This window comes from Dromiciops gliroides, chromosome 3 (assembly GCF_019393635.1).
Source record: "Dromiciops gliroides isolate mDroGli1 chromosome 3, mDroGli1.pri, whole genome shotgun sequence".
NCBI classification, from domain to species: domain Eukaryota; kingdom Metazoa; phylum Chordata; class Mammalia; order Microbiotheria; family Microbiotheriidae; genus Dromiciops; species Dromiciops gliroides.
The window spans coordinates 560,635,682-560,869,125 of NC_057863.1; the positions used below are offsets into that span (position 1 = coordinate 560,635,682).

The following is a 233,444-nucleotide window of genomic DNA, read 5'->3' on the forward strand; positions in this document are numbered from 1 at the left end:
ATTTATATAGCAACTCTTTTTGTGGTGGCAAAGAATTGGAAATTGAGGGGATGCCTATCAATTGGGGAATGGTTGAACAAGTTGTGGTATATGAATTGGGGAATGACTGAATAAGTTGTGGTTACTATTGTGCCATAAGAAATGACAACCTGGTGGGCAGATAGGTGGCGCAGTGGATAAAGCACCAGCCCTGGATTCAGGAGAACCTGAGTTCAAATCCAGCCTTAGACACTTGACACTTACTAGCTGTGTGGCCCTGGGCAAGTCACTTAACCATCATTGCCCCACAAAAAAGGAGGAGGAGGAGGAGGAGGAAGAAGAAGAAGAAGAAGAAGAAGAAGAAGAAGAAGAAGAAGAAGAAGAAGAAGAAGAAGAAGAAATGACAAGCTGGTAGATTTCAGAAAAACCTGGAAAGACTAACATGAACCAATGTAAAGTGAAGTGAGCAGAACCAGAATGTTGTACACAAGAGCAACATTGTACAATGATCAACTGTAAATGACTTAACTCTTCTCAAGCAATACAATGATCCAAGACAATTTCAAAGGACTCATGATGGAAAAATGCTCTCCACATCCAAAGAACTATAGTCTGAAAGAAGATTGAAGCATAGTATTTTCACTTTATTTTTCCCATGGTTTTTCTTCTTTTGGTCTGTTTCTTCTTTCATGATATGACTAATATGGAAATGTTTTACATGATTCACATGTATAATCTATATCAAATTTCTGTCTTAAGCGATGAGGGAGGTGATGGAGGGAGAAAATTTGGAACTCAAAATTTTAAAAAATAAATGTTAAAAATTGTCTTCTTATGTAATTAGAAAAAATACTTTATTCAAAAAGAACATGGGTAAGAACAACAACAAAATAATGACTTGGATGTGACTTTGGGCAAGTCATTTAACTTCTCTGGGCTTCAATTTCCTTATAAAATCAGAGTGGGTGGAATAGACCAGGGGTTTGGCAAATTACAGCCAAAGGGCGAAATCCTGATGTTTTTTTTTTTAAGTGTCCCAACTAAGAATTTTTTTTTTTACATTTTTAAATACAATAAAACTTTTAAATGTAAACAAAAAGCAAACAGAAAACTTTTCTTAGCTCTTGGGGAAACAAAAATATGTAGTGGGGCAAGGCAGTGGTTTGCCAACCTCTGGCCCAGATCTAAGATCCTTTCCAGCTTACAAATTCTATAGCTAACAACAGTTAAGACTGTCCACAAAGATAATGGATTGTCATAAAATAGTGAACTTCCTGTCTCTGGTGAAGTTCAAGAAGAGGTAATGTACTTGCTTGCTGACATAGACTTAAGTGCCAGGGGCTGGAGTAGATGACTTCTGACAAGCCTTCCAAACCTAAGATTCTAAGACTTTATTGGTGATTAAGTTTGTGGGACAAGGGAGAAAGAAATCAGAGATGACTAATATTTCCAGAATAGGTCTGACTGATGTAGAGAATTCATGATGAATTTCATGAAGAGAAATAGGGAAATCAGGAGAATGATCACGTTCTGAGGTAGAGGGAAAGTTGGAGTTTGGACATGTTTAGTTTTAAGGCTAGCAGAATGCCCAGGTGAAGATAACCACCTAGGAAGCACTGGATATTTGGTCCTGGCTTGGGAAGGACTTTAATTTAGAAAGGTCAAGGTCATCCATTACATTCCAGGCTATCATCAGTCTTCTTTACTTTAGTCTTGTCACTGGACTTCAATGACCCTGGAAGAGAGAATGAGGCTGACAACTTTGTGCAACTTTGTTTCATTTAAATCCAATACACCCACAAGTCAAGACTTCACTCCTGTGATGTCGTGGTGCTTTTTGAGAATGAAGGGTGAACAATTAGAAAGGAAGTCAAGGTTAGAGGTCTTTTCCCTCTTCTTAACACCTACATCCCTTCATACCTCTTCTTCTTGCAATTCCACATTGTATCTAGCCCTATAGCTAGTTTTTATGTAGATCTTATCTTTTCTTTTAGATTTGAAGCTCTATAAGAGGTTAATTCACTTCAACAAACACATACTATATTGCAAGGCATTGTATTAAGAGCTAGAGATAGATTATAAGAATAATCATAATAATAGCCAACATTTATATAGTGCTTTAAAGTTTGCAAAGTGCTTTTCAAATGATATTTTATACTTCCAACAACCCTAGAAGGTAGGTGCTATTATTATCTCAATTTTTACAGTTTGGAAAACAGGAAGATAAAAGCTAAGTGACTTGCCCAGAAGCACATACCTTTAAAGTGTCTGAGCCTAGATTTGAACTCAAGTCTTCTTGAATACATGCCCAGTATTCTATCCACTATGCCTTTTACCTATCTAAAGATGAACAATTGATAGTTGCTCTCCTCATAGAACTTAGACTCAACCAGGGAACGGTCTTCTATAACTTACACATTGTAACAATTGGAATGACTCCACCTGCTGGAGACTTACTGTAGCAAAGCTCCACCATGAGGAGAAGGCATCTGAGGGCAAGACATCCGGCTCTTTGGCATCAGGAAGTGACATTGGCTTGTGAGAGGAAGAGGGGGTGAGGCTGGCGCTCTTGCACTTTTTCATCAGAACTCTGGTGGAGAGTGGAGCTAAAAATACGCTCTCCCTTTGATAGATAGATGAATCTAGGCCTTTTTCTCTCTCTTCACCAAATTCTTATTCTCCTTAATAAATGCTTAAAATTCTAATTCTTGCTAAAGCTTATAATTTATTGGCGACTACTCATTAGATATTTTAGACAGACTAGCTAGAATTTTAGCCCTTACAGATGACTGACCACAAAGAGGAAAGCTGAAACCTCTATCTTCCGATCTTCCAGTTGGGTAAGAAATTTCCCCTACCCTGTCCCTTTAAATTGGAAAGTACTGCTAAGTATTGGCTGTTTTCACTTTAAATTTTCAAATGGATCTTTTAAACTCCCTAAGTACCCTGTTCCTGACTTTAGTCTGTTTAACCAGACAAATGGGGGATAAGATCATGTTAATGCTTTGTTTTTGTGGATTTTCTATTTTTATTTTTATTTTTATTAGAAGAGCGACCAAGGTGCTCACACAAGGGAATATAGATATACCCCACTCTCCCAACCATGCCTTTTCAGAGAAACCTCTGATTCCTGCAGCTTTTCCAAATTCTAACACTAATGGTTGCTCTAATTTTGCATGCCTGGAGGCAACAACCCAGCCTCTAAAAGCCTTTAATCCCCCAGAAGCAAGGGAAGGGGAAACCAGGCCTGAGTTCCAAACCAAGCCTGATTCAAATTGCCCTAGTCCCTTCCTTCCTCTCAGGACCCCACCTCCTCTGGTGCCACCTCCTACTACTCCCTTAGCCAAGCCTGAAGTCCAGAGATCCAAGCATGCGCAGTTTTCTCTACCTGTATTTGCAACTTCTACTCAGTTACTGGAGCAGTCAGGCACAGCCCTTTCCCAGGCTGGCTGTGATTCTGACTTTACCTGCTGTGGTTCTCTGAAACCAACCTTGGAAAACCCTTTAAATCCTAGATATGCTTGTTTTGTTCATAATTTTGTTATTCTGCTTTTGTCTTTAATTAGTAACCTTATAAAGCATTTATATTATGAAAGGACTGACAGAAAAAATAGAGGGGTTAAAGAAGACAAACTAAAGCTGAATAAAAATGACAATCATCATCATATTTCGAGAAGACATATTTTGCAGAAATGTATAAGTAAACAGCAAGGTATTGATATGAATATTGGAGATTTTAGATATCGGAATCAAAAGTGTTCTAAATTCACTCAGAGAAATAATGTCAGTTCAGATGTTACATAGTGTTAAGGGCTAAAATTCTAGCTAGTCTGTCTAAAATATCTAATGAGTGGTCGCCAATAAATTATAAGCTTTAGCAAGAGTTAGACTTTTAAGCATTTATTAAGGAGAATAAGAATTTGGTAAAGAGAGAGAAAGGCCTAGATTCCTATCTATTAAAGGGAGAGCACATTTGGCTAAAATTCTAGCTAGTCTGTCTAAAATATCTAATGAGTGGTCGCCAATAAATTATAAGCTTTAGCAAGAGTTAGACTTTTAAGCATTTATTAAGGAGAATAAGAATTTGGTAAAGAGAGAGAAAGGCCTAGATTCCTATCTATTAAAGGGAGAGCACATTTCTAGCTCCGCTCTCCACCCGAGTCCAGAGGAAAGAGCCCTCCGTCTCCTCCTTCCTCCTCCCACTAGCCTGCGTCACTTCCTGACTCCTCGTCTTGCCCTCAAAGACCTTCGCTTCATGGGCAGAACTCTTCTACAGTAAGTCTCCAGCAGGTGGCGTCATTCCAATCGTTACAGTCCCCCCTGTTGTTCCTCAAGAAACAAAATGTTTCCTTGACGGAACAGTAAAAACAATATGATAACTATTGCTAACTAATAATATGTGAACAACAATATAGAAAAGGAAGAGAGGAAAGTTTTGTCCAGAGGGGCGATTTTTTTTTTGTCCTCATGAACCGACGCTTTGACATTAGTCTTGCAAAGGGAGAGCCTCTGCAGAGAGTACATGTTACAGATAGTATATAACAGAAAGAGAAAAAAAACAACAAATCAAAACTGTTCATTTAAAGTCTCTGAAAGTCTTTTCTCAGATGTCCTCTAGGTGTAGTCGTGGAATGGAAGTCTTTTCAGGGGTTGATGTGTGGATGCTGGTAATCAGCCAGGAAAATTTCCTACAAAATTGAGCTTAACACAACTTTAAAATAGCTTTGTCAATAATCAAATCAAACAATGAAAGTTCTCAAAAACATGTCTAAGGGAATACAGAATCTTAGTTGTTACACATGAAACATATAATAAAACAAAAATTGAAACATTCTTTAAAATTATAATATTACTATAGTCCCCCCCTTATGGAGGGTAATTGAGAAGACAATTGCTGCAATATTAATTATTAAAAATAATTTTTATCTGTTTCATCACTTTTTGCATCATCTGCCTAATTATCCTCATGCCATTATGAGAAATTAGAAAATCTAATATAATTGGTAACAGGTGTCAAGGCCAAATTCAACACTGTATTTATCATGACACCTGAGATAATTATGGGGGTTACCATAAAAGAACAGAGAAATGATGGGATATGAGCATTCCCACACTTGAGCAATATGTACTGCCCATGCAGTATGCCAGGCTTAAAATAGGTGGATGGAATATACGTCCATGCCACCGAACATATTGGAGGAAACTGAGTCAGACTTAATCAGATGCATGGGATTGAGATGGTCCATGGCATCAGGCATATAGGAGGGAGCATAGAAGCCAGGTGTAGAAGTGAGATGGGTGGGATCAATACTTCCAGCCATCTGTACAATATTGTGGGGAAAAATAAAATAAAATATTAAACCAAGAGAATCCAACCTCAACATTTGTCAAAAGCCGTTCCCTTGGCCATACCTTGACTTCATGCATGTCTCCCCTCATGTGACAGTTCAGTGTCTGCTCTTGCATGTATTCCTCTTGTGATTGGATGGCATCTTGGCCAACTGGCATCTGATAACTCAGAATAAAGGCAATTAATGTCTTAAATGATAAGTTCCCATAATCCAAGTCTCATATGGATTTAAAAATTGAGGATAATAAATGATTGCAAAAAATGTGAATACATCGACTCAGAACACAATATATAATTATGCAACAATTTCAAATAATACCCCTTTTTTGTACTTAGTATACAATTTGTTAAGGGCTAAAATTCTAGCTAAACTGTCTAAAATATCTAATGAGTGGTCGCCAATAAATTATAAGCTTTAGCAAGAGTTAGACTTTTAAGCATTTATTAAGGAGAATAAGAATTTGGTAAAGAGAGAGAAAAAGGCCTAGATTTCTATCTATTAAAGGGAGAGCACATTTTTAGCTCCCTTCTCCGCCAGCGTCCAGAGGAAAAGAGCGCCGAGACTCCGCGCCAGTCTCTTCCTTCCTCCTCCCACTAGTCCGCGTCACTTCCTGATACCCAAGACAAGACTCCTGGTCTTGCCCTCAAAGACCTTCGCTTCATGGGCAGAACTCTTCTACAGTTAGTATCCAGCAGGTGGCGTTATTCCAATCGTTACAGTCCCCCCTGTTGTTCCTCAAGAAACAAAATGTTTCCTTGACGGAACAGTAAAAAGAATATAATAACTATTGATAACTAATAATATGTGAACAACAATATAGAAAAGGAAGAGAGGAAAGTTTTGTCCAGAGGGGCGATTTTTTTTTGTCCTCATGAACCGACGCTTTGACATTAGTCTTGCAAAGGGAGGGCCTCTGCAGAGAATACATGTTACAGATGGTATATATTATAACAGAAAGAGAAAAAAAAACAACAAAAACAACAAATCAAAACTGTTCATTTAAAGTCTCTGAAAGTCTTTTCTCAGATGTCCTCTAGGTGTAGTCGTGGAATGGAAGTCTTTTCAGGGGTTGATGTGTGGATACTGGTAATCAGCCAGGAAATTTCCTACAAAATTGAGCTTAATACAACTTTAAAATAGCTTTGTCAATAATCAAATCAAACAATGAAAGTTCTCAAAAACATGTCTAAGGGAATTCAGAATCTTAGTTGTTACACATGAAACATATAATAAAACAAAAATTGAAACATTCTTTAAAATTATAGTATTACTATAGTCCCCCCTTATGGAGGGTATTTGAGAAGACAATTGCTGCGATATTAATTTTTAAAAATAATTTTTATCTTTGTTTCATCACTTTTTGCATCATCTGCCTAATTATCCTCATGCCATTATGAGAAATTAAAAAATCTAATATAATTGGTAACAGGTGTCAAGGCCAAATTCAACACTGTATTTATCATGACACCTGAGATAATTATGGGGGTTACCATAAAAGAACAGAGAAATGATGGGATATGAGCATTCCCACACTTGAGCAATATGTACTGCCCATACAGTATGCCAGGCTACTATACAGTTTTTGAAGGTATACTGCTTGTGCCATCATTCACAAAAGGGCTTAAAATAGGTGGATGGAATATATGTCCATGCCACCGAACATATTGGAAGAAACTGAGTCAGACTTAATCAGATGCATGGGATTGAGATGTCCATGGCATCAGGCATATAGGAGGGAGCATAGAAGCCAGGTGTAGGAGTGAGATGGGTGGGATGAATACTTCCAGCCATCTGTACAATATTGTGGGGAAAAATAAAATAAAATATTAAACCAAGAGAATCCAACCTCAACATTTGTCAAAAGCCGTTCCCTCGGCCATACCTTGACTTCATGCATGTCTCCCCTCATGTGACAGTTCAGTGTCTGCTCTTGCATGTATTCCTCTTGTGATTGGATGGCATCTTGGCCAACTGGCATCTGATAACTCAGAATAAAGGCAATTAATGTCTTAAATGATAAGTTCCCATAATCCAAGTCTCATATGGATTTAAAAATTGAGGATAATAAATGATTGCAAAAAATGCGAATACATCTTGACTCAGAACACAATATATAATTATGCAACAATTTCAAATAATACCCCTTTTTTTAACTTAGTATACAATTACTTTTTTGAAAAATCTGAACATATTTAAATACAAGTTAAAGCACAACACAATCTCAAAGACAACTTTTACAAATGTTCCCCTCTTTTTTTTTTTTTTTTTGGAATATGCTTATCAAAAATAATACTTCTAGAATCAATTTACACTTGCCATGGCAAACAATTTGCCAGGGAAATGCTTTAAAGAGTTTGATCAAATAATCAGTTGAGAAAAAATAACAAAAACAAACAACTCGGAATATGGGAGCACAATACTCCTAGAATTAACATTGTATAATAAAATCAAAACCATCTTGCCATGTTTCAAAATTAGATAGACAAATGAATAGAAGAAAATACAAATGGAACAATAAAAGACAGTGAAATTCAAACTAAGGAAATCTAAATGAATATGAACTTAATATCAATAAGAGTATTATAAAATATAAACTTGATCACATGACTATAAAAAGCTTTTACAAATATTCTCCTTGTTTTAGAAACTAGGTATAAGACACAATCTCAAAAGCATGAAAATCTCTATGAAAATAAACCCATACCATTAATTTCAAAATGTATATATAATAGCATAGAAATCCTATGTAACCTCTGAACTGATACTAATACTCTGAGTGAATTCAGAACACTTTTGATTCCGATATCTAAAATCCCCAATACTCATATCAATACCTTGCTGCTTACTTCTACATTTCTGTAAAATATGTACCCTTCCATGGCAAAAGAAGCGGAGTCTTGAACTATGGTGATGATTGTCATTCTTATTCAGCTTAAGTTTTTCTTCTTTAACCCCTCTATATTGTCTGTCGGGCTTTTCACCATACAAACGCTTTATAAGATTACTAATTAAAGACAAAAGCAGGTTAGCAAAATTATGAACAAATCGAGCATATCTGGAATTTAAAGAGTTTTCTAAGATTGTCTCAAAAGCACAGCCAGGGCGGGGAAGGGCTGAGCCTGAAGCTGCAAATGCAGGTAGAAAAAGTTGAGCATGCGCACCAGATCTCTGGACTTCCCAGGCAGGGGAAGCTATGGGCTTGGCCATAGGAGGAGTAGAGGGTGGGGTCTGGAGAGGAGGGGAGGGACCAGAGCAATTTGAATCAGACTTGATTTTGAACTCAGGCCTGGATTCCTCTTCCCCCACTTTGCCTCCAGGTGCTAGGGGATTAAAAGCTTCTAGAGGGTGGGTCATTGCCTCCAGGCATGCAAAATTAAAGCAACAATTACTGTTAGAACTGGGAAAAGCTGTGGGAATCTCTTCAGGTTTCTCTGAAAAAGCATGGTTCGGAGAGGGAGAGATATTTCCTTGTGTGAGTAAGTTGCTGGCTCTTTTAACAAAAATAAAAAGAAAAATAGAAAATCCACAAAAACAAAGCATTAACATGATCTTATCTCCCATTTGTCTGGTTAAACAGACTAAAATCAAAAATAGGATAATTAGGGAGTTTAAAAGGTCCATTCGAAAAAATTTAAAGGAAAAACACAGCCAGTACACCAGTACTTAGCAGTTAAAGGGAGAGGGAGGGGAAATTTCTTACCCAACCAGCAGATCAGAAGAAGACTGAGGGTTAGCTTATCCCTTCGTGGTCGCCATCTGTTAAGGGCTAAAATTCTAGCTAAACTGTCTAAAATATCTAATGAGTGGTCGCCAATAAATTATAAGCTTTAGCAAGAGTTAGACTTTTAAGCATTTATTAAGGAGAATAAGAATTTGGTAAAGAGAGAGAAAAAGGCCTAGATTTCTATCTATTAAAGGGAGAGCACATTTTTAGCTCCCTTCTCCGCCAGCGTCCAGAGGAAAAGAGCGCCGAGACTCCGCGCCAGTCTCTTCCTTCCTCCTCCCACTAGTCCGCGTCACTTCCTGATACCCAAGACAAGACTCCTGGTCTTGCCCTCAAAGACCTTCGCTTCATGGGCAGAACTCTTCTACAGTTAGTATCCAGCAGGTGGCGTTATTCCAATCGTTACAAATTACTTTTGTGAAAAATCAGAACATATTTAAATACAAGTTAAAGCACAACAGAATCTCAAAGAAAACTTTTTTTAAAAAAAGAAAACTTTTACAAATGTTCCCCTCTTTTTTTTTTTTTTTGGAATATGCTTATCAAAAATAATACTTCTAGAATCAATTTACACTTGCCATGGCAACCAATTTGCCAGGGAAATGCTTTAAAGAGTTTGATCAAATAATCAGTTGAGAAAAAATAACAAAAACAAATAACTCAGAATATGGGAGCACAATACTCCTAGAATTAACATTGTATTATGAAATCAAAACCATGTTTCAAAATTAGATAGATGAATGAATAGAAGAAAATACACGTGGAATAATAAAAGACAATGAAATTCAAACTAGGGAAATCTAAATGAATATGAACTTAATATTAATAAGAGTATTACAAAATATAAACTTGATTGCATGACTATAAAAAGCTTTTACAAATATTCTCCTTGTTTTAGAAACTAAGTATAAGACAATCTCAAAAACATTAAAATCTCTATGAAAAGAAATCTATACCATTAATTCCAAAATGTATATGTAATAGCATAGAAATCCTATGTAACCTCTGAACTGACATTAATAATCTGAGTGAATTCAGAACACTCTTGATTCCGATATCTAAAATCCCCAATACTCATATCAATACCTTGCTGCTTACTTCTACATTTCTGTACAATATATACCCTTCCATGGCAAAAGAAGCAGAGTCTTGAACTATGTTGATAATTGTCATTCTTATTCAGCTTAAGTTTTTCTTCTTTAACCCCTCTATATTGTCTGTCAGTCTTTTCACCATACAAATGCTTTATAATATTACTAATTAAAGACAAAAGCAGGTTAGCAAAATTACGAACAAAACGGGCATATGTGGAACTTAAAGGGCTTTCTAAGGTTGTCTCAGAAGCACAGCCAGGCTGGGGAAGGGCTGAGCCTGAAGCTGCAAATGTAGTTAGAGAAAGTTGAGCATGCACATCAGTTCTCTGGACTTCCCAGGCAGGGGAAGCAATGGGCTTGGCCATGGGAGGAGTAGAGGGTGGGGTCTGGAGAGGAGGGGAGGGACCAGCGCAATTTGAATCAGACTTGATTTTGAACTCAGGCCTGGATTCCTCTTCCCCCACTTTGCCTCCAGGTGCTAGGGGATTAAAAGCTTCTAGAGGGTGAGTCATTGCCTCCAGACATGCAAAATTAGAGCAGCAATTAGTGTTAGAACTGGGAAAAGCTGCAGGAATCTCTTCAGGTTTCTCTGAAAAAGCATGGTTGGGAGAGGGGGAGATATTTCCTTGTGTGAGTAAGTTGCTGGCTCTTCTAACAAAAATAAAAAGAAAAATAGAAAATCCACAAAAACAAAGCATTAACATGATCTTATCTCCCATTCGTCTGGTTAAACAGACTAAAATAAAAAATAGGGTAATTAGGGAGTTTAAAAGGTCCATTTGAAAAAATTTAAAGGGAAAACACAGCCAGTACACCAGTACTTAGCAGTTAAAGGGAGAGGGAGGGGAAATTTCTTACCCAACCAGAAGATCAGAAGACTGAGGTTTAGCTTTCCTCTTCGTGGTCAGCCATCTGTTAAGGGCTAAAATTCTAGCTAGTCTGTCTAAAATATCTAATGAGTGGTCGCCAATAAATTATAAGCTTTAGCAAGAGTTAGACTTTTAAGCATTTATTAAGGAGAATAAGAATTTGGTAAAGAGAGAGAAAGGCCTAGATTCCTATCTATTAAAGGGAGAGCACATTTCTAGCTCCGCTCTCCACCCGAGTCCAGAGGAAAGAGCCCTCCGTCTCCTCCTTCCTCCTCCCACTAGCCTGCGTCACTTCCTGACTCCTCGTCTTGCCCTCAAAGACCTTCGCTTCATGGGCAGAACTCTTCTACAGTAAGTCTCCAGCAGGTGGCGTCATTCCAATCGTTACAATAGGATTTCTATACTATTACATCTACATTTTGAAATTAACAGTATGGGTTTCTTTCCATAGAGATTTTCATGCTTTTAATATGTTTGGGAAATGTGTTTAAAAAATAAAGTATATAAACTTGTATTCCCTAGAACTTGAAACTAATAAAACTTCTGGACATTTATTAAGCTGGGACCAAACAATACTGTCCATAAAATGTGAATTACTTGGCAATATCTGGTGCTGTAGGGCAGGGCTTCTTAAACTTTTTCCACTTGCGACCCCTTCTTGTCTGAGAAATTTTTATGTGACCCCAGGCATACAGGTATATAAAATAGGTATACATAACCATTTTCCATTGCCAATTTTTTTTGCAACCCCCCATGTTCAATTATGCAACACCACATTTTTAAACTCACAGTTTAAGAAGCTTTGCTCTAGACAGATGATAGTGATAAAGTCAGCCTTATAAAGTGTGCGTGGAGTGGGGAGTTAGAAAAGTACTATAAAATTAAGGTGTGTTCATTATGTTTAGAAATAACATTAATTTATCTGATTACATAGATATAGGGAAATATACATGTAAATAAATACTACTTCAAAGACATGTGAAATTTCCAAGATGTATGTGACAGTACTGTTTATAGCTCTGTGGTTATCCAGATACCCCCAAAGCATAGTACTCCAAATACATAAGTAAATTTTGTTTTATTTAAAAGATTATTTTGTTTTGTTTTATTTTTAAAAGACTAAACAGTTCAACAGAAGAAAGTATACTAATAGAAATGAAAAAGCCCAAATGTATAATATACACAGTACAGTCAATTGTAACAAAACTTATGATCTCACTAAAGAAATATGCCATTACAACCACAATATAGAAATTTGTATCCCCTGATATTCAATTATTAAGTTCCTCTTCTCCCATTAGCGTATTGTGTTGGCAATATTAAACCAATTTGCGGCTTTTTGCACTATTTCCCATCAGAATACTCTATTATAGGGAAAAAAATACAACTAAGAACTGAGCTATCAACTAAGAAATAAACCCATTTTACTTATGGGAACTACGTTTCATGTACAGATTAACCGTGGTGAGAGGTCTGCCTACTCTGGGAAAAACTTAATAGTATTTGCCCTCTCCCACAGACATTAGCAACACAGCATCACAACAGATGCACTTATAATATGATCTAAAGAAGACAAACTAGAAATGCAGCCATCAAGACCTCCCTAGGTACATATTAAAGGTGTGAATCTTCATTTTTTAAACAAAATCTAATTGCACATGAAGGATAATTTTACATCCCCATAGACTTTAACCAAATGAAAACCCCACCCCGCGGAGGACACCTCAGAGGCTGAAAATGCAATTCCCAGGAGCCTGGAAAGCCCCTGACCCAAGTCAGGAGGAAGGAGGGAGGGAGCTCTGAAGGGGATGGAATTTCAGAGGCAGACAAATGACATCTGACAAAACTGTGTATTCTAGGTGGTGGAACCAAAAATTGAACGATGGAACAAGAATAGTGACTCTAAAGCGGGTCTCAAGTCTGTGTGTGTGTAATAGAAATATAAGAAATGGAAGGTTGGTTACTGTTCCGGTAAAGGAGGTAAACACGGATTTCGGTTGAGGGGTGGGGCCTGAGGAAGCAAGGCCTGCCTTATGGGAAGAGGTGTCGGAGTTTGGCGTTGAGTGCCCTCTCCTTGGTTAAAAGATCCAGACTGTGCTTTTTGAAGGCTTCCGACTGCAGCCAGAGTTCGTCATAGGCTTTCTGGATCCCCTCCACCTTTCGGCTCAGCTCCTGAACTCTCAGGCTGCTGTTCACTGTGGCGGCTTCTTGCTCGAAGCGATCCAGGGCATTCTTGCGGGCGGTCTCCGCCATCTCCAGCTTCTCCTCCAGCTGCTGAATCTCCAGCTGTTTGTTCTGAAGCACTTTGCCCCTCTCCATGGAGAGCTGCAGCAGCTCCTCTTTCTCCTTGGTGACTTTTTCCAGACGGCTGCTCAGCTCGGAACTCAAGCCCTTCTGCTTCTCCTCGGCCTTGGCCATTCTGGCCAGGGTCTTGCTGTGCAGCTCCTCCAGTGTGTGGAGCTTGTTTCGCAGGGAGCTGGTTTCCTTAGCGTGGGAGTGGGCTTGCTGCTGCTGTAGGTCCACGAGCTCCTTCTCCCGGGCTTTGGCTCTACCGGTGTCTTCAGCACATTTCCCTTTCAGGGCCTCCAGCTCTTTGGACAACTTCTCCCCGTGGGCTGTGAGTTGACACACTTTGGTCTCCTGGTCTTTCAGGGCTTGGCTGAAATGTTCTCTGTTCTCCTTTCTCAAGATTTCATTCTCTTCTCTCAGTTTTATATTCTGTCTCTTGTGCTCATCCTTGAAGCGGATCATCTCTTCGTGGTTGGCGGCCAGGTCCATGAATCGAGCCTCCAGCTTCAGTGTACGCTGGGTCTGGGCTTCCAGCCTCTCGGCATCATTCATCCTTTTCTCCTCCAGCTCCGTGTTGAGCTGCTCCAGGACTCGACAGCGCTCTAGGGTCTCATCAGCCCTGCGCTTCAGGATGCAGATGAGCTGAGACTGCTCTTGGAGTCTTGAGCGTAACATAGCCTTTTCATTTTTTTCCTCACTGGACAGACCACGGAGGTTCTCCAAGGCTTCTTTCAAACCTTCTAGTTCTTTGCACTCCATATCATCATCATCTAGATCTTCTAATGCGTTTTCTACCTCTGTAACTTTGGAGGATGAGGTGGAAGAACTCATCCCGGGAGTTTTCTCTTTCTGAGGCATAAGAGCACTATCTCCCTCAAACTGTGCTCAGCTCAATCTCTCTCTAGTTGCAGCAGTTTCAAAGGATGTTTAGTGTTGCTATGGAGGCTTCTGGACTTTCAAACTGTTTTATTATTCCACTGAGAGCTCTGTGATTGGTTAAAAAGCTCAGAATGCTGTGATGCGATGAGGGCGTGGCTGAGACAATAATACAAAGACAGTAACTGCTCAGTTGGTCTTTGGCTTTTACCTAGCCACAACTCTTAGCTTACAGTACATAGCTCTGCCTGCCATCCACTGGTTAGCTGTATTACCAGCCAATTGCTATGGAAAAAAAGAAAACAAAACAAATTGGATGTAATAAATCTTCCCTTGCCCCTTCCTCCTTCCTTTCACACAATGAGAATGGGAAAACATATCAAGTTCTTTAATATTTTATAATGTATGACTACTAAGTAGTAACTGAGCTCTGAGCCAAGATTATAACTTAAAAAATATCCTACAGACACATACAGTGCTTAAGATACTTTTCATGTTGGAACATTCATAGATGGAGGGAAGAATCAAAGGCTGGAATGGAAGCATAGCCAACCACATGTACATATAAGAGGCCAGGAGTGCACTTAGGGAACAGAAATTACTTTATTAATCTCTTAGTTGTGTTCCTGTGCCTTCCCCACCCCACCTCCTCGTCTGGATGGGGGAGCAAACATGTTTTAGAATTGAGAAAATATGGAACCCTACACCCCAAGAGCCCTTAACAATTCACTAAAAGAGTAGTATTTGAATGGGCTCACTGACTGAAAACAGTTCAGCAGTTGTAAATTAATCAGTGAGTTGCATGGATTTTCTGACCCTAAGTCAGACAAAATCTCTTGGACGGAGACACGGTCTTTAATGACTAGGATATACAGATGAAAAGTGATATAAACCTGAGCACTCTAGCTAGATGGTATGACATTGTGTTCTAAAGAGGGAGATGCCTGGGTGAAGAACTTTATTGGAAAGGAAAATGCCCATTCCAGTCAGCCAAGGTTCAGAGAAACATCTTTTATGTGACAAAGCCAGTCTCCCCACCTCCAAGTCCCATAAGTGAGTATCTGAGGCTTTTCCTTTTCTAAAAGAGCTATAGCAGAAAGCCACATAGCAGGACTTGTTTTTCTTCTTAAAAGTAAGAGATAGCAAGGCAGCTAGGTGGCATAGTGGATAAAACACTGACCCTAGATTTAGGAGGACCTGAGTTCAAATCCAGCCTAAGACACTTGACACTTACTAGCTGTGTGACCTTGGGCAAGTTACTTAAGCCTCATTGCCTCACACACACACACACACACACACACACACACACACAAATAAGAGATAGCACCCCAGTTAAGGACTCAACCTAAAAGCCAGAAGGTAGAAACAGAGAGAAGTTCTACAACCTTTGCCCATTAGAACTGTGCATGACAGGGATTATTGAATCAGTAGAGTAACATCAAGCATCAACTATTTCCCTCAACCAGCAAGACCTAGCAGAGACTAAAGGTCTGGTAGACACTCTCCACCTCAGGGGATCAGTGGGGAGTAGGTTTAGTAAGAGCAGCAGCATAAGGGCATCACCAGAAATATCAATGGTCTTGCAGCACTGGAGATATGATTTATCCCTGATCATATGTGCTTCTTCCATAGACACCTTTCAGTGTGCCTAGGCCCCATGGGTTCTCTTCTTGTATATTTCTGCACAGGCAAGTCCCTACACGTGTCTGATCTTGCCACTAATCGTAATGTAGAGTAATATTCATGTATACATATAAACATACATACATATATGTAAGCTACCAATTAAGATTATGTGGTTAATATTAATAAAGCTCATAGAGGTTTATGGAAAGATTTGGGTTTGGGTGTGTTATGGGCCCAGAGCACCCCAAAAGTTCTCTGGGGTACATCAAGGAAACTTCTTCTTGAGAAGCTAAACCAAAGGACAGACACAGCTAGAGAGATAAATGGAACCAGATTGGACTGAGCTAGCTCCAGGACCCCCACCCTTCATTCTAGTCTCCCTTAACCCTGGGGCGATAAGATTATGTGTGGCTGCTTCCTTTGTGTCCTGAGGAGAGAGATGGCTTGAGAGATCTGCAGCCACCCCTCACCCAACTCCTCCAGCCACCACAAGTAGGGGATGGTCCTTCCTCACTAAGGAAACTTTTCACAGTCAGATGGTCACCCCCATCAGTCCTCTATAAAAATACCTGCCTGTCTCCTGCTCGAGGAGATTGGTATCTCAGAGCCATGCTCTGTCATGCCTTTCTCCCCAAGAGAAGTCCAAGGATTTCTCTTGGTTTCCCTTCCCTTGCCCCTAAATAAACTACTATCTTATTCTAATTGCTTTTGTGTGCAAGAGGGTGTAATTCTTTAAAGAGGAATTCCTAAGGACTGCAAACCCCTACTCCTATCCCAAACCCCTAACCCCTATCCTGAACCCCCTACCCTATGTTGTGGACCCAAAGTACCCCAGAAGTTCTCTGGGCACTTCAAGGAATCTTGTCCTTGAGAAACTAAACCAGAAGACAGATACACACCTAGAGAGATAAATGAAACCAGATTGGACTGAGCTATCTTGGGGACCTCCACCCTTCATTCTCATCTCCCTTACCCCTGGGGAGATAAGTCTGGGTGTGGCTGTGGCCTTTGTGTCCTGAAGAGAGAGATGGCTTGAGAGATCCATAGCCACCCCTCATCAAATTCATCTAGTCACCACCAGTGGGGGATGGTCCTCCCTCACTAAAGGAACTTTCCACAGTCAAATGGTCACCCCTCCCTCCCATCAGTCCTCTATAAAAGTACCTGCCAGTCTCCTGCTCAAGGAGATTGGTACCACAGAGCCACGTGCTTTGTTCCATACTTCTCTCCCCATGAGAAGTCCAAGGATTTCTTTCATGGTTTCCCTTCCCTCCCTCCCTTCCCTTGCCCCTAAATAAACTACCATCTTATTCTAACTGCTTTTGTGTGCAAGAGGGTGTAATTCTTTAAAGAGGAATTCCTAAGAACCCCAACCCCGTACCCCATTTTCCGCCATAACACCTATTTTCCCCGTGACAGGGTGGAAAGACACATATTTGGTTTCAGTGTGAGTTGAAGAGAAGTAGTAGAAATGATGATTGAAACTAGAAGTTGTGTTATTTAAATTATTGGGGGACTAGGCTGGGTTTTCTAAAATATTGCTATTTATAAATTAATGGCTATTGCACCAGTTTTAGCAGTAAGCATTTATTATTCATTAGTATGACGTATTAATAAAGTATTGACCACGTGTCTCCCTGCCTTCCCCACTAGTCACAGATCTACAGGCCTAAACAATTACATGCCCAGAGTGGAGAGTAAAAGAGAGTCTCGGGAAGGAGAGAGCCAAGAGAACAACCCTGATGTGCCCGGGGAATTTTATCCTCTTTTTGGCAAAGGCAGGTTTCACCACACACTGATATAAGCTAATGGGTCAGCATCATTCAGCTCCATAGATTGACAGGACTTGAGGGGTGATCTAGAGATCAAATTCCAACCATCTAGGTGTGCTTCTTCCCTATGCTAATCAGAAAGATCAATTTGCATTCCTTTTGTTAAGCTCATCCCAGGCTGGTTTCTGGTGAGGGGGAGAGAGCAGCTAAAACTAATGTCTGGGTTTTCTCCCAGAAATCCATTACTAATAATTATATATTGGAAGCACATTGGTGACAATATTCCTTAGCTATATCAAATTAATTTACAGGAGAGATTGTAAGCAGAGATAGATTAATAACCTATGTATTGAACCTTAGTAGTAGCAGAATAAACTTTACATCCAGGACCTGGAAAGAGTGGTCCAAGTGTACTCCATGAAATTTGGATTCTTTGGTGCTTACAGGAGAATCCCCTTTTTCTAACATACCCTCTAATTTCTATGTAGGTGAGGATGTAGATGAGAGAGACAGTCCCTCATCCATGACCATCAGCTATCAATACTCTTACATAGAATAAGAATTAGAGTTGGAAGAGATCTCAGAGTTCAGCTTGTGCACCCTCTACCCCACTAAAAAAGTATAATAGAATATGGCATATTCAATACAGAGTGACAAAGTATCCATAAGACTTCCCAGTAATTGAAGAATAGGCTTCCACAGGATATGGAAGGTTTCTCAACATGCGAAGTTTTCACGTGGAGGAAGGTTAGAGGGAGGTTAAAGGGGAGATTCTTGTTCAGGTTGGTTATTTCCATTTTCCTTGAAAACATTCAGATGCCTAAATATTCCTAATGGTATATGTAATTGTGACAAAATTTCCGGAGCACTCCCAAAGAGAAAAATCTTTGTGTTTGCTGCTAACGTTATGCCTCTCTGCAAGAAATATGAGATGGGGAGGACTTCTCCTCAGTGGATAGAGCACTGAGCTTGGAATCGTTAAGACCTGAGTTCAAATTTGGCTTCAAATAGCAATCAATGGCACAGTTGTGTGCCCTGTGTGACCAAGAACAAGTCATTTAAACCTCAGTTTGCCTCAGTTTCCACATCTGTAAAATGGCATCTACTCCCAGGTTTGTTGTGAAGATCAAATGAGATATGTGTAAAGCACTTAGCACAGTGTCTAACACATAGTACATACTTAATAAATGTTTGTTTCCTAATGCATTGTTGATGGAGTTGTGAATTGATCCAACCATTCTGGAGAGCAATTTGGAACACAGTATCATGAAGAGATCATAAAAAAGGGAAAAGGACCCACATACACAAAAATATTTATAGTAGCTCTCTTTGTGGTAGCAAAAAAAAATTGGAAATCGAGGGAATGTCCATCAATTGGGGAATGGCTGAACAAGTTGTGGTATATGAATGTAATGGAATACTATTGTGCTGTAGGAAATGAGGAGCAGGCAAATTTCAGAAAATCCTGGAAAGACTTAAGTGGACTGATGCTGAGTGAAGTGAGCAGAACCAGGAAAACATTGTACCCAGTAACCGTAATATTGTGTGATGATCAACTGTGATAGACTTGGCTCTTCTCAGCAGTGCAATGATTCAAGACAATTCCAAAGAACTCATAATGGAAAATGTTCTCCACATCCAGAAAAAAAAAGAACTGGATTCTGAATACAGATTGAACCATGCTATTTCTACTTTTTTGTTGTTTTCTAAATTTTTTTGAGGTTTTCCCCTTTTGTTCTGATTCTTCTTTGACAACACAACTAATTCAGAAATATGTTTAATGTGATTGTACATATATAACCTGTATCAGATTGCTTTCTGTCTTGGGAAGTGGGGAGGGAAGGGAAGGAGGGAGAAAAATTCGTAACTAAAAATCTTATGAAAACAAATTATGAAAACTATTTTTACATGTAACTGGAAAAGAATAAAATACTTTTATGATTAAAAAAATGCTTGTTTCCTTCCTTCCTTCTTAATTTCTTCAGAATCCTTCACCAGGAGTGAGTACCTTAAAACATCACATAGAATGCAAGAAAACTCTTTCTTCTTTAAGTTTAGTATTTTATTTCTCCACCCCCCGCCAATTACATGTAAAAACAATTTTCAACATTAGTTTTTTAAAACTGAGTTCCAAATTCTCTCTACTCACTCACTGTCCCCTCTTTGAGAAGGCTAGCAATTTTATACATGTTATACATGTGGTTTTACATATGTAGTCATTCAAAACCTATTTCCATATCAGTCATGTAGTAAAAGAAAACATAGACCAAAACTAAAATCCAAGAAAAATAAAGAAAGTAAAAAAAGTATACTTTGATCTGTATTCAGACTACATGACACCATGGATAGATAGAGCACTGGCCCTGGAGTCTGGAGGACCTGAGTTCAAATGTGGCCTCAAACACTTGACACTAGCTGTGTGACCCTGGGCAAGTCACTTAACCCCAACTGCCTCACCAAAAGAAAACCCACAAAAACCCAACCAAACAAAAACCCATAAGACTCCATCAGTTCTTTCTCTGGGGATGGATAGCATTTTTCATCATAAGTACTTCAGAAATGTCTTTGATCATTGTGTTGCTGAGAATAGCTAAGTCATTCACAGCCAATCATCTTACAGTGTTGCTTTTACTGTGTATAATGTCCTCCTGGTTCTGCTCCCTTTACTTTGCATCAGTTCATGTAAGTCTTTCCAGTTTTTTCTGAAAGCATCCTGCTTGGCATTTCTTGTAGAAAATTCTTGAAAAATCTCAAGTCCCATATTTCTATCCAGGTTATATCTCTGACTCTACAGACTTTATCACACATGCCACAGAAACCTCCTTGCCCTGGAGGTTCACTTCACCCCTGGACTTCTCATCCTGAAAGTATACTCTTGCTCCTATGGCCTCTTCTTCTAATTGGCTGGTTTCTCCAAGAACCTACTTTAAGGAGGATGCTCAGGCAGGCCACATTATTCCTTTCTAGGCTGCACTCTGGACTCTATGAACCTTCCCTACTCTGCTCTGAGATGGGTCCCTCACACTCCCATCCCTTTCCAGCTTCCCTTTAGGTGTTGCCTTTGGTATTAGAATTTAAGCTCCTTGAGGGCAGTGACTGTCTTCCTATTTGTATTCCCAGCATTTAGCACAGTGCCTGGCACATAGTAAGCACTTACTAAATGTTTGTTGTCTTGACTTGACAACATATATATGTCATACAGCACAATTATGAACCAAGTCATTTTCAGCTTAAGAGTTCTGCTGAGCTAAATTCTAAAGTCAACTTGTTCTTTCTGGTTCCATCTTGATTCTATCTCTAGACCAGCAAGGCTCTTTGAGCCCCCTGGTCCTAGAGAAAACAATTCAATTGTCAGAAAATAATTATTAATAAGAAGTTTCTTGGGGGGACCCAGATCAGTTTCAGCTCCTTTCTCCACCCCCCTCCCCCCACTTCAAAAAGTTCAGTTCTTAGGAACTTTAGCTGGTTTGGGGACCAGCCTAAGAGTACAATAGAGATGGAGATAGATTCTTTGGTCTAGCTAAATTGAGCGGATGGGATTATACCACATCTAAAAACTGGACTTCACCCTTTGCCCAAAGGTCCCTCGCATTAGGTCATTACATCACAATGCCATCGTACAACTCATTTTAATATGGACCACCCTCAAGTCACATCAACCAATGGAATTGAATGACGCTAACCAATTAGCTTTGATCCATGTATCATGTATCCATGTACCTGCCTCTATCAAAAGAGGATAAAAGCCTTGACCCTCTGGTGCCATCTTGGGCTCACCCACTTGAGTCTGAGTTCTGTTGGTTGGTGTGTGCTCTCCTCTAGGACAGGGTAGGTATGCAGGCCATGTGCTTTCTCTTTCTCTCAGAGACTTGGCACTGGGGCTTTTCTGCTTGATATCCAATATTAATTAATACTTACTGCCAAAAGCAGTACAATAGACATTATTATATAAATAGTCATTAATATATAAGTAGAAACAATAATTTTAGAAAAACCCAGCCTAGCCCCAAATAATTTAAATAACACAATATATATCAAGGACCCTCTGCATCTAAAAGGTGCTGAAGATAGTAAGATAAAAAAGGAAGTTCCAGTCCATCAACAAATATTTATTAAATGCCTACTATGTAATAGGCACTTCGATGTACACAGTTCTGTCTAATACCAAGTAAGTAAATGATGGGGGCAAACAAGAGAGCCAGTGTTTTAAGGAAATTTAAGGAGGAAAAGAACACTTTTACATCAGGGCATTAGCATAGGCATGGATAAGGGGTGCGCCTGAATGCCCAGCCCAATGTGCCAGCATCACTCTCATGGCAGCAGTGCTGTCCGACTGTTTGTGATGGGTGGGGGGCCGTCTCTAGGACTGTTTCCTTCCTCTGGTGCCCACTCATTCCCCCTTCATTGTTTCTGAAAGGCTTTGGAGCAGGAGGAGGAAGATTTGGTTAGTGATTCAATTGTCAGTATGCAGTTGGGGGATCCCCATAGGACTTTTTAGACTCTCAGCACGGCTGCCCCACCTGCTCAAGGGGCACTTCTGCAGGTAGAGCCCAGTTCCTGTTCAGCAGGTAGGATGTTTGCCCTCCTCCTTCCCACCCCAGGGGGCCCCCTGCTGTTTCCTGGACTCCAGCCTATTGCAGTCAGGCCAGGAAAAAACTGTTGAGTTGATTTTCCAAGGAATAATCATCTCAACAGTTTTTCCTCTTCTCTGATTGCTCAAGTTATTTTTCTTTATTGTGGCTCAGACTATCCAGATAATTCCAGGGCTCTGGTTGCTTCAGACTAAGAAGGCAAAAGATTTAAAATTTTAAGATGTAAAAAAGGTGGCCCTCCAGTTATTAGTCCATAAACTCCACTGCTGACAGTTTGGGGACAAGGTAGCAGGGTCTAATAATGGAAAAGGGACTTTTTTAAACCAAGAAGACAAAGTTGTAAAGACTCTTCTGTATTTTAGGATAAGAAAGAAACATTTTGATTTAAAAGGGCCCTTAGGGGCGGCTAGGTGGTGCAGTGGATAAAACACGGGCCCTGGATTCAGGAGTACCTGAGTTCAAATCTGGCCTCAGACACTTGACACTTACTAGCTGTGTGACCCTGGGCAAGTCACTTAACCCCCATTGCCCCGCAAAAATAAACAAAAAACAAACAAAAAATAAAAGGGCCCTTAATTTTTTTTTAGCAATTCTTTAAATAATTAAATTTCGTTGTTTTTATTTCTTTAGTTTAATAAAGAAAAACAATATCCTTTCTTATTGAAGATTCCATAAATGTTTACCTTAAATACAATTCCCTGGGTACACCCTTTAATAAAATATGCTACTCATTCCTATGGGCCTCTGGGTAGGCTTCATGCATATTTAAATTTAGAGGTCTCACTTTCATTGCTATTCAAACCTTTGTTTCTCTTCACAAAGACTTGTTAACCTGAAGATCTGTATCTATACAAAGGGAATCAAGGGATGCATGATATATTTAGGAGAAGAAAAGCAGGATGTCACAATATCTTTTCTCTAGCTAGGCACAACTCCTGGGTTCAAGAAACCTCACCTTCCAGGCAACCATTCAATAGATTGAATTGGTTGCTCTCACACCCAGAAATATTATCTCTAGTCATTTCTTTTCTTGGCTTAGAGCCTAAGTCAAGTGCTATATAAGTGTATTGTTAAAGGAAGAGTTAGTGAATATTTAAAAGAGGAAGCATTGAACAAAAAGAGCCAGCATGGATTTATCAAGGTTAGCCATGCCAGACTAATGTCATTTCTTCTTAAAAAATAGGATTACTTGACTGGTCAATGTGGGGAAAATGGCATTTGATAAAGTCTATCATGCTATTCTTATGGAAGAGTTGAAAAGAGATATAACTAATGTGCCCCCTTTTGTCTAACCATCTTCTTGATTCATGTTTACAGGTTGGATCCCTTAGGAGATAACTTCCCCAGGCTCAAGGCACTTCAAGTCTTTACTCCTAAAACCATAGCACATGAGCCCCTACTGATGCCCCTACCTTCAGTATTCAGCCAGGGGACTCAATTAGCTTAAAGCAAAGGCATTTGTTAAAACAGAATTGTAAGAAGAGCAGTTAAAAGCACTTGCTCCCACAAACCTCTGGGACACGCTATTCCACAAATACACACAGTGTCAGCACACCCATAGATCAATCACACTACAAGAAAAGCACATACTGAGGGAGTGCATATGACCAAGTTAATCCACACCTATGGCACTGCAGTGTTTGAATGTCTTTGCTTTTCTTTCAGTGATCCCAGGTAGCAGCATATCTATCGAGCAGGTTACCCTATTGGGCTCTCTAGGCCTGGTCTCTGCAGACTGTAGTCTCTTATGGGGTGAGTGTGTGTTCTTGGCAAGCCCCTTTCAGGGGTGCTCATTCACCTGTGAAAATCAGAGTGCTACCTCCTGCTGAGAAAGACTTTGTAAGAACCAGGGCAGCACCGCCCTGAGGAGAAAGCATGTGACTAGCATCGGGAAGTTACATCTATTCATAGAACCACCTGTAAGTCATGTCAATCAATGCTACCAGCCAATTAGCTTGAGTTGTGTGTGGGGACTGCACCTGGGCAGGCTGCAGGGCGTTTCTGCTCAGAGAGAAAGGGAGATCTTCCTTTCAGTTGGAGGTCGAGGAAGGGGCAGCTGCAGGTGCAGGGAGCTAGGGTCTTTCCTTGTGAACTCCATGTGTTCTCTTTACTAACTCTTATTATACTTTAATAAATGCTTAATGCCACAAAGACTGGTGCTATGAGTTTCTCATTTAAGGCAACCACTCATTAGATTTTAGTCTAGCAATTAGATTTTATACTTCACACACCTTTGGCATCCACCTTTACCCAATTCTGACCTGTGGCTCCAAGAAGCTGTAACATGCAGTGGCCACTCTCTGATAAACAGTCTCAACAGATGGGCTAAAAACTATGTTGAGGGATGGGGGTAACTGACAGACCTCAAACTTGTTGGTTTCTTAGGGGGATGTCTACCCTAACTGTGTGAAAACTTCCCCTGGCAGGATGGGTAGAAGAGAACAATTTATTCCAACAGCCATTAAGGTGACTGAAGCAGGCCATGGAGTGCTTTGTGCTTGGTCAGGCATTGAAGATACCAAGCTCACCCTCAATATCTCAGGCCATTGCCAATCATCTTGACTTTTGTCCTGCTACTGGACTTTGATGACTCAGGAAGAGAGAATGAGGCCGATAACTTTGTGCAACTCTGCCTCACTTTAATTCAATTCATGAACAAGTCAAGACATCAGGCATGATGTCACTGGTCCTCTTCAAAACAAAGGACAAACAACTGATGATGGAGTGGGGAGGAGAGAAAAATTCCCCAATATACTCTAGAAGAGGCATAAGAGAAAAAGTAGAGTTATTTCCTCTCAAGAAATAGTTATTTCTTGAGTTATAAGAATTACTTCCTCTCTCCTTTTCATCTCACTCCAGTAAGGCACACTTTCTGGTCATCTACTGCCCCACAAAGCAGGCTGTGTCTATTAACCAGCAAGTCAATAAATATTTATCAAGTACTTATGTGACAGTAACCAGGCTAAGTGTTGGAGTTACAAAGAGTTTGTAAAGACAGTCCCTTCCTTCAAGAAACTCACAATTTAATGGGGAAGACAAATGAATAAACATGAACAAACTATATACAAGATAAATAGGAAATAATTGAGAGAGGGAAGGCACTAGAATTAAGAAGGGTTGAAAAGGCTGAGGAAGGAGAGAATTCTAGACATGAAAAATAATCAGGGAAAATTTCCAGAGCCAAGAGACAGAGTGAAACTGTGCAAAAGAAAGGAAACCAGTGTCATTGGATTGAAAAATATGTGCTGAGGGGGGCAGCTAGGTGGAGCAGTGGATAAAGCACCTGCCCTGGATTCAGGAGGACCTGAGTTCAAATCCAGCCTCAGACACTTGACACTTACCAGCTGGGTGACCCTGGGCAAGTCACTTACACCCTCATTGCCCCACAAAAACAAAAACAAAAATATGTGGTGAGGAGTAAGGTATAAGAAGAATGCAAAAGTGGAGGAGGCTATAAAAGTTTTTGAATGCCAACAGATTATGTATTTGATACTATGGACAACAGGAAATTACTGGAATTTGAGGAGGGGAGTGACATGGTTACATCACTCTTTAAGAAAATCACTATGGTGACTAGAGGATGGATTGGAGAGGGAAGAGACTTAAAGCAGATGGACTCATCAGTAGGCAATTGCAATAGTCCAGGTGTGAGGTGATAAGGGGATGCATCGGGGGAGTGACACTCTCAGAGAGGGGGCCCTGTAGAAGAGATGTTGCAAAGGGGAAATCAGCAGGCTTTGGCAACAGATTGGATATAGGGGGGTGGGAAGTCATGAGGAGTTGATGATGACACCTGGGTTGTGAGCCTGAGACTGGGAAAATGGAAGTGCCCTTGAAATAGGAAAGATGAAAGGGGGAAGGACTTTGGGGAAAAGATGAGTTCAGTTTTAGGTTGAGCTAAAGGTGTCTAGAAGACATCCATTTTGAGATGTCTAATAGTCATTTGCAGATGTGACTGGAGGTCAGTAGAGCAGCCGGAGCAGGATAGGTGGATTTGAGAATGATCAGCACAGAGCTGATAACTGAATACACAGGAGCTGAGATCCCCAAATGGAGCAGTAAAAAGGGTGAACAGAAAAGCGTCTAGGACAGAGCCCTGTGGGATGGGCACCTGTGGTTAGAAGGCATGACCTGGATGAGGATCCAGAAAAGGAGACAGATTGGGAGTAGTCAAATAGGTAGGAAGAGAACCATGAGAGGAGTGTCCTGAAAACATAGACAGAAGAGAATATCAAGGAGAAGGGGATGATTAACAGGGTCAAAAGCTGCAGACAGAGCAAGAAGGAGGAGGATTGAGAAAAGGTTATTGGATTTAGCAGTTAGGAGATCCTTGGTAATTTTGGTTTGAGGAGGAATGAAAAGGCTTTGGAAGAGACACTGTGGGGAGTGGGACAGTGAGTCGATAAAGGAGGTATAATATGATTGCCTACCAGCAGTGAGGACCCAGCTGAGATTGTATTTGTACACACAGATTTGTAGTGGACCTAGTCAGAATGGCTGTGCAATTTTCTCTAGCTTTCTTCAGCATGTATGTGAGAATGAAAGCAGCACATGGTGGGACTGATCTAAGAACTTGGGAGGGCACAATTAGTGACACCAGGGGGCAATGCATTCAAGCAGAGAGAACACTGCAGAGTTGAACTCTTTCACCAAGGAGTCAAGATAGAGGAAAGAAAAGAATGCAGGGGGGCATAGCCTGGGAGAGAACTGAGAGGTGTGAGAAAATAATGGGAATAAGGAACTGAGTGGTAAGGGATGGGGAATGGGGCTTGGATGATAATCTACAGAGGTTCAGAATAACTGGAATGTGTAGGGTACAATTAGGTGTACGTAAGTTCATCACTGAATAGAAAGTACCACTCCTTGTCAGAAGCTGGAGATCAGCCAGGCAGTAAGTGTACCAAGAGATGGAAGACATGTGGTCAGATGGGAAGCCTTCTCTCCTCTTTCCTGCAAAGACTGGAGATTAGGCAGGAGATGGAGCAGCAGGACATGGAAATCTTCCTTCCCACTGACTTTCCCTTTTTTTTTCCTTCAGAGGACAAGTACAGCAGGAGATGGGAGGTCCAAGGTCAGAGGGAAGGTCACTCCTCCTTGCACCGGAGACTCTACACTGAAGGAGGCAGGAGATCAGGCTGACAGGCACAAGAGGAGGGAGAAGTGACCTTGTGTTGAAAAAGGGGAAATCATGCTGGCTGTCCCCTAGCAGCCTGAAGTGCCAGTTAAGGCAGGTGCAGGGAATCTTGAGCACAGAGAGAAAGAAATGCTGTTGTGGAACATGGAAGCTGGTCTGGCCCCTTGTCACTTTCTCTTAGGGGACATGTGGAGCAAAGGATGGAAGGTTCCAGGGCAAAGGAAAGGGTCTCTATTCTTTGCCATTCCACCATGCTCCAGGCAGGCACCCTTTCTTGCGGCCTACATCTATAGAGGATTTACCTTGCCCCTTCCTGACCATCCTCCACATCTCTTCCTTCCCCTGGATTGCCAGCCACCCTGAGAAACTCCCTGGGACAAGTTCACCCAAGGATGATCCCCTGTGAATAATGATAACTGACCCTAAACACATCTTCAATGAGTAACATTTCCACTTTAAAATACCCATCTCACCCCATCCCAGTGATTCTGAACTCCTGGTTGACAGTGTTCAAACTCAAATCTCCATTCCCTCACTGATTGCTCCCTTATTTTTACCCCTCTTAATTCCCCCTCATTCCCCAATCTCCCAATCTAAAGCAAGAAAATCCTTCCACTATGCTTTCTGGAAAGCCTACTCAATAGGTAACAAACCGGATTTCACCTTAACTCCCTTGCCTAGGTTTCACACTCCCAGTGGAGAAAGAGTTTGAATTCTGGGACTGAAAACATCAAAGATTTCAATTCAACTAAAAAGATAAGCTAAGTGACTATGGGCAAGATATAAATGAAGTCATATTATAATTTATTTTGAAGACTAAAGGTTTTATAAAATACATTATTAAAATTACACATACACAGGAAACAAGAATGGTATAATTTAGCAATTGTGTTCTAATCCTAAGCATATCTAAAACCAAAGTACATTGCTTTCACTTAGCCCAGTTACAGGAAGGATAGAACCTTCTAGGCTCAGTGTTTTACATCTGTTATTACAAAACTTGTCTTTAGGACCTATTTGAGTAAAACTTTGGCTGAACTTCCATTTGTGTCCAGTGGGTGGCACCACCATACTCCTAAGATTTTTTTTACACACTCAAGGACCCTCCATATGCATATATGTATGCACATAGGGTATGCATATACACATAAATATGCTTAAAATGAAGGTTTCCCAGATAGTATATATCCCATCAAAACATTTAGCATCACTGAACACAGAATCCCTCCTTTAAATATGAGTAACAACTAGATTTCCATCTCATGTGTGGCCAAGCCTTTGTCTCATCACCAATGTCCTCGTCATTGCACTTGCTTTTTTTAAAACAAAAACAAGAATTAATTACCTTCCCAATGAGGGAATATTTGATGATCAAGCAGCAGACACAGGGGCAATGCAGCCCATCCTGGCAGATACAGAAAAGACCAAGCACTGTAGCATCAGCGCATGGACACTACCCCACATTTCCCCTCGGAAGCAGCATTGTTAGTTCATGCAACCATATGACACACTTAGGGGGCTTCTTTTAGTTTCAAGTGACATCCTGATCAAATATTTGCTTGCTGTTCAAATCCTTCTGGTTTTGGAGAATGAGGACACATGCAGGTTAGCAGTTCAACATGTCCTGGACGCCAAGAGAGGTTACACAGTGGCATTTGTCCACGTGGTAGGATTTCCAGTGATGCCACCTGTTCTGCACTTTTCTGATACAGGGAAATGAGGATACTGTTTTTCCATGGAGCCCCTGGGCCCAGAGAGGCTATCCCTTACTTAGTGAGCTTGGCTATGAGCAGCATCCGGAGAGGGAGAATGTCTTCAACCCAAGTGTTGGGTGAGTTCACCATCCTTTCCCACAGAGAGATTTCTGCTGGAGTGGAGTCCATCCAGTCTACTTCAGTCCCATAACTTTTACCTGGAAGATTGGAAGGATGCATTTTAAAAAGCAGCAGCACACTTGATTTAATTTGCTAAACATATATTAAGTACCAACAACATGCCATTGCTATGGTAGACACCAGAGATACCAAGACAAAAAACCCCAGAACATTTCCTGCTCTCAGAGACCTTACATTCTACTAGAGAGATATATGCATGCATGTTAAAATGAAGTTAAACACAAATACAGGTTAAACCCATATAATGAACTCTCAATTATCCTCTACCAATTAGCCATATTAAAAGAATACTCTAAATTAGTGGTCTCAAACTCATATAGAAACAGATTCCTTTAGCTACATATTGATTTAGAAAAACACAAATTAACATCATCTATGTTGGACTGCATATTTATTTTGTTAAGCATTTCCCATTTACATTTTAATCTGGTTTAGGCTATAATTGGGAGTTTCACAGAGAAATATGAGTGTCACAGCTCTGCTTTAGATCATTAGTAATTGTAGAAATGCAATTTAAAACAATTCTGAGGTATCACTTCCGACCCATCAGATTGTCAAAACTGATGAAAAAGGAAAATGAGAAATGTCTAAGGGGCTGTGGGAAAATAGGTACATTAATGCACCCTTGGTGGAGCTGTGAACTAATATGGGTTATTCTGAAAAGCAATTTGGAACTATGTTTAAAAAAGTTATTAAATTCTGCATCCCCTTTGATGCAGCAACAGTACTCCTAGGTCTATAGCCCAAAGAGATCATAGAAAGCAGAAAAGGATCCATGTGTACAAAAATATTTATAGCAGCTCTTTCTGTGGTGACAAAGAATTGGAAACACAAGTTATGATATGTGTATTGATGGAATGTCACTGTGCCACAAGAAATAATGAAGGGCATGGTTTCAGAGAAACCTGGAAAATTTATATAAACTGATGCAAAGTGAAATAAAGAACCAGGAGAACAATATGTGCATAACAATAACACTATAAAGCCAATCAACTTTCAAAGTCTTAGGAACTTGGATCAATACAATGACCAACCATGATTCCAGAGGACTCATGAGAAAATAGGCCACCCATGTCCTGAAAGAGAGATGATGGATTCAAAGTATAGATTGAGACACACACAGAGACACATATGTATTTATTTATATTTTGACATAGCCAATCTGGGAATCTGTTTTGCATGACTATACATATTTGTAATAGGGGATTTTGTTTTTCTTGTTTTCTCAATAGAAGGGAAGAAGGTGGAGGGAAAGATGACATTTATTTTAAATTAAAAAAAATTAAAATAGAAAATAATATAAAAATGAATTTTGATAATTCATGAACCCACTGGAATTTTTGGCTTATGTTAAGCTGCAAAATGTAAGAAGTCATACCTGTTCCAAAGCCTATCCGTAGGCCTCCCAAAAACTGATTGGTTAATTTGTGGTGGTCCCAGACTGTCAGCTCTACACAGGCTTCTTTTAAATCTCCAGGCCTAAAACCATCATAGACCATTGTGTGGTTGAAGATAGGATTGGTTGTTTTTCCTACAGCCCTTGTCTTCTGACGACTTTTCCTACTTGTATCTGGCAGGATGGTACTTCAAAGGGAAATAATATGGTGAGGCCACATTTCATAAGTCAATGTGTTTGTATTTTTTCTACTCACAATATAGATATGTAAACTTAGTGGAAGGAATGTTAGAGAAGGGGTAATTGTGATCTTTTTAAAAAGGAAAATATAATTACTTCTTAATTATCTATGAAAGAGGAGGGAATCAATGGTTTATAAAAATCAATCAATAAGCATTTATTACATATCTACCATGTGTCAGGCACTAATACAACAAAGAGTGGCAGCTCGGCAGCAGCTTCGAATGATTTAGGTGACTCCCACCACCCCCATATTTCCATTATATTTTACTTAATCTAATAGTAAAATGTATTTATTTTCCCTAAGTGCACACTGGCGGGGTTTACAGGACAGGTGGCCCATGAGGGGCCAATGAAAAACTGCCTACAAGTAATCCACAGGGGAGATCATTGACAGCTAGTTAGCAGAAAGCAGGCTGTATAGGAAAATGGTAGTGAAAATTATTTGCAAAATTACTTTCCTTCTTGCCAACTTTAGGGCTAAATAAAACCTTGTGTGTAAACACTTTGCTACCTCTCAAAAGTAAATTTGTTTAACTTATGGTCTATGAGATTCAAGATCACTACGTAGAAAAATAAAGCTGGCTACCCAAACCTGTTTTACAACAGCCCCAAGAGCAAAGCAACCCTGAGAGTGAGGTTACCATTTGACAAAAGAATTCAGGTGGTTTCCCCGGAGGTGGGGTAGGTCAATGCATTCCTTCACCCAGATGTGCACTTCTCCAGTTGTAGCAAGTTTTTTACCTGCAACAGTCAAATGGAAGAAAAATCACTCTCAAAAATCTCTGCCTGGCTATATGGCTTCTGATAGCTCTGGCTCACAGGCAGAGTGTCTACTTTAGTCCAAATATTCTACAACCTTCTCTCCCAGAGCTCACAATCTTATTAAAGTCATCCTCCCACTCCAATCTGGCCCCAGGGAAGGGGATACCAATCTAATCCAACCCCATAAATATTTAATAAGTGGCCACTATACACAGAGCATTGGGAATACAAAGAAAAAGTGAAGAGTTCCTACCCTTAAGGGCAGTTATATGTATTATATTAATTATACTATATAATTATTCAGTTATATAATTACACATAATTACATAATATACATAACATAATATGTTATAATATATTGGAATACCCCCCACAAAGAAAAAAAAATGTAATGGCCCTTGCTCCTGTGTGGCCCTCTGTGGTGACTGTGATAAAGGAGCTCAGTGGTTCCCGACGTTTTTCCTTCATTTTATGAACCCCTTTCAACAACAACAAAATGTATTGTGAATTTCAAGGGCAATTTAATATTACTCATAATATTTTGCAATTCTTTACTCCTTAAGGTACCATTAAAAATGTTTAGCACAAACCCCTTGGAACATCATCTCAAACACCTAATGGGGTTTAAAATGAGAAGTATTAACAAGGATTTGGTGGTATTCTTTCTAACTGCTTAGCAGTTTAATTTCTTAACTATGTACCTGAAGATAAACTGAGATAATTTACTGTACAACTCTATGTAAAATACAGCCATAATGGTCAACATTTTTATTTGTAAAGAAATAGATTATGACATAGACAGCATACTTCTCCAATCTCAAGATTACACAAGGCTGGGAAAGATTCCAGTAAAACATTTGACAGTCTCTCTTGGAATTCTTGTGTGTAAGATGGAGAGACGTAGACTAGATTTCAGTACTCTTAAACGGACTTGGAAATGGCTGAATGAATGGAATCCAAAAGAAGTCATTAATGATGATGTCACCTTGGCATGGAATCTCTAAAAGGGTATCTAGGCTTAGACCTGTGCTCCTTACTATTTCATCAGAGACTTGGATAAAGGAATAGATGGTGTATCTACCAAATTTGTAGATGCCATAAAGGTGGGGATTCCTGGGAAAATGGGTAAGAGAGTCGGGATCTAAAAAGATAATGGCAAGATAGAACATTGTGCTAAAGTGAACATGATGCAAGTTAATGGGTATTATTGTAAAGTCTAGTACTTCAGTACTAGTACTAGTCATTGTAAGGTCACCATCACGAGTATAAGATGGGGGAGTCATGCCTTGATAGTAGTCCCAGGAATTTTTAGTGGACCACATGCTCAATATTAATCAACAGGACGATATGGCAGCTGGGAAACCTAATATCATCTTATTTTGGATGAAGTGATACACAGTCTTCCAAACAAAGGAGGTGCTCTATTATGCCCTGGTCAGCCTACATCTGGAGAAGAGCATTCAGTTTTGACCATCACATTTTGAGGATACAGGTGTGTCAAGATAATGGAATGTGATAGATGAGATTTAGCAGATACTCAGGGGCCCATTTGGAGACTGATTTAAACTGATTGAATTGGATTGACTAACTGTTGACTGCTTACTAGATTGTAAACACATCTGGCTGGTACTTAAGGGTACTTAAGAAGGTCTTGCTCTCAGATGCTAAAAACTTTGAACTTTACATCGAGACCACCTTCTGTTCCAGTGAACCAATGAATTTGAATGATGCTAGCCAATCAGCTAGAAGAACCTCCCATTTCTGGGAGGGGAACAGGAAGGAGGAAGCAGATGCTGGCGAGAGAGTGCTTCCTCTTTTGGTGCGAGACTTCGGCGTGGTGACAGAGGACTTCAGAAGAGAGAGGTTTAGGAAGGTGAGGATTTCCAGGCAATAAGAAATCTGTTCCCAATCTTTCTCTTTCTTTTACTATCTTTCAATAAATGCTTAAAAAACCTAAACTCGTTTATCAGAGATTTTAGTCAGTTTTCCCCCAAAACTGGGGGGACAGACTAGAACCCACATTTAGAATTTTAAATTACACACAGGTTGACTGAAAAGAGTGAGCAGAAAGGGTGAAGAAACTGGAAATAATGCTATATGAGAATTGCTGGAGAAAATGAGAGACTGTAGCCCGGATAAGAGAAGACTTAAGGAGGGACAGGAAGCTGTCTTCAAGTGTGTGTAGGACTATCAAATAAAAGAAGAATCAGGTTTATTTTGCTCGGACCCAGAGAGAAGAATGAGGAAAACATTTTAGACAGTGAAGAGAAACAGATTTGGGCTTGATGCTAGGAAGACCTTCCTAAGATTAGAGTTAACTAAGAATGGAACAGGCTGCCCTGGGAAGTGGTGAAGGTCAGGGAGGAGACTTGCCCTCACTAGAAATAACTCAGTGACCACTTCTTGGGCAGGGCTGTTGTTTGAAGCCAGGCTTCGTGGTCAAGTAGGTACATATTAGACAAGATGGCTTCTGATGTTCAGCTCAAGAGAATGTATAATTGCTGTGATTCTGGAGAACCAACACACTGGATGTAAGAATTAGGGTCTAACGCAAGTGTGAAGTCCTGGAATAATGGGTCAAAATGAACAAATGTGAGGAAAGATAGAGCTATGATCAACTGACATGTAATTTTAGAGAGATCTTGGAAACTGTCTGGTTCAAACCTCTTGTTTTGGTCAAATTCCTTTCACTAGAGCCTTAATAAAAGGATCAAGCTATTTCTATGTCTGTAACTCAGTGCCTTGCATATGGAATGTGCTTAATGAATATTTAATGAAAATGAAATTTTACTCTATGGAACCCACATCATTTCTACTTTTGTCATCAATAGAAGAGAATACACCCCCATGGTTTGTTATAACCATGTTGTTAAGTGACCTGTGAAAACAGTGCCTATCCACATCCAAGAAATAAAACATCCTCAATAAGGTCTAAGTATGAAGCAGAGATGTTCCCTGCATCCAATAACCAGTATTATTACATTGCAGGTAAGTATAATGTTATCCTCAATAGTTATTTGGTCCCCTGTGCTGTGGATAACTTTTTTTTTTTTTTTGGTGAGGCAACTGGGGTTAAGTTGACTTGCCCAGGGTCACACAGCTAGTAAGTGTCAAGTGTCTGAGGCCAGATTTGAACTAATGTACTCCTGACTCCAGGGCTGGTGCTCTATCCACTAAGCCACCTAGCTGCTCCTCTGGATAAATTTTTGAGATGATGCTAGAAGCATCCATGACTGTACCCAAAACACGTGCAGTAAAAGTTCAGTGTGGAGAGTGAGGCTGTAAGCTGGCATGGATCTAACCAAGGAAATCATTGTGAACAGAAATACATACCTGAGGACGGCTCTGGAACATACTGGAGGGCTAATTTCATGTCACCTCTGTTTTCTGCTTCAAGGGCAATTGGTGCTGTCTGGAAATTAATAAACATTTGTGACAACCAAGCATAGCTTGTCTGTAATTCACCTGCGGTGAGATATAAACTATAGGGGCCTTCTACTGTGACACAAGGTTAGGGGTGCAAACCCAGCCCATACAGGATCTGAATGAGGCAAGTCATGTGCATGTATGCTCGAAATTTAAAATTTCTGATAACATCAGGGATAGAACCTGGCCCCAAACCCATCTGACATCTGGACAAAATACAATTATACATTTAGGTCTATATTCTTAAGGTTGGTAGATCCCGAGCGACTCCCCCACCCCCACACTTTTCTTGCTTTTATGACAGTGAAGACTTCTACTGCTAGATATTCTGACCTGAAGGTGGTTCAGTCCTATCTAAAACCTAGCATGCAAAGCTCTCCTTATCACCTACAGGTTCTATAAGGCAGGAAAAGAGAATGGCAAAAGTACATTGTGGACTTCTCAAAATTAAACTCAACTCATTCATTGAAGAAAGCCAGTAAAAATTAGAATACATTAGAATTAGAGAATACTTTAAAAATAATAATAATTTAAATAAGTTATTTTAAAATATGAAGGAAGTTTCACCCTTTTCAAATCCTTTTAAGGGAACCCTGTACAGAATACTGTATCTCCCATCACCATCCCTTTGCACTGGCTATTCTCCACAGATACAATAATAATAATGTCCCTTCCACCCTTGTATCATTAGACTCTGCATTCTTTGAAGACTCACTTCAAGGACAACTTTCCTGATCTGCCTAGATGCAAATGCCATTCTCCTCTAAGGTCACCTTCCTTTTATTCTGTATTTATCTTGTATGTTAAGATTTATATCCATTTATATCCATTAGAATAAAGGCTCTTTATGGGCAGGGGCTGTTTTTGCTTTTTTCTTCTTTCCCCAGGGCTTTGTACAATGCCTGGTACAGAGTAAGGATTTAATAAAGGCTTGTTGAGGAACAGCTAGGTGGCCCAGTGGATAAAGCACCGACCCTGGATTCAGGAGGACCTGAGTTCAAATACGGCTTCAGACACTTGATACTTACTAGCTGTGTGACCCATGACAAGTCACTTAACCCTCATTGCCCCGCCCCCTCCCAACAAAAAAGAAAAAAAGAAAAAAAAAGGCTTATGTATTTGAATCATTAAATATAATTAGCATTGATAAGTTACTAACAGAGCAACCTATATTCAATTGTACTTTAAATGATTTCCAAGTACCTGACATCTTTGCAAACTGGATCCTCAAAAGATCTTGTGAAATAGGTTGCAAATGTTACTATCCCTATATCACAGATGAGGAAACTGAGGCTTAAAGAGGTAACTGATTTGCCCAGGGACATAAAGCTAGTAAATCACAGAGCCCAGACTTGATTCTAGGATGCCGAACTCCCAATTCAGCAATTTTTCCAATGTACCAAGGTAAATAACAATGATTTATAATTATCACTTTAATTCAATACCTCGCTGCCTCACCATCCCTTATAAAGGCTCTTCCTGAGTCTCTGTGGCCAAGACCGGATTCATGACCTGGTGGTCAATTCCCCAGGTTGAACCCATGTGTTAGTGAGTCAATAAACTTATTAAGGCCCTGCTACGTGCCAGGCACTGTGTTAAGGGCAGGTGAAACAGAGAAAGTCAAAAGGCAGTTCCTGTCCTGCAAGAGCTCATAGTCTACTGCATCTGGACACATCCATCTGGCTCTTGGAAGGCAAACATGCACAGGATTCGCACTCAGAGTTTTTCTGCCTTGGTGGGACCTATCTGGGCTTCTGGTTCTTCATTTTATGTGCACCATCCACACAGCTGAAAGTGTGCTTGATGTTCTCCATGTTGACTCACTACAATTTAGGATTGGAAAAAGCCTTAAAGATCATCTGGTCCAACTGCCTTCTTTTACAGCTAAGGAAACTGATGCTCACAGAAGGCCACTTTTCTAAGATCATTTAAGGGGCAGCTAGGTGGTGCAGTGGATAGAGCACCGGCCCTGGAGTCAGGAGTACCTGAGTTCGAATCCGGCCTCAGACACTTAACACACACTTACTAGCCGTGTGACCCTGGGCAAGTCACTTAACCCCAATTGCCTCACTAAAAATGAAAAAAAAAAACCAAAACACTAAGATCATTTAAGCAATAAATATCAGAGTCAAGATTTGAACCCAGGTCCTCTGACTTAAATTCAACACTCCACCACTCCATGTGGCCTTCTAAATAAACCTTTTTAACACCAAAAGTACAAAATTAAAGAAACTAGCTCTATCTGATTATCTGGGTGATTATTAATCAGGTTTTACTGTAGTATCGGGCAGCTAAGTGGATAAAGTTCTGGGAGTCACTAGAAAGACTCATCTTCTTCTGTTGAAGTCTGGCCTCTGACACTGTGATCCTGGGCAAGTCTCTTAACCCTGTTTGCCTCAGTTTTCTCATCTGTAAAATGAGCTAGAGAAGGAAATTTCTCTTTGCCAAGCAAACCCCAAATAGGGTCACAACTGAAAAATGACTGAAAACAACAACACTTGTATCACTTGGTGTAGCCAAACCAGAATGCTCAAAATAACTCAGAACTTACCCTGCGGTTCAAAGGGTACCACTTCAATTGTTTATTCTGTTTGTCGTCCCAGTCCCACGTTTCCAGGTCAAGTTCTACTTCCCCAAGGAAACTGTTGCGTTTGAATGTGTCCCGATGCCAAACGGAGAGGTTCAGTTTTTGATTCTTCAAGCTTTGCTTGTCAATTTTATACTGCAGCCAACAAGGGGAGAATTAGGAATGTTTAAGTCTTTTCGAGCCAATGACAACTTCTATTTCTATTGTGCATTGCCGTTCACAGTACACCTTCATCACAATGATCTCATGAATGAATTAGGGTTATGTCATTACTGTCATTTTCTCAGAGAGGCAAAGAGTTTTATCTATGGTCGCATAGTTGGAAAGTACAAAAGTTAAAGGATGGAGGGGATGGAGAAAGGAAGTCATCAACATAGAACAGATTTCTTTTTTTCTCATACACTATTTCAAATCTTGCTGGTGTTCCAAAGCTGAGCTAAATACAGTGCTGTTTTCCCTGTAGATGAAATTTGCTCCTCTAAAAAGATGAATTCTTTTTCCTTTCTAGACAGCGAAACCATGGTATGTGTATACACATACACACACTGAGAGAAATTATTATTTTCTATTATATTAATAACCAATTAATAAATTAGGATTAAGGATTTTCCTCTCTATTTCCTCATTCAGGGACCAGCTTCTGTAAATCAGTCAATCAGCTGATAGATGAGAATGCCCAAAGTCTCCTGGGAGCATGCTCCTTGATCTTGGGTGGGACCCCACCAAACTGGAAGACCTTATTTCTGTTTAGTGTGTAAACAGAATCTAATCTGGGTGAATTCCAGCCCTAAACCATTAAATCTATGCCCTTGCACCCCTCCACTGGAGTTTAAGGTAACCCAGTTCATGAAATACAAAGCAAATCACAGTGGTCTGGATGGAGATGGATTTCTTTGTCCAGATAGTTGGAGGCAGCTCAGTCTCATGATTAAGTCACTTCTCAGCAGGAGAGGCTGAGGGCTTTCAGCTTACCTCCTCATTTGAAAGTCTATGCCCTCATTAACTGTTCACCAATCAGGGTTGATTTTCATCTGTCTAAAAGTATATTAAGGCATTCAGTATCTCCATTAGGTGTCTTTGTTTACAGAGAGAAATCACTGACAATCAATTAGCCTAATTAATAAATCAATTATTAATTACCCAGAAACTGTCTCGTTTTTTCATCTCAATACACATATATACATATGCACACACACACATATACACCCATATGAGTGTGTGTATGTGTGTTTATATATATATAGAGAGAGACACATATATATACTATACACACACACATTATATATATACATATATATATATATATATATATATATACACATACACACACACACACACACACACACACACACACACATACACATATTCATTCATTCATTTATGCCTCATTTGGGAACAAGGGCTACTGGTACAATTTTAAGGACCACATGCCTCTGGTCCTAGGCAGTTAATCCTTAAGATAAACCAAACCTTTTTTTTGTTGTTGTTCATTTTGCAAATAAGAAGATGAATTTTTTTTCAACTAGAAAATAAGAATTTTCCGTTTCCCAAGGTTATACTTTACCTCGGTTAAAAAAAAAAAAGAAGCTAACTCAAGTGCTTTAGATTTATAGGGTATTACAATGGTCTTAGTGGAGTTTTTAAGCTCTAATGACTTAAACATGAACATGTTTTGTTTTTTGAGGGTGTTTTTTTTTTTTTGGTGAGGAAATTTGGGTTAAGTGACTTGCCCAGGGTCACACAGCTAGTAAGTGTTAAGTGTCTGAGGCCGGATTTGAACTCAGGTCCTCCTGAATCCAGGGCCAGTGCTCTATCCACTGCACCACCTAGCTGCCCCAAACACGTTTATTTTTTTTTTTTCTGCATTAGTCATGTTATAAGAGAAGAATCAGAGCAAAAAGGAAAAACCTCAAAAAAGAAAAACAACAGCACCAAAAACAAAAGAACTAGTATGGTTCAATCTACATCCATATTCCACAGTTCTTCTTCTTCTTTTTTTTTTCTGGATTTAGAGAGCATTTTCCATCATGAGTCCTTTGGAACTATTTTGGACCATTGTATTACTGAGAAGAATCAACCCATAATGTTGATGATACTGTGTACAATGTTTTCCTGGTTCTGCTCATCTCACTCAGTATCGGTTCATACAAGTCCTTCCAGGTTTCTCTGAACTCCTCCTGCTCATTGTTTCTTTCTTTCTTTTTGTTTTTTTGGCCTTTTCTGCCCATATCTCTCTCTTTTTTTTTTAATAAAGTATTTTTTTCCATTACATGTAAAGATAGTCCTCAACCTTTGTTTATACAAGCTTTACAATTTCAGATTTTTCTCCCTCCCTCCCCTCCCTCCCCCTCCCCTAGACAGCAGGTAATCTGATATAGGTTTTATATATATATATATATATATATATATATATATACACACACACACACATAATAACATTAATCCTATTTCTGCATTAGTCAAAACACGTTTATTTTTAATAGCTTAAACATCGCTTAAACCTACACTAAGATTTCTGGGGACACCCAGCATTACCTCATTTGATCTTTACAACAACCCTGGGAGGTAGGTACTATTATGATCCTCTTTTTGCAGACAAGGAAACTAAGGCTGAGAGGCTAAGTGACTTGCCCATGGTCACATGGCTAGTAAAGGTCTAAGGCAGAATTCAAACTCAGGTCTTTCTAATTCCAAGTCTAGGACTCTGTCCTTTAGAGCCATCTAATGAATTCTTGATTATCTCTGCAAAAGGTTCCAGAAAAGTAATAGTATGAAAAATGCCCAAGCCACTCATACTTGGATTCAGATGTCAGTTATCTATTTTTTTTTCTAGCAGATTTAGTTACTAATTAAAGCATTTACTTTGGTCATTTAAATTAGTCTATTTTGTTGGCTTGGGGTAGGAGGAAGTGTCCTGGAGGCATGTTTAGAGATGCCAGGGAATGTCAGTTGGTCTGTGACTTAGTATTTTCCACAAGATTAATGATTTACACATGGATATTTAAGAATTGACTGTTTCCTTCTTGGAAGATAATGGAACCTGCAGCAACAGAACACCAGTAGTGGCCAGTATTTCAACCTACCCTTCACCTAGATAGCATTCTATGTCTTTTTTCCCCTTCTTTAATTTTTTTTCTCATAAACAAATTAGCCCTCACATTGATCTGTCCTACAGCATTGAATGCTTTATCTGTATCAGATACTTCCAGAAAATCTGAACTCCACATACTTTACACCAGACGGGTCAAACTTTGCTGCTGGCAACACTCCTGAATGCAGCCTGAACCAGATTAAAATGTAATGGAGAAATACTGGATAAAAATTTTAAAATACAATAGAACACAGATAATGTTAATATGTGGTTTTCTAAGTCCAAGAGCAGCCCATTGGGATACTTATGCAAGGTTTAATAGACCCCATTTCTGTAGGAATTTGTCAGCACTGCTGTATACTACAAGCAAACTGAACTACCTGAATTTTCCCAGGAAGATTCCCCAAGGTGTTCCTTTCTCTCTGCCTTTCCCTGTGCCCTATGTACATACCCCTTCCCTGGCCTCCCTCTGAAATCTTACACGACCTTTAAAGTTCATTCCAAATTCCACCATCTCTAAGAAGCCTTTTGAGATCCCCCATTAAATTATAATCATTTCTCCTTTGGACATTACAGAAAACTTACTGTGTGTGTGTGTTTTCACTTAATAGCATTTTATTTTTTTCACCAATTACATGTGATTTGATTTGATTTATAGTGATTTATTTATGCCACTTCCCCTCAAGATTTTAATTTTCATAAGAACAGTGACAATATCTGTTTTTCCTAACCCTGAGTATAATGCTTTGCATGTAATACGTACTTAATAAAAATTTGCTAAATGAATGAATTTAAATGTATATTATCATTTATGATTTAGAGTACTAGACTTGCAATGAGGAAAACCTGAGTTAAAATTCCACTCTAGACCACAGGATCTTGGCCAAGTCACTTTATCACACAGTTTCTGTTTCCTCATCTGTAAATAATTACCTCAAAGGATTACTGTGAGAATAAAATAGGATAATGTAGATAAAGTACTTTATAAATCCTAGAATATTACATAAATGACAGTTACTGTAATTATATATTCTGTTCATACTTACCCGCAGTATCTCATTATACACAGGATTCAAGGTTTTCTTCATCACAAGTGTTTTCTTCTTGCCCATTTTGCCTTTGTCTGGTAACAAATAGATCTTTACATATCTAAGAATTGAAGAGATAAGATGATCAGAAGAAAATGGTGACTTTTTTCGGGGGAGACAGTGAGAGTTAAGTCACTTGCCCAGAGTCACAGCTAGTAAGTGTCAAGAGCCTGAGATCAGATTTGAACTCAGGTCCCCCTGAATCCAGGGCCAGTGCTTTATCCACTGTGCCACCTAGCTGCCCCAATCCAATTTTTTAATATTTAAAATAGAAACAATTCTTGCCCTAGCGGGAAGAAGCAGGGTAGAAGTTGTAGAAAGGCAATATAGGCTTGATGTGAGTGCTGGGTCTGGAGTCAGGAAGACTCATCTTCTAGAGTTCAAGTCTGTCCTCAGACATTTACTATCTGTGTGACCCTGGACAAGTCACTTAACCCTTTTTGCCTCAGTTTCCTTATCTGTAAAATGAGCTGAAGAAGGAAATGGCAAACCATTCCAGTATGTCTCCTGTGAAAACCCCAATTAAGGCCATGATGAGTTGGACATACCTGAAATGACTGAACAACAAGGAAATAATTCCTAAAACTTAGAGCTACCCAAAAGTAGAAGGGAGGTAGTGGTTCTTCCTCATAGGAGGTCTTCAAGCAAAGGTTGGGTTTTCTTTTCCAGGTATGAGCTGGACAGGAGGATGTTAGAATTCCCTTTCAACTCTGAAATTCTACAGTTCTGTAAGATTCTACTTTGTTAGGGCAGAGAAAACCAGAGGTAACTAGGCCTAGGGGTTTGGAGTATCAAAGACTCTCAGTAGGGAGCCATCTAAATATCTGGCAATGGTAGCTATATGGTAGCAATACCATACATAAGCTTCTCCTACTAACCATTAATAAGGGCTTCCCGAACATGCCATTAATTTGAAAAAATAAAGGTTGGGGGCTTTTGTATTTGATTTAGATCTTTAAGAAAAAAAAAAAAAAGGTTTCCTACCAGAGAGCATGACAGCATCAAACAGAATAATGAAATTATCACACACTCTACTCAACTTGTATCTCTCTTCTTTCAAGGAACCAAAGAAATGAGTTTAGTGGATCCCATGACATTTTCATAATTAAAATATTATTTGGTTTTTTGAGGGGTTCTTTGGTGAGGCAGTTGGGGTTAAGTGACTTGCCTAGGGTCACACAGCTAGTAATTGATAAGTGTCTGAGGCCGGATTTGAACTCAGGTCCTCCCGAAACCAGGGCCGGTGCTCTATCCTCTATGCCACCTAGCTGCCCCCATAATTAAAATATGAAAGAGAAAATTCAACACTCAATTTCTCACCATTTTAATACTTCATTACTCTGTGAGAACTTCTGTCCAAATCACAAAGCTTCCCCACCTTAGGAGATAGCAGAATAACATTCTAATCTTTTGTTGTTGTTGTTCAGTTTTTCAGTCATGGATAACTCTTCATGACCCTGTGGACCACAGCACATCAGGCCCTTCTATCCTCTTCTATCTCTCGAAGTCTATCCAAGATCATGTTTGTTGTTTCCATGATACTATCTTTCCACTGTATCCCTCTGCCTTTTCTGGCTATGGTCAAAAGAAGGATCATCACCTCATGGACAACCCTCTAGGGAAAAGCCTCTGTCAATTTGCAAATAAGGAATCCTCTGAGGCAGTTGCTTTATTCTTACTGCATATTTCCACTGGACTGGAACTAATTACCATATTTTACATCATTATAACTTTGAACTGTGACAATTTTTATTTGCTGACCACTTCTGGGGGATTCATTATTCACACAAATTGAGAGCCAGCTGTATTTACACACACTGTCACCAGGCCTGGATTCGAAGCCTTTCCAGATTGACATAGGTTGCCAAAGCTTGGGCACCATTGGCACATATTTTTGAACCAAGGCTTACTTCCATACCACAGGAAAGTATCAGAGTTGGATTTTTTGTGGAGGGAGCATTTTAGGACAAGAGCATTTTGATTCCTTTTTAAATCAATGCAACAAAATTGATTATTTGAAGTGAAGTCTCTTTTCAGACATGAAAATTTATCCAAGTGGACTGTTCTCAATTTTCTCTTTTTTTTATCCACCTCTCTCCAATTTTGACCACCGTTTGACTATTTTTCAACAAATCCCTTAGAAAGTTCCATTGGTTTAAAAAGTTTGGGTTCAAATTCGGGAGTTCAGTCCTAAATACGTCTATAAACTGCCTTCTCCAAACTTTTTTCTTGGATTTAGTTCCCTAGAAGATAATTGTTAAACTGGAAACACTGCCACTATCATCCCTCCCCCCACATCGCCCATTTCCTGCTTGGATGATGTGTTGTGAACTTGCTGGAATACAGGAAACTTCAAAATTTACTTACGGATCAGAGCGCTGTTTTTTAACATCTGCTGCTGCTAAGTCCTTGCACTGGGCCACAAACACATGGAACTCCATCAATGAATCCACATAATCAACGGCAAACTGGACACTTCCTTTAATATCCAGATTGCCAAAGTCTCCACTGTAGACACTCATTGCACTTCCACTCACCTAAAGGCACCAGAAATGAGATTTTCATGAGTTCAGCATCTGAGCATATAAAAGGATTTTAGAAATAACCCTTGTTGGGTGAAACATCTGTCTGTAGGCAAGATAATCATTGATGTATTTCAATCTAGTATGGAAAAATTTCTTCACCTCAGCAAATCAAACATGAAGCACAAAGAAATAAAAGTTAGCATTTCTGATGCATTTGATATAGTTTTTTAAAAAGGTATATTTGTTTAAAGGATGCTCATTTGAAAGCAAGTTTAAAAATCATGTGATTGTAAGTAGGGCTATTTTTAGAGTTACTCTTTTTTTGAATGGTCAAAGAGATAATAGACAAGATATACCAGACAAAAACCATAGTGGCATAAGTTCTTATATCAAATTTCTAAGCTGCCAGGGAGAAATTTCACTATGTTAGCAAGTCACTAAGTCTGAGAAATTGCTTACTGAGCTTATACTCTGGAAGTCCAGGAAGGAATGATAATGAATAATGGATAAATGATGGAAGGAGTTTAAAAATTGCACAGGAGGTAAGCAAACAGATCGATATTGATAGGGATGTAATAGGAACAGGTTCAACAAAAATAAGGTTCAATAAATCCAAGGTCAATCAGAGTTTAAGCACAGTTCAGTGGCATACCTGGCATAATATCTAGCTAAATGTACTTTACTTTAGACAAGAGATTCTTCTGGTCTGAAAAAGTTACATGACAATCAATTTCTTATCATTCAAATTATCACCTCCCCTGTTCTATTATTTCTTTCTTAATTCTCCATGAGGGTAGTGTTGGATTTAATTTTGGGGTCGTTAGGACTTAGCCTAGTGCCTGGTACATGGCGGGCACTTATAAAATGTTTTCTGTACTGAACTGAATTTCTTAAATGTACTACGGGATCTTTATGTTGATTGGAATCCTACTATGAATTCTATGAAAGAATGATTCACCCCCAGAATTTCCTTTCTGTTACTCTGAATTTTTTAAAATTGAGTATTGAAAGGGAGGGATGTACACACACACACACACACACACACACACACACACTTGGATTATCAAAATCAAAACAAAAAGGAAAGGTTATAATGCAATCTACTGATGGGTTCCTGTCATGCCATCACCTCCCTTAATCTCTAGCCTGTGCTCCAAGGTCCAGGATTCAAGATGCTCAGGCCTCAGGAGGCAGGGGAAGCTGCCCTAGATAATGGCACAATAAATATCTCAATCAGCTTCTTAACCTGCGTTCATAAATAAATTTCAGGGGTCTGTGAACTCTGGTTAGGAAAAAAATAATACATCTTTATCTTCACTAGCCTTCAGTTTCCTTTGTAATTCTATGTATCTTTGTTTTTAATTTAAAAACATTATTCTAAGAAGGGAGTCCATGCAATAGACCAGATGGCAAAAGAGACCCATAAGATTAAAAAAAGTTAAGCATCTTTGGTCTTGATGTTGGCATAACCCAAATGTTAGCTATCTGACCAAGATGAGGTCATTCACAGATCCTTATCAACAACTAATTCCTGTGAAAAGATACCTGCCAAGCCTGTGACCAGCCAAGTAGGCAACACTAACATAAATATAAATGCATGCACACACATACACACCCACATACTAGAAAGGATGCTTCCCCATGATTTTTGTCAAGCATCATACAGGAAATATTAGTTATTAATATTGTTGGCCATCTGAAGTCATATATTTTAAGATACATACAGATATGTAAATGGAGCAATTTCTTTTGGAGCTGATGCACAACCAAGAAAAAATTTTTTAGCTGGTTAGAGGCCAGGTGCCAAGTAGAAAGGCATTCTGGTGCTTGGGGTTAAGGAAATAGCAAAACAAAGCAGCACTGGTTTACAGACGGCAGGGAAGCAGCAATGAAAGACTGAGGGAAAGCAGGGAGCCATTAGGACTGAGCCTTTGTTTACATACAGAAGATAGTGATGTCATGCCAGAGGAACTGCTAAGATTGGTTAAAGAGCTCGGGCTCTTCTTGTGTCTGCCAAGCTGGTAACTGCTTTCTGATGCGGAATCGGTCTCTCTGTCATCACTCTATAAGACATCACATAATGCACACGTTATTTAGGGCTACGGCAAGTTGTGGTCAGAATCTATGTGGAAGAGTACACAGGTAAAGTCTTAGGATCCCATTGCTCTGGGGCATTTCCCAAGTACATTGGAAACTCACTCTAAACACTGTTTGCCGTGGGGAGGAACTGGCTTCAAATCCATCTGGGGGGAGGGGGGGTTGAGTTACTGAAATACTTGGGGGGATAGTCTCCCCAACGTGCTAGAACCAAGGTGAGGGGATCCAAATCTATGTTCCTACATCTAGGCCTTCTATGTTCTGTGTAGGATACTAATTAACTTTACCCCAAATGAGATGATTCAAGGGTCGTGGTCAAGATACAAATATTTTGTTTAGTTCCTTTCATTATTAACATGTCCTTAACTTAGAGATCAAATCATTCACTTGAGTCTAAACTGGGGGGAAAAACAAACCTATTTCTATTCTATATTAATTGCATTTTTCTTTTAAAAATTCTTATGAATTTCCATGTATTATTATACTTAAATATACACATCCATTGTATTTTAAATTGAAAATAGTAGTAATACGTTTAACTTACATGAGATGGTACGTGTCTAATCAATACTGTAGTGCTTATTTAAGTTATTTTTCCAGAGATTGGGAATTTGAGGAATGACATTTATAGGGGAAAATACTGGGGATATGGGGACAAGGAGAGGAAGGCATCTTTAATGCTAATTTCAGTACATCTTAAATTCGTGGGTTACCACATGTTTATAGACAGATTTGAGTTGGAAAGGACCTTAGAGGCCATATAGTCTAATGCCCTCATTAAAGATGAATAAACTGAGACTCAGAGGTTAAATGATTTCCTCACTCAAAGTGCAACGTCCTTACTAGACCACACTGGATCTCTGCATACAAGTTTTTATAGTACTCTTTTATTCTATGTTTCTTTTACAGCACAGAGTATTGGAAAGAACACTATACTGAAAGTTAAGAGATTAAAGGGCTCCAGTTTTAACTATACCATCACCTTGCTATGGGACTTCAGATAAATCATTTCCCTTTACTAGGTCTCATTTGTAAAAGGAAATGATTGGGTTAGATGGATCTCCAAGGTTCATTCCCTCAGATAGTCTATCATTTTTCTGGTTAAGCTTCCGCTGTGAGCTTCTATTTTGGGACAGGCAGTTAGGTAACTAAAGGTGAGGTGGGGAGAGGATCCATTAAACACCTTCCTTGAGAAAGAAGTTAGTTCATGCCAACAGACTCATGCCATGCCAATCAGGGTCAGTGCTATGAAACCAATTCTCACATGGGGTGAGAAGGGGAAAAGAGAAGAGTGGAATCCATCACTAAAAAAGGAGAAACATCTTCTATACCAAGATGCAACAAAAATCCTGTCTTTTTTCCCCATGGTTTTTAAAATTGGTCCAAGGCTGAAGAGAAAGGAGATAGCAGAGCTGATCCTATTTCACTTTCATTTCCTCTAATAACCACTTCAGGCTTATGTATATATTGTAATGTCAAAAGATACAATTTCCTTCTCATTTAGTACTTTGATGGATCTGTGACCTCACCAGTGGTGTATTGCTCATACTGGTACAAGTCACAAGCTATAAGGGCCTTCTCATTTTCTGCAATTCTTGTCCACATCTTGTTGTAAATCTTCTATGTCAAGGATTCGCCTGATGCACTGAAGGTCTTCTTCTGGTTCTTCATTTCTGGATGCAAGTCTAGGTATTGGTTACACATCTATCCTTCACTCTAACCTCATCTCAGTCCCAATGTCTTCTCTGGTCCTATACATCCTTGATGATGTTTCATCTATTACATTCCATGTCCAAGTCATCATTGTTCTTAAACCCACCACAATCTATCTGTTCACATATCTGCCCTTAGGGTCACCTGTAATTGTGATTCTTCTAGGACTACGATGTTCCATGATTCACAGCCACATGAGTTTGACAATTTTTATTTTGCTAATTCAAAGCATGTTGAGATATAGTATGTCATATTCTACAATATGCTGCTTTAATGATTGGCAGTGCTGAACATTTTACAAAATGTTTACCTTTTGTATGATCCTACCCTTTGACCATTTGCCCACTAGAGATTGAGTTTCTGATTATTTTTAAAAATTTAGCTTTAAACAATCATTTATTGAGAATAATTTTTCCCATTGTTGTTTTCATTAACTTCCACTGATTTTTGTTGTGTGTGTGGTTTTTTGTTTGTTTGGTTTTTTTTTTTGCGGGGCAATGGGGGTTAAGTGACTTGCCCAGGGTCACACAGCTAGTAAGTGTCAAGTGTCTGAGGCCAGATATGAACTCAGGTACTCCTAAATTCAGGGCTGGTGCTTTATCCACTGCGCCACCTAGCTGCCCCCACTGATTTTCATTATGCATAAAGTTGTTATTTTTATATAATTGAATGCACCAACTTGCCCCTAATAAACATTTTTAGCATTAAGAAAATCAAATGGTTCCTTCTCTACATTTAAGTGGTAGAAAATGCTCTTACTTTTATCATTATTTTTATTGTACCATATGCATGAGCATATATACACATTTATTAGTCTATATGGAATTTGTAATTATCTAATTTATGAATTGTAGATCTAAAATTTTTCTTCCTGTTGTTACTCAATGTTCCTAATAGCATTTATTATATTTTTCCTTCCTTTCCCTCAATTTTATAAGTTCATCATATATTAATTTTTTATTACATGCTATATTTTTGGAAATTTTAGTCTCTTCCATTAGTTCTATTTTTAGCCAAGTGGCAGGCAATTTTAACAGTTGTCACTATATAATACATTTTAAAGTCTATTAGCCTGCCTCCCTTCTATCATCACCCTGCTACCCCCCCCACCACAATAGACTATTTAGTATTATTTATCTTTTGCCATAAAAATTATACTCTCATTTTACCCACATCTACAAAATACTCCTCTGGGATTTTAACAGGTATGGTGTTAAATGTGTAAATGACCTTGGGGAGTTTTGTTATTATTCTATTCAACCATGAGGAAGGTGTCTCTATTTATTAAAACCTTCCTGAAATTTTATATTTCCATACTGTATACAAAATAACAGCAATATTATAAGATGATTTGATGGAAACGACTTGGTTATTTTCAGCAATGCAAAGATCTAGGACAACTCTGAGGGACTTACAAAAAATGCAATCCATCTACAGAGAAAGAACTGATGGCATCTTTTTTTGTCTGTTTTCTTTCACAACCTAATGTGGAAATTTTTTGTGTGACTGCACACGTAAAACTTATGTTGAATGCTTGAGTTCTTAAGGGGAGGTGGGGAGAGCAGGAGAAAGAGAATTTGGAACACAAAGTTTTAAAAATTAATGTTAAAATTTGCTTTTACATGTAACTCGGGTAAAAAAATTCTAAATAAAATTTTTTTAAAAAGACAAAAATAAGTTTTCTATTTCCTCTGGTATAGGTCTTTGTCTTTCTCATATTGGATTCATGTTAAATATTTGCTATTTTTTTCGACTATGGATAGGAATCTTTATTAGTTGTAGCTTCTAGTATACCCTCACCTATATGTATATAGTATTTCCAAAAGTATGCCAAAAAGAAGTGGTGACCATGGACGTATTTGCTAGGAATATTAGGAAGGATATTGAAAAGCTAAAGTCTAGAAGTGCATAGCTAGGGTTGTGAGGAGACTGGAAACTATGTTAAATGGTGATGGGTTCAAAGAAGTGGGGATGATAAATGATAAAAGGATTCACTAAGTCCCTGATACATGCCAGGTACAATGCTGGGGATAGCAATAAAAGCAAAACATGGCCTTTGCTCTCAAGGCCCTCACAATCTAAGCAGAGGGTGGGGGTGGGCAAGAGACACAACAGGGAAACAGCTGTGTACAAAATGAATATATGCAGGCTAAATTGGAGATAATCTCAGGAAAAAGCACTAGATGGGACCTTAGCTGAGACCTGAAGGAAGGTTTAGTCTGGAGAAGAGAAGATTTGAGAAGGGACACGATCTGTTTTGAAGGAGCTGATGACCTTTCATGTTTGCCCTCAAACATCAGAACTAGGGGTGATAACTGATTGTTACTAAGGCAGATCTGGGCTTCATATAAAGAGGAGCTTGCTAATAATTAGCGCTATCTGAAGGTATTAGAATGGGATGCATAGAGTGGCTTTCTTTTCCTTAGAAGCATTCAACTGAAGACTAAATGACCATTTGTCAGGGATGATATAGAGCGAATTCTTGGTCAGGTAGAGTTTAGATGAGATGGTTTCTTTCAACTCAGAGGATGTGTGAATCTGTGATTTTCAAGAGGAGGATGCTGGTAATAGATAAGTAGGATTTTGTTATCAGGAAGCATCTTGGAATAAAAGAAAGTAGGACACAATTTCCCAAATGTAGTCCTCTCCAATGTCCTTCTGTTCAATTCCTCAGCCAAGCTCACTGTCCATCGGTAGCCCCTTTCCAACATGGATAGCCTGATGCTCTTTCAGTGGGTTGCCCTTCTAATGACACGTTTTAATATAGTCTTCATCTACTTGGGGTTTCCTGTGTGGATTACTGACTCAGTCTCTTGATGGAGATCTGTAGTGTTCTAGAACTGATGTGATCAGCATGAGATAATCCACAAACATGACCTTTTTATTGTTTAATCATCCTAAAAGATTTTTAAAAAAAATCTTCTCTTTTACATTTAAAAAGTACAAACTCACATAATCTGTTGTCAGTCCTCCATGGCCAGAATCATAGAGACTTAAAAACTCACAAGGGGGTAAAAACCATAGCAATGAACCAGTATAATTTTATCTCTATCCGGTTCTATGAGACATCTTCCAACTTTGTCAGAAACTGAAATGCTGGACTAAGAAAAGCATAAAAACGTGGGAACTTCACAGGCTTCTTTCCAGTTTCCACCCTGGAGGTAGCTGAAAAGCATGGATGTTATGTTGCAAAGGAAACTTTAACTCACACTCCTAAAAAAACCTCAACCACTGAATGGTTATAGGATAGTGAATCTAAACCAAGGATAGAATGATACATAGGCAGAAGTGGACTGGAAAGGACCACTTACCCCTCAAATATACTTCCCATTCTGCTTCCTGAGATGCCTAGAACTTCTTTAATAGGGGATGAAGTTTCTTATCGTAATGAGGAATGAAATTCAAATATGCCTTACAGAAGAAACGCAGTGGCTTAAATTCATATTAAGGTATAAATGATTTCTACCAGGACCTTTCTTGGGAGGTTCTGATGAAAGTATGAAAAAGACCATAGGGTATCACATGAAAAGTAGGGGATTGGAGGAGGAGATAAAGTACACTATATAAATGGCATAGGCAGGAAAGATTCAGAGCACTAAGTATCACAGAATTTAGCTTATGGCCAGCCTTCTGGGAAGTTCTGACTCATTTCTTCCTGAGCAGCCCTGGAAAAAGGTGTCCTATGTTGTCTGAAAGTTGGAATGATTGACTGGGGAACAACAAAGAGATTCTAGTAACATCGGCTGGTTTCCAACTTCTCTCTTTCATTCTTTATGTCTGGAAAAGTACATTCTAGTTTGGTCAGTTCTTAGATAATCACCCTCCAGACAAGAGGTAATCAAAAAAGCATCGCATGCTTCGTATATATTTGTTTGCCTGTTGTCTCTTCCATTAGACTGTTAGCTATTTGTGATCAAGGACTGTCTTTTGCCTCCTTTTTTATCTCCAGTGGAGATCCAGGTGGATATTTAGGTGGTAACCAGAGGCAGGAAGAGAATCTACCTTTTAACCCCTGTAAATGATGATTAGGCACAGTTTCTAGCCAGTTCTAAGCTCTCGGTCATGAGAGCTCAGCACATTTGTTATCTCTTGGAGATTAAGATTTAAAACGAAAACAAAAACAAAAAATCTCCACACTTTTTCAAAGCTAAAAATGGGAAGCTTTCAGCAGTCTAACAGGACCAGGAGCAAATGGGGTTTAAACAGCTTGAAGACACTCAGCAGTACTCAAATTACCCCCGAAAATCAATGGACATATTTTAACTCCAGCATATTTATTTGTTTTAGTAAACTGATACTTTCATCAACAACATGGATGGACTGCCCAAGCCAAATTGCTCCAGATCAATTCCCAAGGGTGGAGAACAATAATTATCTTTTTGGTCCTTCCATGACAAATGCTTCCCAGAACTTCTATTTTCTAGCCACTTAGGGGAATAGGGAAGCTTCTGTGGCCCATGTGGGGCTCCCCTTGACAAATGAACTCGTAATAGTCAAATGACACATGGTTTTCTTCCTGAATTCAAGACACTTTCTCTTGACCAGAAAAACAAAGACCAACGACACTGACCACTTCCATCTGTGGTGCCAACAGAGCACATCAAACCGCACAAGAGCCCAGAGGCGGAAATTCATATGTCAAAAGTCATTTTTCTTATATTTAAAAATGCAAACTTGCCTCATCTTGGAGGAATGCTGGAACAGACTTGCTCATCCTTTTGAGTTTTTCGGGATGTGCAAATTGGTTATCAGGATGTGAAGGCACTGTGGAAACTAAAGAGCAGCAGGTCTGTTTTCAAAATATTCTTACCACTGTTAGGCAGCAACATTTCACTCAAGTTAAAATCAAACGTTTCAATGAAGACAGATGTGTTTGTTCAGAAACTAAAGGAACAGAAATCCACATGCAAGAACATGATGAAGGTACATGCAGTGCTGATAAATTAGATACAGATATCTAACAAGGAGCTGAACCAAATCCAAACTGAAAACTTCTATAAAATACTAAATTCAAACACCACTGGACTTAGGAGTCAGGGGATAAGGGTTCACAGAGCTCTGTCAGTTACCTGCTGTGTGATTTTGGGCAAGTCATTTCCCCTGTGTAGCCTTGAGCTTAATATTTTAGGTTTTTGAACACAATAATCTCAAAAATCTCTTCCAGGTCAACATGTCCAGAATTGGACCTGAATTATATTGGAGTTTTTCAATGCAAATTGGTTTTTAGTTATTGATTTACATCAGAACAGTAGATTCACCTTTGGGCCATATAGAATTTGCTTTGCAATTTATTAGTTCATCTCCCTGAGATACATTATACATTTCAAACATGCAACAGGATGAGAAACTATTTCATTTGGATTGTCTGAATCTTCTAACACAATTAAGTTCTGAAAGTCCTTTTGCCTTTAAATTTCTAAGGATTTAAATATAAATATATTGATATCATTTAAGGAATAGAATAATAACCGCCATGTGCATATATAACACTTTCAAGTCCGCAAAGCACTTTACACATATTATTTCATTTGACCCTATGAATTAAGTCCTATAAGTATTATCTTCTTCATTTTACAGCTGAAAAAATGAGGCTGAGAGAGCTTAAGTGACTTATCCAAGGAGACGCAGCTTTTACTAGTCTGGAGTGGCATTAGAACTCAGGGTTTCTTGGAGTCCCAGGGCCAGTGTTCTCCCTAATGCCCCACAGCCTCTCAGTAAAAGATGCAAGCGGAGAAATCATTGCTTTTTTGTACAGAAAAAGGTACATTTAAAAACCTTTTTAATTTTTTCTTTCCAAAGAATCAAGGTCTCTGTGGCAATCATCTGCCACTGGACCAAAATCAGTGGAGAAGCACACAAGGCCAAGTAGATCTGTCCAGTCTACCAAGAAAACTCAAAGAAAACCCTGAGACTGAAAACTCTACCTAGACATTGCTGGATTGGATCCTAAGGTACTTTATAGATATGTCCCATTCCTATATTTTAAGGATTTACATGTAAAAAAAATGATGGGCTCTTCTCTTGATACTTTAAATCTTTTGTCATCATAAACTACACCATTTATATTATTGGCAAGTAGCTTTTCATAGAAAGAATGCTGAATTTGGTGTGAGAGGAGCTATGTTCAGATTCTTATTCTTATCCTACTTCCTATCTGCAGGTCACAGAACTTCTCTGGTCCTCAGCTCCTCTTCTACAAAATGAAGACAATTTCCAAAAGTCGTTCTAGCTCTAAATTTGTGAGCCCATAACATCAGTTTAAAATGGTCAAATGGACTTGGGCTGCATTTCATGGCAATGACACAAAAATGCTCAAATTGAGTCCTACATCTTAATAATGTACCCTTGAACAATATATAAGGGACAAACTAAAAATCAGATTTTAATGGCTATTTCACCAGACATTATTATTATTATTATTAGTCTATAGAGTCTCTTCTAACAGCAGGGATAAAGACATATAACTAGCAGATAAGAAAATTAGGAGAGATGCAAGGCTGGACTAGCTGGTCTCTGGGGTTCCTTCTTAGCTCTGATCTTCCCTGATGGAAGGTAGAAATACTTACATGAATGGCCCATTTATTATTACAATGGAATGGTACGTAATTTGGTAAAATTCCATTTTTACACAAATCGCGAGGGAACTTTGCTGACTTCCACATGAGTTTAGGCTCTTTGAAATCAGAAAATGGCTTCATGGATGTCCTGAGGACTCATATTTGTCTATCACGCGATCTAAAATGTTTCTCAACAAGGCCTATTTCCATTTCTTAAATGTTAAGGAAAAAAAGGCAGAACAAAATTAATGGATCTAGGACTACGTTAATGGATTAAGTCCAGAGTACTGGATTTGAGAGTCAGAAAGCCCTGTGTTCAAGCATTGGTTCTTCTTCCCAACTATGTGATCTTTGGGCAAACTTCCCTGGGGCCTCAGCTTAGCACAAGTACTTTGTACTCCCTACCTATCTCACAAGTAACACTTTGTACTCCCTACCTATCTCACAAAGCTGAAGCCAAATTCAAATGAGCTAATATAGGTAAAGTGCTTGTGTGACTCTCAAGGGTCATGTAAATACCTGCTCGTGTTATTCTTGCTCAAAATTTAAACACTGCAATTATATCCTAGTCAACTGATTTTTTGTGTGTGAGGCAATTGGGGTTAAGTGACTTGCCCAGGGTCACACAGCTAGTAAGTGTTAAGTGTCTGAGGCCGGATTTGAACTCAGGTACTCCTGACTCCAGGGCCGGTGCTCTATTCACTGCGCCACCTAGCTGCCCCTAGTCAACTGATTTTTAACAGGGCACAAAAGGTTGAATCGGGTGGAGAAACATACAGCTATTGGCTTAAATAGAGTAAAGGAATGGTTATTGAGTATAAAGCATGTGTTGGACGCAATTTGTGAATCAGGCCCTGAACCTTCTTTCCTGGGGACCTATTTATGCCCAGCCTGTAGGAGAACCTTCTGAGCTTGACTGGCACAATCAGCCAAAGCTGGAAACATTGTACATTGATCCTGACATCGCAATGTCATTTTGGTCCTCTTTAAGCATGAAGGACAAACAAACAAACATTCTATTTTCATTTACAGAGAAGCACAACATCCTGGGCTCACACGTGACTCTAGTTTCTGCCTTCTCCAAGTGTTCAACCAATTAGGTAATTATGGGGGGGGGGGGTGCCCATTATTTCACTTTCCAGGCCAATTTGGGGCAAGAGCCAAAAAAGGAAATAAAATGCCTTACTGCAGACACTTCAAAAGACAATTGGAAAAGCCAAGTACGTCTGCAAGGCAGAAGGCTGCGTTTCTTCAGAGCCCCAACAAGAGCTCAGGGCCTGGGCTTCCTTCCTTCTTTTTTCTGTTCTAGTCTTTTGTCATGTCATGAGCTGAAGCGGAGGCAACACGGAACCTTCAACTTGGGTTTGGAAGGAAAAGCAAATAGGCCAGCTTTGCTTTCAGGCTCTAGGCTACAGGTGACATCCCAACAAGGGTGGCTCAAATGAATAAATAGCCAGCACCTGCACTGAGATGGCAAGTCCAAATCTAGGAACATTGATTAACAGCCTAGTGTATGCAGAATACTATGCTATGTGCTGGGGGAGAGTCAAAGTTTCCATAATAAAATAATCTTATCTGGTCTCCACTTTATCATTGGTTTTGTTTGTTTGTTTGTTCTTTGTGGGCCACAGGATGAAGGGGATTAAAAAAACAAACAAACTTGTGCCTAAGTTTTGGTTCTGCCACTTATGAGATGTTGGCTAAGTCTTATTTGCCTTTCCAAACTTTCATCTCCTCGTCTATCTTTAAGATCAGCAGTAATACGACTTTCTCCACAGTGTCTATCTCACAGAGGGTGAGCATTTTGAAAAGTGCTGAAAGTCTAAAAAAAAAAAAGAAAAAAAAGAAAAAAATTTGAACTTTTTATGATTCTTAGTAAGTCAATTGATAAACGTGAGCCCTTGGAAGACATTAGCCATAGCATTTGTTTGTTCTCATGAGATCACAGATTTAGAGCTGAAAGGGACCGCGAAGGTTCAACTCCTTATTTTATAAATGAGAAGCCAGAGGCCCAGAGAGGTTAACTGGCCTCTGGCTTCTCATTTAGCTGCAGGCGGTAAGTGGGAGAGATGAGATTTGAACCTAGGTCTCCTAACTTCCAAATCCAGCAATTTCCTGCATTGTCCTTCAGGAGTCGGCTATCTCAACTCAAATTTAACATCTCTTTTGATTTCAAAGTGCTCAAGGCCAAATGGCTTTTCTACCAGCTAAAATTTTATACAATATACAGATGCCTGTATATGGCTATGAACATAAATCCATATGCACAAACACATATGAATTGCAGATATCTAATTCTTGTTGAAGGCACCTGCAAAAAGGGTAAATTTGTTCATTCTACAGTCTGATGCAAAAGTACAAGAAACCTACAGCTGATGGCTATTACTGAAAGGCTATTGTACAAGGTGTCAGGAATATGGGGTTTCCATCCTGACCTGACTCTGCCAGTAACTAGCTATGTGATGATCATTTCAGCTCAGTTTTTTCATCTGTAAATGGAGACTGGCCTCTGTAATCTCTAAGGTACCTTCCAGTATTCTAACATTCTGTTTTTAAAGAATCTTTTAGGTCTAGGGTTCTTAACCTGGGGTACACGGTGTGTGGACAGATTTCAGGGGGCCCTATGAATTTGGTTTTTAAAAATATTTTGATAACTATTTCAATATAATTGGTTTCTGTTGCCATTCTTTGTACTTTATTTTATGCACTTAAAAACATCACTCTAAAGGGCATTGGACCACCAAAGGAGTCCATGACACAAAACAGGTTAAGAAGACTATTCTAGAACAGTCTACATTCTAATCTTTTACTTTCTAACGTCCCTTCCAGTTCTAATATTCTGTGACCACATAAGAGCCATGGGGCATTAATTGGACTCTATTTCATGGTAAGCAGGTGGTCTATGCCATTCTACCCAGCACGATTCAGTGAGCATCAGATATACTCCTGAAAAGGTGAACAAGACTCTCAACATTGACACATTTTTTCCCCTTTTATAAACCCTACCCTCAAGATGAATTATGAGTTAATGTCTTCCAAACAGCACTTTTATGCTTGCAATTCAGACCCTGACAATGAAATAGTTTTGTGAGCTGCAGGTATTTAGTAACAAACACATAGCATTATTAATAGAGTTAGTTATTTTAATAGAGTTAGACACTTAATATGGCGCTAAGGTTCTACTCTTTGAGGTGTTTGCTATTAGGGCCCAGCTACTCACTTCCTGGTATGTATTCATTTGTAGCTTGTTGCTGATCTGTTTTCTGATCTGCTCAGAAGAGCAACGTTGAGAATAACATTTTAACAAAATGATTCAAAACACATGAAAACAGAGAGTCAGTTATAATGTCTACAATCAAGACTAAGGACTCGATCTGATAGAATCAGAGTTCTGTTATCCTCTTCCTCAGGGTAATTCCTCATGGAAAATTTTATTTTATTTTAATTTTTTTTTCTCATGGAACATGTTAGATCATTTCTGACCTTAGAAAAATGTGTAAAATTACCAACCTGTTAAAAGGTCTTTGGTACCAATAAAAAATGTCCACCAAAGGAGAAATGGGCAAAAATAGCTACTTACTTTAATGTAAAGGGGAGCAGCATGACTCAGCAGAAAGAGTATTTGATTAGGATCCAGGACACCTGGATTCAAGTTCCAACCCTTCCACTAAGAAAGCTTTGTGACTTTCAGGAAATCACACAAACTTTCTGAATCTTAAAGTCTTCCTCATCCATAAAATGGGGATGAGGTTACTGCTTGTTTTAAGGATAAGAATTAGTCAAATAAAGATATCACTACAAAATGTCAGAGATGGAAAATATTCTCAGCACTGTAAGGTCACACATCAGATGCTTTCTTTTCTCTCTCTCTCTCTCTCTCTCTCTCTCTCTCTCTCTCTCTCTCTCTCTCTCCTTCTCTCGTCAGAGAAAATCAAATAGATTGCCTACTCAGGTTTGGTGGGTTGGGTTGAACTCATCTGCATCAGTAGAGAGTATCTGTACCAATGGAATTATGGATATTTTGAAGTTTGATAGTACTGGGCTTTTAAGAATTAATTCTCTTGCTTTGCTGTGGCAAAGTTTATAAAACACACTTCTGCGATCTAACTCAACACTGTAACAAGTAACAACAACAACAAAAGAACCCTCTGTCTGAATATAAAAAACATGTTTGTAAATTTTAAAGCCACATTTCCAAGCCTTTAAAAAAAAATTAAGGCCTGAAGTGAATCTTTCTTCTTCCCTGTCCCTGATGAGGCAATGTTATTCGAATCAACCTGAAGCTGCACCAAATTATATCACCACCTCTTTAAGTCTAAAATATTTACATTAGTCAACCTTCTGGATTGTTGATGTTTTAAAGCAGAGCATCTTAAATTTGGGGTCCATGGACCCCTAAAGGGTCTGTAGATATATTTCTAGAGGTCCATGGGGGAAATAAATCTTTATTTAAATTAACCTCTAATTAAAATTTAGCATTTTCTTCAATTATGTATTTAAAAACATTATTCTGAGCAAGGGTCCATAGGCTTCACCACACTGCCAAAGGAATCTGTGATACAAAAAGGGTACGATGCTCTGTTTTAAAAGGAAGTCTTTTCATTTTCAAAAGGTTCTCAGGTTTCGGTAATCTGGGCTTCCCTGCTGTGCTAGGGCAGGATCTCCTTCGGGGCAAAAAGAAGGTGACTGGAATGAAACTGCAGCTCACATTTTGCCTTTCCTCACAACAGCCTCATAAAGGGGGTGGAGCCGGTCTTATTAGCCCCATTGTACAGATGAGAAAACAAGGCCCCCATCCTCCACCACACTGTTCCTCACACAGCCCCAACACAACAGTAGCCAAATATATGAATTCACCCAGGGAACCAGTCTCATCCAGACACAACTCCTCACAGGCTCCAGGAGCTTTTTCTTTTCAACGTGTCACCAAAACAGAATCAAGACAAGCATCTTGAAATACAATTTCCTATTTTTTTAAAGCCCCCGCCCCCCCCATGCCTTCTCAGCTGAGGCTTTCCTTCTTAAGTTTCCCGAAGGAATCAACATCAGAAGCATTTGGAATAAATCCAGGCATACATGAAGCAAAAAGAGCCCCGAATCCCGTGTCCCTCAGGCACCTCTGATCACAGGATGGCAAGGCAGGAGGCTCTTATACTTGCCAAGAGTGGCCGTCACTACGGCTGCTTGTCAAAGGGACCCATAAGCCTAAGATAGGCATGCATAGACAGATAAGATATTTACCATCTTCAGTACTACGCACTAAGTCTTCTGGCAGAAAATCTACTTTGCCTTGATCTGTGCAGGAGAAAGTAACACGCGGTTAATGATATGCATCTCAGGGAGGCGGGCGTTTCATCGACTGGCCCCCCAAGGAGTTAGTAGAAATTACTCAGGTTGGAGCGAGGGGGCGGGCGGGGGCGAAGGCAGGCTATAGGACCAAACAAGATGTCTTCCCCCCAAATACTTTCCCTCTGGATTAGCCACTCGAGCCGGTGCCACGGCAGGAGCTCCCGTTTCAGAGCTGATGCAGTTTTACATCAGTACAATGCTGCAAAATGACTCCCAAGGGTCAGTGGGTTAATGCAGAGCAAGCGACGGCCCGCCGGCGGCAGCAGCAGCAGTAGTAGTAGCAAGCACAGGACTGGAACACTCTCCGTTGAAATGAACAAAGAAAAAGAGAAAATGCTGGTCATGACTAACACCTTCCCAAACCCATGGCCCATGACAAATATTTGTGTGTACGCATCATCCTTTCCACAAGCCTTGGGAAGGCAAGCAAAGAGACCTCGCTTGGGGACCAGCTGTTAAGAGGAATTTTGGCAGGCTGCAGTGAGAGTGGGGTATCAGTATTTGGAATGGAGTGTGCAGGGATACCAGTCAGTTTGAATATGATTTTGGTTTAACCCTAAACATCCCTGGATGCCGTAAAAATGGAAATGATCACCACATAAAAGCCAGTTTTACCAACTGGAACAACCATCCTTGACTTTGTATGCTCCTCAGTGCCAATAATAAAGGGTGGGGGGGGATTGGAGTGGGGAGGAGAGAGAGAACAACCAACTTCCTGACAATCAGAGCTGCTCTCCCCCAAAAATGAGCCGCCTTGGGAAGCAGGGAGCTCCCAGGCACTGGAATTGTTCCAGCAGAGCCCACCTGTTGTAAAGCTAGTAGGGTAGATTTCTGCATTGGGAGAGACAACCTCCAACGTCCTTTCTAAGATTTTTTTAGGTGGCTGCCATTGAAATCTGAGGCAGGCAGATGAGTTTCAGAGATCTGCGATGCTCCAGATGGAGGCAGCTGTTTGGTGGCAAAGATGTTGCTTTCAGTCTTAACACAGATTTTACTGACTGGGAGGCAGGCATGACAGAGTCTGGAAGAGACAATGCTTATTTGACAACTGGATGAATTCGACATGGTTCGGCACTGGAGCGACCCTTTGCTGGTAGTTCAGGGTGAACATAAACTTAGATTTAGGCAAGAGTGACAGCCAGGTTTCTCAAGCTTGTCTAAGGGAGATACATTACTATGCCCTTTGTAAGTGCTCAGGAAATACTTGCTGGCTGATGGATTAGTTAAAAGAGCATGTGCTCGTGGCAACAGCCACTGGGGAGCAGCATGGCTAATCAGTCTTTGAATGAACAGACTTATGTTCAAATAGAAGACAAAAGAAAAGCTTGTTGGGGTGGGGGTGGGGGTGGAGGGAGAGGAAGACGAATAAAGGCAACTTAGAAACCAGGTCTCTGAAGCCAGGAACTGGTTCTGCATCTCCATATTACACAGCATTTGCCTGGCACCTAATTACAAGGGCCATGCACCACATGACTACTCCACAGCTACATGGCACCACAGCAGAGTGGTACAAGTGGTGAAAACTCAAGATGGGGACTCAAGAGGCCAGGGTTTGACTGCAGATTCTGCTGCTTTTTTGGACTGTATTAGCCTGGGTCACTTAAATCACAGCTCCTCTGAGACTCGGTTTTCTCCTGGTATAATATGAAAATTCATACTGCTCTGGAGAGGCACATGCTCTCCTGGACAGAGAGCTGGTGTGGAAGTCATGAAGACCTGGGTTGAAGTCTTGCCCTCTGACACATATTGCCCTGAGCCAGTCACTAGCCTCTCAGTGCACCCAGACAACTCTCTCTGGTACTATAAGGTTCAAGGAAGGTGCTCATCTGCAGAGTTCTTCATCCCCCTGAAATCACAGCTCCAGAAAAAACAATATAGATATATATTTTATATATGTTACACCACCCAACCAGCCTTATGAGGATGTTGAAAGGGAATTACTTTGTAAATAGTTATGCAATATTGTATGTTATAATTTTTTAAAATAAAAAATATTTAATTTAATTTGATAGTTGTTGAGTAAGTACTCAAACTAGGATGCTTGAAGAGATGATGGTGAGTAGTGGAAAGAGGCATTCACAAGTTCTGCTGCTTTTTACCAATGTGACTTTGGACAAGTCATTTCTCCTGAGCCTCAGTCTCCTTTGGAAAATGAGAGGGTCAAACTAAACAACAAGAGACTAAATCCCTGGTTCTTACCATATCATTCAAGAAAACCAAAAAGATTCTAGAAGCCCATCCCCATGCTGTTATTTCATAAGCAAAGCTCCTGCTTTTAGGTGAGCTTCGTGAAAGTCATTTTGCTAGTTCTCTCTGGGAAGGTTAGTCTACCCTGGCTAAACCCAAGTTAGGAACTGGTTTGTGGAACTCCATGCAGCTGGGCCAAAGCCTAGCACTTAGACATGTGGAAGCTCAGACGAGGCATGAGCAGCAGGGCAAGCTTGATCCTCACTTGATGTGTCTGATGGAATGTCCTCTAGGCTTTGGGAAGGCATTTTCCTATCAGCATTCCTTTTCAAAGCTTTCAAAACAGGATTTGAGTCTTCTTCTGAACCTGTCATGAGACAAAAATGGTGAAACACTGCCCAATACCTTTCCTCACCACCACTGTCTTAGGTATCAATTAATGCTTCAACTAAGAAGGACTGGTGTGTTACCCACTGAAAAGTATCAAGTCTCCTTTGCCTATAATTATGCTAAGGAATGCAAAGTTCCCATAAGAAAGGAATCTGATGCCTAAGAAAGCATGTACTGGGATTGTTGGGGATTTTTTTTTTAAGCCACAGATAAGTTCTAATTAGTGCAAATGATGAATCCCCTTGAAATCGTCAAATTATTCAAATTTACACTGCAAATTTCCACTGGGATGAAGCCAATGACCATATTTTATATAATTAGAATTTCAAATGTAGAGACTTCAAGGAATTCATTCTTTGTACTAATCAGAACCTAGCTATATAACTGTGCTAGTTACAAAAATAAAATAAGTAGGGTTACTACTCATCAGTACAGACTTTTTTTGGTGTCTATGTTCTAGATGGTGTCACATTGAAAACCTGCCATTTTATATGCCAACACTGAGGTAAATGTACTGGATTCTCGAGGATAGGATTCACATCTTTTCCATGTGTGTATTCTGTGAGAATGGATGTTTTTGTTAGATCGAGCCTAGCTTGTGCTGGTACTACCTACATGGGCACTATCAACAGAACAAAAGGCTCTTTTCTCTTTCAAAATTAAGGTTCCTTCATTGTGGGTTATTTTCAGAATCAGGGAATTTCAAAGTTCAAAGGGACCTCTGAGGCTATCTAGTGAATCTATTCCATAAAACGGATTCCCTCTACAGCATATCCAACCAATGGTCATCTAGAGCCTGTTTAAAGGCCATGAGGGATGAGAAACTGGAAACCATCCAAGGCATCCCTTTCCCCTTTGGGATAGCTCAAATGGGGTGGCTCCGTATGTCAAGTCTCAATCCGCCTTTTTGCATTTTCCACCCATGGCTCCTCGTTCCAATGAACCTGAAAAGGATTAGTTTGTTCTGCTTGGTCCCAGAGGGCCAAGCTAGAAGCATCTGAGAGAATCTTCCTACTTTTCCATGCTAAGTGCACACTGTGCTCCTTCCTGTATAAGTTTATGTTCCAGCAAAACTAGCCTACCGGCCAAATTGGAATCTTAACTAAAGCAGTGGATAGAGTGCTAGATCTGGAGTTGAGAAAACCTAAGTTAAAAACCAGCCGTAGGGGCAGCTAGATGGCACAGTGGATAGAGCACCGGCCCTGGATTCAGGAGTACCTGAGTTCAAATCCAGCCTCAGACACCTAACATTTACTAGCTGTGTGACCCTGGGCAAGTCACTTAACCCCCATTGCCTCACTAAAAAAACAAAAACAAAAACAAAAACAAACCATCCTTAAACACTTACTAGCTGTGTGATTCTGGGGCAAGTCATTTTACTGCTGTCTCCCTCGGTTTCCTCATCTGCAAAGTGGGCATAATAATAGCCCCCTATCTCTCAGGGTTGTTATGAGGATCAAATAAGATGATATTTGTAAATTGCTTAGCAGAGTGCCTGGCGCATAGTAGGTGCTTAATTAACGCTTGTTCCCTTCTTTCTTTACTATTTTGCTATTCCTTGTATAGCACATACCCCATCCCACTTCTCTGGCTTTACTACAAGCTGTCACCCATACCTATAATGTTCTACCTCTCTCCTTTTGCTTCTTGGAGCCCCTAGCTCCCCTACATGGTTCAGCCTAAGCATCACCCTTCCTGATACCTACAACAGTTAGGCCAACCCTCTTCACCCTACCCCACCCATACCTGTCACTGCCACCACATTTATTTTACATTATTTCCTTCATTTACTTAAAGGTGAACTCATAGATTTCCTCCACTACGGCGAAAACTCTCTAAGGCCAGGGATGGCCCTCACTCTTGTATTTGTATCTCTAGCCTGACACACAGCTGATACTTAGTGGGCTTTTGTTGACTGATTAAAGCTGAACAGAGGTAGGTTTCAAATGAATGTAAGGAACAACTTCCTAACAATTAGAGATATCCAGAAGTGAGAATGGGCTTTAAGTCTTCACGCTGGGTGAACATTTGTCAGGGATATTGTAGAAAGGATTTTTATTCTAGTATTAGTTGGACCAGATGGCTTCCGAGGCCCCTTCCAACTCTGTAATAGTGTGAATCATTTGGCACAAATGGGTGTAATCCCCAATTGACTGCTGAAAGACGAGCCTAACAGCTGTTGGTCAGATTAACCCAAAATTCACAATTTTGCCACACACACTGAAGTCATTCTGTTTCTACCAAGAATGAGGAGGGTAATGGAAAATACTTGAAATTCTATCCATCCACTGGGGGAAAAATGTTGATCATGGGAAGTTATGCTACCATTAGGCCAGGCCCTAGAACACCCTCCATTACTCATGATTCATGCTAATCACTTCATTTCTCACTAACCATTTGCTTCTGATAACTCTGCCCTAATGGGAGACTAAGTTAGGAATAAGCACATCTACATGTTTTATGACAAAACTAAGAGTAGTTTCCCAAATCCATGGAACCACAGGTGGCAAAGATCTCAGATGTTTGTGGGCTGAGCTGGGGTTAGACCCAAAGACTTAAACAGGGTTTAGAGTTTTGTTCCTATGCTCTCTCTTTCCTACTCCCCAAAAGATGAACAGATGAACTTGTACAATGAGAACCAGTACACACTCTGGGCAGTGGAGATTATTAGGTTCCCTCAGATAGAAGATGAAAATTATTTCCCAAATTTCAAACCATCTCAGTAGGACTCATTTTAGGGCTTCCTCTTAAATGAGGTATTTTTTGGGGAAAGCAGTTTTGTGGCTCTTGCTCCCTGGTATTTAGCCAACATGATGATGAAACTGTTCCTGAAACCCAAATATTGGGCCCATTTGTGGGACAGGGAATACCACTGGCAGCCCTACTTAAAGAAGTTCCATCAAGTCAGTCATTTTCTCATAAGCAAACAAAAAAAACCCCTCATTATTTCCTAGCAGGAGAATGTTTTAGCTTCTAGAATATCTGGCCAATTTTCTTCTAGAATAAGGAGAATGTTTTTAGCACATCTAACTAGTCCCAATATTATTTGTTTTTTAAAGGAAATAAGAGCAAAAAAACCTCAAATATGATGAGTTCGTCTGGAGGAATATATAATGAAATATTAACATAGAGGATGGTTAACAATGAAATCACCTTATGCGTTTGTCTATGTGTGCCCAAACAAGCATATAGAATGAGTCTGTGATATATGTTGGGTTTGTTTTTTTTTCCCTCACTAAAGTATTCCTAAGCTTCCCCTGTTTGTAGTATACAGCTGACTTTGGATCCCTGAAGACTTTGCCAGTACAGGATAAGCCCTGTCAGGTTCGATCCAAGATGCAAAAATTCCAAGTATGAAGCTGGCAATGGACCACGTCTGCTGTCCAAGGATTGGCCTACTTCAGAAAGGCTCATCACTAAAAGCCTGGCACCATTCCGGTGAATTTTGAAGGAGTCATGAAGGAGCTCTAGCAACCCATGAAGACTTGTTCCCCCAGAGAATAGGAGGGGCTGTAATATAGATCAGTGGAGGTAGAATCTACATGGAGGGAATATTGAATCTTTTTGATAAATAGTTAATACATATATACACATAGATAAATTGATAGACAGATGAACAGATGGATACGGAGGTGTGGTGGCAAATGGTTAACAACTGGCCCCAAGGAAAAAAATGTATGCGTGACACTTTTTTTCAGTTTAATCTGCATTACTGACATCTTCTCGATCACTTTCTTAAGTCCCACAAAACAATACCTTCAGTTCTGACTTGTAGCATTTGCCAATTTTCGAGGTGTGCACATTTCAAATTTGAGAATGACTCTCCTGAGCTGGTATGAGCTGGCTCCAGAACACCCCTGAAATAGCTAGCTAGCTAGAGACAGACAGACAGACATTATACATAGACAGAAAGATGGAAATCTAGAGGAAGTGACACAGAGAGAAGTAGAGAGAAAAATAGGGATGTATGTACAGATAGAAATATAGAGATGAAGAAACAGAGAATAGAGGCAGAAATATGTGTACATAAATGTGTGTTTGTGTGTATATATATATATAGAGAGAGAGAGACAGACAGACAGAGACAGAGAGAGAGACACAGAGAGACAGAGACAGAGACTGAGAGACAGACAGAGACAGAGACAGAGAGACACAGAAAGACGCAGAGAGAGAGGCAGGCAGGCAGACAGCTAGGTGGTACAGTGAATAGAATATCAGCCTGGAGTTAGGAAGATCTGAGTTCAAATCTGGCCTTAGACACTTCCTACCTGTGTGACCCTGGGCAAGTCATTTAACACTCTTTGCCTTAGTTTCTTCATCAGTAAAACGAGGCAGAAGAGGAAATGACCAAGAAAAATGGGGTCACAAAGAGTGGTATACAACAAAAAATAACTGAACTGACAGACAGAAAGACATGGGTTTCTTCTCGAAGACCCAGTCATCATGGTATCTAGGATAATATATTTAGATTGGGAAGGACCCTTAGAAGTTATCTAGTCCAATCCTTTCATTCGCAGAAGAAGAAACTGAGACTCTAGCAAGTTGACTACCTTGCTTCAAGGTCATCCAGGAAGTAAGTGACAAAGCCATGAATGGACCCAGGTCCTATGACTTCATATCCTATGCTTTTTTTTTTTGTATTGTTTTTGTGGGAGGGAGTGATTTGAAGCCGGATTTGAACTCAGGTCTTCCTGACTCCAGGGCCCATTGGTCGGTCTAGCCACCTTGCTACCTGTCCCGTGTTCTTTTTCCTGGACCTTCCTGCCTTCTACAAATGAGGCAACAAGTCTAGACTCTACAAGAGGATGCCTCTTATTTAATTACTGCCCTCCCCCAGGATAGCCATTCATGACACCTGTAAATAAACACAGTAAGGGCTATATGTTAGAGAAAGTCAAATAAATCTTATTTTTTAAAAGTGGTTTCAGAATTAACAATCCTCTATATTTGGGGAGGGGAACAATGAGATGGTATCCAGAAGTGATTTAATCAGTTTAAAAACTCCTGGAGTGAAAATTCACTCTTACTACTGATGGAGATCAGCAATTTATCTAAAACTTATGAGTCTCAGAGAGTAACCTGGGGCACTAGGAGGAGAGGTGACTTCTTTTGGTCACACAGCTGTACCAGATCCAAATCTCCCCAACTCCAAAGCCACCCCTCTATGCACAGTTCACTTTACCTAACAGTTGCCACATTTCTCTTTAAAAGAAAAATTTTGAAAACTCAAAATGCTCACGGGAAGAACTTCTCCAGCTGTCTGTATTAGAACTAACATATTCATCTGAAAAATCTGAACCAGAGGAGCTTTCTCTTTCTTCTTCTCGTCTTTTATATGCTGTTGCTAGAAACAGTTCAACCTTGCTTTTTTTAGAATATGTCTTTTCTCTTGGAAGTGACTCACTGGGGTCCCTGCATGGGGCCCAACAGTGTTTTTCAGATGAATCTTCATTGGTGCCCTGAAAAACGTCTTCTCTTGTGGCCTCACGTGCATAGCCACCAGCTCCTCTGTCACTCTCCTTAAGTTCATTCTTTGCTGGCACGACTCCAGGGGTACATAGTCTACTTTCAGAAACCTGTGGCCCTCCTTCTCCATTGAACACTGCTTTGTCTTTAACGAACTTCTGGTCTTCTGATTTCAGAACTTTACCCTTAACCTTCACTTTAGCATCTCCTGGGTTCCATGAATACAAATGGGGTGTTTTTCTGGACAGCTTTTCCTGCCCTGATGGTGAGGTCTCAATACTGAGACTTCCCTTTTCTTCTGTCACTGTAGGCAAAGTTACAGAGGCTTCCTTAAGGATGTTCTCAAAACCTATGTCAAATGCGCTTTCAACTATTGAAGGAGCCAAAGACTTTTCTATAGTTTCCTTGATTTCTTCAAGGAAATCTGGGTGTTGGATTTCTGAAGCAGAAGATTGACTGGGAAGGGCTGAACCACTGACCAACTCAGCCTCTGGGTTCTTCATTATATCATTTCCCAGTTTCAAGGGAGGGCTTTCAGAGGCTTCTCTAAGGAGTCTTTCTAAGCCAATATTGAATTCTCTGAGCTCAGCTCTGGACTGAATGATGGTTTTTGTCAGAGTTTCTGATATTTCCTGGGGAGATTCTTTGGAATTCTGGTAACTTGTAGAGTCAGGCTGGGTAAGAGGATGGCTCAGGTAAGGTGAATCATGACAATGTACAGAAAATGTACCCAATGCTTCTTCTCCAGGTTCTTTTAAGCCCGTGTCAATAGGTTGGGACTTCCCAGAGTTTTCATCGGGAACCACTGGCTCTTCTACCATCCAAATTGGAGGGTTCATCTGGTTATATGTTATTGGCAGCCCCTCAGGGAATCTTGGTTGCCCCTCTCCTCTCTTTCTGGAGGAATTCAATACATCTTCTTGAATTTCCCTGTGAAGTTTCTCTAACGCAGTGTTCAAATCATTCAATTCAATTTTGGGGAGGACTGTTTTTTCTATAGTCTCTGAAATTTCCTTCTGAGGAGGTTTTCTCTTGTCCTGGAGGGCAGCATAATTAGAATGGAAAGAGCACATCTCTTGGGAAGAGTTGGTTGCCTCCCCAAAAGACTCCTTAAGATCAGCAGCCTGACGTAATGAATGAGAAGGAGCATGAGCTTCCTGCAATAGCCCCTTTTGAATTATTTCATAATCACCACTTTTTATTTTGGGGGGGACCACAGTATTATCTGAGGCATCTCCCACCTCTTCAAGAGGTATCCCCCCCTCCCTCTTATAAAAAGAATTGTTATGACTCCGTTCCATCACTGTTTCAAAAAACTTTCTATGCTTTGACAAAGAACTAGTCCCAGTGGAAATAGTTTCTGACCCAACTTGACTAGGAGAGCCTGGAAGCTCAGGTGTTTCCTTGAGTGATTTCTCTGGATTGGGAATAACTGGTTTACATTTAGCCTCTTCTGGGTCTAGGATGCTGACCGTGTTTGTCTTTGTGTCCTGTTGTGGAGACTCAGACATTTCCTCAAAGTCAACCAAGTCTGTCTCCTGGATATGTGTTTTATCTTCAGGAAGATTCAGCTCATGCCCATTTCCTGAACCATCTTTATCACCTGCTGCCTGAAATGTCAGTGGCAGAGTTCCCTCAAGTAGTTTATTTAAACTTTTATTAAAAGTGTCTTGGTATTCTTTAGGCAAAACATTTGTTTTCATGACTGACTCCTTCACTTCTTCCCTTGAGAAATGCTCTTCTTCCTTGAGCTTTGGAGAAACCAACCATTCTAGAGACTCATCCACATTTTCCTTGGATGGCACATTCCTTGGCAATTGAATGGACTTTGCTGGTGATTTCAATGGAAATGTAGCTTCATCTGAAAGTGTACAAGGAATCAGCTTTGAATCCTGCTTCCTTTCCTCTCCATAGGATGCTTTGTTTTGTCTTAGAAGGTCTTGTCCTACAGAGGCACTTTTTTCTCTTACTGGCTCTGCTGCACCAAATTCCTTGTCTTCCTGACTATCTAAAGACAATGATTTTTTACTACTTTGATGAGTGCTGCTATTGGTACTCTCTGAATTACTTCCCATGTCCCAAAATTTTTTCAAATTCTGAAACTGTGAAGGACCATTAATTTGCTTGGGGAGGTTTTCATTCATCCTTTCCTCTAAGGTCCAAATCTTAAAGTAAGGATTTGGTTGGGCCATAGAAGATCTGGCATTTTCCAAATGGGAGTAGGTTTCATTACTTTCATGAGAATCATGCTTTGATGTTGGAAAAGTCATGCCCCCTTTGGATTGCAAATTATCTGTCACAGGATGTTTGATAGGTTCATTTTGAAATAAAGGTATTTTACCTGGTTGGTTCACTGAGGGATACTTTCTGGATGTTCCCATTGTTTGGGGCCTGAACCCTTCAGGGTTAACTGAGGAATAAATTCTAGGGGCATGAGATATCTGGCCATTCTTATTTAGGTCCACTCTTTTGTCAATGACTTGGCCATACTCATTCTGATTTTCAGTCAAATTTTTTATGGACAAATCCACTGACTTCATAGGCCAACTTACTTTAGCAGTCACTTGTACCTGGTTTTCTGTTGAATTGGGTACTCTATCAATCGGTTTAGTTGTCTTTCCTCCTCCTTCCCAGAAGGATATCCGATCACTCACTCTTTTATATATCTCCTTTTGCACTTGGCTCCCAGGTAGATGACTTTCTTCTTGCTGCTGCAAATCCTCTGGCTTCTTGCAAGGAGCAGATAGCCCACCATGATTGGGAAAATTAGATTCTTTCTGTCTAAATTCTTCATCTGCAATAAGAATTGGTGACCTGATATTCTCTCCTTCTGATGGAAATGAACGATAATCAGTTTCATTCACTCTTCTACTTTTGGCTTCCATGTTATACTTTATCTTGGGTTCACCAATATTCTCAGAAGAGTCCATCCCCATCTTTGAGTTTCCTCTGTTTTTTCCATTAGTAAAAAACTGGCCTTTTTCTTTGTATGTGGAATCCTCTCCTTTGGATGAGACTCGGCTGTCTGCATCTAATCCTTTGAAAACGTTAAAGGGAGATTCAGTGTTTAGGGAATGTGTTTCTGTCCCCTCACTTGGAAAAAATCCAAGAACAGTAGTTTTACTTCCTTGATTTTCACTTTTGAATGCTTGTGATGGCTGCCCTTTCCCTGTGCCAACTTGTCTAGGTAAAACAACACCGTCTGATTTCTTGATTTCTGTTCCACTGTTCTTACCATTTTCAAAAGATAATGGATTTCCCTTCACCCAAAATGGATAACTACCGTCTACAGTCTTTACTTCGCCTTGTATGAAAATTGGAGATTTTAAGCCATCTTGCTGGGGGATGGCATTTTCTTCATCCATTGGGTTATTATTCTGCCATTTTGAGCCTGATTTTCCTTCAGACTGCATCCCTTCAGGATGTAGAAAGGGTGGTATTTTAGCATCAGAATTAGAACTTCTGCTAAACCAGTCTAGAACTTTTGAGATGGATTGATCAGTTGCTTTCGTTATCTCAATGGCTTTCTGATCATACTGAGAACAGGTCTTAGCGTTTAGAGCCTTGAAATTTACATGCTTACCTTGCTGATGATCTGCAGAAGGACTGAGATCTTGTACCTGAGGTAGTTCAGGTTCAACCCAAGGTGTACACTCATCTGTAACATAAAAATGCTTTTCTAAATTAAAAGAGAGCAAACCGCTTGGCTAATACTAAGTTTTGGATGGATATATGCATTTGTACTGTCAATGCTATCAGCAATACCAGTCTTCCTGATTCCAGGCCCAGTGCACTATCCACTGAGCTATATAGCTGCCTCTGAAGAGCTATATAAAAGCTAGCAATTTTTCTTATTATTATTAACAAATATTTTTCTCCTGTGACAGGATAACGAGTACCCACCTCCCAGAGATATTGTAAAGATAAGATCATTTTTGTAAAGGGTTTTACAATCTTAAAGCACTGTTTAAATGCTACTTATCATCATCATCATTTTTTAGCAGATAACTTTTTTGGGGGGGGCAGGGCAATGAGGGTTAAGTGACTTGCCCAAGGTCACACAGCTAGTACGTGTCAAGTGTCTGAGCCCGAATTTGAACTCAGGCCCTCCTGAATCCAGGGCCAGTGTTTTATCCACTGCGCCACCTTGCTGCCCTCAGCAGATAACTTTCTATTTTGTCCTACAACTAAATTACTGGCACCTATGTCCCGGGACTGTTTTTAGGATAAAATGAGTAAATTTTCATAAAGCACCTTGGAAACCTTAAAGTGCTACATAAATGCTACCTATTTTTCTTATTAAATAACTTTGTATTTTATCTGATGACTGACAGACTGAGAAGCAGCATGGTATTGTTAAGGGCTAAAATTCTAGCTAAACTGTCTAAAGTATCTAATGAGTGGTCACCAATAAAGTATAAGCTTTAGCAAGAGTTAGACTTTTAAGCATTTATTAAGGAGAATAAGAATTTGGTAAAGAGAGAGAGAAAGGCCTAGATTCCCATCTATTAAAGGGAGAGCACATTTCTAGCTCCGCTCTCCACCAGAGTCCAAAGGAAAGAGAGCGAGACCAAGCGCCAGTCTCTTCCTTCTTCCTCCCACTACCCAGCGTCACTTCCTGACGCCAAAGAAAAGACTACTGGTCTTGCCCTCAAAGACCGTCGCTTCATGGGCAGAACTCTTCTACAGTAAGTCTCCAGCAGGTGGCGTCATTCCAATTGTTACAGTATGGTGGAAAGAACACTGAATCTGGCACCAGAAGATCCGAGTTTGAATCTTGACTCTGTGACTAAAAGTCACTGAATTTCTCTGAACCTCAGTTTCCTACTCTGTAAAATGAAGTCATTGGACAGATCAGTGGTTCTCAAAAAAATGGTCCGCAGATCCTGAGGCTCCCTGACACCCTTTACCTTGATCCTAAAGGTAAAAATTACTTTCAGAATAATACTGAGATGCTTTAATTTCTGGTCTGGTAAATACTGATCAATGTACCCCCATTCGTCAAGAATTTTTAAGAGCAAAAGAGAGATTCTGAGACTAAACCACTATAGTAGATGATCCCTAAGATCCCTTAAATCTCCACATCCTATTGTCCTCTCAAGGGACAGCAAAAACAATTGGCATGAGATGAAGTCTCATCTTGAGACTTTGGTGGCATTTCTTATGAGTCCATTGGACTCTGTGAGGAAACCACCATGTAATTGTGTTTTTAAATGTTCTATTTTAGTTGGATGTGTTTAAATATTAAAAATATAAAAATGTTAAAATATTAAAATTCCCCCTTTAATGATAGTATAGCAATAACTCAATTCTATTGCATCTTAAGGTTTACAAAGGCCTTCCTGACAACATACCTAAGTTTAGCACTTTAAAAAATCTCCTGTTTTCTAAAGACGAAATTTGGAGACCCTGAGAGTAAAATGATTTACCTATGGTCCCATAGCTATTAAATGTGGGAAGGGTTGATCTGAGTAAGTTGTAAAAATACAGGGCTTAGTAAGGGTAGTAGGGTCCATAATGGAATATTCTTTTTTTTTAAGGGAGAAGTTAAGTAAAATGATAATTTAGTTGCTCTGGTCACTTTTTTTCTGATTTGAAGAAAACTGTCATGTAATTAAAATATAGACTTTATACCCCTGGAGAAAGACCATCTTCATTTTCCCTCCCTATATTTTACTTAAAAGGGGAAAGAGTAGAGAATGGGAATAGGGGAAGAGTAAGGAATGGATTAGAGTGGGATGGGGGTGAAGTGTTTGGAGCCCCCCCAACCAGGATTACTAAGAGCTATTTTTATTTTTAGTGTTTTCTTTTTTCACTTTTTCTTTCTTTCTTTTTTTACAAAGAGCTGTTTTTAGACACGGGCCTACTTACTTCAGGAGAGCTCAGAAGACCAAACTGTACTCACTTAACACAAGTCCCAGGAATTGTCAATGCAACTTGGTGAGCAGCTTGGAGAAGAGTATAGATGTCTGGAGGTTTTCAGGGTTAGCTAGGTGGCACAGTGGATTGAGTGCCAGGCTATATTGTATTATATAGACGTTGGCTAGGTGGCCCATTAGGGCAGTTAAGTAGTACCGTTGAATAGTACAGGAATACTCATCTTCCTGACTTCAAATCTGACCTCAGACACTTAGTAGCTGTGTGACTCTGGGCAAGTCACTTAACCCTGTTTGCTTTAGGTTCCTCATCTGTAAAATGAGTTGGAGAAGGACATTTTTGCCAAGAAAACCCCAAATAGGGTCATGAAGAGGACATGACTGAACAACAACAGGAAAGCTGAAGTGTTGGGAGCAAGGCATTTATATGACTTTACATTTTATTCTGCATTATATCTACTTAGGTTGTAAAACCAAGGTGGTAAGTTAGTTTAGTTTTAAAAAAATGCATACTGTTGTTTTATTGGAGTTCAATGCACTTAGCTGGATCATTTGTGCTATTTCTGCTTCTCTTAGACTGCTTAGCATTCCTTTCATCTCTAACATTCTAGGATTCCCATTTGCCATGCTTTGGGAAAAATACTCATCTACCACAATACCAGGTAGCAACTACTAGAATTGCAGACACAATCCTAGGAGGAAATAATCAGCCTCTTTAGAGCCAACTTTGCAATTCTAAACCCAGTGAAGACAACAGTGAGCACACTCTAGTCAACTTTCTTACCAGCAGGGTTTTTGCATAACTCTGATTCAAGGCTCAACTGCTTTGATGACACCTTTTGGGACTCTGTGTTAGAGGATGAGCTGTCACTGAAAGAGTGTTTTTCGGTTAAACTCTCTGAATGAGGATGGGTTTTCTGATTGTAGATGTTCTCAGTGGATGGGCTGGTTCCATTAATCTGGTAAGAGTCAGAAGCTAGACTCATTTGTTGGGCTGGTTTTCTGTATCTGGAAAACACAAGTTTGTTGGGAAGCTCCTGCAAGTCATCTTCATCTTCCATCCCACTCCTAGGTATATCAGACTCCAAAAGGCCAAACTCTCCCACTTCCCTGCCATGGTTCAGCTCTGGGCCCTGAGAAACTTCTTCCTTCACTGCTGAAAATCTCACATGTTTTAATGGCTCCAGTGGATTCTGGGAAGAGTCATGTTCTATGGGATCATCCTCAGAATTTCCCTCATGAATGATAAGCCGAGGTGGCAGGTTTTTGCTTTTGGGTTCCAAGGTGTAATTAGAACGAACCACCTCTGAATCAGTGCTGCTGGAGCTGGAGTTCCGTTTCAGGATTCCTCGGGGGGCACTTTTGCTGTTCAGGGAGTCTGTCCTTTGGCCTAGTTTAGGAAGAGACTGGTTGTCATCTTGCTGTAGATTAGATATATTTTTATAAATGACTTTCCTGGTTTTGGGGATTGGTGGCTTCACCAGGGACCCATCTACAGGTCCTAGAACAACTGGTCTTGGTTCCTCTAATCTTTGGTCTGGAGTGTATGGGATAGAATTGTTTTCCTTTGAATAAAACGATGCATCTGAAAATTAAGCAGAAACATGACAAAGTGCCTAGTTAAGAAAGAGAAGCAGCCTTTAAACTACAGGCTAGAGTTCACTGCACCTAGGGAAAAGCTAAACACATTTCAGATTTACAGAGAAGGCATGAGCCCAAGTTTAAGGCTAACCTACCTGCAAAATTTCATCCACTTTTAAATAATAGGATCTTTATAGAATCATAGATTTAGAGCTGAGACTAGACTCATCATCGAATCCCATGCCCTCATTTTACAGATAAGGAAACTGAGGTCCAGAGAAGGCAGCTAGGGTCACACAACTGGCAAACAGCTGAGGTGGGCCTAAAACCTAGGCCCTTGCTCCCCAAATTCATTGCCTTTTCTACCACACCCCATTTATTCTCTCTCTCTCTCTCTCTCTTTTTTTTTTTGCAGGGCAACAAGGGTTAAGTGATTTGCTCAGCTAGTTAAGTGTCAAGTGTCTGAGGCTGGATCTGAACTCAGATCCTCCTGAATCCAGGGCCAGTGCTTTATCCACTGCACCACCCAGCTGTCTCCTGACTCTCTCTTTTTTAAAATAATTTTTTGTTTTGTTTTGTTTGGAGAGGCAATTAGGCTTAAGTGACTTGCCCAGGGTCACACAGCTAGTAACTGTCAAGTGTCTGAGGTCAGATTTGAACTCAGGTCCTCCTGAATCCAGGGCCAATGCTTTATCCACTGCACCACCTTGCTGCCCCTCCCACTGACTCTCAGAAAGAGGAAGATGTTTGTTTTCCCTCTTCTCCCAAATGAATGGTTCCTCCAAACTTTCCTATTTCCATTGAGGATACTGCCCCTTCCAGGTCAGTGTGATTCTCAACTCTTCACTCTCAAGTCCCACAGTTACCAAGTGCTGTTCATTCTACCTCTAGGATATTTCTCCCATCTATCCCCAGTTCTTCACTCACATAGAAAGTCCCCTAGTTCAAACCCTTATTTTCTCTTGCCTAGACTATTACAATAGCTTAATAATGAGTCTCTCTATATCTAGTCTCCCGCTCTGTGATCTATCTACCCACCCCAGCTGTCAAAACGATATTCCTAAAATACAGATCTGGTTACATAATGTACCCCCTTCTCCCTTTAAAATTTTTCTGTGGCTTCTCTTGTCTAGATAAAATGCAAAACCTCATCTTGAACTGTGCTGACCTCCAATTGCACATATCCAATTACTGTTCAGACATCTCAAACTGAATGTCCAGTAGACACCTTAAATTCATAAGTCCACAATGGAATTCATCTCCCCACCACCTCCCACCACTATGCCCAACCCTCACCTCCTCTTACCTTACTCTCAGTTCCTCAGGCTTGCAACATAGGAGTTATCGGGGATTCCTCATTATCTCTCATCCCCCACATTCAGGCTACGGCCAAGGCAATTTCACCTTTGCAACATTTCTGGAATATGCACTTCTCTCTCTTCTGACAGTGCTACCACCCTGGTTCAGGTTTTATCACCTCAAACCTGGACTACTGCAATAGCCTGCTGATGGGGCTGTCTGCCTGCTTCAACTCTCTCCCCACTCTAATCCACCTTCCATTCAGCCACTAGATTTTTGTAAAGCACAGGTTCAATCAGGTCACCCCGCCCCCCATTCTCTCCACCCCTCACCCCACCAAAAAAAATAAACACCAGGCCTACCTTTTGCCCCCAGAAGCAAATACAAAATCCTCTGTTTGGCTTTTACACCCTTTTATCACCGAGCCCCCTCTGACCTTCAGTCTTCCCTCCTCACAGGACTCTTTGATTCAGGGATTCTGACCTCCTCAACCTCTCAGCTCTAGGCATTTTCTCTGGCTCCCCCCATGGCTGGAATGCTCTGACTAGTGACTTTCCCAGCTTCATGTCCCAGCTAAAATCCCTTTTTCCCACAAGGCCTCTTAATTCTAGTGCCTTCCCTCCGTTAATTACTCTCTACTTATCCTGTATATAGTTTGTTCTTGCTCTCTCTGTATGTATTTGTGTATGTATGTGTATATGTGAATGTATATGTATGTGTATGTATTTGTCTGCATGTTGCCTCCTGTGGTAAAATAATGGAATTTGGCAGACCATAGGGGTCTGACTTGTTTGATTTAGTGGTGTTTGAATTGGGTGTGAATGAGAAACTACTAAGTACCCACTTAAGATGATTAGATCTTAAGCCACACCTGACCCACCCTGTTAAACCTAGTTTAACTTGGCCAACCCTGAGGAGGAGTGTCTCAGAGGCTGTGGACTTTGTCATCAACAGAGGACCAGTCTCAGCCACACAACTTGAAGGACTTCCCCTTTTGGGGGAGGGAGAAAAAAGTAGAAAAAGGGACCCCAACAGGAAGTAGGGGGCTCTCTGGCCTTGGAGGAGCTTTCGTAGCAGACTGGAGACTGGCTGCCATAGGAATTACAGACCCCTGGTGGTGAGTTAATAAAATTCAGCTCTTTGGATTAGCTGAGCTGAAAGCTAGTTTGGGTTTTGAGACAGCCTTTGCTAGAGCCAGGGAGATTATCCATTTTCCTCTTTTCCTGTTCCCTTGTCCTTGACTTTATTAATTTCACTTTTGCTGTGTATTTTATTCCCATTAATAAAACCTGATTCGTTTGTGGAAGAGGCTGTCAATCCCTTTTCTTATTGGCCTGGGAGAAATAACTAAAAAAAGGCAGTTTGGAGGGGAGGAAACTTTGGACCTAGAGGTCCTTCATTATTTTCTGAACCCCAATATTAACTCTCCCCATATTAAATTTGGCCCCTACACTCCCCCCACTAGATTGTAAGCTCCCTGAGGGCAGGGACTGTTTTTATTTTGTTACTCTTTTTGTATTCCCAGCACTTAGCACGGTATCTGGCCCATACTAGGTGTTTAATAAATGTTCATTGATTGGTTAAGGCCCTCTACAATTTGGATCTCACCCCATCTTTCCAGTCTTATTTCGTATTACTCTCCTTCCAGTATCGTTTCAGTTAAAATGGCAGGATTGACACTTGCCATCCATGGGATTCCATCTCTGGCATCTCTGCTTTTGCCCATATACAGAATGTAACTCCTCCTCAGCTTCACCTTATAAAAGCCCCCTTAGCTTCCTTTAGAGCAGAGGTTCTCAAACTTAAGTCTCAGGAATCTTTCACATTCTTTAAAATTAATGAAGGCCCTTAAAGAGCTTCTGTTTATGTGGATTATAATCCATTAATATTTACTAGTGTAGAAATCAAAATGTCTTTGTTTTTTACCTCAAGGATATCCTGAAAGGATTTTGAGGGTCCCCAGACCACACTTTAGAGCACAGGTTGGGCCCTCTGTAGGCAGCCTTTCCTGACCTCTTCCCTTCTTGCTATTACTCTGTATTTACATTTCTGTGTATATGTTCAATAACCTCAGGAGAATGACAGCTTCTTGAGAACAAGAATTGTTTTCTTTTTAATTCTGTTTAACAGTCTGGCATGATGGTGTGGTCCTATAATCCCTGCTACTAGGGGAGGCTGAGGCTGGTGGATCATTTGAACTCAAGTCTTTTGAGTTACAATAGGGCTAACGCTGATTGAGGGTTCACAATAAACCTAGAACCAGTTTGGTGAGCCCCCCAAGAGCTGAAGAGGGAGGGGGAAGGGAGGAGGTCACCAGGCTGCCTACCAAGATGCAAACTGACCCAGGTCAAAGCTTCCCAGCCGTTCAACAGTGGGACTGCCTCTGAGTTTATGTCTCTTTATTTATACAATAAGAGTTGTAGACTGGGGAACCCTCCAGCTCTTAGATTCCCAAGTTCTAGACTATAGAAGGCAACCTATATGAGGAAGGGGGAATACAAGTCTGTACACAATCAATGAGCTCAATCACCTTCTTTTTGGATAATTAAGTTGATTGCTACCAATTTGTTGCTTAGTCGGTTTCTTCATCAGACCCCATTTGGAGTTTTCTTAGCAAAGACACTGGAGTGATTTGCTATTCCTTCTCCAGCTCATTTTACAGGTGAGAAAACTGAGGCAAACAGGATTAAGTGACTTGCCCAGGGCCCCATAGCTAGGGTCTGAGGTCAGATTTGAAGTCAGGAAGATGAGTCTTCCTGACTCCAGGCCTGGTACTCTACCCTGTGATGTGTCACCCAGCTGTCTTCATCAATTCAAACATCATAGAAGCAGTATTTTTTCCCAAATTAAATCTCCCCACCCTCTCCTGCCCCTACTGTTCCACTGCCAAATTAAGGTCAGTGGGGAGAAAATGACCAGTTTATGTATGGGAGTCGGGGTAAGGAGTGGGACAGAGAAACAGAGTCCATATCATAAGGAGGAGAACCAAGGTTGGATCGCCCCTACTTCAGGTCAGGGGACCAAGTGCTGAAGGAAGATCAAGCAAAATGTCAGGAATCTAAATTCTCTTTTGGAAGCCATTTTTGCAAGAGGAATTCTGACAGGATCCCCTTAGTCTGCAGAACACAAGCATAAAAATAGCTAGTCCATAAAAATAATATTTACCCTCTTTTGAAGTCTGAAGAAAGCCAGTCCGTCCATTTTCTGATGGTTCATTTGGGATTTGGAAAGATGTATTGTCTTCTGGCAACATGGAGTTATTAAATGGATTCTGCCTTAGCTGAGGAAAAATATTGTTTATCAGCCTTGTTTCCAAAGTGACCTAACAGAAACTTATTGTTGGCAAATGCATTTTATATCCCCAAACATTCAAAACTTGAGCTATTCCAATAAACTCTGTTTCCTGGCATGGTTAGGAAATAGGGATGCTGATTAATCAAATATCTTACTTAAAAAGAGCTATATAATTCACAGAAAATATGGATTTTTCAAAGAATATTAGAGTTCTATGAAGTACAACTAATGCTATAATCATAGTTCCCCCCCACATTGGAAGAGACATTAGAAATAATACCCCTTGATGTACCTAAAATTTCCTCACAACCACCCCATGAGGTAGCCTTATAAGTATTATTATCGCAATTTAAGAGAAAGAAAAAAAGATTTAGTGAGGTTAGATGATTGAGCTATGGTCACAGTGCAGGTTAAGGTACAAGCTGAAACTTGAACCCAAGTTTTGTGGCCTATAGTTCTGTCCTTATTCCATTACAGTATGAAATTTCCTGTTAAATTAATCTAAAATCAGACCAAATGTAATCTCTCCTTTTTTTCATTATTCTGAAAGTCCTACAGGGTCCTCTAGGACCTCTATGAATATGAACAATCACTGCAGTGGGAGAGGCCAAAGGGTTAGTCATGAAGAGGGCCTACAGAGAGAATCCCAGCTTTTAGGCAGGTTTCTGTCTATGATTTTATAAATCAGAGGTGCCTCTCATGAGGCACACTCTAATCAAGACTTAAAAGAACAATTTAATAGGGAGAAGGCTGGGAAATTAAATTTACATGGAACAAATCTGCTGCTTTCCCTCTTGGGATAGGGAAAGTGGCCTGAATAGTCTTAGGTAAAAAATGAAAAACAGATTTTCTCCTCCATGGATTAGAGCAGACAAATCATTCATCCAATGTAAGGGAAAGAAAGTCTTTTTTCTTGTACAAAATACTAATAAAATCTAACGTTTACATATAGCACTTTAAAGTTCTCAGAGTACTTTACATCTATTTTCTCATCAGACTAAGCCTCTGAGGTAAGTACTAAGTGGGATTTGAACCCAGACCTTCCTGACTTCAAGTTCAGCATTCTATAGACTATTCCATGCTGCCTCCCTAATGATTAAATACTCAACTGTATCCTTCATAGTATACATTTTTGTTTCATTGTGTTTTGGTAAAGTAAAAAGCAATATTTGTCCCCATATGACTTTTTTTTTTTTAAGACTGAATTCAGTCTACCTTTGTTGGAGATAGAGATGGCTTCCTTGGGTTTTTCTGGGCTTCATCTGACATATAAGGAGCTGAATTCAATACAATGGTCCTGCAAAAGAAATATTTTTTCAGAGAATGAAACCTTTAACATAAAGAAAGCACACACCCAATTGAGACAGAAAGGATATGAGAGAGACAAAAAGAAAAAGATTGGCTGTGTATGAGCATGCATGCATGTGTGCACACATGTGTTTGTGTGTGTGTGTGTGTGTGTAGCCTAAATTCAGTATGGAGAAGGGAGCAGGTAAAGGATACTGGAAAGTCAGAAAGGGACAGGGGAGTCAGGGCTTGGAGAAAATCATCCAACTTCAACCAGAAGCAGTTATCACTGTCACAGCAAATGGAGAGGATAAGATAGGATTGGGGCGGGGGGGGGGGGGGGGGGGGGGAGGGGGGGGTAGACTTGTTGACAGTCTCAGAGTCAAAGTCAGGTGCTACTATTTCTAGAAAAGTATGATGGGGAGAGTTTCCAAGGAGTAGTATGCAACAGCTGAACCATGGGAAAGAAGCCTGGGATTTGTTTTTGTTTTTTCAGTGACTGACTCTTCATGACCCCATTTAGGATTTTCTTGGTAGAGATACTGCAGTGGTTTGCCATTTCCTTCTGCAGCTCATTTTATAGATGACAAACTGGCAAACAGGGTGAAGTGACTTGCCCAGGGTCACACAGCTAGTAAGTGTCTGAGGCCAGATTTGAATTCAGAAAGATGAGTCATCTTCCTGACTCTAGGCCCAGGACTCTCCACTGAAAAGGAAGGAGTACAGTAATCAAGACAGAGAAGGCCAAGGCTTAGATAAGGCACTTGGCAGAGGGACAGAGGAAAGGGCAGACCCGAGACGTGTCCTGCAGGAAAAGCCAGTGGGACTGGTTGACTGATTAGAACACATAAAGTAACCGATGAAAGGCCCTTTCAACCCAGACCACAGCTCCCACATTGTAATCTTGAGTCTGGGTGAATGCCTCCTTGGAGGTACAAGAGAGATAGGGGGGCAGCTAGGTGGCGCAGTGGATAGAGCACCAGCCCTGAAATCAGGAGTACCTGAGTTCAAATCCGGCCTCAGACACTTAACACTTACTGGCTGTGTGACCCTGGGCAAGTCACTTAATCCCAATTGCCTCACACACACAAACAAAAGAAAAAAAGAAAAGAAAAAAGAGAGATAGGAAAGGATGGGGCAGGGCACTGAGGGTCAGACTGGCTCCCCACTCCTGGGCTGGGACCATAGTGGGGCAGCAGGTAGCTGGGCAGCTGCAGTCCCCTTAGGGAAATTAAGGAAAGGCAACCTCTATTTCCTATTAAGGAACAGAACAGACCCAAGAGGTAAGGCAGGAATAAGGAAACCTGATCACAGATAACCTCAGGAGTGGGCAGGTGACTCCAAGAATCAACAGCCTCCAGGTTAGGGGGAGGGAGGATGGGGTCACAGGCATAGGATTCAAGTCACTTTCCCTTTCTGACCTTAGTTTTCCTAACTATTGACAGAAGGGGCTTGAACAGATAGCCTATAAATTCCCTTTCAGTTTTCAATCCTAGAATTCTAGTCTGAGGGAAGAGGGTAAAACTATTTGCACATATTCATCTTTCAGCCAGGGCAGTTAGGTGGTACAGTGGATAGAGCTCTGGGCCTGGACTTAGATATGAGTTCAAATTTGACCTCAGACACTCACTAGCTATGTGACCCTGGACAGGTCACTTAATCCTGTTTGCCTCAGTTTCCTCATCTATAAAATGAGCTGGAGAAGGAAATGGCCAACCCTTCCAGCATCTTTGCCAAGAAACCCCCAAAAGGGGTCAATATGACTGAATAATAACAATACACCAAGCCAGAAGATCTCAAGATGTGAGCCACGTAGCAGCTGGGGAGCACCTTTTTGTCCCAAGCTAATGCCGCTGTATTCTGGCTCCAAAATGTCTCTGTGCCTCCCCAGCTTTCCTCAGTCATCTTCCCCTCCTCCCTCCTCCACCTTTCTAAGACCATCAAGACCCCAGTGGAAACAAGCTTTTGGGAAGCAATTCTTGCCTCATATCCCTCCTCTAAGGCTCCAGACTCCTCCCCCTTTATCCCCAGCTCCCTTCTGGCCATCTGAGCTAGCACCAGAAGTCTTTTATATCTCTGTGCCTTCACCGTTTGCAAGACCATAAAATGGGACCAGTATTTCTATTGTAAACAAAATTACTTTTGTTACTGGAATTCAGAATCACATAAGAAAGGAACACTGGGATAGTAAACCTTTAAAATACCAAGAACATATAATATTTAGGTTGGGAATCTGGGTGGGTGGGGGAAGAAATTACAATTTTATTTCCACTAATCTCTAATCAAAATTGATCATTTCCTTCAATTACAAATTTTTTTTTTTAATCCCATCATTTCAAGAATGGGTTTCAGCAAAATGCCACAGGGGTCACAAAAAATCTGGGCTAGAGTTTTTTTTTAAAAGGAAAAATCATGGTGAAGATCTTAAAATGGAGGTGACAGTAAAGAAAGAGGGAAATCAGGTGAAGAATAATAATAGCTAGTATTTATATAGCACCTTCTATGTGCCAGGCACTATCTAAGCACTTTACAAATATTTCATTTGATCCTCACAACAACCCTGGGAGGTAGGTGCTAATATCATCCCCATTTTACAGTTGAGGAAACTGAGGCAGACAAAGGTTAAATGACTTTCCCAGGGTCATCCAGCTAATAAGTGTCTGAGGGTGGATTTGAACTCGGGTCTTCTTGACTCCAGGGCAGCTACGTGATGCCTGAAAACAACTAAACAAAAACACCGATTCTGAGCCCAGTGCTCTGTGCACTATGGCACCACCTAGCTGCTCCTAAGAACAGGGCCCAAACCATGCAGACCATAGACAACTTCATCTAAAGTCCAAATTTTTTCTAGTTTCTGCATAGCTACTAAACATTGGAGCTGGGACATGAATCCAGGCATTTTGTCTGCTATTTTCACCGAATCCCAGAATTTCAGATTTGGAAGGGATCTCAGATGTCATCTAGTCAAACCCATAATTTAAAAAATAATAATTCTATAACATACTTGACAAACAGTCATCCAGCCTCTGCTTAAATACCTCCAATCAGGGGAAGGCTATTCACCCCCTGCTTGGAATATACTATTCCACAGATAGATCCAATTTCTGTACAGCAAGCCTAAATTTGTCTTTTTGTAACTTCCATTTATTGCTGCTCCTGGGTGCCCTCTCTGGGGCCAAACTGAGCATGATGAATCCCTCTTCTAAGGTTGTGGTGTTTTTGTTGTTCAGTGGTGTCCAACTCTTTGTAACCTCATTTGGAGTTTTCTTAGCAAAGATACTGGAGTGGTTTGCTATTTCCTTCTCTACTCATTTTATAGATGAGGAACTGAGGCACACAGGGTTAAGTGACTTGCTCACAGTCACACAGCTAGTAAAGGCTGGATTTGAACTCAGGTCTTCCTGATTCCAAGCCCGGTGCTCTATTTATTACACCACCTAGCTTAACCCTATCACCTAGCTAAAGTGATAACCCTTGGCTTACCAAAAGACATTCCACAATGTCCCCCATCTAAATCTTCCCTCAGCTAAATATCTACAAGTCCTTCAACATCTGATCCTCAGGGGCAGCTGGGTAGCACAGTGGGTAGAGTGCTGGACTTGGAGTCAGGAAGCTGGGAGTTCAAATCTATCCTCAGATGCTTTCTAGCTGAGCAAATCACTTAATACTATTTGCCTGTTTCCTCATCTGTAAAAGAAGTTGGAGAAAGAAATGGCAAACTACTCCAGTATCTTTGCCATGAAAACCCCAAATGGGGTCACGGAGAGTCAGACACAACTAATCAACTAAACAACAATACCACCAGAACTCATATTGAGCTCACAGTCCTATAAACCACAGACAAGCAGCTGTCAAGTCCACTGCTCTTCCCACTATACCACACTGTCTCCTGGTTCAACAGGAAGTATCCTAGTACTTATTCAGAAAAGTGACCTTAAAAAAATTCCTACTCATCCTTTAAAGCCCCCAAAGTTTGGTAGTGGGGAAAGGAGGCGGGTTAGACTTGTGAGCGCCCTCTAAAATGGGGATAAGAGATAGATTTTGGACTTCTGAGGTCCTTTAAAGCCCCCAATTGGGGATGGGGGAGGTGAATTTTCAAGGTCCCTTCCAGATTTAAGTCAACGATCCTATGAACTCACATGTCTTCCCTGAAGCATTCATTGATTTCCCCAAGGGTTTCACCCTCAGACCTCACATGACACTTTGCCTGCCTTACTCTAATGCATCTATCACATAATAATGTAAAACATAGCTAATCATCTATATTCATATCTTATTCCCCTCCTAGTCTATGAGATCCATGAGGGATGGGACTATTTCTTGATTAAATTTTCTAACTATCCCAGCACATAGCAAGATCCCCTGCAACACAACAGATGCTTAATAAATACTGAATGAAAGAAACTGAACTGAAAATCAGCATTTTTCAACTGTGCCTAGCCCTGGGCTAAGTCCTAGGATTACAGAGAGAAAAGGGAGATGGAGTTCCTGCTCACAAAGAACTCATCTTCTCATTGGAAAAGACAACAAGAAAGAATGAATTGAATAAAGAGAGGCAAACCACTTCTTCAGCTTTCATTTCATGGTCTCTCTAATAATACTGCTATCAAGAGATCCAGTTACCAGGGAGGCAGCATCTGTGTCACAGACACCTCGCCTGATGTACTAAATTGATTTCTCTAAATGTAGATTAAAATTATCCATGAGTCTAAACTAGGGTTTTACTCTTTTGGGGTTAGGATATATTCTCCACTAATGAAGAAGAACTTCCCATACCTGACTGGCAGTTTTCTGGTCCATCTCTCAGTGTGAATTACTTCCCTGGTACTTGGAATAGTTTTAATTTTTCCATTTATTCCTTAGAGAGAATGTCCTATGGTACTCCCACTCCTATTTACATTTGAGGCAATACATTAAAAAAAAAAAACACCGGGGGAAAACAGCCATTGTAACCAAGGGAATCAGTTAACAGAAATAGACTTGGTTGATGTGATCATTTTAAATTCTAAATTCTCACTTTGCTACAATAAACAGGATATTATTCCTCCATTCCTCTACTTCTCAGTTACTCAGGCTACGTAAGCAAAGATGACTTCATGCCGGCAGATGGCCCTCGGAGGATGCAGAATTACTCGTGCCCTCTTTGAATAAACACTTGGAACTGGAAGAATTTGATTCTTCAAAGGCAAAAGCCCCACATGACAGACATCCAATGTGTCCAGTAACAGGAAGAATTGTGTCAAGAAGCCTCTTGGGAAAAGCCCCTCAAGACTAAAGTTTCCATCTTCTACCTGTGGTTGGATCATGGTCTCAACTCCCAACTTTTAGCTAAGAAAATATTGACAGACAATGAATCACTCTAATAAAATTCATTGTGTTCAAAGGTAAGTTTCCCCAAACACATTTCACACACCCAGTTCACAAAGGTTAAAGTTTATGTAAGAAATTAGCACAGGAACTCAATACAAGGTAAATTAAGTTAGTTTCTGAGAGGAAAAGGAGGAAGAGAGACAAACTTCACAGTTGTGGGAGATTACCCGCCCAGACAAATTATTTACAGGTGTCTGGCCTTTTTACCATGAACTCCGAGGCTCGGAGTGAGAACCCAGATGGACTGTGGAGGTCATCGCCTCCATTCCCCCCGCCTTTTTTTTTTTACAAGTGAGGAAGCTGAGGTTTGGAAAAAGGAAAGTGACTGACTAAGGTCATGCAGGGAGCAGAGGGCAGAGCTGGGGTTTTACTCTAGGTTATCTCTGACTACAAAAATCCAGGACCCTTGCCACTGAAATGACTCCCCCATTAAGCCATGCCATACTCAGGTTATAATTAAAATATGAAGTCTTGAAAGTATACAGCTCCTATCTTCCCAAGAACTGCTAAACGGTGCACATATAAAATTTTATTGACTCTCCCAACATCCTGGTGAGCCGACTAGGCTGGCTGCCCAAGGTCATCCAGTGACCCAAGCAGAGTGGAGATGAACAGCATGACTATCTGAATGATGTGCAGATACAAGAACTGAAGGAACATTGGAGGTCACCTGGGCCAGCTCACTCATTCCCTAGGGCAGAAAATTAAAGCCTGGAAAAAGGGAAATGATTTGTCAAAAGTCAACAGCCAGTAAAATAGCGGAACCAAGATTCGATCTCTCACCTTTTTCCCACAGTGTCATGTTGCTTCCCTCCTTAACTTGTGGTAGAAAAGTGCAATGGTAAGTACACATGTACATAGACACACAAACATATACACATATACGTATGCCTATATACATACATATATAATTTTTGTGGTTCAGTCATTTTCAGTTGTGTCCAACTATTCATGACCCCATTTTATAGAATGAAAAGGCTTTTACAAAGTATTTAATGAATGCCAGGCACTGTGAGCAGAGAAGAGGAGAGGTCCAAGGGAAATGCTATGAGGTATCTGAGGAAAGAGAAATCACTTTCCAATAGATAGGGGAACCAGGATGGGGTCGGGAGGTGGAACCCTAATTGAATGTGAAGGAAATAGACAGACTTTAACATCATCCCTCAAACGCACCCTTTTCAGTAAGAGACAGGTTGAATCCCCCTTTTCTCCTTTATATACATACACACACACACACACACACACACACACACACACACACACACACTCCACACTTCCACGACCAAACTTACCATCCACAGCCAGACCTTTTCAAATTTTAAAAGGATAACAAATAATCTTTAGTTATGAGTGACTCATAAATGCATAATCCAAACTGAACAAATTAGACATAATCAAATGGGAAGTCCCACAAAGACCAGGCAGAAAACCCTGGAGACACAAAAGTTTCAGGGAGCGACAACATAATCTCGGCAGGCTCTTCCTTCTATGTCATTAGTGAGCCAGAGGCTCACAGATTTTGCTACGGATTTTAATCTGGACTCCCAGGAAAAATGTCAAGGCAAGTCTGCGGATTTTCTGCCTCACACGTGAAAATGTTTCTGACCAAGTTCTGTCCTTGCTCCCCGATAGCCTCTCAAGTCAAGTATGAGCTCTTCTGCCTTGAATTCAAAGCCTCCCATAATCTGACACTACTCTACCTTTTGGGATTTATCTTCCTCCTCTTTGCTTGTCTCATTGTCACTCCTAGAAATCTCTGCCCTGAGGCCCTTTTCTCTTCCTTGATGACTGACTCACACTGGACCACCATTTTAAGGGTACCGGCCATGCTTCATCTTACTTGTTCACTCACACTTGGACTGTCTCTAGAATCCTTCTCTTCACCTGATACACTGAGAATTAGTACCTTTCCTCTTTGTCACCCCCCCTTTCTTAGTTCCCTCTCTCTGTTGTCTTTCCCCATGAAAATATAGGTTCCTTGAAGGGACTAGATTGCTTACATTTGAAATCATAGCACTCAGTATAGTGCCCGGCACTTAATAAATGTTTACTGACAGACTATTGCTTGCTTGCTCTATCTATACATCATCTATCTGCTTTGAATCCCCTCTATTCAGTTAATATTATAGACAATAAGGACTAGCCTGCCTCCCTGGACACCCTCTGTACTCGAATGACTTCTGGGCTTTGCTTATGTTCTCCCCAATCCCTAGAATCACCTCCTTCCTCTTCTATGACTAGCAAGCTCAATTCAAAGTCGCATCCTCCATAAAGCTTTTTCTGCTCCCCACACTCAGTAATGGCCGTGTTCTCTGGATACTCTCATATCAATCTGCTGTCTATAACAGCTATGTTATGTTTGTCTTATTCTCTATTAGACTGCAAATTCCATGAGAAGAAGAACCTCGTTTCACATAAACTTTGCATTACTCTCTGCACCTGGCATAAAGTCTCCACATGGTAGTTGTTTGCTTAATATTTGCTAAACAGACAGATGAGCCCTCGGCCCTGTTGCGGTTACCAGGACATCCCTCACACCTCTCTGACTCATCTTCCTTGGAGTACGAATAGGTGTATTTATTTTCTAGAGGTAGAATAAATTTGATAAAAGATGCAAGAAAAGTGGTAGAGTTGAAGTATCTGTAACCAATTAAATGGCTCTCAAACTTCCTAAACCTAGGACAATTTTTCTTGTATCTACCGCCTGGGTCTGGCTAAGCACATATTACCACCTTACCCCAACCCCCACCCTCAGCCTTGTGAGTCCCAGAGCATCCCAGGGCACTGTGTGCTTGGTTCTGCCCAGTTTCTAGGTCACTAGGATTTTATAGGTTTACAATCAACACTATACCCATCCTGAGGCAGCAAGGACAACTCATATTTCTTTAGCATTTTAAGGTTTATCAAACTGATTTATTTCTCCATAATAACTCTATGACAGAGGAAGTACCTGCGTTATGATCCCCATCTTGTTCATCTCTGAAGAACTGAGACTTGCCCAATTAAACAGCTAGGAAGTAGGAAAGCAGACACCTAAAGCTATGGGGGGCAGTGTCTTCTGCCTCCCGGGTCAGCTTTCTTTCTACTATGAAATGCTGGGAAGACATACATTCACTTAACTATATCTATAGTTACTTCAGAATTGGAAGGGACCCTAGTGTCAATCTCGTTCAATCAGTACCCTGCAACACACACCCAACACAAGATGTATTTCCTTGAAGACAGGCAGCTCATCCATTGTGAGGAAGCATTTTTACCCCTATATCAAGCCTAAAGTTGGCTCTATAACTTCAACCCACTGCTCCTAGTTCTTCTGGCAGGGGCTAAACAGATCTCTTCCAATGAAAGACTTTCAGGTCCTTAAAGATATCTCATCTCAGACACAGCTCTGTCCATTAGACCCTAGACAAGTCACTCTAGACAGCTTTCTAGGACAATATGTTGCAGATAAGGTGCCAAGCTGCATTTCAGGTGGGGTTTTCTCTTCTGGGAGTTCTCCCTGACAATAAAAATGCAGGTCCAGTTTTGATTCATCACCAACTGGAGTCAAAAGACCTAGGTTTAAATCCTAACTCAGACATTTAATAGCTGTGTTAAACAGATGCATTACTTAACCTTTCTGAGCCTCAGTTTCCTTATCCATGAAATGAGGGTAATAATATTTTCTTCACAACAGGGACTGTCTTTTGCCTTTCTTTGTAGCCTCAGTGCTTTGGACAGTGGTTGAAACATTTGTTTTTGTTGTTCAGTCATTCAGTCATGTCCAACTCTTCATGACTCCATGGACTATACTGTCCATAGGGTTTTCATGGCAAAGATACAAGAGATTTTCCTGACTCCAATCCCAATACTCTATCCATGAGCCATCTAACACATAGTAGGTGCTTAATAAATGCTTGCAGACTGATTGTGCTTCCTATCTCATAAGGTTGTTGTGAAGAACACTGCTATTTTACCATCCCTATACAAGTGTGAGTGGCTCTTCTTCCAATTCTCATTCCTTTAAAGCCACATCAGTTCCTTTTGAAGAAAATAAAAACAAAAAAGCTAAATTGTCCAATGATTGGCTTCATGGGATAATAAGACAATAATCCTGTAAAGTAAGTGCTTTCTATTATCTCCATTTTACAGGTAAGAAAACTGAGGCTCACCAAAGTTAAGTGACCAATATTCAGGGTTATACAGCAAATATTATAGGTGGGATTAGAACCCAGATCTCTCCTGACTCCAAGTCCAGTACCAACATAGTTCCACAAAATCATAGGAAAACAAGGTCATGAAACTAGTGTGAGATTTAAAATTGGATATTAGATCACAAATCTCCCCTCTTTAACCTTTCCCTTAATTTATCCCCCAGACTAGTAAATGGAAGAAGCTTCTGGTTTTCTAGTTAGAGCTTTTATTGTATGGTAGTCACAAGGTGATGTTGATTAGAAGGATAGGAAAGTAGAAATACAATACAAATCGTCTTAAGTCTAAGCTTAGTCTATATTCCGTATAAAACTCACCAAAAGCCGAAGGCCACCTTTGGGGAGAGAGACCGTGTCAAACGCATGCTGCTACTAACCGCGAGCTGGGCCCAGTCGAACTCTCATCAGCATCAGCCTGTGCAGCGCAGTCAGAAGACCAGCAGAGCAGGAAAAAAAGTCCCACTTCCGTTCTCTCCTTGCTTTTTAAGCTCGCACCCCGGAAGTGGAGTGCTAGCAGGCAGTCTGACGTGCGTAGCAGGCGGACTGGCGTGCGTAGCTCATGTCGTTGGTCTCCTCCCCGAAAGGGTGGTCCTTCAAAAACTGGCGTCTTTCAGTTATCCTAACTGACTGTTAAAAAACTTTCATTTTTTTTTTACCACACTAGGAACTATTTCCATCTTCAGAACAGAATTGAAAATTGTTGGAGCCATCACATCCATCTACCACCACGTCTCTCCTCCTACCCCACCCCCTAAAAAGTCCTATTTCCCATAATGCTCTTTACAAGTGTCCCTCAATAACCACGGCTTACATGTGCATGTCACCTAATAGAAAAGGAGGTGTTTACACACACACACACACACACACACACACACATATATATTTGGGGGTGGAGTGGGGCAATGAGGGTTAAGTGACTTACTCAGGGTCACACAGCTAATAAGTGTCAAGTGTTTGAGGTCGGATTTGAACTCACGTCCTCCTGAATCCAGGGTAGGTGCCTTATCCACTGTACCACCTAGCTGCCCCTGAGATGTTATTGATAATCCTGAAAAGAGCATCCCTGCTCTAAATCTTGGAATCATCAAGAGCTTTACAAGCCAGGGACAGTGGTCACAGACTGCCAAACATGGGAATTCATTGTTTCTTGTCCCATCCCTCACACGCTAGGACATTTTCTGCTCTAAACTCCAGTCAGTCGGACATTCCCCAAGAATATGATTAGCTGCAATCTTTGTCCTAATCCCACCTCCCCCGCCCCGCCCCGTCTCTCCCTCTCTCTCTCTGTGTCTCTCTGTCTCTCTCACTCTCTCTTTCTGTCTCTCTCTAACTCTGTCTCTGTCTCTCTCTCTTTCTGTCTCTCCCTCTGTCTCTGTCTGTCTCTGTCTCTCTCTGTGTCTCTCTGTATCTTTCTCTGTCTCTCTGTCTGTCTCTGTGTCTCTCTCTGTCTCTCTCTTTCTCTCTCTCTCTCTCTTGCCCACCCTCTCCCTCCCCCACCCCTCTCCCTGGTCCTTTTTTTCCTCCACATCCAAATGTGGCAGCTTTTGACACCATCCATCTTCTATCTCAGCAGTCAGGCAGACCCTTGGACGACTCAAACACAAAGTTTCAAGAACAAAAGCCGTCTCCTCCCTTCATAAGCCCTTTCTTACCTTGAATCTGACTGCCCGCCTGTATCTTCTTCTTGCTCTTCCGTGACTCCCAGCAGCTCTGAGGGAAGGAGGATATCTTTGTTGACATTATTTACCCAGGTTTTCTTCACTCTGGCTGCTCCATTCTGACTTTGCTCAACTGAAATATGAACCAACAAAGACAGAGGTTACGGCTTCCATGACCCTTCAGGCTGTTATCGGCCATTTGCTGATATGAGCTGCAAAGCTAAAATCCTGGAGCCCGGGTTGGGATACGCCATGGACGACACCAAACTAATTCCCACCAGGTTGGCATACCCCCTCCTCCTTGCACCAGTCCAAATTTGTCCCCTACTTTGAGGCCTAGTTCACATGCTACCTCCCCTTATTTTGCCAAATTGTCCCTGCTAGAACTTCCCTCTTTCAAACTCCTGGAATGCTTAGCTTGTACTGCCCACCTGACATTGCAGGATTTCTAAACTCCAGCTCTGGCTCTACAAGCTGTGTGACCTCACATGACTCCCTTCATCTCTTGGGACTCAGTATCATCATTTGGAAAATGGGGCTATTAAAAAAAATACCTGCCATTCCTGCTTTCCAGTTTTGCCGAGAGGACAACAACCACCACAATAATAAAAACAGCCAAGCATTTTTTGGTTCACAAGGTACTTATATACATTACTGCTTTTGATCCTCAAGAAAACAAACAAAAAGAACCCCACGCTGACAAAGAGTTATCATTATTCCCTTTTATAGATGATGAAACTGACTAAGAGAAATAGAGAGTGATTTGCCCCCAGATCACACAGGAGAGATAAGACTGATAGACCCATAGACTTAGAAGAGACCTCAGAGTTCATTAGGGAGGCCAGGCCTTCCTTCTCCATCATCCCCAACAAATGGGCATCCAGCCTGTCCTTTGAAAATCTCAAGCGGAAGTGAGCAGAACGTTTTTTAACAAAGACCAAAACATTGTAAAAGAAAACAACTCTGAAACAAAATTTAGAACTATGATCAATGAAATCAACAATAAACCCACATGCCAGAGGACTGAACATGAAGCATGCTAAAGATGAAGTTTTCCTGCCAGAGAGGTGATGGCCTTAAAAGGCAAAATGAGACCTACATTTCTGCTTTTTTTTGTTTTGTTTTTCTGAAGAGCAATGAAGGTTAAGTGACTTGCCCAGGGTCACACAGCTAATAACGGTCAAGTGTCTGAGGCCAGATTTAAACTCAGGTCCTCTTGATTCCAGGGCCAGTGCTTTATCCACTGCACCACCTAGCTGCCCTGTAGCGACCGAAGTTTCTGAACAGAGCCAATGTGGCAATTTGTTTTGTTGGTCCGTGCATATTCTGAGGCTTTTTTTTTCTTAATTGTGCTGTTGAAGGAAAGAGAAGTGAGGAAAGGGGATGAACGATAAATCTGTGTAAAAACAAACAAATGAGTAGATGAATAACTAAATGAATAAACGAATTAATAGGAAGATAAATAAGTAAATGAAATAATTAATGAATAGATAGATCAATAAATTAAAATTCCATGGAAGCTTGGGGATGGTGAGAAGAAATTCTCAAGTGATGAGTAACTTCTTGGCTATCTAGGCAGCCCAATTCAATTTTGGAACAGCTCAGCTTATTAAGAAGAAGATTTTCCTATTGTTGAGCCAAATTCTACCTTCACATTGGCCCTAATTAGTCATCTGGGACTAAGCAAAACAAAGTCAATCCCTTTTCCACGGGATAGCTTCAGATATCTGAAGTAAGATATCACGTCCTCCCTGTTGAGTCTTCTCCAGGCTGAGCAATCCCAGTTCCTTCTACTGTTGTTTACATGGAGCGGGTCACTTTTCTAGGCACACAGACCCCTGGATGTGTCCCGAGCTGTAGATATCCTCCTCCATGCTACTCCAAGAGGTGAGTCAATCAGGAAAAAGTACAGTGAAACGACCGTATCCCTCCTCCTGGGTACCACAATTTTATTAATGCAGGCTAAGGTTACACAAATTATTTTGGCTACCCCATCACACTGTTCACTTCTACTGAGGTACATGGAGATGAAATGATGAATCCCTTATCCCTAAAGATCTCCTGCGTATCGCCACATCTACTTTCTCCCCCTTCTAAAACATCTTTCACACAACACTGCTGGACTAGTTTAGGTGTAGGCCATAAAACAGTGGGAAAGAGCTCTGAATTTAATCAAGGATCATATCGATTTAGAGCTGAAATAGACCCGAGAGTCAGTCAAGTCCAATTCTCTCATTTTACATTTGAAGAAACTGAGGCATACAGGTTAAGTGAAACCCACAGTCACATAGCTAGTAAGTTTCTGAGGGCAGGATTTGAACTCAGATTTTCCTCACTCTAAGCCTGGCCCTCTATATTCCTTGTACTGCCTAGATGCCTCTGATTTGAAGTCAGAGGAACTGGGATAGCATGCTGGTTCTGCTACACTGTGTGACCTAGGCAAATTAACTTCACCTTTCTGGGACTCAGTTTCCCAATTTGTAAAATGAAGGCATTGGATCAGATGAACCCCAAAGTCTCTTATGGGTCTAAATCTACCATCAGTTGATTTCTTATGCAAAGTTTTGGTCATATCATTACTCAAGAATGTTCAGTGATTCCTTATCATCTATTGAGTAAAGTTCAAATTCCTCTGTGAAACATTCAAGCCTCTACACAATCTAGTCCCAATTCGCCTGTTCAACTCTCTCCTTCAACTTTCCCACAATGGCCTGTACATTGTGGCCAAATGGACCTGGCCCATGTCTCTTAAACTTACCTTACACTTTCCTGTCTCTGTTTATTGAACTTCTACGCATTCATTCAAGCCCAGTTATTCATTCTAGGAAGCCCTTCCTGATCCTCAGAGAGACAACAACCTTCCCCCCTTGTATTTCATATAGTAGAACTTTGCTTACATTTATTTTTTTAGTCCAGACCTGTGATTTCATTGGTATTGGGGCTCTCCAGTGAGTAAATGCCCTCTTATCAATACAGCAATAATCTCTGCTGTTTATAATCTTAGGGAGTTATCTGAGACATTGAGCAATTAATAATAACAATAAGCACTTTAAAGTTTGCAAAGTGTTTTTTACCTATGCTTTTTGGTTTGACTTTCACAGCAATCCTTGACTCTCATCTCAGATACTTACTAATAATGTGACCTTGGATAAGTCACATACTGGTACTATTTCCTAACCTGTAAAAAGAGGGTGGTTATTCTCAATGACCTCCAAAATCAGTTCTAGCTCTTAAATCTTATCATAGCACGTTCTGGAGTCAGAAGAGCTAAGTCAAAAACTAGACTCGGGGCAGCTAGGTGGTGGAGGCAGCTAGGTGACTCAGTGGATAAAGCACCAGCCCTGGATTCAGGAGGACCTGAGTTCAAATGTGGCTTCAGACACTTGACACTTACTAGCTGTGTGACCCTGGGGAAGTCACTTAACCCTCACTGCCCCGCCAAAAAACAAAACAAAAACAAAAACAAAACAAACTAGCCTCTATCACTTACTACCTGAGTCATGACTTTGAGGAAGTCACTTTATTTCTTCATCTATAAAACCAGGGTGTTGGGACTCAATGACTTTCAAGATCTCTTCCAGTTCTACTTCTGTGATCTTACAGATGGTGAATTATTTTATGTTACAGTTGTTTGTGTATATGCCATCCTCCCTAAGTTCTATGGAGAAAAGGATCAAACTTTATTTAAGCTTCTCATTCCCCACAATGCCCAACATACAGTAAGCACTTAATAAACAGTGAATGAATTGAAGAGTGGGAGAATAAAATAAATACATGCATATCTAAAACAGAAACTATAATAAATGCAAAGAAAAATCTAAACAGATGAGAGATTGGAATTAATAGAGAAGAAAAAGCTAATGGTTTGCCATTAAGAGAGAGTAACGAAGCTACACACCTCTTGGGAGCCTTTCATCTTAGGCTTTCAAAACATTTTTCCAACATAACCCCGAAGGGAAGTAGAGGCTCTGACAAGCGGGGTAAGAGTCTGGTGATGGTTCACCAAACTGCAAAGAGAAGATGCTGTCCCGACTCTGAGTCATTAATAGGTCCTCTGCAGTGTCAGTGACTAGCTCCCATTAATCTCTATAGGAGTTACATGTCTGTCCTAATAAACCAAATCTCATGCAGATCCCGGGGACTGGCAGAGGCTGACGGTTCAAGTCAAGTGCTCAGCTCTGAAGGAAAGCAGTCAGCAAAATTCTGCTGCAGCCTGAAGTTTGCAGAAATGTTATATAGGCAAAGGAGAGATCTTAGAAATTCAAACACACTTCATGAGATAAATAGCTGAAAGGGAAATGAAGGTCGTTTTATTTTGTTATTTTATTTCACCAGCTGTATGACCCTAGGCAAGTCACTTAACCTCTGTTTGACTCAGTTTCCTCATCTGTAAAATGGGGATACTAATAGTACCTACCTTCCAGAGTGGTTGTGAGGATCAAATGATATAATATTTGTACAGTGCTTAGCACTGTGTTTGCATAATAGCAAGCACTATAGAAATGCTAACGATCATCATTTTTAATGATCTGCTTCAGCTTTGGAATCTTGGACTTAGATGACTCCAAGTTTCAATTCCAACACTTAGTAGCCATGTGAACAATCAATCAATAAGCATTCATTAAACACCTATTACAGGATTTTAAAAATCTAAGGTCATGCAACTTATTTTTTTTAAATATATATTTGATAACTATTTTCAATGCAATCAGTTTCCTTTCTAATCCTAAGTATTCTGTTCTATTCATTTTAAAAACATCATTGGAGAAGAGATCCATGGGCTTCACCAGCCTTCCACAGGGATTCACTGCACACAAAAAAGTTAAGAACTCCTGGCCCATTATGTGGCAGTTACTGCCTGAGGCACTGGGGATCCAAAGACAAAAAATGAAGTGGTCCCTGCCTTCAAGGAGCTTACATTCTACTGGGGGGAAACAACTCGTACATAAGTAAATATATACAAAATACATACCAAGTCAATATTAGGGTAGTGGCCGTGTGATTGAAAAGAAGGGAACAGATGCTCTAAAAGGCAGAGTAATAGGCCTGACTACTCTATTGGGTATGGGAGGTGAGGGAGAAGAATCAAGGATGACTCCAAGATGAGAACCTGGGTGACCGGAAGGCTGGTGGGACTTTGAAAAAGAAATAGGAAAAGCTGAAAGAGGATTGGGGAGAGGAAAGGAGATGATGAATTCTGTTTTGGACTGGTTGACTTTGACAAGCCAGTGGGCCATGTGGGAAGAGATACAGTAGGCACTGGATACATGACTGGACTCCAGTCTAGGAAGGAGAACAGAGCTAGATATACTGATCTGGGAATCACTGCACATGTAGAATTGAATTCCTAGAAGCTGAGGAGATCAACTGAATGAACTCAGAGAAAGAAGGCAAAGCTGAGCCTCAGGGAATGTCCACAAATTCTGGGTGGGCAATGATGATGGAGAGTCAGAAGCAAGTAGGAGAATCAAAAGGGATTAATGTCAAAGTAGGTAAGGGAGGAGAGAGTATCCAGGAGGTGAGTGTGGGAGGAAAATAGTAACAAAAGCTACAGAGAAGTCAATTAGAGGACTGAAAAAAAGGCCCCTGGCTTTAGTAGTTAAGGGATTATTATTAGCAACCTTATAAGAGTTTCAATCAATGGGGCAGCTAGGTGATAAAGTAGATAAAGCACTGACCCTGGATTCAGGAGGACCTGAGTTCAAATCCTGCCCCAGACACTTGACATTTACTAGCTATGTGACCCTGGGCAAGTCATTTAACGCTCACTGCCCACCGAAAAAAAAAAAAAAAAGAGTTTCAGTCAAATGATGAGTTAGAAGCTAGGTTGCTAGGAACTGATGAGTGAATGGGAAGTGAGCAAATGGAAGCAATAATGAGTGCAACTGTGAAAAGGAAACATGATATAGACTGATAGTGAGAAAGGATGTCAGTGCCAAGAGGTTTTCTTAGAATGGAGTAGACCTAGGCAGTGAAGGAGAGGACAAGCTGCCAGGTTGCTTCCCTTAATAAATGTAAGGGGAAAAAAAGAAAAACAAAACCATTTTTGTGGATTCCAGAGTTTCTAGCCTCACTTCGGATCTCTGTAAGTTTCCTGTTTATGGTCTGAATGAAAGACAAAATAGCATAATGGATAGAAAACCAACCCCACTCAAAGGCAGGAAAACCTGGCTTCCCACTTCCAATGCATTCTAGCTGTGTGACTTCTCTGGGCTTTTTCTAATTCAGAAAATGATGGAGTCAAAGTCAAAGACCTCTAAGGTCCCTTTCACCTCCGACCCTTAGGATTCTATGGTAATCTAACCTCTTTGTAGCGCAATTTCTATATCTGTAAAATGAAGTGGTTGGACTCAATGACCTCTTTTGTCCCTTTTTGTTCTAAAGACCCAAGCAGGGGTTCTTAACCCGAGGTCCACAGGCTCCAGAAAAGGTCTATGGATAAATTTCAGGGAATCAGTGAACTTTGTTTTAAAATATTTTGATAACTGTTACCTCAATGAAAATGGTTTCCTTTGTAATCTTTCATCATCTCCTTCATGAATTTTTTTTTCATTTATTGAGAATTTTATTTTTCCCCAATTACATGTAAAGACAATTTTTAACGTCCAATTAAAAAAAAATTGTGCTCCAAATTCTCTTTCTTCCTCCCTCCCCACTCTCCCTAAAGAAGGCAAGCTATTCAATATAAGTTATACACGTGTAGTTCTTCATGCATTTAAAACCATGATCCTGAGAAGGGGTCCCAAAGCTTCACCAGACTAACTGCCTTCTGGAGGGGTTCATGACATAAATAAGAAAGATTCAGAACTCCTGTAGAAGAAGACAGCGTCAGTGGGTTATAGTTTTCACTCTACTTGACAATTTTTCCTCTGAGCTATGAAGACAGTTCATTTTGCTTTTCAACGTGCTTTTTTTTTTTCTCCCTGCATAGAATGAATGCCAAAGCCTACCTTAGCAGATTCTGCCCCCCATAGCAATCCATTCACTGGATTTAATTTGACCAGAGAGTGACTTAAGGGGAGAACAAGCCAGTGTGGTTTGGGTACTTCTCTGCCCAATGGGCTACATGCCCTAGGCATTTAGTAATTTATTTTCTCTAATTTTGGATGTCAGCCCCTGGGGCTACTACAATTTGTGGGGAACGCAGCAAGGGCATGGTACTGCCTGGGCAGAGTAAAGGGCACAAATTTCCCCTAGAGAGCCAAGTGCTGACAGACAAACACCATTGTGTTTAGCTCTGAGCAAGTTTCAGGCAGATCAGGGATAAGGCCTTTGGATGCCCTAGGCAAAGTTTAAAAATGATGCCTTTCCTGCACTACTGTCCATCTGAGGCTTCAAGCAATCTACCATACATGCCACTGGACACTTCCCCAAATAAACACCCACGGGCCATGGAGAACAGAATTTTCTGGCATTGAAAGATGTGCATTTATAAAAAGTCACATTAAAAACGTCCTTCACTGCAGCACACCTATCCCAGATCCCCAGGGATATTGCATCATGACTTACCAACCTGCTCCTTCTGGCTCTAGTTTCCAAGATGCTGAAGCAGGTCGGGTGGCTCTAGGCAATTCTGAGTAGCCATTTCTATGTTAATGTTCGACAGGAGCATCAATAAAATGATGCTCTTCTTCTCCACCCCATTTCTGAAGCTTGTTTCTGCCACAATTAGGACCCAAAGACTTAGTAATGAGCCTTATTCTTTCTTTTTTTTTTTTTTTTTTGGCAGGGCAATGAGGGTTAAGTGACTTGCCCAGGGTCACACAGCTAGTAAGTGTCAAGTGTCTGAGGCCACATTTGAACTCAGGTCCTCCTGAATCCAGGGCTGATGCTTTATCCAATGTGCCACCTAGCTGCCCCTGGTGAGCCCTATTCTAGGAGCAGTTGAATATTGTCATTACTTTACATCACATGTTGTTTTAGATGAACTTATGTATGATGGAAAATTGTGATTATCTTTGTATTTCTCCTATCTTCACATGAGAGTACAAGTTCCTCACAGAAACGATGTCTTATCTAAACTTTATAGCTCTTCCACAGCCTAGCACATTTTGTGCTTCATCAATGTTTCTGGATGAATTTATGAATGAATGAATTTCATAGTGAACTTAGAAGGAAAACGGGAATTCTAAGAGGTATAAGTGAGGAAGGAATGCATTCTTGGGCCAGAAAACAACCTGTGGAAGAGCATGAAAATAGGAAATGGGATATCATATGTGTGTGTGTGTGTGTGTGTGTGTGTGTGTGTGTGTGTGTGTGTGTGTGTGTGTGATAAGCCGAGAAAAGTAGAATGGAGCCAAACTGTTATATGCCAGAGAAATTTGCACTTGATCCCAGAGGAAGTAGGGAACCACTATTAAATAGGGAAATGATATGGTAGACCTGTGCCTTAGAAATGTGAACTTGGTAACCATGTGGAGAATGGAATGGAAAGAGACTGGAGGCAGAGAGATCAATTAGGAGTCTATTGCAATAAAGCAGATCAGCGGTAGTGAGGGACTGAACTAGCATCACTGGGAAAATACAGGTGTATTGTAAAAGCAAGCAGTTTACAATTATTAAAGCCACTGCATGATTTCTCAGTTCAATCCAAACCACTAAGATCCTACCATTCAGTTCTGGGCCTTTTGGTACTTGAAAAAAATATGCCCCAAAGGCTATAAAACTGTGCATACCCTTTGACCCAGCAATACCACTACTAGGTCTATATCCCACAGAGATCATAAAAAAGGGAAAAGGACCCACGTGTAAAAAATATTTATAGCTGCTCTTTTTGTGGTGGCAAAGAATTGTAAATTGAGGTGATGCCCTTCAATTGGGGAATGGCTAGACAAGTTTTGATATATGAACGTAATGGAGTACTACTGTGCTGTAAGAAATGATAAGCAGATGGATTTCAGATAAAACTGGGGAGACTTACATGAATTGTTGCTGAGTGAAATGAGCAGAACCAAGAGAACATTATACACAGTATCAACAACATTATGTGATGATCAACTGTGACAGACTTAACTGTTCTCAGCAATACAATGATCTGAAACAATGCCAAAAGACTTCTTGTGGAAAATGCTCTCCACATGAAGAAAAAAGAACTGTGGAATCTGAATGCAGATTGAAGCATACTATTTTCACTTTTGTTGTTGCTTTGTTGTTGTTGTTGTTTATTCTTTCTTGTGTTTTTTTCCCCTTTTGTTCTAATTCTTCTCTTACAACATGACTAATGTAGAAATATGTTTAACATGATTATAATGTATAACCTATATAATATTGCTTGATGGCTTTGGGACAGGGGAAGGAAAGGAGGGTGGGAGAAAAATTTGGAACTCAAAAAAATATCTTTACATGTAATTGGAAAAAATTTAAATAAAATAAAATACAAAAAAGAGAGGTATGGGGGTGGAGAGAGATGTTTATTTTTCTTTACAGTCATATAATCCTGGGGTTGTCATTTGACAGAGGCCCTAAAGGGTCTAGTGACTTATAAAAGGTCACACAGCTAATTATTAGCAGATCCTGGTTTAGAACCCATATCTTCTGATTCCCAGTATATTATTCTCTTCACTAATCGACACTCTCCTCCCAGCATCCAGGAAAAAAGGTATTAAGCCAATGACAGAAAATCAAGACATAAGACAAACCGGTTCCCACTTAAATCACAAAACAGAGATGGAAGAGGATTTAATTTTAGTTCTAACTTGAATATATCTGACTTTATTACCAGAGAAACATGGATCATAGCATCACCAGTCTAGAACTACACAGGACCTTAAAGGACAGTTCATTCAACCCTCCCCTCCCCCCCCCCATTTTACAGATAAGAAAAGTGAGACCCAAAGAGATTGAGTGATTGTTCAAGGTCAGACAGGTGGTGTCAAGGATGGATCATTTGAACCTAATTCCTGTGACTAGAACCAGTCCTCTTTCTAGTGTAGCTTGTAGCCTCCTATTCTCATTCTCATTCTCTCTCTCTTACGCTCTGGATCTCTCAGCCAGCTAGCCCACGCTTCATCTAAAACAGGGTTGTTTTTTTGTTTTAAAGACTGGGTGTCCCTATGTAGCTGAGGCTGGAAGTTCAAGGGCTAAGGATGGGTCCAAACTCACTCGGATCAGCATAGGGAGCCTTGACCTGTTGTTTCCAACCTGGACCCAGTTAACCCTCCTTATACAACCTGGTGGGTCCGCTCCCACCTTCCAAGACTCACCATATTAATGCTGAACTTAATGTATAACCTATCAGCTTAGCCTACTGAAGCTCAGAACTACTCATCTTGAAAAAATCCACTGGCCTCACCTCCCTAGCAGTAGGGATTACAGGCATTTACAGGGATTTTAGGCCTGGTTAAAACCAGGGGTTCTTTTTCATTTGTTTGTTTGTTTTTTGTGGGGCAATGAAGGTTAAGTGACTTGCCCAGGGTCACACAGCTAGTAAGTGGCAAGTGTCTGAGGCCAGATTTGAACTCAGGTCCTCCTGAATCCAGGGCCAGTGTTTTATCCACTGTGCCAATTAGCTGCCCCCAAAACCAGGGGTTCTTAAACATTTCACAGCACCAATCCCCCTTTAGTAGTCTAATAAATATTAATTCTTCTTAGAATAATGTTTTTATTTATTTGTTTATCTATTTGTTTATCTATTTATTTATTTGTTTATTTATTTATTTGGTGAGGCAGTTGAGGGTTAAGTGACTTGCCCAAGGTCACACAGCTAGTGTCAAGTGTTTGAGGCCGCATTTGAACTCAGGTCCTCCTGATTCCAGGGCCAGTGCTCTATCCACTGTGCCACCTAGATGCCCCAGAATAATGTTTTTAAATGCAAAAATTATAAATAGGATTGTAAAAGAAACTGATTATATTAAAATATGATGAATATTTTTTAAAAATCCAAGTTCCCAGATTCCAAGTTAAGAACCCTTGATCTAAACGGATTCATATAAGAGGCATAAATGAATGTGAATCTTAGATCATAAAACATTCTGTTACACAGAATCACTCAGCTATAATGCCAGAGTACTTCAAAGGTGAGCTTGACCTGTACTTCTAACTGCCTTCCACATGCCCATAACCTCACACCTTCCCTTCCCCAGCTTCCCAAATACAAAGTAAGGATTCAAAATATTAACTCACCAATTGCCTGTGGTTTCTTTTTTCTGATCGATGCCCGAATTATGTCTGCTCCATGGATTTTATCTCTGTGTCTCTTAGACTTGGCTTCATAAAACCACTGGCCACTCATATTCTTCAGCTGTTGGTCATCCTTAATTTTTTCAGGCAAATGTCTGTAAAAGGGGGAAAAAAAACATATACCAAGGCTTCACTTGGTCAAGGGTGCACACTGGATAAATGAGTTCATTATGCTACTGTTTAAATAAATATAGAAATACCCCACCCAAACACACGGCATCCAATCTCTCTGATGGTCCCACCAACTGCCCAGACGTCTCATAAATGTTTGCTTCTGTTTGACCAAAAGTTAAGGAAACCAGAGCCAAGATTTTTTAAAAATTCAAAGTTCCCATCATCCATGATCCCTGAAATTCCAGAAACAGAGATTCATTTCTCTGGCTTGAAACTTCACGTCCCCTCTAAAAACAAGAATTCCTGGGGGAAGAGTAACATATTAAGGCCAGATGAGGCATTTTTACATTCTGGTGTGAATGAGTATCTCAAGAGTAGTGCTATCTGGGATCGGTTTTTGAGATAAAAGAGAGATTGGATTATGGGGGTCAGAAAGTACTAAGATAAGCTTTGCCTACTTGATGATTTTGCCTGGGACCAGTACTCAACCCCTTTCCCTCCACCAGTACTCCACCCCTCCACATACTGGATACTAAGCTCTGAGCAAGGCCTTAGCTTCTCTCAAGACTCAGAACCAAGACTGGTACAAACCTCTCTCAGTGACTTTATATAGGAAGTCAAAGACTGCCATTGCACCAAAGTTTATAAATGGAACTATAAGCTTCTCCAATCATCATTGTTTTGCTGTTGTTGTTTTGTTCAGTCATGTTAAACTCTTCACGACCCCATCTGGGGTTTTCTTGCCAGAGATACTGGAGTGATTTGCTATTTCCTTCTCGAGCTCATCTTACACATGAGAAACTGAGGTAAACAGGGTTAAGTGACTTACCCAGGGTCACACAGCTATTAAGCATCTGAGGCCTGATTTGAACTCAGGAAGATGACTTTTCCTCACTCTATCCCTTGATGCTCTATCCACTGGACCACCTAACTACAGAATAACCATTGTTGCCTATTCCTAATTCCTCTTCCCATGGCTAACACAAATATTCAACTCATTTCTAAGTCTCTTACACCCTAATCCTTGTCATTCACATGCCCCAATAGCTCATACCAACCCTTCATCACACTTTCCACCTCTTTATTTCCATTAATAAAAATGATAGTAGAGAGACAAATTGATGTTGTTTGTCCTTCATTTTTTTTTTTTGGCAAGGCAATGAGGGTTAAGTGATTTGCCCAGGGTCACACAGCTAGTGTCACATGTCTGAGGCTGGATTTGAACTCAGGTCCTCCTGAATCCAGGACCAGTGCTTTATCCACTGCACCACCTAGCTACCCCTGTATCTCATTCTTGAAGAGGACCATGACATCAGGGTGTTGTTATGACTTGCAGTGAATTGGATTTAAGTGAGGGAAGGCTGTGCAAGGTCACCAACCTCACTCTCCATCTGAGTCCATTGGCAAGATATACACTAGGACGATTGCAGATGGCCCCAGATTTTTAAGGCAGCTGGGATTAAGTTAACTTGCCCAGGATCACACAGCTAGTAAGTTTCTGAGGTAAAATTTGAACTCAGGTCCTTTTAACTTCAGGGCCAGTGTTCTATTCACTGTACCACCTAGCTGCCCCAAATTGATATAGTGAATAAAAGGTCAGTCTTGGAGCCAAGTCCTGCTCTGAAAACACAATAATAACTGGGTGGCCATAAGCAAGCTAAGATAATAAATTTTAGATGAGTTATTTATCTGCATTTGTAAGGAGAATTTACAAGCAGTCAATAAACATGTACAGGGTGGGCCGAAAGTCACGAATGGGTTTCAATATTTAATAGCTCCTTTATTTTTTGTTTTTAATTTACAATATCATAGTATCATATACAGCATATATAGAAAGTACATATATATATATACACACACATATATATATATGAAATTTTAAAAATAATTTTCAAAAGGTTATTAAAAGATCAGACCCTTTTGTGACTTCTGCCGCCCCCTATTAAATACCTACTAGGTAACAGGCTCTTTGCTAAGCACTGGAGATAGAAAGAAAGGCAAAAGACATTCCCAGCTCTCAGGGAGGCTGAGGTCTAATGGAGTAGACAGCATGCAGACAAGATACATGCACAACAAATTAGAGATATTTAACAGAGGGAAGGCACTGGCCTTAAAGGGGGTCAGGAAATGCTTCTAGTAGAAGGGGGGGTTACCTGGGCCTGAAAGAAGTCAGGGAAGCTGAGAGGTTGAGATGGGAAAAGAGAATTTCCAGACATGGGGGTCAACAAAACTACCTGGAATCTGGAGACGTCACTGGATCCCAGAGTACATGAGGAGAGTAAAGTCTAAGACTGGGAGGCCAGGTTGTGGAGGTGTCTCCATGTCAGACAGAGGATTTTATAGTTGATCCTGGATGTGATAGGGAACTGCTAAGATTTATTGAAGAGGATGATGACAGTCGGATTTGTGCTATAGGAATATTAATTTTACAGCCGAGTAGAGGGTGGATCTATTCTATGCTACATAGAGGAAATCGCAGGCCTGGGAGAAATAATAAAAAATAAAAACTCTGTGTGTGTGTGTGTGTGTCGGGGATGGGGAGGTGACAGGTCTCTTTAAAGTTTTCAAAGTACATTAGATAGGGGCAGCTAGGTGGAACAGTAGATAGAGCATCAGCCCTGGATTCAGGAGGACCTGAGTTCAAATCTAGACTCAGACACTTAACACTTACTAGCTGTATGACCCTGGGCAAGTTACTTAACCCTAACTGCCTCACCAAAAAAAAAAAAAAAAAAAAAGGCAAAGTACATCAGAAACTTTACCTCACTTGACCCTTGCAACAACATTATATGGAAGAGAATACAGGTATCATTATCCCTGTTTTATAGATCCAGAAACTTAGTCTCAGATAGATTAAATGACTTTCCCATCATAGTGTGGGGACCAGTTTTTAATTGGGGAGTGCTAGCTAAGCGGCTCGCCGCAATATTGGGGCAAGGAAGGAGACCGGCAGCCTCCCTCAAAACAGAACAAGATTTATTTTAACAAGAACGAACTTAAAAACAAAACACAAACAGGATCAGTAGGATCAAGGGAAAGGAAATAAAATGGGGAAAGGGAAATTATAATACCTGAAAAAAAACCACCGCCCAGGAATCAGCTGAAAATATACAGCAGAACGCCTGTTGCTTTCCAGCTTCCACCTAGAATGCCCAATTCTCCTCCCCCAAACCTAGAAACTCCCCACACAGTCCCAGCCAATGGGATAGCTGCTCTGATAGTCACATGACTGCCCTCACTAGGCTTCCAATCATTATAATTTTGCCAGGCCCATGTAGGTGTCTGTGAGTGGTGATGATGTAAGGTGCCAGAGCCCTGGCCAGGGCTACAACCAGTGGGTGGAGCACCCTGCAGTTTGCGGAGCCCCAGGCCAGTGCTCCCCGAGGCATAAAAACCTCAAATAACAATTAATTCTTTACAATAGTGAGCATCGGAGGTAAAATTTGAACTCAGATCATCTTCAATCTCTTTCCCTTAATATTTCTTCTACTTCAAGTAAACGGCCACTTAGCCCGTCTGCCTCAGTTTCCTTATCTGTGAAATGGCGATAATAATTACACCTTCCTCCCAGGGTTGTTGCCAGTATAAAATGAGATAATATTTGTGAGCCTCACAGTACTATATAAAGGCTCTCTTTTATTGTTGTTATTATTTGGAGTCAGAGTAGTTTTGTCTGACATTGCTTGTATTCACTGGAGCAAGTCACCTAAATTTGGGCCTTGATTTCTTCGCCTACAAAAGAAGACGTTGGACTAGAAGCCTAGCTCTGAATCTATGATCCCTTGACTCGCAACCATGCCAGGAGAGGATGAGTTGAAGAAACCGACAAGGTTTAGTTTATTGAAGAGAAGATTTAATCATTAGAGAATGAGAACCACCTTCAAAGGGTCACAAGGAAAAGGAAATAAGACTTCGCCTGCTTGGTCCTAGAAGGAAGAGCTAGAACCGATGCGGGGAAGTTACAGGAAGCCAGATTTCAGCTCAACGCAAGGAATAACTTCCTAATCATCAGAATTGTTTACAAACAGAAGGGGCTCTTGGGAGGGGAGTGAATTCCTTGTCTCTGAAAGTCTCTAAGCACAGAGCACATGACCATCATTGGAAATGCAGGACTGGTGCTTAGGTTGGTATTGTACTAGAGGATTTCTGAGGACCCTTCAGACTCTTCAATTATATGATCTGTTAGGCTAAGGAAGAACTGAAGATGCCATCTCCTTGAGCAGGTAATAATGACGATGATGATGATGTCGCTAATGATAGCATTTGTTAGCACTTATAATGCAAGTAGTGCATACTATGAACAGGAAGTCTTTACAATTATTATCTCACTTGATCCTTACAACAAACCTGAAAGCTGGTGCTGTTATTATCCCCATTTTACAAATCAGGAAACTGAGGCAAACAGTGGTGAAATGACTTGCCCAGAGTCATACAGTCACACACATGAGGCTGGATTTTAATTTAGGTCTTCCTGACTCCAGGTTGAGGGGAGTAAAGTCTAAGAAGACTGGAAAAGGTAGGAGAGAGCCAGGTTGTGGAGGTCTCTGAATGTTGAACAGGATTTTATAGTTGATCCTGGATGTGATAAGGAGCCACTAAGGTTTATTGAAGAGGATGGTAACAGAGTCAGATTTGTGCTATAGCTGTGCTACTTAGCTACTTAGCTAAGGCAGTTATAGGCAGTTATGTGGTACAGTGCATAGAGCACTGGACTTGGAGTCAAGAAGACCCGAGTTCAAATTCAGCCTCAGACCCTCATTGGCTATGTGACTCTGGGCAAGTCACCACTTCTGTTTGTCTTAATTTCCTCAAATGCAAAATGGGTACAACAACAGAAGCCACCTTGAAGGTTGTTATGAGAATCAGATGAAACTATTTATAAGAGCTTAGCACAGCACCTGGCTAATAGTATGGCCCATATAAATACGCATTCCCTTCTACCTTGAGCCCAGAGAGCACATTAATTACTTCCTGATTCCAGGTCTTTAGGGAAGGGAAGGTTTGCTCAGTGCTTGAGTATCTGGACCATCTCAGATGGAGGCTGTTTGGGGGTTTAGTGAGTGAGAAGCCTAAAAAAAGGGTCCAGTCACTCCTGGATGAATGAAGAGAGCAATAATTGGCAATGATTCTCTTCTCATCTGACTTAAGAGTGTTCTCATCTCTCGGCAGCATTCAAAAAACAATGGAATGATTTCAGGAATGTGGCATCGGTCATCAACTGGTTGACCCCCACACTCCCTTCCATTTTACTCCAAGTTTTTCCTAAAAGGGGATTCTGAAGGGACCCTTGTCTAAACCTTGGTCAGCTTCAATCCCACACGACTCTCAAACAGAAGACAAATCATGTAGTGATTACAACAAAAGTCTGTGAACCATAAGAATGAGAACATAACCCGTGACTGCCGGGCAGTGTTTGGCTCCCTCAGAATTCTTAGTCATGATATACAAGGAACAGGGTTTTGAGTTTCTTGTTTATTTATGTTAAAGGGAAAAGACAGAAGCAAAACATTGTAAAATAGCAGCTTGCCTGATTCTCCTAAAATGGCTGCCAATGCTGGATTTAATAAAACAATCTCCCCACCCTTCACACCCCCTTTTTCTCAATTCCTTTGGGAGAAAACTATAGAGACAAGTTCTCCATCAGACAGGGGTCTGGTCTGGATGATTTTTAAAGTTTCTTCCAAAATCTAGGATTCTGTGATTCATTGGGAGATTTCTTAGATGAAACTATGTACCCTCAAACTACAAGACTCCCCCAAAGATAAAGATTCTTTGGAATCACAGATCTAGAGTTCAAATGGACATTGGAGGACATCAACACCAACCCCTGCATTTTACTGATGAGGAAACTGAGGCTGAGAGGTTAAGAGACCTGCTCTGGATAACACAGCTAATAAAATGCCGGATGTAGAATTTGAACTCAGGTTTGTTGTTGTTGTTGTTGTTGTTGTTTTGACTCCAAGCCTAGCATTCCACTGCAGCATCTTGCTGTTCCTTAAAAGAAAAGTTATTAATCCACTGGTACCACCGAGGCTTTCTACAACTTACACTCATCTATCTCTTCCTTCTGAAACCCACTACTGAATTTCTGAGTTGGTGCTAAATAAGAATAAGAATAATAGTATTTGTATAGTGTTTCAAGGTTTGCAAAGTGCTTTACAAATATCATCTCAATTTGATTCTCAGAAGACCCTATTATTATCACCCTCATTTTACAATTGAGGAAACTGAGGTATACAGAGATAAAATGACTTGTCTAGGATTATGGAGCTAGTGTCTGAGGCTGGATTTGAACTCACATCATTGTGACTCTAGGTGCAGCCTATCTAGCTAATGTGCCACTTGGCTATCTCCTGGTATTGCAATTACATATCCTCCAGTTTGAGGGGGGGGAAGATAATCACAGTTCATTTTTATATTTTAATATATTCCTTTAAGCTTTATAAAGAGGATCTTCCCTAACAACAGCCCTAGAAGGTAGGTAAGAACAACCATTTCCATTTCTACAGCACAAAAAGGTAGTGTGATGGCCTGGCAAGACATACGATCAGAAAAGGTAGGTTTGCAATTCCTTGGCTATTACCATCTATATTTCACATTACCATCACCCCATTTTATAGAGGAGGAAAACAGAGGCTCAGAGGAGTTCAGTGACTTGCTCAGGGGAATGACTTTGACAGCTTTTAAGTGTCCAAGGCAGACCAAAGCGTTGCCTTGTTTTCCTTTGACCTTGTTTTGTCTCTTCAGTTAAAATATTCCCTTTAATGATTCAGATTGTGCTTTCTATTTTTGTTGTTGTTGTTGTTGTTGCGCAGTGGCACCAGTATGGTGTAGAGGATAAAGGGTCAGCCTTGGAACCTGGGAGACATGGGTTCAAGTACTAGTTCTGACATGTTCCAGCTGTGTAGCTATGGGCAAGTTTCTCAGTGATCTCAGGTAACCAACTTTCTAAGATGATAAGTGACCAGAAATGCCAGTCTGCCTAGGTGCAGAGTTTTCACATGGAGAGTTCCCCAAAAGGAGAAATCTCAAATCCAAACAGCACCCAGTAAGGTCCTTGAGGATACAGTGGGTACTCAGTAAAAATACTTGTTGAGTTACTGAATCAAAGACAGGAAAATCAGCACTTAGCTAGAAGAAAATGGCCCTTGATGTGTCTTCATTATAAGCACAAAGATAGAAAAAGGCAGAATGGAGAAACCAGACCCTACAAGAGCTGCATTTGTAGAATCCCAGAATTTAGACCTGGAAGGCACGTTAGAAGCCCCTTAGTCTAACTTGCTTATTTCAATCAATATCAAGGCAACCCCAGAATGCAACAGAGCATGAACATGCATGTGAAAAATCAAAAAGGAGTGTAGAGCCTCCGGGCTTAGCCCCAACATGCTTCTCTGAGCCTACTTCTCTCCTCTAAGCTCCTCCATTTATAACTATGAGCTCATTAAGGAAGGACCATACATTTTGTGATGTGCCTAGTTAACAAGATCTAGAAAATACCATAAGGAACAATCACAATTAATAAACTAGCCAGAGAGATCAATTAATCTGTGCTTCTCATTGAAAAAAAATGCTGGGGGCAGCGAGGTGGTGCAGTGGATAGAGCACTGGCCCTGGATTCAGGAGGACCTGAGTTCAAATCCGGTCTCAGACACTTGACACTTACTAGCTGTATGACCCTGGGCAAGTCACTTAACCCTCACTGCCCTGCAAAAAAAAAATGTTTACAGAAAAATCTCAAGCAAAATTTGAAAGTTTCTCATTGATGTCTGTTTCAACCTACAGAATGTCAGAGTTATAAGGGACCTTATAAAACAACTATTCTAACCACCATTTTACAGATGAGGGAGTTGAGATCTAGAGGGGGTGAAATCACTTTCCTGAGGTCACACAAAAAATTAGTCACAGAGCTGAGACCAGGGCTCATGATTCCAAGTCCAAAATTTTATTACTCTTCTCATACCTAGGAATGAGGCCTAGGTATGAGGAAGATCTGGGTCTCAGAAGAGTAATTATATCTTATTCTTTCTACTCAAGAATCCAACCTCTAGAAAACAATTGGAAAAAGAGGGGGAAAAACACACCAAGCTCTGGAGTCGAAAAGGCCTTAGCATAATTCCTGATCACACTTTCACAGGAACAGATCGAGGCCTGTAAGGGCTTTTACAGCAAAGGGGTCAAACTCAGGGTCCAGCAGCTACAACTGGAACCCTCCCCCATGCTGCCCAAACCAAATTAAAATGTAATTGGAAAATATTTAACAGAATAAATAAAAATACAATAGAGCATAGGTAATGTTCCATTATATAAATATAAGAGAAGATTATGTAATAACCTTATATGAGCTATAATATATAAAAGGTATAATGTAATATAATATAATAATAACTCTTCACCTGGAGAGTTCCCCACAATGAGGAATACACACGTCCAGTGGCCTCCAGTTTCTATTTGAGTTTGACACTACTGTCTTAGGTTATCTAGTCCAACCCTTTCATTTTACATTTGGAATTTATACTCCTTTAAGCCCCAATTTCCTGACCTGTAAAATGGCACTAGGGAAGCTAGGTGGTGCGGTGGATGGAGTGCCAGGTCTGGAGTCAAGAAGACTGATCTTCCTCATCTTCCAAATCTGGCTTAGGATATTTACTAGCTGTGTGACCCTGGGAAAGTCACTTAACCCTGTTTGCTTCAGTTTCCTCATTTGTAAAATGAGCTGGAGAAGAAAATGGCAAACTACTTCATTATCTTTGCCAAGAAAAACCCAAGTGGGGTCACCAAGAGTCAGACACAACAGAACAACAAAATGGGGAAAATAAGAATTATATTATCCACCACATGAATCTGCTGTGTCAAAAGTACCTTTGCAGCCTTCAAGGTAGAATAAAATAGAAATGTGAATTGTTAGTAATCAAGAAACTTCATTTTTTTTTTTTGGCAATTAGACCAATGAAACTGGGAAACAAAGAAAAGAGGTGCATCTGCCCAACAGCAGTCACATCTTACAACTACATAGTCAGTGTGGATTTTTGCCAGAACCATGGACTTGAGAACACATAAGTAACATTGACACAAAACCTCATCAAAGTCACTTTGAGTGTCAAAACCTTTCATTTTAAAAGACAAAGACCTCAAGAAAGGCAGCTGAAGATCATCACAAGATGTGGTCAGATGAACATATCTACGGAAAGAACACCCATCCCACCAGATGTTAGGGGGCTGAGGGTATATGTCTATACGAATATGCATTTCCTGCTGATGGTGTGAAGTCCAAAACAGAAAGCAACAAAACAATTTCATCTTTAGATGATGAAACATCAACTGTAAATATGGGTCAACCATGTATGGAGAGACTTGTTTTGAAGAAAAATAGCCAAAGTTATTAGATCAAGTTAGCTGTCAAAACCTTGTCTTCCTCTGTCTCTTCCCTCCCAAATAAAAGTTCTCTAGTAGTCCTAAGGTTTAGAGGGAGTAAATTTCTTTCCATTCCCACCATGCCACTGATAGTTGGCACCTTGGCCATGCTCAGGAGCTTCAATGAGAGACACGATAAGCAACACCAAAAGGACCAGAACTGGTAACCTTTGCTAAGGATTCCTGTTATCACAGCAAAAGGGCATTGCTGGCAGCAAGTGTATGTGCCCAGAGGAGGGGCATGTATTGGAAGGGCAGTGGTAAAGGTAAGCCTTTTTATGGCATCAAATCCCCTTAGTCCCTCTCAAGGAAAAATCCGCCCTTTACAGGTGGAAGGGACATGTAAAGATGATGTGGTCCAATGACCTCAAGGCTCAAAGAAGATGAGTTACTTACCCATGGGCGCTTTAATAAATATTAGTTACAAAATGTGAAAAACTATAAAGTAAGTTCCTAAACTGACTTCTTTGTGGCTTTGTAGAGGTTTTATCCTCTGGTACTGATTAGAAAAAAGCTAATAAAACTTTTTTTTTACAAGATAGTCCTTCAAATAACCAAAAACTACCATGTTTCTCTGTCCCTTCCCCAGTCCAAACTTCCCCAAGGTCCTTCAACTACTCCTCTTAAGACATAGATTCAAGGCCCTTTACCATGATGGCTTCCCACCTCTGGACACTCCAATTTATCAGTATATTTCCCAATTTTTGCACCCATGGATATATAGATAGTAAGTGAGGAAGTTAGGACCCAGAGTCCAATGCTCTTTCCATTCACTTCCATTACAGGCTGTGGTCATCTTTTAATCTGTCTTTTCCAAAAGCCCAACTAGGAAGCTAGTGGCATTGGGGTCAGGGAGGGTATAGAGTAGCCATTTGGGAGCTAAGGGGCCAGGAAGTTCTCCTTCCCTTACTCAGGAAAACTAGTGGCAGTGGAGTCAGGGAGGGTGTGGGATGGGCCTCTGTAAGGTCAGAGGCTAGGAAGGAGCACTGGCATCCCAGAGAAGGGAAGCAGAGCCCTAGATCAGATGTGTTTTTTACCTATATGACTAACTCTACAATATATGAACTTGCCTTTGATCAGTGTCATATACTTTGACTTAACTCTTTATGGATCTTACCTTAGCTGTCCAACTAAGCTTAGTTCCTTCAAATCAGGTACTATGACTGGAGTCACTGCCAATAAATGAGGTTTCTTTGATTATTAACAACTTCTGCTTATGTGTATCCTCTACAACAATGGTGGCAAACTCAGGTAGAAACAGATTCCTGCTGGCACAAATTGACTTAGAAAAAAGCAGGCTGGGAGTGAGACCTCTCTGCACAACACCAAGCTGTGAGTGACACTTCTGCAGAACACCAAGCACAGTGCTATCTACATAGTAGGGACTTAGTAAATGTTGATTTGAAGTATAGGATACATACACAACATCCTCCCCATCTCCACCAGTAATAGTAAGAATACAACTCCTAGAGGAAACCTGTAAAGTCTTACGCTTGGGTTAGAAACAAACAACAAAAACAATTTCAAAAAAAACCCTAACAACTTCACAAGTCCCGAGGTGGGGGAGGCATCGTTAGACCTGTTGTTCTGAAAAAGATCTGGTGGGGTTTCAAAGACCACAAGATCAATATGAGTCAGCAGTAGGATGTGACAGTCAAAAATGCTAATGCAACCTTAGGCTGCAATAAGAGAGACCCGGTACCCAGGAATAGGAAGATGATAATCCCATGATACTCGGTCCTCATCAGGACCTCATCGGGAGCCTTGTCATTAGTTCTGGGCACCACAGATTGGGAAAGATTCTGAGTGTCCAGAGGAGGGAAACCATCTTGGTGAAAGGCCTTGAATCTATGCCTTAAGGGGAGCAGTTGAAGGATGGAGGGAAGGGGCAGAGAAACATAATCGTTTTCAGTTACTTGAAGGGCTAGCTTGTAGAAAAGGTATTAGCTTTTTTTTTTCTGATTAGCACCAGATGGCAAAACCAAGAGGAATGGATAGAAGCTGCAAAGAAGCCAATTTAGATTTAATGTTGGGGAAAGCTTTATACTTTTTACTAACTTTAAAAAATATTTTTATTTTAATAATTGACTAATATTTACTAATTTTTAAAATAAACCTTTTTTGGGGGGGGGAGCAATGAGGGTTAAGTGACTTGCCCAGGGTCACAGAGCTAGTAAGTGTCAAGTGTCTGAGGCTGGATTTGAACTCTGGTCCTCCTGAATCCAGACCTGTACTTTATCTACTGCACCACCTAGCTACCCCCTAAAATAAAACTTTTACTAGCATTCACATAGCTAGTAAGTGTCTGAGGCTAGTTTGAACTCATGAAGATGAGTCTTCCTGATTCCAAGCCTAGCCACGGCACCACCTAACTTCCTTGGTAGACTCAATTAGCTTATTAGGAAAGGCCCTTACTAAAATTCAATAATAAGAGTAAATAGCAAAGCAATTTATTTTTTTAATGTTATTTATTTTTAATCATTCTTTTCTTTTTAAAAAAATCTAATTCCGAATTCCCTTCCTCCTTTGCATTCTCTCCCAAATCCACTGAGAAGGTAAGTAATATGACATCAGTTATATATATACGAAATCCTGCAAAACCTATTTCCATATTAGCCATGTTTCCAAAAAGAGCAAGAAAATTAAAGGAAGCAAGACAATTATATTTCAATTTGCACTGAGTTCATCAGGTACTCTACTCAGCAAACTCTAGTAGAAAAGCTCAGCAACACTAAACTCTTAACATTTTTTCATCGAGTCCTTTGGAATTGTCTTGGATCATTGTACTGATTAGAGTAGACAAATCTTTCACAACTGATGATTACAACATTGAGGTCACAGTGCACATGATGTTTCTTCTCACTTTGCTTTGCATCAGTTCATATAAGTCTTGCCATATTTTTTTGAAACCACCTCCCTTGTCATTTCTTATAGCACAGTAGTATTCCATCACAATCATATGCCACAATTTGTTCAGCCATTTCCCAATTGATAAGCCTCCCCTTGATTTCCAATTCTCTGCTACCACAAAAAGAGCTGCTAAAAGTATTTTAGTTACAAAGCATTTCCCTCAAAATCTAGGACACATTTGTTTCATAAATATACCAGAGTCTGGAAGAATGGGTATGAACCTAAAGCACAGTAGTCGTGAGGGACATTTTTAGGAAATGGCAACTCAAATCTCTGGAATAGCATGGCCTTTACATCCTTTCTTTCTCTGGAAAGTCTTCACTAAGTTCACTTATTGCACTCAGATCCAGGAAGGACCAAGAAAGTCACTTGGCCTTAGAGCAACTTGCTTGACCTTTCAGGTCTTTACAGGACATGACATTTCTGCTGACTCCCTGAACTCCATCCTTGATGAAGAGATGCAATTTCCCCTTCAGCCTCAGGCTGGCCTTTTCTGTTAATGTGTTATAGTGTTCTTTTCAGGAAAGGCAATGACCCTCAGCTTAGGACTGGCAAAACCTCTCTCCTCTTTGACTCTAAGATACTTTACTCCTGGTGTGGAGGTGAGAGAGATAAGGCCTCTCTTGATAAACAACCCTTTCTGATTCATAGGTAGTTTCCTTCAATGAGTAACTCCACTTTTACTTACATATGTTGTACATCCCAGAATACTGCTGGGTCTTATGCAAAGAGGCATCTGGGAACAAAGGTTTAGAGACAGATTGTGGCAAATTCATTTTTTGATGGCCTTTTCATATGCAGCTGAGATATATGTATGACTCAGATCCTAAGGCGACTGTGTTTCTTTTGTATCTAATAAGGCTTCCTCTTCTCATTTTGATGTTTTTATTCTTTATGACCTTGAAACTTGTTGAAGTTTAACTAATACAGTCTTCTGGGTAAAAATAGGGCATTGAAATAATTAGTCTTTTATGAGAACAACAAATTTTGATGAACCCCTAAGAGTTATGATGTATATAATTTTAAAACTTGAAATGCTTATCAAGCATACAGACTCAGAAATAAATATTAAAAAATCAGATGATGTTTTTAACAGATTTACTCTCCCAATTGTGTCTTATGTACATGACTACTAAAATACATACACATTGAAATACACAAAAATGTCAAGGGGAAAACAACCTGGTTTATACTACAGATAAGCTACAAAACAGATAATCAAAAATTCATTATATAATCCAAGTCTTGTTCAGTCTGACTCTTTGTGACCCTGTAGACCACACTGTCCATGGGGTTTTATTTGCAAAAATAATGGAGTGGTTTGCCATTTCCTTCTCTAATAGATTAAGGCAAACAGAGGTTAAGTGACTTGCCCAGGGTCATACAGCTAGTGAGTGATGCTGAATTTGAGTCTTCCTGACTCCAGGCCCAGTGCTAGTCACCTAACCACTTCCTAGGCAGAGGTGAAGTGACTTGCTGTGAGCAAGTATCCATCCACGTGACAGCACCTTTATTATCTCGAGCCCTGATTTTTAGTAAAGAAGTCAAACTGCACCAACTACTCAACATGCCATCCCTTTGAAGCTCAGTGTCTCTTCCCTCTCTCTCTCTCTCTCTCTCTCTCCCTCTCTCCCTCCCTCCTTCTCTCTCTCTGCCCCCCTTCTTCCTACCCTCTGGCCCCTCTTTCTGGCTGTGTCTCTTTCCCTCCCAAAAGCAGAGTAGCTAATAACCAGAGATAGCACCTCTTCAGGCAGGGTTTCAGGCTGGCCTGTGTTCCTTCCTTTCTCTTCTTCTTGCCAACATCTGGACAAAGGTTAAGTTGCCTTTCCTCCACCTCAGATCCATTCTTCCTCATTGAAGCCCTGTTTCTATGTCCTTTAGCAAGTTCCTTCACCTTCTCTCTCAAAAGGGAGATCAGCCTATACTTGACAGGAATCACTCTGCGGTGGCACCTTTGCAAATGCCCAAGGCTCTAAGTCTGGGATGCTCTGGTCTAAAGACCAGCATTTTCTGTAGTGAATTCAATTCAATAAATGTATATGAAATGCCAACTATATTCAGGACACCATGCAAGATGCTGAGGATTCAATGAAGAAATAAATATGAATGAGTTCCTGCTCTCAGAGTCTAATAGTTTTTGGTGGTGGTGTTATGACTCTGATCCCACCCAGCTGAAAAGAAACATTGATACTCTACTCATCAAACTGTCTGGTAGAAAAGTTCAGCAACACTAAGATCTAATCACAGACTCTTTTATAGATGGAAGGAATTTAAGATTTCATCTAATCCAATCCCTCTCAACGGATCACGAAATGTAGGGCTGGAAGACACCTGATAGTTCAGTTAGCCCAACTTGCTCATTTTACATATGAGGAAACTGAGGCCCAGAGAAGGGAAGCACTTTGCCCACCTTAGCACAGCCTAATCCATGTTTGTTGAATTGAACTGCCCCAGTTCACACAGCCAATTAGTGGAACAGCCTGGAGAACCCAGGTGTCCAGATCACCTCCCCTGCCATTGGTTCACATTTTATCAACACCCAGGTGAGTCTCTAATCCTCTCTCCTCAATAAAGAACGTGCCATGGGGCTTGGTTTTTGCATCCACAGGGCACAACAAGGGGCATCCATCAACTTCCAGTGAAATTCATCACTCTTATCTTAACTTCGGTCCTCAGGCCTGACCACACCTAAGTCAATACAAGGTGCCTCGGCAGCTGGCAGCCAGGCAGCACCCAAAGCCTGAATCACATCAGCTTTTCCACCACCACCCCCTCCCAAGCCTGCCTCCCTTTCAGTTTACTACAGCAGAGTACAGTGGCCCCTCCCACCTCACCACACCCCCGGACGCTCCTCAAAGCAGCTGATGGAAAGAAAACCCCCCAAACCACAGGCCAGTTCTTGGTGCAAAGAGAACCACAGCATTTCTGCCTTTGTAGACTCCCCGGTGCCAGTGGTGACACGCTCCCCCCACACAGAGGCGAGTTCCAGGAGGAGCTCTGCATTTTTGAGGCCATTTTCATCATATATCACAATATCCCAAGAGATTCCTCCACTATATTTACACTGAACCACAGGACGACAGGCAAGAGTTAGGCAAAGGGTGGACCGGAGCCCTGAAGAGCAGCAGTATTTGGGGGAAGGATGGAAATGACCAAATCACACAAGCATTAGAGGTGGCAGGCGCTGGCATCAAGTCTAGCCCTGCTGGTCGACAGAGAGATCCCCCTCCTCACTTCAGCCCTGATCAACACAGAAAGATGGCAATGAGAGCTGTTGTTTATTTGGCATTTTAAAGTTTTCAATGTATTTTCCATACATTATCATCTATGTGCCTTACAATTCTGAGAACTAATATAGTTATTGTGAGTAAATGAGATGTCTGCAAAGTACTTTGTGAAACCTTAAAGTACTATAGAAATGCTAGTTATTGTTGTTTCTACTATCTTCAATGTACATGTGAAGAAACTGAGGATCAAAAAAGGGAAATGACTTGCTCAAGGTCACAGAGCAAGTAAGTGCTGAGATGAAATTTGAACCCGGACCTTTCTGATAACAAATCCAGGGTAAGAATAAAAAACACACTGCCTGTTCCACTTCTGCAAGCCGAAGGTCTTATTGGGCAGTATATAATGGTATATTCGTAGTAGCCATAAAAGCAATATTAGTAGTAATAGCAATAGTAGTAATAATAACAAAAATAGTAATAGTTATTACTATTATAAGTAATTACTACTACAAGTAATTGTACAAGGTAATAATAGTGGTGATAATTGTAATAGTAGTAGTAAAAATAACTAGTAATAGCAGCAGTAGTAATAAAAGTAATAGTAGTAATACTGATAGTAGTAGTATTAGTAATGGGAATAAAAGTAATAAAATAGTAACAGTCATAGTAAAAACAACAGTAGCAGTAGTAATGATAGTAACAATGGTAATAGTGGCAGCAATAGTAGTAATAAAGGTAATAGTAGTAAAAGTAATAATAATTGTAGTAGTAGTAACAGCAGCAGCATTTATAAAGCTGTTTAAGGTTTGAAAAGCATTCTCTTGCTCTTTCTCCATATATATACGTATGCATACATATACATATATACACACACACACACACACACACACACACATACATACATACACACATAATTTAACTTAATCTTATCAACAACCCTGTAAGGAAGATGCTGCTATTCTTCCCATTTTGAGATGAATACGTAAAGACTGAGAGAGGTTTACTGACTTGCCTAGGGTCACAGAGCTAGGAAGAGTTGGAGGCAAGATTTGAACTCAGGTCTTCCTGACTCCCAAGTCTGGTACTCAGTGCACTGGGCCACCTAGCTGGCAAGCCACTTCTTTAATTTCCCTAAGTCTCATCTGTAGGATGAAGAGGCCAAATAAGATAATATCTAAAGTCCCTTCCAGATCTAAACTCTGTAACAATGGATAAACAATATTTATTATTTCTCCATTTCAATTCAGTGCAATGAATACTGGATCTGTCCGAGGCCCTGTGTTCAAATTTGACCCTTGCCTCTTACAATATGATGCCCCGAAAGGGGCTTAACCTCCCTAGACTGAAATCTTCCTGAGGGCAAGGAGTGTTTGGGGCTTTTTTCTGTATGCCCAGAGCTCAGCATAGTGCATGGCACACAGTAGCCATTTAATAAATGCTAGGTGACCAGCTGACTGAGCTCTAGTTTTCCCTTCTATGCTTGGATAATCATTAGACCAAGGTCTAAGGTTCTCCCCAGCTCTAAATCTGAGCCCCTCCCAGTCCCCATGTCAGGGCTCACCCCATAGGCAGGAGGCTTGTGACTCATGTTTGGGAGCCTCACCATGGGCTCCTTGTGTGATAGGTGTGCAGGCACACGATCTCATGACTCAAGAGAAGTACTTATGGGGAAATCCTAGCCCCCCACTCAGCTTTCTCTGCCCATTTTTCCTACCCCCACCCCTACTTCTCAGGAGCAGAGCAGTGCATTGGGAGACTGCCAATCACCTCAGGAGCTCCCCAAACCCTCTTTATGATGGGGTAGCCTGCTTTCTGGTGAGACATACTTGCAGGAGAAGACAGATGGGCTAATTAATACAGTCAGCAAAAATAGTCCCCTTACCTTTATGTCCCCCTCCTACTCCTATAGAAGAATAGAGGAGCCTTTCCTCAAAACTACCTTTGAGGGGCAGCTAGGTGGCACAGTGGATAAAGCACCGGCCCTGGAGTCAGGAGTACCTGAGTTCAAATCTGGCCTCAGACACGTAACACTTACTAGCTGTGTGACCCTGGGCAAGTCACTTAACCCCAATTGCCTTACAGAAAAAAAAAAAACTACCTTTGAGTCTACCTACCTCAAAAGTTTATTGTGAGGAAGGAAAAAAAAATTCTTAAATGCCGACTGTGTGCCAGGTACTATGCTAAGCACTTCACAATGTGATCCTCACAATCATCTTGGGCAGGTAGGTGCTTAATTATCCCTATTTTATAGATGAGGAAACTGAGGCTAGCTAATAGTAAGTGAATTAAATGACCTGCCCAGGGTCACACAGCATTTGCAGCTCTCTATCCACCGCTCCCCCTAGGAGGTTCGAAGGAAAGCCCTTTGCAAACTTTAGGGTACATTGAAACTTGAGTCACTGGCATCACCTCTCCCTTCCCTGGACAAGCTGATTCTACAGACCAAGCCCATTGAAATGGCTGGGCTATCTTTCTGGGTGGCTACAGTATAGATGAAGAGTTAGCAGGAGCCCAGCCCGATCTGACTGAGACTGCTATCTGTGTGGGTGGCTGCTCACGGCTCACTCAGTGGGCTAGACTAATGAGGCCCAAGCTGCGGGTGTGCTTCCCCTGTGGTCCAATTAGCTTCACCAGGCTCCACAGACTGTATGCTTGAGCCTGGAAGGCCGCTGTGAAGGCTACTGGATATAGCAACACATCACCCTGGAGAAGGTGGAGAACAGAGCTATCCCCAGGGTGTGGGCACTGGGGTAATGGCCACAGACCAAACCCTTTACAGGGGGCATTGAAGAGTGACTCAAAAAGAGAAGAAAAAGGAGGAGGGAAGAGTGACTAGTTGGGCTTGCTGGCAAAGTAAGAAAGAAAAACAGACAAAGAAACCAACTTGAAATTTATAAACAGAAAATCTGATAAATTCCCCACTACTGTAAATCAGGCAAGATTATGTTTCTGTGCACACCCCTTCTTTCAAACTACCTATATTGTGACTTCCAAAACTCCTCCAAAAAAGGTCCCTAATGCTCATTTTCAAATAATTTCAGGAAGACCTAAATTCAAATCCTAGATCAGAAACTTAACAGCTATGTGACCCTGGGCAAGTCACTTAACATCTGCTTACATCAGTTTCCTCATCTGTAAAACAGGGATGATAACAGCACCTACCTCTCAGGATGGTTTGAGGATTAAATGAGAAAATAATTGGGGGAGCAGCTAGGTGGCATAGTAGATAAAGCACTGGCCTGGATTCAGGAGGACCTGAGTTCAAATCCGGTTTCAGACACTTGACACTTTTACTAGCTGTGTGACTCTAGGCAAGTCACTTAACCCTCATTGCCCAGAAAAAAGAAAATAATTGTAAAGCACCTAGCACAAAGCCTGGCACATAGTAAACACTATATAAACATTAGCTATTATTATCATTAATTGTAAAGTGTTTAGCACAATGACTGGCATATAGTGTTTTTAAAATGTTAGCTATTATTATTATTATCATCACTACTATTATTAATTGCAAAGTGCTTAGCACAGTGCCTAGCACATAGTAGACACTATTTAAATATTAGCTGTTATTATTATTCATTGTAAAGCGTTTAGCACAGTTTAGTACATATATAAGCTCAGTATAAATTTTAGCTATTTTTATTATTGTCTTGCTCACTATTTAACAAGGGTTCTTAACCTGAAGTCTATAGTTAGATTTTAGGGGATGCATAAATTTCAATGGAAAAAAATTACATTTTTTTCACTAACCTCTAACTGAAATTTGTCATTTTCTTCAGTTTTGAATGTAGGCAACAAATATTATTCTAAGAAAAAGCCCCTAGATTTCGCCAGACCAACCCAAGAGACCATGACACAAAAAAAGCTTAAGAATCTCTGATTTAGAATAAACACATTATTGACACAGTGCTATAAAGTTTGCAAAATCTTTTATTCCCAAAAGAGGTTGGCTCACTCTATTCATATTTCATAGCTCATGTTACCTGACCCCCTCCCACTCTCCTCATTCAACGATTGTCTGGGGCTTTGAAACCTTGATTTTGATTTCTTCTCTAGGACCTCCCTGAAGGATCCAATGGGAGAAACACCAACTTAGAAAGGCAGTTGGCTTCCAAAATGCTGGCCCATTCTCAGCTACTGAATATCAAATACTGTCCTTCAGGAACTCATAGCAGTGTTGTGTTCCTGGAAGCTGTGTCTCAGAATGTTATTATAGTTATTATTATTATAATGTTAACTATCAAGATTTGCAAATCCCTTAACATAACATTGACTCATCTGATACTCATTAAAACCCTGGGAGATGAGTGCTATTGCTATTCCCATTTAACAGACAACTGAGATAAATTAAACAACTTAACCAGGATCAAAACAACTAGTCAATATCTGAGGCAGGATTTGAACTCAAGTCCTCTGGACTTCAAGTTCCATACTCTATCAACTGAGCCACTCAGCTGTCCTAAAGCTGCTGCCTAAACCTCTCTCTCTTTCTTTCTTTCTCTCTCTCTCTCTCTCCTTCTCTCTCTCCTTCTCTCTCTCTCTCTCTCTCTCTCTCTCTCTCTCTCTCTCTCTCTCCTTCTCTCTCTCCTTCTCTCTCTCCTTCTCTCTCTCTCTCTCTTTTTGGTGAGGTCCTCCTGAATCCAGGTCTGGTGCTTTATCCACTGCACCACCTAGCTGCCTCCTAGACCACTCTTAAAACAAATAACATTAGTAACATAATATGATTATAGCTGAAAACAAGTCAGCTATCATGCATCCCTTGAAGATTCCATAAAAATAAGAATTCAAGTTGGCCAGACTTAAACAAGCTTGGGAAACAGCTGAGTCTAGTGGAAAACTTCCTTCTGTCTGTAAAATGAAGAGACTGGAGTATTTAAGGCAGAGCCATAACTAACATTTTTTGCATCAGGACCAAGTACCACTGCACCTAGAGAGAAGCTATATGTAGCACACTCTCAAGTGAGAAACAGAGAGGACAGGAAGTAGCTTACCCTTGCCTACTATTCCTATTTAATTAATTATTCTTCATAGCTGTTTATATTGCTAAGGACTCAACCCTCAAAATTCAATGCCCTGGGGCAAAGCTCCAGGCACTCCATCCTAGTTATAGTTTAGCTCTACAATGCCCCTTTTTGCTCTGTAATCTCATGCTATTCATTTAAATTGATCTCTGGTTATATACCATGGAGGTGAAAAAGAGTTGTAATTTTAGCAACTAGGCCAGGAAAAATGTTTGCAGTGGCAATAAACAAATCAACAAATTCTATCCTATAAGACAAATTTATGCTTCGGCACAACTGTCACAAATACCAATATAATTTTGTGATGCATTTTAGAAAGGCTTAACAAAGTTAAACCCTACCAGGGATTCAGACCCAGTGAAAGAAATATAATTTTAATTCAAAGACAGTTTTGATATTGTCTTTATGCCCATTCAATAGCTTTAGAAAAGTACATAAGTTCCAGTTTGAACTGGTTTACTTGGCATTTTTAAGAAAGCATTCTGGTTTGGTTCTTTGTTCACTCATAGCAGAAAACACTAAAAGGTAAGAAACTATGTTTAGGGAGTAACATAGGCATTGTGACTCAGTAAGTATTCCAGATTTCTTGTTATACTTGTTTTAAGTATTAGATCACCACCACATAAAGTCAGAGAAGCCAAAATTTCTCTCAGTGTTAAACACCTTTGGGGCCTATTCTCTTCTTTATCAGAATCTTACCTGACTCTCTCTTCTTCTGCCCTCTTCAGTTCGGCATCTCTTTGGAGGACCTTCATGATGGCTTCTTGCTCTTCCTCTGTGAGGAAGCTTAAGTCAATCATCTTGAAAGGACTGGAGTAAAATTTGGTAGAAAACGAAGTTCAAAATGTTCAAGGCACAAACAGCTTTAGGCTGTATCCAGAGTCATTAAAAGGTTTAAAAAAACCCAAGTCTTCAACTATTCTGCGTCTTGATTTGAGAGACTTGAGAACGTTGACTTTGGAGCAACACTATCCTGGACAGGTTCTCAATGGGATGCTGCTTTCCTTGAGGGTCAAATCACGTGACCTTATGATGATTTTTCTCTCTCTCCCTCTAGTCCAGTTACAGACCAATAGCTTCAGTTGAATTCGAGGCAGCAATGCTTGAGCAGCACCTTGTGGGATTCAAGAAACAAACATTAAGTATGTAGGATTATTTATTTATTCATTCATTCATTTATCCCTAGCCCTTTATGAGATTTACAATGTGCCCCAAGAGATCTCTGACAAATTCAGATGGTCTTCAAGTTGAGGGAAGTCTGTTCTTCCTTTTCCTGAAAGAACGGCCAGTTGATGATAACTCAAACCCTCCAAAATGGGACACACACAAAGATGACAGTCAATGTTTAACAGAAAGAGGAGGGAAAAAGGAAAATTAAGAAAAGAGTTTTTTCTCTCTTTGGCTCTCAAGAAAAAAGAAAAAACTTCTACATACCATGATTATTGGCAAGGACTAGAAATTGAAGTATAAGCAGTTTCTTTTCCAGACAATTAAAATGTTCCACAGGAATCCATTCATACTACTTAACAAGGAGAATTTCAATATTAGGTGAAGGAAGGTTTGACAAACACCAGATATTTGCTATTCTAGTCTCCCATTATAACTTTAACCTAAACTATAGCCTGAGGCAAGCTTTCCAACTTGACCTCCCCTAGTTTTTCACTAGAAAGAAAACTGAATGGAGGGAGAAAACTTTTCACATCTTTGCAACACCAGGTGAGTAAAATGAGGCAAGATCATGGAGTCGGATCATGCTACTTCCTTGTAGCAATGTATATCACTATAAGAAAGGGTGTATATCACCCTTTTGGAAAGGTGAAACAAATTGAGGAAGATGAGTGTAATTAACTTTTACTGTGCTATAAGAAATCACAGATATAAATACAAATTCGTGTGGAAAGATTTACACAAACTGTTGAAAAGTGAAGTAGGCAGAGCCAAGAAAACTCTGTGTGTGTGTGTGTGTGTGTGTGTGTGTGTGTGTGTGTAGGGAGGGAGGGAGGGAAGGATGGATGGATGGATGGATGGATGGATGGATGGATGGATGGATGGATGGATGGGGGGGATGGAGGGATGGATATCTTCATGTACCTGCTGGTGGCCTGCTGCAATAAAGAAGGAACACTACCAAGAATCAGGTGACCTAGGTTTGAGTCCTGCCTCCACCACTTAATGGCTGTTTGACCTTGGACAATCCACTTTAATCTCAGGGATATTCAGTTTTCTCATTTGTAAAATGGGGATAATGCTTGCCCTACCTCTCAGGGTTGTTATGAATAGAAAATAAATAATAAAATACAAGTTTCTACAGCTCAAGAAAGCTGCAAACCAGCAGTTACACTGAAAATCTGTGTGTAGTTCTTATTTATCAGATGAGTAGGATCTTCATTTTATAGAGGAAGGTACAGAGATTTAATATGGCTCAAGTGTCTTGGCATCCAGCCTACTCTTTCTAGACTGATTATACATTTCCTTCATGCATGTAGACATCACAGGTAAACCCATCTGTTTGGGGTTCTTCTTCATGCACAAATTTTGGTCTCTCTTCTCCATGCCTTCACACCTGGAGTCCCCCATGCCTGGAAGGGACAGACTCCTCCCCTTTGCCCAATAGGATCCCTACTTCCTTCAAAATTCACTTTAAGAAGTACTTCCTATATAAGGTTTTCCCCAAATTCTCCAGCTACTGGTGCCCTCCAAAATGACTTTAAATTTATCTTGTATCTCCTTTGTATTTAGGCATATGTATATGTGGGTGGGTGGAGAAGTTTCCTTAATAGAATGTAAGCTTCTTGAGGACAGGGATGTTTCATTTTTGTCTTCATATCCCCAGTATCTAGGACAGTGTTGAGCTTATTGTAGGTGTTTAATAAATAAAAGTCTGTTAATTGATTCATGGGAATGATAGGATTTTAGTATCAGAAAAGACCTAAGACATTGTCTTACCCAATTCCTTCATTCTAAACTGAGGAAGTTGGGGTGTAGTGATTTCGCCTAAACGGGTGCAGCCAGGTTTGAACCTATGTCTTTGACTTCAAATCCAATGCTCTCCTACTCCAAGCCAGGTTTGATGAATCCCTAAGGAAGTTGCAGATGAAGGCACATGACTTTCATTCCCTCCCTGAGCACAAAAGAATCTTTCACCAACAATTAGTCATCTGCACAATGATCCATTTCCATGCAAAATGTGGTAGAAATACCACTTGGCTTTGCTGTCAACCAGATGGCTCTACTATCGGCTAGCTGTGTGACCTTCAGCAAGTCACCCCCTTTCTCTGAGCCTCAGTCCAACCAGAAAAGGTTGGAGTAAATAATCTTTAAGATTCCTTTTCAGCTCTCTGATATTCTATGACTCTTGATGTTTGGGATTTGGGGGGGGGGGGGTTTGGCGAGGCAATTGGGATTAAATGACTTGCCCAGGGTCACACAGCTAGTAAGTGTTAAGTGTCTGAGGTCACATCTGAACTCAGGTCCTGCTGAATCCATGGCTGGTGCTCTATCCACTGTGCCACCTAGCTGCCCTCATTCTATGACTCTTAATCTAATTTTTAAAAAGGCAACACATAAGGTTCACAGTGGACCTCCAGAGTTCCCCCATACATCTGATGTGGTACCAAATAGATCCACCCCACTTCACAGCATCCCCAAAGGGCTCTGTATCCCTCCTTAACAATTTTCCAAAACACCTTAGTTAATTTGTTAGGTTATGAGGGAGAGAGGGAGAAGGGGAGGGAGGGAAGAAAGGAAGGAAGGAAGGGAGGGAGGGAGGGAGGGATGGACTTACTGTGTGCAGAGCATCATGCTAAGTGCTGGGGGTACAAATACAAGAGATTCCCTACTCTCAAGGAGCTTATATTCTAACAGGAGAAGACAACATATAAAAGGGAACTAGAAGGGGATTGGGGAAACCAAGGGTGGTAAGGTCACTATTGAGGAGATGGAGAAGTCCCAGAGAGTAAATGCACTGGGAATGAAGTGAACCTGGCTAGGGACTCGAATGAAATGACAATCCGGGCTAGGGACTCACCAATCAAAAGAGTAGACCTTTGGGCTGAGGCATCTCCAGGATGTGAGTGACCATTAGTTCTCCTTCCCCTCATCCAACAAGTTATAAAAGGAGATACTCTTTGGGTTTACAGGGCCTATCTTTGTTGTCCATCCCTGAAACATCAAGCTCATCAATTTCTTCAGCCAAGGATGGATCAATTTTGGAGTTCTCTAAGGCCTTGCCATGGCACAGAGGTTACCCCAGGGCTTTCAAACTCTATACCAGTGGGAAGCAAGTTCTTCCTTGGCCAACTTGCTTTACCTTTGGGCTTCAATTTCCTCGATGGTAAAAGGAAAAGGCAGAACTAGGATACTCCTAAAGTCTCTTTCATCTCCAGATCTTATGATCCTATGGTCCCCTAAAGATGTTGGAAAAGCTTCAAGTCCTTGGTGTTGAACTGTGTACTTGTCCAAGGAAAGGCCTAGGCAAATTTGGAGAAACGTGTCAAGAAAATGCTAGCCAACAGGTGACGATTTTTTTTTGGCAAAGCAACTTATGCAACTGTCTGGGGAAGGAAAACTTACCCAAATAGAATCAGATGCCAAAAGAATTTGAAGTAGGTTCTTGATAATGAGATTAGCCTGAGAGCTTTTTGATCACCTGATGGTTTAAAGGTTAACTGAGAAGTCTTTGGCTGAAGAGCCCAACACCAGAACCCGAATGACTGGGCAGGTCAGTTCAGTAGGCTCAAGTGTACCTATGGTCATTTCTCTATGGGTCAGCTGGTGTGTGCATAGAAAAATGCTGTCCCACTGCCAAAGCTACATCCTTCTATGTAGCCCAACTCTCAAAAGGAGGGCAGGGAACTCAACATGACTACTAGCTTCAAGATACAGCTCAAAGTGTCCTCCTAAAGGTCAGAAGTATCAACTTTGTGTTCAAAGGAAAACTGAACATTTAGTACATAAAGACACTAGGGAACTGACATTATTTTATCCACCCCACTTCTGTCCCTTCCACTTGTTTCCTTAAAAAAAAATCAGCTCAACTTTTGGCACCAAGAATAATGTTTGGGCTGACAGGTCCCACTATGCCAGCCTCCATGATGTCTCCCATATCCATCCCCTTGTCTACACTCACACAGTCACCTTTCTCATTCAGGACCTAATTACCTCTCACACAGGCGACTGCAAGAGCCTCCTAATTGGTGGGCCAGTCTCAAGTTTTTCCCCACCCCAAGTATTCTCAGATAAAGTTCCACCTTCTGAAAGAGGCCTTTCCCTTAATCGTACTGCCCTCCCTTTGACACTACCCTCAGTTTATCCCATGTATGTCTCCTTTGTACATTGTTGTATGTATGTTGACTCCCCCATTGGAATTGAGAGCAGGGCCTGTCTTTCAAATTGCTTTGTATCCTTGCTTTGTATCCTTGGAGCTTGGCACAGGGCCTAGCACACTGTAGGCACTTAATAAATGCTAGGCGGGGGCAGCTAGGTGGCACAGTGGATAGAGCACCGGCCCTGGAGTCAGGAGGACCTGAGTTCAAATCCAGACTCAGACACTTAACACTTACTAGCTGTGTGACCCTGGGCAAGTCACTTAACCCCAATTGCCTCGCAAAAATAAAAAATAATTTTAAAAATAAAAATAAATAAATGCTAGGTGACCAGCTGACTTCCTGCCTCCATCATCTTCCCTCTCCAGTCTATCCTCTACACAGATGAGAGATTTTTGAAGCACGGGTCTGTTTGTGTCACCGTAGTAGCTCCCTATTGCCTATGAGACGATATGCAAACTTCTCTATTTGAAACTTAGAATCTTTCACAAACTGGCTCCGACCTATTTTTCTGAACCAAGCTCCTATCATCCCCCTTCCACATTCAATCTAACCAGATTGGCCGGCTCACCGTTCCATGCACAAGACATTTTATCATCTCCCTTCAAACCTCTGCACAGATGCCTGTCCCACATGCCTTGAGTGAGCTCCTTCCTCACCTCTGACACAAAGAATCCCTAACCTTCCAAAACACAACAAAGGTGGTATCTTATGCAGGAGTCCTTACCAAGTTTTCCCAGTTGTTAATGTTCATTTACATTATCTTGTATTTATTTACTCTGTGTGTGTGTGTGTGTGTGTGTGCTTCTATCTCCCAGTGGAATATAGGATTGTCGAGGGCAGGGATTATTTTGCTCTTTGATTGATTTGAGGCAGCTAGATGGTGCAGTGGCTGTCCATAGAGTCAGGAAGACCTGAGTTCAAATCCAGCCTCAGACACTTACTAGCTGTGTGACCCAAGTCACTTTAACTTCTTTTTGCTTCAGTTTCTTCATCTGTAAAAAGGGGATAATAATAGTATCTACCTCCCTGGGTTATTATGAAGATCAAATGAGATAATAATTGTCAAGCACTTAGCATGGCAGCTACCACATAGCTAGCACTATATAAATATTAGTTATCAGCTTCCTTTTCATTCCTATTATTTGAGTTGATGAGTCTAAGTGAAGAAAAACCCACTATGTCCTAAGGAAGCCCATTCCAATTTTGGACAATGCTAATTTTTAGGAAATTTTCCTTACATGTCTATTTGAAACTTCCAACGATTATTCTAATTTTTGCCCTCTAGGACTAAAAGTCTAACCTTTCTTCCATATGATAGCCCTTCAAATGCTTAGAGAAAGTTTTCATGTCCCCCTTAAGCCACAAATTCTCAAGCTGGGGCCCGGGCCCTTAAAAATTATTTTAAGGGGGCAGCTAGGTGGCACAGTGGATAGAGCACTGGCCCTGGAATCAGGAGTACCTGAGTTCAAATCCAGCCTCAGACACTTAAGACTTACTAGCTGTGTGACCCTGGGCAAGTCACTTAACTAACCCCAATTGCCTCACCAAAAAAAAAATTATTTTAAAATATTTTTTTAATTTTAAGATTTAAATTTAAAAAATTTTGACCACTGCATTTCAATATAATTATATTGAAGCTTATAATTATATTTAAATTTCTTTGATAATCCTGAGTATTTTATTTTATGCATTTAAAGACATTCTGAGAACAGAGCTAGCTGCCATGGTAGATTGAATGCTGGATTTGGAGTCAGGAAGACCCGAGTTAGAATCCTACCTCAAATGCTTACCAGCTGGACGACTCTGGACAAGTCCCTTAACCTCTCTAAGCATCAGTGTCCTCATTTGAAAAACAGGGATAATAATGGCTCACAGTGTTGTTGTTTTAAGGCTGAACTGAGATAACATATGTAAAATGCTTTGCAAACTGTAAGGCGAAATAGAAATACTACTTTCTATTACAAGGGGTCCATGGGCTTCACCAGATTGGCCCTTTACACACACACACACACACACACACACACACACACACACACACACACACACGAGTTTAAGAACCCCTGCCTAAGTTGTTCCCTCCTCCCCTCCCCGCCCCATTTCTTTCAAATGTTCCTCCTACTGTACGGTTTCAAGTCCCCTCACCATCCTGGAAGCCCACCTCTGCACATGCTCTAGTCTGTCAATGTCACTCCTAAAAATGGCATGCCCAGGATTGACCTCAATCCTCCACAGGTGTCCTGGGCAAGGCTAAAGAGAACAGGGAAGTTCCCTCCCTCATTCTGGACCTTATCCTTTGGTTAATGTAACTAAAGATGACACCCAAGGGTTTTCCCTCTCACTAGATAAAATACAGGCTGATTGGGGGCAGCTAGGTAGCACAGTGGATAAAGCACCAGCCCTGGATTCAGGAGGACCTGAGTTCAAATAAAGCCTCAGACACTTGATACTTACTAGGTGGGTGACCCTGGGCAAGTCACGTAACCCCCATTGCCTCGGAAAAAAAAAATACAGGCTAATTAGATCAATAATGCAATTTTAACCAACGTGTTTGAAAACATGCAGGAAGCCAAGGCCACTCCATTTCCATTTCCTAACAAGAGAGGGGAATGCAGGACAAAATGTTATTGTGCCAAGCACTGTAGCTTCCCAAACCTCCCTTGATGAAGGAAAGAAAAATTGCTAATTCAATGGCCCTCACAACAGGACTTTCCCTGAAAAGAAGCAAACTATTCTTTTTTTTTTCCTTCAGGAAGTACTTTTTTTTTCTTTTATTTATTTTTTCTTTTTTTTAGTAAGGCAATTGGGGTTAAGTGACTTGCCCAGGGTCACACAGCTAGTAAGTGTTAAGTGTCTGAGGCCGGATTTGAACTCAGGTACTCCTGAATCCAGGGCTGGTGCTCTATCCACTGCGCCATCTAGCTGCCCTTTTTTCTTTTATTTTAACAAATTTTTATTTAAAGTTTTGAGTTCCAAATTCTATCCCTCCTTCCCTTTCTCCCCTCCCTTCTCCCTGAGGCAGTAAGCATTCAGATATAGGTTACAGATGTGCCAATTATGTAAAACATTACCATATCAGTCATTTGAAGCATTCTTGACAGTCCCATGACACCAAGAACGAATGAGCTCTCTTTTTCCAGGGCAGGAGAAGGAGGATTGTAATGGGGAATATAGCAGTTAAAAAATAGCTTTGGTCACTTAAGAAACAGATCTCTTGTACCCACAAGCACACAAAATTGACAAGTATAATACGACATTTAATACATGTTCAAGACTCTTCTAGGACTTTTAAGTCAGTGGAACCTCAGGAATTATCTAGGTCAATTCCCTCATGTTAAAGAAAAGGAAACTAAGTCACACAATCACAACATTCATTTAGAAGGTATCTCACTGGTCATTGGATCCAACCCACACCTACACAGAATCACATCTACAACATGCTTAACAGGTGGTTCTGCAGCCTCTATTTGAAGACTCCCAGTGAGTGGGAGCCCACTACAGACCACTGCAGCTCATTCTACTTTTGGGGAGGTCTGCTTGTTAGGAATATTTTTTCTTACACCAAGCCCAGATTTTCCCCTTTGAAACTCCCACAGGTTGCTACTAATTTGGCCCACAACGGCCAACCAGAGCTAATCTTATCCATTTCCAAAGGGATAGTGGTCCTTCAAATACTTGAAGAGAGCTCTTCTATCCCTCCCTCCCTACTCTCTTACTCAAGTTAAACTACCCCAATTTCTTCCATCTACGTGGCATAAATTGAGACCCATCACCATCCTGGTGGTGCCATTCTCTAGATACTCTCTAGCTTTTTAGGGTTTTTCCTAAAACGTAGTATCCATAACAGAACATAGTAATAGGATGGGGTCTGAACAAGCAGAGTACAGGTGCTTTGTTGTTACTCAGTCATTTCATTCTTGTCCAACTCTTTGAGACCTCATTTGGGGTTTTCTTGGCAGAGATACTGGACTAGTTTGCCATTTCCTTCTCAGGCTTACTTTAGAGATGAGGAAACTGAGGCAAACAGAGCTAAGTGACTTGCCTGGGGCCACACAGCTAGTAAGTATCCGAGGCCAAATTTGAACTCGGGTCTTCCAGACTCCAGGCCCTGCACTCTATCCACTGTACCACCTAGCTGCCCACTGGTGGTTTATGGCTTCCTAACTCCCAGAAGCTGCACTTTTCTTAACACAGATAAAGAGTGAAAGATATTAAATAGCAGAGGCAAAATTCAAACCCATGCCTTCTGACTCTAAACCTTGTGCTCTTTCTCCCACCCCATGTTGACTTTCTCCTATAGCGGGAGGTCAATAAACAGAAGCTGCAGGACCGAATCTAGCCTGCCCTTATGTTCTGTGAACCAAGAAAGGTTTTTACATTTAAAAAAACTTTATTTAAAAATATAAAAACCATTCTGCGCTCAAGACTGCACAAAAAGCAGACTACCCTGACGCTTGTCCAACACCATGCAGCCTCTCACCCAGCTAGTCAACTTTCCAGATCACAATGGAAGTTTTAAGGTCAAATGAAACAAATATAGTCATCTGGGGATTCAACTATTCAGATTTATGCTGGGCAAACAAACCAGACACAAGTGGACAATGACCTTGATAGAACTGCATGAGAGTTAATTCAACTGAACAAATAAATGATGCCTACCAAGTGCAAGGCAATGTGGGGGACAGAAAGATAACAGGCCATATTAAACACAAATTAATTGGGGATAGGGGAACCAAGACAGACTTCATGTAGAAGGTGGTACTTGACCAGATCTTGCAAGAAACTTGGGATTCTGAGAGATGGAGACGAAGAGGAAGTGTCTTCTGTGTTGTGGCACAGCCTCTGCAAAAGCATGGAGATGGGAGATGTGGCATTGTATATGATAAGAAAGATGGTGTAAAAATGTGTAAGAAAGATAGTTTGGCTGGACTGAAGAATTTGTAGAAGGGAGTTATAAGTCTGGAAAGTCTGGAACCAGACTGTAAAGGGTTTTAAATGCCAAACAGAGATGTTCATATTTGGCCCCAGAGGCAATAGGGAGCTATTGGAGTTTATATGGAAGGAGAATGGCATAAGCTGATGTTGCAATTTATGAACACTTTGGCAGCTCTGAGGAGGACAGATTAGAGTGAGGAAAGGCTTGAGGCAGGAAGGTCAGACAAGAGATGATGAGGGCCTGACCTAGGGTAGTTGCTGTGCTAGGAAAAAAGAAAGATCTTGAGATGGAAACAAGATTTGGCACCTGATTAGATGTGTAGCATAAGTGAGAATGAGTCCAAGATGATACTGCGGTTGCAAACCTACGTGGTGCATCGGATAGGGTGCTAGGCCTGTAGGCAGGAAGACCTGAGTTCAAATTTTGTCCCAGACACTTACCAGCTGTGTGACCCTGGACAAGTCATTTAATGTCTGCTTACCTCAGTTTCCTCATCTGTAAAATGAGGATAATAATGGCACCTACTTTCCAACATTGCTGTGAGACTCAAATGAGATAATAATCATAAAGCAGTGAGTACAGTGCTTAGCACATAGTAAGTGCAATATAAATATTAGTTATTATTGCTATTATTATATTCTTACACATCTACTAAAATGTGCACAGAGCTCTAAAACTGGTCACACCAATTTTCATTATCTTGTCTACATATTTTAAGCTCAAACAATCCATGTTTTGTAAAGAAAAGTATTTAGATAAAAGAGAAAATCATAGAACATCTACTTTGGGTCCCTGATTTACATGTCTCTGAGCCAAATATTATGTGTTAGTCACAATTTCATAGGCAGACTACATCTTTGCTCCATTTCCCGGTTGGGTAAACAATCAAGTGTTGAAATACACAAACAGGACATCCCTGGCCTCCACGTCCCCAGGACCACCCTTCTTTTTTTTTTTTCAGACTCTCTCAAGATGGCTAACACCAGTATTAACTTGGATCAGAGAATGTTAGAACTGGAAGGAAACTTGGAAGTCATTTAGTCCAACAGGCTCATTTACTAGATAAGGAAACTGAGGCACAGTGAGGGAAAGTGATTTCAAGTTCACAGGGAGTTAGTGAATAGAAATCCAGGCCTCCTCAATTCTAGTAGTATACTTTCCCCCTAGACTAAATATTTCATTCATCTTTAGCAAGCTGATGTGGCTGAAAAGGAAGCTGGCCTAGGGTCCTTCTGGGAATCCAAAGACCCTCATGTGAACCCTGGCTTCAACATGTACTTGCTCTGTGATCATGGCCTGGTCAAGGGAGGGCTTCCTCATCTAAAAAAAGATAATAATGTTAATAATAATAGTCAGCAATTACATAGTACTTTAAAGTCTGTGAAGTCCTTTTAATTGTTATCTCATTTGAGTCTCACAACAACTTTGGGAGATAGATGCTATAATTATCTCCACTTTATAGATGAAGAAACTGAGGCTGAGGAAAGTAAGTGACTAATTGCTACTGAGGGTTTAAGGCAGCATTCAAACTCAGGCCTTCCTGACTTGAAGACTAGGTCTCTACCCAAATCGATCCACCTAGCTAAGTGTGGTACAGTGGGTAAAATGCTGACTTTGCAGGTGGAAATATCTGGATTCAAGTCCCACTTGATACACACACACACACACACACACACACACACACACACACAAAGTGACCTAAGTAAGTCACTCAACCTCAGTACCCCCAGAAAACCCGCTATAAATTACACAGCAGGTGCCAATTTATACTCCTTGGGAATTCCCAATACCCATGAAATTACAGGTTCAGCTTAAAAATAAAAAATAAACTTTCATTAACTTCTTTTGGGGCAGGGCAGGAGGGGGAGGTATAAAGAATGTCTTTTTTTGGATATTTCTTTTTTCTTTATTTAGTATTTTATTCTCCCCCCATTGCATGTAAAAACAATGTTTAACATCCATTTTTAAAACTCTGAGTTCCAAATTCTCTCCCTCCTTCACCCCTCAATGCAGTTTGATATAGGTTATACATGTGTAGTCATGCAAAACATTTCCATATTAGTCATGTTATGAAAGAAAACAGACCATAAAACCTCAAGAAAAATAAAGAAAGTTTAAAAAAAATCATGATTCGACAGTCTTTTCTCTGGGGATAGATCGCATGAAGGCCAGCTCAGCCACTGTGTCCTTAGATGAGTCATATAAATTCTCTGGGAGTAGGGACTATTTCACTCATTCTATTAGTATCCCAGTGCCTAGCACAGCACTTAGCATATAGGAGGTGCTTAATACTTGTTGACTGGTCAATCAATAAAATAAGGGGGTTGAACTAGATGACTTTTAAGGTCCCTTTTCACTTTAAGTCCTGGGATCCTGAAAAAATGTGAACCCTATTAATGACAATTCCCTAAGTCCTGCCTCTGCCCCTCACTCCCTCTATGTCCTGGGCAAGCTTCACCTCTCTGTAGTTGGACTTGATGGTTTCCGAGGTCTCTTCTACCTTTGGTCCCTCCTATGAAACCCATAGAAATGAAGAGACTTGCCCAGGGGCACAGAGCAAGGTAATGGTTGGGCGAGACCTGGGCCCTGGGCCTTCGGGGATTTCCTCAGTCCAGGATTCTTTGCATTATACCAACCAGCCCATTTCTCAAAAGCATTTGCTGACGCAACAAAGGAACTTATAGTGAGGGTTGAAATCCCTGACACCATAAATTGGAATTGTCCAGAGTTTTGGGGCTAAATCTCAGTTAAGTCATTCTGAAAGCTGGGAGCTGGCATATGTTACGTTTTTGAAGGACAAATATCTTTGTAAGGGGCTAAAACTCTAGCTAGTCTGTCTAAAATATCTAATGAGTGGTCGCCAATAAATTATAAGCTTTAGCAAGAGTTTAGACTTTTAAGCATTTATTAAGGAGAATAAGAATTTGGTGAAGAGAGAGAGAAAGGCCTAGATTCATCTATCTATCTCTCTCAGGGAGCTACAGTTCTCCTGCTCTGCTCTCCAGGAGAGTCCTGGAGAAAAAAAAGCAAGCGCCAGCCTTGCCCCCTCTTCCTCTCGTAAGCAAACATCACTTCCTGACGCCAAAGAAAAGCCACATGGCTTGCCCTCAGGCGCCTTCTCCTCATATTGGAGCTTTCCTACAGTAAGTCTCCAGCAGGTGCGTCATTCCAATCGTTACATCCTGAAACACTAATAGTTTCTAAAGATTTTCCAGTTTCCAGATTCCTAGGAATGGGAGTGGTGGGAGAAAGGAGGGAAGGAGAGCTAATTCATTAACTATACTACAATTAAAACCTAAAATCATAAAGTTAACTCAACTGTAGAAATTACCTTCTCTGTTTAAAAACAAATATACTCATACACACACACACACACAGAAACAACCCTATGGGGTCTATTTGTAACACAATATATAAATAAGTCGCTAAACTCACTATACTCACTTTGCCCAGAAAGCTACCTTCTCTAATAATTCCTAGTCAAATCTCTTTGAAAAAAAGTGGTTTTTTAATTATGCAAAATTAGTTCAACTTGTAATTTACAACTGAAACCCCCCTCTTCCCTGCCTCCATCCCAAACTTGTACCAGACCATCACATTTTATTTCAATTATTCCTTCATCATCAACCTGGGTCATTCTAGGTTTGAACTATTTGTGTTTCCAACAAAGTTTGTTAAGCTTTCAATACTGACAATGAAATAAGCAACCTCAAATTTGCAGTATGCTCATCTTCTCACTGAACTAAAGTTATCAAAATACTAAAATAAATACGAAATTCACAGACACCAGGTGAAAAATTCCAGTCTAGAAAGTGCCTTTTTTTTTTCTCATTTTTAACTGATTCTCAGGCCACAATCAAGCCCTGATTGCTTGGGCCCCCACTGTACTCTCTACCCAGTAAGGTTTTTTTGTTTTGTTTTGTTTTTTGTTTTTGCAGGGCAAAGAGGGTTAAGTGACTTGCCCAGGGTCACACAGCTAGTAAGTGTCAAGTGTCTGAGGCCGGATTTGAACTCAGGTCTTCCTGACGCCAGGGCCGGTGCTTATCCACTGCACCACCTAGCTGCCCCCCTACCCAGTAAGGTTTATATAAAAGTTGGTGGCAAAGTCAGAAACAGACCGGATCTTCCAATACCCAGCTCAAAATTACACCTAAATGACAGAGATGGTCAGTAAAATGTAGAGGAAAGAGAGACAAGACATTCTTCGTGGTTCCGAGTTGTAGAACCAGAACTAGTGACTGAGAATCCAATCTAACAAGCAATCATTAAGCACCCGTGTGCAAGACACTGGAGATGCAAAAACAAAATTTCATTACTGGAGCTGCAAAAAGCAATCCCTGCGGGGCAGCTAGGTGGTGCAGTGGATAGAGCACCAGCCCTGGAGTCAGGAGGACCTGGGTTCAAATCCAGCCTCAGACACTTAACACTTACTAGCTGTGTGACCCTGGGCAAGTCACTTAACCCCAATTGCCTCACTAAAAGAAAAAAAAAAAGCAATCCCTGCCTTCAAGGAACTTCTAGTCTATTGGGGTTGGGGTTACGGGGGAACTACACTATGTAAAGCAGTAAACATATACATGATAATTTGAAGAGGATGTTCTAGGTGAGCATGAGCTGGGGTCCTTGAAAGAATTGAGTGACCAAGATTTAAAAAAAGAATTTTCTAACAGTAAGTGCTATCCTACAATAGAGTATACTGGCTTAAAAGAAACAGTACACACACCAACAGAAATTTATAGAATTAAAAGCTGTACCTTAGAAACCATTTTGTCCAGCTGTTCCCGATCTGTGGGTCAAAGACCTGACAAGTCTTCAACAATTTGGGTCATCTCATTAAACAACTCATTTATATTTGTATAACAAATATACTTTCTGTGGCATGAATAAATGTCTCTGATGTGGATATATTACTATTTTTTAAAATTACTTTTTATTGATATATTTTGTTTTTTTATATCATCACAGTTTTCCCCAGTTTTCTCCAGTCATCCCATATAAAAATAGTATTTTTTTGAAAACAAAAAGGAAGAAAAAGAACAGTATGGCCAATAAATGCATGGATGAAGTCTGAAAAACATATTCAATGTGCAATACCTATGAACCTCCCACTTCCTTAGAGGGCTCTATTAGGGGTGTTCTCTCATATCTCTTCTTTCAAGTCATGCTTGTTCTTTATAATTTTGCAATATTTGTTTTTGATGTATCTATGTATGTGTGTGTGTGTGGGGGGTTGTTGGTCTTTCTATTTCCATTGTTGTAGTCATCTATATTGTTTTCTTAGCTTTGCTTACTTCACTCTGCATCAGTTCATGTAGTTTTTATGCTTCTCTGTATTCATTCTATTCATAATTTCATATAGCACAACAATATTCCATTACATTAATGTACTACAATTTGTATAACTATTTTCCAAATGTATGTGGATACTCTTTTGAGTTATAAAACACACATTCACTTAAAAGTATTGCTGATACCATAGTAGCATTTTCATGTATTTTCTTAACACAGATACAGCTATCATGAATGAGGATGGTCTGAAGTTTTTTATTTTCAAAATGTCATTATACTGCCAAAGACTTGGAGACACTAATATCCTCCCACCCACCTCACTTTAAAGATGAGCAAACTAAACCTCACATGAAGGGAATACTTAAGCTCCCGCTGATCTGGGATTTCGATCTAGACCCTCTGTGTCTTCAAAACCATAAATGGCTGGATATCCCTTATAAGTTTGAAATATGCCTCCCTAAAATTGCTTTCGGCTTTAAATGTCAGTTCTTGGGGCAACTGAGTCAAATGAGCCTTGGAGAATTACTCAGCTCTTGGCTCACTACTCCAGTGAGCACCTCTTACCCAAGTACCATGCTGAAAAGGCAAAACATTTTATACATGCTAAGTAAGGAATTTTATTAGATGCCTGTGAGATAAGTGGGTAGCAGTTTTTGTTAGTTTTGTTGGGTCACTTGATATCTGACAGCCTCATAGCAGGTCAGGACTAGAACTCAGATATCTAGCTCTTTGACCACAGGCAAGCTATTTAACCTGAGTTTTAGTTTTCTCATTTGTAAAATGGGAATAAAATATCTTTGTACTACCTACCTCAGAAGGATATTGTAACAAGAGGATTTTGTAATTATAATGTGAGTTGTTGTTGTTATTATTATTATTAGGATGAATGTAATGATGTTTTAATGTGCCATGAGAAACAATGAAGTTGATGGTTTCAGAGAAAAATGGAAAGGCTCATATCAGCTGATGTGTAGTGAACTGAGTAAAACCAGGAGAACAATATATTCAATAATAACAACACTAAAAAGATAGACAACTTTTGAAAGACTTAAGAACTCTAATCAATGCAATGACTAACCAAGATTCCAAGGAACCAAAAATGAACTATGCTACCCCACCTCCTGACAGAGTGTGATGGATACAAGTTGCATGATGACTCATAAATTCTTTAACATGGACAATGTGGGAATTTGCTGTGCTCAACTATGCAAGTTTGTTAAAAAGATTTTGTCTTTTTTTTTCCTTTTAAATAAGGAGACGGTGGGAGGAAGAAAATGCTTGTTAATTGAATAAAAAATAAAATAAATGAAGGTAATAATTGTATGCTGACTAAAGGCAGAAGGCAGGTCTCTGACATGCAATAAAAAGTAGTAGAAATATAGATGATTGCATCTCAACCTATAGACAATCTCCCAACCACCCCCACCACACACACACAAACACACACACACACACACACACACACACACACACACACACACACACACACAACTTTTTCTTTTGAACACCCAATAATATTAAGTGTAGATTTAACTTTGAAAATAAATGAGCTAGGCTTACCCTAATTCTAACTATCGAGCTGGCCCATATGTTTACATTATGTTTTAAATTGCCTATACCCTAATGAAGCATTCCCATGAAAAAATCCAATTGGCCTTTTGGGGAAAATAGTTCAGACTGTCCTTAAAAATCTCCTCTCCCTCTCACACCCCAACTAAGCAATCTAAAAATAGCCAAAGCATTTTCAGCCCAGATAGCCTATCCTTTAAAGGAAATGAGATGCAAGAAGGCATGCTGGGGTCATTACCCCACACTATTGCCATCACAATAAATCCTCTGCTAAGTGTTACAATCATTCTGCCTCCAGAACAAGGCTGACATTAGTAAAATTTACACTTTTAAATCCAACCCACCCCCTTAAAAAAAAAAAGGAATATGGATACCTCAATAGAGAACATGAGCCAATAACTTGCCTTGTGACTGTTCCCTGGGTCTCAAGCTACCTCATCTTTCCAATTTGGGGGAACCAGAGGAGAGGACTTCTAAGGCTCCTCCTGCCTGTGGCTGCTCAGATATATCTGTTTACCTGTGAGAGCTGGGAGCTGTCCACAGCTGAAATGCATCAAATGAATAAGAGCTACAGAACGGGCATCGTTCCCCAAGCTTAAATGCAAACTAACGTGTTTTCTGATCTGTAAAATGGGGATAAATAATATCATCTACCTTCCAGAAACATTGTAAGAATAAAATGAAATAATATTTTAAAGTATTTTGCAAACCTTAAAGTGATATATATCACTTTATAATATATAATATATTATAATAATATATGATACTATATATATACATAAATATATATGCAAGCAATTGTGTTCATTGAAAATGGAAAAAAAAACTGTATGCAAACTCTCTTTGCTCATAGTCAGATCTTACTGGACACCCTGTGTTGATGAAAATTGATTTCTGTCTGCCCCTTGGAGTTCCATTGGCTTCAATGCCCATTTATTCTTTTTTTTTTTTTTTTTTTTTTTTTTTTTTTTTTTTTTTTTTTAGTGAGGCAATTGGGGTTAAGTGACTTGCCCAGGATCACACAGCTAGTAAGTGTTAAGGCCGGATTTGAACTCAGGTACTCCTGACTCCAGGGCCGGTGCTCTATCCACTGTGCCACCTAGCTGCCCCCATTTATTCTTTCCAACCTTTGTACAAACCTTGGGCCCCTATTTACCTTCAATTTAATGTCTGCTATTCCTTAACTGGCCTTCCTGCTCCATAAAAAGCTGCCTCTTGCAATTGGCCAGCTCTGCCCTCTAACCTAACCCCAAGGAATTTGTAGCCAAAGTATTCATTTAAAAACTAAATGCACCTAGTAAATGAGATTATGTCAATAAAGAGACTGTTAAGGGGCAGCTAGATGGCACAGTGGACGGCACCAGCCCTGGAGTCAGGAGGACCTGAGTCAAATCCAGTCTCAGACATTTGACACTTACTAGCTGTAAGGGGCTAAAATTCTAGCTAGTCTGTCTAAAATATCTAATGAGTGGTCGCCAATAAATTATAAGCTTTAGCAAGAGTTAGACTTTTAAGCATTTATTAAGGAGAATAAGAATTTGGTGAAGAGAGAGAGAAAGGCCTAGATTCATCTATCTATCTCTCGGGGAGCTACAGTTCTCCTGCTCTGCTCTCCAGGAGAGTCCTGGCAAAAGAGAGTGAGTGTGCCAGCCTCCCCCCCCTCTTCCTCCCACAAGCAAACATCACTTCCTGATGCCAAAAAAGGCCACATGTCTTGCCCTCAGGCACCTTCTCCTCATGGTGGAGCTTTCCTATAGTAAATCTCCAGCAGGTGGCATCATTCCAATTATTACATAGCTGTGTTACCCTGGGCAAGTCACTTAACCCCAACTGCTCACAAAAATAAATAAATAAAAAGAAAGAGACTGTCAAATGTGAAGAGCTGACCTAAAGATCTAGAACACAAGAAACTCATATGCCAGAAAGAATAGAATTTAAGCCCAAAGCATGGATAATGTAAATGTTTATAATCAGGCTTGTGCTACTGGGAGGTAGTAACCCCAAACACAAAAGTATGGAATAAAGTTCAAAGAAAATCCCAGATACATTTTTGATAAGTATACTCAGAGTCAGAACACCAAGGCCTTCTCTCAAAGTAACTAATATTCCAACTGTAGTTCAGAAGATAAAATGAAAACTAGATGATCCATAATGACTTTTGAAACTTAGGCATATATGTACTATGAAATCCTATATGTGCTCCAAGATCTAACTTAAATGCTACCTCTTATATGAAGACTTTTTCCCTTCTCTAAAACTTAAGCAGAATTTTGGTTGTAGCTTTCCTGTGCGCACACACACACACACACACACACACACACACACACACACACACACATATATGTCATATTCCCCCAACTAGATTGCAAATTCCTAGGATGGGATCATATAGGAAATCACTTCATATTTATCTTTGCATCTCTCCCAATCCCCTTACACAATGCCTTATGTGTAACAAATGCCTAAATGGGAGTGTGCTGGTAAATATTTAACAACCAACTCCACAGAAGGAAGGAAGGAAGGAAGGAAGGAAGGAAGGAAGGAAGGAAGGAAGGAAGGAAGGGAAGGAAGGAGGGAGGAAGGAAAGATAGAAAGAAGAAAAAGGAACATATACATACAAGACACTTTTCAGCTTAATCTGCATTAACATTTTCTCCATCATTTTCTTATTCTAGGCTACAACAAAATAAGAAATCAAACCCTGATGAGTAGCATTTTCCAATTTCCAAGGTATAAATGCTCACATTGAAAATTTAACAATTGGCTCTAAGTTAGAATTGGCTCCAGTACACCCTTGTGCATAATACATGTTTGTCAAATTTCATTGCGTGGCAGATTTTTTCCAAAGAAAGAAAATCCAAGAAGATGGAATATGTTTAAAGCTAGCCTATTAAAAAGTATCAAATATGGGTCCAGAAATTTTCCTGTGGATATACAAGGACCCTATTATAATTTGTTGCAGATGGAGATATTCAACAAAAGAAAAGCTGAATAGCATGATTCCAGAAGGCAGAGGTAAGAGCAATGGTGCACTTTGCAAAGAGGCAAATTAATAAGTCTTGATTTAAGGGAAAAAATAATTTCCTAACAATTAGAGTTATTCCAAATGCAAATGGGGTTGCCTTGGGAGAAGAGGATTCCCACTTACTGGTCTTCAAGCAAAGGCTGGTTGACCACTCATTGGGTATGTTGTAGAGGGGATCCCAGGACAACTATGAGTTGGGCTAGATGGCATCCAAAGCCCTTTGGACTCCAATTCTGTGACTTTATGGTAGAATGAAAAGAACACTAAATGTGAAATTTGAAATCACAGACCAAGGGTTCAAATCCCTGCTCTACTACTTAGTACTGGTATGGCCAGGGACAAATCAATTTAAACTCTTCTAGGGCAACTAGGCAGTACAATGGATAGAGTGCCAGACCTGTAGTCAAGAATACTCTTCTTCCTGAGTTCAAATCTGGTTTCAGATACTTACCTGCAGTGTAACCCCGAGTAAATCACTTAACCCTGTTTACTTCAATAAAATGAGCTGGAGAAGAAAATGGAAAACCACTCCAATAACTTTGCTAAGAAAACTCCAAATGGGGTCACAAAGAGTAAAACATAACTGAAAAATTACTAAAATGAACCAAGGGTTCAGTTTCATCTCTTGCAAAATGAACAGCTGGATGACCTCCAAGACCCCTTCCAACTCTAAATCCTAAAATTCTATGATACAAAATTACAAAATCACATAGTAGAATCCTGTCTTAGTGTTGCCATCAGAGAACAAGACATTTATTCAGCAACAAAAATTATTTAACTATTATATAGAGCATCTATTGTATTCTATTTGCAAAAAGAACACTGGGCAGGGGACCAAAAGACCTGGGTTCAAGTCCTGGCTTCAACATTTACCAGTGTATGACTAAGCAAATCCTTAACCTCACTGACTCTGTCTTCTCATCTATACAATGGACAGAATAATACACTCATTGTTTACTCCACAGGGTTGTTGTAAGAAAATACTTTGTAAGCATTAACGCAAGTATATAGAGATGTATACATATGTGCATATATGTGGGTGCACATATATATATAGATATCCACACACATCTATATACACATATACACATATACATGTCTATGTAGGTGGTTCAATGAATAGAGTTCCTGCCCTGCTGGCAGGAATATCTGAGTTGAAATCCAGCCTCAGACACTTACTAACTGTGTCCTTGGGCAAGTCACTCAACTCTGTTAGACTCAAAATGAGCTGGAAAAGGAAACAGTAAGTAGTTTTGCCAAGAAAATTCCAACTGGGATCATGAAGAGTTGGACATAACTAAACAATAACAAAAATATGCACATGTATTATGCATATATGAATTATTATTATTATTATATATCAATATGTTTAAAATGGACATAACTTGGAAAAAATAATGGACTCGGAACCAGGAAATCTAACTTCTATCCAGGCTCTGTCACTGTATGACAGAGACATTGTGTGACTCTGGGCAAGTCAATTCTCTCACAGATCAGTTTACTCATCTGGGAGGGAGAGATAAGACTTGCCCTGCCTAGATATGTCACAGGGTTGTTGTAAAGAGCAAATAAGGCACAGACGTGAAAGTACTTTGAACTAAAGAGCTGTACAAGGAAATAACACTTCCTTTTGGGAGGTCAGGCACTATGGCCCAATAGAAAGAACACAAAACTTGGATTGAAAAAGCCTGAGTTGGGGGTAGCTAGGTGGCACAATGGATAAAGCACCAGCTCTGGATTCAGGAGGACCTGAATTCAAATGTGACCTCAAACACTTGACACTTACTAGCTGTGTGACCCTGGGGAAGTCACTTAACCCTCACTGCCCTGCCCCCCCCCAAAAAAAGCCTAAGTTTAAGTGCCTGCTGCTACTAATATGGGCAGTTCCTGACTAGACTTCTTTACCTGTCAAATAAGAATAATAGCTCCTTTTCTGCAAAATATGGGCACTAATTTAGAGCTGGAAAAAAAAAGCTTAAAAGCCATTAAGTCCAACCCTTCATTTTACAGATGAGGAAAGTGAGGCAAGGAGAATTAAATGACCTATATTATTAAATGATTATTAAGTGATCTTTAAATGGTTAAATTATATTGTCTGGGGTCCTGTGGCTAGTAAGAGTTTAAGGCAGGATTTGAACTCAGATCTTTATGACTTCACTCCATACACTACATCTCCTAATTACTTACATTATGGAGTTGAGGAGAAAGGTCTTTATAACCTGTAAATAAATATAACTTGAACTATAATTAAGGTGGGAAATGCTAACACCAGGTGACAGGGAGAAATTTGCAAGAAAGGGCCATTTCATTAAACAGATGATTCTCTTTAATAATGCTAGTGTTTGAAAGCTTACAGCCATATATTATGGACTGGGTAATATCAGGTTTTTATCATACTTAGGAGGAAACATTTCTTTCAGGAAAAGATTTAAATGTATTTTGACCAGAAAAGTTCTTGGCAAAACCAATTAGGGGAGGCAGAACAACAAATTGGCCAGAGAACCAGAAAGTGAAGTTTGAAGGAGCACTAAAGTTATGAGACATCCCTATTAGGATTCAGAAAAAAACAAAATACAGAGAGGAAAAGGGATACAGTTAAGAATGAGTGAATTAGCACACATAACTTTCTAGGAGAATTCTTACCTAGAAGAAATTAAAATATTCAGCCCCTACAGATTCTTTTCGCAATATAAGAGTGGAGGTAAGAAAGTCAGGTTTAATGTGTTAAAAACATATTTCTTCCCCCTCCCCTCACTGCTGAGCCAAGTAATCCTATTATTCCTCTAAAACAGAAGCTTCTAAAGACCGTGAAAATATAGGCTGAGATCTATGACCTCATATGTTCAATAACGCAGACTGAAACCCAACCATGCCTGCCCATCTCATTAATGACCATGTCTTCCCATAATTCCAACATAGGAATCCATCCAACATGGAATCAGTAGAGAAAAGATGTTCTCATCATCCTAATTAAACAAATGAGCTTTTATCAAATTCCTCTATAACCAGAGGCATCACTGAAGTGTGGAAAGAGCACCAGGGTCTCTGAGCTCAGCTTCCTCGTGTATAAAGTAGGTATTTGAGTATATGCTCTACATGCCTCACAGAGTTGTTGAAAGAGAGGTGTTACCAGCTGGTATGTCAAAAAATGAACTGCCAGCGTAGACACTGAGCATATAACAAAATTCAGTAAGGGTGGGTGGGAGGGAGAAATGGATTTAGAATGAGAGAAGCTGGGTTAGAATTCTGCCACTTAACTCTGATCTTCAGCCGGGATCTTGGTTTCTTCATCTATAAGACGGCAATGGGTCGAAGAGGAACACGTAATTTCTCGGGTCCCTTCCAGGTCTATAATCTCATTTTAGGTATTAGAAATCACTTTGGTTACAAACATTACAATACCTACCAACAATGGCCATTGCTTGGGTAAGAAACACAGATTTTATCTTATTTGTATATTATGACTCACATGAATAAATCAAGGCAGGCCTTTGGGTAGGAAAAAACTAAGTGGGAGGTAAGAAGAGTTTCCAGGCCAAATGAACACCCACACCCATTTGATGCTAAAATCACAATGGAAGAAAGGTGACCTCAATGTGTACCACCCCCAAACCTGGTAGGCAAATGTGCTAAGTGCTAACCAAATTTGGACTAAAGAATTCAGTCTGCCCTTCAAACAACCTAAGGAGAAACGTTTTTGAAATTCTAAAGAGAATCAAAATGACATAGCAATAGTTAAATAACTAAAATAAAAAACTCAGACTGAACTGTCTGACCCTTAATAAATGTTAACAGCACTCATCAGAGTTGCCATTTTTTTCCCAAGTGAAAATAAATCTTCTCAGTATGATGGCATGGCTAAACTGGACTACACACTATCATTCTTGGAACTTGCTCCACTCTCTTCTGCCTCCAAAAGCAAGGACCTTTTTGACAACCATTGTCCCCCAGTGCCTGGCAAATAAATACCTCCCAGCAAACTCTTCCCATCCTTTAAGGCTGAGCTCAAGCATCCTATCTTCTGTCTTCCAGAAAGCCACCCCTTATAACCTCCTCCAAGGAGTGATCTCCCTCTCCTTGGATCTCTTGTACCAGGATCATCAACTTGTTTATACCTTCCTCCTGTCCTCACCAGAGCACCCGGATAGTGTTTAACACATTACAAGGCACTCTTCTCAACATCACTTTCTACCCATAAACACCCGTAAGCTAATGAATCAGTGAATCTAATAAATCTTGTGTCATTTGAAAAAAAAAATCTATCTTTGTCCTGGTGCTCAAATAACTAGCTTTGCTTCTTTACCTGGCAGATGCAGAGCCTTGTCCATGTCCTAGTCATCAAATTCCCATTGGTCAGAGGGCACAGTTGTTTCCAGGATTCCCCTCTTCCCTCTCCCTTGCTCTAGCCTCTGCCAAGTGGGATTCTGCCCAGGAGAACTGTGGAAATTAGCATCTGGCTGATTATAATTCTATCAATAATACCCAGGAGACCTCACCTACAGCAAACATTTAGCACGGCCCTTCCTAAGACTCTACACCCTTGACTGCACTCAGGAATAGCAATCCTGTGTTCAAGTTTTGTTTTTTTGTTTTTTGTTTTTTTGGTGGGGTAATGAGAGTTCAGTGTCACACAGCTAGTAAGTGCCAAGTGTCTGAGGCTGCATTTGAACTCAGGTCCTCCTGAATCCAGGGCCAGTGCTCTATCCACTGTGCCACCTCGCTGCCCTGTGTTCAAGTTTTCAATGGCAGATTCAATCTCTGGTCACCAGTAACAACCTGATGATCACAACTATAGAGTCTTGATCCCCTAAGAGAAAGCACCAACCCCATCTCCTGCTTTCTGTGGGGAGCAGATGCTTAGACAATTGCTTCCAGTCCTCAAATGAAGAAAGTCGATATCTTCCTTCAGTAGGTATCACAGACACTACTGGATTTAGTCCAACCACAATTAAACAATGTCCAGTATTTTGACTGGATTGAATAGTAATTTTCTCCATTAAGTCATCTGAATGGAGGCAGCATCAGGGCAGTCACACCATTCAGGTGCTCTCAAAATCCAGCACCTACTATGTAAGGAAATTTCTTGTACTTAGCCAAAGGAAAAAAAAAATCTTAATTACAATACTTGCCTAAAGGGTGGTGGTGGTAATAATGACCAACTTACACTCATAATAGCCCTTTATGATTACAAAACACTTGCTATACATTCTCTCATTTGACCCACATAACAATGGGTAAAGGGAAGAAGTACAAGTGTTATTATCCCCATATATTACAGATGAGAGAGTTGAAGCTCAGAGGCATGAAGTCATACAGCTTATAAATGGTGGAACTTTTCCATAAGCTCAGGTTTCTGACTCCAAACAAGTCTACAGTTTTGTTTTTTTGGTTTGGGTTTTTTTTTTTTTGCGGGGCAATGAGGGTTTCAGTGACTTGCCCAGGGTCACACAGTTAGTAAGTGTCAACTGTCTGAGACCGGATTTGAACTCAGGTCCTCCTAAATCCAGGGCTGCTGCTTTATCCACTGAGCCACCTAGCTGCCCCCACGTTCTTTTTTTCTACCCTACATGCCTCTCAAAGATAAAACTTCAGATAAGGTCAGGAGAACAAGGTTCCCTTTTGGTTCTCTCATTAATCTCAGTTGAGTGGCCTTTCCAAGCCAAATTATAAGTCTATCTGGGTCAGTCTTCTTAATACGGTGGTAGAAGGAAGAGGGTCCTGTATTCTCCATTTCTGGACAGGAGCAATGCCATTTTGTAATAATCAGCTTCCATTTTCACAAAGTGCAGGAAGTCACATCTCAACCCTATATTGTGCCTTCTTTTGCCCCAGTTCTTTTGCAAAGACAACCAAAAGGCAGTTGGACTTGTCTCAGACTCCTACCTCAACAAAAGACTAAGAGATTAGTAAGCCTCTTTGCTCTCCCCTGAAACACAACAAACAAGCCAAGAACTGAATATTTGTGAACCTAGCCCAGGATCACACAGCTTGCGTCTGAGGGCAGATTTGAATTCAGGTCTTCCTGACTCCAGGGACAACACTCTCTCCACTGTGCCAACTAGAATCCTATGGAGATAGGTACTCTGGAATTTGTTGGGGTTTTTTATTGTTGTTGGGATTTTTAAAAACAGGCTTGTGATATCATCATTGTAGGGAGATGCCAGTGAGGAACTTCCTCTAACTATGCAGATGGACCTTTTTTCTACAACTTAAGACTCTTAGAGAGTTGTCTGGGTATTGAGAGGTTACGTGACTTGCCTAGGGTCACATAGGCAGGATATTTCAGAGGTGAGCTATGAACCCTAGGTCTTGAAATCCAATTCCTTTCCATTATACATCCCTGCCTCTTCCAGGACACACAGCAAGCACAAAGCAGGGCAAAGATTCAAAGCAAAACCAGGTTCTTCTGGTCTTCCATTACATCACGTGGTCTCCCCCTTCTAGTGCTGAAATGGAGACCTGTCCTATAATAAGTTTCTGTCCCTTCTAGAGAGGAGCCATTTAAGAATTAATGTACTAGGCCTAATCCCCCAAGGAGATTAAAGAAAGAAGAAAGGTCTTACATGTACAAAAATATTTAAAGCAGCTTTTTTTGTGGTAGCAAAGAACTAGAGACTAAGGGGGTACCCATCAACTGGGGGGAATGGCTAAGCAAATTAGAACATAAGAATGTCCATATGAATGTGATAGAATATTATTGTGCTGTAAGAAGATAAGTTTCAGAGAAACCTGAGAAGATTAAGTGAGGCAGAACCAGGAAAATGATTTCTATTATAACATTGTCAAAATGAAAAATTTCAAAAAACTTTAAACCTTGATCAACAATGACCAAACAAAATTACAAAGGACCAATGACAATGAATGCTACCCACTTCCTGAAAGAGAGGCACTAAAATGAGATACACATTGTTGGACACAGCCAATATGAAATTGTTTTGTTTAACTCTGACTATCTCTTACAAGGGTTTTCTTTCCTTCTTTTTTTTTCAGGGCTGTTGAAGGTGGGAAGGAGAAAAAATAATATTTGATCATTGAACAAAATTAATTAAAAGAAATTATTATAATCACTGGGCAGCTTTCTTCTGTGGAGTCAAAGTATCATGCAATGGATGGCCAACTTTCCTAATTATAGTAATTAAAGCAAAGGGTGTTGGGTTTGTGGGCAACAATAGAGGATAGGAAAAAATAGGGGTAGCAATGACAGCCAAAGAGGGAGAAGGAAACTAAAAAGGAAGGATAAGAGACCTACACTAAATTCAGGTACAAAAATGCACATTCATAGATTCCAACCTCAAGAAACAAGTCTATGTTTCCCCTAAGTCTCAAAGGTAAAATTCTGTCTTGTGTCCCAGAGCATCACAGAACCTGAATTAGAAGGAATCTCAGAGTCCTCTAGTCCAGCCTAGATGTGATTGAGAATCTCCCCCCGCACCCCCCCCACCACACTCCTTAATTTTCCTGATCATTTTCTCTAGTACTGAAAGACTATATCTGAAAAAGGAGTCCACAACCTCCTGCCATCAGTTCCTTCTACTTATGAAACAACTCTGAATTATTAGGAGGGCCAGCTAGGTGGCATGGTTTAGAATAGAGTACCAGGCCTAGCGTCAGAAAGACCTGAGTTCAAATCCAATCCCAGACACTTACTAGCTGTGTGATCCTGGGCAAGTCACTTAACCCTGTTTGCCTCGGTTTCCCTTATCTGTAAAATGAATCAGAGAAGGAAATGGCAAGCTACTCCAGGATCTTTACAAGAAAAACCCCAAAAATAGAGTCACAAAGAGTGGACATGACTAAAACAAATGAACAACAACAAAATGTTGGAAAGTTCTTCATTATATTGAGCAGAAATTCATCCCCCTATAAATTCCACCTATGGCTCCCAAGTTCTATCCTATGGGGACCAAGAAGAACAAGCTGAATCTTCTTCCACATGACAATCGGTTTTAAATTCTCAGAGATGGCAATCACTCCCAGTTCTGGAGAAATGTAATTTTGTATGGAAAGCAGACTCTCAGAAAGCATATTTATCTCTCCAAGCAGTGAGCAAGTGTTTGAATCTTGGGCAGGACTATGTATTTATTTTCTTTACTAGGAAAAAATATTTGCTTTTAGGGTAAGTCCTGCATTGCAGCTGACTTGTTTCTAAATCTTGTCTCAGGAAACAGTTGTTTGGAACCATATTTATTCTGGATGTGGCATGATCCCCTCCCCCCCCCACCCAGAAATACTTTACACCATGGGTGTCTCCAAGAACAGATATTTGGCTGAGTTATAATGCCAGTTGGATGGATACACGGAGAGAAGGCTGATCTGGCCCTGGAACGTGTCCCCAAATCCAGTTCTAAAACAACAAGTTCCATCTTTTGTTGTACCTCTTCATGATTTTCTAAGATCTCATCCTGATATGATTATGAAGATTATGGTGGCACATTCAAGACAAGTCATATGCATTTATTAAATACCATCTTGTGCCAGGCACTGTGCTAAGCACAATAAAAAAAGACAAAAACATGGTCTTTGCATTCAAAAAGCTCATATTCTAATGGTATACAGCATATGGACGAATATGGGCCAACACAAGATATATATAGAACTAATGAGAAGTAATCACAGATTTACACAGGGAAAAATTGAAGGTAATCACTAACATCAAGGGGACCAGGACAGGGCGTTAACATTAGAAGTCAAAACCTAGTTCCAAAGAACAGAAAAACACACAAATCAGGGCACTTATAGCAGTTATAGCCATCTGGACTATAAAGAGTGATTCAGAAGATATTCTACAATGTATATATTATTGTTGTTAGCAATAGTCATTTAAGGCTGACAAAGCACCCTCCTCTAGCAACCCTGATGTAGGCAGTGCAAATGTTATCTCTGTTTTATAGACAGGAAAACCCAAGGCTCAGAGATTAGCTGACTTACCCAAGGTCACAAAGGCTGTAGGTAACATGGTTAAGACTTAAATTCAGGTCCTCTCATTCTACATCCAACGTTCTATCCAGTACACAATGGAAAATGTACAAGATTTTCCCTTGATGTCTTAAAAACTGTAAATGATTCATGATTTAATTGGTGTGGGCATTCCTTCCCCCAAGAGCGTACAACCATGCTATATATCAGTACATGCTCAGATAACTGTTACATTCCCCAAAATCATTACATGCCGGTCTGATTCTCTGATATTCTCATTGCATTTAGCTCAGAGGTCCTTGGTAGAAAAACACAGTCTATCACCTGACCTGGACCTGAGCTTTTCAAACTGCAAGACTTTACAATCACTCGCACAGCTTTTTAGAACGTGGGGCCAGCCACCCCTATATATACTGGACACTGGTGAACATATCGTTTCAGTAGGCTGCAGATTTTTGTGGGGAGTCAGGCTCAGCACAAGGCTCTTCCAAAATTCTCATATTCTAATCAGTGTTTCAGTTATCTATGTATTGCCTTATCTCCTGCAGTACACTTCAGATGACCAGGGACCGTGGGCTTACTTTGGTATCTCCCCAGTGCCTGGTACAAGCACATCATGTCTAGTTGGATTGTAATAAATGTAAAAAAAAAAAATACAATGTACTATTCAGTGGATTAGAAAAATCCTCAGGACTGGAGGGCTTGTTGGGGGCGGGGAAGGAAGGAGGAAAAAAGAGTCCTATAAAGCTTTTTTTTCTACAGCAGATCACCAAAAGCCCTAGAACCAATCTGAGGAATATTCCAATCCAGAAGACCAAACTGGATTTGAAGATTGGTTTTAAGGAAGATAATGGTAAGAGAATTTAAAATGCCAATCTTCAAAAAACTAGAATCAGAATTGCAGAAAGCAGAATCAGAAAAGAATGATATACACAGAGCACAGTGGATAGAGCCCTGGGCTTGAAATCAGGAAGGCTCAGCTTTGTGAGTATTTAATCAGACCCTGGACACTTAGTAGCTGTGTGATCCTAGGCAAGTCATTTAACCCTGTTTGCCTCAGTTCCTTTTCTGTAAAAATGAGTTGGAGAGGGGCAGCTAGGTGGCGCAGTGGATAGAGCACTGGCCCTGGAGTCAGGAGGACCTGAGTTCAAATCCGACCTCAGACACTTAACACTTACTAGCTGTATGACCCTGGGCAAGTCACTTAACCCCAATTGCCTCACCCCAAAAAAAAAAATTAGTTGGAGAAGGAGATTGCAAACCCCTCCAGTATCTTTGCCAAGAAAAACCCCAAATGGGTCACAAAAAGTTATACATAACTAAAACGACTTAATAACAATAACAAACAACAATAGAAAACAAAATATAAAACAGCAACCAAAATCAGTTAAAATACAATGGACCATATTGACATTAACTTATTAAACGTAAAGCACATGACCCTTCCTTTAAAAAAACAATGTGATAGGGGCAGGTAGGTGGCCACAGTGGATAAAGGACCAGCTCTGGATTCAGGAGGACCTGAGTTCAAATCCAGCCCTCAAGACACTTAACACTTACTAGCCGTGTGACCCTGGGCAAATCACTTAACCCCAATTGCCTCACCAAAAAACCAAAACCAAAACAAACAAACAAACAAATGTGATAATTTCAAAAGCATGTGGCTACATTGACACTCCACTGGCCTAGCCTTTGAGGATGTGGGGCCAGCCACCTATGTCTCATCATGGTTATTACTGGACTTTGGTGAATATATCATTTCACTAGCTGCCAAATTTTGTGGAAGTCAGGCTTTAGTACAAGGTGTCACATGTGCATGTGTCAGGTGCCAATATTATTTTGTTGAACTGTTTCAGAGAATCTAATCTGCTGGTAGTTTATGTGGTAAAGGTGGTCAGTAGCATCAAATAACAACTTATCAATGCAAAATTTAAAATGGGACTTTAAGAAAATATACAGAGCTTCTTATAGCAGGTATTCAAAAATGTTTGTCGAATGAATAAATAAATACACTATTTACATTAATATACAAAAAAGACACTGTCCTTTCAAGAGTTTCCTTATAAAATTCCAGCAAGATGCTTGCTTATCTACTCTTTTCTTGACATCTCCAGAGGTGAAAAATCCCACAGTTTCTTTTTGGAAGAGTCTGTCACAATTTTTATAGTCAAAAGCCTTTCCTAATGTCTCTCCCAAATCCTGCCTCCTGTTCCCCCTCACCTCACCAGCTGTGGACCGAGAGAACAGCTGCTGCTGCTTACCAACATGAAAACAATTCTTCAATACCATACTTGAAGACTATTAGGAAACAACCACTTTCCCACCTCTTGTCTAGCCACTGTGGACAAAGAACAGCTAGCTGCTCAAAGATGCAGTTCAATAATTTTATGTATAAAACAACATGCTAGGATGTGAGATAGCCATGAAGTTTAGAAAACACAAACCCTATGCTTGGGGACAGGGGGTAGGATCCATCCTCAGTTAATTGTAAAAAACATAACAATGCACAAAACCAAGTTTCTGGGAGGCTCCAGGAGGAAGATCATTACCAAATCATGGGCATCAGGGGAATGCTTCAAGGAGGAGGTGGCATTCAAGTTAGGCAGCATCTAGGAGAGAAGCTAACATAGTTTGGAAACTATATGGGCCTTGATTTTCAGTTTTAGCTTTTAGAGAATAAGCAATAGTTCAATAGATAGAGGGAAAGAAAGGCACTTCTAGGCACTCAGAATAGACTCAGCAAAAGCATGAAGATGGCAAAACATAGAGCAAAAATGGGAGTGTGGCATATGCTCCTCTCTGACAAGAGGATAGAGTTCTTGTTGCTGTTTGTCCTTCATTTTCTTTTCTTTTCTTTTTTTCTTTGCAGGGCAATGAGGGTTAAGTGACTTGCCCAGGGTCACACAGCTAGTAAGTGTCAAGTGTTTGAGGCCAAATTTGAACTCAGGTCCTCCTGAATCCAGGGTTGGTGCTTTATTCGCTGGGCCACCTAGCTGCCCCACCCATTCTTCATTTTCAAAGAGGACCAATGACATTACAGGTGACATCTTCACTCTAAGTGAGTTGGATTTAAATCATGTAGAGTTCCAGAAAGTTGTCAGCCTCACGTCTCTTCCAGTCATCTAAAGTCCAGGGGCAAGACAAAAGTCATAACGATTGGCAACGGCACTGGATGCAGTAGATGCCCCTTGGTGTCTTCGGTGCCTGGCTGGCTAAGCTCTAAGTGCTCCACATTACCTGCTTCAGTCACCTTCATGGCCGCTGGAACAAACTGTTCTCATCCTCCCAGTCCACCTGGGGAGACTTGAGTGCTGGGCAGACACCAAAGGTAGCTGAGCAGCCCTGAAGAGGGCTTGGCAAGCCCTCACACCAGAGGTGCTAGTCCTCTTTAACACCGATACCGAGTAGATGGTAGAGTAAACTAGAATGGAACTGTATAGAATAGGCTTGAAAGGAAGGGGGGCCACTGGATTGTAGAGGAGTACAGACTTACTTGATATTTAATTTGTGTATTGAATTGTAGAAATATTTTAAATAGTTGGGCCTGATTTGGGGGGACTATCTGACTGGAGGACTAATCTGGGGACTGTGGACTAACTGGCTATCTGACTGCTATTAATTGTAATAATAACTTTCCTCTCTATTCTTCTGCCTCTTTTCCAGCATCTATAGTCTCCATTCCCCTGCATTGTAGCCCACTTTTCTGTCCATTTCCTCTCCAACCTTTTAATCTTCTGGCCCTCTCCGTTGCTCCTCTTAGCTTTTTCCCTTCTCCCCCTCCCCCCGCCAGTCTCTTAGTGCTCCAGCCTTTCTGCTCCCTTAATCTCATCCACCCCCCCTTAATCTTGTTCCACCAGTCTCTCTCTCTGTTCTAATCTTGTCAGTCTCCTCCCCCCACCCTTCTTCTAATCTTGTCAGTCCCAGTCTAACTCCCAGATCTATATATATCTCTTCTCTCTCCACTCAAATCTCGGGGCTTTTTGTGCCCCCCATACACACCTAAGCTAATCTGCCAGCCAGGGCTGTGGCTGGGCGGGGAGGGGGACGCTCAGGTATCTCGTGAGTACCACACCAGGGCTCCAGGGGCCTGTGCCCCTGCTACTCGCCTGGGACCCTCAGCACTGGCTATGCCAGAGCCCGGCCTGGACGAGCCGGGATCTCTCGGTAGATCCACTCAGGGCGGAGGGAGCTGGGGATCCCTCCTCCAGCTGTCTGACCTGGCATCTTATACAGCCCACAGGGCTTTTTGGCTCAGCTGAAGCAGAGGGGGAGGGGCACCAGCACCGTCCCACATAGAAGAGACCCTGAGGGCCTAAAGTTTTCTAATCTCAGCCCAAAGGTAGGGTCCCAAATCAAATAAATTTCCACAAGATGAAGTTGTTGTTTGTCCTTTTTTACTTTTTTGGGGGGGTTTTGGTGAGGCAATTGGGGTTAAGTGACTTGCCTAGGGTCACACAGCTAGTGTTAAGTGTCTGAGGCCGGATTTGAACTCAGGTCCTCCTGACTCCAGGGCCAGTGCTCTATCCACTGTGCCACCTAGCTGCCCCTGTCCTTCATTTTTGAAGAGGACCATGACCTCAGGGTGATATCATGACTTGCAGTGAATTGGATTTAAGTGAGGCAGGGCTGTGCAAAGTCACCAGCCTTACTCTCTCCTCCAGAGACATCTGGGTCCAGTAGCAAGATAGATATCAGGACAACTAGAGATGGAGACCTCAAATATGAGATGCATGTATATCAAACAGCATGGTCTCTGAAACACAGCAAGTGCCTAATAAATAAATGGGTCAGTGGGTGCAGGTACATACCTATTAAGCACCTACAATATTCCAGAGACTATGCTGATTTACAGACATTTCATTTGAACACTAGAAACAAGAAGTCACTTCAGTGTTTTGAGCAAAGGAATCTCTCTCCCTCTCTCTCTCTCTCTCTCTCTCTTACACACACACACACACACACACACACACACACACACACACACACAGATATATGTACTTTCTGGAGTTGGTTGGAGAAAGAACTGATCCCTGGGTCCCCCAAGAAATCGATTATTATTGTTATTTTCTCACAATATGGATACATATGTGCACAGTAGTATAGCCAAGATAAGTTTGCTAGGGGTAAAAAGGATGATTTGGAGTAGAGAGTGGAGGAGTGAAAGCGTTTTAAGAAGTCACTATAATAATATAGAGAGATGAATGCCTGAACTAGGGTAGTAGTAATGGCAAGAGAAAAGGAGGGGATGGGTAGATGCAAGAAACATTGCAGTAAGACATTCTATAGACCTAGATTAATGGATTGGACATGAGAGATGAGGGAGCAGGAAGTCCCAAGCTGACACCAAGGCTTCTAACACAACAGCCAGGGCAGGTGGTGCTGCCAAAAGAAATAGCAAAGTCAAGGGGAGAGTCAGGGTTTGGGGAGAAAGATAACAAGCTCCATCACCAATATTATGATGGCTTTTTAAGTACATACTTAAAGACTTATGAGAGACCACTTTGAGATCTCTTCTTCAGCTAATAAATGAGCCTGCTGAAGTGCTGTGTTCGGGCTAGGCAATAATAGTTCTATATATAGGATGGCCCATCTAAAAGTGAGAAATTGCAGAATGGAACACAGTGAATTTTTTTTCTAAAGTTGTTCATTTCTATGAATTCCCATCAGTCCCATTTCCTAATCCCATTTCAATCAATTTGTTATTAGCAGAGCATCTGCTACACTGTGCTAGGTGTGGTGGGGGATAAAGAAGCACATGTATATTACCCTCAAGGAACTTAACAGTCTAGTTCAAGAGACAAGACCAAGACATGCGAACACATGACATCAGACAAGCTGGATAATGATGAAAAATTCAATTACAGGCATAAAGTGTCATGGGAGTTTGGAGGTGATAAACGCCGGGTTACATGAGTCAGGGAAAGCTTTTCAGAGACAATGAGCTTCAGCTGACCTTTGAAGGATGGCCATCATTTGAGGAGGAATAAGGAAGAGAGGAAGAGGGCATTCCGGGGACACTAGATAATATGAATGAAGATTTAGAGTTGCAGGGTTCAAATTTCAGCTGTCTGAACTGGGAACCCTGCAATGTCAAATGTCCTAGAAAGACTTAGTAAACGTACAAGAGGTAGGATGGAGAAAACATGCTCAAGTTGGAATCAAAAGCACTAGAGTTCAAATCCTGCTTCATGCATACCTACTAACTGTGACCATAGGCAAGTACCTTAATATTTCTGCCTCAGTTTCCATATGTGTGTGTGTGTGTATAAAATGAGAAGATAACACCAGTGCCTACTTCACAGAGCTGTTGTGAGGATCAAATGCGATAATCAATTTAAAGTGCTTTGCTTACATTGCTTTATAAATGCTGGCTCCCAGTGCACTGACCCTGGGCAAGTCATCTAACTTTGCCTCAGTTTTCTCACCTGTAAAATAAAGAGTGTCAGACTAGATAAGCCTTTGTAGTTCTAAATCCTATGATCCTTTAAAAGATGAGAAAGGTGAAGATGCATCATCCCTGACTAGCCCCTTTGACCATATTGGGGAAGTAGTCAAGATGAGGTAGAATAAGTAAGGTCATCTAGATGATGAAGAGCCTTGACAGGCAGGGTGAGGAACATCAATGGGATTCAACAAGTAGTCTCTTCAGGATTCTGCACAGGGCTTGGGGGTGAGGAGAGGGGAGGGAGAGGGGTCACAGTTTAGCTGCAAAGAATGTTGAAGATACGCATGAGATGCATGCAATGTATCTCATCACTGGAGTCTGAAGGGTTTGCCTTCAGATAGGCAGCACATGATCTCAAGTTCCTCTCATGGGAATTGCTACAGAAGCCAAAGAAACATAGTTGGAGAGTGCCATTATGTTGTTCAGTAAGAAAGGGACACTAATATTAAGAACGACTGAGTACTTGCTCATGGATCCACAGCTAGTAAGGGCCAGAAGCTGGAACTGATGCTGGGTCTTCCTGACTCCAAGTCCAGTGCACTAACCACTCCACACATCTGCCTTTCTTCTTCTGTGGCTAACTAACTAATCAGCTAAGGCTCTTCCAATCCAGGGCAGTAGAGAGAGCTCTGTGTTTGGCATTGGAAGGTCTGGGCATAAAGCAGGTGTGCAAATAAGGACACCAAATGACCATGACCATGTTTTTTACCCCAAAGACAAGATGAGAAAATCTACCTTCTTTGAAGAGGTGGGGGACTACGGGTGTGGAACGCTGCATATACTATCAGATTCCCTCATTGTCACAAGGGATAGCTTCCTGGGTAGGGGAGCAGGAAGATGCCAATTTGGAAATGACCAGGATATTTTTAAAAAGATACCAATAAAAATACTTAAAAAACAAATTATTGCAACATAAAGCTATATATAAATGCTTCAGACTTTCAAAAGTAGCTCTTCAACTTATTAACTGTGCAACTTGAGGCAAGCTACTTACCTCACTGGGCCTCTACTTCCTTCCCTGTAACATGAGGGAACTAAATGATGAAGCTCCTTCCAGTTATAAGTCTTTTGATATATTAATATTATTATTAATAATAACATTGTTCAGTTGTGTCAGATTCTTCATCATTCCATTTGGAGTTTTCTTGGAAAAGATACTGGAGTGCTTTGCCATTTTTTCCTGTTCATTTTATAGATGAGGAAATTGAGGCAAAGAGTCAAGTGACTTGCCCAAGGTCACAAAGCTAGTACATGTCTGAGACCAAATTTGAACACAGGAAGATGAGCCTTCTGACTTCAGGACCGTTCCTCTATCCATTACACCACCTAGCTACCCAATAATAATAATAGCTAATATTTATATTTCACTTACTATGTGCCAGGCACTGATGCTGAGGTTTACAATTATTATCTCATTTGCTCTTCACAACAACTTTGGGAGATAGGTGCCACAGGAAGGTGGAAGAACCTGATTTAGGAAGTCATTCAGGCCCTCCCCAGCTTTGTTAAGTAGAAGCCTTGAGCAAGTTTTACAATGAACAGCACCAGCTTGATTTGTACTCCATCTCATCTGATACAATAACAAAACTGAGGTTAATTGACTTCCCGGTTAATTAGCCACATTATGCAATGCCTTTCAAAAACAGACCAAGTCCCCCATTTTTTTCCTGAGGTCAAACTCCCAGTGACTCAAAAGGAGGTCTATGAACTTGAGAAGACCACAGAAAAAGCTATAAAACTACTCCCTTATCTTGGATCACTGCAGAGACTGTCATCTTCAAGTCAAAAGGAATTCACATTCTCAGCCACCCTGCAACTTGTCTCTGGGTGATCTCTGGCCCCCCAATCAGGGGACCTGAGTTCAGAGAGTGATTTTCTGTTTGTTTAGGTTTTTGTTCTTGCAGGTCATGGCAGTTGAGGCTGTTTTGCTTTTAAATTAGGCTGGTAATTAAGAGAAAAGAACTGTCATCAGGAAAAATTTCAAGAGTTAAGAAAAAAAGTTAATTTTTCATTCTTTTCCCAGCAACTAATTCTGGCTGAAGCTGACACACAAAGAAGAGGAAGAACTGGTTTTCTGGGAGCTGCACAAGGGAAATACTGTGGTAGAGTGAAAGGAATGCTGAATTTATAGTTGAAATATCTGACCTCAAAGAGGCAAGTTAGGTAGCTCAATGAATAGAATACTGGGGCTGGAGTCATGAAGATTTCAAATTAGGCCTCAGACATTTACTAGTTGTGTGACCCTGGACAAGTCACTTAACCTCTGTTTGCCTTAATCCACCGGAGAAGTAAATGGCAAACCATCCAGTAACTTTGCCAGGAAAATCCCATGGACAATATGGCCCACGGGGTCATATAGAGTCAGACTCGACTGAACAGCAACAATAACCCTGGTTCAAAAACTAACTCTGCTACTTACTGTTTGTGTGACTTCAGGAAAGTAACATCTGTTTGCTCATCTCTAAAGTAAAGTCTGTGGTCTATGATCTAAGATCCCATCCAACTTCAAAATCTCCAGTAATATGCTGTATGATCAGAGAATCGTAGATCGAGAGCTGGAAGGACTCTCAGAGGCCATCTCCATATTATATCTGAGGAAACTGAGGGTCACAGAAGTTGTGACTTGTCAAAGGTTACACAAGGGAGCAAGCATCAGATTTTGGATTTGAACTCTAGAGCCAGTGCTTTTTCTTTTTTTTCCCCATAAAAGTATTTTATTATTTTCCAGTTACATGTAGAGATAGTTTTCAACATTTGTTTTTATAAGATTTCTAATTTCAAATTTTTCTCCCTCCCTCCCTCCCCCCCCCTCCCCAAGACAGCAAGCAATCTGATACGAGTGAGAGACTTTTTGTTGTATAGTTGTGTCAGACTCTCTGTGAGTCCATGTGGGGTTTTCTTGGTAAAGATATGGTTTGGCATTTCCTTCTTCAGCTCCTTTCACAGATGAGGAAAATGAGGCAAACAGGGTTAAGTGACTTGAGCAGGGTCACACAATTATTAAGTGCCCGAGGCTGGATTTGTTTTGTTTTGTTTTGTTTTTGTTTTTGCTGGGCAATGAGGGTTAAGCGACTTGCCCAAGGTCACACAGCTAGTAAGTGTCAAAGGTCTGAGGCCGGATTTGAACTCAGGTCCTCCTGAATCGAGGGCCGGTGCTTTATCCACTGTGCCACCTAGCTGCCCCGCCCCCCCCCAGGCTGGATTTGAACTCAGGAAAAGGAGTCTTCCTGACTTCAACCCCAAAGCTCTAACCACTTTGCCATCTATTTTATCAAGAGGAGAGAGGTGCAGGGCCCCCTCAAGCCTCAGTCTCAACCTCTTCATTCTTTCCCCCAACCTCAGCTAGAGAGGCCTTATGAACTTCAAAGGGTCAAGACAATTTAGACTTTTTCTACAGATTCCTAGCAGTATCTCAGAAATATCTTACAGCTCCTGTATCAGGAGCCAAAAAAAGACTAGATAAGATTAAAAAAAAATAAATTCAAGGGTCTATGAAGAGTCCGGAAGAAATGCTATACTATACCTAAGGGGAACATCTTGTGGACACCAGAAAAAAAATATTTCCAGGAGCTGTTACTCTTTGCCACTTATGAATCCTATTTTCCCTCAGATTTTGTATGTACTCATGGGAAAGTGTGTTGGGTGGGGAGTGTTTTGTATCAACTATATCACTTTGGAAAAGGGGGTATTTGCTGTATGACTGATAATCATCGCCCATAAGGGATATATAGCAGCATGCTCTGGGGACTTGTCAGTGAAAGGGGGATCCAGGATAGTGCCTTAGATAATATGCTACACAAAGTAAATATCAGGTAACTTGGAGGAACGTATGCACTAGCAGCTGAGTGGGATCACTGAAAGGCCCCACTGAGAAAGTAATGATTGAGCTGAGCTTTCAGCTAGGGCTCCTGAGAGAGACAGACAGACAGAGACAGAGAGACAGGCATGGGGGACAGCCAGCCAGTGCTTTTTCTAAAGGGATGCAATAACTTCTTGCAAAGTCGAATCTCCATTAACACTGTCCTTCTGATTAATAAAAAGTGGGCCCTGCAACATCTTGGGCTCCAATGGTGTTGCAAGGATTAAGATAATGTAACCATTTAATTGCTATAAAAAGTAAAGTAGTTATTATCATATATTATAGACACCACCAACACAATAAAATCTCAAATTTATATAGCTCTTTAAGGCTTAAAAAGCACTTTCCTCTCAATCCTCTGAAGTGGTACAACCATTTGGGTGTCGAGTTGTTTCAGTTGTATTCAACTGTTCATGACACCATTTAGGATTTTCTTGTCAAAGATCCTGGAGTGGTTTGCCATTTCTATCTCCAACTCATTTTACAGATGAGGAAACTGAGGCAAACAAGGTAAAGTGACTTTCCCAGGGTTACACGGCCAGTAAGTGTCTGAGGTCAGATCTGAACTCAGGAATATGTGTCTTCCTGGTTCCAAGCCCTGTGCTCTATCCATTTTGCCACCTAGTTACCCAGTACAAATGTTACTATCCCTCTTTGACAGAGCCAGGATTCAAACACAGGTCTGCTAATTCCAGTTCCAGTGACCTTGCTACTTTACCGGCCAGTCTCGTTAGGCCAAACCAGAAATTCTGTGTAGAGTAACCAAGAAAATACCCACACCCAAGTGGGTCCTAGAACCGATTCAGCCACCTGGGTCCTCTTCCATGGTGGTGACCAGGAGCTAGGCTTGGCCTTCCAAAATTAGCCGAGATAAAAAGGATTTCTTCTTCCTTCCCAAAGTCAGATGCTCACTTCCTAAGGCTGACCCCCATCTTGTCTAGTATCCAGGGAGTGGGAAGAATGAAGGCATATACTCCAGTTATCATGTCATCAGTTCATGTTCTAACCTCAAGCCTAAATGTTCAACCCTCAGGCCTAGCACATTACCAACAGTAGACTCTTGGGAGCCAAAGACCTCCTATCCCTACAGGATTTTTCAATGTCTTCATACTGGAAAAATCATCCAGAAGAGCATCTCACTCTGTGAAATACAAGAAAAGAAAAAGATACCCCAAACCGCTGACTTCCATCCTACTCCATACTCCTATAATTTAAAAGTCTCACCCTATACTTTAAAATTTTGATAACAATTGCTCACAGAGGACAAAAGCATTGACCCAGCTTCTGCCAGAAAGGAATGAATGACTAAGGGCCAGCAACACTTAGAATTGTAGGGTTGATGTAGTGGGAGGCCAGACTGAGCAGATCACCTCCCCCCCACACCTCCATTCTTCAACCCCTCCCACCCATAACCACAGCAGCATACTCAGCTGGCATCGTTAACAAGGAGGGGAAAGCTGCCAGGTCTGCTTAGCACCATGTGGTCCAGGGGAACCAATACAGACTCCTAGAAAAGCAGAGCTAGAAGAGAACTGCTGATCCACTCCTGCTCACTTTACAGAAGGGGAAACTGAGGCCCATCCAGGGCCTCAAAAATTACTGTATAAATTTTAGCCTCATTGTTAAAGTTATTGTGCAGATAGATTTTCCCTTATAATACCCACAACTAGGAACAAGAAATAAAATCATTGTTGCCTCTCCATGAACTTTTTTTAAAAAGTTTTTAAGTGTGCACTGACTCAATCCCAGGCTTTCTCAGACCTTGAGCTTCGGGTCATGGTAGGAGCTAGGCAGCTTATTTAAAGATTGACATACATTGAGGGCACAGTCGAGTGTAAATAGACACATATGTGACAGTTGAATATCTCCTCATATAAATAAAAAGTGACCCTGATCCCCCAGATTCGGAGCCAGGTACATAGAGAAAAGGTGATGGAAAGTAGAACAGTAGTCAGAACTGTTCCTTCCGGAGAGGCAAAGGACGGTGGGAGCAGCAGAGCTCACAGTGGCCTGGGGCTAATCACCAGGAGTTTGTAACTGTGTTCTATTATGATTACTAGATGTACTCAAGGGAGGAATGGGAAGGTGAACTGCCGGAAGTTGGATAGGACTGGGTGAGCTTTGAAAAACAAAGATGGGGTCAAGGATGGACAGAAGTCACCAGAGATCTTGCTGACCCCAAGCCTGATGTCATCACTAACCATGCCTAGGTCATTTCCACCTATCCTTATAGACCCTTGCACGGAAATGACTATGAAGACTGAAGATGTAAGTAGCCTGCTATACAGGAAAGTGGAGCCCAACTGATCATTACATTTTAATCATCCATTGCTCATAGATCTAGAGATAGAATATTACATAATATTATATAATTATGCCATAATTATATAATATTATATAATGTTTTAGGGTTCACAAAGTTCTTTAAAAACACTGTCTCATGTTATCCTCCCAACTGAGTTAGCCAGAAATTAAGTGACTTGCCCAGGGTCACACAGTTAGTAAGCATCTGAGCTTGGATTTGATCTCGGGTCTTCCCACTTAAAGGGCCAGTGCTGTAGTTGCCTATGTGAGACTTCAAATGGCTCTCTAGGCCAACTCTTTCATTATACAAATGAGAAAACTGAGGCCCAGGGGGCTATGTCCAAGGTCATATTCCCTAAATGGGTATTTTCAAAAAATACCTGCATTAGCCTTATGTGGGTCATGTGAATTAGCTTAGAAGTTTCCTATGGATACATAAAGCATTTATTTGTGGCCTGTTATGTGCCACAGTTCAGACAGGAGACTACCAGGGGGATGAGGAAAGGCTTTATGTAGAAGTTGGTCCTTGACCTGCATCTGAAAGGAAACAAATAATCCTAAGTGGGTGAGCTAAGGAGGGAGGGCATGCCAGGAGTGGGGGAGCAGCCTGTGCAAAGACACAGAGAAGGGTGATAAAGCTTGATATCCTCAAGTCTTTCTTCTCACACACTCAAATATCCATTCAGCTTTCAGTGTTGTCACTTCTCCCCAACATCTCTCCCATTACTCCTTTTTCTCTGCTCACACAGTGAGCACCTTGGATCTTCAGCCTCTCATTATCCCTCACCAACACTATTGCAATAATCTCCCAATTCAGCCTCCCTGCCTCAATTCTCTCCCACTGAATGTTTCTTTATGCCGGGCACCTAGCACAGGACCCGATGGGTTCATGGTATAACAACCAGTGGATCAAAGGATAACCCAGACCCTTGTTGAAAGCTATTCCAGTCAAATGAAAACTTTGGCAAATCCTACAGAGCTGAAGAGGCTGGGAGTAGAAGCCTGACAACGGACTCACCTGAGGAGTTAAGTCTGGAGAGCCTTAACAGAGAGTTGAGGATTCATTCTGGTGGTAGAACAATTCAAGAGACTGTCTGATAAGGTGTGAGAGGGGGCTGTGATCTGCTCCTGAAGAGAGCATCTTTTACAGTATTATAGAAGTAGGACTCCCTGCCTCACCAGCAGGTGAGGGAAGGTTGGCTGTGAAGAAAGAACTTTGTAAGGTGAAAAATGAACAATAAATGTGAAGCACTATTATTGTTATTTTTGTATTACTGTATTTATAGAGTAAATTTTGTGTCACCATGACAGCTGAAATCCCTAGGCTCAGTATAAACTGCAAAGCGACTGAATGGCAGAGTTAAATATTTACTAACAGGGGCAGCTAGGTGGCACAGTGGATAAAGCACCAGCCCTGGCTTCAGGAGGACCTGAGTTCAAATCCGACCTCAGACACTTGATACTTACTAGCTGAGTGACCCTGGGCAAGTCACTTAACCCTCATTGCCCCGCAAAACAAAACAAAAAAACAAACAAACAAACAAAACCCAATTTCCTAACAATAGCATCGGCAGCTGGTGGCTCACTGGGTCTGGAGTCAGGAAGACCTGGGTTCAAATCCAGCCTCAGACACTTCCTAGCTATGAGAGAGGTAAGTCACTTAACCTCTGATTGCCTAACAAAATATATCCACTGTATCCACCAGAGAAAGAAATGGCAAAGCACTCCAGTATCTTTACCAAGCAAAACCCAAATGGGGTCACACAAAGGGTTGGACACAACTGAAATGACTGAATAACAACAAACTATAATAGCACACTAAGGACCAGGTGTCGAGTCCAAGAATTTAGTGGAAAATGTACACCCAAAATTCTAGGCCTTAGCTATTCAAATCCTGGTCTCTTACCTGCCTATACAAACTTGTTTAGTAACAACTTCTCAGGATCAGTTCCTCATCCATAAAATGAAGGAGTTGATTAAGATGATCTCCAAGATCCTTTTCAGTTCTAAAGCTATGAACCTCTTTCCCGCCCCCTCCTTCTTGGCTAAAAATGAGTGAAGGTATAGCAGATCACAGTAACCCAGAAGTATTTATTTCCATAGACAGAACATCCTATAGTATCCCAAACAGACCAAACTCTCTTTAGAATCTCACATCATTCCAGTGTCTGGACGCCCTGGTGCCTAAATACAGCTCCGACTTCATGACCTACAATTATAATGTCAGACTGCTTGGCTCTTTAGTACTAGATAGCAAATTGGTCCTTTCCTCTAAGAATAGGGTCTCAAGCAGTCTAACAAGGTTAGCATTAATACCACTTCAAAAGGACTTGAGGGTTGGGAGGAGAGATACGGAACAAAAGCAAAAAAACAAAATTCAATCATATAGAAAGAACTCTGAGATGACTATGCAAAAAATGGGATTTTAAAGATCCTTACATAGCAAAATAGAAGCTAGGTGTGACAGTAGATAGAGCACCAGGCTTGGAATCAGGAAAACCCAGCTTCCTGAGTTCAAATCTGACCTCAAGATACCTACCAGCTATGTGACCTGTAAAATGAGCCAGAGAAGGAAATGGCAAATGGCTCCAGTGTTCTTGGCAGGAAAACCTCTAAAAAGGTGTTACAAAGAGTCGGACATGACTAGACCAACTCAACAACAACAACAAATATCATAATGCTCACAGCTGACTTTAACATATCTGTGGAAGTGTCTTAAATATATCATCTTATTAACCTTCACAATAGCCCTTCAAGGTATATATCATTATCTTATTCTCCTCATTTTACTTATTTTATTTTTTCAATCTTAATAGTATTTTTTTTGGTTTGTTTGGTTTGGGGGGGGCGGTTTGGAGGAGGCAATTGGGGTTAAGTGACTTGCCCAGGGTCATACAGTTAGTAAGTGTAAAGTGTCTGAGGCCACATTTGAACTCAGGTCCTCCTCAATCCAGGGCCAGTGCTTTATCCACTGTGCCACCTTGCTACCCCTTAATAGTATTTTTTCCCAGTTACATGTAAAGATAGTTTTCAACATTTGTTTTTATTAGATCTTGAGTTCCAAATTTTTCTCCCTCCCTTCCCTCTCCCCTCCCCAAGACAGCAAGCAATCTGATATAGGTTATATATGTATAATCTCATTAATCACATTTCTGTATTTATTCTCCTTGTTTTTTACAAAAAAGAAAACGGATCCTCAGAAAAGTTATGCGACTTGTCCATCCCAAGAAGTGCCAGAAATGACATTATGAACTCAGATCTTTCCTGCCTCCAAGACCACATCATGATACCCTCTCCATGAATTTCCACCTCCTTTCTTTATTCTGTTAGATTTGTTCCACTGGATCCAGCCTGACGCTCCAAACTGGACTTTCATGGGGCCTTAAATGAAGCTAAGTGTAAGGGGAGCTCTACTTGTCAGCCAGTTTTCTCAGGTCATACTTCTAGTCTGGCATTGACTTTCAGCTCTAGCATTATTACACCAGTTGGTGGTTTACTGTAACCACCAGATTTTTCCTGACATAGTTATACTTAACCCATCACTTCCCAGTATGAATTCCTTTGGTTTTTTCCTCCTTTCTCATCTTAGTTACTCTCTAAGGAGGTTTATACTTTAGAATTTCATCAGTGTGGGTACGATTTCCAATGACTCTGATTTCCAGTCTTCACTTGAGCATAAGACCATAGATTCATATCTTTGGAGCTAGAAGGTCCAAATGACCTTCAGAGGTCATTTGGTCATTCCTTCATTCAGGTAGTACTAAGTGCTTCCTATGTATGGGGCCCTGGGCTAGTTCTGGGGATACAAATACAAATTTCTCTGTCCTCAAAGATGTTACTTTCTACTGGGACACAACATCCGGTGGAAAAAGTGTGAGATAATCAAAAGAATGAAAGAATACTAACAACTAGGAAAACCAGCAAAACTACTTGTGAGAAGTAGCCTTTAGTTGACCCTAAAGAGAAACTAAGGGTACTAAGAAGCAAGACAGGGAATGCTTTTCAAGCATGTAGGCTGTGGGCACAGTGCCTGGGCAAGGAGATATGGAATGCTGAGTTGGAGACCAGCAAGTAGACCAGTTCAGCTGGGCCATGGCGTGCCTAAAGAGGAATAATGGGAAATGTCTGGAAAGGCAGCCTGGAGCCAGACTGTATTTAATTCTAGAGGGAACAGGGAGCCATTGAAGATTTTTAAGTAGGGCAATAATAGAATTAGACCTGTGCTCTAGGAAGATTACATGGGCCAGTGCAGTTCTACAGAGGATGGACTATAGAAGGGAGACTTAAGTAGGGAGAACACTTACAGAAGAAAACTCCTACAGTAGTCCAGGTGAAAAGCAGCAAAGGCCTAAACTAAAGTGTGAGGGTAAAGAAGGAGACAGAGAGGGGAGATGGAGGGAGAATTTATAAGACTTGGTCACTGATAAAATATGTGGGACGAGGAAGTAGGAAGAGTCTAAGATGACTCTAAGGTTGTGACCATAAGGATGGAGAAGCCATCCACGGAAATAGGGAAATATCAAAGAATCACAGCATGCAGACCAAATGAAATAACGAGTGTAATGACCAACAAGTCCCACTACACATTTGTTATCTAATCCAAATTGGGCCTTCACTGAGACAAGGCTATCCCATTACTCCTACCAAGTCGATATGTTATCTCACTCCTCACAGTGGCTGTTCCAAATCTTTTTATTCTGTGTGTGTGTGTGTGTGTGTGTGTGTGTGTGTGTGTGTGTGTGTGTGTGTGTGAGAGAGAGAGAGGCAATTGGGGTCAAGTGACTTGCCCAGGGTCACACAGCTAGTAAATGTCAAGTGTCTAAGGCCGGATTTGAACTCAGGTTCTCCTGAATCCAGGGCCGGTGCTTTATCCACTGTGAAACCTAGCTGCCCAAATCTTTTTTTATTCTTCAAGCCATCCAGATTCTCAACTGTGGCCCTCTCCTTATATTCTATTGAGCAAATAAAGGCCAGTCACCACAAGATTCCTCTTCCCCCTTTCTTTATATCTCAAGATTCCTTAACATTAGCCCCCCCACTCTCTTCTCCTCTACCCTTGCCTCTGACGAAGCAATGCTTTTCCTTGACTCTTGATCCCACCCTTTTCCATCTTCTCCAGCAGGATCCCCCATAACCAATTTTTAAATCTCTTCCCTATGTACTGGTTCCCACATAATCCCTACAAATATGCTAGAGTCTCCCTCTCCTCTCCTCCATAGAACCTACCACCAGTTCTAGCTATTGTACTATATCACTCTTCCCTTTCACAGGCAACCTCCTGGAAAAACTGCCTATAATCACTGATTTCATTTCCTCTCTTCTTACTCATTTTCCAACCCTCTGCAATCTGGTTTTCATCCTCATCACTCAGCTAAGACTGCTCCCTCCTAAATTAGTTCTATTTTCTTATTTGGCCAGATCTGAGGAGTGGCTCTCATTTCTAGTCCTTATTGACCTTTCTGATGCTCTTCTGACCAACTTTTCCTCCTGGACACTCTCTCTTCTATAGGTTTTCTTGACATTGCTCCCTCAGTTCTCTTCCTACTTGTATGACCACACCCCAGTCGCATTTGCTGGTTCATCATTCATATTATACCCAATGATTTTGGATGTACTCACAGGCCCTGTCCTGGGCTTTCTCTTCTCTTCTCACTTACTTGGTGACCTCATCATTTCTCCATGGGTTTAATCTCTATGTGCAGAGCATTTCCAGATCCATGAATCCACCCCTAGTTTCTTCCTTGGGTTTCAGTCATGTGTCTACCATTTGGCATTCATCATTTCAAACTGGTTAACCCACAGGCAACTCAAATTGTGTCTAAAACATAACTCATTATCTTGCCCCCAAATTGAGCCCAAACTTCCATTTTTTTCTGTCAAGGATACCACTCCCCTTCCAGTCACCAAGGTCCCAGTCTTGATTTCACCCCACATATCCAATCAGTTTCCAAGTCTGTTGATTCATTTCCATAACTTCTCTTATATTAATCCCTCTCTCTCATTCACAGGACCACCACTCCAGTTCAGCCTCTCTCTGTATGCCTCTGTACTTCCCTATTACAATAGCTTGCTAACTGGTTTCCCTGCTTCAAGTCTCCATTCCAATTCATCTGCCACATGGCTACCAAAGTAATTTTCCCAAAATGCAGTTTGGACCTTGTCATTTCCCTTCTCAATAAACTCCAATGGCTCCCTATTTCTTTTCGTATTAAATACAGGGAGTCCCAAAAGTCTTAGTGCCAGCTTAACCTTTAAGATATATCCTAGGGGCAGCTGGGTGGCGCAGTGGATAGAGCACTGGCCCTGGATTCAGGAGGACCTGAGTTCAAATCCAGCCTCAGACACTTGACACTTACTAGCTGTGTGACCCTGGGCAAGTCACTTAACCCCAAATGCCTTGAAAGGAAGGAAGGAAGGAAGGAAGGAAGGAAGGAAGGAAGGAAGGAAGGAAGGAAGGGAGGGAGGGAGGGAGGGAGGGAGGGAGGGAGGGAGGGAGGAAGGAAGGAAGGAAGGAAGGAAGGAAGGAAAAAAGAAAGAAAGAAAGAAAGAAAGAAAGAAAGAAAGAAAGAAAGAAAGAAAGAAAGAAAGAAAGAAAGAAAGAAAGAAAGAAAGAAAGAAAGGAAGGAAGGAAGGAAGGAAGGAAGGAAGGAAGGAAGGAAGGAAAAAAGGTATATCTTAAATAAACTGATTTTTAAATACCTTCACAACATGTCCTCAAATTAACCTTTCCAACCTTGTTACATATTATTCCCCTCCCCACTACCTGTGGTTCAGCCATAGAAGACTTCTCACTGTTCCTTATACACCACATTCCTATCATCCCTCTCCATGCTGCACTCACTCCTGACCATTGCTTTTTAGAATCCCTTGATTCCTTCAAAACTCAGCTCATGCCACCTTTGGCATGAAGCCTTTCCTGATTCCTCCTTCTTCTACCCCCATCCCCATCTAGTAGTGCCCTCCTCCATCAAAATACAATTCTTCTAACTAGAAGAATTCCTCAAGTCAGGGGCTGTTTTATTTAAGTCTTTGTTTTCTGGTACCCAAGGGCATGTGGAAACCAACTCTAAGGAGGTGATTTTCAATGTGAGCATTTAAAGCTTGGAAAATGGCAAACTACATATAAGGGCTTGATTTAATATTTTGTCATCTAGACTTGAGAAAGTGTTGAGTGCACATTTTCCCACCTGAAGAACCAGTTGTTAAACTATATGTATATGTAAGTATATAATGTAGTGGTTTAAGGTTTGCAATGTTCATTACATACATCATCTCATTTAGTCTCCGCATCTACCCCATGAGGTAAATGTTAGAGGGATTAGCATCCCCATTTTAAAGGGGATGAAACTAAGGCTATGAAAGAGATTGTTACTTGCTCATGATCATAGAACTAGGGTCAGAAGTTCGATTTAAATCCAGGTCTTTCTGACTCTATTCACTCTCTTAATTATCCTAGGCTTAGCATGACTTTTCAAGGGAGGTGGGGAGCTCAATTATTGTGCAATATGAAGTGGAAAATGCAAGGAAAAACTAAAATGCAGAGACAAACTTTCCAGTCAAACAAGACCATCTGATTTTTCTCTTCTCCTGCCTAGGAAGGAAGTAGGGACAACATTAAATCATATTATCTCTTGTAATAAAAACCAGACGAGTCCGTACATGCTGCACTTGGAAAACTATCTGGATAGCCAGAAAGTCTATCACCAGTAAACTCCAGGCAACACTAGGAACTCTCAAAACTCACTCAGCCCCGTTCAGGCCAGCCTTTGCAAACAAAAGAGTGGTGTTTGGTGGTATCAGCGTGGTGATCCCCAGACTGACTTCTGTAGATATTTCTGTAGGTCAGTGCATCGTTAAGTAACAAAGTGGTAATTCATGCTCTCAACAAATATTTATTGAGTATGTATAAGGCTGTACAGATTGAGAGAAGCCCCTCAGGCGACACTGGGGATCATTCAGCAGCCAAAGACTAGAAATAGGTCCACTGGTTAAGATGATGCCAGACAATCAATCTTTCAGAGGCCTAGATTCACCCCTCCTACCTCCAATACATACAAGGGCTCTTTGGGGGGAATTTGGATGTTGTTGATTCAAGGAGGCAATTCAGGAGTAAAGGACAGGGTGCAGAAAGTGGTCCAAACAGAAGACAGTTTAACTTCCTATGTCATCACACACATTGAACTCCAGTTCTGAGGCCCTTATGCAAACAATCATCCTATAAACACCCTCCAATCCCTAATCAAATGAGATAAAATTGCTCCCTTTCTCCTAAGGTACACGCCCTTTTCTGATATATCCTTTTCAACTGTCTTGCCCTCCAAGGCTACTAAATGTGTAGTTAACCTAACTGCACCTTGATAAAAATGTGAAGAGTATGTTGGGAGTAGGCATGGTGTTATTTTGCAGTGACCTCCAGCAACTTAGAATGACCCTATCAAAAACTAAAAGGAGGATGAACACATCCTCCTTTTAAGGCCTCAGTACACCAGTTACTAGTAACCTGCTTTCTCTGGCTGATAGCTAGAGCTATTTCCCTCTTAGCACCAGTGGCTCAGATATTGAAAGGTAGTGTTAGTTCATTCTTCCTCTGAGACTCAAGTTGTTCTGCTTGTCTGAAGACTAGAGCTGTGTCTTTAAACCACAAAGCTCCATTGAATTGGTCAGGAGACCTAGAGCATGATTCATGGTGGTCATGCCACCCCTAATCTATCCTTCCATCACAACCTACTAGGGACTGGCAGTATATGATCTATGCTGTACCTAGCAAGCAGTTGCTCTTCAAGATTTAACACTCAATTCCTTTATTTTAGTTGCTGGCATTTTTAAAATTTAAAATTAAAAGACACCTCTTTGGAATTCTAGTGAGGAAAAATAGAGAAAGACACTTCTTAAATCTCTGCTAATAGGCCCAAAATCTTTTGTGCTCTCCAACTACTGATTTCCACACTGAAAATGGCCAAATCCCACAAGACATAGAAAGCCAAACGTAGAGGAAACGGCATTTGACATCCCAAGACCCGAGTTCCTTGCACCAGCACTTAATTAACTGTTTCCCTTAACAAGTCTTTGCGGATCAATTTCTTCTGTAAAATAAAAGGGTTTGGACTAGAAAGGTGATCTTTAAGGGCTTCTCCCTGCACTAATCTTCGGCTGTTCCGTGTATAATATGTATGTTTCTGGGTGGAGGAAGCATTGGAATTCTCAAATAAATTCCAATTTTCGTTTTCAGGGTTTTTTTGTTTGGTTGGTTTGGGGGGGGTGAAGCAATTGGGGTTAAGTGCCTTGCCCAGGGTCACACAGCTAGTAAGTGTTAAGTGTCTGAGGCCAAATTTGAACTCAGGTCCTCCTGAACCCCGGGCGGGTGCTCTTTCCACTGCTCCACCTAGCTTCCCCTAAATGCCAATTTTCAAATTAGAAATCAGCCCTATTTACAATAAGCCTCATCTATCTACCCCTATCCCTTTCTCTCTTCACTAGAGAACTTAGAAGACGTCTTAATTTCTTCCACTTTTGCCTCAGTAATTCAGCAAACAAGTCCTCTCTAGAGCATCCTGCTCGGAGTCCCAATGTCCCTCCTCAAAAGCCTAGGAAGGATTCTAGAGATGGAAAGGACCTTAAAAGCCATGGAGTCCGACCTCAGATTTTACAGGTGAAGAAACTGGGACGCAGCCCAGTCCAACCGCTGGCCCGCTCCGGGGCGGCCCCTGCTCCCTTATGCAGCCTCAGCTCAGCTCTTGGGGTACAGGGAAACTCTCGCGGGTGCCCATCACTTTACACTGTCTCTGTGCCAGCATTCGGCTGAACGCACTCCGTGGCACCCCCTCCCCTCGAGAACCCCGGCTGACTTCTCTCACTCCCTTCTTGCCAGTTGCACTCCCGGGTCGGTCGGGGGATCTAGGCTGCGCCGCGCCCCTCAAGCCCCCGGTGCCTCTAAGCCTATGCACGCAAAGCCGGCAGCACCCGGAGGCACAGAGCGCATTTACCTTCCTCCGGGACTCGGCCGGGGCTAGTGCCTCCTCCTGTTCCTGGGCCGTTGCCGCGGCGCCGTCTCCCCAGCCACTCTCCTCTCACCAGCGCGTTCTCCCAGCCCAGGTGCAGCTTGTGTGTCTGCAGTCGGAGCCCAGAAGGTAAGGTGTGCGGCTCTCCCCGAGCTCAGACGGGAGGGCAGGCTGGCTAGCTTTCACCAATAAGCGGAGACCTCCCCACACACTCGCCCCGCCCCGCCCCACCCTCCTCCCAACTTTCTCCTCTCCAGGGTCTCCTTCTCTCCCGGGCGCAGCCCTTGCCCTTCCTCCCCCCCCCCCTTCCTCTCCAGGGCCTCTTTGTAATCTTCTCTTCTTCCTTTCCCTTAGTTCTGCGGTTCATCCAGCTCGCTCTCTGCCCCTTTATGCTGCCCTCGTCTTTGCTCTTGGCTTCCCCGCTTTCCCGTCTTCTGTCCCTATAAGGTATTCTCAGCTCCATCTCGCCTTCTCTCCCCTTTTCCTTGATCGCTCTTTTCCTGTATTCCTCAACCCATTTCTAACCTTTCTTTTCTAGCTTTCATAGGACTGGCGCACAGTCTTGAAGTTTCGTTCCCCACAAATTCTAAGAACTCAATTTAGTGCTTGGCCATTACAACGCGATTTCATTTACATTGGCTCATTTCATCAGAGAAAGGCAGTGCAGAGTGCAGGAGCCAGGAACCGCCTCAGATGCTTACTACCTGTATGATCAAGGGCAAATCACTTCCTCTCCGGGCCTCATTTTCCCTATTTGTAAAACGAGAGATTTGGGCTTCAAGATCCCTAAGGGCTTTTCTAGTTCTAGATTCTATGAAATCCTCCTTTATGACAATAATGTTGTTTTTCAACCCTTTCGATAAATGTTTCTGAGCAAATAGAGAGGGAAAACGTTCTTTCCCCCTCTCCAGCCGAGTATATAGCAGATTTTCTTGTTGGCTGGTTAGGTGGTACATTGACTACAACCCCTGGACTCAGTCATTAATACCTGAATTTGATTCAAGCTCAGAAACTTACTAGACCCTGGTCAAAGCACTGAAAACTCTCTCGGCTTTTGTTTCCTCATCTGTACAATAATAACATAGTGCCTGGCACACAGAAGTAAGCTTAAATAAATGCTCGTTGACTGACTGACCCTCCTTACTGGGTTGAGAATCAAATGAGTTAATTAATCCATGCAAAGTGCTTTGCAAACCTTAAAGTGTTATATTAGAAAGAGCCAACTAAACAAAGAATCAGATGATCTGGTTTCTAGACCAGGCTATATAATTTTGTTAATCACTTGTCCTCTGTGATACTTGTACTACCTAACTGGAAGGGTTATAATGAAGGTCAGAGGAGTGAATGCCTGTGAAAAATGCCTTTTTAGCTATCAGCTAGGAGGGTGAAAGAATGGGAAAGGAAATGAAAATTGCTATTGTGTAATTTGTATGTTGTTAAATGATGCAGTCTGCCCTCAGAAATCCTGGGACTGAAATGAACTTTTGCTCCTTCCCTTTCCCATCCTTTCAACATTACCCTCCACCTCACCTTGCCCCAGGACACTCATTCTGAGTCCTGGCTGCCCACTGAGGTGTGCCATCTAGCCCTGCCTTTTGTTTCACAGATTCATAGAATGCTAGAGCCAGAACAAACCTTAGAGTTCACTTAGTTACAGAATCTCAAACTTAAAAAGGACCTCACAGAACATCTAGTCTAACCTACACCTGAACTGGAATTGTTCTCTGTAGTACTCCTGCCTGACAAGAGGTGGTCCAGCTCCTACCACAGACTTCCAGACAGAGAGAAACCACTCATAATGCTTGAGGGAGCCCATTCCATTTTGGGGAGAGGGGGTGAGGCAATTGGGGTTAAGTGACTTGCCCAGGGTCACACAGCTAGTAAGTGTCAAGTGTCTGAGGCTGGATTTGAACTCAGGTCCTCCTGAATCCAGGGCCAGTGCTTTATCCACTGCGCCACCTAGCTGTCCCTCATTCTATTTTTTGAAAGCTCTATTTGCCAAATGCCTTTGAATGAATGGATGGATGGATGGATGAATGAATGAATGAATGAACGAACTAAAGAAGGAACAGCCCAATTGCCTCATTTTGCAAATGAGGAAACAGAGGCTCAGACTGGACTAAATAATAGTAACAGCCAGCATATACATAGCACTTTGAGGTTTGCAAAGTACTTTACAGATACGATCTCATTTTATCCTCACAGCAACTCTAGAAAGTAGGTGTCATTTTTATCCCGGTTTTACAGATGAAGACACTAAAGCAGACAGAGTTTGAGATTCTTACCCAGGGTCACAGAGCTGGTACGTTTCTGAGGGTAGATTTGAATTTGGGTCTTCCTGACTCCAGACGCAGCACTCTAGCCAGTGCACCACCGAGCTGCTTCTGAGAGCCCTTTCAAATCTTTGAAATGAAATAATAATTGTGGCCTTGAATTCCATTTTGCTGAGTTACTTGGGAACATGTTAGTATCTGTTCAGTCAACAAGTATTTATATGGTCATGGTATATTTTGATTTATCTGGCTATGGTAAATGTCCAATGCCATCTTTGGTGCTGAGGCTGAAGACATGGTTAACTGGCTTCCTCTTGGCCACTCTTCCAAAATAGTAAAATGAGGAGACTAGTGTTAGCACAGGAGGAAGAGAAGTAGAGGAAGGTCGTGGGAGGGGCACCAAATAGCCTGGAAATCATCCCAGAATTGTTTTCTCTTTGTGGTGGATACTACCAAGCGCTCCTGCCACAAGCCCAAATGATTCTATCGATTTAAGGGAAGCAGCCTCAGGAAAGGCTGTCACTATATATTTTCGGAGCTGTGCCACGTTTCTGTGGTTGCAGAGAATGTAGCAGGAGTCTGGGGAGTTTTGTGGGACTGACTAGGCAGCAATCAGGCATCTGCCATCATTGTGGCCTTTTAAATGCACACACTCCTGCCTGCTTGCCCTAGGGGAATGGTAGCCACAATATTTGTACTTGGGGATGGTGCTGTGATGACAAGAGTGTTGTGGGCCATTGGATTCTTGGAACATTATCTACAACCTATCTGTGCCTTGCCCTAAGATTGTGTCCAGTCCAATGAGCCAGAGACTTGTGTGTTTCAAGGTTGAGCATGCTGACAACTGAACTAGAGGGTTTCTAAGCTACCTTAAGGCTCTAACATGCTGTGATTCTATGGTTATGGTCTAGTTATCAAATTGTATAGGGAAATTTGAGGCATCTGGATAAGAATCATGGACTCTCAGAGGTAAAAGGGACCTGAGAAACCTGGATGTCTCCTCTGAAAATCTCCAGTGATGGGAATCAGGTAATGGGAGGATTTTTGTTAAAGGAATGAAGAACTGAAGAATGTTAGGTGTTAGGTCAGGGTAGTTGTGTGATTCTGTTGGAGTCACAGTGATGCTTCATAATGCAAATCTAGAATATGGCTCTTCAAAATACCATAGTGTACCACTTTTTCCCCAGTCATAAGGATGTTGCAGAATCATTTGATTTATCAGCAAGCAGGTAAATATTTGCACATGGGAAGGGTGAGGTATGATAAGCATTGACAAGTCTTCCGTGTTACATATTTTTGATATGGTACAGAAAACTAAGTCTGCCACCCTCATTGCTGTTTTTTATATGGTCCAGAAAATTGAGTTGCTATCCACATAAACTAGGGGATCTTTTCTACTTAAAGATTTTAGGATTTAGAGATGGAAAAACATTTTAGAGAGACATGAATGAAGCAATCATTAAGCACTTACTGTGTCCAAAGCACTATGCTAAGTGCTTGGAATATACATTTCTTTGTTTGTTTTTGTTTTGTTTTGGGGGGAGGGCAGGGGCATTGAGGGTTAAGTGACTTGACCAAGGTCACACAGCTAGTAAGTGTCAAGTGGTCTGAGGCCGGATTTGAACTCAGGTCCTCCTGAATCCAGAGCCATGCTCTATCCACTGTGCCACATAGCTGCCCCCTGGGAATACAAATAGAAGAGTAAAACAGCCTTGTTCTTAAAAGAACTCCATATTTTAATGGAGAAGAAAAGATACATGTGAAGTTTCCGATGCAAAAAGAACAGAAAAGCCTCCTGGTCCTTAGAGTAAAGCAGGCATCCCAGTTAGGTGATGTTAGATGTCATCTAGTTCAACCTCCTCATTTTGCAGATGAGGAAACTGAGACCCAAGAAAGCTAAATGACTTGTTCAAGGTCACACAGGTAGTAATTGGCACGCTAGAACTAGGACTCTAACTGAGGCCCTCCTGACTCCTGAGCCAGTCTTCTTTCCTGCTACCTCCCATGACTTCATCTTTAAGCTATGTATTTATAATGACTACTACCCACAGAGCTTGTTGATGTTTCTGAAAACCCTATAAAATTATGTCTAGCTTGGTAATGTGGTTAGATCATTTCCAGCAGTAAGTATCATATAGATGGCATTTAAGAACACAAAATCAGAAATGGAACAGGCTCAGAAAAGCCAGAGTTCTGTCTTAGAAATAATATTCCAAGCCCACACACTACTTAAGCCTTTTGAAGTAGAATACATTCTGCATTTTTAGCAAATTCAAAATTATGTTAGAAAACCTTCCACAATATTTAACGAACCATTCATTTCTATGAGGTTTTATATTTTGCAAAGGATTTCTATTGTTAAATATCTCTTTTGATCTTCATAAACAACCCAAGGGAGTGGAAGAAGCGAAGGGTAGATTTTATACTATTAGCTCCAAGGCTCCTATAAATTCTATGACAAATAGCTGGTTTGTGATCAAATTATGATTAGAATCCAGGTCTCAGACACATACTCCAGTTCTCTTTCCCTCTTCACTATTATTCAGTCGTTTCAGTCATGTTTGACTCTTCATGACCCCATTTTCAGTTTTCATGGCAAAGATACTGGAGAGGTCTGCCATTTCCTACTCCAGCTCATTTTTTAGATGAAGAAAACTGAGGCAACAAACAGTGTGATTGACTTGTCCAGAGTCACATAGCCAGTAAGTGTCTGAGGCCAGATTTGAACTTAGGAAACTGAAACTTCCTGACTCCAGGCCTGGCGCTCTATTCACTGTTCCACCCAGCTGGCCACGCCACTCCACTCCACTGCCTTTAAAGGGTTAAGATGGTTATGGTCCAGTTGTTTTATGATATTTATACGTCATGCTTTTGTGCACTGAATGTTTTTAAATACTAAAAAAGAGAAAGAACATGCTCATGAGGCTTTCATTTCTCAGTTGGGCATCTGTAATAATTTTTTAAAATTATTTTGTGTCACTTGACACTTACTAGCTATGTGACCCTGGGCAAGTCAATTAACCCCAACTGCCTCAACCAAAAAAAAATTATTTTGTGCTTTCATCTCAGAATCTCCAATCCTCGATAAACATTAATTAGTCATCTCCCTTTGAAATTTCTAGATTTACTCATGTTTTAGTATGAATCTTTTCAGAATTTTGATTTTCCATAGATAAAGAACACTTATTCCTAAAGCAGATACCCTCCAGTTTATCAATTGCCCTCCCTAAAATATGGCGTCCAGTAACTGAAATATAGCACTCTACGTATGGCAGTTGTATTCATGGAAGGATACAACAGATCTCTTACCTTGTCATTCTTGAACATTGTTTCCCGATGCAGCCTTAGATTGTATTATTTCTTTTGACTGCCATATGCCACTAGTGGTTCATACTTGAGGAACCTCACCCAATTCTATACATGCAAAGCTGATTTTTTTTAACCCAAGCATAAAAACTTTATGTTTGGTCCCATTAAATTTAATTATACTAATTTCAACCCAATATCCTAACAGACCCTTTCACCAGCCATTGCTGTCATGGAGGAAGATGCAAAGATACCAGTGAGAAGTTCAAAATCCTCCAGACTCTTTCAAACTTCAAGGTCCTCCTCTGGCCACAAGGAATGAGGAAGAGACACCGGGAATCCTGACAGAGGCCTCTCCGTCCCTCTCTCAGTTCCTCTTGAAGGGTATGTTGACAGTCCCTTCTCAATTTGCCTTGATAATTTATAGACAATCATTGAGTCACAACCAGATTTTCTCAGCCTATCCGAAACATGATTCTTGTGCAACATCAATCCATTCCAAAGGTCTTCTAGCACTTAGTCTAAGACTTATGAGGTGATCGATTGATTTAGGCATATAGTTAGTTAATGTATCAAGTTAAAAATGGGGGTGCAGTGGTTTTAACCCCACCCTTATGGTTGGAAATGGCTGCCTAGGAAATAGTGGAAGGGGATAGAATATCCTTCTATAAGTAGGAGGGGAAAAAAGTCCTTTAGTGTGAAGTATTTCCAGGGGGAAAAAATTAATGCAGTTAGGATAATGGTGGGCGGGGGAATCTTTGTGTAAATACTCCCCCTGGGCTGCTTGCTTACTCTGGCACTAATACTTAAGTAGTTGGGTCCCCTTAGGGTTGCTGCTATTGCTAAGTTCTAGTAGTTCTCCACTACTATTGTTCACAAGCCTTCACTGTATGCTTGCCATTAACAGCTAGCCAATAGGAAAAAATAGGCCTCAAAGCAAAAGTATTTGCTTTGATGAAAGTCAAACTAGTAAAACTGTATAAAATATTCCCCCTCATAAATTCTGTGGTACATTTCCCACAAATACACATAGCATCTGCATGAAGAATGGGCACAAACCTCCAGTACAGTGGTAGTGAGGCACTAATGTGACAAGGCTTCTTATGGCTCTGGTGCTGATTCAAAGTCCTTTCTCTTCTTCGAAGTCCTTGCAAAACTCAACTCAAAGTTGCCAGGACTAACTCTTTCTTGAGTCCATAGCCATCTCTCTTCTCTGCTGCTAAGGTTTATGCTCCTCAAAACTGCTTCTGGTCTCAAGCATCTTCTATGTCTATAGCTACCTGGAAGGTAGTGTCTCTGCTCCCTCAAACAGGACTTGATTATTTGGAACTGTCTCTCCAGCTACTAGGTTGGGTGTCTTCTTCTGGTCTTCACTACTGGATGCTACAGTGATGGATGGCTGGTGAGAAGGAGGAAGAAGAGTACAGAAGAAGAGGAGGAATAGGAGGAGAAGAAGAAAAGCAGGAGAAAGAAGAGGAGGAGAATAATGCCCCCAAAAGGGAATGAAATGTCCATACCCTATTGACTCAGAGATCCATTCTCTCACTATACCTATACACCAATGAGGTAAAAGACAGAAAAACTTTTCCCATATATATCACAAAATAGTCGTAGTAGTATTTATTTTGGTAGCAAAGAAATGGAAAGCAAGTGTTTTTTTGATAAAGGGAATAGCTAAAGAATTGTGGTTCATGAATATAATGAAATATTGCTATATAGGAATGACCAACATCCCAACCCGCATCTCCCCCAAAAGAGCTGAAAAATGTACTTCATTCCCTTCAGTGCAGAGGTGGTAACCTGTGTGTGGAATATAGCATTAACAGTGTTAGACACCATTAATGAATTCATTTGTTTTACTGACCCAAGGCCATGCTCAGAGCCAGCTTGTTCTGGCTCTGGAGAGCCAACTGTGAAATTTTCAGGGTGAGCGTTTGCACTTTGAGAAATTGGTAAAAGCTACAAATCAATGCTTGATTTATTGTTTTGTTAATTGCCTACATGTGTCAGGCTGGTTGTTAAATGCTTACCAGCACACTCCTGGGTGAACTGCTTTTTTTTCTCTTTTTCTTTTTAAACTTTGCTACAAGTGATAGCTTATTAGGTAGAAGAGGAGGAAGGAAATATATTCAGACAGAAATTTGATGTAATAACAAAAACCTCAAAAATGTTTTTTAAAAAACCTTATAAACTTTAAAATCAATTTTAAAAAACAAATATAATTATTTTAAAAAATGATTACTAGATGAACATAATAGGAAGATCGCCCAACCTTTCCAGATGATGTGGGCTCAAGTTACCAGCTGTGTCACCTTGGGTAAGTCCCTGAACCTCTCTGGGATTCAGTTTCCTTATCTTTTAAAATGATGGGATTATTTTTTCTTTTTTGTTTTTTTGGCGGGGCTATGAGGGTTAAGTGACTTGCCTAGGGTCACACATAGCTAGTAAGTATCAGTGTCTGAGGCCGGATTTGAACTCAGGTCCTCCTGAATCCAGGGCTGGCGCTTTATCCACTGTGCCCATCTAGCTGCCCCTTAAAATCCTAGGATCTTGCTAGAAGTCCTACAAGGATTTCTTTTGGTGAGTTTAAAAAAATTGTTAAGCATCCATTGTGTACAGACCCTGAGCTAAAGGCTTGAGATGATACAAAAGTTTAGGCAAGTGTGGTTAGCATCATTTATCTGAGATGTCATATTGACATGATATGAGAACATGATTTCTACGATGCTAAGAACTCCATATCTTTACATAGAGCTTTCCACTTTCCTAGAATGTCATCTTCAGATAGATAAGCATTTACTAACCTCTTGTTATGTACTTGGGACTGTTCTAAACTCATCTTCTCTTGCTATAATCTTAAGCCAATCCTCCTTCAAAAGTCAGCTCAAAGGTCACTTCTTCCAGCTACAGGGTGCCACAGTGAACACAGTGCAGGGTCTGGAATCAGGAAGATCTGGAGTTCAGATCTGGCCTCAGACACTTGCTAGGCAAGTCACTTTGCCTCTGTCTCCATTTCCTCATCTGTAAAATGGGGAATATAATAGCACCTACTTCCCAAGGGTTGTCTGAGGATCAAAATGAGATAATATATGTAAAATGCTTAACATAATGAGTGGCACATAGTATGTGCTATAAAAATGTTAGTTGCTATTATTATTATATATTTATTATCATTGTTATTATTATAGACCTTCCTGATTTTCCCAATCAGAAATCACCTTTCCTTTCTTGGACCTTGCATAATACCATATACCTCTCCTATATTATTTTTCTATTGTATTTATATTATAGTTATCTGGTCATATGTTGTCTTTTTTCCACACTATCCCCTTCAAATTTAAGGAGGGCAGGGACTGGTCATCTAAATTGTGACTTTCTCTCAGTTCCCAGAAAAGTGTTCTGTAGGAGTAGATATTTTAAAATTTGTTTTAATTCGATAATTGTTACAGTATTGATGACAGCATTCATCCTGAAGATTACTCAACTGCACTAGAGATAGATGTGAATGCAAGCTTTTAAGGAAGAACAGACTTTTTAGTCATTGTTTTAGAATAATTTAGTGAAAACCTAAATCATGTAAATATGTATTATAATGTGTTTATATGTGTATATTCACATAAAAACCTGTGTTTATATTGTACACAGTGACAGCAACATTGTGTGATGATTAACTGTGATGGACTTGGCTGTTCTCAGCAGTGCAACGACAATTCCAAAGAACTCATGATAGAAAATGTTCTCCACATCCAGAAAAAAGAACTGTGGATTCTGTTTGCGGATTGAACCATACTGTTTCTACTTTTTGGCTGGTTTTTTTCCCTCTTTTTCAAGGGTTTTCCCTTTTGTTCTGATTCTTCTTTCACAACATGACTAATGCAGAAATGTGTTTAATTGCACATTATATAACCTATATAAGATTGCTTTCTGTCTTGGGGAGGGGGGGAGGAGGGAGGGAGGGGGGGAGAAAAATCTGGAATTAAAAATCTTATGAAAACAAAAAGTTGGACAACTATGTTTACACGTAACTGAAAAATATAAAAAAAAACTTTTATGATTAAAAAACCCTGTGTTTATGCTTCCCCATTTCCTCCATTATATAAATGTATGTTGTGCATATAATATATATATATATATATAATGTGTGTGTGTACACAATATATGCACACATACATATAGACACCAATATATACATACACAGAAAAGGGGTCGGGAAGGGAAAGAAGGGAGGAATAAGAGAGAGAAGAGGGGACAAAGGATAAAGGGGAGGAGGAGGAAGAGAGAGCGACAGAGACAGAGACTATCCCCTGAACTAGTGAACATTCCTTAACTCCTTTGCACCAAATGAGAATTGTTGACCAAAGACATTTCATAACCCATCATTCCACTTCCCACTTCTTGGAAGCTAACCACACTGTAATCCTATTCATGGTTAACTACACAGACTAGAAAATACCCATTCTCCTCTTCTTCCTCTATCCCCCCTTTTTTTTGAGGGGCAATGAGGGTTAAGTGACTTGCCCAGGGTCACACAGCTAGTAAGTGTCAAGTGTCTGAGGCTGGATTTGAACTCAGGTCCTCCTGAATCCAGGCCAGTACTTTATCCACTTCACCACCTAGCTGCCCCCCTCTATCCCTTTATTAACTGTGTTTGATGCATCTAGAATCAGTCTTTTTCTGTCTGCACTCTGTTCTGCCTATCTGTGGATGGACTAACATCTGCAAATAGATCAGTTTTCCTCCAGTGAGGCACCCCATGAATGGCCTCAGCCACTCGGTAACAGGTCTGTGCTTGCCATTTGTCCCCAACCACTATGTTCTAGTGCTTCCCTCTCAAACTACCTTGTAATTCTCTACTGTGTGTATACATACAACACATATAGGTTTGTTTTGTATTTATGTTGTTTATTTTGCGTACATACTTGTCTCTCCCATTAGAATGTAAGCTCTATGCTGTTTCATTCTTTGTACTTGTATTCCCAATGCCTAGTATAGTGCCTGGGACTGGTGGGTACTTAATAAATATTTGCTGATTGACTGGTTGATTTCCTACTTCTAATTTCTTAACTTCATGGGACAGAAAAGCAAAGGGGAACAGCTGGTTATGAAAACAGTTGGTGTTTTCAGGTTTCTTAGAATCTCTAGCTTCTTCAGGACCCAATTCCATTACTATATCCTATATGAGGTCACTCCAGATTCCCTTCTGTTGTTAATGTCCTTCCTCCTGGAAATAATTTTGTATATATTTTAAATTTATTTTATGTACATATTGTTCCCTCCCATTATAAATTCCTTAAGGGCAGGAATTGCTTTATTTTTATCTCTGTATCTCTAGGCCTAGCATCCAGTAGGTGTTAATAAATGTTAGTTGAAATGAACAGTTTTTGGTTTATTTAAAAACATTTATTAAGTGCCTTCTATGTGCAAAGGCATTGTGCTAAGGCACTGATATACCCAGCAGAGTCTTTCTACTAAGGTGCCAACAAATCTAATGAAGGAAGAGGGGAAGACATGAACACATGTTTTTATTTGAATGGTTATTTTATCCAATCCCTCCCTAAGGTCAAGTAGAATGCCGAGTAAATATGAACGGTTAACATTTAGCTGCAATAAAATTAGACATTTGAGTAGGTTGCAGCTGTCGTCATGGATGGTAATTAGACAGTCACCCAAGTTTCTAAGACAAGGAACAGGCACGCCTTGTGGTAGGATGGAGGAATGGGAAGAAGAAAAGTTATGCTACAATTTATTGGTGCTGAGAATTTCAAAATGTGCAAGTTTAAATCTTTTTTTGTTTGTTTGTTCAACAGCCAGTTTGGATCCAAGGCAATCAATGAATTCTGCTAATGTTTGCAATTGGTTTCAAAAGAATTTTCACCAAAAGAATTCCTGAGAATTGCCCAAAAAAAGCAGAATGTGGTGTTTTTGACCACAACTTTATTTTGACTTGCGTGAGGTCCTGAGGGGCTTTGGGAGACTTTGGAGGGTTACCAAGGAATCAAAATCAAGCAAGGCTGTGAGGTTTTTGAGATGCATGTGACCAAAAGCAACCTCCCAGCCCCAACACTGGCTACAGGATGCTGTGGTTCCCTGGGTGAGGCAGCAGCGCGCAATGTTCAGCATTTTTAGAGCAAGCAGATAACATTTGTGAAAACTGAAAAGGAAACAGTATCATACCCAGGGGGAGGTTTTAATTCTTAAAGGAAACACAGAGTCACCACACTTATGATTCTTAAAATGCTTATACACTTTAATCTCCTTGGTGGGGTTCCCCAAAAGAATTCCAAGGCCCTTTAGAATCATTTCTTAAGGCATGAGGAAAAAACAAACCAGGCAGAGCAGGGCCCATGTGGCATCGTTACCCTCCACCTAGGTCATAAGGCAGTTTTTGTTGTTTGTCCTTCATTCTCGAAGAGAACTGTGACGTGCAGATTATGTCATGACTTTCAGTGAATTGGATTTAAGTGAGGCAGGGCTGTGCAAAGTCACCAGCCTCACTCTCTCCTCCAGAGTTATCTAGGTCCAATGGCAAGATGACCTCAAATGTTGAGGCAATCAGGGTTGACTTGCCCAGGTTCGCACAACTAGTAAGTATCAAATGTCTGAGGTCACATTTAAACTCAGGTCCTCCTGACTCCTGGGCCAGTGCTCTATCCACTTTACCACCTAACTGCCCCATAAATCATTATCTGTAATAGGAAAGACCTAGACTGAGGCACTCAGATAGGAATTTATTGAGGCACAGAGGTTGTCTAGGGGACCTCTTGGTCAGAGGTCAAGTTCCAGAAGGACAGACAGGGCAGGAAGAGTCCATTAGGTGTGGTGGGTCAGGCAAGTCAAAAATCAAGTCCAGGGATGTCAGTTGAGCCTGGCAGGGTCAAAAGGGGACCACAGGCCTAGTAGGTAAGATCTAAAATCTTTGAGGAGGGAAAGATAGCCAAGAGCGGCACCAGCAAGGAGGATACACTAAGGGTTAGTTGTGAACCCAGGACAATTTGCTCTCTGCTTATCTGCTGTAAGGGCAGATAAGTATAAGTATGTGCCCATAGCTAGAGAGAGACTCAGAAGTAGAGCTTGTTCCTGAGGGTCAGGCCCTCTGGGAGCTTCTTAATTGCTGAGTTAAGGAAGAGGCATATACAGCTGTGACAAAAAGTTTTCTTTGTTAAAAATCACTGAACCGTAAAATTGGAAGGGGCCTCAAAGACTATCAATCAATCAGTATTTATCAGGTACCTCCTGTGTGCCAGGTACTATGGCTAAGCACTGGAAATATATTTAAAAAAAAGGTAAAAGACAGTCCCTACTCTCAGAGAGCTCACAATTAAAGGGGGAGACAACATGCAAATAAATACATAAAAACAAGCCATATACTGTTTGAATAGGGAAAAAAAATTAACAGAGGGAAGGTACCAGATGTAAGAAGGGCTGGGAAAGGCTTCCTGTAAAAGATGGCATTTTAGTTGGGACTTAAAAGAAACCAAGGTGGAGTTGAGGAGGAAAAAATTCCAGGCATGAGAGATGCCAGCTAGTTCAATACCTTCATACTTTAGACACTAACCCCTCTATAAAACATCCCGATAAATAGTCATTCAGTATCCTCTTGGAGGTCTCCAATGATGGGAAACTGACAGAACCTACCTTCCAAGGAAATGTTTTTTCTTACATCAAGCTGAAATCCTTCTCCTCTATGACTTCCATCTAGTCGTCTCACCATGCTGAATCCTCTCCTACAGATTTCAATTTCTCACTGTCCCTACTAAAATGTAGCACCCAAACAAGACCACTATATGGTCTGACCAAGGGCAGAGTAAAGTGGGACCATTCATTTCCCTCAGACTTCATCCTGTGCCTTAATTAACTTAGCTTAAAACTGACTTTTCCTTTTTGTCTGCCACATCATATTTTTATTTAAATTGAATGTTCAGTTTACTAAAACCCCAGTTTTTTTTGTAATATGAATAGTTGTCTATTCTTATTTCAACACGACCACCACTCCCATTCTGTTCTTAGCTGATTTTTAAATCCAGTTGTATACCACTACTAAGTCTGTATCCCAAAGACATACTTTTAAAAAGGGAAAAGAACCAAATTTGTACAAAAAATATTTATAGACAACTCTTTCTGTGGTGACTAAGAATTGAAAATTAAGGGGATGTCCATCAATTAGGGAATGATTGAATAAGTTGTGGCATATGATTGTAATAGAATATCATTGTGCTACAAGAAATGATGATGAGGATTTTCAAAAAACCTATAAAGACTTATCTGAACTGACACAGAGTGAAGTGAGTAGAACCAGAAAACATTGTACAGAGTACCAGCAATACTATGTGAATGAACAACTATGAATGACTTAGCCATTCACAGCAATACAAAGATTCAAGACAATCCCAAAGGACTCATGATAAAGAATGCTATCTGCTTGCAGAGAAAGAACTGATGGAGTCTGAGTACAGACTGAAGCATACTATTTTTCCTTCTTCCATTCTTCCTTTCTTTTTTCTTTTTGTTCAAGTTTTCTTCCACAAAATTACTAATATGGAGATATTTTACATGATTGCACATGTATAACTATATATAAGACTGTTTACTGTCTCAGAAAAGGGGAGGGGAAGGAGGAAAGGATAGAATTTGGAACTCAAAGCTTTTTAAAACTTAAAAATTGTTTTACATGTAATTGGGGGAAAATAAAATATTGTTAAAAATAAAATGGGGGCAGCTAGGTGGCACAGTGGATAAAGCACTGGCCCTGGATTCAGGAGGACCTGAGTTCAAATCCGGCCTCAGACACTTTACACTTACTAGCTGTGTGAGTTTGGGCAAGTCATTTAACCTTCATTGCCCCGCAAAATAATAATAATCCAAGTGTAGACCTTACATTTATCTCCATTAAATTTTTTTTCATTAAATGCTGCCCATAGTTCTAGCAAATTTCTCTTTACATCCTGATTTTATGACCCAGCATGCCATGTGTTCCTCTCAATATAACATCATCCAAAAGTTTGCTGAGCATGCCATCCACACCTTCATCCAAGTTACTGTTTTTTAAAAAATGCACTGAGGGCAGCTAGATGGTGCAGTGGATAAGCACCGGCCCTGGATTCAGGAGTACCTGAGTTCAAATCCAGCCTCAGACACTTACTAGCTGTGTGACCCTGGGCAAGTCACTTAACCCCAATTGCCTCACCAAAAAAAATAAAAATAAATAAAATAAAATAAAAATGAACTGAGCAGGGACAAGGACAGGCTCCTATGGTATGCCACTAGAGATTTTCGTCAAGGTTGGAATCAACCCATTAACCAACATTCATTGATTTGGGCCATTCAGCTATTTAGAAATATGTCTAACTGTACTGTCATACATTTTACATTTCTCCATCTGGTCCACAAGGATATTCTGAGAGTTGTCAAAAACCTTACTGAAATCCCAGTATATCATGTGTCCAGGATTCCTTTGTCTCACTAGTCTAGCACTTGATTCAATACCTCAAGGATATGTGACTTTTTCCTAGTATATGTTTTCTCCATGGAATTAGATAACAAGCCCTCTATAATTTAATATGACAGCTTCAAGAATTGCCATGGCCAAAAAAATTAATCACCCTGCAGCCTACTCAATGAAAAGCTTTTGTAAACTTAGTCTAGTCCCTGGACGATAAAAATACAAGTTCATTACCAGGTTGACTTTTTTTTTTATGAGATATTTTATTTTTTCCGTTACATGTAAAGATAGTTCTCAACTTTTGTTTATACAAGCTTTACAATTTCAGATTTTTCTCCCTCCCTCCCCTCCCTCCCTCCTCCCCTAGACAGCAGGTAATCTGATATAGGTTATATCTATATATATCTATACATATACATATAGATATATATATACACACACATATATATACACATAATAACATTAATCCTATTTCTGCATTAATCCTGTTACAAGAGAAAGAATCAGAGCAGTGATGCAAAACCTCAAAATAGAAAAAAAAAACAACAGCACCCAAAACAAAAGAAATAGTATGGTTCAATCAGCATCTATACTCCACAGTTCTTTCTTTCTTTTTTTTTTTCTTGGATTTGGAGATCCTCTTCTATCATGAGTTCCCTGGAACTCTTCTGTACCATTGCATTGGTGAGAAGAATATAGTCCATCACAGTAGGTCAACACTCAATGTTGATGATACTGTGTACAATGTTCTTCTGGTTCTGCTCATCTCACTCATCATCAGCTCACGTAAGACCCTCCAGGTTTCTCTGAACTCTTCCTGCTCATCATTTCTTACAGCACAATAGTATTCCATTGTATTCATATATCACAACTTGTCCAGCCATTCCCCAATTGATGGGCACCCCCTCAACTTCCAATTCCTTGCTACCACGTAAAGAGCAGCTATAAATATTTTGTACATGTGGGTCCCTTTCCCCCTTCCATGATTTCTTTGGGCAAAAGACCTAAAAGTGGGATTGCTGGGTCAAAGGGTATGCACAGCTTTATCGCCCTTTGGGCATAATTCCAAATTGCTCTCCAGAATGGTTGGATCAGCTCACAGCTCCACCAACAATGCATTAGTGTTCCAATTTTCCCACAGCCTCTCCAACATTTATTATCTTCCTTTTTTGTCATTTTAGCCAATCTGATAGGTGTCAGGTGGTACCTCAGAGTTGTTTTAATTTGCATCTCTCTAATCATTAGAGATTTAGAGCATTTTTTCATATGGGAATAGATAGCTTTGGTTTCTTCATCAGAAAACTGCCTGTTCATATCCTTTGACCATTTCTCAATTGGGGAATGACTTGGATTCTTATAAATTTGATTTAATTCCCTATATATTTTAGAGATGAGGCCTTTATCAGAAGCACTGGTCTCAAAAATTGTTTCCCAGCTTTCTGCCTCCCTTCCAATTTTGGATGCATTGCTTCTGTTTGTACAAAAATTTTTTAATTTAATATAATCAAAATCATCCACTTTGCATTTTATAATATACTCTATCTCATGTTTGGTCAAAAACTGTTCTCCTTTCCAAAGATCTGATAGGTACACTATTCCTTTCTCTCCTAATTTACCTATGGTATCACCTCTTATGTCTAAATCATGTATCCATTTTGACCTTATTTTAGTATAAGGTGTAAGATGTTGGTCTAAGCCTAATTTCTGCCATACTATCTTCCAGTTTTCCCAGCAGTTTTTGTCAAATACTGAGTTCCTATCCCAGAAGCTGGAGTCTTTGGGTTTATCAAACACTACATTACTAGTGTCATTTACTGCTGCATTTCCTGAGCCTAGCCTATTCCATTGATCTACCACTCTATTTTTTAGCCAGTACCAGATAGTTTTGATGACTGCCGCTTTATAGTAAAGCTCCAGGTTTGGTACCGCTAACCCACCTTCCTGTGAATTTTTTTTCATTATTTCCCTGGATATTCTTGATTTTTTGTTTTTCCAGATGAATTTTGTTATTATTTTTTCTAGCTGTATAAAATAATTTTTAGGTAGCCTGATTGGTATGGCACTGAATAAGTAAATTAATTTAGGCAGTATTGTCATTTTTACTATATTAGCTCTGCCTATCCATGAGCAATTGATATCTTTCCAATTATTTAGATCTGATTTGATTTGTGTGAAGAGTGTTTGGTAGTTGTGTTCATAGAGTTCCTGGGTTTGTCTTGGCAAGTAGACTCCCAAGTATTTTATATGACCTACCGTTACTTTAAATGGAATTTCTCTTTCTATCTCTTGCTGCTGGACTTTGTTGGTCGTGTATAGAAATGCTGATGATTTATGTGGATTTATTTTATATCCTGCTACTTTGCTAAAGTTGTTAATTGTTTCAAGTAATTTTTGACTTGATTCTCGAGGATTCCTTAAGTATACCATCATATCATCTGCAAAGAGTGATAGTTTTGTTTCCTCCTTGCCTATTCTAATTCCTTTAATTCCTTTCTCTTCTCTGATTGCTAAAGCTAACATTTCTAGGACAATATTAAATAATAGGGGTGATAATGGACATCCCTGTTTCACCCCTGATCTTATTGGGAAGGCCTCTAATTTATCTCCATTGCATATAATACTTGCTGATGGCTTTAGGTAGATACTGTTTATTATTCTAAGGAAAGCTCCCCCTATTCCTAAACTCTCTAGTGTTTTTATTAGGAATGGGTGCTGTACTTTGTCAAAAGCTTTCTCTGCATCTATTGAGATAATCATATGATTTTGGTTGGTTTTCTTATTGATGTGGTTGATTATGTTAATAGTTTTCCTAATGTTGAACCAGCCCTGCATTCCTGGTATAAATCCCACCTGGTCATAGTGTATTATCCTGGTGATCACTTGCTGTAATCTCCTTGCTAATATCTTATTTAAGATTTTAGCATCAATATTCATTAGGGAAATTGGTCTATAATTTTCTTTCTCTGTTTTTGCTTTGCCTGGTTTTGGTATCACCACCATATTTGTGTCATAAAACGAATTTGGTAGAACTCCTTCTTCACCTATTTTTCCAAATAATTTGTATAATATTGGAATTAATTGTTCTTTAAATGTTTGGTAAAATTCACCCGTAAACCCATCTGGCCCTGGGGATTTTTTCTTAGGGAGTTCATTAATAGCTTGTTCAATTTCTTTTTCTAATATGGGTTTATTTAAGGATTTTATTTCCTCTTCAGTTAACCTGGGCAGTTTGTATTTTTGTAAATATTCATCCATTTCATTTAGATTGTCAAATTTATTGGCATACAGTTGGGCAAAATATTTCCTAATTATTGCTTTAATTTCCACTTCATTGGTGGTAACATCACCCTTTTCATTTTTGATACTGGTAATTTGGTTTTCTTCTTTCTTTTTTTTAATCAAATTAACCAGTATTTTATCTATTTTATTGGTTTTTTTTCATAAAACCAGCTCTTAGTTTTATTGATTAATTCTATAGTTTTTTTGCTTTCAATCTTATTGATTTCTCCTTTAATTTTCAGGATCTCTAATTTAGTGTCTAATTGGGGATTTCTAATTTGTTCTTTTTCTAGCTTTTTAAGTTGCATGCCCAATTCATTAATCTCCTCTTTCTCTTTCTTATTCATGTAAGCATTTAGAGCTATAAATTTTCCCCTAAGCACTGCTTTGGCTGCATCCCATAGATTTTGGTATGTTGTCTCATTATTGTCATTCTCTTAGATAAAGTTATTGATTGTTTCTATGATTTCTTGTTTGGCCCATTCATTCTTAGAATGAAATTATTTAGTTTCCAATTGATTTTCATTCTACTTTTCCCTGGCTCTTTCTTACATGTAATTTTTATTGCATCATGATCTGAGAAGGATGCATTTACTATTTCTGCCTTTCTACATTTGACTATGATGTTTTTGTGCCCTAATACATGGTCAATTTCTGAAAATGTGCCATGTACTGCTGAGAAAAAGGTATATTCCTTTCTATCCCCATTCAATTTTCTCCAGACATCTATCATGTCTAACTTTTCTAGTAATCTATTCACCTCTTTCACTTCTTTCTTATTTATTTTTTGGCTAGATTTATCTAATTCTGAGAGGGGGAGATTCAGATCCCCCACTAGTATAGTATTACTATCTAATTCCTCTTGTAACTCATTTAACTTCTCCTCTAAGAACTTGGATGCTATACACTTGGCGCATACATATTCAATATTGATATTACTTCATTATCTATAGTACCTTTAAGTAAGATGTAATTTCCTTCCTTATCTCTTTTAATGAGATCTATTTTTGCCTGCACTTTGTCTGAGATAAGGATTGCTACCCCTGCCTTTTTTACTTTAGCTGAGGCATAATATATTCTGCTCCAGCCTTTTACCTTTACTCTGTGTGTATCTCTCTGCTTCAAATGTGTTTCTTGTAAACAGCATATTGTAGGGTTCTGGTTTTTAATCCACTCTGCAATTCGCTTCCGTTTTATAGCAGAGTTCATCCCATTCACATTCACAGTTATTATTACTGACTGTCTATTCCCCTCCATTCTATTTACCCCCTTTGTACTTTTCCCCCCTTCTTTCACCCTATTCCTCCTCACCGACGTTTTACTTCTTACCCCTGCCTCCCCCGATCTGCCCTCCCTTTTTATCACCCCCCCCCTCTTTTCTTTACCCTTTTCTCCCTTGCTTTTGTCCTCCCTTCTATCAGTCCCCCCCGTTCCCTTCCCCTTTTGTTTCCCTAAAGAATGAGTTAAGTTTCTTTATCCCAATGAAACGTATATGTTATTCCCTCTTTGAGTCAAATCTAATGAGAATAGGGTTGAACCATGTTCCCCCCTCCTTTCTTTCCCTCTATTATAATAGGTTTTTTTCCACCTCTTCATATGATATAATTCATCCCATTCCACCTCCCCTTTCCTCTCCTCCCCATAGACTCCCTTTTTATCCCCTTAATTCTTTTGTATCATCACATCAAAGACAATTTATATTTATACCCTCTATATAAAGTCCTTCTCTCTGCCCAAATACATTTACAGTTCTTAAGAGTTATGAGTATTATCTTCCTGTGTAGGGATATAAACAGTTTAACCTAATAGGGTAACTTTTTTTTTCCCCTCTGTTTACCTTTTTAAACTTCTCTTGAGTCTTGTATGTTGAGATCAAATTTTCTATTCAGTTCTGGTCTTTTCACCAGGAAAGATTGAAAGTCCCCAATGTCATTAAATGTCCATCTTTTCCCCTGAAAGAAAATGCACATTTTTGCTGGGTAATAGATTCTCGGCTGCAATCCAATCTCCTTTGCCTTCCGGAATATCATATTCCAAGCCTTGCGGTCCTTTAATGTTGAAGCTGCCAGGTCCTGAGCAATCCTGACTGTGGCTCCATGATATTTAAATTGCTTCTTTCTGGCTGCTTGGAGTATTTTCTCCTTCACCTGATAATTCTGGAATTTGGCTACAATATTCCTTGGAGTTTTCCCTTTTGGGGTCTCTTTCAGGAGGTGATCGATGGATTCTTTCAATGATGATTTTATCCTCTGATTCTATGATATCAGGGCAGTTCTCCTTAATAATTTCCTGGAATATGGTATCTAGATTCTTTTTCTGGTCATGGCTTTCAGGCAGTCCAATGATTCTCAAATTGTCTCTCCTCGATCTGTTTTCCAGATCAGTTGTCTTTCCAATGAGGTATTTCACATTTTCTTCTATTTTTTCATTTTTTTTATTCTGCTTGACTGATTCTTGGTGTCTCATGGATTCCTTTTCTTCCAACTGTCCCACTTTAATTTTTAAGGCACTGTTTTCTTCAGTGAGATTATGCACCTTTTTTTCCATTTGGCTAAGTGAATTTTTTAAGGTATTGTTTTCTTCAGTGAGATTATGTACCTTTTTTTCCATTTGGCTAAGTGAATTTTTTAAGGTATTGTTTTCTTCAGTGAGATTATGCAGCTTTTTTTCCATTTGGCCAAATGAATTTTTTAAGGCTTTGTTTTCTTCAGCTTCCTTTTCCAAGCTGCTGATTCTTTTTTCATAGTTTTTTTGTTTTGCTTTCATTTCTCTCCCCATTTTTTCTTCTACCTCTTGCAATTGATTTTTAAAATCCTTTTTGAGCTCTTCCAGGAGGGCTTTTTGTTCTTGCAACCAATTCACCTTCCCTTGTGAGGCTTCAGATGTAGACAATTTGAGGCTATTGTCCTCATCTGAGTTTGTGTTGGCTTCTTTCCTATTGATACAGAAGCTCTCAATAGAGAGGGCTCTTTTTTGCTTCTTACTCATTATTGCAGCTTATTTATTTATTCTTTAAGTTGAGGTCTGCTCTGGGGCACCAGGGTCCCTGTTTTGGGCTTCTTGTGCAGGTGTATAGGTGCTGTGTGACCGGGCTTTTACTCTGAGGCCTTTATGGTGTGTGGAGATGCCCCGCCCTGCACTTCCTGTATGATTGTGCTCGGCCAGCCAGGCGCCAGACCCCGGCGTCTGATCCCGCCGTTCGTGGCCCTCTCGGCCGGTGCAGGTAAGTTTTTCCACTGTCCTTCTTGGCCACCAGATTTTTGAACCAGGTTCCGGGAGCCTCAGTTGTTCGGCTGTGGCCCGCAGCTCCTGCTGACTTGCCCCGACCCCCTCGGCGCTGGGTTGCTGCCCTGCGCTGGGCCTCCCTTTTGCCCGAGTCAGACCGACCTTTTCCTGAAGTCTTCTAAATTATCTCTGGTTGGAGGACTGTGTCTCTCTGTCTCTTTGCAGGTTCTGTAGTTTCAGAATCCGTCCAGAGGCTTGATTTAATGTTCGTTTTGAGGGAACAGAAGGAGAGCTCAGGCAGCTTGCTGCTTCCTCTCCGCCATCTTCTACCAGGTTGACTTTTAAGCCTTTGGAGTCTATTTGCATAGCCTTTGGGAACTCAGGGTCACTTCCATACCACAATGAGACATAGGACTTTATTGAAGTTATACTTGTTGAGTAATCTCTATAAAAATGGGTGAGGGGTAGCTAGGTGGTACAGTGGCCCTGGATTCAGGAGGATCTGAGTTCAAATCCAGCCTCAGACACTTGACACTTACTAGCTGTGTGACCCTGGGCAAATCACTTAACCCTCATTGCCCCACAAAAAGGGTTAATTTGGCATGATTTGCACTTGATAAAGTAGTTTGGGCTTATAGTGATCACTGTCTCCCTTTCTAAGTGTTGTTGAACCATCCCTTTAATAGTGTATTTTAGAAAGTTATGCAGAGTCAAAGGTATGCTCATTAGCCTATAATTTAAATTATCCATCATCCTGTCACCTCTTCTACATTTCATGAATCCACAAAGATTATAGCATTCTGCTATTCACATCCTACAATGCTTTCAGTACTGTTGTGTGTAGTTTGTCAGGCCCAGTAGATTGTTACAATAACCAAATGAGATAATGCGTAGAAATCACTTTGTAAACTTAGAAGTCCTATATAAATGTCAGGTATTATTATCTATTCCAACCAGCACCTGAATAAGAATCCCCTTTACAATATAACCAACTGGGGTCATTGGTCTTCTGTTTGAGGACTCACTCTCACAAAGCATCCCAGTCCCCTTTGGAAAGGTCTAATTATTTTTAAAAATTAATTACATTAAAACTAAATTTGCCTCTTTGCAATTTCTTCCCTGTGGTAGGAGTAATAGCCTAAACATTCCCCTGTGCAAGTTAAGCTAATATTTCCTCTAAAATAATTGAAACCATTCTTGAAACTTGATTATCTTAGAAGACTAAAACCCCAGGCTATTGACATCATTTCCTGGTCACCATGAGGCCTCCAGGCAACCTCTCTGATGCTTGGCTGGTAGAAAACAATGGCAGGTCAAGCAAGAGAGCTTCAACTTGAGATGTCCTCATTGCCCACCCTTCTTAAGTATCCTTCTTCTGCTATGGCTAGGGGAATATCCTTTTGTTAACTATTGAGCTGATCAATGAATCATTTTGTACCAATATTGAACCTAAATCATCAGATTGGCTTAAGTCGGGCCCAGCCCAGAACCCACATACTGTTTCTAGTTCATTCCTTTGGAACCAGGTAGAAGAAGTCTAATACCTCTTTCTTCAAATACCTGAAGGTAGCTATCATGAATCCCTAAAATCTTTCTAGGATGGGCATTCTCAATTCCATCAACTGATACTTCTATGGCATGGTCTTGTCTCCTTTCACCATTGCGGACATTTTTTTCTGAACATACTCCAACTTGGCAATAACTTTCCCTAAATGTGGTATCCAACACAGAGCCCAGTGTTTCAGATGTAGGCTCACCAGGACAGCATGGACAGCCAGGTGGCATAATGGACAAAATGCTGGACTTGGAATAAGGAACACCCAAGTTTGAATCCTGACTCAGATAATCACTAGCTATGTGACACTGGAACTCCTAAGTCTCCTAGTCTTAATTCCTTCATGTGTAAAATAGAGATAATAATAGCACCTACCTGAGAGGGTTGTCATGAGAATCAAATAAGATAATATATGTAATGTACTTTATGAACCTTAAAGTACTATATAAATGTAGTAGAATATAGTAGAATTTACACAAGTATCAAGTAATAGAGATGAGCCCAGTCCAGTCCAGTCAATACAAATTGGCAAGAGAATCTGGACCTGAAAATCTAAACCTGTATCAGGAAAGTGGAGGGTAGAGACAATGACACAGGCAAAGAAGGGAAGAAAAAACATAGAACCAGGAGCTGTGTAAGAGGCTAAAAAGCAGTTAACCTGAGGTTCACAGACTATCGAAGGGATCCATGTTTACATTTCAGAAAGGTCTGTGACACTGAATGGGAAAAAAGTACATCTTTATTTTAACTAACCTTTAACTGAAATTTAGGAATTCCTTCAATTATGAATGTAGACCACAAAACATAATTATGAGCAGTAGTGGTCCATAGGTTTCATGATACCATCAACAGGGTCCATGGCACAAGGAAGGTTCTTCAGTTAGATCTTTCCATAGAAGATGACATGGGATCTTCTGAGAAGGAAAAAGCTGATGATCCCACAAGAGGTTGCATTCATCAGGTTCTCATCATTCCTCCTACTTCTCAATGGTGATACATCCATCTCTCACACAACAGGGCAATAAGCAACATTTTGTGACTCTGCATGTGTACTCAGAAAATTCATATACTAGAGTAGCTATTGGATGGACAGACAGTGAGTTTTTACTGGGAGCCACAAGATATCAAGAGATGAAAAAAGTCTCTCAATATGTTGGGTGGATTTCCCTATTGGAGAATTTTTGGGAGGATATAAGTGCATGGGATGAGGAATCACAACTGAGGTCACAAATCCATAAAAATATAAAAGTAACTATATTCTACATTCCAAGTATATAGTCTTCCATTAGTTACAGAAGGAATTTTTCATAATTTCCCTTGTATTACCATTTGATTTGTCTCTGTATCCTAGGAACACTGGATCTTTCTACCTCTCCTTCAGCTGAACATATACCCACCCACCCACCCTTCCATCCATCCATCCATCCATCCATCTATCTATCTATCTATCTATCTATCTATCTATCTATCTATCTATCTATCTATCTATCTATCTATCATCTATCTATCTACCTAAATGTAATCTATCTATATTCCTCTATTAGAATGTGAACTCCTTGTGAGTAGGGACTGTCTTGATTTTTATTTGTATTACCAAGAATTTCAGTACATAGGATATGTTTAATAAATACTCTTCCTTCCTACCTGCCTACCTTCCTTCCTTCTTTCTCTTCTTTTTTTCCTTCATTTTTCTCTTTTTCCTTTTTTCTTTCCTTCCCTTGCTTCCTTTATTCTTCCTTCTTTTTCTTTCTTTTTTCCTTACTGCCTTTTTAAAAAAAAATTACATAAACCATATTTGTTGTAGGCTATTTCTCATGTCTCTTCACAGTAATTTTCTTTCTTGAAGGATTCTTTTGGCATAAGAAATGCTAAATGAACATAAATAGGTTTATAATAATAGTTTTCTAAATATCTGGGAGAAGGAAAAGTGAAATTAATAGTGCTGGGTCACCACAAACTAACCAGTGATCACTACAGTATGTGGGCTGTGAATTGTTAAGGGAAAATTAATTGACTCTCAATGTAATTACAACATGGATCACTTTTACAATCTCCATAGAATGATTCAGCTGGTTAACCTCAGTCTTTCCTTAGGTACTCTTCTACTTCTAGTGAATCATCTTGGCAAACAGGTTCTTAATTAGAAAGGAAAATTACATATGTGACCTTGAAGATAAAAGCAAAACTACCACAATTTCCTGTCAATTTCCACAAGCCTATGTATGGCACGAGTTAGAAAGATGACAAAGAAAATCGTCACTATGCTGTTTGGAACTCTGCACGATCTTCCAACATTCAGTCTCAGATCCACAGATAAGGAAACTGAGGCCCCCCAAAGACTTCTTAGCCAAGATCACAAAAGCAGTTAGTGTAAGAGCTTTAATTAGAAACCAGGTTTCCTAATTCTCAGTCCAGATCTTATTCTGCTATACTACAATAAAGGGGAAAAATTAAATTACACAGCTATTTTGTATGCACAATACCAAACAATTAGGAGGCAACTGGTATTTAAACTATTAGTCCTTATTTTAGGAAAGTGAGAGGAGACATGACATAGTGGATAAAAAGCTGGCTTTGGAGTTAGGTCAACTAGGATTCAAATCCTGCCTCTGACACACAGCTGAGAATGTCACTTAATCACTCAGCCTCGCTACCTCCAATCCAAGACTATAAATTGTATAATGTTTGCTGAGCTGTATTAGTAGAGAATCACAGAATTTGAGAGTTCAAGGTTCAAAAGTTTAATGGCCATCTAGTCCAACCATACATAAAAAGTACCCCTACTAAAGAGAATTGGCTCACTTGGTGCTTTCTGTAACAATGAAATCACAAGTCCAGACCAAAAAAATTATAGTTAAAGGACAGGAAGAAACTATTTCTTAGCTTTATATATTAATTGCTTTGATCACATTACCCATTCATCAGTTTCCAATGTTGACATTGAAACACACTATAAGTGTCAGTCTGAAGTCCTAACCATTTGTCTCAAAACCTTTCTCCAGATTTATATTGGTCAGCATCTACCAGTATACCTTCTATCCATTTTTCATATCCATGACAATGTTTTATTTTATCTGTTTGACTAGAATCAGACTATTCTTGGATCACAGAGGTGGGAGGGATATGAACAGTCATCTAGTCTTACTTATATTTAACCAACATCACTAACTTTTGACATCACAAAATGGTCATCCAGCCTCCAGTCAAAGACTATCTAATGTGGGGAAACTCAATACCTTTCAAGGTAGCTCCTTCTACTTTGAGACACCTTTTAAGTATTGGAAAATTTCCTCTTATATTGAATAGAAACAGGTCTCTCGGCATCTTCACTGATTGCTCTTATTAAGGGGACATACAGAACAAATTTTTGCCCTCTTCCACACACTAGTCCTTCAAATATTTAAAAGACAGCTATCATATTCCCTTTAATTTTTCTCTTCTTCAGGCTAAATACAAGTTTTTTCTGTGACTTGTCCTGTGATATAGTTTAGTTCTAGACCCTACACTTCCCGTCCTCAGCATGTACCGTTCTGATAAATCTCCTCTGGGTATATCCTAGCTTTGCTCAAATGTGGTACCCAGAACTGAACATGATACTCCAGGTGTGTTCTGGCCAGGGCAGAGGATGGTGTAGCAGGACTGTCACCTCCTGTACTTCAGGTACTGTATCTCTCTGAATGCAAAGTTAGATTACATTAACTTTGACTATTATATCACATTGCTAACTCATGTTGAGTGTGCAGTCTTTAAAAACCACTATATTTTTCATAAGAATTGTTGTCCAGCTATCTTTTACTCATCCATTTTATTATTTTTTTTCAAACTCCAAAGTAGAACACAGCATTAATCTCTATTAAATGTCCAACCTTGGATTCTGACTTCATCATCTTATGTGTTGGCCACCCCTCCCAGCTTCATGTCATTTTCAGATTTGTCAAGCATGACAAATATATACCTTCATTTAAGCCATATTATTAGGACTTTCTGGTCCAGTGACAAAGAAGCAAACAACATAGCAGCCATTGCTTCTCCAGTTTTGGTAGGGGAACAGGCCACCAAACCCTTGGATTTTTCCATGTCTGACATTCACAATTCAGAATCATGTATTGAAAAAAATCACTTTGGAGAAAGACACAGGTTCAAAAATGGCAGGTCTAGGGTTCAATAAGAAAAGTTCTGGATTTGAAGTTAGAGAAGCTGGATTCAAATTATTGTTTTGCTACATAGCACATGTGTAACCTTGGTTAAGTCATTCTCCTTTCTGGGGCTGGGCCCAGACTTATATCTTGCCACTGGACTCTGATGACTTTGGAGGAGACAGTGAGACTGATGACTTTGCACAGCAAATGTCTCATTTAAATCCAGTTCACTTGTGAGTCAAGACATCACCCTCCTGATGTCATTGGTCCTCTTCAAGAATGAAGGATGAGGGGGGCACTAGGTGGTGCAGTGGATGAAGCACTGGCCCTGGATTCAGGAGTACCTGAGTTAAAAAATCCGGCCTCAGACACTTGACATTTACTAGCTGTGTGACCCCGGGCAAGTCACTTAACTCCCACTGCCCCGCAAAAAAAAAAAAAAAAAGAATGAAGGATGAACAATCTCCTCTCTGGACCTCAGTTTCCTCATCTGCAGAATGAGGAAGTTGGACTAGATGACCTCTGAATCCCACTCCCCCTCCCCCAGCCCTAAAGCTATGTAGAATCCCAATAACTAAAGAGGTACTTTATATGTGCTTTTGAGAGCTCTGGTATAAGAAAAACAAAACAAAACAGCTGTCCATTTTTAGAGGTAGATAAGTTTTCTTTCATATTGCTGGAACAAGATTAACTGTCAGCAAATATTTAAGTTGTAGGAGTGGAGTTTCAGAGATAATGCACTAACATTTGTCCAACTACAGTCAAATATCTGAAAGAGCCAAAGTCTTCTTAGAAACACCTAAATGACCCTTAAATGGTAGCCAAGTTATGGAGAGAATCCTCTTTATGATACAGTATGTTAATTTAATTTAACTCTAAATAATAAAGGATATGAATATTACATTAAAATAATCAATGGATTGTTTTAAAAGCAACAACTTTACTTATGTGAAAAAAAATAGAGGCAGCTGGCGGTGTACTGGATAGAGTGATGGCCCTGGAATCAGGAAGAATTGAGTTCAAATTTGACCTCAGACATTTACTAGCTGTGTGACACTGGTCAAACGATTATCATTTAAACTCTGTTTGCCATAGTTTCCTCAAATATAAAATTGAGATAAAAATTGCAGCTACCTAACAAGGCTGTTGTGAAGATCAAATGAGATAATATTTGTAAAAAACAAAACAAAACGAAAAAACAGAAACCACAGTTCACATAGCGCTGGCACATAGTACACACTATGTAAATGTTTATTCCTTTTCCCTATTCCCATAATACTTAGTGTGTTATAATAGGAAAAGAACAGGATAAATTAGAAGACTTGGATTCTAACTCTGGATTTGATCATTAATAGTCATGTGACCTTTAGTAAGTCTTTTAATCTAAGCCTTGCAAAATAGGGTGATAAAAATACTACTGATCTCACCATATTCATTTGAGAAAAGTGTTATTTAAATTGAAAATCACTAAATAAGTATGAATTATTAATATTTTAGATGCCCATTGCTGGGGTGTGACATGAATAAATAATGTCATCTGTCTTTCACCAAATTCCTACACCAGCATTCAGCATGGTGCCTAACACACAGTAGGCACTTTGTTGTTTAGTCATGTCAAATTTTCTATGACCCCATTTGGGGTTTTCTTGGCAGAGATACTAGAGTAGTTTGTCATTTCCTTCTCCAGCTCATTTTACAGATGAGGAAACTGAGGCAAAAAGAGTGAAGTGACTTGACCAGAGTCACATAGCTAGTAAGTATCTAAGGTCAGATTTTAACTCAGGTGTTCCTGACTCCAGACTTGGCACTCTACCCTCTGAGCCACCTAGTTGCACCTAAGTAGGCACTTAATAAATGTTTATTGACTGACTACCTTGGAGGCAACCAGAGCTATCACTGGCCTTTTTGTTGTTGTTTTTCCTGAGAAGCATCATAAATCATCCCCGAGTGAGCAGCAAAAAAAGTACCCTTAAATCAGATTTCAAAGATAAAAGGTGATAATTTCTTTTTTGGGTTGGTTTTGGGTTTGACCACAGCAATGCTTGAATGTTATTTTTCGAGTTGTTTCAGTTGTGCCCTACTCTTTGTGACCCCATTTGGGGTTTTCTTGGCAAAGATACTGGAGTCAGCCATTTCCTTCTCCAGCTTTTTTTTATAGATGAGGAAACAGGCAAAAAGGGTTAAGTGACTTCCCCAGAATCACACAGCTAGTAAGTGTTTAGGGTCAGATTTGAAGTCAAGTCTTCCTGACTCTTGGCCTGGTGCTCTGTCCTAACTTAGTTTCCCTCCGAACAATTCAGAGTTGTTCATAAATAGAAGGGACTAACTCAGGAGGTTGTAGACTCCCTTTTAGATATAGGCTTTCTGTGATGGAAGGAGTGGTCAGGAGAATTAGGGAATGAAGGGAAATTCTCAATCAGATATAGCTTGGAGATTAGGGTCAGATTTGAACTTGGGTCTTCCTCACTCTGGGCCTGATGCTCTATACACTGTGCCACCTAGCCACCCAGTTATGAGGCAGTTGTAATTTGCCTCATTGAACAGACTTCCCACACTCAGGAAGTCATGGACCTATGAAGTATTGAAGCAGCTTTTATGGTTGTTCTATAGTAGTTATTATGTAGCAGGATGACTATGTGAGTGTTGATTTAAAAAGTGAAGAAGAAAGATAGCTACTCTCTCTTTCTCTCAGGTGGCCCCTACCCTTGGAATGTGATCATCTCTAGTCTTCTAATCATTCTCTCTCTCCAACCACACATGACCTGTTCTCTAGTTACCACCCCGATCCACTCTTTTTTTTGTTGTTGTTGTTGTTTGTTTTGTTTGCCAGGCAATGAGGGTTAAGTGACTTGCTCAGGGTCACACAGCCAGTAAGTGTCAAGTATCTGAGGCTGGATTTGAACTCAGGTCCTCCTGAATCCAGGGCCAGTGCTTTAGCCACTGCACCACCTAACTGCCCCCCTGGTCCACTCTTAAAGAAGGATCTTTGGTAGCATATGTTGAAAGGGAACAATGGGGAAATACTATGTGACTGATTTAACAACCTAGCCTCACCAGATAACTGTACTACTATTTTTTAAGTCTCTGGTTTTAGCCTAAGGGAAGAAAGACCAACTCCATATGCCTTGATCTTCCTCTACTTTTGGAAAGCTTTTTAAATCTAATAATTAATAATATTCTCTGTTATCTCCTGTGTCCCCTGTTGGGGGCAGAAAGGAAACTACTCTTCCTTTTTTACAACTCCCTAGCAACAAATCATGAAACTCTCCAACCAGAATAGTATTGATTAATTAAATCTATCTAAGCCAGCAACTTTTGGAATCAAATCCTGCCTCCTCAAACAGAGCAAGGAAGAAGGGGAATAGATATTTCATTATTTGGAACTTAGTCTCCCTATTGGAAAGCTAGCAACTACCAGTGGCTCAACTCCTTGGTGCCTTGGACCATATATCCTTGAATGTGTAAGCATCTATAGCTCAGGAAGCTCTATCAGTTGTGTAACCTCAATGGCTCTTGGTTTCTTGACTAACCAAATTGTGGGTTCAGTATCTACTTCCTAAACACATGTACTCCTCTCTGCTCATGTCTGTCACCTGGAGTCTTATCACTGCCTTTTGCCATAGTTTCTCTCCCAGATGAGGTGAAACATTATTGTCCCCTTAAGATTCCTTCAGCCCTTCAATCAACTTGATACCCATACAGCCAGGTGCTAAGGATATTTTCTCTGCTCATAGAGAGCTGGCTTTCTGTCCTCCACTACAATTATTTTTATCATCAGTAGCAGCAGCTACCATCATCATCATTATTAATTATTTACATCACTTCACCAACCAGTGAAAAATCAAGGTGAAAATGAGTATATTGGAAACCTGGTATGAAATTTAACAAGTCAGATCATTGTGAAAGCATATATAGATAGGGAGCAGCTAGGTGGCACAGTGGATAGATTACTGGCTCTGGATTCAGGAGGACTTGAGTTCAAATCCAGCCTCAGACACTTGATACTTACTAGCTGTGTGACTCTGGGCAAATCACTTAACCCAGATTGCCTCACCAAAAAAAAAAAAAACACCGCATATATAGATGAAACTGGAAGAGAACAGATGAAAAATGAACAGACTTTTCCATGTTTCTATAATGATCTATTCTCATCACTAATATGTCCTTAATGTGTTCTATGTGGAAGTAAAATGGCACTTAAGAGGACAAAGTCAGGAGGAGCTACTGGAGTAGACCAAATGCACATTAAATAAATTTGTAATGGAGATGACACAATTAAGGAATCAATTTTAAAGATATTCTTCCTCAAAAAAGGGAAGATACTAAAAGACTGAAAAAAATCACCAATGGGTATTATATACAAAAAAATAAGATACACACAAGAATATAAGGAACAACTAAACTGCATACTTATCTTCTCATCTCTAAAACTTTAATTATTTTTTGTGATCCACATGTGTATAGTTAAGCTATCCTTGACAAAAATACATGAAGGGTATAAGCAAGTAGTCACAGACAATTCTCTGTAAGAGATTAAATCTTCACAATCTCACAAATGACCAAAAGAAACAGACAATTGGACATCTTTCTCTGATTACAATTTGCTGGTTATAAAAAAAAGCTTATGACAGCAAAATAAAACTTAGCTGTAAAGTTTCTCTTCCAACAAGGGTCTCCCATGCATATGTTAACATCATCCAAAATTCTATGATAGATTTCAATACAGAGATAACTTTGTCTAATGATTCTTGGTCTATCAATATAAATGAAAGTATAAACAATGAGATTTATGATCGACAGAAGTGTCACCACAGTCATAAAAGGTATCCTATTCAGAAAAGACATAGAAGTGGGAATTTCTGCAGACAATGAGGTCTTCCAAATGCTACTTTTTGCAAATAATATTGTCAGTGCCCTAACTATTCTTTGTTTTTTTTGTTTTTGTTTTTTTTTTGGTGAGGCAATTGGGGTTAAGTGACTTGCCTAGCTAGTAAGTGTTAAGTGTCTGAGGCTGGATTTGAACTCAGGACCTCCTGACTCCAGGGCCAGTGCTCTATCTACTGGGCCATCTAGCTGCCCCTGCCCTAACTATTCTTGAGGCAACAGGAGTTTTGTTCCACTGTAACAAAATATAGAGTATGCTAGTGACACTTGAAGAAACATCTAAATTTGGCATCTAGCTTGCAAGAATAATTGTTTAAAACAGCAAGCTACCTGATGATACAATTCTATCAGCTAGGTGGTTCAGTAGATAGGGTGCTAGGCCTGAAGTCAGGAAGACTCATCTTTATAAGTTCAATCTGGTCTCAAGCACTTACTAGTTGGGTGACCCTGGTCAAGTCGCTTAACCCTATTGGCCTCAGTTTCCTCACCTGTAAAATGATCTGGAGAAGGAAGTGGCAAAGTACTCCAGTATCTTTGCCAAGAAAACCCCAAATGGGATCCCTAGGAGTCAAGCATAAATGAAGAATAACATCAAAGAATTGCTGTGGTCAAACCCCAAAGCAACCAAACAAAAAATGTTATCACCTTGTATCTTTGAAAGTTGATTTATAGATGCTTTTTATGCTGCTCACTCAGGGATGAAAAATGACTGAACAAATTGAATGAGTACCTGTAACAAAGAGATCATCGATCCACTCAAATATTTAGAAGTAAGGTGCCTCTCAAGAGTAAGAGCAAGAGGCAGTATGGTCAAATAGATAGAATGCCAACCTTGGAGTCAGGATGATTTGGATTCAAGTCTCACCTACCACATCTCTTGTTTGCTTGAACTTGGATCGATTACTTAACCTCTCTACTCCCAGACAACTCTCTAAGACTAAAAGTTACAGGGCAGGTCCTTATCTTCTTGGTAAAGGGAATTCCCTCATTGGGAGCAGAGACACACCCACACACAGAGAGACAGAGAGACAGAGAGAGAGACAGAGACAGAAAGACAGAGACAGAGAGACAGAGACAGACAGAAAGACAGAGACAGAGACAGACAGAGAGACAGAGAGAAAGAGATAGAGACAAAGACAGAGTCAGAGAGAGAAGAAAGAGAGAGACAGAGACAGAGAGAGACACAGAGACAGAAATAGAAAGACAGAGACAGAGACAGACAGAAAGACAGAGACAGAGAGACAGAGACAAAGAGACAAAGACAGGGAGAGACAGAGAGAGAAGAAAGAAAGAGATTGGGGGATGGGTTCTGCAGCATGTGGAGGTTTTAAAAGGAAGGGGCATGAACACACCAAAGGAAGTGGTCGATAAGAAACAGAAAGAATGACAAGCTATAGAAGAGAGAGAGAGAGAGAGTAGAAACGGCTGAGACACAGCTGAGAGGATGGGACTGTCCTAGTTTCTTGAGCCTCAGGTGCCTAAGAAGCAGTGCTTCCAAAGAGGGGGCCACAGGCTGGAATTGGTGGTAGGAGGCTACTGTCAGGTTCTTGAGAGAGCACCCAGGCTCTGCACAATGGTCCACACTTCCTGTTCTAGCAAAAGTGTGAATCCCAAGACACTGTGTCTGTGGCATTCATGAGGAAAGAAACTATTGCCAGGAAATGCAGTCATCTAATCTTCTAATACCATTCTTTAGATAACAGTTGATCAAGTTGATAAGCCAGGGTGGAAAGTAGAAGCTAGTGGACTTGTACACCCTTGTATTCTCTCCATGCCCCTAGTTTATGGTTGTTATTCAGTCATGTCCAACTCTTTGTGATCCCATTTGGGGTTTTCTTGGCAAAGAAACTGGAATGCTTTACCATTTCCTTTTGCAGCTCATTTTACAGATGAGGAAACTGAGGCAAATAGGATTAAGTAACTTTCCCAGGGTCACTCAGCTAGTAAGTGTCTGAGGCAAGATTTGAACTCAGGAAGACAAGTCCTCCTGACTTCAAACCTGGCACCCTATCTGCTGCTCTGCCTAGGTGCCTCCTAATTTATGGCACCTGATCAATAAGCCAGAGAACAACAGGGCTTGCAGCCTTCAGCCCCTGGAGGTTGTGGAGGTAACTGTTAAGGAAGTGGGTGGTGTGGGCATCTGCTTCTTGATTCATAGTTGTTTATTGTTTATTTTCTTACAAATATCTGCCTCAATGTGTAAGGAAATAATTAGGAAGAGTAACAGAAAGGAGCTTGTGAGAGAGCTCGATAAAAATTAAAAGCCTGTTGGTACACCATTTATCCTTTGAATTATCGCCACACTGACTCTGCTGTTCCTCTTTTGACTGATGGTGACTCAATATAAGTAGAGTTCAAGGCCTTCCCCAGTCTGAAATCTGTTTCTGTCATGTTTTCTCAGAGCAACTCCCTACTAATTTATCACTCAGTCTTCAGTCTCTCCCCACTTCTGCCTATTCTCCATAATAGCCCCTAGATTCATTACTTAAAATTTTCATTCCCCTAGCTTCTTTTAAACCTCATCTTAAGCACCACCTTCTGTACAAGGCTTTCCCCAAACTCCCACCTTCCTGTTAGTGACCCTCCCCCCACCATTTATTTTGTATACATTTTATATTAACTTAACTGTGTACATGTTGTTCTTCTCCATAGAATATAGGCTCCTTGAAGACAGGCACTGTTTTGGTTTTTGTATGCCTACCACTGGTATCTGGTATGTATCTGGTATGTTGTTGTTCGGTCATTTCAGTTGTGTCCGACTCTTTGTGACCCCATTTGGGGTTTTCTTGGCAAAGATACTGGAGTGGTTTGCCATTTCCTTCCCCATCTCATTTTACAGATGAGGAAACTGAGGCAAACAGGGTTAAGTGACTTGCCCAGGGTCACACAGCTACTGTCTGAGGCTGGACTTGAACTCAGGAAGATGTCTTTCTGATTGTAAGCCCAGTGCTCTATCCATCGAGCCACCTAACTGTCTGTCTGGCACATAGTAGGTGCTTAATAAATGTTTCAGGAATTAATTAAAGAAAACACCACCTTTGTCAAATTATTCTTTTGCTCAACAATCTTTTATGGTTTTTCATTGCTTTTAGGATAAAGTCCAAGCTTCTGAACTTGGCACTGATCCCACCAGTTGTGGCCATCTGTGCATTTCCATGGTGGTAATCAGATGTGACTCTTAAGATGTGATAGGAGACAGCTAGCTGGTGCAGTGGATAAAGCACCAGTCCTGGATTTAGGAAGACCTGAGTTCAAATTCAGCCTCAGACACTTGACACTTACTAGCTGTGTGACCCTGGGCAAATCACTTAACCCTCATTGCCCCGCCAAAAAACAAAACAAACAAACAAAAAATATGTGATAGGGCTGCCCCTTTTTGCTCTGCTCTCTCCTCTCTACTGAGCTCCTCTTTCAGAAAACTCAGTATGCATAGCCAAGGGATAGCAGCAGATACTGTGGTTGTATTTACTGCAAAAGGATAAAACTCTACATTCTACATTTTTTTTGGAGTCCAACATTGAGACTTCTGAACACCTGTTCCTTCATCTGCCATTGTCAGAGAGTATTTGTCACCCTATATTAATTTCCTAGCAGGGAACAGCCTCACTCAGTATTTTCTCATCAAAACAGTTATTCTGAAGACTTGCTTTATACTGATGCTAACAAATGTTATTTCTCATAATGTAATAGGGCTGATCCTGTGCATGTCTGTGTTTTTCCTTTTTAACAAGCTCCCCTTCCCAGGAACTTTGCCCGTGTGACTCACAACTAGAATTGAGTATTATACAGGGATAAAGCTTTGAATTCTAAGTTTTATTCCTGGAATCCAACTCTGGGTCCTTGGATACATTGTCCTTCTTTCACTACTGCTAGATAATATTTAATAACATCTTGTTTAATAACATATAATAAACAGATTTTGATGAACATAGTAATACATAGGTTTTAAACTCTTACATGTTTTTTCTCCTAAAATGCCTTATTATAAATCCACACTTATCTACACATGCTTCAATGTTGTAGAAAGTACAAGAGACAAATAGGTAATAACCTGGATTAGGGAGAGGCAGCTAGTCAGAAAGACCTGTCTTCAAATATGACCTCAGACACTTATCAGCTGTTTGACCTTGGATAAGTCACTTAACCTCTGTTTGCCCCATTTTCCTCAACTGTAAAATTAGGATAATAATGGCACCTCTCTCCAAGGGTCATTGTGATAATGAAATGAGATAATATTCATAAAGTGCTTAGCATAGTAACTGGTACACAGTGGGCATTATATAAACGCTGGTTATTATTATTATCATTAGATGTCAGATCAGATTAGGGGTCATTTTATACAAGGCAAAGGGGGAAGCTGTGTCACTAGGAGTATCCATAATTTGTTTGCTGAAGAGTATGTGGTGGGGGGCCACCAGGCCTGAATGAGAATAGGAGTTAAAAAGGTTATATTAAATATTCTAAGATAGGGGGCAGCTAGGTGGCACAGTGGACAAAGCACCAACCTTGGATTCAGGAGGACCTGAGTTCAAATCCAGCCTCAGACACTTGACACTTACTAGCTGTGTGACCTTGGGCAAGTCACTTAACCCTCATTGCCCCACCCCAAAAATTATGTAAATATTCTAAGATATTGTTGTTATGAATTTGAATCTGAGTGGACTATTTCCCTGGGAGGGGGTAGAACATGAAGCATGTGTGAACTGCTACGAGCAATGAAGCATGATTGGAGCTCACAGGGTCAAAGCAGGGAAAGGTGTCTAATCGGTTACTAGCCTTAAGATGCTTACAAAGCAGCTAAGGATAGGCTGACAGATAACACAGACAGGATAAGAATGACAGAAGATCTTCAGTTTGAAAGGGAACTATTGGGGTCAGCTAGGTGGCTCAGTGGATAAAGGACCAGCTCTGGATTCAGGAGGACCTGAGTTCAAATCCAGCCTCAGACACTTGACACTTACTGGCCGTGTGACCCTGGGCAAGTCATTTAACCCTCATTGTTCAACAAAACAAAAAAATAGGGTTGGGGGAACCATCTTATAGAAGTAGCATGAGGGAAAACCAACATTAGCAAGGGAGATGTTGAGGCTCAGTCTCTGGTCCCAAGGCCACAAGGTCTAGTACAGGCCTAGGGCAGCAGATGGATGAAGCAATCAAGAGTAGAATTATTGATCTCCATGCAGCTAGGGGGTTTTTATTTGAAGTACATTAACCAAAGAGAGAGAATAGGGTGAATGAGATTCTCCCCAGCCAGACTACCCAACATCCAGCAGCAAAAGACCTTGGTTTGAGTCACAGCTCTTCTACTTGTGTACCTGTATGGCTTCAGGGAAATTTCTGCATCTTTCAGAAACACAGTTTCCTCATCTGTAAAATAAGGTAGATGGTCGGACTAAATGATCTCCTTTCTAAATATTATGACTGAAAAACAAAAAGAATGAGGGAGGCCTCAGTTGAACTCCAAGAAGGGAGAGAGTTTATAAAAGAAAGGTTTTTCTAGTCTGAGAGTCAGAGGGAGAGGTGAGAATGAGGAGACCTCTCTAGGTCCATGGCTAGGGTTAGGGAGAAGCCTATGGAGAGAATTTAACCTGGGAGGACCTTGGTTTCCATGGCCAGACATGATGTTTGGAGGGGTCGATTCTGGAAAGCTGAGTCACTGGTAACCATACCCCAAACCAAATATACCAAATAAGCACCAAAATAGGTAGAATGTGAGAAAAAAGTCCAGCATCAGAAGAAGATAAATGAGGAAGCAAGAGGGAACTAGTTATCAATCAACAAGCATTTACTAAATACTTGGTATGTACCACACATGGTGCTGGCAACCAGAAATACAAAGATAAAAGTGACCCTGACCTCAAAAATCTTATAGTCTACCAGGGAGAGAAAACATGCACATATAGAGATATACAAAATAGATACAAAGTGAATTCATGTAGAAGGCACTAGCAGCTGGAGTTTACCAGGAAAGATGTGTAGACAGCAGCATTTGAGCTGAATCTTGAAAGAAGCTAGGGATTTTGAAAGATGGAGGAGAAAAGAAAATGGATTTCAGGGACAGGGAGCATCCAGTGTAAACAGCTGGGGCCAGGAGATGGAAGAAGAGTGAGACCAGTTTTTCTGAACCACAATGTGGGTAGAAAAAAGAAATGTTTAATAATTCAGGAAAAGGAAAAGGAACCAAGATGTGAAGAGCATTAAAAGCCAAACACAAGACTTTATATTTGATTCTAGATGTAATAGGGAATTGCTGGAGTTTTCTGTGTGTGTGACATTACCAGGTTTGTGTTTTAGGAATTTTGGGGGGGGGCGGGGCAATGGGGGTTAAGTGACTTGCCCAGGGTCACACAGCTAGTAAGTGTCAAGTGTCTGAGGCTGGATTTGAACTCAGGTACTCCTGAATCCAGGGCCAGTGCTTTATCCACTGCGCCACCTAGCTGCTCCCAGGAAAATTATTTTGATAGCTTGTGAAGTAACGATCAGGGTGTGGAGAGCCATGAGACACAGAGAGAGACCAATTAGAGGCCTGTTTGCAATAGTCCAGGAAAGAGGTGATTGAGTCTAAGCTGTCTTAGGGGAAAGGGGAGTGGTATTTCGACAAATGTTGAACACCTAGCATTCATGGATTTAAAAAAAAGGGACACCCCAGACATTTTTAACATTAATCATTAGTAACATTTCTTCCATAATTTTCTAAGTCTGGACAATCAACAAAACAATAAATCAAGCCCTAATTTGTAGAATTTGCTGGAATCTAAGGTATCAATGTTCACACTAAAAATTTAACAATCAACTAGCTCTTTTTGAACTGGTTCCAGAACTCCCCAAGGTGTGATAAAGAAATGAGGTCAAGTGAAGGAGAATGTGTTTGGGGGGTGCGGTTATTGTGATGCATATTCCTTGTTCTCAAGGTCAAGACTTAAGGTACTGTAAAAGTATAGTATTTTTAGGGGGTTGCATACAGTTATCAATTGTTTGTCAATACTAGTACCAGCTGAGAATAACAAAGCATTGGTTAAGACCTGCTTCCTCACTGCATAATGAGCACCATGGATGGTATAGGGAATTATATGGATTTAACGCATGAGGGCAAAGGCTGTAATCAGAACTGACCCAACATTCTCATTTAAATGCCTTACTCCTTTATGAATAAGGCACATTTCCCACGTTTACATCATAATTTAAATTATACCTAAGGAAAACATCCATGCACAATTAATGTAATACCCTTGGTCTTTGATGTCTTTATCTTTCCACCTTTCTGTTCCTAAATAGTTTCATAGAAAAAAATAAGCTGTGGTTCTTCCTTCAGCTGCACTAGAGCCTTCTAATTTTCCTGGCTTCTAATTTCTAATGAAACTCCTTCAGTTTGCAATTTGTCCTATCATATTAGCAAAGCAAATAAAAACATCTTCATTAAATAGCTGTCATTTTCTTAACTTAATCTTTTGCACTAGATAAAACGTTTCCTATTTCCTCAAGGAAACAAATATTTCATCATGACATAGGAATAGTAGGGAATGTCAACACATTATTATTCTCTCATCCTTTGAAAGATGGCTCACTATTTGTGATATTGTAATGAGCAGAGCCAAAGATAGTACATTACAAAATCATCGTTCATTCAGTGTATGTTTATTGCACAAGTACTGTTTGAGGCACTGACAGGAATAAAAAGATAATGACACATTACTGAAGGCCAGGATGATCTTATCATAGAGGCGATGGGGGTTAAATGAAGCTTTTTGAAAAGAGAATTGACGTGTTCAGATCTTTGTCTTAAGACAATTCAGAGAGCTGTGTGTAGTGTGGATTAGATTGGGAAAAATGAAAGAGGGGAGAACAATTAGGGTATTGTTATATGGCTCAGGTAAAAGGTGATGAATGCCTTAACTAGGATGGTGGATATATGAATGCAGATGAGGGGATGAGCAAGAGAGATGGTATGGAGCTAGTATCTACAAATTTTGGAAACTGATTGCATATGGCTTAAAGGCGAGGGAAGAGTCAAAAATGACTCAGAAGTTCCAAATTTGAGTATGGTATGGATGGATGGTAGTGACCTCAGCAAAAATAGGGAAATTTGGAAATGAAATAGACTTAGATGCATAGATGATCCTGTTCTGTTTTGGACATGTCAGATTTGAGATAGAGATGACCAGTAGGAGATGTCTAACAGTCTGCTGATAAAGTAGAATTGGATCTTAGGAAAGAGACTAGAGTTAGGACACATATGAGAGCGACTTGGACATAGATAATCACTGAACTCACTAGAGGAGAAATCACTAAGGAAAAGATGTAGAGAGGAGAGGACCCAGTATAGTCTTGGACATTGCATATATCAAGGAATCTTATGTGATTTTAATATATGTGTGGGAGAGACACCTTGTCAAACCTTTTTTTTTAAATTAAGTACAGTAAGATATTCTATTCTCCATACTTTTCAGTCACTTATGAAGATCTGTTCCATTCTACACTCCATTCAAGGAGACTCAAACTCTGCCTAACGATATGTCCAAACTGATGCCTACTTTTTGAAGGATGTGCTAATAAAGTGCAGAAAAGACTTTGGGCACAGTCTCAGTAAGACTGTCTACCATCAGAGGACCAGCCTATCAAAGAAGAGAAAGGTTAGTCATCAGTAGACTGATCACCGGATAATGCATTGTTTTAATCAGGGCAATCCACAAAGCGAAGAGATGTACAAAACAGCCCACTATCTTAACTCAGTAATATTACCAACTAGCTTTTATTTAGTACTTCATGGCTTGCAAAGTCTTTTACAAATATTATCTCATTTTATCCTTGCAACAGCTATCCTTATTTTACAGATGAGGACACTGAGGCAGATAAAGGTGAAGTAATAATAATAGCAGCTAGCATTTATACCATGCTTTAAGGACTAAAAAGTACTTTAGACATATTATCTCACTATATCCTCACAACAACCCTGGGGGTAAATGCAATTCTTTTGCCCATTTTTCAGGTGAGGACACTGAGGCAGACAGAGATTCAGCGAGATGCCCACAGTAACACAACTAATAAGTGTCAGAGGCCAGATTGTACACAGGTGTTCCCGACTCTAACATTCTACCCACTTCATTACCTAGCTGCTGTTTCTTATCCAGTAATAGCAGCAGGTGATAAAAACTGGGCAAAGGGTGCTAAGAATCACACAATATTTAGACCATCCATAAACATTTGCCTAGCTCTTGGTACGCTAAAGGTAAGGTTCTTGTCCAATGGTCATAGAGCATGCATAATACTGAGGAACTGAATTCTATCAATTGCAACATTCTCACTATGAATGAAACCAAAAGACAAAAGAAATTCGAAGCCAATAAAGGATTTGGTTTTACTTTGCGTCCAGGGGCAACAGGGAACATCATTTCACAGGACATTTGGACATCTTGTGGCAATTACTTACAGAAAGACCACCATGAAAATAAATGAAAGTATCTGTTGTTAAGAGTAAGGAAAGGGGCAGCTAGGTGGCGCAGTGGATAGAGCACTGGCCCTGGAGTCAGGAGGACCTGAGTTCAAATCCAGCCTCAGACACTTAACACTTACTAGCTGTGTGACCCTGGGCAAGTCACTTAACCCCAATTGCCTCACCAAAAAAAAAAAACAACCCAAAAAACAAAACAAACAAACAGAAAAGAGTAAGGAGACAGAGAAATTCTATAAGATGTTCAATAAAACCCTCCAAATTAAATCAAGATATGTTCTCATATTTGGTGACTTTGCAAAGGAGGGCATAGGTGAAGATGGGCAAAGATTCATAGGTGAAGATGGGCTTCAAAGTATGCTTCAGAGGTAACATAAGAGAGGACACAAAGGCTTGTAGGTTACATAGATGCGTCATGACTACAAATTATGAAAATTCACTTCAAGAAAAGAATAAAGATGTATTGAACATGTTGGGTACTGTGTAAGATAAGACATGAGAGTGATTATATATTTATAGGAAGTGATATTAAAGATGATGGAGTCATTCTTGAATCAGCTGTCTGTATACAGCTAGATCATTGACTTGTTACAATACAGATCAATACTCAACTACTCCATTAGATCTGTGATCTCATTGATTTTGGAGCTCCCACCAGTGATGCAGATTACAACCATACATGCTTCCCCTCTCTTCATTATACTTGTCCAAGTCCTCACAAGAGTTCAGGTAGGTTTTCAAGTGGATAGAATACTAGGCCTGGAGTCAGGATGTCCCAAGTTCAAATCCAGCCTCAGATTCCTACTAGCTACACAACCTGGGCAGGCCAGATAACCTCTATCTGCTTCCTGTTGAGTTTCCTCAAGTAAATAATGGGAATAATAATGGTACCTACTTCCCAAAGTTGTTATGAGGACCAAGGGAGATTAGATTTATAAAGTGATTAGCAAAGAGCCTGGCACATAATAGGTGCTTATTAATTATTATCTCCCTCCTTCCCAAAGAGGAGCAAATAATATAAATCAGTTGTCACAACAAAGAGATTAAAGCATTAGAAACCGACTCTATGAGCAAATATTTAATCAATCTCCTTGCAAGGTAGATGGGCAAGGCTGCTGAGGGCTTTCAGTTTAGAACATAAACTAAAGTGTAAAATCTTATGGAGGGGGCAGCTAGGTGGCACAGTGGATAGAGCACCGACCCTGGATTCAGGAGGACCTGAGTCTAAATCCAGCCTCAGACACTTGACACTTACTAAGCTGTGTGACCCTGGGCGAGTCACTTAACCCCAATTGCCTCACAAAAAAAAAAAATCTTATGGAGAAGGGTGGTGGAAGCTTATGAGAAGACTCTCATTAAGTAGAAATAGAGGAGGGGAAAACATGCTTTAAAAAGCATGGCCAGAATCCAAATTAAGCAAAATCTTTTCAAGGATATTTAAGGGCAATAAACAGATGTAAAATGCAAAAAAAAATTAAAAATTTTATTATATATTCTTTTTAACATCAAAGATGGTGGAACCATTAAGACTCTAAATATCACAGTCCCAGTTCTGCGACATGAAGAAATGCATGGAAGAAAGAAAAGATTTAAAAAATAGCTAGACTAGACCAAGTATGTACAGAAATGGTTCATGTGGAGGGGACACAGATTTAGAACAAACAGATCAATTCTCATAAAGAGGGGGCGATTCCAATGGTGTAGAAAATACTTGGGCCTTCATATTTCCTTTAAAAAAGGCGATAAAGAATATTGATAATGACTAACCTATATGCTTACTTTTTATTCTTTACAAATTTTTTATTAAGATAAATTTCACAGGCCTCAGTGGTATAATGATGAAGGTATAAGGGAACAAACAGGATTTCACAAATGATATTCTACATAGACAACAGGTTTACAATTACACAAGTGAATGACAGGTGCCCAGAAGTTCAAGATCCTACTATAGTTATTATTTTATTGACTATTTCAAAAAGCTCAATTTGATAGAGCAAAATACTACCTTACTGGCTCTCCTCCAAACAAGGTATTTTTTTTTTTGGCTGGGCAATGAGGGTTAGGTGACTTGCCCAGGGTCACACAGCTAGTAGGTATCAAGTATCTGAGGACAGATTTGAACTCAGGTCCTCCTGAATTCAGGGCTGGTGCTTTATCCACTGTGCCGCCTAGCTGCACCCCCCCCCCCCTGACAACAAAGTATCTTTAATAGAGATGTCAAAATCATGCAGTCTCTCTCCTTCCCTTCCCCATTTCCTCCAGGACTGACTGATCATCCTTCTCTCAGCCCCAAAGATGGCAGCAGCCAGAGGCTAAGTTGAATAATAAGATTTCTTAGATGAAGACAATAGCAAAGGGACATTGCCCTTACATTTGCTACCACATGGCCCCAAGAAACAAATGAGCAAGTTCTGGGATGCCCTAAAACTCAGCCTTCTAAATAGGAAAGGGGATGTTTCCTGGACTTTGTGGGATTCCTATAGGGTTTGGGCCCAAGCTTGCTTAAGAAAGGGAAATTTCTGAATATGTTCACTCTTTAATCACTCCAAGTTTGAGAAGCTAGGGTCCAATTTTCTAGAGAAAGAAAGGGGTTTTCCTGACTAATATTAGGGGAGAGGCAAATCAATTACAAGGAAGGAAGGTCAAAGGGAGGGAAGAAGGGGAGAGAAGATGGGAGGGACACAGTATGAGGCAACAAAAAACCTAGATTTGGCTCTCTACTGCTATCATGAGTTATTTGACATAGGTTTGATGGGGAGTGGGGTACCTCCCTAGCAACCCCAAGTTTGTTTTCTTTCCCAGGGAGTATTCAAACCCTTAATGTAACAAGTAAAAACTTTGAAAACCTTAAAGCGTTATGTAAATGCAAGCTAGTAACAGCAGCGGCAGTATGGAGGCTTGTAAGAGTCCCATATGATGAAAGGTATCCCCCAAATATTGGAATGTGGCCTCTCTGGAAACCCCAAGTTTGATCTTTTTTCCAGGAGAGGCCTTGTCATAAAGCTAGAGGCCTGAATCCATCTGTGAGATCCAAGTGGGACTCCCCAAAGTTCCATAAAGTGGGATTCCCTCACTATGTGTTGGGTAGCCTCAAAAGGCAGTCCAAACTACAAGTTGGTGCTGTTAGTCTGGAGAACTATATTGGGACGGTGATGGGGGTTTGTGACTGCTCCCAAGGTGAAACCTCATCTGTTTAAATTAAATTAAAGTCAGCAACAGGCTACCCAGATTTGAAATCTTGCTCTGTAGCTCACTGGGAGCCAGAGATCACAGAAGTAGACATGTTAAGTGAAAACAGGAGAGAAGTAATACAAAAATAAAGTCATATTTTAAAAATCATCACCAGATTTAGCGAGAGAAACATCAGACTCCTCACAGTGACCTCTGTCCTCACAAAGCAGCAGCCAGGAAGTTTTGCCTGAGGAGCATCAGCACTGACTTGCCCTGGTACAGATACTCCTTCTTGCAGAAGCCCTGCTTACCATCCTATGTGGCAATGTGCAAAACTCACAAAGTCAAGGTCAGATGAGGAAACTTAGCAAATGGTTTATATTTGGCCTTGCTGTCTGACCACTAATTGGCAAAAACTCTAAGAAAATACCGTGGAAGAGATAAATGATAGGCTGAAAGGAGATTTTTGAGCAGAGGCCCAGGCTCTTGCAAAAAAAAAAAGTCTAAAATTTATAGAATACAATTTTGGAATGAATTGAAAATGCTGGAGAATCACAAAATTACATTTCATTTAACTAAAAGATTCATCTCAATCCTTTATTTAAACGTCTGGTTGTAGGTGGGTTTTTTTCCTTGATAAAATATTTCTATTTTATTGAATCGTTTTGCCAAGTAATTTTCAGTGAAATTGTAGGCAATAGGGTGTTGTGATCTAGAGATTTGGGTCTGAATACCAGCCCTACTGCTTTTTGTGTGTTTTTGTGGTTTTTTGGGGGGGCAATGAGGGTTAAGTGACTTGTCCAGGGTCACACAGCTAGTAAGTGTCAAGTGTCTGAGGCTGGATTTGAACTGAGGTCCTCCTGAATCCAAGACCAGTGCTTTATCCACTGTGCTATCTAGCTGCCCCACCCCCCTACCACTTTTTATTTGTGTGATGGTAAGAAAATCTTATAATCTTTCTGGGCCATAGTTTCTCTGTGCATAAAATGAGAAGATGGGCCCAGATAAGGCTGGATTTGGAGTCAGAGGACTTGAGTTCTAATCCTGGCTCCCCTATGTAACTCAGTAACAACCTCTCTGGGCCTCTGTTTTTCTGACCTATAAAATGAGGGGATTGGATTAAGTAATCTTTATGCTGCTCCCTTCTGGCACTAAATAAATGATCTTTTGGAAAGGAAAAAATGAGGAGGGACAGAAGGGAGGGAGGAAAGAAGGAAGGAAGGAGAAAAAGGAAGAGAGAAAGGAAGGACAAAATGAAAGAAAAAGGAAGAAAGGAAAGGAAGGGATAGAGGGAAGGAAAGAAGAAATAGAAAAAGAAGGGAAGGAGAGGTTTTGGAAGGAAAGAAGGAAGAAAAGGAGGGAGGGAGTGAAAAAGAAGGAAATTAGACAAGAGGGAAGGAAGGAAGGAAGGAAGGAAGGAAGGAAGGAAGGAAGGAAGGAAGGAAGGAAGGAAGGAAGGAAGGAAGGAAGGAAGGAAGGAAGGAAGGAAGGAAGGAAGGAAGGAAGGAAGGAAGGAAGGAAGGGAAGGAGGGAGGGAGGGAGGGAAGGAGGGAGGGAGGGAATTGGTAAGTCCCCTGGTGTGGTGCCAACAAGCCTGTATTTGGAATAAATAGTCTTCAGTTCGTTCCCATCTCTGTTGCTTAACCTTTTAGGGCCTCAGTATCCTTCGTAAAATAAAGAGATGGCATGTGCGATGTCTACCGTCCCTTCCATCTCCGATCTGTACATTCCTCTGCAGATGCTTGGCACATAACAGGCGCAGAACGACTGTCGGTTGTCAGGAAAAGTGTCCGGGGTCAGGGAGTTTATTGCGCCCAATTCTCCGGGCTCAGAACTGGGCGAAGGGAGGCAGGGGCGGGGGGAAGCGCGCGCCAGTGGGGGAATGTGGCCGTTGCCTCGGTAACCCAGAGCCTCAGCGGACGCCGAGGGGCTCCCAGAGCCAGGCTGACAGCAGGTGGAGGAGCTTGGGTAGGTCACCCATTTGTCCCAGTGGTGGAGGAAGGAAACGGTCACCTAAGGGTATCTATTAGGGCCCCGGGGCAGAGAGGAGGGCGGCGGCTGAGGGCGGCCCAAAGCCAAGAGAAATAGGCATATGGCCTGTCAGGGTCTGGTGCCTTTGACCATGTCCTCTAACCTCTCTGCGCCTCAGTTCCTCTTTTGTAAAATGAGCGGGTTGCCTTGAAGGACCTCGGACGTCTCTTTCAGTTCTAACATTCATTCCTTCATCAGTGATCCCAGGGCCACCTTGGGAGGGAGATGGGCCATGGATGGAGGGGTTCTGAGAGGCAGGGATGAGTTCTAGGGGTGCGATGCTGAATCAGTCACTTAGCTAATCCTATGCTTCATTTCCTAATCTGCAAAAGAAGAGTCTTACATTAGAGGTGCCTAGCGTACTTTCCCCCACTAAATCCTATGAATATATTTAGAACAAGAATTTTTCACCTTTTTTGAGTCTTAGACCCCTTTGGAAGTCTGGTCTTGGCTATGGACCCTTCTCAGGATACTGATTTTTAAAAATTCCTAATTGAAGGAAATGCTAACTTTTAGTTGACAGGCTAGTGAAAATAAAGATCTAACTTTTTCCCATCCAAGCACATGGACCCCTTGAAATCTATCTATGACCACCCAAAGAGTAGGAGGACCCCAGGTTAAGAACCTGTTTCAGAACATAGATTATGCTGCCCCCCCAATAAAAGGTTTTCTGCAGAAGATGTTAAAGAAAAAAGAGAGATAGGATGGTATTGAGGAGTATGGAGAGAGATGCCTCAATTAAGAATCAAAAATGCAGTCTTAAGAGGTGACTCATTTGTGTCAGGGAGAGTAAGGTTTCAAAATTTAATTTTACATGTATATATAAGTTTACAAAATGCTTTCTGCAGAAACTCCAAATAAAGGCAGATCCTCCACTTATGCCCTACTCACAGGCTCTTCTCATACCACTGTAAGATAATAATTTTTTGCATGGCAGTTTATGGATTTAAACACATTTTACATGTGTTATTTCATTCAATCCACAAAATAACTCTGTGCAGTATACATGACAGGTATTTATTATCCCTATATAATAGACATCGGAAAATTGGGCTTAGAGAGGCAGTGACTTGCATAAGGTTGGGCATCAAGAAAGAGAAGTGGGAACTAGAATCCTGCTTTATTCTACCATGTTTAGATCATAATTGCAGTCCTGTATTCAATTCTGCCCACTGTAAGTTTGGAAGGACATGGATAAGGGAGAAAACCACGTAGTCATATTCAACTCCTCAGTCTCACAGCATATATCCAGTCAGTTATCAGATTTTTCGGTTTCTCTACAATTTCTCTCATATAGCCTCTTCTATCTGCCAGCACAGCTGCAAACCTAATTCAGGCCCTTATCAACTCTCACCTGGATTATTGCAATAACTTCCTAACTGGTCTCCCTGCTTCAAGTGTCTCTTTATTGTAAACTGTCTGATACACAATTGCCAAGTGATTTTCCTAAAGTATGGGTCTGACCTTTCTTCCCTTCTCCCTATCCCTCCTGCCACTTACTAAGCTCCAGTGATTCCCTATTATGTCCATAAACTCTCTTTTTGACATTTAAAGCTTTTTACAATCTTACTCCTTCCTATCTGCTTATAATTTTTGTCACCTGAATTAAATCACCAAACCTCCCTGAAATTCCTCATTTGTAAAAAAAAAAAAATGATTGAAAAGGGTATTCAGTGGATATCCTCTGAAGTCTGTTTCAGATCTAAATCTAGGATGCTTTGATTGTCTTTCTAGTCGCCTGATACATTACTCCTCTTCACATTCTTTAGGTTCTGGCCCTAGTATTCCTTACCTTTGAACTGACTGACCCCTATGCCTGGAATGTACTCTCTCCTCCAACTTGCATCTTAGAGTCTGACTTCCTTTAAAGCCCCACTGACTACAGAAGGTTTTGCCTGTCCCTGCCCCACTTCTACAGCTCCTAATCCCTTCCCTACTAAGGTTACCTAGTATTTACTTTATGGATTTCTTTTATATACCTTCTGTCTTTTAAGCACTTGAAAGGCTATTTTGGGGAAGAGGAATTAGGTTAGATTTGTTGTGTTTTTTTCTCCCAGAAGACAGATTTAGGAATAACAGGCAGAGGTTACAAAGAGGCAAATTCATGCTTAATGTCAGGTAAAACTTCCTGACCATTAGAGCCATTCAAAAGTAGAGGAGAGTCATGTGAAATAACTCTGAAAAAAAAAATGTGAAGCAAGGTAGTGGAGAGTGTCCTATAATATGTATATGTAACTATAAATGTAATTTATATGTGTAACTATAAATATATAACATATGTATAATAATATTGTGAGGGAAAAATCCATCCTCTTCTCAATAATTGTCAGGAACTCAGCAGCGAGGTGACAAACGCTTTATTTTCTTCTCATGAGAAGGAGGCACCCTAGTGTTCAGCTAGTGGGTGCCCAGAAAGGGGGCTCGCAGGCCCTGTTTTATACCCTAGTCCCTAACTCGAATGGACCTTCCCCTTTTTCATCACTGGTCGGGGTTACAATCTACGTGCAAAAACTAGCTCATCGGAACGCTGTATTCCCACCCCTCTTCCTTGTATGGGCATAACTCAGGAGTGGCCCTTATACTTCCTTATATGGACAGAACTCTGGAGAGGACCTAATTGAGACCAGGGCTCCTTGAACCATGTGACCTTGCTAACCTGAGGGGGAGGAGGGGATCTGAGACCTTTGTCCTACAAGCAGGTCAGTGGAGTATGACTGACTGTTATATCCACATTGAGAGGAGACAATTACCCATTTCTCATGATATGTAAAGCAAAACAAATGTCCACATTGACTATGTCTTTAAAAGGCTGTCATTCTGCACTGAGTCTTTCACCTTTCTATCTGAAGGTGGTTATCATGTTTTCTCATTAGTCCTTTGAAATTATGGTAGGTGATTACCTAATTCTTTCAAAGTTGTTTGTTTTTACCAAATTGTTGTCACCGTATACATTGCGCTTCTAGTTCTGTTCATTTCACTCTACATCAGTTTATATGAGTCTTCCCAGGTTCTCTGAAACCATCCCCTTCATTATTTCTTACAGCACAGTAGGATTCCATTCCATTCCATTTATATACCATAACTTATTCAAAGCCAGTCCCCTGTTTATGGATGCCCCTTCATATTCCTATTCTTTGCCACCTCAAAAAGAGCTTTTGCATATCCTTAGAGTTTGTTTGGCTTAAGACTAATCCCTCCCTTAAACAACTCTCCCACCAATCCCCTCTTCCCCTTTCTTCCCTTTCCCTTTTGAGTAAGATGTATGTTTGTGCCCAATTCTGGATGTGTGTGTATTCTTCTCTCCTTTGACCAGTTCAGATAAGTGAGGTTCATGAGTCCCTTTCTTCTTGTTTTTATAGATGTCTACTAGCATGCCCTACTTATATGAGTTAATTTTCCTTTCCCCAATATATTCCTCTTTTCCTCTCTTTCTATTCTTCTCTTAAGATCTTTAAGACATTAAAGAAAAACAAGACACTCCCAGGGCTTCTCTCTTATTAGACTCACTCCCAACCCATGATGATGCTAGGGTTCAGTGGGGACTTATTTCATTTAGAATGTAAGCAGTTTATCCTACTTCAGTCCTTTATTATTGTTGGCTTTTGCTTACTTTTTTATATTTCCCTTAATTCCTGTGTTTGAATTTCATACTTTCTACATAGCTCTGGTATTTCCATCAGGAACACTTGAAAGTCCTCTATCTAATCAAAGATTCATTTTTTCTCCTTTAGGATTATATTGCTTTTCTGGGTAGGTTATTCTTGACTGATAGTCTATATTCTTTGCATTCCAATATGGTATCCCAAGATCTTCTCTCCTTGAAAATTAGGGTTGCCAAATTGTGGAAGATCTTGACTGAAGATCCTTGGTACTTGAATTCTTGCTTTTTGACTCTTTTCAGTATTTTTTTTTCTTTTAACTGACTGTAGCTTTGTATGTTGGTTATGATGTTTCTGGAAATTTTCATTTGAGGATTTCTTTCATTAGGTGACTAGTGGATTCTTTTTATTTCCACTCTGTCATCTAGTTCTAAGATATTTGGGAAGTTTTGATATTTATTGAAATGTGATATCTAGGCTCTTGTTTTGGTCTTGGTGTTCAGGTAGTCCAATGACTCTTACATTTTTTTTTCTCCAATGGTTAAAAGAGAAGCCATTGGCTCCATGAGACAACAAGAAATAATAAGGCAAAGTCTTGTTGTCTCATGGAGCCAATGGCTTCTCTTTTAACCATTCTAATTTTCAAAGAGCTTGTTGCTTGAGCAAGGTTTGACCTCTTAGACTAAACTGTTAATTCCCTTTGTAATTCTTTCTTCCATAGCTCTAATTTATATTTCATTTCCCTCTTTATCACTCTCATTTCATAGGCAAAACTTTGTTTAACTTTTCTGTTTTAACTTGTCTCATCTCTTTCAGGAGTTCTACTTGAGTTTGTGGCTAAGCTTTGTTTTTCTTTAAGGCTTTGCTTGTACAGGTTTTGGAGTCATTCTTTTCTTCTGAATTTGTGTCTTGAGCATCCCTGTCACCTTATTAGCTTTTTATGGCAGGATTCTTTTTGTTGTTACTGATTTTTGCTCATTCTTCCAACCTACTTTCTGACTTTAGACTTGATGTTAGGACCAGACCCTGTGTACTTCTGTAGGAAAGATCTGGGCTGGTTCTGTTGCTGCTTTCTTGGGATATTGAGGGTTGTATTCTTCTAGGATCTCAGAGACAGCTGAGGTCAAGGTCCCGCAAGCTTTCAGTACTCCCAAAGTGGTTTAACCCAAGGTAGAGTCTAATTGTTGTTCCCCAAGTCTGAGCTCTGCAAATTCCTGATCTGGGTTTATGCCTGAACAAACAGTAGACTGCTATCGGACACAGTCACTGCCAACCAGCTGGGATGCTTTGCTGATTCAGAGTGACAGAATTATAGGCTCTCCTTTGGTCTGGAATTCTTGCCCGGATCATTCCTCTTCGTGTGTGTGTGTGTGTGTGTGTGTGTGTGTGTGTGTGTGTGTGTGTGTGTGTGTGTTGGGGGTGGGGAGATGTTAAACTTGTGTGTGGTTTTAAGAGTCACACTACTGCTGCTTGCTTCTGAACCTTCTCCTTTCTTGATGCTCTGCTTAGGGCCACCCCACTCAAGAAGGCCACCTTCTGGTTCAGATCTCATCAGTTTGTTCTGGGTGTGTGACCTGGAACTGGATAGTGGGCAACAAAGCTACCAGTTATCATCTGTGTTTTTCAAGGTACCTCGGTATGGTTTGAGAGCTTCCCTGGTAAGGATCTAGGACCTCTGCTTGTTCGGGTGACTAGCCTTTCCCAGCACTGGAATGCTGAATGTGACTCTCCCGGCCAAACCACATCCCCAGTGTCCACAGACCTCTCTTTCTGTCTCCCTATGCCAACCTGGTCTGGAAATATGATTCATTGTCTTGGATTTCCCCATCAGGAACAGGTCTAGTGTGTTTTTTGGATCTGTTTAGAGGAGTTTTGGAGGAGAGCTCATTGTGCTGCTTCCTTCTATTCCACCATCTTGGCTCCACCTCCACAAAAATAATTAATAAATGCTTATTGATTGATTTAGGAAGGTTAGATAATCTAACCTATGCCTGTGTAATATTCTGCCTATAGTTTATAAAATCTACTCCCTTTTTTTTTTGTTTTAAAAATCAGGATATTTGTCCTCTACTAGTCCTATGGTTCTTTTTCTGTTCTCCACATCCTTTCCAAGATTACTGAATGGATCAGCAATCACATCTGACATCACATTTATTTCTTTCAGCATTCTGGGATGTAGATCTTCTGGGTCTGATTCAGTTTGGCTGAAATTATGACATGTTTTTAGCTTCAAAATAATATTATATCTTTTTCAGATAATGAGCCATTACCAGAGGATGCAAGAATAGAGATTTGGGTTTTTGTTTTACTTTCTTGTGTTTTTCCTCTATGCTAAAAATTAGGGATTTATAGGGCAAACAGAATATTATTAGATAATTCAATGATTTGAATGTCAATTTATATTACTGATTCTTGTAGTAAGATGTACTTTTTGTTATGGTTTATACCTTTTATAGTGTGGGTAAATCAAATTGCTTAGATCGTATGCTCCATATCATCTGTTCAGACTCAGAAATGGGATTTTATGGGGTTTAGATCCCCTAAGTGGTATAGTAGATGGAGTACTAGACCTGGAATTAGGAAGACCTGAGTTCAAATCTGACCTCAGACACTTACTATGTGACTTGGGACAAATTGCTTAACCTCTGTCTGCCTCAGTTTCCTCATCTGTAAAATGACACTACTAATAGCACCTACCTCACAGGATTGTTGTATCAAATGAGTTAACATTTGCAAAGAGCTTATTATAGTGTTTTAGCACATAGTAGCCACTATATAAATGATAGTTATTGGTTTTGATGCTATTATTTTTTTGTCATTAAAGATCAGGTGAAGCATCCTCAGATTCCCTAATGCCACTATATATGAAACTGGTCAAGGACAAGGTTAGCTTTTACTAATAAAGCCTATGGTCTACCAGACCTCTGCCTCAAAGACTAATCTAGGATATGTAAATTAGACTATATGTATAAAGTTGGAGTTTGATTTAATCAACCAATCATTCAATCATCTTCCCCTGCTTAAAGTAATTTTTATCATAAGCAAGTGACTCAATTAATTAAAGACATTCACCTAGGTATGAAAAGTCCTTGAAAATTATTGGATGAAACATAGTGATGTTCCACAGGAATTGTATGAACATTGGCTGAAGAGATTTGATTCTACACATAATCTTGGATCTTCTACATAAAATAGTAATCCTGTTTAGGAACTGAGTTTTAAAGTATTTGGCAGTGTAAAGGAGAGAGCTATTCTAGTCAAACTCCTGAGAGGGACAGGAGAAGATGATCCTGGATCTCCTCCATCCTCCTCTACTTTGACCAGAATAGGATCTGGTCAGTTCTGTAGGGCCAGAGGATTTGGACTTCTTGTTCTTATGCTAGCAGCTTCTTCCAAACAGCAGCGGCTGAGAGTAATATCTGCATTAGGAGTCAAGAAAAAAATTGGGAACATTGAGGAAAAAAGCAGTTTCAAAACCATAATAAACCCAGAAGAAAGCTATATCATGCCGAAAGGACTTCCAGCTGCTAGAAGCTGTTGAATTAGCCCTTTGCCACATATGCTCTCTAAGCTTGACTCCACTTTCCCCTAGACAAAGTATATACTGTTGATAGTTTGTCTAAAGGTCTATGGGTGGAGGAAGAGGAATGTTTTATAACAACGGTTCTTACTATACCACATAGTAAATATACATTGCTAAAAGTTAATTCCATCTGGCTAATTTATAGGAACTGATAAACAATAGGAAGAAGCACACTGGTAGGGGCTTGTGAGCTTTGGCATTAGAAAGACACTTCCCAATACTCCATCACTATCCTAGAATCCTGAGGAAAAACATAGTAGCCACCTTTGACCTGACCTACCACTGCAAGTGGGGATTGAAAGAGTACCTCCAGAGCATACGTTCACACACACACATGTATGCACAATCTATACATATAGAAACATGTGTGTATAATATACATGTATTTATATACATACATGTGCTTATGTGTGCTACTATTTATAATAATCTTGCATTTACCTGGAGGTATTATTATAATTTATCTCCCTTGCTTGTGAAAAATCCTAACATCAGTGTCCATCCCAACTTCCACACTTCACCTTACATAGAAGCAGGGGCAATATGTCCTATTTTTTTTAAAGCGATTAACACCTCTTCTCAACTATCAGTGTTGGTATTAAACATACAACAAGGGTGTAAGTGGCCACCAGAGGTTTTATTTACAATCATTATTTTGATCTAATTGGACCAGCCTAGTGATGAAGGTTTTCGGTGATAATTAAATGAGATACTTATTGTATAAAATACAATAAGATAACTTTACTAATAACAAAGCTTGTGTGTATATATATATATATATATTGTGCATATGTATATATACATACATACATATACAATATTTCTCTGTCTTCCTTTTAAAGTTCTTTTTTATTAGATTTATAATTTTGATTAGATTTATAATATATGGAAAAATGCATTTTACTAGCCCTTTCTGGGGCACTTCTTCCTGACCCCAAACCTCTTAATTTCCCATATTTAATATATATTCCAGAACCCATAAGCCGCTTTTTTTTCCTTATGTGTCCATCTTTTGAAAAGCTTCATGTTGTAATTAGTATCTGATCCATAAGACGCACATATTCATTCTTATATATTTAATCTAGTTCAAGGAGAGTTGTGTCCCAGGATGATATAATGATACCATGCTATTTGAGAGAACTCTGAGTACAGACATGATCAAGGAGCATTTATACACTTTGAAGAGTAATTTCTACAATTATTTTTGGTTTAACACATGCATATAAAATATTACTCATTAGGAAAGAATTATTAATCTCAAGGAAAAAACCTCAAAGAAAACTATTCTTGTTAACAAGACAGGCCAAAGCACATAATCTCAAGGCCCTTCAGATGTAAAATCCTAACCAGTTGCAAATCTCTAAACAAATGGCTATATTTCTGTCATTACACTTTCAGAATAAACAGCATTTGGTTCCTGTGTTTCTGTTAGCATGGTCACAGTGGAACTTGAGGACTTAATTTCTTAGGTTTGTGAAAACAGACTTCTCTCTTCCTCCCTGCCCCCCAAACCACCCTCATGCCCCTTTTAGAAAAACTAAAAAAGTATTTAAACATTAGTCTAGCTTGAAGCCTTTGGATTAATATGAAAGAGAAACCTTTGTCAGTGTTTCTTTAACTATCAATTCTGAAAAAGCATTCTGCTTCCTTATCTCCAACCCTGCCCAAGAAAAGACTACTCCCTGAAGAAATTAGGGTGGTGACTTGATAAGGGCTCTGGACACTGGCCTGATCCACCTAAAACCAGTAGCCTCTTTCTTAGGCCCTGTGGAGATTATAGGAGTTATTACCTAAGAGAAGGAAGAAGAAGCCTTTTTGATTATTTCAGTTAATGGGAGTATCTTTTGGTTTTTTGTACTTTTTGAGTGGTTGGAAAGGAGATACCTCCCAGGAGGGAGTCATTGAAGAAAAATTGAATAATTGGAAGAAAATGTTTCTCTATATGGGACAAAAGTTAAGTGACAATTGTTCTGTTGAAGCAAATTGTTAACAACGTTTTCCTTATCCTATGCTCTATGACTATTTTGTTACATTGTAAGATGTTCCTTATTCAAGGATATTTTGGGGATATTCTAGGAATCTTACAGTATATTATGATGTCATAATGAGTTGTCAGAGAGATGAGCATTAGGACGTTCTTTCATTTTGGTCATTGCTCTCTCTGAGCAGAAAAATGCTTAGATTTAGAATTTTAAAAATTAATTAAAATTATTTATTCTTAGACTTGTTCCTACAGTGTGAAGTGTAGAATTTTCTTCTATTAGTGAAAGAGCTTGCTTCCTCTTGTTTTGGTTTTTTTTTGGGTTTTTTTTTGCTGGGCAATGAGGGTTAACCTCTTGGTATTTTGAAACTGGCATTGATCACCACTGTCAATATTACCTGAGGAGAAGAGAAAGATATGTATAGAAAGCTTGTGAATGCTTATCAAAAGCAATAATTTGGGACAGCTAGGTGGTAAAGTGGATAGAGCACAAGCCCTGGAGGCAGGAAAACCTGAGTTCAAATCTTCCTCAGACACTTACTAGCTGTGTGACCCTGAGCAAGTCATTTAGCCTCAATTGCCAAAAACAAACAAAAAAGTAGTTATTATGTATTAGGATAATAACTAGAATTTGATAATACTTTAAAGCATGTAATATGCTCTACATACCTTATCTCATTTGATACTTTAAAAAAAATCCCTGTGAGGTAGATTCTATAGGCATTATTTTCCCTGTTTTGAAGATAAAGAAGCTGAGGCTCAGAGACATCATTACTTGCCCACTGATTGATCACTCAACCAGTGAGAATCAAAGATGAAATTCAACCCTAGGCCTCTTCTCACTTATATATTCAATTCAAGCACTCTTTCCACTATATCACAATACCAAATCTGTATAACTAGTATATTTACCGATAGGCCTATAACAATAATTCTCAATCTTTTTGGTCTCAGAATCACATAGTATACTCTTAAAAATTATTGAAGATATGAAAAGAGCTTTTGTTTATGTGGATTTTATCTATTGATGTTTACCATGTAAGAACTTAAAGCTAATAGAATTTTATGATATTAATTTAAAATAATGATAAATACACTACATATTAACATAGGTAACATTTTAATGAAAATACGTTTTCCAAAACAAAAAATTTAGTGAGAAGAGTGATGTTGTTTTATATATTTTTGAAAATCCCTTTAATGTCTGAATTAAAAGATCACTGAATTATTAACTGCTTCTGCTTTCAATGTATTGCAATATGTTGTTTTGGTTGAAGTACATGAAGAAAATCTGGACTCAAACGGATGTGTAGTTGGCAAAAGAAGGAGTACTTCTAATAGGCAAATCTGGATCATAAATATGTAGAGAGAA

The 233,444-nt window shown here is 40.3% G+C and overlaps 2 protein-coding genes across 15 annotated transcripts; both read right to left on the bottom strand.

Moving 5' to 3' along the window:
* Positions 1-12,385: 12,385 nt before the first annotated feature.
* Positions 12,386-14,164, bottom strand: CCDC89 (coiled-coil domain containing 89). The gene has a single exon (XM_043998294.1). The coding sequence runs from the start codon at positions 14,162-14,164 to the stop codon at positions 13,049-13,051; it is 1,116 nt and encodes a 371-aa protein (XP_043854229.1). The 3' UTR covers positions 12,386-13,048.
* A 10,723-nt stretch (positions 14,165-24,887) lies between these two features.
* On the bottom strand, positions 24,888-176,316 carry SYTL2 (synaptotagmin like 2). Of its 14 annotated transcripts, none has more exons than XM_043992532.1 (20): positions 176,145-176,316; positions 125,194-125,608; positions 103,755-103,906; positions 92,628-92,766; positions 81,344-81,425; positions 80,000-80,114; positions 74,739-75,539; positions 71,662-71,736; positions 62,488-62,589; positions 59,928-59,981; positions 57,907-57,954; positions 52,808-52,902; positions 46,263-46,382; positions 44,162-44,331; positions 41,753-41,855; positions 37,580-37,750; positions 34,936-35,014; positions 31,482-31,581; positions 30,580-30,785; positions 24,898-29,218 (listed from the first exon to the last, which is right to left on the bottom strand). In XM_043992532.1, the coding sequence occupies exons 2-20, from the start codon at positions 125,292-125,294 to the stop codon at positions 29,073-29,075; spliced, it is 2,859 nt and encodes a 952-aa protein (XP_043848467.1). In that variant the 5' UTR covers positions 125,295-125,608; positions 176,145-176,316; the 3' UTR covers positions 24,898-29,072. The 14 variants fall into 14 exon arrangements, with proteins under 14 accessions (XP_043848464.1, XP_043848465.1, XP_043848471.1 ...); XM_043992533.1 differs by lacking the exon at positions 176,145-176,316 and adding an exon at positions 167,180-167,303; XM_043992536.1 differs by lacking the exon at positions 46,263-46,382 and having other exon boundaries at positions 24,896-29,218.
* Between the last annotated feature and the right edge of the window lie 57,128 nt (positions 176,317-233,444).

Excerpts from the sequence above, each read along its gene's own strand:
- CCDC89 (XM_043998294.1), bottom strand. The coding sequence starts at position 14,164 with ATGCCTCAGAAAGAGAAAACTCCCGGGATGAGTTCTTCCACCTCATCC.
- SYTL2 (XM_043992529.1), bottom strand. The coding sequence starts at position 71,491 with ATGCAGTCTGAAGGAAAATCAGGCTCAAAATGGCAGAATAATAACCCA. Across the intron at positions 59,982-62,487 it reads CATTCCATCAGACACATCAA|ATCAAGGCAAAGTAGATTTT; the intron begins GTGAGGATCAAG and ends TCTCCTGCACAG. Across the intron at positions 29,219-30,579 it reads ACGGATAGGCTTTGGAACAG|GTAAAAGTTATGGGACTGAA; the intron begins GTATGACTTCTT and ends CCAATCTTCCAG.